This window comes from Ranitomeya imitator, chromosome 1 (genome assembly GCF_032444005.1).
Source record: "Ranitomeya imitator isolate aRanImi1 chromosome 1, aRanImi1.pri, whole genome shotgun sequence".
In the NCBI taxonomy this organism is placed as follows: Eukaryota; Metazoa; Chordata; class Amphibia; order Anura; family Dendrobatidae; genus Ranitomeya; species Ranitomeya imitator.
In genome coordinates, this window is record NC_091282.1 from 308,023,317 (window position 1) to 308,311,674 (window position 288,358).

At 46.1% G+C, this 288,358-nt stretch overlaps 1 protein-coding gene across 1 annotated transcript; it reads right to left on the bottom strand.

The window, feature by feature from the left end:
* Positions 1-1,404: 1,404 nt before the first annotated feature.
* On the bottom strand, positions 1,405-175,235 carry TMEM233 (transmembrane protein 233). The gene is made up of 3 exons (XM_069745423.1): positions 174,986-175,235; positions 53,878-54,012; positions 1,405-2,411 (listed from the first exon to the last, which is right to left on the bottom strand). The coding sequence occupies exons 1-3, from the start codon at positions 175,163-175,165 to the stop codon at positions 2,400-2,402; spliced, it is 327 nt and encodes a 108-aa protein (XP_069601524.1). The 5' UTR covers positions 175,166-175,235; the 3' UTR covers positions 1,405-2,399.
* Positions 175,236-288,358: the final 113,123 nt, after the last annotated feature.

A 288,358-nucleotide genomic window follows, 5' to 3' on the forward strand; every position in this document is an offset into this window, starting at 1 on the left:
TGCTCCATAGATTATTATGCCCCATATAATGCTGCACAAAGGTTGATGGCCCCATAAGATGCTCCATAAAATAATATGCCCCGTATGCTGCTGCGATTAAAATAAAATAGAAATACTCACCTCTCATCGCTGGGGACCTAGTGCCGGAGTCGCCGCTGGCTCAGGCCCCGGGCACTTGCGATATTCACCTGTCCCTATTCCACCACCATGTGCTGCTGTTTCTTCTGGCTCTCTGCAGTGACTGTTTAGGCAGAGGGTGTGCACTAACCACGTCATCACGCCCTCTGTCCTGAACGTCACAGCCAGAGAAGACAGAGCCTGGAGGTGGAACGGGGACAGGTGAATACCGCATGGCTCACCCTCCCCCGTCATACTCATCCCCTCCTAGCGCATTCTCTCTGTATGTCCCTGCTTCTCCGATGGTCTCTGGCATATGCCGGCAGCTGGTTCCTGTGTTCAGCGGTCACGTGGTACCGCTCATTAAAGTAATGAATATGCGCGCCACGCCTATGGGAGTGCAGTTGCGTCCATATTCATTACTTTAATGAGTGGTACTGCGTGACCGCTGAACACAGGAAGAGCTGCGGGCGGACACCATCTGAGAAGCAGGGAAGTGCAGAGACTGCACGGTGAGCAGGTGAGTATGATGTGACAGCCGCCACTCCTGCAGCCCCCTCTCCCCTGCCGACCCCCTGGGACAATGACTCGAGTACAAGCCGAGAGGCACTTTTAGCCTAAAAAAATGGGCTGAAAATCTCGGCTTATATTAGAGTATATACGGTATGCTACTGTGCTGTTGGTATACTGTACCCCATTGTGTAAGTGTGAAATATTTAATCAACTTTCTCAGAGAACTGGGAAAACATACACTGTGGGTGAAATTTGTTATCCTCTTCTGTGAGATACAAGTGGAAACCTGCTCTGTGGGTGAAATTTTTAACAGGACTTGCAGTAGTAGTCTCTGTGAGGAAACTGTTAAAATTGTTATGTTATTCATTTACTTCATATTTTACATTGATTTCTATGGTGACAGAACACCTTTAAGTTATTTTCCTATCCACATTTGTTTGAAGGGCAATTGTCATGCTCTTACCCCCATTTAACTTCCCCTAATCCTTATTATGACCATTTAAGAGCCATGTTAAAGCACCGAAGTTGACTTCTATTGGCTTGGGGGCCAAGTTCGAACCTCAACCGAACTTTTTTACTGGATGTTGGGCGAACATCCAAGGGTACACTAAGACATCTGTCTGAGATTGTTTAGTGAATCCGGCATTGAGCATGGGGTTGGACATGATGACCCTTGAAGGTCCCTTCCAACTCTAACATTCTATGATTTTATGATTCATCACTATTAAACACACATTTTCAGATCATTAAAAATAATGTACAGATCACTGTCAATTTATAGAATAAACATTTAATCCTCTCAAGTACAAAGTTAAGAAAATCTACAAACCAACAGTTACAATATAAATACAGCAAATATATCAAAATAAATACATGGATACAGAGGACATTGCACTATCGTCATTTCCAATTTCATTTGACTTGAAAAAGCATACACATATATCACTCCTGTAGGATACTTTATATATCAGAGATTACACCATGAAGGATGTATTGGAAATTTTAGCAAAGTGGTGTTAAACTTTATTGCTGTCTTCCGAAATCCTGAAGTCAGTCTCTTGGGTGCAGAATGAAGTTGGCAGATCATCATTTAAGGGACACAATACTACGACAAATATTTGGCTGCCCTTGAAAGCTTTCTCCTACTTTTAAAATGCAGAAAACATCATAAAATATGATTACAGAGAATATTATTTTACATTATAGATGTAAAGCTCACGCCTCCTGTAACTGTTGAACTTTGTGTTATTTTGTATTGTCTTTATTGTCTGCACATGTCCCCGCTTAATTGTAAAGAGCTGCGGAATATGTTGGTGCTATATAGGGAAAATTATTATTATTACAGTGAGCTGATAAGATTAACAAATATTTTATCATCCAGGAAACATTTTGCGCTCTGGACCTAGGAAAGTGTCATGTTTTTCATGATGTAAATTACAAGTTGTGTCTGTGTAATTTAATTTTAAAGTTTCTCATCAACAGGGTCTTCCTTTTGGATATGGTAAAATGCTAAACAAAAAACTAGACAAATACTTCTTGAGTTTTAGACATTATCATATAGATGGATGATGATGTAAAAAATGTTTTTTTTTTTTAGTGGCTGGAACCACAAATACAGTATATATGCAAACACACACGCTGATAGATAATTTGCCTCCTCCATATGGTTGTCTTGGTGTTGAAGTGAAAAGTTGCTTCTCTCCTTTTGCAACCGCAAAGAGCCTGAGTGACGTTTAGTCAAATATAATCTTCATGCTTCTGTGTCGCCTTCAAACTGCATGCTGGAAAAAAAAAGAAATATTAATAAATCATGAGATAGTAAAACCGATCATTCGTATGCTCCCAAAAAATCTTATATTTAAAGGGGTTGCCTCTTAATAGGCCATAAAAATGTCAGGAAGTGGGCCCCCTACTGGAGAACTCCCTTCTATGAGCTGTGAGTCAGAACGACTCTTGCAAACCAACTAATGGTCTGGAAAACCTGAGATACCCATGTATTACATTGGAATGGCCATCTTGTAATCCTACATTTCCAATTTTGTCACCTCTACAGGGAAAATATCTGTGTGGCTATCATTTGCATAATTAGTAAATTATAGAGGATGTTGGCACTACACCATTAAGTTTAGGTAATCATTTTTTTTTCTCAATCATAAGTGGAAATCAACATTTTTTTAGAGAATGAGGTGACCATTGCTAAATATTTTTTCCCCTTGCTTTTGGGAGATTCATTCCCATCTTTAGAGAAAAAAAATATGCACAATGAAAACTGATTAATTATGAATAAAGATGATGGCCATTTGAATGTGGCTGAATTTTATATTAGATCTGGAATACGTGACTGAACGCGAATACTTACAGTAGATTAGAGTCCTATCATGATTTAAGTTTGGTTAGAATGAAACCGTTTTGGTCTAAATGTTACAGTTGTAATACATAAGATAAAATACAACTGTATCTCAGGAATGAAAAGTCTCAGTGATAGTCCTGTGGTCTATTGCAGTCATAAATACAAACTACAACCTTGTCCATGCTTCTTAAAATCTATAACTGCTCTTAGAGGCAGCATTTTAATAATAGGCATGTTAATATATAAGTGGTTTTAAAGGTTGCACAAAGCCATAGTGTTATTCTAGGATTTGACGTAACATAAAGTGATGGCATATTGTGTGGCAGGGGTGAAGTTTTGAGCTGTGCCTTTTGTGTGCCGTGGAGGGTGTCCAATGGGCCCAGCAGAGCACAAAAAGGCATCATTATTATAAATGGCATGGTGTAGGCAGGACTCTGTTACAAACTTGGCATTAGGTGTTGGGGCATCAAGTTAACCATCTTTTGCTAAGACTTCATCATCTTCCATCTGCAAGGACCATACAGGTACAGCTGATGAGTCACAAAGCAAAAACGCACTGCTACAGATACACACCCATTCACTTTGACTCCACTATTTAACTGAGAGCTGCCATTCAGACCACAACCTTGAAAAAAATACAGGTAAGAAAAAGTCCATGGGCAAGGGAGATATTCTACACTTCCAACACTTTAGTGTTATATTCACAACATAAAAAGTCGAAAATGTAAGCATAAGAGAATAAAGAGTTAAAACAAGTTAAAGGGAACCTGTCACCTGAATTTGGCGGGACTGGTTTTGGGTCATATGGGCGGAGTTTTCTGGTGTTTGATTCACCCTTTCCTTACCCGCTGGCTGCATGCTGGCTGCAATATTGGATTGAAGTTCATTCTCTGTCCTCCATAGTACACGCCTGCACAAGGCAAGATTGCTTTGCGCAGGCGTGTACTATGGAGGACAGAGAATGAACTTCAATCCAATATTGCGGCCAGCATGCAGCCAGCGGGTAAGGAAAGGGTGAATCAAACACCCGGAAACTCCGCCCATATGACCCAAAACCAGTCCCGCCAAATTCAGGTGACAGAGTCCCTTTAATTGGTGTACACCAGGAATGCACATTTTTTGGTCCAAGGGCCGCAATGCCAAACTGATTCAATCACAACAACCACAAAAAAATTAAAGGGATACTTACATGAATACATCACCAGAACCACCATCAATACTTTAATACATCACCAAAACCAAGTGCTGATTGTTTGAGGAAGATAGAGAGATTCTGCTCAGTTTCTAATAATAAGTGTGAACATATGCTAACTTACACTGATTTTTTTGAAGCAGAGACTGAGGAGAATCTTGCCAAATCCTTCTCATAATCTGAAAACTCAAAACAAACCAGTGTAACTGGGTAAAAGAAGAATTTGCTGGTAGAGATTTACTGTTTTCTCTTGATAATCTGATTTTTCTTGTCACCCCAGTAGACTTACGTTTTAAAAAGAGGTCAAGTGTAAAACTCAAGCAGTAGTTCTTTCACAAAAATCTTCTGAATTTAGAATTTAGAAATTATCCCTGTGATAAATTCTCTAGGAAATGATTTCCGGCAGAACGGAACTATCCCATTGGAGATCAAGAACATTTTAACCCAAAATGTTAGCCCAAGTAGAGAGGGTGACATGTTCTCTCATCTCTAAAGCACTTCAGTGCTTGGTTGTTATTTACATCTTCTACTTTCTACTCAAAAACCTTGGGCTGAAATTTCCATGGGCTTTGTTATAATTCTTCCTAAGGTGCAAGGGTTTACTACCATCTTGGTAGTGGTTACCATTTTTCCAAGATGTATTGTTTTATTACATTAGGCTACTTTCACACATCAGCTTTTTGCCTTCAGGCATAATCCGTCTATTTTTGAGAAAAACGGATCCGCTGCAAATTGTGAAAAACTGATGCGCCAGATCCGTTTTTTTGCTGGATCCATTTTGGTTTAACGGGCATACAATTCTGACGTCCTGTTCCGGGGATGAGAGAGAGAGAGACTTTCAAGAATTGAAAATGCAGGAACAGGGCATGCTCAGTGCGAAAAAAAACAGAATCGATAGCTGGATCCAGTCAATACACCACACGTTTCATCCGTTTATCGCTGGAACCGTCGCTGGGCGTTTTTTCGCCGGATGCTTTCTCCGTCCGCCGGAAAATACATTTTGGACGGATCCGGCAAAAAATGGATGAAACGTGTGGCCATCGGGCACAATCCGGCGCTAATACAACTCTATGAGAAAAAAACGGATCCGGTGGAAAAAAAAAACAGATCTCTTTTTTTCTAAACTCGCCAGATTGTGCCTGATGGCAAAAACCTGATGTGTGTAAGTAGCCTTACCTGGACTTACATCTGCTCTACAACTGGCCCAAGTGTTTTTAGAGAAATTTTCTTCTAGTTCCAAAGTTTTCCAATTAGTATAGTTTCTGACTGTGCAATTTATTTCCAGTTCTGGAGAATGCTCTGCAAGAACCTAAACATTTCGTTAAATATCTCCTTTGCCTATCACCTCCAAAGTAATGGGAAACTGAGAACATCAAATCATTTTATGGAACAATACTTTCAGATTTTCTCTCATTTAAAAAAATTTGGACTTATTTGCTCCTTTGGGCTGAATTTGCCCACTGCAATTCCATTTATGAGTCTTAATGGACACCTTCCTTTATCATAGTCTATGATCATGAACCTTATTTTCCTTTGTCTATTGCATCCAAAAGTAAACATCCTGCTGTGAACAGTGTCTCTCAGGACATGTATGACATCTGGACTAAGGTGCAATCCAGTTTGACATCAGCTAATGTGAAAAAGTAATGATAAACACCGTTGGCCTGTTACCGACATTTGTACTCATGATAAGGTTTGGCTTTCCCTCAAAAACATTTGATTAAAGACTCTATGCAAGAAGCTGGCCCCTTAGTTTTTAACTTTATTCCAAATTAGTAAACAAATCAATCTGTTCACCTTTAAAACTTACCTTCAACTTTGAAGATAATTAATGCATTTTATATTGCCTTACTTGGTCCTTTGGTTTGCAATAATCTCTCCTCTACTGTAAAGTAAGCTCCTGATTCAACCACTGATCCTGATTAACTGAATTCTGAATTGTAAAAATGCTTGTGGACTGACTACAGTATTGAAAAAAGTATTAAATAAGACATTAATGCTCCAATTTTACCCAAGGTTTTGACCAAGCATCCTCTTTTTTTGTTTGTTGGACTCTTAGTGGCCCCTAAAAGGAAAGTATTATGCCTCACTTGTTCTACCTCCAACACTGGGCTTTGCTTCTTCCTTCTTCCTACATTCAACTCCCTCTGTGGTAAACCGTGCACCTCTTATTTCGTCATCCATGGTCTTATATGGCTCAAATGGCTGTGTACGTCCTGCGAGCATAAGTTGTAGCACACAACGCTATTATTTGGTTCCCGTGACTTTGGTCACACTCCCCACTTGGCTCTACTGTAGCTAGACATATAAGTATCTTGTCAGCTGGTCCTGGCTGCTGTATAACAAGACTATGGAAACCTGGGTGTCGTAACCAGTGCCTTCCCCCCTCCCATCATTCCCGTAATGAAACACACACAGTCTGAGGTGGGTTGAACAGGTCGGTCACAGTTTATTAATTACATAAGCAGAGAAAGGCAATTACATTTTGTAACGGGTGGCTCGTGCCGAGCTCCTGTCCACTATGGACAGGTGAATTGGCCCAACGAGCGGTTACAACCTTTGCCCTCCTCCGCTTCTTCTGCTGTGACTTAATAAAGTTAACAAAGGTTAGTTATAATTACATCCGTATATATACAAAATTTGTTTTTTTTTTTTTTTTAAATAATTAAATATTACAATAAGATTTACAAATTTACATTATTACTCCAGTTAGTATGACCATTAGCCACTAAAAGGGAGGGAGGAAGGGTGGGACAAAAGCTTCCAGGTGTCCACCGGGAGGAAAAGAGGAAGCTCCCGGCTGGACACCTTGATTTAACCCCTGTAGAAGTGTCCGTAGGACCCCTCCCCTCCAGCGACCACTGGCCGGCTGGGGGTCTCCTAATTAGTACATCACCAAGGGGAGTGATGCTAGGGGGGAACTGGGCTCTGACATCATTTTAATGTTGCTCTCTCTGTGTGCTCCCCAGTCAGAGGCGCGCACCTTATACAGTACCGCACCTGCCATCAGCTTCTACTTCTTCAGCTTCTACCATCAGCTAAATCCTGCTATTCCTGGTGATGTCACACTGTCTCATCTCTGCTGAATCAATATACCTGATAATTAATTTCTCTTATTCCTGGTGTTGTCTGCACTCACATCCCCACTGTTTTTTTATGATATGACATTCCTGAAACAAGGTGCCAGATTTCTTACACAATTATGCTGCTCCTGTGTTGTTAGTGCGTTCCTGCAACAAGGTTCCAGATTGCCTACACAGCTCTGCGGTTTCTTGGTGTTACCGCAATCCTGCAATAAGATACCAGATTACTTACAAAACTCTGATGTTCTTGTATGTTACCGCTCTCCAGCAATAAATTGCCTGATTGACTAAACTCTGCTGTTACTGCACTCTTGCTGCAAGATACCAGATGGCCTACACTACTCTGCTGCTCCTATGTTGTCCGCAAGTGCTCCTTATTCTGATCTACAGCTTAGCGAATACACCTCACCAGGTGAGCCCTTAACCATTTTCCACCAGAAGTGGGATTGAATAGCCATACTCAAGTGAACAAAGGAAAAAGCTAGTGTGTGCTTGTTGCTGCTGCCTTGAGACCCCTCAGCTGTACCTGTAGAGGGCAGAGGATTTGAATTCATTGTGAACGAGCAGTGAGCCTGCATAAGATCGGACCTGTGGCTAGATTGGTTCTGCTTCATACATTGGAGAACTGGGACTATCTGTTGTTTATTATGGTCTAACTGTACCAGTTGCTGGCAGGATGCCATTATTCCATTTTAAACCCCAGACAGCTCCCAATAATTTTGTAACCTTATTTAAAGTCAGTCTAATTAAACCAATTATGCATTCAGAATTGAGGGGCACAAGATCACACAATATCATCTGTCTGATGATGACAGGAGAGGGAGATAAGAATGTACCCACTCTGACACTACCGGTGCCGAGAACAGGCACAAATCTACAGACTCCATCTTGTCCCAATCTTCTTGGACTTGCTGAGAAGGGGCACGATTTGCCAGAAAGAAAGTGTGGTCTAATATGCGGCATTGTGCTCCAAAAATGCACCAAAATTTTAGCGTAAATTTCTGACTCCAAGCATAACGACTATTAGGTTGTGTAAAATTTTGCACAAGGTTTAGTAAACAGCTGTTTGATTAATCTGGCGTATTTAAAGACTGTCTAGTCTGTTTATTATTTGATTATTGATTAATATCTTGGCGCTATAGAAATAATAATAATTTTATATGTCCAAGTTCAAGCAGAGCATGTATTCAAATGCTGAAATATACTTGATTGATTCTCCTGATTAGTAATATTGTAATAGTAATGTAAAGTATGGTGAGAAAAATGTGCTTACTGCAAAGACCTTGGTGTTCAGAATAAGTGTCCGATCATATCGTATACACTCAGTGTTGTTGTGTCATCTTAAAGGTCATGTTTGATTTATGTTCCTGTAATAGCTTTTTTAACTGAGTGACGAAGGCAATGTAAAAGTGTGAAGCAACAATAGAAAACCCTATGATTACTGTTTGCTATACAGTTTATCTTTAGTATGTTCTATTATTATAATTCTTTATTAATTTAGCCAACATTTTGTTTTTATTGCTGCTGAGAAATCCAGTGTGTGTGGGGGTACTCTATAAGAAATCACATTGTGAGTGTGGCTCTGTGAGAGACATCATGGGTGAGGGGACACGGTGGGGAATCAAAATCTAGGAAGGGTGATGTGGAGGCCTAAAATTGTGGGGGTCACTGTGGGGGGATAATGCACTGTGGGGACATCATACTATGTGTGGGGAAGCTTCTCTGGGTCATCAATCTGTGTGGGTGGGCACGATTGGGGCTTTATACCGCATTATGGGGGCATTATATTGTGTGGCGAAACCATTTAAAAGGGATTTTGTACTATATGGGAAGAACAGGGGTCTTTATTGGGGCTCAAACTCATCTGTGTGAAAAATGGACAAGTGCAATCCAATAAAAAAATTGGATTGCACTCTGACTAATGTTATTCTATGATTCCCTGCTCATCTGCGATTTTTTTTTCTCCGCTCAGATTGGACTGAGAAAAAAAAAATCACAGGATGCTGCAATTGGCCATGTATATCAGACGAGACTCACCAATTCAAGTCAATGGGTGTGAGTAGAAAAAAAAGATCGTATGGCACACGGACCACTTCCTCAGTCGAGTACAGTAAATTCTCAGCGTAACCCGTCAAAATAAAATAGATAGATAGAAGGTGTGGAGATCCCCAAAATTTTAACCAGCTGAGGAGAAGCCGAAAGCTGGGGTCTGATGTGTATAGCCTGGGAAGGAGCTAATAAACCTCAAGCTTCCCAGGCTATTAATATCAGCTCACAGCTGTATACTTAGCCTTTACTGGTTATTAAAATGGGGGACCCCCCCAAAAATGATGTGGGCCCCCACTATAATTAATAGCCAGCAAAGGCTAGGTAGACATCTGCGGGCTGATATTAATAGGCTAGGAAGGGGCCATGGATACTGGCCCCCTCCCAGACTAAAAACATAATCTCTCAGCCACCAAAGACATGGCGCATTCATATGATGTGACAATTATGGCACTTATCCTCCACTCTTCCCAATTGCCCTGGTGCGGTGGCAAATGGGGTAATGTGGCTGAAGTTGATGTCAGCTTTGAATTGACAGCTGACATCAAACCCAGGGGTTAGTAATGGAGAAGCATCTATAAGACGCCCCCATTACTAACCCCATAGTCAAATTGGCTATGAACTCTGCTCAACTTATTCATGGCACCACGAGACACTAATGTTGTGCTATTATGCCACCCCACTTGCCCCCGCACCAGGGCAAGTGGAAAGAGTAGAGGCTAAGGGCCAGACTTGGCTCATCTTATGGATGTGCCATTTTTGGGGCAGCTGTGTTGGCCGAAATATGGAAAAATTATAGCTCTCAAAATAATAAAACTTGTTTTTGTAATAAAAAACAGCAGTCATACATAAAAAACCTGTGTGATGCAGTGACCCCTGTTTCAGGTAGGGGGCACTGCATGGTCTCCTCAGAATATGCACAGAGGCGTATTAAGGCCATAGAAATGCATGGTAGTCACAGGCATAACTGTGGTGATGGGACAACATCTGGCATTAACGTAAATGGCTGGTATGTGTCGCAGAGGAAGATACCTGTGCTGTAAGCCTGAGGTAAGGTTGCTCTGGGACCTTTAGTCCCACAAGTGTTGGTGTAGTTTTAAAGGGAGGCTTGCATGGTTGGTCGGAGTGCTGGGTGGGTCTGACTAACTACACACATCTCCCACCTATGGGAGTGGTTACAGCTTCATAATGTGACCAGGGTGGGGTTACATGGTTCTGAGTGTATAGACCTCAATGGTTCTTGGCTGTAAGGTCCTGTGAGAGGAAGGCCTGGGTATTGGGAGGTCCAGAGTGGGGACCGGATCCCTGAAGAGCACCTGGTGAGGCCATGGTCCTGAGTGGCCTCTCTGTTGGGAGGTCCTGTGTGTGGACTGTATCCCTGAAGAGCACGAGGTGAGGCCAAGATCCTGAGTGGCCTCTTTGTTGGGAGGTCATGTGTGTGGACCGGTTCCATGAAGAGCACAAGGTGAGGCCATGGATCTGCAAAGCCGGTGATGGCTACTGTGTGGGGAAAGCTACCGACCTTCATTGGGTCTGGAACTGACTGGTATGTGTCTGTCAGGCAAGTTGGTGATCCCCGTAAGGCAGCTTCTCCGGAGGATATAATGAACTGTTCGGTGTACGGTCACCCATGATAACTGGATGAAGTGAGAACTCTAACATGTTTAGTGTCTCTTAGATGACGTTATATATGAAGTGATGTAATGAACTATTCGTGGTTGCGGTTTATGATACCTGAATATACCAGATTGACTGTTTTATGTGCAAAAAATGTTCCTGTGTGCATTTATCCTGTTGCCAAGCAAGTATTCCCCAACCCATCAGTAATCCGTGCATCACACCTGTAAGTACTCGGGCAGAAATCCGAGAGTGGACCCTCTGGGTCGTGACTCTAGAGCCCCCGGGGTCGAGCGGACCAGATGGAATCACCCCCTATACAGGGAGTGTTAGGAGCAGGACCTCGGGGGAATGGAGACACAACAGCTAGAGCCAATGGGGCGACCCAAGATAAAGAAGGAAACCAAAGGCTATAAGGATGGCAGGGAATAATAGGAAAACAAGACTTAACTGAAAATGACTGGAACACGGAACGGCAGAACACAGCTGGAACACGGACTGGCAGGACTCAGCAGGAACACGGACCGGAAGGACTCAACAGGAACACGGGCTGGCAGAACACTGCAGGAACACGGACTGGCAGGATACAGCAGGAACACGGACTGGCAGGATACAGCAGGAACACGGACTGGCAGTATACAACAGGAACACGGACTGGCAGGATACAGCAGGAACACGGACTGGCAGGATACAGCAGGAACACGGACAGGCAGGACACAGCAGGAACACGGACTGGCAGGATACAGCAGGAACACGGACAGGCAGAACACAGCAGGAACACGGGCTGGCAGGACACTAAGACAAAGTAAAGACTGGGCTGAGAGAAGACACTGGTGCAGGGGAGCCTAGGGCATAGGGACACTGACGGTAGACAGTGCACCTACAAAGCAAAGGCGTCTTACCTAGGGAGACGCCGGGAAGAAATACCCGATGGGCGCCGCCATGTTGGGGCGGAGCCACCGGGTCGCGACCTCCCAGAAGGCTTTGCGATGGAGGAGACGCGACCGCGCATGCGCAGAGGGACCGGACGCCGTGAGCCGGCGAAGGGGGAAGCAGAGCGGCGCTGGACAGGATCGCGAGTGCGCCGAGGGACGGGAGAAGCCGGGTAAGTATGCGCAGCGTGCGCAGCATACGTAACAACACCTGATAGAAATCTGGTATCGCTGTAATCGCATGGATCCGAACAATAAAGTCGTCTAACCACTTATAAGCCCCAAAATGGTATAAAAAAACTTCAACTTGTCCTGCAAAAAATCAAGCAGTCACATGTCTTTGTCAGCAAAAGAATTGAGAAAAGCATCTTTTACTGTGTGACAGCAGCCAAACATAAAAACCAGATATAAATCTGGAATCCCTGTAATCGCACTGACCTAAAGACTAAAGTCGTCTAATAACTTTTAACACACCAGGAACGGCGTAAAAAAATAAATAAAACCAATTCTTCACCTGCTGTGGATTTGTTCATTCTGCCTCCCAAAGATTGCAGTAAGACTCAGCGCACATTTATCCTACAGTCTATGCTCAGTGCTTACACTGGAGTTTCTGTGTAAATTTCTGACATACGTGATTCAGAGCCAGATGAATCCCCTGGTGGAAGATTCCCTATAACGAGGCAGATGGAGACACTGTAGATGCTGTCTGGCCTATGATCCAGTAGTCTCCGTCTTTTTAGGTGTGCATAAAAGCACTGCAACCACAGTTTTGCGCACTTCTGAAAAAAAGGCATCTCTGAACAGAGGTAACTATCCTGTCTCATTATAGTGAATGGATCATTTGAGGGTTTCATCTGAATCACACCACTTGGAGATTTGATGGAAAACCCAAAGTAATTGCATAGCTTAAAGCTCCGGATAAATGTGATCCCAACTGTTATGTAAAATGTTTCCAATAAAGCTTCAACTCAATCCACAAACAAAGTCCCCACTCAGGTCTGTCATCTGTCAATGTAAATATAGGGGACTTCCACGTTCCTGGTAGCACAAAGGCTCTGAAAAAGCAAAATGACTCCTTACTCCCCAAAAGAAATGCAGCAAATTCTGAACCCTCAAATCCAAATGTCCCCCTCCCTTTTGAGCCCCACAGTGTGCCTAAACCACATTTAGCATCCACATATTTGGTATTTCTATAACAATGAGAGCCCATTTAATTTATGGTAGTGTGACACCAGAAGTATGAGCTGAGCGCAAGGTACTGAACACTACAACGTACTGGTCACTACAACGGCAGTTTCTGATTTTCACTAAGCAACATCCACTCTTGCGTGTTTCTGAAAAACACCCATGGAGTCAAAATCATCACTACATCTGTAGATGAATTACCAAAGGAGTATAATTTCCATAATGGGGTCACTTGAGGGGGGATTCTGCTCTTTTAGCAATTAAGAACTCTGGTATAGCGCTCTGTGTATCCCTCCTGAGTCTTGTTGTGTGGCTAAGCAATACTGTACAGCCATGTAGCATATTTCTACTTTCATAAACAAAAAGGTGCCATTTTGGTGCCATTTTTACCCATTTTCCGATGTGAAAATGTAAAATCTTGGGCTAAAACAAAATTTTGGTGGTAAAAATGTAATTATTTTTTTCTTCACTGTCCAATGGTATAAAATTATGTTACCCACCTGTGGTATCAATATGATAACTGCATCATTAGATTAATTCAATAATAGGTGTAGTTTGTAAAATGGTGTCTCTTATGGTGGGTTCTGCTGTTCTGGCACCTCAGGGGGCTCTGTAAATGTGACATGGCACTTTAAACCAGACCAGCAAAACCTAAACTCGAATATGGCGCTTCTTCCTTTCTGAGCTTTACACTGTGCCTCAAAAGTAGTTTTTGACCACATATGGGGTACTGCTGTACTAAGGAGAAAAAGCACAACAAATTTGGGGTTCCTTTTTCTCCCCGATTACCCTTGTGAAAATAAAAAAATTGTGCTAAAATATCATTTTTGTGGGAAAAATGTGATTATTTTATTTTCACAGCTCTACATTATAAACTTCTGTGAAGCACCTGGGAGTTCAAGGTGCTGTTGGGAGTCGAGTTTCCTCTGCTGCACAGGGGGAATCTCGATCCGTGTCTGCTGCGGTTTCCCATTCGGTATCAGCCGCAGTGGGCTCTGCTCAGCGGAGACGTCGCTCCCAGCGTCTCGCTGAGGCTGATTCGGTGCATAGGGTCACTACTGCCTTTTCTGACTTTCCTATGGTACCCTGCACTGATCTGCGGCGAGCAAGCCTCTCTGGGACTAAGTCCTTATTTACTCACACTGAGCATGCCCAGGGCAGGGTCTCCCATTGGAGGTCGAGGGCCACATGTTCGGTCACATGCTCAGGTACTGCAGTACATTCCATTGGTCCTCCTGGACGGTCCTGAAAGGGCAAAACATGCTCAGGTACTGCAGCACTTTCCATTGGTCCTCCTGGAAGGTCCTGAAAGGGCAAAAACTTCAGTAGCAGCTTCCTGTGCTGCAACTATATAAACTGCGCATGACCGCACGGCCATGCGCTAGTATTGTCTTGTAAATATGTGTGTGTGTTGTGAGTGAAAGTCGCTCTTTAAATAACCCTCCCTATTGAATGTCTGTTCGCGGAAGGTGTATGTTTGCTATCTAGCGCCCGACTTATCCAACAGCACGTAACACACATCACAGCGTCCAGTTGCTGTGTCCGCCAGTACGGCGCCGTGCGCTTCCTCTGCGCTTTCCTTACCCAAGCCTGGGTGGTTAGTGGCATCCGTCAGTGTGGCACCGCACGCACTCTCGTGCCTTTATTTACTATTTCAATAGTTTCCTTACACACCCAGTTGCGGTGTTGTGCCAGCAGTGGTCTAATCGGACTTCAATCCTAGTTGGGGTTGTGTTCGCTGACTTATTGCTCGCGCTCTATGTGCGGTACTGCGGTCCTGTGACGCAACAGGATCGCTTCCTTCACGCAGGGTGAAGTTAACCCTAGTATGTATACTTATAGTACCGCCATATAGTCCGTCTTACTTAGCAGCAGGTACTTTCCTGCATGGTGGATCCCGGGTTCCGAACGCACCAATTCCATTTAATAAACTATATATTTGGTGCGTTCCGCCAACCCTAACAGAATACTAGCGCCAGGATCTGGCTAAGTAATGGCGGATGAACAGCGATTGCAGGGGTACATCCAGCTGCTGGAGGGCCGGTTGGCGTCTCTTGAGCGTGCAACCTCGGCGGTGGATGTTACCGCAATAGCTGTTCAGGCTGCTAGCGTGGCTGCAGCAGCTTTACCCACTGCCACCTCTGTTCCGACCCTATCTCACCTTCCTTTGCCTGAGAGATACTCTGGGGACAGTAAGTCCTGTAGGGGTTTCGTGAGCCAATGTGGTATACACCTCGAGCTCCTGGCTGCACGTTTCCCTACTGAGCGGGCAAAGGTGGGATTCATAATCTCCCTCTTGTCGGACAGAGCGTTGGAGTGGGCTACGCCGCTGTGGGAGTGCAACGATCATGTGGTGCGGAGTGTTCCTCGGTTTCTGGACTCTCTGAAACAGGTCTTTTTAGGACCTCAAGTCACCCATGATACAGCGCTCCAGCTGCTGGCTTTGACTCAGGGTTCAACCATGGTCAGCCATTTTGCTGTTCTCTTCCGGACATTAGCGTCTGAGTTGGAATGGTCAGATAAAACCCTCATTCCCGTATTTTGGAGGGGGCTGGCTGACCATGTGAAAGACGCTTTGGCCACTAGGGAGATTCCCGCCACACTGGAGGAGCTCATAGCCATATCTACTCGCATAGACCTTCGTTTTCACGAGCGAAGGTTGGAGCGAGCCCAGTGTAGGCAGAGGTTTCGGCTGGCTCCCACCTTCGCCAAACCTTTGGAATCTCCAGTCCAGGCGTCCGAGTCACATGAGGCCTTAGAGGTGACACGAGCGGGATCCAAGTCTCAGTCCGCCCGTGCACATAAGGTCCGTCATGTTTACCGGCAGTCAGGACATCTTGCCTCCAAGGGTCCTCAGCGGTCGGAGAAACGTCAGCGTTTAGTGGCAGTTGGAGGAGGTACACTAGACACGGCGACGTTTGCCTCAAAGTTGTCCTTCAAGGGGACAATTACCATAGGCCCATCCACTCTTATGGTCGAGCTATGCGTGGATTCTGGGGCAGAGGGTAATTTTAGGTCTTCCTCTTTTGCCCAGCGTCACGCAATACCCTTGGTGATGCTCGCCAAGCCTGTGACCGTTCGAGTGGTAAATGGGTCAACACTACCCTCACAGATTACCCACCAAACCATTCCTTTCACGCTTTCTGTGTCTCCATGACATCAGGAGATAATCTCCCTATTAGTCATTCCTGAGGGAATTGATGAGGTTCTGTTGGGGATACCATGGCTTCGCTACCATTCTCCTCATATTGAGTGGTCCTCTGGGAGAATTTTGGGATGGAGTAAATCCTGCGAGGGTAGATGTCAGAGGGAGTGCGTTCAGGTTGCTACTACACAGGTACCCGCAGATCTTTCCTCTCTCCCCAAGCACTATTGGCCCTATGCAGACGTGTTCTCCAAAAGAGCTGCGGAGACCCTTCCGCCTCACCGCCCCTATGACTGTCCTATTGACCTCTTGCCTGGTGCTGAGCCTCCCCGGGGTCGAGTCTATCCGTTATCTCTCCCGGAGACGAAGGCAATGTCTCAGTACATCCAAGAGAATTTGGCAAGAGGATTCATTAGGAAGTCAGTGTCACCGGCAGGGGCTGGGTTCTTCTTCGTACAGAAGAAGACTGGAGACTTACGTCCATGCATAGACTACAGGGGTCTTAACGCCATCACCGTTAAGAACAAGTACCCATTACCCCTGATATCTGAGCTGTTTGATAGGCTACGGGGAGCGAGGGTATTTACGAAGTTAGATCTGCGGGGTGCCTACAACCTGATTTGCATCCGTGAGGGGGATGAATGGAAGACGGCTTTTAACACCAGGGATGGGCACTATGAATATCTGGTGATGCCCTTTGGGCTCTGTAATGCCCCAGCCGTTTTCCAAGACTTTGTGAACGACATCTTCCGGGATATGCTCACCACCTCGGTCGTAGTCTATCTGGATGATATTCTCATTTTCTCTCCAGATATTGACTCCCATCGGAGAGATGTTCGCAAAGTCTTCGACCTCTTACGGGCAAACTCCCTCTACGCCAAGTTGGAGAAGTGTGTGTTTGAGCAGGAGTCCTTGCCTTTCCTTGGTTATATCATCTCTGCCCAGGGTTTGGCTATGGATCCTGACAAGCTACAGGCTGTAATGGACTGGCAGGAACCCCATTCTCTTAAAGCGGTGCAGCGCTTTATGGGGTTCATTAATTATTATCGCCAGTTCATTCCGCACTTCTCAACTTTGGTAGCTCCCTTGGTTGCCCTCAACAAGAAGGGAGCAAATCCCAAGTTGTGGTCAGAGGAGGTCTCCAAAGCCTTTCTCTCGATCAAGTCACACTTCGCTAGCGCTCCCATCCTACATCGCCCCGATGTTGATAAGCCATTTATCTTGGAGGTGGATGCCTCATCCGTTGGTGCTGGAGCAGTCCTTTTCCAAAAGGATGCTCAAGGTTGGAAGCATCCTTGCTTCTTCTTCTCCAAGACCTTCACACCAGCGGAGAGGAATTATTCCATCGGGGACAGGGAGTTGCTGGCCATGAAGTTGGCTTTTTCGGAGTGGAGACATCTCTTGGAGGGAGCTCGCTTTCCCTTCCAAGTCTTCACTGACCACAAGAACTTGGTGTATCTGCAAACGGCCCAGCGGCTGAATTCTCGCCAGGCTAGATGGTCCCTGTTCTTCTCCCGGTTCCATTTTACTCTCCATTTCCTCTCCGGGGAGAAGAACGTTCATGCTGACGCTCTCTCCCGCTCCGTAGTGTCATCGGAGGAGGAGGAGCCTCGGCTTATTGTCCCTTCTGAGAGCCTGAGAACTGTAGCTCCGGTTTCGCTAGAGTCTGTGCCCCCGGGCAAGACTTTCGTACCAGCTAACTTGCGACCGGAGGTTCTCTCTTGGGCTCACTCCTTCAGAGTGGGTGGGCATTTTGGGACCAAGAGGACATCTGAGCTTTTGGCGAGAACATACTGGTGGCCGCATATGGCCCGAGATGTCAGGGACTATATTCAGGCGTGCGTTTCTTGCGCCCAGAATCGGTCTCCTCGGCAACGGCCTGCTGGGTTGCTTTACCCTCTACCGGTGGCAGACAGGCCCTGGGAGATGGTCGGGATGGACTTTGTGGTGGGCCTACCCAAGTCACGTGGCTGCTCCATTATTTGGGTTGTCACCGACCATTTCTCTAAAATGGTGCATTTGGTGCCGCTTCCTCGGTTACCCTCAGCACGGGCCTTGGCGGTGTTGTTCATTAAGCACATTTTCCGATTGCATGGTATGCCTGATAAGATTGTCAGTGATCGGGGTCCCCAGTTCGCGTCTCGGTTTTGGAGAGAGCTCTGCCGTTTACTCAGCATAGAGTTAAACCTCTCCTCTGCATACCATCCCGAGACGAATGGGTTGGTGGAGAGAACCAACCAGACTCTGGTGACATATTTGTGACACTTCGTCACTGCTAGGCAGGATGACTGGGCATCTTTGCTACCTTGGGCGGAATTTGCCTTGAACAACGCCGTAGCTGATTCCACTGGTCAAACTCCTTTTCTCCTTAATTACGGCCAGCATCCGCGTGTCCCTGTGCCCATGCCCGTGTCATCCACCGATTCTAGGGTGGCAGACTGGGCGGTGGAGGCACGTGACATCTGGAACCGCACACAGGATGCCATCCGGGCCTCCAAGGAGAGAATGAGGGTTTCGGCTGATACACACCGGCGCCCCGCTCCGGTCTTTGCTCCTGGCGACTTAGTGTGGCTCTCCGCCCGTAACATCAGGCTGCGAGTTGAGTCCACTAAGTTTGCTCCTCGCTACATTGGCCCGTTTAAGGTTCTGGAACAGGTCAACCCTGTGGTCTACCGTTTGGCTATTCCTCCACGCCTTGGTATCACCGATACTTTTCACGTTTCCCTCTTAAAGCCCGTTCATTTGTCCCGGTTTTCTGAGTCATCTGCTGGGACATCGGGTTCATCCACGGATGAGTTTGAGGTGAATGCTATTGTGGGGTGCAAGGTGGTACGTGGCAAGAAATTTTATCTGGGGGACTGGAAGGGTCACGGCCCAGAGGATAGAACCTGGGAGCCTGTGGAGCACATTCGGGCTCCGCTGCTTATCGCAGCTTTTGAGCGTAGTGAGGCTCAAGGAGGGGGGGGCCCTAGGGGGGGGGGTAATGTTAGGAGTTGAGTTTCCTCTGCTGCACGGGGGGAATCTCGATCCGTGTCTGCTGCAGTCTCCCATTCGGTATCGGCCGCAGTGGGCTCTGCTCAGCGGAGACGTCGCTCCCAGCGTCTCACTGAGGCTGATTCGGTGCATAGGGTCACTACTGCCTTTTCTGGCTTTCCTATGGTACCCTGCACTGATCTGCGGCGAGCAAGCCTCTCTGGGACTAAGTCCTTATTTACTCACACTGAGCATGCCCAGGGCAGGGTCTCCCATTGGAGGTCGAGGGCCACATGTTCGGTCACATGCTCAGGTACTGCAGTACATTCCATTGGTCCTCCTGGAAGGTCCTGAAAGGGCAAAACATGCTCAGGTACTGCAGCACTTTTCATTGGTCCTCCTGGAAGGTCCTGAAAGGGCAAAAACTTCAGTAGCAGCTTCCTGTGCTGCAACTATATAAACTGCGCATGACTGCACGGCCATGCGCTAGTATTGTCTTGTAAATATGTGTGTGTGTTGTGAGTGAAAGTCGCTCTTTAAATAACCCTCCCTATTGAATGTCTGTTCGCGGAAGGTGTATGTTTGCTATCTAGCGCCCGACTTATCCAACAGCACGTAACACACATCACAGCGTCCAGTTGCTGTGTCCGCCAGTACGGCGCCGTGCGTTTCCTCTGCGCTTTCCTTACCCAAGCCTGGGTGGTTAGTGGCATCCGTCAGTGCGGCACCGCACGCACTCTCGTGCCTTTATTTACTATTTCAATAGTTTCCTTACACACCCAGTTGCAGTGTTGTGCCAGCAGTGGTCTAATCGGACTTCAATCCTAGTTGGGGTTGTGTTCGCTGACTTATTGCTCGCGCTCTATGTGCGGTACCGCGGTCCTGTGACGCAACAGGATCGCTTCCTTCACGCAGGGTGAAGTTAACCCTAGTATGTATACTTATAGTACCGCCATATAGTCCGTCTTACTTAGCAGCAGGTACTTTCCTGCACGGTGGATCCCGGGTTGCGAACGCACCAATTCCATTTAATAAACTATATATTTGGTGCGTTCCGCCAACCCTAACAGGTGCTCACCAGACATCTAGATACATTACTTGAGGAGTCTAGTTTCCAAAATGGGTTCACTTGTTGTGGGGGGTTCCTCTATTTAGACACATCAGGGGGTCTTCAAACGCACCATGACACCTGCAGACCAGTTCATCTGCATTCCAAAAGTTTTTCACCAAATGTGGGGCACCTGCACATTCAGGAGAAATTGCATAAAAAATTGTATGGTGCAATTTGTCCTCGTACCCCTGTGAAAATGCAACATTTGTGGCTAAAAAAATATTTTTGTGGGAAAAATTAGATTTTTTTAAATTTTCATATTCAGTGTTATAAACTTCTGTGAAGCACCTGGGGGTTCAATGTGTTCACCAAACATCTAGATAAGTTCCCTAGGGGGGTATAGTTTCCAAAATGGTGCCACTTGTGGGGGGTTTCCACTGTTTAGGCACATCAAGGGCTCTCCAAATGCGACATTGCATCCGCTAATTATTCCAACAAATGTTGAATTCCCATCCGAGTCTTGCCATGCACCCAAACAGTGGTTTTCATCCACATATCGGAAATCTGCATGCTCCGGAGAAATTGCAAAGCACATTTTGTGGTCCATTTCTTCCTGGGATCAACAGTAAACTTTTTGTGAAAAAGAGTTAAATGTTAATTTTTTTTCCTTCCGCATTCGAAAAATACCTGTGAAGCACCTGAAGGGTTAATAAACTTCTTGAATGTGGTTTTTAGTACCTTGAGGGATATAGTTTATAGAATTGTGTCACTTTGGGGCGATCCTGCCGTCCCTGGGCTGGTACCTGGAAGTGTCCTGGCAATGTGAGGCTGTGGGCCCTGGGCATCAAGTTAATATAAAGACACAATATTAGTGCAGTGCCCCAGAGACCTGGTCGTTGCAGTAATGTCGCTCTGCCACTAAGGGGAGTGATGGTACGTCTGATGGCACTAAAGGAGTTCACCTGACCAGGTATCACCAGCACACAGTACACTTCACACTCCGGCCACTAGGGGGAGCAAAAGGTTTTATTTATTAGGCCACTCCTCACACTGGTAAAACTAGGGGTTGGATAGGAAGTTAGTCAGAAGCTGACTGGGTTTTATCCAGGCAACATCCCGTGGCAGGGGGTGTTGCAGGGAAGATTCAGGGGGGTCCCTGTCAGGCATGGGAACCTGGCAGGTACCTAGCGACAAGGCAGAACATTACGGAACTGCGCCTGCACTACCTTGCGGCGGTATCCTAAGAAAGGACACGAAGCAAAGGATATTGTAGACAGTGAGAAACGAGCTCAAGCATAAAGGAGAGCCAGTAGGAGTCATGCCCAGAGAACGGCAACATCCTACTGAGGCGCGTAGCCGTTGCCCGGAACACCGAGGAAGTAACTGACTTTATGCCTTACTTCAAATACCGCAGGACAGTTAATTATAGGTTGGCTGTCTACCTTACATCACCTAAGCAGACATAGGGGGCAACCGTGGAGAGGGGCATCTCTAGGGTCCCGGAAGAGCTCCGAGCCTACCCGTCAAACGGGTGCGTCCTAGCCATAACAAACCTGGGGGACGGAGAATAGAAAGAACTAGAAAGAACTGGAACGAACGAGAATAGAAGTTGTGAGGACTATCCCGAATGCTCAGCAGGGAAGCACTACAACACACAGGCGCTAGTGGTAGGCAACGATTTCCACCTGCAAAGGGAACTCTGGATGTGCCTTCAGACCGGCCGGTCTCAGACAGCCCTGTTAAGTGTCCTCTGGATTGAGGATCCTGAAGTCACCAGTAAAGAGGTAAAGAGACTGCAACCCTATGTCCTCGTTATTGTCTGCACCTCACATCATCACCACCTACACTACAGGGAAGCCCTGGGGACTGACTTCACCTGTGGTAAGGTAAACCATCTAGCTGCCATCACATCACCCCAGTGGACCCCAAGCAGCATCGGTCACCCTGACCGAATACCACAGGTGGCGTCACAAAACCTTGACAGACTCGTATCACCTTTCATTGGACGCCCCTTAGCAGGGTCACGGACCAGGTCCAGCCACCGGGACATCCCCAGAACTGAGCCAGTAGAGGACCGGTACCGAGTAACCCGCAGCCCTGCATCTGGGGGCGCTCCAACTTGGCGTCACGAACAGGATCTACTTAAGCCTGAGAAGCAGGTCATGTGTGCCTTGGAACTGTGATTGCATTGTGCTTGAACTGTGATTTGTTGCAAAGGCTGTGCATTGCTGATTGCCGCAAAGATTCCCGCCAAAACCGCCACCATTATAGCGCCACGAGGAGCGCAGGAGAAGAAGAAGGGTGTGGAGTTGTGGGCGTGAAAGAACTGAGAAGCGCGGAAAGCCATGACCGCCCAGTCTAAATATTTCTGTACCTTGAGGACGTGTCCGTCAGCGGCCGAGATCCGCCTCCTGATTCTCAATGGAGGGCAGAGACAAAGAAAACGGAACCGCCCACGAAGGAGAGAGCAGGAAAGAGACCAGGAAGTGACCCACGTGGAGGACGACATGGCCAGTCGCTCAGACCCAGAATGCGGGGTTCAAGCAGAGGGCTCCCCCAGCTACCCAGACGAGCACAGCAGCCAGATCTCCACGGTTGGGACTGGTCTCCTGCAGGTTGAGATGGGGGACCTGATGGAGCAGCTCCTCCAGTTGCGGCTGGAGACCAAGGCCTCGTGCCAGGAGGCGCTGGCAGAGGACCTCCCGACATCGGTTCCTTTGCCGCCACCGGAGCCAGCTGCGATGGAGGAAGCCGTACCGGCTGGTGAGTCCTCCGACCCCATCCTGCTGGCGGAGGACCTGTTGATAGGCCTCGTCGCAGCACCCCCTCCCCCTGGGACCCATACGCTCCAGCGCCTTCCGCACTGGGATCGGGCCACGGGCATGGAGCACTTCCTGAAGGCCCCGATCTCGCTGATCACCATGCCAGGCGAGGTCTATGCGGAGCGCACAGTGTGCCGCTGGGTGAACCTGGGATCTGACTTCATGGGGTTCCCGGGGTGAAGACACAGGAAGGGGAGATGGTGGAGGCCCTCAGCTGGGAAGAATATCAGGCCCAGCTAGACCGACAGTGGGAGAAGGAGAGGGAGTACCAGGCCGGGCGAGAGGCCCACTACCAGCGGGACCTCGCGGTGAAGGATCGGGCCCGCAAAGATCGCACCACCCACCGGGCCCCACGCAGGCAGGGCACCGTCGTTGACTTCAGACTCCATAGGGGATGGGGCTTTATTAAAGAGCCGGACCTGTATGCGGAGGTCTTTGTGAACCGGAGGGATGTGGAGTCCCATCTCAGAGATGGCCACCCGGACCGGGATCTCTACTCGGGGGACGAGGTCACCTACACTCGGCACTTTGGGGAAAGGGGGTGGTTCACCCTGAACGTCCACAAGCGGCGAGGCCCCGTGACATACCCGACTAAAGCGTCCGGGGTCCTTTTAAGGTCTAAAAATGTCAGAAAATGATGGAAACACTGCTCAAATGACACAGGAACATCATGGGGATCACCCCTCAGAGCAGGTACATCCTTTCCAGGCTAATGACTTGTTTAGAAGGCAAAATAATTAACCCCAGACCAAAATGTTCCTCCAGCACTTTGGCTATGTTCACACGGAGCGTTTTTGATGCGTTTTTCAACTTTAATATTGCTTTCAACCAATACAAATGCATTCCCTTGGAAATGTCATTGTAACATTTATCAACCCTAGCTAGCCATGTGGTGTGTGACATATACACATCTTGTTTCATTTATGAAGGAGGGACTCTTAAAGTCACAAAGCCTATATTTAGAGGGGGATCAGTAGGCATTAATATTCTTAAAGGGCCATTATTAAACAGTGGGTCTCCTATGCTGTTATTGCGTATGCAGTGAGTGACTGGCCTGCCAAGAATTACAACGCTCCCCAATCCCCTTTCACAAGAGGTACAGGAGGGCCTCCTGAAAAAATGTTGCATTGAATGCAAGGCCTGCCCTGCTATCAAGTCATATTCACCCCAATAAGCATTTGAACCCAGGTACTGGATGGCCACAGGAAAACCCACTTCACAGTCTTCAATGGGTCCTGCCATACAGTTTCCTTATGCATTGAATGCAAGGGCCACCTTGACCTAAATTTGCACACACCCCAATCTTCCCTTGGAAGAAACATGAAGGAGGGCCCCACAAAAAAACTGTCCCATTACAACGGAGCGGGTCTCCTAGACTCGTAATGCCCATTTGCTAAGTGTATGGGCTGATAAACATTTCCCCATGGGGGGTACATTTTTTAAACAATTTTTTATTTGGATCATAGACACCCTTGCCAAAAAATTGACTGGCTGTAGCAGCACGGAACACGTTAACCCTGGTGATCTAGTGGCAGTGGATTATGAGATGTGGAGGATGGCCTCATTAATAACTAGGCCCAACTTAAAAGAGCTGGTCTCCTAGACTTGAAATTCCTATACACTAAGTGTATGGGCTGACAAATATTTCCCCATGGGGGAAAAAAAATAAAAAATTCAGCACAAAATTGTGTTTACTGCTTAGAGCTAGGGTAACACACAGCCTGAAAAGCACGCTTTGTAGACCAAAGATACATGAGGGGTGTCACGGAGATACCACACTGTAAAATATGTGGCCTGTGTTTTTATTTTTGCCCCAAAAATAGTGTATAGAAATCAGGTCAAAGACAGCAAATACAGTGGAATGTAGCCCTGAAATACCACAATTTGTAGGCCACAGATACTGTACATCATACACCTGGCGCTTGACTGAGACACCAGACTCTTCAATATGTGGCCTGTATATTTATTTTTTACTGCTAAATAGTGTTTAGATCTAGCGTGACACACCACAAAAATAGGAGAATAAAAGCCTCAAAAGCACACATTGTAGCCCACAGATAGATGAGGCGTGTCACGGAACTGCCACACTCTAATATATGTTTTTTTTGTTTGTTTTTTACCAGGATAGTGTATAGACCTAGGGTATTAGACAGACCAAAAATTGGAATTTATGCATTAAAATTAACTATTTTTAGACCACACATAGAACGGGGTCAGACAGAGATAAGACTGTTTCAATATGTGGCCTGTATTTTTAAAAAAAATTTAAAACCACAAAATACTGTATACACTAAGGGTAGCAGATCAAAAACTGGAATGTATGCCTGAAAAGCCAAGATTTGAAGACCACAGATAGACCAGATGTGTGACTGAGATAACAGACTTTCATATGTGGCCTGTATTTTGTAAAAAAAATGTTTAAAAAAATTCTGTATACAACAAGGGTAGCAGACCAAAAAATGCAATGTATGCCTGCAAAACAAGGATATGGACAACACAGACACACCGTGCATCTGATTGAGATAACAGAGTGATCAAAATGTGTCCTTGATTTTTTTGGGACCACCAAAATTGTGTCAATAAGTAGACTATGACACTAAAATAAAACATTTGGAGCACTAAAATTGTACAATATTTAGCGCAATGATATGAGATGTGTGTGGCCTACAAATCACAGTGCTAAATATAAGAACTGTGCTAAATATTTTTTTGCCAGCTAAAGATTTTTTGGTCACCAAAATGTTGTCCAAAAATGTTGTAAGACACTCCCAAAAAAACTATAGTACACAAAAGGGGTTTTGAAAAAGCTGTACAGCGAAACGCATGTCAGGGGCTGCCGGGTGAGGTGGGGTTACCCCCTAATAATCTAATGGGTAACCATGCATCATTGAAAGCACTTTAGGGTTTATTGGGCTAATCCATATTTATGTATTGTGACATTTACCTTTGGAGGACTGTGGGATTATTTATTAGTCTGTATACTTGATGCTTGCATCCTAGGGATGAATTCGGTTGCCCTTCCCTAACCCGGTGTACCGGCATGTTTCCTCTGTTTTATCTCCTGATTTTCATACATTGCTTAAAGCATGTATATTTGAATATTTTTTATGTGTATTGTCATTAAATAAATTTTGCATTATATATATCTAAATATGTTGAATGGGACATTTTTGCTCCATTTTTTCTTGGTTATATACTTGTAATGCCCATTCATGAACCTTTCCCCATGGGGGTACATTTTTTAAAACTATTTTATGGGCATCATAGACACCCTTGCACAAAAAATGAGTGACTTTTGCATCACGGAATACGTGATAACACCAAACACCAAACAGACCAAATCAGGAAGCGTATATTCATGTGTGGTTGTGAAGAGGTGCATGAGAATACACCTCCACAAAAAATACAATGTATTTGAGGTTATGTTTCGCTGCTTTCACTTGGTGGTGTATGTTACCTCGGCTCCTGTTCCTGGCGCTCCCCCTGCTGCCGCCGAGTCCAGGTCAGCTGATGTCCTTGCTGCGTCCTCCTCACTCCGGGGCTCAGTGCTTGCATCCCGGCGCGCGTCCTCCCTGCACTCAGCTGCGCGCACCTGTGGGTTGCGCAGGCGCAGTAGGTTCTGACCGCGCGCGCTCCATCTGCTCTTCTATCCCTTCATGACCTGACCCGGAAGTACTTCCTGCCAATCAGTGTCTGGCCTCAGGTATTTTTGGTCCTCCTCCCTTTGTGGAGGTGCCTGATTATTGTGTTTTTCCTGCTTTAGTTAGGCCGCATAGTTTTCTGTGCTTTACCAGTCCTGTGCATTCCCAGTCTTGTTCCTTGCCAGCCCTGTGTTGTTTAACCTCTTGTTCTCCTTTTTTCCCTTTCAGTTCCTGCTCCCGTGTTCCGCAGTTCCTGTGTTTTCCCTTTCCTCAGTCCGATCCTCAGCTCCTTTACTTCTCATCCAGGTTTTCCTCTGTCACCTTCTTCCTTTTCTGTTTTTCCCCGTTTTTCTCCCCGTTTCCTTTTCCTAGAGCCGATCCCTGATCCTGGCCTCCGTGGTACTAGTTTTCCCTGTGCTTGCCTTCTAACAGTCCCTGTATAGGGGTTGGTTCCACTCTGGAGTGCTCGCTCAGGGGAGGTTTGGTGCCACGGTCCAGTGGGTCCACTCTTTGTTCCCGTCGCCTTTGGCGTAACAGACTGCACTCGGACGACATCTGAGTGCAGCCTGATTCTAACAGTATAATTAGGCCATGGACCCTGCTGGGGCCTCAGCCCCGAAGGAGTTGGTTTTCTTGCGTGAAAACCAGACTCGCATCATGTCTTTTATGAAGACAATGGATTCCCGCCTGTGCTTTACAAGCCGCGGATCCTGGGAATGCTACTCAGTTGGCCAGCCTCCAGCAAGAGCTGGTACAGCAGCGTGATACCCAGGCGCACATCCAGTCTTATATGGCGTCCGTGGATGATCACTTACATTCCTTGCAATCGGCTTCTTCGCAGAGTTCTTCCCGGCCTCCTGATACTGCCACAGCGCCTACTCCTCGTTTGGGTAAACCACCTCGCTACAGCGGCGATCCCAAACTGTGTCAGGTTTCCTCAACCAGTATCGCTTACACTTCGAATTGTTGCCCCAACAGTACCCTACCGACCGGGCTAAGGTCGCCTTTATTGTGTCTCATTTGGAGGGTGAGGCCCTTTCCTGGGTGAATCCCCTCTGGGAACGAGATGACCCTATTGTGACCAGTATAGTCATCTTTTTGGACACTTTCATAAGGGTTTTTGATGAGCCCGGAAGGCTCGCTTCCACGACTGAGGCTCTTTTTAATCTTCATCAGGGTTCCCTCTCTGTGGGGCAGTATGCCATACACTTTCGTACCCTATCTTCTGAACTAGGGTGGAACAACGAGGCGTTGGTAGGTACCTTTTGGCGTGGTTTGTCGGGAAAGATTAAAGATGAGCTCGCAGGACGGGATACTCCTACTACCTTGGAGGAGCTCATTTCACTTGCTACATGCATTGATTTGCGCCTCCAAGAGCGCTCTAGAGAGACTGCTAGGGAGAGGAGGCCTATGCGCCCTTCCTCTTTATCTGTTCAGTGTCCTTTCACTCTTTGGCCTTCGGTTTCTTCCGGTAGTGCTGCTCCTGAACCCATGCAGGTTGATCGGGTCAAGATGGCAGACCAACGCAGAAAAGAGAGGCTGGCACAAGGTCTCTGCTTGTACTGTGGTGGAGCATCTCATTTCCTGCATTCATGTCCTGAGAGGCCGGGAAACGCCTCCACTTAGGACAGGTAAGAGAGGCCTCCCTAAGTGTGTTTGAACCCTCTCCACCTCTTACTCTTTCTGTTCTTATAATTCAGGGTCAGAGACATGGCTCGGAACTAGCATATTTGGATTCGGGTGCGGCAGGTAACTTTATCCGGCTTAAGGAGGTGAAGAAATACCAGATTCCGGGGGTCGCCCAGAGATCTCTACGAATGATTGCTTCCATTGATGGCAAGCCTCTGCAGGAGACCGTCTCTATGGTTACCGAGGAGGTAACTCTGCAAGTGGGAGCTCTGCACCAAGAGAAGATTGCGCTCTACGTTTTGCCCAATTTGTCTCATCCCCTTTTGCTCGGTCTTCCTTGGCTTCGGACTCACGAACCTGTCCTGGATTGGCGTTCTGGTGAGATTCTTCAGTGGGGACATCCGTCTCAAGAGAGGTGCTTGGCTTCTGTCCATCCAGTTACGGTCTCTCAATCCTCGTCTGGCCCCGTGGGCTTGCCTCCTGCCTATTGGTCCTTTTCTGACGTTTTCAACAAGAAAGAAGCCGAGACTCTTCCGCCTAATCGGCCCTATGATTGTCCTGTCGAATTACGTTCCGGAACCACACCGCCCAGAGGTCGGATCAATCCTTTATCCCCTGCTGAGACGTCTGCCATGTCTGGGTACATCCAAGAAAATCTTGCTAAAGGTTTTATAAGGAAATCCTCCTCACCTGCTGGTGCCGGTTTTTTCTTTGTGAAAAAGGACGGCTCTTTACGTCCCTGCATTGACTATCGAGGTTTGAATGACATCACGGTAAAAAATAAATACCCTCTGCCGTTAATTCCAGAGCTCTTTGATCGCTTGAGAGGGGCGCGGATTTTCTCGAAGTTGGACCTACGCGGAGCCTACAATCTCGTTCGTATTCGCCCAGGGGATGAGTGGAAGACTGCCTTCAACACCCGGGATGGACATTACGAGTATCTTGTCATGCCCTTTCGTTTGTGTAACGCTCCCGCAGTCTTTCAAGAATTTGTAAACAACATCTTTTGGGATCTGCTTTTCTCCTGCGTTGTGGTCTACCTTGATGATATCATCTTCTCCCCGGATCTGTCTTCCCACAGAAGAAGCGTTCGTCTGGTCCTGCAGTGCCTCCGGGAGAATCGCCTTTATGCTAAGATGGAAAAGTGTCTCTTCGAACGATCTTGTTTGCCCTTTCTGGGGTATATTGTCTCTGAGAATGGATTGGAGATGGATCCAGAGAAGTTGTCCGCTATCCTACAGTGGCCTCGTCCGGTTGGGGTGAAAGCTATCCAACGCTTCCTCGGTTTTGCTAACTACTACCGACAATTTATTCCGCATTTCTCGTCCATCATCAAGCCTATCTCCAACCTCACTCGGAAGGGATCCAGTTCTATTGTTTGGCCTCCAGAGGCCGAAGAGGCTTTCTCTAGTCTTAAACAGGCTTTCTCTACCGCACCAGTATTGCATCGGCCTGAGGCTAATAAGCCGTTCATCCTGGAAGTGGACGCCTCTTCCACTGGAGCTGGCGCAGTGCTATCCCAAAAGTCTTCTTCCGGTCGATTGGTTTCCTGCAAATTCTTTTCTAAAGCCTTCTCTCCTGCGGAGTGCAACTATTCTATTGGGGATAGAGAGTTGCTAGCCATCAAGATGGCCCTTGAAGAGTGGCGCCATTTGCTGGAGGGAGCTGTTCATCCATTTATCATCTTCACTGACCACAAGAATCTGGCCTACATCCAGTCAGCCCGGAGGCTCAATCCCCGACAGGCCAGATGGTCCTTGTTCTTCGCCCGCTTTGATTTCGAATTGCATTTTCATCCTGGTCTGAAGAATGTCAAAGCAGATACCTTATCCCGGTCTTTTCAACCTCAAGGTGTGGAAGAGGATCTCTCTCACATCATTGATCCTCTCAAGGTCATCTCTGTGGCTCCCGTGAGGTTGATTACTCCACCACCTGGCAAGACCTTTGTTCCTGAGACCAAGAGAATTCAAGTGTTGCGGTGGGGCCACTCCTCCAAAATCTCTGGTCATGTCGGGGTTAAAAAGACTTTGGAGCTCATCTCTCGGTTTTACTGGTAGCCCTCTCTCCGCCAAGATGTGATTGACTTCTCTGCTTCTTGCTCCTCTTGCGCCAAGGTTAAAGTTCCTAGAAGATTACCTTCTGGATTTTTGCTTCCGTTACCTGTTCCTTCTATGCCTTGGCAACACATTGCCTTGGATTTCATCACGGATCTACCCTGCTCTTCCGGTTTCACTACCATCCTGGTAGTAGTAGACCGCTTCTCCAAGATGGCGCACTTTGTTCCGTTACAGCAACTACCTTCAGCTCATGAACTGGCAAAAGTTTTTGTCCAGCATGTTTTCCGACTTCATGGTTTCCCGTCACACATGGTGTCAGATCGAGGTGTGCAATTTACTTCTCGATTTTGGAGGGCTCTCTGTGGTCTCCTGGAGGTCAAATTGAATTTCTCTTCCGCATATCACCCTCAAACCAACGGGCAAGTGGAACGTGTCAATCAGGTGTTGGCGACCTATCTTCGCCATTTCTCTAATGCACATCACGATAATTGGTCAAGTCTTCTTCCATGGGCTGAGTTTGCCTACAATAACCACCCTGGCGAGTCTTCAGGCAAGTCTCCTTTCTTTGTGGTCTATGGCATGCATCCCAGGGTTCCATTGCCCATCTCTGCCTCCGCCGGGGTTCCAGCAGCTGACTCCGTGACTGTGGATTTCTCCAAGATCTGGCTGGAGGATAAAGAAGCCCTGAAGTGGTCAGGTGAACGCATGAAGAGACATGCTGACAAGAGGCGTCTGGAGGCTCCATCTTTTCTTCCTGGCGAAAAGGTTTGGCTATCTTCAAAATATATTAGATTGAAGATTCCTTCTTACAAGCTTGGACCTCGTTATATTGGTCCATTTGAAGTCCTCTGGCGCATTAACAATGTTGCTTACAAGCTCAGTTTACCTATCTCACTCCGTATTCCTAATGTCTTCCACGTCTCTCTCCTAAAACCGGTCATTGTTAATCGTTTTCATTCTGTTCCTAGTCCTTCTCCTCCTCCAATCTCTGCAGATAACGTTTTTGAGGTGGAGGATATCTTAGCTTCCAAAAGAGTCAGGGGCAAGACATTCTTTTTGGTTGATTGGAAGGGTTTTGGTCCTGAGGAGAGGTCTTGGGAACCTAGGGAGAACATTAATGCTCCTTGCATTCTTAAGAAGTTTTTGTCTAAGAGTAGTAGGAGGGGGTGTAAGAGAGGGGATACTGTTACCTCGGCTCCTGTTCCTGGCGCTCCCCCTGCTGCCGCCGAGTCCAGGTCAGCTGATGTCCTTGCTGCGTCCTCCTCACTACGGGGCTCGGTGCTTGCATCCGGGCGCGCGTCCGCCCTGCACTCAGCTGCGCGCACCTGGGGGTTGTGCAGGCGCAGTAGGTTCTGACCACGTGCGCTCCCTCTGCTCTTCTATCCCTCCATGACCTGACCCGGAAGTACTTCCTGCCAATCAGTGTCTGGCCTCAGGTATTTCTGGTCCTCCTCCCTTTGTGGAGGCGCCTGATTATTGTGTTTTTCCTGCTTTAGTTAGGCCGCATAGTTTTCTGTGCTTTACCAGTCCTGTGCATTCCCAGTCTTGTTCCTTGCCAGCCCTGTGTTGTTTAACCTCTTGTTCTCCTTTTTTCCCTTTCAGTTCCTGCTCCCGTGTTCCGCAGTTCCTGTGTTTTCCCTTTCCTCAGTCCGATCCTCAGCTCCTTTACTTCTCACCCAGGTTTTCCTCCGTCACCTTCTTCCTTTTCTGTTTTTCCCCGTTTTTCTCCGTTTCCTTTTCCTAGAGCCGATCCCTGGTCCTGGCCTCCGTGGTACTAGTTTTCCCTGTGCTTGCCTTCTAACAGTCCCTGTACAGGGGTTGGTTCCACTCTGGAGTGCTCGCTCAGGGGAGGTTCGGTGCCATGGTCCAGTGGGTCCACTCTTTGTTCCCGCCGCCTTTGGCGTAACAGACTGCACTCGGACGACATCTGAGTGCAGCCTGATTCTAACAGTGTACAGATGTCTTGCCCAATCCAGCCCTTGTTCATTTTTATAACAGTCAGCCTGTCAGCATTTTCAGTTGACAGGCGGATGCGCTTATTTGTTATAATTCCACCATTGGCACTAAAAACCCGCTCTGACAGAAGGCTAGCAGCAGGGCAGGCCAGGACCTCCAAGGGGTGGAGAACCAGTTCATGCCACGTGTCCAGCTTGGATACCCAACAATTAAAAGGCACAGAGGAATCCCGAAGGACGTTTGTACGATCTGCAAGGTACTCCCTCAGCATCTTCCCAAACAATGCACTTCTTGTGAATGCACCCCTAGCCTCTGTGCCGGAATGATGGGAGGGTCTGAGAAAACTGTCCCAGAACTTTGTTATTGTTCCCCTTAAATTTTTTTTGTAATTTTTGAAAGCACTAAATACAGAAGACAGAACAAAGCAACGTATGAATGCGAAGCAAAGATTTTGACACCACAGATACACCAGGTGTCTGACGGAGACAGCAGACTGTATAAATTTTTTTAATTTTTTTTTCTAATTTTTGAAAACACTAAATACTGAGTAGACCAAGGCTAGCAGACAGAACAATGCAACCTATGCCTGCAAAGCGAACATTTTGACACCACAGATACAACAGGCATCTGACGGAGATAACAGACTGTATACATTTTTTTTTTAAATTTCTGAAAGCAATAAATACTGAGTAGACCAAGGCTAGCAGACAGAATATAATGTATGCCTGTGAAGCAACAATTTTGACACCACAGATACACCAGGCATCTGATGGAGATAACAGACTGTATACATTTTTTTCTTTTTTTTTCATTTTTGAAAACACTAAATACTGAGTAGACCAAGGCTAGCAGACAGAACAATGCATTGTGTGCCTGCGAAGCAAAGATTTTGACAATACAGATACACCAGGCATCTGACGGAGATAACAGACTATAAAAATTTTTATTGTTTTTTGGTAATTTTTGAAAATGCTAAATACTGAGTAGATCAAGGATAGCAGACAGAACAATGTAACGTATGCCTGCGAAGTGAAGATTTTGACAATACAGATACACCAGGCGTCTGACGGACATAACAGACTGTATACATTTTTTTAAATGTTTTTTGGTAATTTTTGAAAACACTAAATACTGAGTAGACCAAGGCTAGCAGACAGAACAATGCATTGTATGCCTGCGAAGCAAACATTTTGACACCACAGATACACCAGGTGTCTGACGGAGCTAGCAGACTGTCTAAATTTTTATTAAATGTTTTTTTGTAATTTTTGAAAACACTAAATACTGAGTAGACCTAGGCTAACAGACACAACAATGCAATGTATGCCTGCGAAGCAAAGATTTTGACACCACACATACACCAGGCGTCTGACGGAGATAACAGACAGTATCATTTTTTTTATTTTTTTTTATTTTTGAAAGCAATAAATACTGAGTAGACCAAGGCTAGCAGACAGAACAATGCAATGTATGCCTGTGAAGCGACAATTTTGACACCACAGATACACCAGGCGTCTGACGAACATAACAGACTGTATAGTTTTTTAAATGTTTTTTGGTAATTTTTGAACACACTAAATATTGAGTAGACCAAGACTAGCTGACAGAACAATGCATTGTATGCCTGTGAAGTGAAGATTTTGACACCACAGATACAACAGGCATCTGACAGAAATAACAGACTGTATACATTTTTTTTAATTTTTTTTGTAATTTTTGAAAACACTAAATACTGAGTAGACCAAGGCTAGCATACAGAACAATGCAACGTATGCCTGCGAAATGAAGATTTTGACACCACAGGTACCCCAGGCGTCTGACAGAGATAACAGACTGTATAAATTTTTTAAATGTTTTTTTTTAATTTTTGAAAGCAATAAATACTGAGTAGACCAAGGCTAGCAGATGGAACAATGCGAGGTATGCCTGCAAAGCAAGGACTTTGACACCACAGATACACCAGGTGTCAGCCAGAGATAACAGACTGATCAAAATGTGGCCTTGATTTTTTTGGGGCACACCAAAATTGTGTCAATAAGTTGACTATGACACAAAAAAATTGGAGTACTAAAATTGTAAGATATTTAGCGCAATGATATGCGATGCGTGTGGCGTACAACTCACAGTGATAAATATAAGAACTGTAGCTAAATATTTTTGAGCCAGTTACAGATTTTTGGGGCAGTAAAATGTTGTAAGACACTACAAAATATTAGATAGTACCAACAAAAAAAGGACAGATTTTTTTGGCGCACTCACATTTGATGCCTGGGACGAAAAAAAATTAAATTCTTAGATTAGCACACTCTTGTATTGCAATGACCTGGCTGTAGTCTGCAGCGTGACCAAGCAAATAAATGTAGAAAAAAGAGGGCTATGGGTTGCTTTATAATAAAATGAGGAGGTATAAGCTGCAAAAAAAAAATTGCCATGGATAACTGCAGCTAGGTATATATAAAATAAGCAGCAGCAGACAGTAATGGAGCTTTTTGAGGTATGCAGTGAGATCTGTGCACTCACATACAGTGCCTGCATGCCTTGCACTGATGTGGATATGTGCACATAGACTCTCCTGCCTACCTAGCGCTGCAGTCTATGTGCCCCCAAATTAGCCCTAAAAAGGACTGTTGGTTTATCAGGATTTGTGGACTGAACACTAGCAGACCCACACTAACTATTAAAAGAACAATTCTGACCCTATCTCAGCAGCAGCTCTCCCTACACTATCTAAGCAGAATACGGCGAGCAGGGTGGCGCCATGTCTCTTATAGACCTGATGACGCTGTGCAGCCAGCCAATCACTGTAATACCACAACAAAGATGGCTGTGGCATTACAGTGCATTGCAGACAATCCATGCATGGTCATTGGCATGGTCTAAAGAGCGCCAAAATTGCAGGGTGGAGACCCGAGCTCCCGCTGAATAATCCCGGAAATACGCGGTGCTCGCCGAGTACACCGAGCATAGTGATACTCGGGCAAGTACCAAGTAGTGACGAGCACGTTCACTCACCACTAATGTTTAGTCACCATTCTTTATTCATGGCAGTGAACCCACTCCCTAGGAAGAAAAGTGAACCGCTCTCATAAAAGGTCTAAGAATGCTTCACCATTAGTATTACCCTGGATTTATGGTAGCAAGACTTTTGCAAGTGTCAAGAAGGGCTGCAAAGAATACACTCCTTTCTAGAATAAAGCATTACAGACAGGCTGACATTCTACAGAAAGTACAGGAATTGAACTTTCAGAGGACTAGGTTAGAGTTATCCCCCCCAGAGCCCCCTTCAGACTGCTTTGGACATCTGGAAGAATGATTGTATGGAGAAGAAAAGGTCATCGCTACTGTGAGTTCTGTGTCATACCAACAGTAAAGTATCCTGAGAACATTTATGTGTAGAATTGCTTTTTGTCGGAGGGAATGGGCTTACACACAGTATTACTTAAGTATTACTTAAGAATACTGCTTTTAACCCCTTTACTACCTTGGACATATAGGTATGTCTAAAGTTGGCTCACTGCATTTGATGTACAGTTAACGCCAGAAGTTCACATTTACTCTATATAAAAAGATATGTATGCATGTTTTTCTCAATATCTGACATGAAATCAGAATAAAGCTTTCCCATTTTAGGTCAATTAGGATTACCATAAATATTAATGTTTGCAAAATGCCAGAATAATGAAAGCGAGAATGTTTTAAGGCATTTTTATTACTTACTGCAAAGTCAAAAGTTTACATACACTAAGATTACTATGTCTTTAAACAATTCTGGACTGTCCATATGATGATATGTGTTTGGAAGCTTCTGATTTTTCTGTTTTTTTTTTTGCAACATCTGAGTTATCTAGAGACACATATGTGAATGTATTTTAATGCACATCTGAAACACAGTGCTTCTTTGTGTAGCATCATGGGAAAGTCTGAAAAAATCAGCCAAGATATCAGCAAAAGAATGATGGACTTGTACAAGTCAGGCTCATCCTTGGGTACAACTTCAAGGTACCTGAAGTTGCCTCGGTCATCTGTACAAAATATTACACGCATGTAGAAACAAGATGTCCAGCCATCATACTGCTCAGGAAGGAGACGGTTTCTGTGTCCCAGAGATAAACGTGCTTTGGTCCTATATGTGCATCAATCCAAGGACAAAAGCAAAAGACCTTGTGAAGATGGTGTTGGAAGCTGGTAAGTTTGTGTCAATATTCACAGTGAAACAAGAACTATATCAACATGGGCTGAACTGCCACTCTGATAGGAAGAAGCCATTACTTCAGAAGAGGCATAAAAAAAATCCAGATTAATGTTTGGAAATGCACACATGAATAAAGACCTTAATTTTTGGAGACATGTCCTGTTGTCTGATGAAACTAAAATGGAACTTTTTGGGCTTAATGACCATCGTTACGTTTGAAGGAAAAAGGGAGAAGCTTGGAAGCCTAAGAACACCATCCCAACTGTGAAACACAGGGGTGGCAGCATAATCTTGTGGGGTTGTTTTGCTGCAGGAGGGGCTGGGGCACTTCACAAAATAGATGGCATCATGAGAAAATAAGATTATGTGCAATACTGAAGCAACATCTCAAGACATCAGCCAGGAAGTTAATGCTTGGGTGGAAATGGGTCTTCCAAATGGACACTGACCTAAAGCATACTGCCAAAATGGTAACAAAGTGGCTTAAGAATAACAAAGTCAATGTTTTGGAGTGGCCATCACAAAGCCCTAATCTCAATCCTATTGAAAATTTATGGGCAAACCTGAAAAGGCAGGTGCGAGCAAGGTGACCTACAAACCTGGATTAGTTACACCAGTTTTGAAGTAATGGGCCCAAATTCCAAGCAACTAATGTGAGAAACTTGTGGAAGGATATGCCAAATGTTTGACCCAAGTCATTCAGTTTAAGTGTAATGGTACCAAATACTAATGAAATGTATGTAAACTTTTGACTTTGCAGTAAGTAATACAAATGCCTTAAAACATTCTCTCTTTTTCATTATTCTGGCATTTGGCAAATATTAATAATTATGGTAATCCTATTTTACCTAAACCGGAAAATGTTTATTCTGACTTCATTTCAGATATTGAGAAAAACATAGATATGTGTCTTTTATATAGTGTATGTAAACTTCTGGTTTCAACTGTAGGCTCTAGTGCTGAGCCTGCATTTATCCCTGCACATGACAGCTGATCTGATCAGTTGTTATGTACCTATAACAGTTGGCTGTTAAAATGTTACATGCTGTCATCAATCTCTGACAGCGACATTTGATTCACTCTATCTGGAAGCGTGTTATAAGACACTCCCATCTGCGCCCCTGTCACATAATTGTGGGGCACCGATGAGTTGTCATGACAGCTGAGGGTTTCCAGAAGACCCTTGTGCCTGTCATTGTAAATGTGCTATGAACGCCGGGCGGAGGCTGCCATTGCCATGTACTGCAGATGAGCTCCTATTCAAAAGAATAGGAACGCATATGCAGTACCTGGTAGCATCACTACACGTTATATAGAGCTATGCAGTATAGCTCACGTCAGAGTTTACACCCAGCTACTGATGGAGCTAATGACAGCTCATCAGTGGGAGTGCAATGTGTCAGGTTCCCACCTGATCACACATTGATGTCCTAATATCAATATAATTTACCCAGAGAATCCATTTAAATTGAGTTAAAATGGCTCTAGAACTGGTGCTTTACTTATTTGTATTTACCTATTACAAACATTTTGTAGCAAATGCTTGTGGGAATTAGAATTCATATTTTTAGAAAAAAGTTTGATTTTTATTGTATGTAGTGCTGAAAAAAATTGTCAAAAAATATAAGAACAATGCTATATAAATCACAGAATAAGTATCTATAATATGTTAAAAACGCAGGCAGACATAAACTTGATTTTTCTGTATTTGAAAATTCAGTGGAATAACTTGAAGCTCCTTGTCTCCTGTCCCCACGTAAACTCTCAGGAGCAAGAGCGAGATTGCTACCTCTGCACCCCCTATAGTTATGCCACTGTAGAAACTTGATCCGAAGCTGCATATTTTTAGTTGATAATTATGATTGAAAGGATCTATTCCTCATCATCAGTTCTCGAGACTCTTAAATCTGTTCCTTAAGTGTAACGTAATACCATATTCCAGAGTGACCTGCAGTAACTGATCTTGTCATTGGATAACCTGGCCTTTGCATTGAACTCTCATAAAATAATACCAGGTACTAAGGCAAAAGTAAAATTCAATGATGAAGATTCTTAGGTTTTTCTATCTACCTTACATTAAATGCATAATGCAAAGTTTGACCTTTTTCTGTTTCATACAATATTTTTTATTTGTGGTTCTGTTCCTTTTTAATTCTTCAGTGTAATCTAATGAGCCTGTATCTAGAAGTGGAACATCTATTTTAAGACTCAAAACTTTTTTCAGAAGACCTTAAGGCCACTGTCCCCATAGAAAACACATGAATATTTGGTTGATCCAAATATTTCTGTGTATGTAAGAATCAGGAGAGATAGCTATCGGGATTTGGGACAGATGGCTAATGTTTCGTTGTCAACTTTCAAAACGAACTATCATGTTAGCTGTCCAATCACAGTCCGTCATTTTCTAATATAAAGTCAGCCATGTTTGATCTCTTTTGACTGATATCCAGACAAAAGGTCTTTCTTTGTATGAAAGGAAAGAACTTTAGTCCATGAATGATCTGATTTTGAGGTAAGGTAAGGTTTTTCATTCATTGCCTGGTACCATTGAACATATATGGTCACTTTAACAGCCAATATGGATTTAAATGTGTATTAATTGTGTATGGCTGTATGATTGTAATGATCATTCACCAGACAATCGTTCAATCAAAAGTTGTTCAACGATCAAACTGGTCTATTTATGTTCATAGCCATCAGTTGGCCAATCTGGATTTTTTTCTGGATGACTTAAAATCATAGACAGCAAAAAAAGCATGGAAACCTTGGAAAACCTTAATAAATCCTAAAGATTTTCAGTGATATGTGTCCAAAGTCATTGTCCATTTATTTACAACAATACCACATCATGTACTCAAGAATAACAAATCGATCTGTTGACATCAATGTTTTCAATAAGGGCCTTGTTTTGCCAATATAAGATCAATTAAGTTAACGGTAGTAACAGATCCCAGATATGTGGGGTCTGTCAGGTTCCCATTGCGGTTTCTGGCATTTTAATGGACAAAATATATTTTGTCTAGTATTTTCAGCAGATTCTACAAGGGTGTCTTCAACACAGATGTGATTAAAATAGTAATTACGGTACTCCGGAGGATGGTGCCCAAATAGGATCCTACCCCATGTAAATCTTGCAAAAAAACTTGGCACTCATGTAAAAGTTGTAAGAAGATAATTTCATTGTGTGCAGGCAATCCAAAAATAAAAGAAGACGTTTCGATCTTATAATTACCTTCATCAATCAGACAAATTGCAGCACACAAAAGGATTCCTGTAATAAAGAAAGCTCTGGATCAGCAGCATGTTGGAATGCCGCACTTCCTCAGCACATGCTGCTGATCCACAGCATTTGTTATTATCTGGATCCTTTTTCCTGCACACAATAAAATTATTTTCTTACAACATTTACATGAGTGCCAAGTTTTCTGCAAGAAGTCCAACACAGATGTGAACAAAGCATTCTGTGTGTTTCCGAAATTGAAAATTTGAATGCAGCAAGATTTAACATTAGCTCACTGTATAGTAAATGGTGGAGCTTCCATTTTGTAAAGCAAGACAGTAAAAAAGAGCAAGTAGTAGTGACGGTGTTTGTTGTTTGTGGTGCCAGAAAGTATCATTTACATCAATATGGTAGGATTTCTGTGAACAATATTATCATTACCTGTAGGAATGAATTGTATCTAAGGCCATGTTCACACTGCTCTTCTGCAATGTGTTCTGGGGATTCAGATAAACCCTAGACGAGACCATAGACTACAATGATATGAATGGAGCGTGAGTGAACTGTTTATTTTGTTTTTTTTACAGCAAGTAGTCTGTTATGTTTCTATGTTTGTCTGATATGATGGACATTTTCAGAAAAAAATGCAAATGGTGTTCACTTGAATTTCACGTATAGGGTTCATTCTCACTTGCGATTAAATCGTACGAATGCAATCCAAATGAAAATCAGATTGCATTTGGACCAATGTTATTTTATTGTGTGTTAGTCTGCGATTTTTTTTTCCAGCTCGGAACGTATCACAATCGGACTGGAAAAAAAATTGCAGCATACTGAGATTGTAATCGGAAATTGGACTGCATTCAGCAATAAAAGTCAAAGAATGCGAGAGAAAAAAAAAAATCATCGCACAGCACTCGGACCATGCGATTTTTAAACACAGATGTCCTTGGAAAAGCCCCCAATTCAGCAGCTGCAGTAAAAACACAGCATGACAGGTTACAATAGAACAGATAGAATAGATATATTCACATAGAATAGATAGATATATAGATGTTAGTGACACACACACGTGTACATATCTACTATATAATTGTCTAAGGGTCACTTCCGTCTGTCCTTCTGTCTTTCTGTCTGTCGCGGATATTCATTGGTCGCGGCCTCTGTCTGTCATGGAAATCCAAGTCGCTGATTGGTCGTGGCAAAACGCCCAAGACTATTGCCACGACCAATCAGCGACGGGTACAGTTCGGTGGCAAAATGGCCGCTCCTTCCTCCCCGTAGTCAGTGCCCGCTCCATACTCCCCTCCAGTCAGCCCTCACACAGGGTTAATGCCAGCGTTAATGGACCGCGGTGTAACGCACTCCATTAACGCAGCTATTAACCCTGCGTATGCAGCATCAATAGTAAAAATATCTAATGTTACAAATAATAATAATAAAACAAAAACGTTATTCTCACCCTCCGACGTCGCGCCCTCTCCTCGGCAGTGCAAGCGGCAGGTTCCGGTGGCAAGAATGCTATGAGAGAAGGACCTGCCATGACGTCACGGTCAAGTGACCGCAACTTCATCACAGGTCCTGCGCTCACACCAACCCTGGGACCGGAAGCTGCCGCGTGCATCGCACACAAGCACCAGGACTACAAGGGGCCCTCGGAAGGTGAGTATATGTTTATTCTTTATTTTAAGTCTTTTTTAACCTGTTACATACATGACTGGGCAATATACTACGTTACTGGGCAGTATACTATGTGTCTGTGCTGTATACTACATGGCTCTGTGCTGTATACTACGTCGCTGTGCAATATACTACGTGACTGGGCAATATACTACGTGGCTGGGCAATATACTACGTGGCTGGGCAATATACTACGTGACTGGGCAATATACTACGTGACTGGGCAATATATTACGTGACTGGGCAATATACTACGTGACTGGGCCCACGTAGCATATAGTATATAGTATATATAGTCACGTAGTATATTGCCCAGTCACGTAATATATTGCCCAGTCACGTAGTATATTGCCCAGCCACGTAGTATATTGCCCAGCCACGTAGTATATTGCCCAGCCACGTAGTATATTGCCCAGCCACGTAGTATATTGCCCAGCCACGTAGTATATTGTGGCCGGGCAATATACTATGTGGCTGGGCAATATACTATGTGGGCTGTGCAATATACTATGTGGACATGCATATTCAAGAATACCCGATGCGTTAGAATCGGGCCACCATCTAGTATATAATATATATGTATATATATATGTGTGTGTCCAGTAGATACAGAAAGTATTCAGACCTCTTTATATTTATATTTATTTATATTTATATTTATATTTTTCACTCTTTGCTTCATTGCAGCCATTTGGTAAATTCAAAAAAAAGTTCAATTTTTTCACATTAATGTGCACTCCGCACCCCATCTTGACTGAAAAAAACGGAAATGTACAATTTTTTGCAAATTTTATAAAAAAGAAAAGCTGATATATGACATGGTAATAAGTATTCAGACCCTTTGCTCAAACACTCATATTTAAGTCACATGCTGTCCATTTCCTTGTGATCCTACTGAGGATGGTTCTACTCCTTCATTGGAGTCCAGCCGTGTTTAATTAAACTGATAGCACTTGATTTGGAAAGGCACACACCTGTCTATATAAGGCCTCACAGCTCACAGTGTATGTCAGACCAAATGAGAATCATGAGGTCAAAGGAACTGACCAAGGAGCTCAGAGACAGAATTGTGGCAAAGCACAGATCTGACCAAACAGGAAGAAAATAGCAGCACCACACAAGTCTTCCAGTAAAAAAAAACCTTTGTCCTTTATTTTAACAACGTGCTGTGGACATGGTTACAGAGGGCAGGATAATTGCAAGCCGAACTGGTTAGGTTAATGGACTATGGCCGTTTCGCATGGTATACGCTTCAATGGGTCCATCATCTGGCAGAGCTCGGAAGGGAAGGAGCGCCATATGACTTTTCAATGCAAAATTGGCTGGAATTGAGATGGGACGCCATGTAGCATTTGGAGAGCCACTAATGTGCCTAAACATTGAAACCCCCCATAAGTGACACCATTTTGGAAAGTAGACCCCCTAAAGAACTTATCTAGATGTGTGATGAGCACTTTGACCCAAAAAATGCTTCACAGAAGTTTATAATGTAGAGCCATAAAAATAAAAAATATTTTCACACAAAAATGAACTTTCCGCCCCAAATTTTTTATTTTCCCAAGGGTACTAGAAGAAATTGTACCCCAAAAGTTGTTGTACAATTTGCCCTGAGTACGAAGATACCCCATATATGGGGGTTAACCACTGTTTGGGTGTATGGCAGAGCTCAGAAGGGAAGGAGCGCCATTTGACTTTTCAATGTAAAATTAGCTGGAATTGCATTTGGAGAGCCACTAATTGTTAGGGCTAGCGGAACGCACCAAATAATAAGAGTATGGTGCGTTCGCAGCCCGGCGTCCAACGTGCAGAGATTGAACCTGCTGCCAAGTAATGACGGACTATATGGCGGTACTCATAAGTATACACACGTGGGTTAAACTTCACCCAGCGTGAAAGAAGCGATCCTGTTGCGTCACAGGACCGCGGTACCGCACATAGAGCGCGAGCAAGTAGTCAGCGAACTCAACCCCAACTAGGATTGAAGTCCGATTAGACCCTTGCTGGCACAACACCGCAACTGGGTGTGTAAGGAAACCAAATAACAATTTTAAGGCACAAGAGTGCATGCGGTGCCGCACTGACGAACGCCACTAACCACCCAGGCTTGGGTAAGGAAAGCACAGAGGAAGTGCACGGCGCCGTACTGGCGGTCACAGCAACTGGACATTGTAATGTGTGATTAGTGCTGTAGGCTAAGTCGGGTGCTAGATAGCAACCATACACCTTCCGCGAACAGACATTCAATAGGGTAGGGGTATCCAAGGACGACTTGCACTCACAACATACACACATTAACAATTGTACACTAGCGCATGGCCGTGCGGTCATGTGCAGTTTATATAGTTGCAGCACAGGAAGTGGCCACAGAAACTTTGCCCTTCCAAGACCTGCCAAGAGGACCAATGGAATGTGCTGCAGAGCCTGAGCACATGACCCTCGATCTCCAACGGGAGATCTTGCCCTGAGCATGCTCAGTGTGTGCAGACAGGGACTTAGTCCCAGAGAAGTCCGCTCGCTGCTGACCAGCATTGGCTTTAATGGCAGAAGCTGAAGAAGCAGCAGTAACTCTCTGAACAGAGTGAGAGTGAGCAAGACGCTGGGACCGACGTCCCTGCTGAGCAGACTCCACTGCGGCTGGATAAGAATGGGAGACCGCAGCGGAGATGGCTCGAGATTCCCCCTGTGCAGAAGCGGGAACTCGAGACCTAACATTACCCCCCCTCCTAGGGCCCCCCCCCTCCTTGGGCCTCGCTACGCTCGAAGGCAGCAATGAGCTGTGGGGCCCAAATGTTTTCAGCAGGCTCCCATGACCTGTCCTCTGGGCCATAACCCTTCCAATCCACCAGATAGAACTTTTTGCCGCGTACCACCTTGCACCCCAAAATAGCGTTCACCTCGTAATCGTTCGTAGACGAACCCGATGTCCCGGCAGATGACTCGGAAAACCGGGACATGTATACGGGTTTCAAGAGGGACACATGAAAGGTGTCGGTGATACCCAAGTGTGGAGGAAGAGCCAAACGGTAGACCACAGGATTAACCCGTTCGAGAACCTTGAAGGGACCCAAGTAGGGAGGAGCAAACTTAGTGGACTCAACTCGCAGCATGATGTTACGGGCGGAGAGCCACACCAAGTCGCCAGGAGCAAAGGTCAGAGCGGGGCGCCGATGAACATCGGCGGAGGACCTCATTCTCTCCTTGGAGGCCCGAATGGCATCCTGCGTGCGGTCCCAAATGTCCCGTGCCTCCACAGCCCAGTCAGCAGAAGACACAGGCATGGGCACAGGAACACGCGGATGCTGGCCGTAATTTAGGAGGAATTGAGTCTGACCGGTGGAGTCGGCTACGGCATTGTTAAGTGCAAACTCTGCCCACGGTAGCAAGGATGCCCAGTCATCCTGCCTGGCAGAAACAAAATGTCGTAAATATGTGACCAAGGTCTGGTTGGCCCTCTCTACCAACCCATTCGTCTCGGGATGATATGCCAAAGAGAGATTCAACTCAATACTGAGTAGACGACAAAGCTCTCTCCAGAATCGAGACGCAAACTGGGGACCCCGGTCACTAACAATTTTGTCTGGCATACAGTGTAGGCGAAAGATATGCTTGACGAACAAGACAGCCAACGCCCGTGCAGAAGGTAGCCGTGGAAGAGGCACCAAGTGCACCATTTTGGAAAAATGGTCAGTGATCACCTAGATAATGGTGCAGTTACGAGACTTGGGTAAGCCCACCACAAAGTCCATCCCGACCATCTCCCAGGGCCTGTCCGCCACCGGCAGAGGATAAAGCAAACCAGCTGGCCGTTGCCGAGGAGTCTTGTTCTTGGCGCAAGAGACACACGCCCGAACATACTCTGCGACATCACGAGCCATATGCGGCCACAAGTACGTCCTCGCCAGTAACTCAGATGTCCTTTTGGTACCAAAATGTCCACCCACCCTGGACGAGTGTGCCCAAGAGAGAACCTCCGGTCGCAAATTAGATGGAACAAAAGTCTTGCCCGGGGGCACAGACTCTAGCGAAACCGGGGCCACAGTTCTCAAGCTCTTGGTGGGGACAATAAGCCGAGGCTCCTCCTCCTCCTCCGCAGATGACACAACAGAGCGAGAGAGAGCGTCGGCCCGAATGTTCTTCTCCCCAGAAAGAAAATGGAGGGTGAAATGAAACCGGGAGAAGAATAAGGACCATCTGGCCTGGCGAGAATTCAACCGCTGGGCTGTCTGCAGGTACACCAAATTTTTATGGTCTGTGAAGACTTGGAAGGGAAAACGTGCTCCCTCCAAGAGATGTCTCCACTCTGAGAAAGCCAACTTCATGGCTAGCAACTCCCTGTCCCCGATGGAATAATTCCTCTCTGCTGGTGAGAAGGTCTTGGAGAAAAAGAAGCAAGGATGCTTCCGACCTTGAGCATCCTTTTGGAAGAGGACTGCTCCAGCACCAACAGAAGAGGCATCCACCTCCATGATAAATGGCTTATCAACATCGGGGCGATGTAGGATGGGAGCGCTAGCGAAGTGTGACTTTATAGAGTTAAAGGCCTTGGAGACCTCCTCAGACCACAATTTGGGATTCGCCCCCTTCTTGGTGAGGGCAACCAAGGGAGCTACCAAAGTTGAGAAGTGCGAAATGAACTGGCAATAATAATTAATGAACCCCATAAAGCGCTGCACCGCTTTAAGAGAATGGGGTTCCTGCCAGTCCATCACAGCCTGTAGTTTGGCAGGATCCATAGCCAATCCCTGGGCAGAGATGATGTAGCCTAGGAAAGGTAAGGACTCCTGCTCAAACATACACTTCTCCAACTTGGCATAGAGGGAGTTTGCCCGTAGGAGGTCGAAGACTTTGCAAACATCTCTCCGGTGGGAGTCAATATCTGGAGAGTAGATGAGAATATCATCCAGATAGACTACGACCCAGGTGGAAAGCATATCCCGGAAGATATCGTTCACAAAGTCTTGGAAAACGGCTGGGGCATTACAGAGCCCGAAGGGCATCACCAGATATTCATAGTGCCCATCCCTGGTGTTAAAAGCCGTCTTCCATTCGTCCCCCTCACGGATGCGAATCAGGTTGTAAGCACCCCGCAGATCTAGTTTAGTAAATACCCTTGCTCCCCGAAGCCTATCGAAGAGCTCAGATATCAAGGGCAAAGGATACTTATTTTTAACGGTGATGGCGTTAAGACCCCTGTAGTCTATGCATGGACGTAGTTCCCCATTCTTCTTCTGCACGAAGAAGAACCCTGCCCCAGCAGGTGACACTGACTTCCTAATTAATCCTCTTGCCAGATTTTCCTGGATGTACTGTGACATTGCCTCCGTCTCCGGGAGAGATAGCGGATAGACTCGACCCCGGGGAGGCTCAGCACCAGGCAAGAGATCAATAGGACAGTCATAGGGGCGATGGGGCGGAAGGATCTCCGCCGCCTTTTTGGAGAACATGTCTGCATAAGACCAATACTGCTTGGGGAGAGAGGAAAGATCTGCGGGTACCTCAGTAGTAGCAACCTGAACGCACTCCCTCTGACACCTACCCCCACAAGATTCGCCCCATCCCAGGATTCTGCCAGAGGACCACTCGATATGAGGAGAGTGGTACCGTAGCCAAGGTATTCCCAACAGGACCTCATCAATTCCCTCAGGAATGACGAGCAGAGATATAATCTCCTGATGAGATGGCGACATGGACAGAGTAAAAGGGATGGTCTGGTGTGTTATCTGTGAGGGCAGTGTTGACCCATTCACCACTCGTACCGTTACTGGTTGAGCTAGCATAACCAGGGGTATTGCGTGACGTTGGGCGAAGGCAGAAGACATAAAATTGCCCTCCGCCCCAGAATCCACGCAGAGCTCTACCGAGTGGGAGAATGAGCCTATAGTAATTGTCCCCTTAAAGGACAATTTAGAGGCAAACGTCGCCGTGTCTAGTGCACCTCCACCTACTACCACTAGACGCTGACGTTTCCTCGACCGCTGAGAACATCTGGTGGCTAGATGTCCCGACTGCTGGCATACATGACAGACCTTGAGTGCACCAGCGGTCCGGGACTTAGATCCCGCTTGTGACACTTCCCTGGCCTCATGTGACTCAGGCACCAGAACCGGAGATTCCAGAGGTTTGGCGAAGGTAGGAGCCAGCCGAAACCTCTGCCTACACTGGGCTCGCTCTAACCTCCGCTCGTTAAAACGGAGGTCAATTCGAGTGGAGACAGTTATTAACTCCTCCAGTGTGGCAGGAATCTCCCTAGTGGCCAGAGCGTCCTTACTGTGGTCAGCCAGGCCCCTCCAAAATATGGGGATAAGAGCTTTATCCGACCAATCCAGCTTAGAAGTTAAAGTGCGGAATTGGACGGCAAAATGACTGACCAAGGACTCACCCTGAGTTAATGCCAGCAGTTGGAGCGCAGTATCATGGGTGACTTGAGGTCCTAAAAAGACCTGTTTCAGAGTGCTCCACATGATCACCACGCTCCCACAGCGGCGTAGCCCATTCCAACGCCCTGTCCGACAAGAGAGACACTATAAATCCCACCTTAGCCCGCTCTGTGGGAAAACGTGCAGCCAGGAGCTCGAGGTGAATAGAGCACTGACTCACAAATCCCCTACAAAATTTGCTATCACCAGAAAATTTTTCTGGCAGCGGGAGGCGAGAAAATGTCGGAGCAGGGGTGGCAATGGACAGGGTTGCTGCAGCCATGCTAGCAGCCTGTACAGAAACTGCGGTAACATCCACAGCTGAGGTTGCGCTCTCAAGAGCCGCCAACCTACCCTCCAGCTGCTGGATATACCGCAAGGATTGCTGTTTGTCCGTCATTACTAGCCAGACCCTGGCGCTAGTGTAATGTTAGGGCTAGCGGAACGCACCAAATAATAAGACAGATAGAGTATGGTGCGTTCGCAGCCCGGGGTCCACCGTGCAGAGATGGAACCTGCTGCCAAGTAATGACGGACTATATGGCGGTACTCATAAGTATACACACGTGGGTTAAACTTCACCCAGCGTGAAAGAAGCGATCCTGTTGCATCACAGGACCGCGGTACTGCACATAGAGCGCGAGCAAGTAGTCAGCGAACTCAACCCCAACTAGGATTGAAGTCCGATTAGACCCTTGCTAGCACAACACCGCAACTGGGTGTGTAAGGAAACCAAATAACAATTTTGAGGCATAAGAGTGCATGCGGTGCCGCACTGACGAACGCCACTAACCACCCAGGCTTGGGTAAGGAAAGCACAGAGGAAGTGCACGGCGCCGTACTGGCGGTCACAGCAACTGGACGCTGTAATGTGTGATTAGTGCTGTAGGCTAAGTCGGGCGCTAGATAGCAACCATACACCTTCCGCGAACAGACATTCAATAGGGTAGGGGTATCCAAGGACGACTTGCACTCACAACATACACACATTAACAATTGTACACTAGCGCATGGCCGTGCGGTCATGCGCAGTTTATATAGTTGCAGCACAGGAAGTGGCCACAGAAACTTTGCCCTTCCAAGACCTGCCAAGAGGACCAATGGAATGTGCTGCAGAGCCTGAGCACATGACCCTCGATCTCCAACGGGAGATCTTGCCCTGGGCATGCTCAGTGTGTGCAGACAAGGACTTAGTCCCAGAGAAGTCCGCTCGCTGCTGACCAGCATTGGCTTTAATGGCAGAAGCTGAAGAAGCAGCAGTAACTCTCTGAACAGAGTGAGAGTGAGCAAGACGCTGGGACCGACGTCCCTGCTGAGCAGACTCCACTGCGGCTGGATAAGAATGGGAGACCGCAGCGGAGATGGCTCGAGATTCCCCCTGTGCAGAAGCGGGAACTCGAGACCTAACACTAATGTGCCTAAACATTGAAACCCCCAACAAGTGACACCATTTTGGAAAGTAGACCCCCTAAGGATCTTATCTAGATGTGTTGTGAGAGCTTTGAACCCCCAAGTGTTTCACTACAGTTTATGAGGCAGAGCCGTGAAAATAAAAATTCTTTTTTTTCCACAAAAATTATATTTTAGCCCCCAGATTTGTATTTTCTCAGGGGTAGTAGGAGAAATTGGACCCCCAAAAGTTGTTGTCCAATGTGTCCTGAGTACGCTGATACCCCATATGTGGGAAGGGGGAGGGGGAATCACCGTTTGGGCGCATGGCAGAGCTCGGAAGGGAAGGAGCGCCATTTGGAATGCAGACTTAGATGGATTGGTCTGCAGGCGTCACGTTGCATTTGCAGAGCTCCTGATGTACCTAAACAGTAGAAACCCCCCCAAAAGTGACCCCACAAGGAACTTATCTAGATGTGTTGTGAGAACTTTGAACCCCCCAAGTATTTCACTACGGTTTATAACGCAAGGGTAACAAGAGAAATTGGACCCCAAAAGTTGTTGTCCAATTTGTCCTGAGTACGCTGATACCCCATGTGTTGGGGTAAACCCCTGTTTGGGTGCACGGGAGAGCTTGGAAGGGAAGGAGCACTGTTTTACTTTTTCAACGCAGAATTGGCTGGAATTGGCAGGGAGCCCCCTCCCTGCGCGATGCTTCCCTATACCGCCGGAACACTGCAATCATGTTTGATCGCAGTGTGCCGGGGGTTAATGTGTCGGGGGCGGTCCGTGAGCGCTCCTGGCACATAGTGCGGGATGTCAGCTGCGATAGTCAGCTGACACCCCCCGTGAGCGCAGCTGATCGCGCTGGACGTACTATCCCATCACTGGGAACTAAGTCCCAGGTCACCTTGACGGGATAGTACGTCCAATGGGATTAAGGGGTTAATGAAAAAAAATAACTTTTTTGAATTTACTAAATAGCTGCAATGAAACAAAGAGTGAAAAATTTAAAGAGGTATGAATACTTTCCGTACCCACTGTATATATATTACATAGATAGAAGAAAAGCTGGCAATTCAGCAGCCATGTAGAATAAAATAATAGCAGCAGCCGACAGGATAAAATTGATAGATTATATACAGTATCGTCTAAGGGGCACTTCCGTCTGTTTGTCTGTCTGTCTGTCTATCTGTCTGTCTGTTTGTCACAGAAATCCTGCGTCGCTGGCCGCGACCAATCAGCGATGAGCACAGTCCGGCCACGAATTTGTCCCTTCCTACTCTCTGTCAGTGCCCCCTCCAGTCAGCGTTTACACAGGGTTAATGGCTACATTACACCGCGTTATGCCGCGGTGTAATGCAGTCCGCTAACGCTGCTATTAACCCTGTGTGACTAACTTTTTACTATTGATGCTGCCTATGCAGCTATAGTTCTGTTCGACGAGTGAACCTGACTCTGGTAACTCTTAATTTGTCCTGCTGTGATCCCTGACTTGTCCCGTGTCTGTTGACTCCCTCTGTCTGCCCTTTTCCCAGCATGTCTCTATTTGTCTGTTTGATTCTCTGGTTCCTGACTTGGCTCGTATTCGGACTCGCTCCTGCCTTCTGACTTTGTCTTATCTGCTACTGACTGCTGCTGAACCTCCTGGCTTGTTATCTGACCACATTTACTGCTTATTCCTTTTTGGTACTTCAGCCTCTGATTGTATTTTGACTCGGCTTTTCTGAATACTCTCTCACCACTTTATGGTGCCTGTGCTGCTGCTCTGCGGTGCTTCTCTATGTACGCAGTCTAACTTCCCTCTCAAGCTCCCTCTGGTGGAGGTTGCGTTATACTGCACTGCAGCAGCATGACAACTGGCTATTAAAATGGGGGACACCCCAAAAAAAATTACGTAAGGTCCCCCTATAATTTATAACCAGCAAAGGCTATGCAGTCAGCTGTGGGATGATATTAATAGCCTAGGAAGTGGCTATGGATACTGCCCCCCGGCTAATAATTAAATAGATGAACAGTAAGCTGCACACACTGTACTAATTGTATATGTCACTGACATCTATATATCTATCTATTCTATGTGTATTTACTGTATGTAATCCATTTATTCTATCTTGTCGGGTCCTGCTGTATTTTACTGTACACTGCTGAATTGCTGGCTTTTATTCTATCTAATTATATATATATATATATATATATATATATATATATATATATATATATATATATATATATATATATATATATATACCGTATATACTCGAGTATAAGCCGACCCGAGTATAAGCCGACCCCCCTAATTTTGCCACAAAAAACTGGGAAAACTTATTGACTCGAGTATAAGCCTAGGGTAGAAAATGCAGCATTTACCGGTGAATTTCAAAAATAAAAATAGATGCTCCATACCGTTCATTATTGCCCCATAGATGCTCCATATACAACTGTGCTATATAGAATGCTCTGCACCGTTGATTATGGCCCCATAGATGCCCCTTATAATGTTGTGCCATATATGCTCTGCACCTTTGATTATGGCCCCATAGATGCTCCTTATAATGCTGTGCCATATATGCTCTGTACCTTTGATTATGGCCCCATAGGTGCTCCTTATAATGCTGTGCCCCATATATGCTCTGCACCTTTATGGCCCCATAGGTGCTCCTTATAATGCTGTGCCCCTTATATGCTCTGCACCTTTATGGCCCCATAGGTGCTCCTTATAATGCTGTGCCCCATATATGCTCTGCACCTTTATGGCCCCATAGGTGCTCCTTATAATGCTGTGCCCCTTATATGCTCTGCACCTTTATGGCCCCATAGGTGCTCCTTATAATGCTGTGCCCCTTATATGCTCTGCACCTTTATGGCCCCATAGGTGCTCCTTATAATGCTGTGCCCCATATATGCTCTGCACCTTTATGGCCCCATAGGTGCTCCTTATAATGCTGTGCCCCTTATATGCTCTGCACCTTTATGGCCCCATAGGTGCTCCTTATAATGCTGTGCCCCTTATATGCTCTGCACCTTTATGGCCCCATAGGTGCTCCTTATAATGCTGTGCCCCATATATGCTCTGCACCTTTATGGCCCCATAGGTGCTCCTTATAATGCTGTGCCCCTTATATGCTCTGCACCTTTATGGCCCCATAGGTGCTCCTTAGAATGCTGTGCCCCATATATGCTCTGCACCTTTATGGCCCCATAGGTGCTCCTTATAATGCTGTGCCCCTTATATGCTCTGCACCTTTATGGCCCCATAGGTGCTCCTTATAATGCTGTGCCCCATATATGCTCTGCACCTTTATGGCCCCATAGGTGCTCCTTAGAATGCTGCTGGTGCTGCCATAAAAAAAAAAAAAAAATCACATACTCACCTCTCTTCTCAGGACGCCGGCGCTTTCAATAATTACCTGCTCCTCTGCGGCTCCGTCTCCAGCACTGACGCTCAGCAGAGGGCGCGCACTGACTACGTCACAGCGCCCTCTAACCTGAGCGTCATTGCTAGAGGACGCTGCAGACGGAGCCGGAGCGAGGAGCAGGTAATTATAGCGCTGCGCTCCCCTTACCTGCTGCGGCGCGGTCCCTGCAGTCCCTGGCTTCTCCGGCGCTGCAGCTTCTTCCTGTAATTGAGCGGTCACATGGCTCCGATCATTTACAGCAATGAATATGCGGCTCCTCCCCTATGGGGGTGGAGCTGCCTATTCATTTCTGTAATGAGCGGTGCCATGTGACCGCTCAGTGCAGGAAGAATCTGCAGCGCCGGAGAAGCCAGGGACTGCAGGGACCGCGCCGGGAGCAGGTAAGTATCACTACACAGCCCCCGCTCCCCCTCCCCTGCTGACACCCGGGTACATGACTCGAGTATAAGCCGAGAGGGGGACTTTCAGCCCAAAAAAATGGGCTGAAAATCTCGGCTTATACTCGAGTATATACAGTATATACGGTATATATATATATATATATATATATATACACAGTATATATATATATATATATATATATATATATATATATATATATATATATATATACGCATACAGTGTATATATATATATATATTCTTTATATCTATCTATTCTATTTGTATATATCTATTCTGAAACTGTTTAACTGTAAAGCGCCGTGGAATATGTTGGCGCTATATAAATAAAGATTATTGTTATTATTATTATTCTACTCTAACCTGTCACGCTGTGATCTTACTTTATGCGGCAGATGAATTTCTGGCCTTTCATCTCTCTCTCTAATATATGTGTGTGTTTTGAAGAATATTTCCTTTGAAAACAATATGTAAATGACATAGAGAATTGCTCTATGCAAAAGCTCATGTTAAAATTGCATTGCAATCAGATAGCAATCGCACTGCATTCGGTTGTAAATCGGATGTTAGGTGTGAAAAAATAGGATTGTGCTCGCATGAAAAACACATGACACTTGCATTACAATCATCCAACTTTGCAGGAACAAAATCGGATAGATTTTAAAATCGCTGCAGCCATATCATTGCAGTCTATGTGCCCATGGGGAGTTAGTCTAAATCCTGTTTCAGGGAAATTCGGGCTGAATCACCTAAACTCACAGTGGAAACGCAGAGTGAACAGAATCTATGTTTATTTACATTGGGTTGTATTATTGTTATTAAAATCTTTGAAAAAATAATTTTTAACATACCGTTGAAAAATGAACAAAACAGTATGTTGCAATAACCAGTAGACCAATGATTATAGATGCAACCGATACGTATAAGGCATTTCGTCCCAACCTTCTTGATCCTTCGACATCGCCATCATTATAGCTGTTTAAGGCCTGTGGTATTGAAGACAAAATAATTGAATTATTAAAATGATGCATAGAAAGATAAAAGATTAGGTAAATCAGGAGCAAAACACAGACAGAAGAGGCCCCTGTGTGAGAATAATATATGGGTCCTTTGCAATCCAACAGCTTATCATACTGCACAATCTCACCTGCTTTGGAGGCAGAACTGGACTCCATTACCCCTTGGGCCCCTATGTGGCTGTCAAGGTTGTACCTATTGTGTATCCACCCCTGAGATAAATGTTAGATAGATAGATAATGCTGAAACAGTTACAGAGGTTTCTTAAATCTAGCAATCTAGAATTATAAGAAAATGATTTGCATTTACCTACATTTCTGCATTGATTATTTATAAAATGAGTTTTAATTGCACTCCAAGTTTTAATTATTGATGAACACAATCTAACTAAGCTAATCATTCACATACAGCGTCATGTCTTTAATTGAGTACATTAAGTAATCATCCACAATGCACGTACAAGTGCTTCTCACTAAATTAGAATATCATCAAAAAGTTAATTTATGTCAATTCTACAATACAAAAAGTAGAGTCTTTACAAGCAGAATGATCTATTTCAAGTGTTTATTTCTGTTAATGTTGATGGTTATGGCTTACAGTCAAAGAAAACTCAAAGTCATTATTTAAGTAAATTACAATAGTTAACAAAAACACCTGTAAAGTCTTCCTAAGCGTTTAAAAAGGGGTCCCGTAGTCTGTCTCAGTAGGCTCATGGAGAAGCCTGCCGACTTGACATATGTCCAGAAGGCAGTCATTGACACACTCCACAAGTTTGCAGGAAGAGTGAAGAGGCACACAATCCAACCTGATTGAGGTCTAGTGTGAAGTTCCACAATCAGTGATGGTTTTATAGCCTGGGAAAGAGGAAGAGGAAAGAGCAAAGCATTTGACTATTCTGAAGTGGCCTTCTATGAGCCCTGACCTAAATCCTATTGAACATCTTTGGAAAGAGCTGAAACATGCCATCTGGAAAAGGCGACCTTCAAACATGAGACAACTAGAGCAGTTTGCTCTTGAGGAGTGGGCCAAAATACCTGTCAAGAGGTGCAGAAGTCTCATTGACAGTTACAGGAATCGTTTGATTGCAGTGATTGCCTCAAAAGGTTGTGCAACAAAATATTAAATTAAGGGTACCATCATTTCTGTCCAGGCCTATTTCATGTGTTTATTTTATACAATTTTTTGTGGTTGAAAAGCAACGTCTGACTTTCATTTGTTCATTTTCATGATTATTTTCATTTATTATTACTTTTGTCAAATTCAAGTTATTTCTGTTACCATTGTGGGTTTTTCTGTCATTAAACAAGGGGTACCAACAATTTGGACCACGGGTGTGTCACTGACATCTACAGTATATGTGTCTATCTATTCTATGTGTATATATCTATTCTATTCTAACCTGTCAAACTGTGATTTTATTGTACGCGGCAGATGCTATGGTGCTATGAAAGCCCGGGATGCTTTGATAGCAGCCTTCAGCACGTCTGCATTGTTGGGTCTGGTGTCTCTCATCTTCCTCTTGACAATACCCATTAGATTCTCTATGGGATTAAAAGGAACCTGTCACCTGAATTTGGCGGGACCGGTTTTCGGTCATATGGGCGGAGTTTTCGAGTGTTTGATTCACCCTTTCCTTACCACAATATTGGATTGAAGTTCATTCTCTGGCCTCCGTAGTACATGCCTGCGCAAGGCAATCTTGCCTTGCGCATGCGCAGTATGCTTTGCCCAACTGCGGGCAAAGCTGAAAAGCATTAGTGCGCATGCGCCGGCGCACTATGTCCCGGAACACAGCGAAATAGTTCTGGGACATAGTGCGCCAGTGCATGCACACTAATGCTTTTCAGCTTTGCCCGCAGGTGGGCAAAGCATACTGCGCGTGCGCAAGGCAAGATTGCCTTGCACAGGTGTGTACTACGGAGGACAGAGAATGAACTTCAATCCAATATTGCAGCCAGCGTGCAGCCAGTGGGTAAGGAAAGGGTGAATCAAACACCTGAAAACTCCGCCCATATGACCGAAAACCGGTCCCGCCAAATTCAGGTGACAGGTTCCCTTTAAGATCAGGCCAGTTTGCTGGCCAATCAAGCACAGTTATACTGTTGTTTTTAAACCAGGTATTGGTACTTTTGGCAGCGTGAACAGGTGAAAAGTTCGGCTGGAGATGGAAATTTCTATTTCCAAAAAGCTTGTCTTCAGGGGGAAGCATGAAGTGCTCTAAAATACTTGGTAGACGGCTGTGCTGACTTTGGTCTTGTTAAAAACACAGTGGACCTACAGCAGCAGATGACATGGCTCCCCAAACCATCACTGATTGTGGAAACTTCACACTAGACCTCAAACAGCTTGGATTGTGTGCCTCTCCACTCTTCCTCCAGACTCTGAGACCTTAATTTCCAAATTAAATGCAAAATTTACTTTCATCTGAAAACAACACCTTGGACCACTGAGCAACAGTCCAGTTTTGTTTCTCCTTGGCCCAGGTAAGACACTTCTGGCGATGTCTATTGGTCATGAGTGGCTTGACAGAAGGAATGCAATGACAGCAGCAGCAGTCCACTCCTTGTGAATCTCCCCCAAATTTTTGAATGGCCTTTTCTTAACAATCCATTCAAGGCTGCGGTTATCCCGATTGCTTGTGGACCTTTTTCTACCAGACTTTTTCCTTCCTTTCAACTTTCCATTAATATGCTTAGATTCAGCACTCTGTGAACAGCCACTTTCTTTAGTAATGACCTTTTGTGGCTTACCCTCCTTGTGGAATGTGTCAATGACTGCCTTCTGGATATCTGTCAAACCAGCAGTCCTCCCATGATTGTGGAGCCTACTGAAACAGACTAACTGACCTTTTAATAAAGCTTAGGAAGCCTTTCCAGGTTTTTTTAATTATTCTAATTTACTGAGATAATGACTTTTGGGTTTTCATTGGCTGTAAGCCATAATCATCAACATTAACATAAATAAACACTTGAAATAGATCACTCTGTAATGACTCTATATAATATGAGTTTAATTTTTTGTATTAAAGAACTGAAGTAGAATATCAACAAAAAGTTAACTTAATTGTATGAGAAGTACCCGTACGTGTTTTGAAGAATATTTCCTTTGAAAACGATGTTTAAATGACATAGAGAATTTCTCTATGTAAAAGCTCATGTTAAAATTGCATAGCAATCACACTGGTTTTGGATGTATATCGGATATTAGGTGTGAAAAATCGAATTGTACTCGCATGAAAAACACATGAAACCTGCTGTTAGGAGTAGAGTTTCCGCCTCTGCACAGGGGGAATCTCGAGCTGTGTCTGCTGCTGTCTCCCATTCTGCATCGGCCACAGTGGAGCCTGCTCAGCGGAGACGTCGGTCCCAGCGTCTCATTGAATCTGATACTGTGCAAAGGGTTACTGCTGCCTCTCCAGGCTCTGCTATTGTACCCTGCACTGGTCTGCGACGAGCAGGCTTTTCTGGGACTAAGTCCTGCTTTGCACACACTGTGCATGCCCAGGGTAAGATCTCTCAGTGGAGGTGTAGGGTCACATGCTCAGGTACTGCAGCAACTTCCATTGGTCCTCCAGGAAGGCCCTGTACCTGATCAAGTTCTGTGGCAGCCTTCCATTGGTCCTTCTAGGAAGGTCCTGAAGTTGCTGCAGCTATAAAAGGTTCTCATGACCGCAGCAGGTTCTTTCCTGCACGGTGGATCCCAGGTTGCGAACGCACCTATCTCATCTAATAAATATATTTGGTGCTTTCTGCCAACCCTAACAGTATACAAGCACCAGGATCTGGCTAAGTAATGGTGGATGAACACCGATTGCAGGGGTACTTCCAGCTGCTGGAGGGCCGGTTGGCATCTGTCGAGCATGCAACCGCAGCGGTGGATGTTACCGCAATAGCTGTTCAGGCTGCTAGCGTGGCTGCAGCAGCTTTACCCACTGCCATCTCTGTTCCGACTTTATCTCACCTCCTGTTGCCTGAAAAATACTCTGGGGACAGTAAGTCCTGTAGGGGTTTCGTGAGCCAGTGTGGTATACATCTCGAGCTCCTGGCTGAACGTTTTCCACAGAGCGGGCAAAGGTGGGATTCATAATCTCTCTCCTGTCCGGCAGAGCTTTGGAGTGGGCTATGCCGCTGTGGGAACGCAAAGATCATGTGGTGAGGAGTGTTCCTCAGTTTCTGGGCACGCTGAAACAGGTCTTTGTAGGACCTCAAGTCACCCATGATACGGTGCTTCAACTGCTGGCATTGACTCACGGTTCGACCATGGTCAGCCATTTTGCCGTCCACTTCCAGCCATTAGCGTCTGAGTTGGAGTGGCCAGATAAAGCCCTCATTCCTGTATTTTGGAGGGGGCTGGCTGACCATGTGAAGGACGCTTTGGCCACTAGGGAGATTCCCGCCACACTGGAGGAGCTCATAGCTGTATCAACTCGCATAGACCTTCGTTTTCACAAGCGAGGGTTGGAGCGAGCCCAGTGTAGGCAGAGGTTTCGGCTGGCTCCCACCTTCGCCAGAGCTTTTGAATCTCCGGTCCAGGCGCCCGAGTCACATGAGGCCATAGAGGTGTCACGAGCGGGGTCCAAGTCCCCGTCCGCTCGTGCACTTAAGGACTGTCATGTTTGCCAGCAGTCAGGACATCTTGCCTCCAAGTGTCCTCAGCGGTCGGGGAAACATCAGTGTCTAGTGGCAGTTGGAAGAGGTACACTAGACACGGAGACGTTTGCCTCCAAGTTGTCCTTCAAGGGGACAATTACCATTGGCCCATCCACTCTTATGGTTGAGCTATGCTTGGACTCTGGGGCGGAGGGTAATTTTATGTCATCCGCTTTTGCCCAGCGATACGCAATACCCCTGGTCATGCTCGCCAAACCAGTAACCAGTCGAGTGGTAAATGCAGGGCCGCCATCAGGGCATTACAGCCGTGACTGGCGTATGGGGCCCGGTGAGCAGAGGGGGCCCGCATCGGGCCCCGTCTCATCTGCTCACTGGGCCCCCCCCTGCAGGCGCTGCGGCACACTATTGACGTGCGGGCCCGCGCCCGCACATCAATAGTTAACAGCCGCCAGCCAGTCTGAGGCTGGCGGCTGAATAGGGCCGCAGTGCGCACTCGCCGGCGTCTGACGTCATTGTCAGCTGCCGGGCCCGGCGAGTGCGTCTGTGTGGAGCCTGGAGGGAGCTTCACCCGGCGCAGGAGCTTGGCCAGGTAAGAACTCTTGTTTTTTTTTCTTTGCGAGCTGCGATCCAGGGGGGCCCGGGGGGGGGGGGGTTAGAAATGCTGGACTCAGTGGGGCATAAATGCTGGACTCAGTGGGGCATAAATGCTGGACTCAGTGGGGCAGAAATGCTGGACACAGTGGGGCAGAATGCTATAGACACTGGGGCAGAATGCTATGGACACAGTGGGGCAGAAATGCTGGACACAGTGGGGCAGAAATGCTGGACACAGTGGGGCAGACATGCTGGACACAGTGGGGCAGACATGCTGGACACAGTGGGGCAGACATGCTGGACACAGTGGGGCAGACATGCTGGACACATTGGGGCAGAAATGCTGGACACAGTGGGGCAGAAATGCTATGGACACAGTGGGGCAGAAATGCTGGACACAGTGGGGCAGAAATGCTGGACACAGTGGGGCAGAAATGCTGGACACAGTGGGGCAGAAATGCTGGACACAGTGGGGCAGACATGCTGGACACAGTGGGGCAGACATGCTGGACACAGTGGGGCAGACATGCTGGACACAGTGGGGCAGACATGCTGGACACAGTGGGGCAGACATGCTGGACACAGTGGGGCAGACATGCTGGACACAGTGGGGCAGACATGCTGGACACAGTGGGGCAGACATGCTGGACACAGTGGGGCAGACATGCTGGACACAGTGGGGCAGAAATGCTATGGACACAGTGGGGCAGAAATGCTGGACACAGTGGGGCAGAAATGCTGGACACAGTGGGGCATAAATGCTGGACACAGTGGGGCATAAATGCTGGACACAGTGGGGCATAAATGCTGGACACAGTGGGGCAGAAATGCTATGGACACAGTGGGGCAGAAATGCTATGGACACAGTGGAGCAGAATGCTGGACACACTGGGGCAGAATGCTGGACACAGTGACAGGGGCAGAATGCTGGACACAGTGACAGGGGCAGAATGCTGGACACAGTGACAGGGGCAGACTGTGAGACCCGGGGGCAGAATGCTGGAAATTGGGGCAGAATGCGAGACACGGGGCAGAATGGAGATACAGGGCATGATTGGAGACATGGGGCAGGATGAAAGACATGGGGGCATGACTGGAGACAGATGGGGAGGATTGGAGACAGATGGGGCAGAATGGAGACACAGGGGGCATGATTGGAGACAAGTGGCTGGATTTCAGACATGAGGGCATGGTTGGAGACATAGGGGGCAGAATGGAGACATGGGGCATGATTGGAGACAGATCGTGCAGGATCATGGGGCAGGATGGATATGATGGAGAAAGATGGGGCAGGATGGAGAGATCACATGGGGTGATCATATGGGGCAGGATGGGGAGATCATATGGGGCAGAATGGATACTCATGAGGGCAGGATGGGAGAACATGTGGCTGACGCCAGGAATGAGACACACGGTGGCCAGGATGGGGAATATTATTACCATAGGGGCTAATTTAGGGATATTATTACTGCAGTGATGTATTTATTTTATTTTTTGAGGACACGGTTTTAAATGGGGGGGCGGTCCTGTTACTGTGTAGAGTGACACTATGTCGCCTCTTTTTCTTCATGTGGTGTAATGTAGAAGGTGGGAAAAATTAAGTAATGTATTCTACAAGCGGAGCTCGAGATAACTGTTATTTCCTGCAGAGAGAAGTCCTCGCTGGATTAAATGATGGCGGTCTGTGCTGGATGAAAGATGAAGGACTTCACCTAGAGACGTCACTGGTGAGTCAGTGTGTTACCTATACACTGACACTATACACTGTATACTGTATACAGAGCTGCTGTGTATAATTTCACTAGTGATCACTGTATTATCTGTACACAGACACTGCATACCAAGTACAGATCTCTTGTGTATAATGGCACTTATGGTGATAGTATGGTGCTTTTTTTTAATTACTGATCAGAATTGTAGTATTCAGTCACTATGTGGTGGTAATATGTGGTCTGGACATGGTGTTGCGGTATTTGTTCCTTGTATGTGATATTATTCGATCACTGTGGTGGTAATATGTCATCTGGTCATGGTGTAGCGGTATTTGTTCCTTGTATGTGATATTATTGGTCATTTTAAAAATTGAAAAATAAATAAAAATATACCTAAATTGTATTGCATATTTTAACAAATATTTAGTAGGTTACAGTAGAGTAGGGCCCGGCCAAAAGTGTCTACCATGTTATGGTGGCGGCTTAAAAAATCTTTTGGCCAAAACAAAAGCTGCTGGCTATATTTATGATCTGGTGATGGGAACTGTTGATGTGTGATAGGTGAGAAGTGGAGATTTTCCAAGAGAGAGCGGTGCGTCTGTGGACAGTTCGAGGGGTGGAGCGTGGAGGCGGGGCTGGGGTGGAGCCTGGGCGGAGTCTCAAGGGGGCCCCGAAAATTTTGCCAGTATGGGGCCCCGAAATTTCTAGTGGCAGCCCTGGGTAAATGGGTCAACACTACCCTCACAGATTACACACCAAACCATTCCTTTCACTCTTTCTGTGTCTCCATCACATCAGGAGATTATCTGTCTATTAGTCATTCCTGAGGGAATTGATGAGGTCCTGTTGGGGATACCATGGCTACGCTATCATTCTCCTCATATGGAGTGGTCCTCAGGGAGAATTTTGGGATGGAGTAAATCCTGTGAGGGTAGATGTCATAGGGAGTGCATTCAGGTTGCTACAACAGAGGTACCTGCAGATCTTTCCTCTCTCCCCAAGCACTATTGGCCCTATGCGGACGTGTTCTCTAAAAGGGCTGCGGAGACCCTTCCGCCTCACCGCCCCTATGATTGTCCTATTGACCTCTTGCCTGGTGCTGAGCCTCCCCGGGGTCGAGTCTATCCGTTATCTCTCCCGGAGATGGAGGCAATGTCTCAGTACATCCAAGAGAATCTGGCAAGAGTATTAATTAGGAAGTCAGTGTCACCTGCAGGGGCTGGGTTCTTCTTCATGCAGAAGAAAAGTGGAGACTTACGTCCATGCATAGACTACAGGGGTCTTAACACCATCACCGTTAAGAACAAGTACCCACTACCCCTGATATCTGAGCTTTTTGATAGGCTACGGGGAGCAAGGGTATTTACTAAATTAGATCTGCGGAGTGCTTACAACCTGATTCGCATCCGTGAAGTGGACGAATGGAAGACGGCTTTTAACACCAGGGATGGGCACTATGAATATCTGGTGATGCCCTTCGGGCTCTGTAATGCCCCAGCCGTTTTCCAAGACTTTGCGAACGTCATCTTCCAGGATATGCTCACCACCTCGGTCGTAGTCTATCTGGATGATATTCTCATCTACTCTCCAGATATTGACTCCCATCGGAGAGATGCTCGCAAAGTCTTTGACCTCTTACAGGCAAACTCCCTCTACGCCAAGTTGGAGAAGTGTGTGTTTGAGCAGGAGTCCTTGCCTTTCCTTGGTTATATCATTTCTGCCCATGGTTTGGCTATGGATCCTGCCAAGCTACAGGCTGTGATGGACTGGCAGGAACCCCATTCACTTAAAGCGGTGCAGCGCTTTATGGGGTTCATTAATTACTATTGCCAGTTCATTCCACACTTCTCAACTTTGGTAGCTCCCTTGGTTGCCCTCACCAAGAAGGGAGCAAATCCCAAGTTGTGGTCGGAGGATGTCTCCAAGCTCTCTCTCTCAAATAAGTCACACTTCGCTAGCGCTCCCATCCTACATCGCCCCGATGTAGATAAACCATTTATAATGGAGGTGGATGCCTCATCCGTTGGAGCTGGAACAGTCCTTTTCCAAAAGGATGCTCAAGGTCGGAAGCATCCTTGCTTCTTCTTCTCCAAGACCTTCACACCAGCGGAGAGGAATTATTCCATCGGGGACAGGGAGTTGCTAGCCATGAAGTTGGCTTTCTCAGAGTGGAGACACCTCTTGGAGGGAGCTCGCTTTCCCTTCCAAGTGTTCACGGACCACAAGAACTTGGTGTACCTACAGAAGGCCCAGCGGCTAAATTCTCGCCAGGTCCCTGTTCTTTTCCCGGTTTCATTTTACTCTCCATTTTCTCTCCGGGGAGAAGAACACTCGTGCTGATGCTCTCTCCCGCTCCGTAGTGTCATCTGAGGAGGAGGAGCCTCGGCTTATTGTCCCTTCTGAGAGCCTGAGAACTGTGGCTCTGGTTTCACTACAGTCCGTGCCCCAGGCAAGACTTTTGTACCAGCAAATTTGCGACTGGAGGTTCTCTCTTGGGCTCACTCGTCCAGTGTGGGTGGGCATTTTGGGACCAAGAGGACATCTGAGCTGTTGGTGAGGACGTACTGGTGGCCGCATATGGCTCGTGACGTCGGGGACTATATTAGGGCGTGTGTCTCCTGCGCCAAGAATCGGTCTCCTCGGCAACGGCCTGCTGGGCTACTTTACCCCCTGCCAGTGGCAGACAAGCACTGGGAGATGGTCGGGATGGACTTCATGGTGGGCTTACCCAAGTCTCGTAACTGCACCATTATCTGGGTAGTCACCGATCATTTCTCTAAGATGGTGCACTTGGTGCCGCTTCCGCGGTTACCTTCTGCACGCGCCTTGGCGGCATTGTTCGTAAAACATATTTTCCGTTTACATGGAATGCCTGATAAAATTGTCAGCGACTGGGGTCCCCAGTTCATGTCTCGGTTTTGGAGAGAGCTCTGTCGTTTACTCAGTACAGAGCTAAATCTCTCCTCTGCATATCATCCCGAGACGAATGGGTTGGTAGAGAGGGCCAACCAGACTCTGGTGACATACCTGCGACATTTTGTCTCTGCTAGGCAGGATGACTGGGCATCTTTGCTACTAAAGTACTGTGGATTGACTCCTTCTGCCTGCGGTGTGTCCCCCTGCATAATCAGGGAATCCCCATAAGAAAACGACCAAACGCTGACATCAAGGGGTTTTGTCATATTTAGGGGGGAAATAACTGAGGAGAATCAACACCCTTCATATATAAACTTGTTGCCCCCTAATGCTCAAGGACACACAGAAGAGGTATAGTATTTAAAGTGACAGTACCTACTTTGCCAATGGGTTCTACTTAAAGTGACAGCAGCTGTCTAATCTCTGGGCCTTATTTAAAGTGACAGCAACCAATTTGCCACTGGGTCCTATTTAAGGTGAAAGTACTCTACTTAAACTGACGGAACCTTTTATCCCACCAGTTTCTATTTAAAGCAATAATACCAATACACATAACTAATATCTGGGATTAATCTAAAGTGCTAATTCCCATTCAATTGCTGGGCTCTATTTAAAGTGACAGCACTTAATTAACATCTGGGTCCAATTGAAATTAGAAGCAGCAATAGAACTTCTGACTCTATTTAAAGTGACAGTACTTATTTTCTACCAAGTTATACCAATGAGTTCAATCAGGAAATCATCCTCTAAGTCATACGTAGACATTCCTAATTTACTAAGTCCTGGCAAGTTCACCTCTCCTCAAAAGGGGAAGTACCTAAAACAAACGAAACAACAATGTCATTAACCCAAAGGAATAATCCAACACAACGCTCTAGTGGTAAAATGAATCCAGACTCTAAAAATAAAGACTCCCCCTCCCCAACCAAAAAAGATTCAACAGAAGATCTAACAATGGACTCCTCTGTTTCCGGTAAAAGGAGCGCTCCAGAGGAAAACTCGGTCGCAGAATTCGACCCCAGATACAAAAGAGAGCGCTCAGATTTAGAATGGATAACTATAAAAAAGAGCCCTGAGGAAGTATTCTACCAAAAAATTATCTCTTTGATTGACAGCAAACTAGATGAGGGGTTTACAAAACACAACACACATTTTGAGGAGATGTGCGCAGGCATAGCTCAAAAACTGGAGATAAGTGAAAAAAAGTTTGCAGAACTAACACAAAAAACTGAAATAGCACATATATACGAAAAGCGGCTTAGAAAGCCTTAGCCAGCTCACCAACCAGACCAGCAGTAATGGAGCACGAGAGTCCGTCTTGATCCAAACGTCCAGCAACAGCAAATCCAACATGCCTGGCATGAGTAAGACCGATTTAGGTCGAAACGCGTAGCCTTATTTATTACAAACACCTGTTTGGTCCACCACATGTAAGGATTATCTATTTTAACCATTTGGATTATTAAAGATTTCAAGTTTTTATCGGAGCTGGAGTATCTATTTTCTACAAAAAACTGATGCCTTGGCTTCCCAGAACATTACCCTTAAACAGGAAATTAACGAACTTTGATCCAAAGTAGCAGACCTGGAGGATAGAAGCCGTCACAATAACCTAAAAATCAGAGGCATCCCAGAGGAGGTTAAACAAGAGGACCTATCAGACTTTGTGAAAACCATTTTCAAAAAAACACTACCAAACTCTAACAACCTGGAGTTGTGCATTGTTATTATACACAGACTACCCAAACCTAACGGAATACACGCTGACAAGCCGAGAGACACAATCTTGCGTCTCCATTTCTACAATACCAAAGAGAGGATCCAAAATTATGTTAAGGAAAAAGGCTCACTACCAGACCCTTACCACCACCTTAAAATCTTTATGGATCTATCCAAACATACTTTGGACTCACGTAGAGCGTTTAAGCCCATCACGGATATCCTGAAGGATAAACACATTCGCTACAAATGGGGATTTCCGACCAAACTAATGTTTTACTACAAGGATAAATTCATCGTGCTCAATTCGGTGGAGGAGGGAAGATCATTCTTCGAATCCGATATTTGAATATTTGAAGGTTGTGGTCATGTTATGCATATTGTTTCATCCCTTTGATCCTCTCTCCTAATGTGGGACGGCTGCAGAAATAAAATTTAGTCGCCTCACAGCTTCTGGGGTTAATGGGAGAGTTGAAACATACACGAACTTTCCCCAAAGGTCAAGAATCCCACTCGGATCAAAACCCGAAACTGAACATTTGCATATATTGTATTGCAGTTTGTTGTATTTTGTTAATCTTGTTCATTTTCTTGTTCATTATTTTCTTTATCTTGTTTCTTGGTGTTCCAATAGATCTAGCAACTTCATAGTAATGCTGATTAAGTTTCTGTCCTACAACGTCAGGGGGCTTAATAGCCCTTGTAAGAGATATAACCTGCTGAAAGAACTAAAACAACAACAAGTGGATGTCGCCTGCATACAGGAGACGAAATTCCCAAACAGTAACTATCCAAATTTATCACACAGGGACTTCCCACATTCATATAGCTCATCAGCAACAAAAAAAAAGGCAGGGGTAATTACCTTAATAAAAAACACAGTCCCTTTTAAATTAGTTGAGGAATTCACTGACCCGGGGGTAGATACCATATCTTAATATGCAAAATAAACTCAATTCTAAGTACGATAGTGAATATATATTGCCCCAATATCAAGCACATGAACTTTCTTGATAAGATCTCCAAAAACATACAAGCAAAAAAAAAAAAAGGGAAATCTATATATCTTAGGAGACTTCAACATGGTACCCGATGGGAAACTAGACTCCTCATCTCTAACTAGACATCTCACACTGATGCGTCTCCGCTTTGTTGGAGAGGTTGCGGATGCAAAGGTGATATAGTGCATGTCTTTTGGACGTGCCCAAAACTTGGGAGTTTGTGGAACGAGATTTCTGAATATATTAGCAACCTTATCAGTAGAGACTTCGCTCTCTCATCGCAGAATTTATTGTTCTCCTTGGATCTGGAAGATATCCACCCCTCCACTAGACATGTTGTTATCCACCTCCTGCTGATAGTAAAGAATCTGATCGCTACATTTTGGAAAAGACCCGAACCTCCAAGGCTCTCTGACGTTTTGGACAGGTTACAAATACATAATGCACTTGATTTTAAATTTGCTGTAATGAATGATTGCATGCATAAGTACGACAGAAAGTGGAACACCTGGAACACCATCCATCAAAGTTCTGTTTAGCGGACAACGTTGTCTGGAGTTATAGATGGAGAGTATATTCTTATGTATATAGTTAACTTTTGAACATAGGAATATAGAGATTAGTGACAATAAGACAGATATGGAGACAAATATTTTCATAACTAATAATAGATCTGTCTACACTCTGGTTACTTATTCCCCTTTCCTTCTCCCCCTCCCCTTCCCCTTCCTCCCCTCCCCCTTTCCTCCCCCTCTCTACTTTCCCTACATGTTAGTTTTGACGAAGCATATAACAATATTACACAAAGTATGGTTGTCATGTTTAAAAGTTCAATAAAAACACTTAAACAAGAATTGTAAAATTCGGCCAGGTCAGGAAGGTAAAAACAGGCTTTGTGGTCAATAGGTTAAGGGAGAGGGGTACAGTAGGGTCCATCATACTGTGCGTGTGGAGGGTACTGTGGAGGAATTCACTGTGGGGGTATCATACTGTGTTTGAAGGCACTTTTCTTTGCATCCCACTTTATTATCTGTTTTATTCAAGGTTTTAAATTAGGCCACAGGCTTTTTCGTGCTTTTACATAACATATTATAATATAATTCGAAAAGTTAATAATTTTATTTGATAAGGAAACGCTCCTCAATTGTAGACATTTTTTTAACAATTATCAAGGTTGGCATGTGACTTTGTTCAAGCTTTTAATTTTGGCCCTCTATGTATCTGAATTTGACATCCCTGGCTTAAAGGGTTATCCTTATCCGAGAAAGTGTTACAATTGAAAAGAGGTTGTAAAAACAAACAACTTTGCAAATGTAATAATATACCTAATTTGGATGTTTCCATGTGTCTGTGCGCAATGAGTCATCCACAGCTAACTTAGATATCCATAGTTACTACCACTAGCAGCTAACTGCGTGGGCGTAACCATGGATACCTAAGGAGAGGAGCTCTCCCTGGTGGCAAGTTAAGGCATAAGCCTTTTTTGAATGTTAGCCTGTGAGGCAACACTGTGAGGCAACACTGTGAGGCAACACTGTGAGGCAACACTGTGAGGCAACACTGAGGCAAGAGTGTGAGGTAACATTGCAAAGATGGATCAAATTGAGCGTGCTGCTTCACGTAGAGAAGCGAATTGCATACGGATGCTTAACCTACATCTTAATGAAACAGAAGAGAAACTAAATTGTAGAAGAACTGCTGATGCAGCCCGACAGAGGGCGGCCAAAGCAAGAGAAAGAATGAAGTAACTGAATCAAGTAGAGCACCTAATGCTGCACGACAACTAGCAACATGCAATGCACAAAGTGATACACATATTTCACTAAAAAGACAACAAGATAGAATACGTGTCCAAAATGCAAGAGCCACTCGACGACGGCAAGTTACATTTGCTGGTAGAGGACTTCTCAATTTAATTGATGAGACACGTATTGAAAAGCACTATGCTGGCGAACTGACATTTCAATGTCAGTTCTGCCAATCTAAAAATTTCAAAGACAAAATGGCGCAGGACAAAACATTCCCTTTCTGCTGCAATAGAGGGCGCATCGAATTACGTCCCATTCGTATGGATGAGCAATTAGTCAAGTTGATGAAAGGAGAGCATCAGCACTCCAATAACTTTATGCCTAATACAAGGCAATACAATAGCTCACTTGCTTTGGCATCAATGGGAGCACAAGTAGCGCCACCTCCTGGGCATGGCCCATACTGTTTTCGAATTCATGGACAAATTTACCACAGAACTGCCCCATTGCATCCTGTTGTGGGTAGTACTCCCAAGTTTGCCCAGATTTATATCTTGGACAGTGAAGAAACATTAACAACAAGAAGTCAAGCAAATAAAAAGTGCCTCCCAGCACTGCTATCATCTCATGGAGAGAAAATGAAAGCAATTAACCCACTCGCAAGAGCCTTCACAATGATGAGGGAATTTGAAATAGAGGAAGAGAGGATTGCTGAATTAGAAAATCGTGATCCACTTGAAATAACAATGTCAATTATAAATGACTACAATGATGACCTGTGGATCAAGATCGACAAGAAAAAATCACGCTGTTGCAGTACTATACATACAGGCTTGCAATTCGTGAAAAGTTCAATCACCTTTTAAATACTGGGAAGTTGACGCAACAATTTATTGTTGACAGTTACGTCAAAATTTAATCCGACAGGATCAAATATATAAAACAAACTCAAAAGGCATGACACGTCGACAGTTATGCCGGCGTTATGGATCACATCCATAATGCTGCGTTACACCAAGGGCTAAGAGCTGGGACACCAGTAATTTTACCATCCACTTTCATTGGAAGCCCAAGAGCTATGCAGCAAAATTATCAAGACGCCATGACAATTGTCCGAAAATTCGGAAAGCCAGATCTTTTTGTTACGATGACCTGTAACCCAAAGTGGAAAGAATTTACTGAAAACTTAGAACCATGGCAAAGGCCAGAGTTCAGACCAGATTTGGTTGCACGAGTATTTAAAATCAAACTCCAAGCCGTACTTAACGAGATTTTGAAAGAACACATTTTTGGCCGTGTAGTTGCCTATGTGCATGTAATAGAATTTCAAAAGCGTGGACTACCACACGCTCACATGCTCTTAATCCTCAGAGAGGAAGATAAACCGAGGGACAAAGAAATAATTGACGAATTGGTCTCTGCTGAAATCCCAAATGAGACAGCAAATCCAAAACTGCATGAGGCCTGTCCCACACGTCCAGATAATTCCGGTACTGGAAAAATCGGTACCGGAATTATCCGTGTCCGTGTGCTTACGGAGCACATCAGTGTGGCACACGTGCGGCAGCCGTGTGCCGACTGAGGACCACACGGACCGTGCAGGAGACAGCACTACAGTTAAGCGCTGTCCCCTGCGTGCGGTGCTGAAGCCGGTATTCATCCCTTCTTCCCAGCAGCGTTCGCTGGGAAGAAGGAATGAATAATCTTTTTTTTTTCCCGCTTTTGTTCTGGGCCCGCTACATAGATGACATCCTTATGGTGTGGCAGGGCTCAGAGCAGGATCTCCTTGAGTTCATTGATATACTGAATGACAACAGGTACAACATTAGACTGACACATAAGCATAGCCAAACCACTATCGATTTCCTAGATATCCAGATACTAGGCTCCCCAGGTGGATGCCTAGAGACCAGTATATACCGCAAAGATACGGCGGTAAACTCACTTCTGCATGCTACCTCCTCTCACCCCCGGCCTCTCATTTCTAGTATTCCTATGGGGCAATTTCTCAGGGCAAGGCGCATATGCTCAGATGACAGGCACTTTAATGAACAGGCAGCTGCCCTAACCACTCGGTTTCAAGATAGGGGATATTCAAATAGGAGCATAAAGAGGGGCCTAAAAAGAGCTGAAAGGGCTAACCGCATGGACTTACTGAAACCCCGTAACAAACCCGCGTTTGACACGCAAATTCGTTTCATTACTACATACAATCACAGTTGCAGGGATATGAAAGGAGCTCTAACAAAATATTGGCCACTATTAAAGATTGACCACACCCTCTCCAAACACCTCCCGGATTGGCCCTCTGTCACCTACAAGAAATCTCCAAGCCTCAAGGACCAACTGGTTCGGAGCTATTACCCTGGCTCCACTCCAGACAAAGCATTTTCGTCGAAAGGACCCAAATGGGGCTTTTACCCCTGTGGCAACTGCATCACTTGTCCCAATATGTTACGGTCTACCACCTTCAAATCTTCGGACGGTAAAACCACGTTCTCCATTACGCAGCACATCACATGTGATACCTTTGGGGTGGTCTATTACATTTTCTGTCCATGTCAAAAAATATATGTGGGCCTCACATCAAGACCACTGAAAACAAGGATTAGGGAGCACTATCGGGATATTGTAAATGCCCCTGAAATTGAGGACCTTGCTCTCCTAAAACTCGTACCTAAACACTTTAAAATGGCGCATGGCTGTGACGCATCCCTCTTAAAGGCAATGGGCATAGACAAAATTCATATAGATGCCAGAGGAGGTAACTGGAGGAAATCCCTTGCCCAATTAGAGGCCCGGTGGATTCACAGGATAGGTTCGGTCCAGCCTTCCGGGTTAAATCAAATTCTCAGCTTCGCCCCATTTCTCTAACACATTTTACTATCTTTTTTAGCTGTTTTATCATGATTTTAATGCTTGTACTTTCTTTTCTCTAACAGATTTATACTCCAATACCCATATCCTAATCATGCTCTTCTTCCCATTTGCTGAATACTGCGGACACACTGGGCATCCGTTGCTGGCACCTAAGGACTGTATCGAACTCTAATGGCACAATTCACTCCTATTGGGGACCACATTTCGCTACCATGGAATTTTGGAAACGCCTATGTTATGTTGTTTTTATATGTTTTTACCTACGCCTTTCTAGACACTTTGCATATGTCTTGCATATATTGGAATTTACTTATATATACAAAAATCTCTTTATGTAATGCAATATGGCATATTGGCCACTTCTTTTTTTTCTTTTTTTACCTCCTTTACTTCCTCACACTCCCCTTAATGTCGGCAGGCAGCTCTCCTTTTGTAGCTCTGCCCTTTCCATAATACACAGATTTTTCACTATTGTACTTTAATCCTAATTGTAGGCCACTTTTGGACCCTTATTTAATATGGTCACACGATCCGGCCTTCTCTGATAGAACTTTTCCCCTTAGACAGCATCACACTCTCCTCTTTCAATATGTTCACATTATCTGGCCTTCCCTGATAGAATTATCCCCCTCAGACAGCAACACGCTCTCCTTCCTCACTAGCCCCATGGATACCGCTTGCTGTGCATACCTCACATCTAGAAGCCGCTCCTGCAGCGGTGTGCGCTCCCGCTTGGCTTCCAGCTCCGATGTTGCCGGGGCAATGCGTCTGCTGTGGGGCGGTGCAGCCTCCCCGCTCTGACGCGTCGAGCGGGGAGGAGCGCCGCTGCCACATGACGCCAAGGCCCGATGACGTCTGTGGATTCCCCCGGCGGGAGCGCCGCCTCAGCCGCTGCCCATTGTGTCCGCACATGATATAAGCTGCTAACACGCCATCCCTGCACCTCACCCCTCGTAAAAGCTACACGCGAAACGCGCGTCGGGGAATCGCTCCACGGCTCACAGGTAATGTGTCTCTGCCACTGTGCCTTACTTTTCAGGGTCATTATTTATGGTAGTTGAAATAGGACTTGCTCACTTCTTTGGAGCCTAGCTAGGCCACATATCATACTAAGATCATTCTCATTCATGTGAAGTCCCATAGTCCCTATTCTTATCAGCCTTCTCTTGCTGCTTAGATTCTTTTGCACTAAAGCACATCAGCACTTTCATTAAAAATATCAGAAGCGTCTTCACGCTCTTGGTTGCAATCTGCACCTTATATGCGTTATATTTAATGACCCCTGACACTGCCTGTTTTGAGTCTGGATCGATTATATCTGTTGCACTTTGTATCCGCAAAAACATTTTTTTTATCTCTATTATACTGTTTCCTCTTGTTTATTAATTGATTGAAATAAAGTATGTTAATTATTTTAAGGCCATAGCTTTCTCTTGTTCTCTTTTCGGATGTATTTACCCTTAAAAATAAAGTTTGTGCGTCCCCTCCCGCCTCCCATCCCCTGTGCAACCCCCCCTCTCCCCCGCTTGCCAGGAAATACTCACCGACACCGAGCTCCAGCGATGTCTCCTCTCAGCGCCGGCAGCAGGCCCTGCGTGAGCGGTCACGTGGTCCCGCTAATTACAGTGAGGAATATGTGCATATTCCTTACTTTAATGAGCGGGACCACGTGACCGCACACACAGCACAGGCTGCAGCTGCTGAGAGGAGACATCGCTGGAGCAGGGTGTCGGTGAGTATTTCCTGGCAAGTGGGGGGTTGGGGGGTGGAGCGCACAGGGGATGGGAGGCGGGAGGGGATGCACAAACTTTATTTTTAAGGGGAAAGAAAAAAAAAGATTATTCATTCCTTCTTTCCAGCGAACGCTGCTGGGAAGAAGGGATGAATACCGGCTTCAGCACCACACGCAGGGGGGACAGCGCTTACAGTAGCGCTGTCTCCTGCACGGCACACGGACTGCACATGGACAGCATCCGTGTGCGGTACGTGTTTTACACGGACCCATTGACTTTAATGGGTCCGTGTGATCCGTGCGCTCCCACGAACACTGACATTTCTCCGTGTTTTCCAAACGGACACACGGTCCGTGAAAACAAGCTGACATGTGCAGAGACACATTGATTTTAATGTGTCTATGTGAGTCTGTGTCTCCGGTACGTGAGGAAACTGTCACCTCACGTACCGGAGCCACTGACGTGTGAAACCAGCCTGAGGCAGTGATGAAGCACATGATTCATGGCCCACATGGCGAAGATCATCCTGGTGCTATATGCATAACAGATGGTCAATGTGCAAAAAAATTCTCAAAGGAATTTAATATAGAGACAAACCCCAATGTTGATGTTACCCACAGTACAGTCGATGCAATACTGGGAAAACCAGACGAGGAACGCGAGAAATCGACAATAGATGGGTAGTTCCATACAACATATATACGAAAAGCGGCTTAAAAAGCCTAAGCCAGCTCACCAACCAGACCAGCAGTAATGGAGCACGAGAGTCCGTCTTGATCCAAACGTCCAGCAACAGCAAATCCAACAGAAAATAGATACTCCAGCTCCGATAAAAACTTGAAATCTTTAATAATCCAAATGGTTAAAATAGACAATACTTACATGTGGTGGACCAAACAGGTGTTTGTAATAGATAAGGCTACGCGTTTCAACCTGAATCGGTCTTACTCATGCCTGTGTTACATTGCAAGTGAAAGTTACACATATAGTGTTCCTAGACAGAAGGTTCCGCCCTCTCCACATCACGAAAATGTTTTGCAGCCATTGAAATATATGCAAAACATTTTCGTACGATGCATAATGGTGATACTTCATCCTTTAACCCCTTTACCCCCAAGGGTGCTTTGCACGTCAATGACCAGGCCAATTTTTACAATTCTGACCACTGTCCCTTTATGAGGTTATAACTCCGAAACGCTTCAACGGATCTTAGCGATTCTGAGATTGTTTTCTTGTAACATATTGTACTTCACGATAGTGCTAAAATTTCTTCGATATAACTTGCGTTTATTTGTGAAAAAAACGGAAATTTGGCGAAAATTTAGAAAATTTCACAATTTTCCAACTTTGAATTTTTATTCTGTTAAACCAGAGAGTTATGTGACACAATATAGTTAATAAATAACATTTCCCACATGTCTACTTTACATCAGCACAATTTTTGAAACAAACTTTTTTTTTTCAAGGAAGTTATAAGGGTTAAAATTTGACCAGCAATTTCTCATTTTTACAACCAAATTTACAAAACCATTTTTTTTTAGGGACCACCTCACATTTGAAGTCATTTTGAAGGGTCTATATGGCAGAAAATACCCAAAAGCGACACCATTCTAAAAACTGCACCCCTCAAGGTGCTCAAAACCACATTCAAGAAGTTTATTAACCCTTCAGGTGATTCACAGCAGCAGAAGCAACATGGAAGGAAAAAATTAACATTTTACTTTTTAGTCACAAAAATGATCTTTCAGCAATAATCTTTTTAATTTCCCAAGGGTAAAAAGAGAAAATGGACCTCAAAAGTTGTTGTCCAATTTATCCTGAGTACGCTGATACCCCACATGTGAGGGGGAACCACTTTTTGGGCGCATGGCAGGGCTCAGAAGGAAAGGAGCGCCGTTTGACTTTTTCAAGCTAAATTTGGCTGGAATTGAGATCGGACGCCATGTCGCGTTTGGCGACCCCCTGATGTGCCTAAACAGTGGAAACCCCGCACAAGTGACCCTATTTTGGAAACTAGACCCCCTAAGGAACTTATCTAGATGTGTCATGAGCACTTTTATTCCCCAAGTGCTTCACGAAAGTTTATAACGCCCGGGCGTGAAAAAAAAAAATTCTTATTTTTTCCACAAACATGATCGTTTAGTCCCCAATTTTTTATTTTCTCAAGGGTAAAAGGAGAAATTGGACCCCAAAAGTTGTTGTCCAATTTGTCCTGAGTACGCTGATACCCCATATGTGGGGGGGGACCACCGTTTGGGCGCATGGCAGGGCTCAGAAGGAAAGGAGCGCCGTTTGACTTTTTCAAGCTAACTTTGGCTGGAATTGAGATCGGACGCCATGTCGCGTTTGGCGACCCCCTGATGTGCCTAAACAGTGGAAACCCCCCACAAGTGACCCCATTTTGGAAACTAGACCCCCTAAGGAACTTATCTAGATGTGTCATGAGCACTTTTATCCCCCAAGTGCTTCACGAAAGTTTATAACGCCCGGGCGTGAAAAAAAAAAATTCCTATTTTTTTCCACAAACATGATCGTTTAGTCCCCAATTTTTTATTTTCTCAAGGGTAAAAGGAGAAATTGGACCCCAAAAGTTGTTGTCCAATTTGTCCTGAGTACGCTGATACCCCATATTTGGGGGGAACCACTGTTTGGGCGCATGGCAGGGCTCAGAAGGAAAGGAGCGCCGTTTGACTTTTTCAAGCTAAATTTGGCTGGAATTGAGATCGGACTCCATGTCGCGTTTGGCGACCCCCTGATGTGCCTAAACAGTGGAAACCCCCCACAAATGACCCCATTTTGGAAACTAGACCCCCTAAGGAACTTATCTAGATGTGTCATGAGCACTTTTATCCCCCAAGTGCTTCACGAAAGTTTATAACGCCCGGGCGTGAAAAAAAAAATTCCTATTTTTTCCACAAACATGATCGTTTAGTCCCCAATTTTTTATTTTCTCAAGGGTAAAAGGAGAAATTGGACCCCAAAAGTTGTTGTCCAATTTGTCCTGAGTACGCTGATACCCCATATTTGGGGGGAACCACTGTTTGGGCGCATGGCAGGGCTCAGAAGGAAAGGAGCGCCGTTTGACTTTTTCAAGCTAACTTTGGCTGGAATTGAGATCGGACGCCATGTCGCGTTTGGAGAGCCCATGATGTGCCTAAACAGTGGAAACCCCCCACAAGTGACCCCATTTTGGAAACTAGACCCTCTAAGGAACTTATCTAGTTGTGTGGTGAGAATTTTGAACCCCCACGTGCTTCACTAAAGTATATAATGCCCAGGCGTGAAAATAAAAAATCCTATTTTTTCCTACAAAAATGATATTTTAGTCCCCAATTTTTAATTTTCCCAAGGGTACCAGGAGAAATTGGACCCCAAAAGTTGTTGTCCAATTTGTCCTGAGTACGCTGATACCCCATATGTGGGGAGGAACTACTGTTTGGACACACGTTGGGGCTCGAAAGGGAAGTAGTGACGTTTTGGAATGCAGACTTTGATGGAATGTTCTGCTGGCATCATGTTCCATTTGCAGAGCCCCTGATGTGACTAAACAGTAGAAACCCCCCACAAGTGACCCCATTTTGGAAACTGTACCCCCTAAGGAACTTATCTAGGTGTTTGGTGAGAAATTTGAACCCCCACGTGCTTCACTAAAGTTTATAATGCCCAGGCGTGAAAATAAAAAATCCTATTTTTTCCCACAAAAATGATATTTTAGTCCCCAATTTTTAATTTTCCCAAAGGTAACAGGAGAAATTGGACATCAAAAGTTGTTGTCCAAATTGTCCTGATTACGCTGGTACGCCATATGTGGGAAAAAACTGTTTAGGCACACGTTGGGGCTCGAAAGGGAAGTTGTGACGTTTTGGAATGCAGAAATTGTCTGCGGTCGTCATGTTCCGTTTGCAGAGCCCCTGATGTGCCTAAACAGTAAAAAAAAAAACACAAGTGACATCATTTTGGAACCTAGACCCCCCCCAAGGAACTTATCTAGATGTGCCCCCTTTTTGGAACTAATGTACGCTTTCTTGTAAAGTAAATTAGTAGTGCATGGAGGTGTGGTACAATCTGAAGCAATCCTTCATACACAGGCCAGGTTTTTCGGGGCAGGTGTCGCATTGATAAATGGTGTCCTTGCGTATTCCCCTTTTGTAACACACTCGGCACCTTTTTTGCGGCTTACCTTTTCTGCCGGTTGGCGGGACCACCCCCGGAAAATGCTGGCCTGGTACGATACGAGCACCTTCAGTTCCGGAAGTACTGGGGCCCTCTCCTTCCGGAGTACCAAATATCAGGGCCTTAACCACTACCTCCTGGAACTGAAGGTACGACGTATCGGTGTGGCGTGCACATCGTAACAGCAGGAAAGCGTTGAGCATTGCCATTTGTACGATGTGGACGGCCAACTTTTTGTACCACACCTTGGCCTTTCTCAAAGCACTGTATGGTTGGAGGAGTTGATCAGAGAGATCAACCCCCCCCATGCTTTTGTTGTAGCCCAGTACACAGTCCGGTTTGCAGACCTGTGTAGAGGTACCCCGTACAGTGCTGAGGGCTCTGCCATCACCATGTATGGTGGTCAAGAGAAGGACATCCCTCTTGTCCTTGTACTTGACCACCAGCAGGTGGTCGCTACATTGGGCCTTGCTCTCACCTTTTCTGAGCATCTGCCGAAGTAGCGTCTTTGGGAGGCCTCTCTGATTTTTGCGCACAGTACCGCAGGCTGCGGTACCTCGCGCAGAGAGGGATTTGTAGAGTGGGATGCTGGTATAAAAGTTATCAGTATAGAGGTGATAACCTTTATCCAGCAGTGGGTGCACCAAATCCCACACGATCTTCCCACTCACTCCCAGGACAGGAGGACACTCAGGGGGTTCAATCCTGCTGTCCTTCCCTTCATACACTCTAAACCTGTGGATGTACCCTGAGGCACTCTCACACAGCTTGTAGAGTTTGATTCCGTACCTGGCCCTTTTGTTGGGCAGGTATTGACGGAATCCGAGCCGCCCCTTAAAATGGACCAAGGACTCATCCACGCAGATGTCCCTTTTGGGCACGTACACTTCAGAAAACTTTTTGTTGAAGTGTTCGATGACCGGCCGAACTTTGAACAGACGGTCAAAGTTGGGGTCATCTCGTGCGGGACACTGTGCATTATCGGAATAATGCAGGAATTTATGGATGGCCTCAAACGTCTCCGAACCATGGCCATTCGGAATACTGGAGTGTTATATAAAACATCTACACTCCAATATTGCCGCATTTCTGGCTTCTTCACGATCCCCATGTGGAGGACCAGGCCCCAAAACTGCATCATTTCAACTGCGTCTACAGGAGACCAGTTGGAAAATGATGTACCGGGGTTTTGCTCCAAAAATTGACGAGCATACAAATTAGTTTGCTCCACCATGAGGTTAATAAAATCCTCAGAGAAAAAGACTTTGAAAAAGTCTGTTTCTGTGAGGCCCGTGGTGTCAAACTTGATTCCTGATTCTGCCACAAAATCAGGAATCAGTGGCTCGTAATTTTCGGGGGGCGAGGTCCATGTGGGTTCCGCAGTGGGGAGCGCTGGTTCAGGAGTGGTGGGGGCTGCCTCATCTTCTGTCCTGGGGCGTCTGCGTGGTGGTTCCGCAGGACCCGAGGAGGAAGATGAGGAGGAAGAGGAGGAGGAGGAGGAAGAGGATGAAGAATCAGAAAAGTGAAGAAAAGTGGGATCCTCTCCCTCGCTATCAGTGTCGGAGGCAAGGAAAGCATATGCCTCCTCCAATGAATAGCGCTGTTGGGACGAACGGGACGAGCGGGACATTTTTGTGTGAATATGGTGATTGGGTGCACTTTATTGATAACTGTATGTGTATGTGTGGGGGGATAGTGATTTGTGCAAACTTATCTGAAAAGAAAATGCTAAAAGGAGAAGAAAAACCTGTAAAAAAAAAAAAAAGGCAGGCACAAACTCTGATAAGAGAACTGCGTCACTTATCAAAGTTTGGCGGCTGCGGGATGTGTGTACGGAGGTTGCGCAAAAAGGCTGAAGGGAAAAAAGCGAGCGCGAGCGTTGATCGGTGAACTGCGTCACCAATCAACGTTCGGCGGCTGTTAAATGGGCGCACGGAAGGAGGTGCAAAGGGGGGTAAAAAGAGGGGGAAGGGAGATGGGGGTGGAAGTGGGGATTGGGCAGGGATCAGTGATCAAAACGTACGGTTGTAGTCAGGTGGCGCAAAAGGGGGGTGAAAAAAAAAAAAGGAAAACGGCAGGCACAAACTCTGATAAGTGAACTGCGTCACTTATCAAACTTTGGCGGCTGCGGAATGTGTGTACGGAGTTGGCGCAACGGGGGTGAGGGAAAAAAAGCGAGCGCGAGCGTTGATCGGTGAACTGCGTCACCAATCAACGTTCGGCGGCTGTTAAATGGGCGCACGGAAGGAGGTGCAAAGGGGGGTAAAAAGAGGGGGAAGGGAGATGGGGGTGGAAGTGGGGATTGGGCAGGGATCAGTGATCAAAACGTACGGTTGTAGTCAGGTGGCGCAAAAGGGGGGTGAAAAAAAAAAAAAGGAAAACGGCAGGCACAAACTCTGATAAGTGAACTGCGTCACTTATCAAACTTTGGCGGCTGCGGAATGTGTGTACGGAGTTGGCGCAACGGGGGCGAGGGAAAAAAAGCGAGCGCGAGCGTTGATCGGTGAACTGCGTCACCAATCAACGCTCGGCGGCTACTAAATGTGCGCACGGAGGCGGCACAAATGGGGGTGGAGGGGGTAAAAAGAGGGGGAAGGGGGGATTGGGGTGGATGAACGGGGATTGGGGTGGATGAACGGGGATTGGGGTGGATGAACGGGGATTGGGGTGGATGAACGGGGATTGGGCAGGGATCAGGGATAAAACTTACGTTTAGTTGTCTTCTTTCTTTAGCAGGGATTGTGGTGCTACAGGCTGCTGTGGCACCACAATACCCAGCACGGCAGGGAGATCCAGGCACAAAATCCAGCAGGGAGATCCAGCAGTATGACCGCTCTGTAGGAATCCTCAGCTAGAATGAGGACCCTGCAGAGCGGTCATACACAGGTCAGGCAGGTGACACAGACAGGTCACAGAGCGGTCATGCTGCTGCTGTGACCTGTCATTGGTGGGATCGACCATAACATCGATCCCACCAATCAGAGCTTTCCTGGTGACCTGGCTGTGACCTGCCTAGGATCGGATCTGTTCGCGCCATCCTAGGCAGGTCACAGCCAGGTCACCTGCAGGGCACAGAGCGGTCACAGCGTGATCGCCGCTGCGCCCTGTGATTGGCGCGATCGACGATGACATCGATCGCGCCAATCGGCTCCTGCAGGCCCTGCTGGGCCTGCACTGTGTCCTATCCTAGGATCGGTGCTATTAGAGCACCGATCCACGCAGGTTCCGGCAGGGCACAGCGCGGTAATACCGCGCGGTGCCCTGCGATTGGCGCGATCGATGCGATCGGCGATCGCGCCAATCCGGGGTGTTCTTGCCGGTGCCTGGCGTTGCCAGGCACCGGACCTAGGATCGAGTACATCGGTACTCGATCCTAGCCTGTGACCTCATTGTTTCAGCCGCTCCGATTGGCTGAAACAATGAGAATGGCTGTGATTGGCTGTTCAGAATTGAACAGCCAATCACAGCGATCGAGAGGGCGGGTGGGCGGCGACAATGCCCTGGATGCCGAGGCCATCTCCCCCCAGGTGAGATGGCGTCGGAATTTTAATGCGATCACCGCGACTTAAGTCGCGGTATCGCATTAAAGGGCAGGACGTACTATCCCGTCAAGGGTCAGATAGGCCCAGGGCACCTCGACGGGATAGTACGTCCAAGGTCACAGAGGGGTTAAGGTGCATGGCATAGAAAAAATCTATCCGCCTAATCGAGGAGGAGACATAAAAAGACGTCTACTCACAAGAGAGCCGTTCTGGATTTTTAATCTCAACACTCGATTTCCATCAGGGTTAAACAAAAGAAACGAATTATTATACTACTATTGATAATTGTTTAGTGTTATTGTTTTAAATTGTATATTATACTCACATATGTGTTTGTAGGACCTTGTAGGACCTTTCACTAGAGATCATGTGATGTGGAGAGGGCGGAACCTTCTGTCTAGGAACACTATATGTGTAACTTTCACTTGCAATGTAACACAGGCATGAGTAAGACCGATTCAGGTCGAAACGCGTAGCCTTATCTATTACAAACACCTGTCTGGTCCACCACATGTAAGGATTGTCTATTTTAACCATTTGGATTATTAAAGATTTCAAGTTTTTATCGGAGCTGGAGTATCCATTTTCTGTTGGATTTGCAGTTCCATACAACCCCTATTTATTACTTAACCCCTTACCGACCTCCGCCGTACTATTACGGCAGAGGTCGGATCCCCTGCTTTGATGTGGGCTCCGGCGCTGAGCCCACCTCAAAGCCGGGACATGTCAGCTGTTTTGAACAGCTGACATGTGCTCGCAATAGCGGCGGATGAAATCACGATTCATCTGCCGCTATTAACTAGTTAAATGCTGCTGTCAAATGCTGACAGTGGCATTTAACGGGCGCTTCCTGCCGCGCAGCCGGAAATGAGCGCATCGCCGACCCCCGTCACATGATCGGGGGTCAGCGATGCATCGGCATAGCAACCAGAGGTCTCCTTGAGACCTCTATGGTTGCTGATGCCGGCTTGCTGTGAGCGCCAACCTGTGGTCGGCGCTCATAGCAAGCCTGTAATTCAGCTACATAGGAGCGATCTGATGATCGCTGCTATGTAGCAGAGCCGATCAGGCTATGCCAGCTTCTAGCCTCCCATGGAGGCTATTGAAGCATGGCAAAAGTTAAAAAAAGTTTAAAAAAATATGAAAAAAAATAAAAAAAATATAAAAGTTTAAATCACCCCCCTTCGCCCCATTCAAAATAAAGCAATAAAAAAAAATCAAACCTACACATATTTGGTATCGCCGCATTCAGAAACACCGGATCTATCAATAAAAAAAGGATTAACCTGATTGCTAAACAGCCTAGCGAGAAAAAAATTTGAAACGCCAGAATTGTTTTTTGGTCGCAGCGACATTGCATTAAAATATAATAATGGGCGATCAAATGAACGTATCTGCCCCATAATGATATCATTAAAAATGCCAGCTCGGCACTCAAAAAATAATTCCTCACCTGACCCCAGATCACGAAAAATGGAGACGCTATGGGTATTGGAAAATTGCGCAATTTTTTTTTTTTTTGCCAAGTTTGTAATTTTTTTTACCACTTAGATAAAACGTAACCGAGACATGTTTGGTGTCTATGAACTCATAATGACCTGGAGTAAATAGCAAAGCCACTAGAGACTCAAGGTCTACAAAAATTCAATTTTCAACAGCAGAAAAAAAAAAGGCAGCAACACTTACCTGCCCAGATCTTAGAACAGATGCACTGCAGGGTGCAGCCAGCCCATAAAGCAAGATGTTAGCAACACAGGTGCAAAATATCAGATCAACAGCCACTCTCCACATACCCACTCCTGTAGGGCGTTGTTCACAAAATGGTACTGCATAGTCTCTGGTTCACAGCCTATTAATCACGCCCCTACTTTTCGATTAGGCGGGCTGGCCAGTACACTCTCAATGCATCCCAGTGCGAACACCCCTCATGCGAGACCGAACGTGTTTGGGCTTGGCTGCACCCCGAAAAATATAGTGCAAAAAATATTCAAAAATAGTGAGGTATTGGTTGATATTTTGGCCAAAATATGCAAGCTTGTAACCCACGCCAAGGGTCCCCACGCTTACGAGTCCTACACTAAACTAAATAGCAAAGCCACCAGAGACTCAAGGGCTACAAAAATTCAATTTTCAACAGCAGAAAAGGCAGCAACACTTACCTGCCCAGATCTTAGAACAAATGCACTGCAGGGTGCAGCCAGCCCATAAAGCAAGATGTTAGCAACACAGGTGCAAAATACCAGATCAACAGCCACTCTCCACATACCCACTCCTCACCTCACTATTTTTGAATATTTTTTGCACTATATTTTTAGGGGTGCAGCCAAGCCCAAACACGTTCGGTCTCGCATGAGGGGTGTTCGCACTGGGATGCATTGAGAGTGTACTGGCCAGCCCGCCTAATCGAAAAGTAGGGGCGTGACTAATAGGCTGTGAACCAGACACTATGCAGTACCATTGTGTGAACAACGCCTTATGTGGGCCTTTATTGTGCAATTGTATACTGGGCAGTCACCACCTCCTGGAGTGGGTATGTGGAGAGAGGCTGTTGATCTGGTATTTTGCACCTGTGTTGCTAACATCTTGCTTTAGGGCAGTCCCACACGTCCAGATAATTCCGGTACCGGAAAAATCGGTACCGGAATTATCCGTGTCCGTGTGCCCATGCGTTTCTGTGGCACATCAGTGTGGCACACGTGTGCCGCCCGTGTGCCCACTGGGTACCATACGCACCATGCAGGAGACAGCGCTAAAGTTTAGCGCTGTCCCCTGCATCGTGCTGAAGCCACGATTCATATCTTCTGTGCCGCAGCGTTTGCTGTAAAGAAGATATGAATAATCCATTTTTTTTTGTTGTTTCTCGTGTTTAAAATAAAGGTCCATGTCCCCACCCCCCTCCCACCCCCTGTGCGCCCCCCCCGCTGTTCTTAAAATACTCACCCGGCTCCCTCGCTGGCTGGCGCTGCTTCCTGTCCTGGCCGCACCATCTACTGTATGAGCGGTCACGTGGGGCCGCTCATTTACAGTAATTAATATGAGGCTTCACCCCCATGGGAGGTGGAGCTGCATATTCATGACTGTAATCGGCGGCCCCACGTGACCGAACATACAGTAGAAGGTGCGGCCGGGACAGGAAGCAGTGCCAGCCAGCGAGGGAGCCGGGTGAGTATTTTAAGAACAGCGGGGGGGGGGGGGGGTGCACAGGGGGTGGGAGGGTGGTGGGGACATGGACCTTTATTTTAAACACGAGAAACAACAAAAAAAATGGATTATTCATATCTTCTCTACAGCAAACGCTGCTGCACAGAAGATATGAATCGCGGCTTCAGCACCATGTGGGGGGGACAGCGCTTACTGGAGCGCTGTCTCCTGCACGGCACACGGACTGCACTTGGACAACGTCCGTGTGTGGTACGTGTTTTACCCGGACCCATTGACTTTAATGGGTCCGTGTAATCCGTCCGCTCCCACGAACACTGACATGTCTCCGTGTTTGGCACACGGAGACACGGTCCGCAAAAAAACAATGACATCTGCACAGATGCATTGATTTGAATGTGTCTACGTGTGTCAGTGGCTCCGGTACGTGAGGAAACTGTCACCTCACGTACCGGAGCCACTGACGTGTGAAACCGGCCTTATGGGCTGGCTGCACCCTGCAGTGCATTTGTTCTAAGATCTGGGCAGGTAAGTGTACATAATGACCTGGAGAATAAAAATGGCAGGTCAGTTTTAGCATTTAGTGAACCTAGCAAAAAAGACAAACAAAAAACAAGTGTGGGATTGCACTTTTTTTGCTATTTCACCGCACTTGGATTTTTTCCCCCTTTTTCTAGTACACGACATGCTAAAATCAATGATGTCGTTCAAAAGTACAACTTGTCCCGCAAAAAATAAGCCCTCACATGGCCATATTGACAAAAAAATAAAAAAGTTATGGCTCTGGGAAGGAGGGGAGCAAAAAACGAGAACGCAAAAACGGAAAAGGGCAAGGTCGTGAATGGGGTTAAGTACAATTGTCATATCAATGTTGAGATATGTACTTCAATAAAAAGTGTTAAATATCTTTTCAAATATGTATACAAAGGACATGACTGTGCCAATATCAAGTTTGATACATTAAACTGGAATGAACCAGCCATGTACCTAGATTCTCGGTATGTAAGTGCCCCAGAGGGCATGTATAGAATCAGAAAAAATAAAATGTATGATGCTTCACATACCATTAAAAGGCTTGATGTTCACCTTGAAAACATGCAGCAAGTGTTTTTCAAAGATGGAAATGTGGATATGATTATTTCGGACTCAAAAGGCTCTACTGTGCAGGCTTATTTTGAGCTAAACAGAGTTGACGCTTCCGCCTATCAGTATTTGTGCTGTGAAATCCCTGAACACAATGTCTGGGATAGAAAAGCTGTACCAGAAGGATAGAAAAAACAAAGGGCTCAATTTGGGAAAACAATTGCCCGAATGTATACAGTCTCTTCAACAGATTGTGAGCTGTATTACCTAACACTCCTTTTAATTCACGTAAGAGGAGCAAAGTCTTATGCTGACTTAAGGACTGTCAATGGAGTCGTACATGACACGTATAAAAATGCGTGAATTGTTCTTCATCTTTTGGAGACGATTCCCAATGGGAAGTCGGTATAACGGATGCAATCGATTTCCAAATGCCCTACCAACTTTGCAAATTATTTGCTAGAATTTGTGTATATGGGGAGCCAGCTAAACCATTGGCATCATGGCAAAAATATAAAACCAAATTTATGGAGGATTACACCAGGCGGCATACTCCAGAAATTGCTGAGCAACTGGCTCTTTGTGATATTAATGAAGTGCTCTTAAGCAATAAAAAGTCCTGTGCTGACTACGGATTGCCAACTTCAGTAAATATTCCAGATGAAATACTGGACCAACTGAATTATGCTTTAATAATTCAGGAGGCTGAGCAATTGAAAGCTATGCTTAACGAAGCTCAGAAATCAGCTTTCGATGCAATTATGCAAGCAGTCAATGCTGCATCACAGCCAGACGACACTAGCTCACAATGTTTTTTCTGCACTGCCCAGGAGGCAGTGGGAAGACATTTTTGTACAAACTGCTTGCACAAGACACTACAAGCAGAAAAGAAGTCTATTTTCTCAGTAGCCTCCACTGGATTGGCGGCTACATTACTACAAAACGGTAGCACCTACCATTTCAAGTTTGGCCTTGAAATTACAACAAATGAGACCACAGTGTCAAAAATTAACCCAACCTCACTTCAAGCAAAGGAGCTTAGGGGGTCATCTGTCATTATTTGGGACGAAGTAACAATAACTCCCTGTTTTAATATGAATGCTGTGGATAATTTGTTCCAAAAATATGTGAAAAAAAAAGACCATTTGGTGGCAAAGTTTTCATAAATGGTGGTGACTTTCGTCAAACCCTACCAATAGTGGAAGGTGGAAAAAGAGCCCAAATTGTACAGTCCACCATTAAATACTCAAAATCCTAGAATCAGTTTTCACAATTCCATTTACAACAGAATATGAGAACGTCTCAGAACGAAGTTGAGTACAACTCATGGTTACTGAAACTTGTCAATGGAGAGTTGTCAAATGTATATGGTCTGCCAGAAGACACAATTGAAATCCCGAATTCATTTATTGAAGAGGGTAATTTAATTACAGCTATTTTTGGCGACTCAATTGAGATTACCGATGCAACGGTAGAAGCAATTGCCAATACAGCAATTCTTACGCCATTGAATGATGACGTTCACGCCTTGAACGACAAAATTCTTAGTCAAGTTCAAGCTGAACATTCAACATATCGCTCCGTCGACACATTTCCAGAAGAGGAGGGTGTGATTCTCACAGATTACCCTGTAGAGTTTCTTTACTCTTTGAATCCCACTGGGATGCCTCCTCGTGAACTAAAGCTGAAACCAGGAGCTGTAATTATGCTCCTGTGTAATCTTAACAGAAAGCGTGGCCTTTGTAATGGCACAAGGCTTTATGTGAAAAGCTTAAAAGCAAACGTTATTCATGCCGTTGCTTTAACCCCTTAGTGACAGAGCCAATTTGGTACTTAATGACCGAGCCAATTTTTGCAATTCTGACCACTGTCACTTTATGAGGTTATAACTCTGGAACGCTTCAACGGATCCCGCTGATTCTGAGAATGTTTTTTCGTGACATATTGTACTTCATGTTAGTGGTAACATTTCTTCGATATTACTTGCGATTATTTATGAAAAAAACGGAAATATGGCGAAAATTTTTAAAATTTTGCAATTTTCAAACTTTGTATTTTTATGCCCTTAAATCAGAGAGATATGTCACGAAAAATAGTTAATAAATAACATTTCCCACATGTCTACTTTACATCAGCACAATTTTGGAAACAAAATTTTTTTTTGTTAGGGAGTTATAAGGGTTAAAAGTTGACCAGCAATTTATCATTTTTACAACACCATTTTTTTTTAGGGCCCACATCACATTTGAAGTCATTTTGAGGGGTCTATATGATAGAAAATAATGAAGTGTGACAACATTCTAAAAACTACACCCCTCAAGGTTCTCAAAACCACATTCAAGAAGTTTATTAACCCTTTACGTGCTTCACAGGAACTGAAAAAATGTGGAAGGAAAAAATGAACATTTAACTTTTTTTTGCAAACATCTTAATTCAGAACCATTTTTTTTATTTTCACAAGTGTAAAAACAGAAATGTAACCATAAATTTTGTTATTCAATTTCTCCTGAATAGGCCAATACCCCATATGTGGGGGTAAACCACTTTTTGGGCGCACCGCAGAACTTAGAAGTGAAGGAGCGCCGTTTGACTTTTTCAATGCAGAATTGGCTGGAATTGAGATCGGACGCCATGTCACGTTTAGAGAGCCCCTGATGTGCCTAAACAGTGGAAACTCCCCACAAGTGACACCATTTTGGAAACTAGACCCCTTAAGGAACTTATCTAGATGTGTGGTGAGCACTTTGAACCCCCAAGTGCTTCACAGAAGTTTATAACGTAGAGCCGTGAAAATAAAAAATCGCTTTTGTTTACACAAAAATGATATTTTCGCCCACAAATTCTTATTTTCACAAGGGTAACAGGAGATATTAGACCACAAAAGTTGTTGTGCGAATTCTCTTGAATACGTCGATACCCCATATGTGAGGGTAAACCACTGTTTGGGCGCACCGCAGAGCTTGGAAGAGAAGGAGTGCCGTTTTTTACGTTTTCAATGTAGAATTGGCTGGAATTGAGATTGGACACCATGTCGTGTTTGGAGAGCCCCTAATGTGCCTAAACAGTGGAAACCCCCTACAAGTGACCCCATTTTGGAAACTAGACCCCTTAAGGAACCTATCTAGATGTGTGGTGAGCACTTTGAACCCCCATGTGCTTCACAGAAGTTTATAATGTAGAGCCGTGAAAAAAAAAATCGCATTTTTTCTACAAAAATGATCTTTTTGCCTACAAATTTTTATTTTCACAAGGGTAACAGGAGAAATTAGGCCACAAAAGTTGTTGTGCAATTTCTCCTGAGTACGCTGATACCCAATATATGGGGGTAAACCACTGTTAGGGCGCACCGCAGAGCTTGGAAGAGAAGGAGTGCCGTTTTACTTTTTCAATGTAGAATTGGCTGGAATTGAGATTGGACGCCATGTCACGTTTGGGAGCCCCTGATGTGCCTTAACAGTTGAAACCCCCCACAAGTGACACCATTTTGGAAACTAGACCCCTTAAGGACCTTATCTAGATGTGTGGTGAGCACTTTGAACCCCCATGTGCTTCACAGAAGTTCATAACGTAGAGCCGTGAAAAAAAAAATCGCATTTTTTCTACAAAAATGATCTTTTTGCCCACAAATTTTTATTTTCACAAGGGTAACAGGAGAAATTAGACCACTAAAGTTGTTGTGCAATTTCTACTGAGTACGTCGATACCCAATATGTGGGGGTAAACCACTGTTTGGGCGCACCGCAGAGCTTGGAAGAGAAAGAATGCCGTTTTACTTTTTCAATGTAGAATTGGCTGGAATTGAGATCGGACGCCATGTCGCGTTTGGAGAGCCCCTGATGTGCCTAAACAGTAGAAATCCCCCACAAGTGACCCCATTTTGGAAACTAGACCCCCCATGGAACTTATCTAGATGTGTGGTGAGAACTTTGAATGCCCAAGTGCTTCACAGAAGTTTATAATGCAGAGTCGTGAAAATAACAAATATTTTTTTTTCCACAAAAAAGATTTTTTAGCCCCCAAGTTTTTATTTTCACAAGGGTAACAAGAGAAATTGGACCCCAAAAGTTGTTGTCCAATTTGTCCTGAGTATGCTGGTACCCCATATGTGGGGGTAAACCACTGTTTGGGCGCACGGCAGAGCTTGGAAGGAAGGAGCGCCATTTTGGAATGCAGACTTTGATAGAATGGTCTGCAGGCATTATGTTGCGTTTGCAGAGCCCCTGATGTGCCTAACTAGTAGAAACCCTCCACAAGTGACCCCATTTTGGAAACTAGACCCCCCAAGGAACTTATCTAGATGTGTGTTGAGAACTTTGAATGCCCAAGTGCTTCACAGAAGTTCAGAATGCAGAGTCATAAAAAAATATATATATATATTTTTCCACAAAAAGGATTTTGTAGCCCCCAAGTTTTTATTTTCACAAGGGTAACAAGAGAAATTGGACCCCAGAAGTTGTTGTCCAATTTATCCCGAGTATGCTGATGCCCCATATGTGGGGGTAACCCACTGTTTGGGCACACAGCAGAGCTCAGAAGGGAGGGAGCACCATTTGACTTTTTGAGCGCAAAATTGGCTGTCGTGTTTGGAGACTCCCTGATGTACCTAAACAGTGGAACCCCCCCAATTCTAGCTCCAACCCTAACCCCAACACACCCCTAACCCTAATCCCAACCTGATCTATAATCCTAATCACTAACCCTAACCATAATCACAACCCTTACTCCAAAACAACCCTAATGTCAACCCTAACCATAACCCTAATCAAAACCCTAAATCCAACACACCCCTAATCCTAATCTCAACCCTAACCTCAAACCTAACCCTAATCCCAATACACCCCTAATCACAACCCTAACCTTAACCCTAAACCCAAACCTAACCCTAATCCCAAGCGTAACCCTAATGCCAACCCTAACCCTAATACCAACCCTAATCCAAACCATAACCCTAATCCCAACTCTAACCCTAACTTTAGCCCCAACCCTAGCCCTAACTTTAGCCCCAACCCTAACCCTAGCCCTAAGGCTACTTTCACACTTGCGTCGTTTGGCATCCGTCGCAATCCGTCGTTTTGGACAAGAAATGGATCCTGCAAATGTGCTCGCAGGATGCATTTTTTGCCCATAGACTTGTATTGCCGACGGATCATGACGGATGGCCACACGTCGCGTCCGTCGTGCACTGGATCAGTGTTTTGGCGGACCGTCAGCACAAAAAAATGTTCAATGTAACGTTTTTTTGTACGCCGCATCCACCATTTCTGACCGCACATGCGTGGCCGTATCTCCGCCCCCTCCTCCCCAGGACATAGATTGGGCAGCGGATGCGTTGAAAAACTACATCCGCTGCCCACGTTGTGCACAATTTTCACAACGTGCGTCGGTATGTCTGGCCGATGCATTGCGACGGCCCTGTACCGACGTAAGTGTGAAAGAAGCCTAACCCTAAATTTAGCGCCAACCCTAACTCTAAATTTAGCCCCAACCCTAACCCTAAATTTAGCCCCAACCCTAACCCTAAATTGAGCCCTAACCCTAACCCTAATCCTAGCCCTAACCCTACCCCTAACCCTACCCCTAGCCCTAACCCTAGCCCTAACCCTACCCCTAGCCCTAACCCTAACCCTACCCCTAACCCTACCCCTACCCCTAGCCCTACCCCTAACCCTACCCCTAACCCTACCCCTACCCCTAGCCCTAACCCTAACCCTAGCCCTAACCCTAACCCTACCCCTAACCCTACCCCTAACCCTAACCCTACCCCTAACCCTACCCCTAGCCCTAACCCTAATTTTAGCCCCAACTGCTCTTCTCCTGCCGGCCGGCAGATGGAGACAGATGGCGGGCGCACTGCGCATGCGCCCGCCATTTTCTTTTCCCCAGAAGATGCCGGCGGCCAGTAGGAGCAGCAGGAGGACCCAGGGACACCGGTAAGTATAATAGGGTCCCCGAATCCCCCTATTTCTCTGTCCTCTGATGTGCGATCACATCAGAGGACAGAGAATTACACTTAGCTTTTTTTTTCTTTTTTTTTTGCGGTCGCCGGTAAACAGTTAATTACCGGCGATCGCAAAACAGGAGTCGGTAAAACCAACCCCGATCATGCTCTTTGGGGCCTTAGCCAAGACCCCAAAGATTCTCCCGGGGCCGGCCGGCGGGCGCACTGCGCATGCGCCCGCCATTTTGAAGATGGCGGCGCCCACCGGGAGCCACGAGGAGCATCGGGGGAGACAGGTGAGTATCAGGGGGCTATCTGGGACCCTTTTTCTCCCCTTTTCTCTGTCCTCTGATGTGCGATCACATCGGAGGACAGAGAAATTAAAAAGAAATCGCATTTTTTTTTTGCGATCGCCGGTAAACGGTTAATTACCGGCGATCGCAAAAGCGGGGTGGGTAAAAACCCCCCCGAATCATGTTCTCTGGGGTCTCGGCTACCCCCGGCAGCCGAGACCCCGGAGAAAATCCGACTCTGGGGGGCGCTATTTACTTTTTCCACAGCGCCGTTAATTAACGGCGCTGTGGTTTAAGTACCCTTAGCGGCCGCCGTTAAAAGGCGTATCGGCGGTCGCTAAGGGGTTAAATGAAAAAGCAATGGGTCAGACAGTTCTTATTCCAAGAACTGGCCTGATTTCTAAAGATAAAAACTTGCCAGTCCAGATGCAACGGCATCAGTTTCCTGTCATGTTGGCTTTTGCAATGACCATCAATAAATCTCAGGGACAGTCCTTGGATATTGTAGGAACGTATTTGCCTCTCCCAGTGTTTTCACACAGGCAGTTATATGTGGCTTTCTCCAGGGGAAGGAAAAGCCAACAAATAAGGGTAAAAAAAAAAAAATATTTTGTTCACAAAAGCTGGACTAACTCCTAGCCGTGGTCTACAGACCAAACATTGGGCATGGACAGGGCCTTGGGGGCAGATCCCAAGTGCGATCAACCATGTAAAATAGCTTACACTTAGGAACATTGAGGAATAGCGCTATCGGATAGCTCTACCCGTTCATTTCCTTTGGGAGTAGGGCTATGGGATAGCTCTACCCATTCACTTTCTTCATGGATAATGCTATCGGATAGCTCTACCCGAACAGTATTAACTACAGAGCTTTTACATACACAAGGTCGGAGTAGCAGGAGAAGTACACCAGGTATTTATGTTTGCTATTAGTCTGCACATACGCCAATCTGGACCTTAATCACAGCGCGTGCCCAAAGGGCGCGCAATCACTCGTTTTGATTAAAATCCTCTCCATTCTCAAGAACAGACCTTCACTGCAGTCGATTTCTAGTATCTGAGGCTGGGAGTGCAGTGCTTACAAATGCTTTGCTATTATAGACTCTATAGCGCACTAATGTACAAGTTGTTTTTCTAAATTAAAACCTAAGCATTCAGGTTAAATCATGGCGATAAATAAGTGGGTTTTGGATTACAGTTTGGGCACTAGGTCTTTAAAAGGTTTGCCATCACTGCCTTGTATCAACTATTATGGTGTGCCACCGTAGTTGTAAACATGGTTACCTGGTTAGGGATCCAGTCAGAAGTTTTGTTCCCCATGAGCTGAGCCCCTAGTTATGCCTCTCCCACATCTTGTTTGACAAATAAAAATGTGCAGGGAAAGCAGGGAGGAGAAGGAGGAAAAATTCCCCTTCTCCGCTCTGCCTATGTACATAGATGGAATTCATACATGCATAAATGAAATTCGAGATGATCAAAGTATATGCTACATGACGAAAATAACATTTTTATCTCATTCTAACATTAAAGGGGTAAATCCACTTGACAGGTTCCCTTAAATCATAGTATCTGCCCATTGATATGCATTAGAAAATATAATTAAATACCGTCCTCAATATAATCAATATACATAATTGTCTAAGGGGTACTTCCATCTGTCTGTCTGTCCTTCTGTCACGGTTATTCGTTCGCTGATTGGTCTCGGCAGCTACCTGTCATGGCTGCTGCGACCAATCAGCGACGGGCACAGTCCGATTAGTCCCTCCCCTACTTCCCTGCACTCACTGCCCGGCGCCCGCTCCAGAATCCCCTCCACTCACCACTCACACAGGGTTAATGGCAGCGGTAACGGCCCGCGGTGTACCGCACTCCGTTACCGCTGCTATTAACCCTGTGTGCCCCCAACTATTTACTATTGATGCTGCCTATGCAGCATCAATAGTAAAAATATGTCATGTTACAAATAATAATAAAAAAGTGAGGTCCCGTCCCAGGGCTGGTGTGTGACAAGGACCTGCCGTGACGTCATGGTCATGTGACCGCGATGTCATCATATGTCCTGCTCACACCAGATCTGGGACCGCACGCTGCCGTTTGCAATGGAGCGGTCCCGGGAGCGTGGCGAGTAGCGGGAAAGGCGGCGGATGGTAAGTATAGCAGGACTTCAACGGGCTATAGGTGAGTATATGTTTATTTTGTTTTTTTAAGTCTCTATACTACGTGGCTCTGTGCTGGCCAATATACTGCGTGACTGCGCAAGATACTACGTGTCTCTGCTATATACTATGTGACTGGGCAATATACTGTACTACGTGGCTGGGCAATATACTACGTGGCTGGGCAATATACTACGTGGCTCTGCTATATACTATGTGGCTGGGCAATATGCTACATGACTGGGCAATATACCGTACTACGTGGCTGGGCAATATACTACGTGGCTGGGAAATATACTACGTGGCTGGGCAATATACTACGTGGCTGGGCAATATAGTACGTGACTGGGCAATATAGTACGTGACTGGACAATATACTACGTGACTGGGCAATATACTACGTGGCTGGGCAATATACTACGTGACTGGACAATATACTACGTGGCTGGGCAATATACTACGTGGCTGGGCAATATACTATGTGGCTGGGCAATATACTACGTGGCTGGGCAATATACTACGTGACTGGACAATATACTACGTGGCTGGGCAATATACTACGTGGCTGGGCAATATACTATGTGGCTGGGCAATATACTACATGGCTGGGCAATATAGTACGTGGCTGCCCAATATAGTACGTGGCTGGGCAATATACTACGTGGCTGGGCAATATACTACGTGGCTGCCCAATATACTACGTGGCTGGGCAATATACTATGTGACTAGGCAATATACTACATGGCTGGGCAATATACTACGTGGACATGCATATTCTAGAATACCCGATGCGTTAGAATCGGGCCACCATCTAGTAATAAATAATTTCCCTTTAAAAACACAAAATTTGATTTGTTGAAGGCCTCACTGATGCTCCAGTAGCCAAGAGACATCTGGTATTTATACTGAAAGAAACACCACCAATGGCTTGGTATCCAAGGCTTGTGAACACCGTGAATCATTTCTTTTGAAGGGCAGTATTTCTTGTGTAGCACTATTATTAGCTGTTACTTGTTCATTTCTTGGTATGATGTAATCACGTAATGGTGATATTTTTTGTATTGCATGACGTTGATACCTAGGGACTCTGTAGCATATTACGTTTTCAGTTTTTGATGCTGTATAACATTAATATTTACAGTGGCGTACATAGAAATCATGGGGCCACATGGCAGAAGTTTTAATTGCCAGAAAAAAAAAAATTGTCAGGGTCACAAAAGGACATATCTCACAACTTTGCAACCTTACAGTAATTTTCCTCCTACTTAAGTACTAGGTTCCCCTTTCATTGCACCCATAAATTATGATGCCTACAAAGGTGCCCCACATATTCTACGTATATGATACTCTCACAGTGAATTCCTCCACAATACACTCCACATACACAGTATAACGACACTACTGTACCTGACCTCATATCCCCTGGCAAAGTATGGTTGCCCCAACACAGTATAATTCCCCAAAAGTGACACCTATACAGCCCTCAATTCAGCACAATTGGCTTACATAAAGTATAATTGCTCCACACCTCTCCATATTGTATAATGGCCTTCACTATCCTTTCAAACAGTATAATCGCCCCCACACAGCCCTCAACACAATAGGATGAACCCCACACAAGCCTTCACACTGTATAACTGCTTGCATACAGTATAATTGCCCCCACATAGCCCTCCATAAAGCATAAAGGCTTCCATATAGCCCTCCAAATATTATAATGGCCCCACATAGCCTTCTATATAGTATAATGGGCCACACATAGCCTTCTGTATAGTATGACGCTCCTCATAGTCATCCATAAAGTGTAATGCATCCTATAGTTCTTCATATCATATAATGCACCTCTAGTCCTCCATATAGTATTATGCACATCCCATAGTCCTCATTACAGTATAATGCACTTCCCATAGCCCGCAACACAGTATAATGCACTCCCCATGGTCCTCCATACAGTATAATGCTCTCCCTATAGTCCTCCATACATTATAATACATTCCCATAGTCCTCCATACAGTATATGGCACTTCCCATAATCTTCCATACTGCACTCACCATAGTACTCCATAAACTATACTACATTCCCCATAATCTTCCATACAGTATACTGCACTCCCCATAGTCCTCTATACAGTATACTGCCCTAGTGGAAAATACAGAGAATAGAAGCTGGCAGCAGAACAGTGGCAAAGCCAATAAAAATTAAGCAGCTCACTCAGCTCATTAATCATACACGTAGTGTTCTGTTATAACAGGGTTTTTTCCAGATTTTAATGGATAAATAAATTCAGAACCTTGACAGAAAATGTACTGGTGATATCACTTTCTGAGACTTGTAACCTTTCCATTTTTCCATCCATGGAGATGAGATTTTTTGAGTGCTGAGCTATACTTTTTGTTAATATCATTTTGGAGTACATGTGTCATTTTGATCGCTTTTTATCCTATTTTTTTAAGGAAGTGTTTTTCGACTGATAAACTACAAGTTTTGATTTTCTCTTTTTTTTCAGTGATGAAAATTTTGTTTACATCATTTTATGATATAATCATTTTGATAGATCAGATGTTTTAAAACATGATGATAGCAGTATATTTATTTTATTTACAGTACATTTTTTAATTTCTTTATTTTTGCAGGGGGAAATGGAGGACAATTTAAACTTTTATTCAGTTGTGCTCAAAAGTTTACATACCCTGGCCGAATTTTTGCTTTCTTGGCCTTTTTTCAGAGAATATGAATGATAACACCAAAACTTGTAAAGCGCCATGGAATAAATGGCGCTGTAACAATAAATAATAATAATAATAATAACTTTTTCTCCACTCATGGTTAGTAAATGAGTGAAGCCATTTATTGTCAAACTACAGTATTTTCTCTTTTAAAATCATATTAACAACCCAAAACATCCTGACCCCAATCAAAAGTTCACATACCCCATTTCTTAATACCGTGTATTGCCCTCTCTAACATCAATGACAGCTTGAAGTCTTTTGTGGTAGTTGTGATTGAGGTTCTTTATTTTCTCACATGGTAAAGCTGCCCACTCTTTTTGGCAATAGGCCTCCAGTTCTTGTAAATTCCTGGGCTGTCTAGCATGTACTGCGTGCTTAAGATCTCCCCAGAGTGGCACAATGATATTGAGGTCAGGAGACTGAGGCTATGTGCACACGTATGTTTGAGGTCTGCGGATTTTTCGGCAGCGGATTTGAGAAATCCACAGGTTAAAGGTACTACGTTTTATCTGCGGATTTACTGCGGATTTACTGCAGATTTTATGCGGATTTTGTGCGGATTCCACTTGCGGTTTTACACTCGTGGATTCCTATTATGGAGCAGGTGTAAAACGCTGCGGAATCCGCACAAAGTATTGACATGCTGCGGACACATGGTACTGTAAACTCATGGAAAACTGCTGCGGACCCAGAGCTGCGGATCTGCTGTGGATCCGCAGCAAAATCCGCAACATGTGCACTTAGCCTGAGATGCCCACTCCAGAACCTTCGCTTTGTTCTGCTGTATCCAATGTCGGCGCGTTTCGACTGCACTAGGCAGTCTTACTCATTCTTTTGTATGCACTATAATTTCGTTTGAAAAATAAAAAGAAAAGGAAAATCCAGTACTGTTGAGCCAGACTCCAATTTTTATTTTTTTCCTTGATGTGAGGCCAGGGCAAGGCCGGTGTCTGAGTCCCAGGTGGATGAGCATAGAGCAACTGGGTGAGCTGGAATCAAGTTTCTATAATTGATGACATATCCTAGGGTTAAGTCATCAATGCTAAAGTAGTGGACATCATCTTTACATATAGAAAATTGGTGACATGTTCAATAATAATTTCACACACCATACACCATATACGATGCACGAAGCAGATAAATATGTTAGGCATGTAACGGTAAATGTAGGCAGTTGCTCAATGGTAGATTAGCTCCTTAGATAGTGAGATACCATGACACTTCCAATTTCCAGAAAAAAAATATTTTTATTGCATGTCAGCAAGTCTGTGCATATAGGCCAATGTTCAAGTTTTGGTTTATGGATCTTGGTCATGGCCAAAGGGAGGGACATAGGTGCATGTCGGAGAAATGTGTGACACGTGTTACTGAAAAATCAGCATTTGAATTGATATGTAAAACAGGCAAAAGGATTTATTACAGATCTGAAGCCTTTGTCACTCCAAGTCTATTCTCTGCCCAGTGCCACTTCATCAACCTTAAAGCCTCTGTGTTGTGTGACTTCGGGCAAAGGAGCCGTCGGTCAAACAAGAGGCAGTGGGGCTGGCGGGGAATAGAATTGGAGTGACAGGGGCATCAGATCTTCAAATTGCTCTTCAGCTTCATTTGCATTTGAATACTAATTTCTCAGTAAGGGTACCGTCACACAGTGCAATTTTCATCGCTACAACGGTACGATCCGTGACGCTCCAGCATCGTAACAATATCGCTCCAGCGTCGTAGACTGCTGTCACACTTTGCAATCTACGATGCTGGAGCGATAATTTCATGACGTATGTGCGATGTAGAAGCCGTTGGTTACTATGCGCACATCGTATACGATATATGTTACACCATGCGATCATGCCGCCACAGCGGGACACTAGACGACGAAAGAAAGTTTCAAACGATCTGCTACGACATACGATTCTCAGCGGGGTCCCTGATCGCAGGAGCGTGTCAGACACTGCGATATCGTAACTATATCGCTCGAACGTCACGAATCGTGCCGTCGTAGCGATCAAAATTGCACTGTGTGACGGTACCCTTATAAAGGAACTGACTTGCCATGTAAAAGTATTGCTGGACTAGTCTTTGAAGGGTTAAATGCACAAATTAATAATCATGCCGACAGATTCCCATTAAAAGAAATCTGTCAGTAAGATCGACCCTCCTAACCCATCTGCATGACACACTTCATAAGAAGCTGAATAGAATGATTCCCTGATATCTTGAATCCGATGTCTTATTCCAGAGAAATCCACACTTTTTCTTATACGAGGGTTACCAATGTGATATTTAATGGCAGCTCTACTGATCTCACTGCAGAGCTGTGTGGTGTTATAACTGCAGGTTCCTTATAACTGCATGTCTTCAGGTTCCTCTCAGCTCCAGCTTCCATCTCAGGAGCAGACAGGGTTGCAATATATTTATAGTTATATTCCTTTTAATACTGTACTTTATGCTACTTTTTTATTTCTTTATTGCATTCACATTTTTTTGTATTTCTGATACAAAAAATTCTCTACTTAAAGGGGTTGTCCGAAACTAACATTTATTTTAATTATAAATGTCTGTATATTTAATACATAGTGGATGCTTTCCTGAAACGGAAAGTACTTGCAAGCAGCATAATACAAAGAATAGCAGGTTTACCCAGAATCCTTTGCAGTAGGCGGAGCTATGCAAATCATCTCTTTCCACCCCAGTCTAATCCACAGCGCTTGGAACCGCCAAGCGTGCAATGCTGCGGATTAGTTTCTAAATTTACACAGCCAACCAATTCCTACCTGTGGACACGTGTTTCGGGCTTTAGGCCCTCATCAGCACAGGGCTGGAATTGGTTGGCTGTATGGAGTGGGGCTCGGTGAGCAAGCGATACATATATGCTAGCCACCTTAGGGAGAGACCCAAGTTGCGCTAAATGTAGACAGTGTAAACCTGCTATTCTTTGTATTATGCTGCTTGCAAGTACTTTCCGTTTCAGGAAAGCATCCACTATGTATTTCCTTTAAGTAGAGGGCTTTTCGGTCTCTTTCGTCCCGCTACATTTAGCCCAACTTGGGTCTCTCCCTAAGGTGGCTAGCATATATGTATCGCTTGCTCACCGAGCCCCACTCCATACAGCCAACCAATTCCAGCCACGTGTCCACAGGTAGGAATTGGTTGGCTGTGTAAATTTAGAAACTAATCCGCAGCATTGCATGCTTGGCGGTTCCAAGCGCTGTGGATTAGACTGGGGTGGAAAGAGATGATTTGTATAGCTCCGCCTACTGCAAAGGATTCTGGGTAAACCTGCTATTCTTTGTATTATGCTGCTTGCAAGTACTTTCCGTTTCAGGAAAGCATCCACTATGTATTTCCTTTAAGTAGAGGGCTTTTCGTTCTCTTTTGTCCCGCTACATTTAGCCCAACTTGCGTCTCTCCCTAAGGTGGCTAGCATATATGTATCGCTTGCTCACCGAGCCCCACTCCATACAGCCAACCAATTCCAGCCCTGTGCTGATGAGGGCCTAAAGCCCGAAACACGTGTCCACAGGTAGGAATTGGTTGGCTGTGTAAATTTAGAAACTAATCCGCAGCATTGCACGCTTGGTGGTTCCAAGCGCTGTGGATTAGACTGGGGTGGAAAGAGATGATTTGCATAGCTCCGCCTACTGCAAAGGATTCTGGGTAAACCTGCTATTCTTTGTATTATGCTGCTTGCAAGTACTTTCCGTTTCAGGAAAGCATCCACTATGTATTTCCTTTAAGTAGAGGGCTTTTCGGTCTCTTTCGTCCCGCTACATTTAGCCCAACTTGGGTCTCTCCCTAAGGTGGCTAGCATATATGTATCGCTTGCTCACCGAGCCCCACTCCATACAGCCAACCAATTCCAGCCCTGTGCTGATGAGGGCCTAAAGCCCAAAACACGTGTCCACAGGTAGGAATTGGTTGGCTGTGTAAATTTAGAAACTAATCCGCAGCATTGCACGCTTGGCGGTTCCAAGCGCTGTGGATTAGACTGGGGTGGAAAGAGATGATTTGCATAGCTCCGCCTACTGCAAAGGATTCTGGGTAAACCTGCTATTCTTTGTATTATGCTGCTTGCAAGTACTTTCCGTTTCAGGAAAGCATCCACTATGTATTTCCTTTAAGTAGAGGACTTTTCGGTCTCTTTCGTCCCGCTACATTTAGCCCAACTTGGGTCTCTCCCTAAGGTGGCTAGCATATATGTATCGCTTACTCACCGAGCCCCACTCCATACAGCCAACCAATTCCAGCCCTATGCTGATGAGGGCCTAAAGCCCGAAACACGTGTCCACAGGTAGGAATTGGTTGGCTGTGTAAATTTAGAAACTAATCCGCAGCATTGCACGCTTGGCGGTTCCAAGCGCTGTGGATTAGACTGGGGTGGAAAGAGATGATTTGCATAGCTCCGCCTACTGCAAAGGATTCTGGGTAAACCTGCTATTCTTTGTATTATGCTGCTTGCAAGTACTTTCCGTTTCAGGAAAGCATCCACTATGTATTTCCTTTAAGTAGAGGGCTTTTCGGTCTCTTTTGTCCCGCTACATTTAGCCCAACTTGCGTCTCTCCCTAAGGTGGCTAGCATATATGTATCGCTTGCTCACCGAGCCCCACTCCATACAGCCAACCAATTCCAGCCCTGTGCTGATGAGGGCCTAAAGCCCGAAACACGTGTCCACAGGTAGGAATTGGTTGGCTGTGTAAATTTAGAAACTAATCCGCAGCATTGCACGCTTGGCGGTTCCAAGCGCTGTGGATTAGACTGGGGTGGAAAGAGATGATTTGCATAGCTCCGCCTACTGCAAAGGATTCTGGGTAAACCTGCTATTCTTTGTATTATGCTGCTTGCAAGTACTTTCCGTTTCAGGAAAGCATCCACTATGTATTTCCTTTAAGTAGAGGGCTTTTCGGTCTCTTTCGTCCCGCTACATTTAGCCCAACTTGGGTCTCTCCCTAAGGTGGCTAGCATATATGTATATTTAATGTCATAATCTAATATCCTTTCTTATACAGTTTAGTTAAAAAGTTCCTATCAGTCCCTCTTTACGCTATGAAACTGCTTTATTTTTTTTGCCTACTTCCTTTTTGATGATGTTTAATTTCACAGTCCCCAGTGCATGCTGTGATAATCAGGGTCAGAGGCTGTGGTCAATTCTGCAACCTCTGCACCATCCCTGAAAGAAAGCATCATCAGTGATGCTGATTCAAGATGACTCCTTCTCGGGTGTCACCTTACTGCGCAGAAAGTAACCTCACCCTCAAGCCAGCAAGAAATCTGGCTCTCACAGACGTGTTCGTTTTTCTTTAAGAAGCCCTCCTACTCTACCCTCATCACCTGTATAAAAGACACCTATCCACACACTCAATCGAGCACACTCCAACCTCTTCACCATGAACAAGCCAAAGAGCTGTCTAAGAATACCAGAGTCAAAATTGTAGAGCTGTACAATGCTGGGATGGGCTACAGGACAATAGACAATCCATTTGGTGAGAATGCAACAACTGTTGCCACAATTATTATAAAATGGAAGAAACACAAGATGATTGTCAACCTTCCTCACTCTGGGGTCCCTTGCAAGATCTCGCCTTATTAGGTAAGAATTCTGAGAAAGGCCTGGAATCAGCCCAGCACTACACGGGAGGACCCGGTCAATGACCTGAATGGAGCTGGGACCACAATCTCAAACATTATTGTTAGTAACACACTACCCACTCATGGATTAAAAATACTGCAGGGGACGCATGGTCCTCCTTCTCACACCAGAACATGTCCAGGCCAATTTGAACTTTCCTAATGACATTCTTCATAATCCAGAGGAAACATGGGAGAAGGTCATGTGGTCAGAGTGGTCAAGTGAGACCAAAATACTTTTTGGTATCAACTCCACTTGCCGTATTTGGAGGAAGAAGAAGGATGCAAAGTCAAAAGGTAACAAGCAAGCCATAGACAAAAAAAAGTAAAAGACTAAAGAAAGCCATTCCAGCAGACAAACAAACTTTATTGCCAAAAGATATGTACAGAGATAGAAAGCAAACATCTGAGGGGCATGACCAATAAAGTTTACATAAAGATCAAATATATACGACAAGCATGTCAACCAAAAGTGGGCATGTTGAAAGATGTGAACAGGAAAAAACTAAGTGAACCAGAACACATAAAGAAAAGAAAGAAAGAATATATGGAGCACCTCTACAAAAACAACTCAGTGATACGATAAGAAACAGACTGGAAATGATAAAGAGATGAACATTTTGAAAGACCCTGAAGTCTTAGCTGTGACAAAGCTTCTGTTAAACAACAAAGCACCTGGATGTGACAATATTCTAATATGGCTAATAAAGTCTTCTGAAGCAGCAGTTTATGTCATCACACGCCTATGTCAACGGATGTGAACAACTGCTAAATGGCCTAAGGACATAGACAAGATTGGTGTCTATTCCTATTCCAAAGAAGGGAGATGCTAAAGACTGTGGAAACTACCGTACTATTGCGTTCATACCCCATGCCAACAAAATACTAGTGAAGATCCTATAAAGACGATTACAGCCTTTCTTTGATAAAGAGCTGCAAGAGGAAAAAGCAGGATTCAGAAAAGGCAGAGGAGCAAGAGATGTGCTAACATTATATGGATAATGGAAAAGGTAAAAAATGCAACAAGTAGATGTATTTTTGCTTCATTGACTGCAACAGAGCCTTTGACTGCGTTGATTACCTGAAACTTTGGAAAACCATGAAATGTATGTTTACGTCAAACCACCTGATCAGCCTCATTATCAACCTCTACAACAACCAAGAAGCAACAGTCTGAACGGAACCATTTCTGTTCAATTTATATGCAGAAGTTATTAACAGGAAGGCTGGAGATTCCAAAAAAGAAAAAGGAATCAAAATTGCTGGATGAATCATCAATAGTGTTTAGCATTCCGATACTGCAAATATCGGGTATCGGCCGATATTCGCTGTATCGGAATTCCGATACCGAGTTCCGATACTTTTGCGATATTGGATACCGAAATCAGAAGTTCCCATAGTGCAATGATGCACTATAATGGAGTGTGGGCGGTGCATAGGCGGAGACTGTGCACGCGTGCGGGGTCGTGCGTGACCGTGGGGGGTCGGTGCGTGCCTACCGGGGGTCTGTGCGGGCTGCTGGGGGTCTGTGCGGGCTGCCAGGGGTCTGTGCGGGCCTGCCGGGGGTCTGTACAGTCCTGCCAGGGCTCTGTATTGGCTGTTGGGGGTCTGTGCTGGCTGCCGGGGGTCTGTGCGGGCCTGCCGAGGTCTGTGCAGGCTGCCGGGGGTCTGTGCGGGCCTGGCGGGGCTCTGTGCAGGCTGCTAGGGGTCTGTGCGGGCCTGCCGGGGCTCTGTGTGGGCTACCGGGGCACTGTGCGGCCTGCCGTGGCTCTGTGCGGGCTGCCAGGGGTCTGTGCGGGCTGCCGGGGGACTGTGCGTGTGTGCAGGCATCGTCCGATGGGACTACAAGAAAAAAATGTATCCGGTGGATATGGATAGATACATCTATGTATCTATAGATATATCTATCTATATATAAATATTTTCTACCGCGCATGCGCGGCCGAAACTCCGCTCCCTCCTCTTCGGACTTCAGAATGGGAAGCGGATGCGTTGAAAAACTGCATCCGCTGCCCACGTCGTGCACAAATTTCACAACGTGCGTCGGTACGTCGTCCCAACGCATAGCAACGGACCCGTACCGCTGCAAGTGTGAAAGATTCCTTAATGAGCGTTGAATTTTTTTTAAAAAATGGAAAAAAACGTCGTGGACTCCCGCGCAATTTTCTGCGCCAGAGGGTGAAAGCTGGGGGCCAATATTTGTAGCCTGCTATGAAAATCAGCCCGCAGCTGTCTGCGTAGCCTTTACTGGCTATTAAAATAGGGCGACGCCCCCAAAAAATGACGTGGGGTCCCCCTATATTTTATAGCCAGAAAGGCTACGCAGACAGCTGTGGGCTAATATTCATAGCCTAGAGAGGGGCCATGGATATTGGCCCCCCGGCTACAAATACCAGTCCAGAAATGGCGCATCTGTAAGATGTGCCAATTCCGCCACTTAGCCTCTCTCTTCCCACTCCCGTGTAGCAGTGGGATATGGGGTAATAAGGGGTTAATGTCACCTTGCAATTGTAAGGTGACATTAAGCCGGGTTAATAACATAGAGGCGTCAATAAGACGCCTATCCATTGTTAATCCAATAATAATAAAGGGTTAATAAAACACACACACATTAGGAAAAAAGAATTTTAATATTCTTCATTTAACCATACTTACCATACTTCAGCGCCTGCAAAAAAACTTAAATAATAAACCGTATACTACCTGTCCGCCATTGTCCAATTAATAACGAGTGTCCCACGACAATCTCCCCTATAGAACAGTGACATTTGGTGATGTCACTGCTCTATAGGACCCTCAGTGATACACTGACAGGAGACCATGGCTCCTGCAGTGCATCACTGAGGTTACTATAGTTCAAAGTCTCACTTTATGGCAATTGCTGCGTGGGGAAATTTCTCACACAGCAATGCCAAAAGTGAGACTAGGGACTATTTTTTTTACAGTGGTGGAGGGATTCATTGTGGAAGGATACCTTCCTCCCGTCATTGGATTCCTGGAGCCCCTGGAGAGCGGTCGCATCATCTGATGCTGCCATTCTCCACGGGAGATCGTCATGGGACACTCGTGGATTTCTGCGGATCAGGGAGTATATTGGTTGTTTGTTATTTTAATATTTTTTACAGATGACACTGGCTTCGGGGATCAAAATGAAAAGTAATGGTGAGTATGTACTCTGTTATATGTACTGTATGTCTGTATGTATGTATTATATGTAATGTATTAATGTAATGTATGTAGTATGTATGTATGTATGTATGTAGTATGCATGTAGTATGTATGTAGTATGTATGTTTTTTTTGTTTTTTTTTTACATTCAACACATTAGCCGGATGATGGGACTACTACTGTCCCATCATTGGCTAATAAGTCAATCACTATCACTGTTGCAGGCATCGTCCGATGGGACTTGTAGTCCCATTGGACGATGCATGCACACACGCACAGACCCCCGGCAGCCCGCACAGACCCCCGGCAGCCCGCACAGAGCCCCGGCAGCCAGAACAGAGCCCCGGCAGCCCGCACATTGCCCCGGCAGGCTCGCACAGACCCCAGGCAGCCCGCACAGAGCCCAGGCAGCCCGAACAGAGCACCCGCAGCCTGCACAGACCCCTGGCAGCCCGCACTGAGCCACAGCAGGCCCGCACAGACCCCCAGCAGCCCGCACAGACCCCTGGCAGCCCGCATAGAGCCCCAGCAGGCCCGCACAGACCCCTGGCAGCCTGCACAGAGCCCCGGCAGCCCGCACAGAAGACCCCCGGCAGCCCGCACAGACCCCGGCAGCCCGCACAGAGCACCGGCAGGCCCATACAGACCCCCGGCAGCCCGCACAGACCCCCGGCAGGCCCGCACAGACCCCCGGCAGGCACGCACAGACTCCCAGCAGCCCGCACAGACCCCGGCAGCCTGCACAGACCCCCGGCAGCCCGCACAGAGCCCCGACAGGCACGCACAGACCCCCGGCAGCCCGCACAGAGCCCCGGCAGCCAGCACAGAGCCCAGGCAGCCCGCACATTGCCCCGGCAGGCCCGCACAGACCCCAGGCAGCCCGCACAGAGCCCAGGCAGCCCGAACAGAGCACCCGCAGCCTGCACAGACCCCTGGCAGCCCGCACTGAGCCACAGCAGGCCCGCACAGACCCCCAGCAGCCCACACAGACCCCCGGCAGCCCGCATAGAGCCCCAGCAGGCCCGCACAGACCCCTGGCAGCCTGCAAAGAGCCCCGGCAGCCCGCACAGAAGACCCCCGGCAGCCCGCACAGACCCCCGGCAGCCCGCACAGAGCCCAGGCAGGCCCGCACAGACCCCGGCAGCCCGCACAGAGCACCGGCAGGCCCATACAGACCCCCGGCAGCCCGCACAGACCCCCGGCAGGCCCGCACAGACCCCCGGCAGGCACGCACAGACTCCCAGCAGCCCGCACAGACCCCCGGCAGCCCGCACAGACCCCCGGCAGCCCGCACAGAGCCCCGGCAGGCACGCACAGACCCCCGGCAGCCCGCACAGAGCCCCGGCAGCCAGCACAGAGCCCCGGCAGCCCGCACATTGCCCCGGCAGGCCCGCACAGACCCCAGGCAGCCCGCACAGAGCCCAGGCAGCCCGAACAGAGCACCCGCAGCTTGCACAGACCCCTGGCAGCCCGCACTGAGCCACAGCAGGCCCGCACAGACCCCCGGCAGCCCGCATAGAGCCCCAGCAGGCCCGCACAGACCCCTGGCAGCCCGCACAGAGCCCCGGCAGCCCGCACAGAAGACCCCTGGCAGCCCGCACAGACCCCCGGCAGCACGCACAGAGCCCAGGCAGGCCCGCACAGACCCCGGCAGCCCGCACAGAGCACCGGCAGGCCCATACAGACCCCCGGCAGCCCGCACAGACCCCCGGCAGGCCCGCAGAGACCCCCGGCAGGCACGCACAGACTCCCATCAGCCCGCACAGACCCCCGGCAGCCCGCACAGACCCCCGGCAGGCCCGCACAGACCCCCGGCAGGCACGCACAGACTCCCAGCAGCCCGCACAGACCCCCGGCAGCCCGCACAGACCCTCGGCAGCCCGCACAGAGCCCCGGCAGGCACGCACAGACCCCCGGCAGCCCGCACAGAGCCCCAAGAGGCCTGTACAGATCCCCGGCAGACCCGCACAGACTCCGACCGCACACACAGACACGCACAGTGTCCGCCCATGTACCGCCCACACTCTTCCCCCTCTCTGGAACAGGATGTAGAAGGACAGAAAGGGCTTATTTACATTCCGATATTTGTGTCCCATTGACTTGCATTGGTATTGGGTATCGGTATCGGTGATATCCGATATTTTTTGGATATCGGCCGATCCAATCCGATACCGATACTTCTGGATATCGGAAGATATCGCTCAACACTAATCATCAACAATCTAATAAGCACTGACAAAAGAACATTGATAGCAACAAGCATAGATGAAATTAATGACTTATTATGGAGTGGCGAGATAGAAAGCTCCAACATGGGACTGTTAATCAACACAAAGAAGACAAAGATATTGACTACTGTTAGGTATGACCAGGACACATTTGAGATTGACGGCGACGAAATGGAAGTTGTAAAGAACTTCAACTTACTCTGATCGATCGATGATCACTTAAGATGCAGCGACGATACCACAAGGCAATAGAAGAATAGCTATGGGCAAATAAACAATGAAGTCACTAGACAACATTTACAAATCGAGGAACATTTCAGTGGCAAAGAAGATAATGCTCATACATAGTTTAGTCTTTTCTGTGGAAACATTCGGATGTGAAACCAGGACAATAAAGAAACAAAACAGAAGAAGAATCAACATAATTGAAATTAAGTGCTGGAGTAGGATGCTATCAATACCATGGATGGCAAGAAGAACAAATAAATCAATTTTGCAACAAATCAAGCCAGACATGTCACTCAAAGCAAGGATCTACAAGCTATGACTTGCCTACTTTAGACACATCATATGAAGCAATAGCTAGATAAGAACATCATGGTCAGAAGAATAGAAGGAGCAAGGCAAAGAGGAAGACCAGCAACCCGATAGCTTGATACTATCAAAACAACAGTGGAGAAGACCCTATTGGAAATATCTAGGCTTGCACAAAATCAGTCTTCCTACAGATCGTTCATCCATCAATTTGACATGGTTCGAGCTTGAGCCAAAGGCCACATAAAAGAAAAGAAAAAAAGGTAGGGAGGGAATGATAGGGACTTTTTAGTTAAACTATTTTAGTAAAGGTTATGAGATTAAATAGACATTTAGGATTACAATAAAAGTTAGTTTCAGACCACCCTTTTAAATATTGTGATTCAAGGTCTCTGTAACAACTAGAAGAATGATCTTAGGTCCAAAAATAAGGCCAGCACTTTTAAGAACTACAAGTAGTTGAGTATACATTGAGCTATGGAGCATATGTGACCAATAAATCTTATTGAGTATTTGTGTCTGATGGTGATGTATGGATGAGAGACTAGTAATACATGTATGAGTCATAGAGTTAAAAATGTTGTCTGGTCTCGAACTATGTGTCTGCAGTCAATCCATGTGGTTGCAGACTTCTGAATTCTCACAGGTTTCTCTGCTGCCATGTGATCACAAGCAATATGCATACTCCCGGCTACATTCTGGCTAGATGGGCATGGCCATGCTCAATGCAAGATAGATTGAGTTACTCCGGAAACAGTCTAGTTGGAATTTGGATGGAAATATGCATATCACATACTTACTGTCGCATGACCGCTCTCTCTCTGCGCAGTCATTGGAGAATCCTCATAGCATGCAAAGGGGGCAAAGTGATGATTCAAAAGTCAGCAGTTAAATAAAATGACTGCAGACTTGTAGTTTAAAACCAGACATTCCCTTTAACAATTGGAAGTTGTTGCATAGACTGATTTACACATATAGAATGCTAATTTTGGCATTTTCAAAAACTGTTTGGTATAGGGGTATTAAATCGGTTTTAACAGGGTACATGTGAGAAGTCTTAAGCCAAAGTTCTCAATTCTTTAGACAGAACTATAAAAGGGAAGAGAAAAAGTGTGAATTCCTTGCGAAATGGTTGAAACAATTGGGAACAATCCCTTCATGTATTCTTTTATACTTTATTTTTCATTTGTACTTTTATATTGGTCATTTCATGTACTTTGATTATCTTTGAATATTGTTCAGAGTTTCTGGCAAAATTTGATGCAGATAAAAAGTAATAGAGTTTATGAAGTAATGAGGAGGAAAGATGAAAGAAATCTGAAATCAGTGATTCTGGGCATTAATTTATTAACTCTCAGATGAGCAAAGAAATTTTAGAGAATATTGAATGTTAAAGAACACTATGTAAGAAAGGCTGGTTAAACACTTGTTATATAAGTGGAAAGACCATGTTATTGATGGATGATGCAGAATATTCGGGACTAGGAAATAGTACAAATGAATAAGGTGATAGTATTGGTGGGTATATAGTATAATTTTGTAATCTGACCTTTAAGGGTGTTATAAAGGATTTCAAATTAAATGAGCAGCATAGATAGATGACCAATTTGAACGATAACACGATATCAGGCTGCGCTGCAGTAACTGCTGTAATAAAGACTCCTTAGGACCAAGATAAGTTGAGCGTTTTTTATTTCCAAAACACGTTTCAACACTGGACTAGTGTCTTCTTCAAGTGAAAAAAAAATTGCATACTGTAACATCCCTGCCGGCATCTCTGCATGGCTTCCCATCTCCCCTTTTACTCACCACTCCGGGCCATGCTGTTAGTTCTTTCCTCTGCTGGCTCCATGCCCTGGGCCTCATGTCCTTGCTTGTTGCATACTTCCTGGCTGTATGCTCAGGGTGGCGACCCTGGCACTTCCTGTTTTTTATAGTGACTGTGTGCACCTTACTAAGGTGTCCCCAACCAATTTTCACGAGGCCTCAGGTACTTAAGGCTTCCCCACCCTTAGGGGGATGCCTGAGCAACCTACTTACTCAGTGCCTTGCTGTAGAGTTGCCAGGTCCTGGCTTGCTGTGTCTCTCGTTTCAGTCACCCAGGGGGGCTTCGTACCCTGGTCTGTACCCAGGGGCTGGCTGGCAAATTTTGGCCTGGGGGGCAAGCACACTGTAGTAGCCCATTACCGGCAGCAGCCCATCCTTATTGTGTTTACCTGTGGCTTATTCATAAAAAGAGTAGAGGTAACAAGGTTATAAGAAGAGAAAGCTGGAATAATGATGGGATACTTGTGGTGAAATGCCAACTAAATTCTCATCCACTTCTATCAGTCAGCTACTCAGAGAGATGTCTGAGACTCTAGTCGGCACCAGGGCTGGCGTTAGGGGCATGCAGACCAGTTGGCTGCCTAGGGCCCCCGCTCCTCCAGGGGTCCGAGTAAGAGGAGCTCAGTGTCTTCCACTTATCGGCTGATACGGTTGAAAGCAGTGATGGATGAGAGTGCGTCAGGTGACACTACCTCTCCCATCACTCCCCCTCTGCCTCTGACTCAGAGTGTGCCAGCAGTAGAGCTGATGAGACGCTAAGACGCCCTGTATTGTGTGTGCATTATAGTGTGTGAGTGTGTGTGTCTGCTGCATTATACTGTGTGTGCATTATTGTGTGTGTATGAGTGTCTGCTGCATTATACTGTGTGTGTCTGCTGCACTATACTGTGTGTGGGTGGACTGCACTATACTGTCTGTGTCTGCTGCATTATACTGTGTGTGCATTATAGTGTGTGAGTATGTGTGTGTCTGCTGCATTATACTGTGTGTGGGATGACTGCACTATAATGTGTGTATCTGCTGCATTATACTGTGTGTGTCTGCTGCACTATGCTGTGTAGGGGGGACTGCACTATACTGTGTGTGTCTGCTGCATTATACTGTGTGTTTGCTGCATTATACTGTGTGTGCATTATATTGTGTGTGCTACATTTTACTGTGTCTGCTGCATTATACTGTGTGTGTGCCTGCTGCACTATACTGTGTGGGGGGACTGCACTATGCTGTGTATGTGGGGAGCTGCATTATACTCTGACGGGGGCTGCACTATACTGTTTGTGTGGGGGGGCTACATTATACTGTGTATGGGGGGACTGCATTATACTGTGTTGGGGGCTGCATTATACTGTGAGGGGGCTGCATTATACTGTGAGGGGGCTGCATTATACTCTATCAAGAACCATGGAGAGTGCATTCTACTATATCTACTATATGGGACCTGCATCATACTGTATCGAGGACTATCTGTAGCCATCATTCTTCCTCAGCCGAAGTAAGGGTATGTTCCCAAGATCAGTAAAAACTGCGGGTTGGACGCTGTGTAGTTGTTCAGCGTCTAATCCGCAACGTCCTGATGTTACAGCACAGTGGAAATCCCATGCCCACTATGCGTGCACAGATGCCCGTGGATCACTCGCCGAGACGGACATGTAGTGCGTCTCTCAAGACTGCAGCATGTCTATTTATCTTGAGGAGACGCGAGGCTCTGCAAGATACATATCACCAGTGCAATGTATTGGCCGTGGTGATTCTGCACGGTTCAATGAACACATGCGGATTCCCCTGCATTCAATAGTGAGGAGCGCTTTGGACGGAGCGGACATGTGCTGTGTCCAAAGTGCAGCCAGCCACTGAACGTGTGCACATACCCTAAGGAGGCTGGGAAACAAGTGTCGAATGACTTCAATATTGTCGATCACACTCGTTTAGCGGCCTGAACTGAGCGCAAGTAAATACATCTGGAATGTTTCTATCTGATGGTGCAATATGTTAGCATTTGGGGACCCCCTTTAAACTTTTGCCCAGGGCCCTGCTTTGTCTAAAACTGGTCCTAGTTGACACGTGACGATAACTATGCAAACTCATACTTGCAATCACTACGCTGGGAACATAGAGGAATCGTGACAGTGTGTGCACAGCGCTCTATCACGATTCAGTAACCTGCCGTAACACACAGACTGACTGCAGAAATTTGTCTTGAGTCCAGAAATCAGTGTTGGAAAAAAAAAGTGTGAGGCTTGGCAATTTCTTATTGTCCTTATAGAATTAATTCAAATATACTCACCTCCATTGTGAAACAGACAACAGTCCAGCTAAAGAAGCCGCCATTAACTTGTTTTCTCCAAACCTGTGTAGAGTTTAGTTTAGCGTAGTTTCAGTGTGTTAGTATACTCACTGATAGCAGCGTGTCAGTGTGGTAATATACTCACTGATAGCAGCGTGTCAGTGTGATAATATACTCACTGATAGCAGGGTGTCAGTGTGTTAGTATACTCACTGATAGCAGCGTGTCAGTGTGGTAATATACTCAGTGATTGCAGGGTGTCAGTGTGTTAGTATACTCACTGATAGCAGCGTGCCAGTGTGGTAATATACTCACTGATTGCAGCGTGTCAGTGTGGTAATATACTCACTGATTGCAGCGTGTCAGTGTGGTAATATACTCACTGATTGCAGCGTGTCAGTGTGGTAATATACTCACTGATAGCAGCGTGTCAGTGTGATAATATACTCACTGATAGCAGCGTGTCAGTGTGGTAATATACTCAGTGATTGCAGCGTGTCAGTGTGGTAATATACTCACTGATTGCAGCGTGTCAGTGTGGTAATATACTCACTGATAGCAGCGTGTCAGTGTGATAATATACTCACTGATAGCAGCGTGTCAGTGTGGTAATATACTCAGTGATTGCAGGGTGTCAGTGTGTTAGTATACTCACTGATTGCAGCGTGTCAGTGTGGTAATATACTCAGTGATTGCAGCGTGTCAGTGTGGTAATATACTCACTGATTGCAGCGTGTCAGTGTGGTAATATACTCACTGATAGCAGCGTGTCAGTGTGGTAATATACTCAGTGATAGCAGCGTGTCAGTGTGGTAATATACTCAGTGATTGCAGGGTGTCAGTGTGTTAGTATACTCACTGATAGCAGCGTGTCAGTGTGGTAATATACTCAGTGATTGCAGGGTGTCAGTGTGTTAGTATACTCACTGATAGCAGCGTGCCAGTGTGGTAATATACTCACTGATTGCAGCGTGTCAGTGTGGTAATATACTCAGTGATTGCAGCGTGTCAGTGTGGTAATATACTCACTGATTGCAGCGTGTCAGTGTGGTAATATACTCACTGATAGCAGCGTGTCAGTGTGGTAATATACTCACTAATCGCAGCGTGTCAGTGTGGTAATATACTCACTGATAGCAGCGTGTCAGTGTGGTAATATACTCAGTGATTGCAGGGTGTCAGTGTGGTAATATACTCAGTGATTGCAGCGTGTCAGTGTGGTAATATACTCACTGATTGCAGCGTGTCAGTGTGGTAATATACTCACTAATTGCAGCGTGTCAGTGTGGTAATATACTCACTGATAGCAGCGTGTCAGTGTGGTAATATACTCAGTGATTGCAGGGTGTCAGTGTGGTAATATACTCAGTGATTGCAGCGTGTCAGTGTGGTAATATACTCACTGATAGCAGCGTGTCAGTGTGGTAATATACTCAGTGATAGCAGCGTGTCAGTGTGGTAATATACTCACTGATAGCAGCGTGTCAGTGTGGTAATATACTCACTGATTGCAGCATGTCAGTGTGGTAATATACTCACTGATAGCAGCGTGTCAGTGTGGTAATATACTCACTGATTGCAGGGTGTCAGTGTGGTAATATACTCAGTGATTGCAGGGTGTCAGTGTGGTAATATACTCACTGATAGCAGGGTGTCAGTGTGGTAATATACTCAGTGATTGCAGGGTGTCAGTGTGGTAATATACTCACTGATAGCAGCGTGTCAGTGTGGTAATATACTCACTGATTGCAGCATGTCAGTGTGGTAATATACTCACTGATAGCAGCGTGTCAGTGTGGTAATATACTCACTGATTGCAGCATGTCAGTGTGGTAATATACTCACTGATAGCAGCGTGTCAGTGTGGTAATATACTCACTGATAGCAGCGTGTCAGTGTGGTAATATACTCAGTGATTGCAGGGTGTCAGTGTGTTAGTATACTCACTGATAGCAGCGTGCCAGTGTGGTAATATACTCACTGATTGCAGCGTGTCAGTGTGGTAATATACTCAGTGATTGCAGCGTGTCAGTGTGGTAATATACTCACTGATTGCAGCGTGTCAGTGTGGTAATATACTCACTGATAGCAGCGTGTCAGTGTGATAATATACTCACTGATAGCAGCGTGTCAGTGTGGTAATATACTCACTGATTGCAGCGTGTCAGTGTGGTAATATACTCAGTGATTGCAGCGTGTCAGTGTGGTAATATACTCACTGATAGCAGCGTGTCAGTGTGGTAATATACTCAGTGATAGCAGCGTGTCAGTGTGGTAATATACTCAGTGATTGCAGGGTGTCAGTGTGTTAGTATACTCACTGATAGCAGCGTGTCAGTGTGGTAATATACTCAGTGATTGCAGGGTGTCAGTGTGTTAGTATACTCACTGATAGCAGCGTGCCAGTGTGGTAATATACTCACTGATTGCAGCGTGTCAGTGTGGTAATATACTCAGTGATTGCAGCGTGTCAGTGTGGTAATATACTCACTGATTGCAGCGTGTCAGTGTGGTAATATACTCACTGATAGCAGCGTGTCAGTGTGGTAATATACTCACTAATCGCAGCGTGTCAGTGTGGTAATATACTCACTGATAGCAGCGTGTCAGTGTGGTAATATACTCAGTGATTGCAGGGTGTCAGTGTGGTAATATACTCAGTGATTGCAGCGTGTCAGTGTGGTAATATACTCACTGATTGCAGCGTGTCAGTGTGGTAATATACTCACTAATTGCAGCGTGTCAGTGTGGTAATATACTCACTGATAGCAGCGTGTCAGTGTGGTAATATACTCAGTGATTGCAGGGTGTCAGTGTGGTAATATACTCAGTGATTGCAGCGTGTCAGTGTGGTAATATACTCACTGATAGCAGCGTGTCAGTGTGGTAATATACTCAGTGATAGCAGCGTGTCAGTGTGGTAATATACTCACTGATAGCAGCGTGTCAGTGTGGTAATATACTCACTGATTGCAGCATGTCAGTGTGGTAATATACTCACTGATAGCAGCGTGTCAGTGTGGTAATATACTCACTGATTGCAGGGTGTCAGTGTGGTAATATACTCAGTGATTGCAGGGTGTCAGTGTGGTAATATACTCACTGATAGCAGGGTGTCAGTGTGGTAATATACTCAGTGATTGCAGGGTGTCAGTGTGGTAATATACTCACTGATAGCAGCGTGTCAGTGTGGTAATATACTCACTGATTGCAGCATGTCAGTGTGGTAATATACTCACTGATAGCAGCGTGTCAGTGTGGTAATATACTCACTGATTGCAGGGTGTCAGTGTGGTAATATACTCAGTGATTGCAGGGTGTCAGTGTGGTAAGGCTACGTTCACACTAGCGTTGCGCCGCCCTGCGTCGGCGACGCAACGCGCGACGCACGAAAAAACGCGCACAAACGCACGCAAAAACGCGCGCGTTTTGTGACGCGTGCGTCGTTTTTTGATGAGAATCGGACGCACAGAAAATGCAACTTGTTGCATTTTCTTGCGTCCGACGCTAGCGTCGTAAACGACGCAAGTGTCAAAAAACGCCACCCAAAAAACGCACGCGTCCCCTATGTTAAACATAGGGGCGCGTCGCCGCTGCATCGCCGCTGCGTCGCCGGCGCAACAGCGATGCACATTGGCGGAACGCCAATGTGAACGTAGCCTAATATACTCAGTGATTGCAGGGTGTCAGTGTGGTAATATACTCACTGATAGCAGCGTGTCAGTGTGGTAATATACTCACTGATAGCAGCGTGTCAGTGAGGTAATGTACTCATTGACTGCAGCGTGTCAGTGTGGTAGTATACTCACTGATAGCAGCGTGTCAGTGTGGTAATATACTCAGTGATTGCAGCGTGTCAGTGTGGTAATATACTCAGTGATTGCAGCGTGTCAGTATGGTAATATACTCACTGATTGCAGCGTGTCAGTGTGGTAATATACTCAGTGATTGCAGCGTGTCAGTGTGGTAATATACTCAGTGATTGCAGCGTGTCAGTGTGGTAATATACTCAGTGATTGCAGGGGGTCAGTGTGGTAATATACTCAGTGATTGCAGGGGGTCAGTGTGGTAATATACTCAGTGATTGCAGGGGGTCAGTGTGGTAATATACTCACTGATAGCAGCGTGTCAGTGTGGTAATATACTCACTGATAGCAGCGTGTCAGTGTGGTAATATACTCACTGACTGCAGCGTGTCAGTGTGGTAGTATACTCACTGATAGCAGCGTGTCAGTGTGGTAATATACTCAGTGATTGCAGCGTGTCAGTGTGGTAATATACTCAGTGATTGCAGCGTGTCAGTATGGTAATATACTCACTGATTGCAGCGTGTCAGTGTGGTAATATACTCAGTGATTGCAGCGTGTCAGTGTGGTAATATACTCAGTGATTGCAGCGTGTCAGTGTGGTAATATACTCAGTGATTGCAGCGTGTCAGTGTGGTAATATACTCAGTGATTGCAGGGTGTCAGTGTGGTAATATACTCAGTGATTGCAGGGGGTCAGTGTGGTAATATACTCAGTGATTGCAGGGGGTCAGTGTGGTAATATACTCAGTGATTGCAGGGGGTCAGTGTGGTAATATACTCAGTGATTGCAGGGGGTCAGTGTGGTAATATACTCAGTGATTGCAGGGGGTCAGTGTGGTAATATACTCAGTGATTGCAGGGTGTCAGTGTGGTAATATACTCAGTGATTGCAGGGGGTCAGTGTGGTAATATACTCAGTGATTGCAGGGGGTCAGTGTGGTAATATACTCAGTGATTGCAGGGGGTCAGTGTGGTAATATACTCAGTGATTGCAGGGTGTCAGTGTGGTAATATACTCAGTGATTGCAGGGGGTCAGTGTGGTAATATACTCAGTGATTGCAGGGGGTCAGTGTGGTAATATACTCAGTGATTGCAGGGGGTCAGTGTGGTAATATACTCAGTGATTGCAGGGTGTCAGTGTGGTAATATACTCACTGATAGCAGGGTGTCAGTGTGGTAATATACTCACTGATTGCAGCGTGTCAGTGTGGTAATATACTCAGTGATTGCAGGGGGTCAGTGTGGTAATATACTCAGTGATTGCAGGGGGTCAGTGTGGTAATATACTCAGTGATTGCAGGGGGTCAGTGTGGTAATATACTCAGTGATTGCAGGGTGTCAGTGTGGTAATATACTCACTGATAGCAGGGTGTCAGTGTGGTAATATACTCACTGATAGCAGGGTGTCAGTGTGGTAATATACTCAGTGATTGCAGGGGGTCAGTGTGGTAATACAGGTCCTTCTCAAAAAATTAGCATATAGTGTTAAATTTCATTATTTACCATAATGTAATGATTACAATTAAACTTTCATATATTATAGATTCATTATCCACCAACTGAAATTTGTCAGGTCTTTTATTGTTTTAATACTGATGATTTTGGCATACAACTCCTGATAACCCAAAAAACCTGTCTCAATAAATTAGCATATCAAGAAAAGGTTCTCTAAACGACCTATTACCCTAATCTTCTGAATCAACTAATTAACTCTAAACACATGCAAAAGATACCTGAGGCTTTTATAAACTCCCTGCCTGGTTCATTACTCAAAACCCCCATCATGGGTAAGACTAGCGACCTGACAGATGTCAAGAAGGCCATCATTGACACCCTCAAGCAAGAGTGTAAGACCCAGAAAGAAATTTCTCAACAAATAGGCTGTTCCCAGAGTGCTGTATCAAGGCACCTCAATGGTAAGTCTGTTGGAAGGAAACAATGTGGCAGAAAACGCTGTACAACGAGAAGAGGAGACCGGACCCTGAGGAAGATTGTGGAGAAGGACCGATTCCAGACCTTGGGGAACCTGAGGAAGCAGTGGACTGAGTCTGGTGTGGAAACATCCAGAGCCACCGTGCACAGGCGTGTGCAGGAAATGGGCTACAGGTGCCGCATTCCCCAGGTAAAGCCACTTTTGAGCTACAGAGAAGCAGCACTGGACTGTTGCTAAGTGGTCCCAAGTACTTTTTCTGATGAAAGCAAATTTTGCATGTCATTCGGAAATCAAGGTGCCAGAGTCTGGAGGAAGACTGGGGAGAAGGAAATGCCAAAATGCCTGAAGTCCAGTGTCAAGTACCCACAGTCAGTGATGGTGTGGGGTGCCATGTCAGCTGCTGGTGTTGGTCCACTGTGTTTCATCAAGGGCAGGGTCAATGCAGCTAGCTATCAGGAGATTTTGGAGCACTTCATGCTTCCATCGGCTGAAATGCTTTATGGAGATGAAGATTTCATTTTTCAGCACGACCTGGCACCTGCTCACAGTGCCAAAACCACTGGTAAATGGTTTACTGACCATGGTATTACTGTGCTCAATTGGCCTGCCAACTCTCCTGACCTGAACCCCATAGAGAATCTGTGGGATATTGTGAAGAGAAAGTTGAGAGATGCAAGACCCAACACTCTGGATGAGCTTAAGGCCGCTATTGAAGCATCCTGGGCCTCCATAACATCTCAGCAGTGTCACAGGCTGATTGCCTCCATGCCACGCCGCATTGAAGCAGTCATTTCTGCCAAAGGATTCCCGACCAAGTATTGAGTGCATAACTGAACATTATTATTTGTTGGTTTTTTTGTTTGTTATTAAAAAACACTTTTATTTGATTGGATGGGTGAAATATGCTAATTTATTGAGACAGGTTTTTTGGGTTATCAGGAGTTGTATGCCAAAATCATCAGTATTAAAACAATAAAAGACCTGACAAATTTCAGTTGGTGGATAATGAATCTATAATATATGAAAGTTTAATTGTAATCATTACATTATGGTAAATAATGAAATTTAACACTATATGCTAATTTTTTGAGAAGGACCTGTATACTCACTGATAGCAGCGTGTCAGTGTGGTAATATATGTGCTGTTCCATGTATATTCCTCAGTTTCCATGTATGTTGTTATATTTTACTCTGCTGCCACCCAATGGCCTTTTTCTGTATGGCAGCTTGTTTTTCATGTATTTCTTGTGGGCATGTCTTACATCCGGTTCAGGGGTCAAATCTTCTCTTCCTCTGGCAGCCATTTCCAGTTTACTTTCTGTTGTGAGAGGACATGCTTTTGAACTGGGCTTAGGAAGGCATCAGTCTTTCGACCACTCTCTCATGCTGCTCACACTTGCAGACACACTTGGTGCTACATCTTACTGTACCCTGTCTACCCTGCATTTCTGGAGAAGTTCTGTATTACCAGTTATACGCTGTATGTCCAGATCTACAAAATAAACAAGTCTGGATTGCACAATCCCTGGAGTGCATCATCTCTCTGGACGCTGAGCAGCATTGGTCCTGTCTGCCTCACATCGAAGAAATACGGAGGTACGTTTCTCTCTCACAACACTTATTAATCAACCACACCTCCATTCGCCTCATGTGGGGACAGAACAGTCGAAAGACTGCCTTGAAGCCCGGCCAGAATCACCCTTATACCACTATTCACGTGCCCGCTCTCTGCCCGCTCACATACTGCAGCCCTGCTCTGCTAAGAAATCTCCTGCAGCATCACCTCAGACTGCATTGTACATAAAGACTCTCTGTGTATTATACCGCACTGCTGCAGATCGTCGGACCGCAGAACCCCACAATTCTCCAACAACACCTTGGGAATCTTATCAGGGGGTCGCAACTAAGCTGCACCGCAATTTCCAGCCCCCAATTTAAAGGTTCAGTTACTTAAAGGGACAGCGCACCTTAAATCAAAATGGCCGAAAAGGACCTTCCACAGTTCCCCAATGCTGAAACAGAGCAAATACAACCTGATACTGTCCATTAAGAAGACCAGGAAGCAGAGCCCGCTTCCACAGCAGACCCAGATGCACGACCAGTACGTTCCATCAAGCCAACATTAAAGGTCCTCGAGAATTACTGTTCCACAAGGGATGAGTTCAATGACAACTTGGACGACCTATGGGAACGAGTCGCCTCCCTTATGTCAAGCGTCCAACGCCATAAAAATGATGCAGCGGGTTTACAGGACACTATAAGACAGCTAGACGTGGCCCATGGCAGATACAAGAGACTGTCCACAAAGTATGCTGCCTTCCTTAAAGAATCTAAAATCGACGAAGCCCTATCAGAGTTAAGCAAGGCAGATTCCACAGACAGAGAAAGGGACGCCGCCGTGCAAGACGCCAAAGATAAAGCGGAGCTTCGTATCACCCATCTGCAAGAAACTAGATCGCACAGGTCAGCCTCGTCTAAACACTCTGCTCGGTCATACAAATCATCCTGCTCAAGAACTTCAGCAGTCAGCGACAGAATCCTAGAGGCCCGTTTAAATGCAGAGCGGTCCAAACTAAGACGTTCATACACCGAAAAGAAAGCAGAAGCAGAGGCTCGAGCAAAGATTCTTCAAACAGAAGCAGAAGCGAAGAGAGCAGAAGCAGAGGCTCAAGCAAGGATTCTTCAAACAGAAATGGAGGAAGAAATTGCATTAGCCGAAGTAAAAATACTCGAGCAAGCATTGAAGCAAAACCTCGACCCAATTTGCCTGCCACCACAGGAAGAAGACGACCCAGCTGTTCGTACCAGAGACTACGTGCAGAAACAGATACCTGCAGCGCACACCTTCTCCAGTGACGTTCAACCCAACATTGCGGAAACGTCCAAGTCAGCCCAACCTATGGTGCCAGTATCGCCCACAGCCCCTACAGAGACCCAAGACCAACGCCGTGATGTACCCCCTCAGGAGCAATCATCATCGCAAGACGACCACAAGGCACACTCCAGCCCGCCTCCACAGTTCAAGCAGCAGTCATCGGAATCTCTAGAGGTTAAACCACAGCTCAACCCTGCAGCGACATCATTCTACCCGGGAACAATTCACCCTTCCACGCCACACAGCTTATACGCCTGAGGGGCACCACAAGCTAATATGGTAACAAGGAGTGAAGGATCAGACATGTCCGAGTTTGCCAGGTTCATGGTGAGCAGGGAGCTAATCAGCACTAGCCTCTCAAAATTCGACGACCGTGCAGAGAACTACAGAGCCTGGAAAGCAACCTTCAAGGCCGCCATTGCTGATCTCAACCTATCCGCGGAGCAGGAGCTCGACCTCATGGTAAAATGGTTGGGTCCTGAATCCACAAACCGTATCAAGAGTCTTAGGACCGTCTATGTGGGGCAAGCTGAAGCAGGTCTCGCTGCGGCCTGGCAGAGACTTGAAAGAACCTACGGCAGCGCTGAAGCCATAGAAAAGTCCCTATTCAAGAGACTGCAGAACGTTCCAAGGATCAACCTTAAGGAAGCCCACAAGCTTCTGGATTTAAGTGACCTGCTTATGGAGCTGGAACTTGCTAAAAGAGACCCTCGTCTGTCTGGACTGTGCTACCTGGACACTGCCCACGGGGTGAACCCGATCATCTCAAAGCTGCCACACAGTCTGCAAGAGAAGTGGGCAGTGTGCGTCTCCAGGTATAAAAGGTCACATGACGTCACCTTTCCTCCGTTCATTCAGTTCTGCAAGTTCATTGACGAACAAGCCCAAATGAGGAACGACCCTAGCCTCGACTTCCTGGAGTCTAACACTGCAGCTCCAGCAACACCTTCATCAAGGTATGAAAGCGTCGCACATAGACGCAAGGACTCAAGGAACAGTGTAAGCGTCAGAAAGACTAACCTGCCATCACCTGCAGTACCTGCCGACAAGCAGTACACTATTCCGTCGAGGGATAAGTCTTTCAATCGTGAGTGTCCCATTCACAAAAAACCACACTCACTGAACAAATGTAGAGGCTTCAGGTCCAAAACCATGCAGGAGCGCAAGAAAATCCTCAACGAACTTGGGGTATGTTTCAAGTGCTGCGCTTCATCAGAACACATGGCCAAGGACTGTAAATCTGCCATTAAGTGTGAAGAGTGTCATAGCGACAGACACCCATCAGCCTTGCACCCAGGCTCAGCCACCAGCGATCCAGCAGTCGCAGTTACCTCTGGTCCCGCTACAAACCATGGCGGGGAGCCACAGAATCACGCCAAGTCCACCACAGCTGTGTCCTGCTCATTCTCAGAGGTATGTGGGGAGAATCAAAGTGCTAAATGCTGTGCCAGGATATGCCTAATCAGAGTCTATCCAGAAGGGCAACCAGAGAAGGCTGTAAAAATGTATGCCATCATTGACGATCAGAGCAATCGATCCCTAGCTGGACCTAAGTTCTTTGAAGCCTTTAGAATCAAGGGACCAGCAACGCCCTACACTCTGAATACTTGCTCGGGGCGCATAGAGACTAGCGGCAGAAGAGCACAAGGTTTCATCGCTTCTCCTGTCAATGAAGACGTAGAAATACCCCTACCTATGCTAATTGAATGCGATCAAATACCAGACCAAAGGGATGAGATCCCTACCCCGGAAGCTGCTTTACACCAACCACACTTAAGGCACCTAGCCAGCGTTATCCCACCTTTGGACACAGATGCTGAAATCCTACTTCTGCTCGGCAGAGACAATTTGAGGATACATAAGGTCCGCCAACAGTGTAATGGTCCTGACTACGCCCCCTACGCCCAGAGACTTGACTTGGGGTGGGTAGTCATAGGAAATGTATGCTTGGACCAAACAGGAGTCCACTCCTTTAAGACGTACGTACGCCGAGACGGGCGTACTACCTTCTGCAAACCATGTCCTCATCACTATGAGGTGAAGGAAAAGCTTCCAGATTCCGTAGAGCTGCCTGATGTTATCCCTTCTCCCTATGCAGACGACTTGGGAAAATTGGTGTTTCATACCACTAAGGATGACAACAAAGTAGCCCCATCTATGGAAAACAAGGAATTTGTCAGGATAATGGACAATGAGTTCCTTAAGGACGAAACCAATCACTGGGTTTTCCCCTTACCCTTCCGAGCTACCAGGGTAAGGCTCCCGAACAATCGTGAACAAGCCTTGTCCAGATTTAACTCTCTCCAGCGCACGCTAAGCAATAAACCGGAGATGAAAGAACACATTGTCACCTTTATGGGCAAAATATTCCATAACAACCATGCGGAGCCAGCGTCTCCCTTAAAGGAAAATGAGGAGTGCTGGTACCTACCCTCATTTGGAGTATATCACCCGAAGAAACCTAAACAAATTAGAGTTGTCTTTGATTCAAGCGCCAAACATCAAGGCGTATCTCTCAATGATGTCCTCCTCACAGGTCCTAATCTGACAAACAACTTAGTAGGAGTGTTGATGAGGTTCAGGAAAGAGCCCATTGCCATCACCGCCGACATTGAACAGATGTTCCACTGTTTCATAGTCCGAGAGGACCACAGGAATTTCCTCAGGTTCCTGTGGTACAAGGACAATGACCCCAGCAAAGAGATGGTGGAGTATCGCATGCGGGTGCACGTATTCGGGAACAGCCCTTCACCCGCTGTGGCAACATATGGCCTGCGGAGAACCGCACAAGAAGGAGAGTCCGAGTATGGAACAGACGCCAGAGACTTTGTAGAGAAAGACTTCTACGTAGATGATGGACTAAAATCTCTACCTACAGAAGAAGCTGCAATCGACCTACTCAAAAGGACCCAACATATGCTGTACCGAGCTAAGCTTAGACTGCACAAAATTGCTTCAAACAGCCCGGCTGTCATGAGAGCCTTTGAGTCAAGCGACCACGCACCTGGATTCAAGGACATAGACCTGGGACCAGACCGTCCGCCTGTGCAGAGAAGCTTAGGCCTGAGGTGGAACCTGTCAGCCGACACCTTCGGATTCCAAATCAACTGTGCAGACAAACCATTCACTAAACGTGGTGTCCTGTCAGTGGTAAATAGCCTGTATGACCCACTGGGATTCGTAGCACCAATTACCATACAAGGTAAATCCCTTCTGAGACAGCTGTCCGAAACTGTCAAGGACTGGGATACCCCTCTACCTCCTGATAAGGAACCAAAATGGGAAACCTGGAAGCAGTCTTTGTGTGCCTTGGATAAAATCCATATAACGAGTCTACCTGAAGGTAACGGGATCTGACAATCAAGATCATGTTGGGTTCGTTTTCGGCAAAGCTAAGTTGGCTCCCAAGCCTGACCACACTATTCCCAGGCTGGAACTCTGGGGCTGTGCTTGCAGTAGAACTCGCAGACTTTATTCAGCATGAGCTGGACACTCACATAGATGATGTACAATACTACAGTGACAGTAAAGTTGTCTTAGGTTACATCTACAACCAAACAAGGCGCTTCTACGTGTACGTCAGTAACCGCATTGAGAGAATAAGAAGGTCTTCCAAACCTGAACAGTGGCACTATATCCCATCTGAACTTAATCCAGCCGACCATGCCACTAGACCTATGTCTATAAATTCCTTTGCTAACTCTTCTTGGCTTTCAGGTCCAAAGTTTCTGCTGGAACAGAAGGGAAGTGAATGTGTTCAGGAAGTCTTCAGCATCCAGGATCCGGACGATGATCCAGAAGTCCGCTCCGAGGTCAGTGCTCTGGCCACGAACGCTAAACGAACCTCCACCCTCAGTTGTCAGCGCTTCAAATGCTTCTCCAATTGGATGAAACTCATTAAGACTATTGCAAGGTTAGTCCACATTGCGAGATCTTATCACAAGCCACATGGAGACAAAGACTGTCATGGTTGGCACGTCTGCCAAAAAATACTCACTATCGAGGACATTCTGGTAGGATAAACTATGAACAGAACACTGCACTACTATTTGTCCATTGGATTACAGTGGGTCAGAGATAGTTTGGCCTAGTGCGGCTTCTCTGATCCGAAGATGGGTTTTCCTTTGGATTATCTCAGAAACTGGCTTAATGTTTATCTTGTTTAAAGTTGTTGTTGCATTGCATGCATGTTTGGTTTCATTTTCTAGGTTGTTGGACTTTATTTCACGGACATTAATATAGTGAAATCCCTTTTGGAATTTCAGACGGGGAGTGTGCTGTTCCATGTATATTCCTCAGTTTCCATATATGTTGTTATATTTTACTCTGCTGCCACCCAATGGCCTTTTTCTGTATGGCAGCTTGTTTTTCATGTATTTCTTGTGGGCATGTCTTACATCCGGTTCAGGGGTCAAATCTTCTCTTCCTCTGGCAGCCATTTCCAGTTTACTTTCTGTTGTGAGAGGACGTGCTTTTGAACTGGGCTTAGGAAGGCATCAGTCTTTCGACCACTCTCTCATGCTGTTCACACTTGCAGACACACTTGGTGCTACATCTTACTGTACCCTGTCTACCCTGCATTTCTGGAGAAGTTCTGTATTACCAGTTATACACTGTATGTCCAGATCTACAAAATAAACAAGTCTGGATTGCACAATCCCTGGAGTGCATCATCTCTCTGGACGCTGAGCAGCATTGGTCCTGTCTGCCTCACATCGAAGAAATACGGAGGTACGTTTCTCTCTCACAACACTTATTAATCACCAACACCTCCATTCGCCTCATGTGGGGACAGAACAATATACTCACTGATAGCAGCGTGTCAGTGTGGTAATATACTCACTAATCGCAGCGTGTCAGTGTAGTAACATACTCAGGGATTGCAGGGTGTCAGTGTGGTAATATACTCACTCATAGCAGCGTGTCAGTGTGGTAATATACTCACTGATTGCAGGGTGTCAGTGTGGTAATATACTCACTAATCGCAGCGTGTCAGTGTGGTAATATACTCACTGATAGCAGCGTGTCAGTGTGGTAATATACTCACTGATAGCAGCGTGTCAGTGTGGTAATATACTCAGTGATTGCAGGGTGTCAGTGTGGCAACATACTCAGTGATTGCAGGGTGTCAGTGTGGTAATATACTCACTCATAGCAGCGTGTCAGTGTGGTAATATACTCACTGATTGCAGGGTGTCAGTGTGGTAATATACTCACTAATCGCAGCGTGTCAGTGTGGTAATATACTCAGTGATTGCAGGGTGTCAGTGTGGTAATATACCCACTAATCGCAGCGTGTCAGTGTGGTAATATACTCACTGATAGCAGCGTGTCAGTGAGGTAATATACTCACTGATTGCAGCGTGTCAGTGTGGTAATATACTCACTGACTGCAGCGTGTCAGTGTGGTAATATACTCACTGATAGCAGCGTGTCAGTGTGGAAATATGCTCACTGATTGCAGCGTGTCAGTGTGGTAATATACTCACTGACTGCAGCGTGTCAGTGTGGTAATATACTCACTGATAGCAGCGTGTCAGTGTGGTAATATACTCAGTGATTGCAGCGTGTCAGTGTGGTAATATACTCAGTGATTGCAGCGTGTCAGTGTGGTAATATACTCAGTGATTGCAGCGTGTCAGTGTGGTAATATACTCACTGATTGCAGCGTGTCAGTGTGGTAATATACTCACTGATTGCAGCGTGTCAGTGTGGTAATATACTCACTGATAGCAGCGTGTCAGTGTAGTAATATACTCAGTGATTGCAGGGGGTCAGTGTGGTAATATACTCACTGATAGCAGCGTGTCAGTGTGGTAATATACTCACTAATCGCAGCGTGTCAGTGTGGTAATATACTCACTGATAGGAGCCTGTCAGTGTGGTAATATACTCACTGACTGCAGGGTGTCAGTGTGGTAATATACTCACTGACTGCAGCGTGTCAGTGTGGTAATATACTCACTGATTGCAGCGTGTCAGTGTCGTAATATACTCACTAATAGCAGCGTGTCAGTGTGGTAATATACTCACTGATAGCAGCGTGTCAGTGTGGTAATATACTCAGTGATTGCAGCGTGTCAGTGTGGTAATATACTCAGTGATTGCAGCTTGTCAGTGTGGTAATATACTCACTGATTGCAGCGTGTCAGTGTGGTAATATACTCACTGATTGCAGCGTGTCAGTGTGGTAATATACTCAGTGATTGCAGGGGGTCAGTGGTAATATATTCAGTGATTGCAGGGGGGTCAGTGTGGTAATATACTCAGTGATTGCAGGGGGTCAGTGTGGTAATATACTCACTGATTGCAGCGTGTCAGTGTGGTAATATACTCACTGATTGCAGCGTGTCAGTGTGGTAATATACTCACTAATCGCAGCGTGTCAGTGTGGTAATATACTCACTGATAGGAGCCTGTCAGTGTGGTAATATACTCACTGACTGCAGGGTGTCAGTGTGGTAATATACTCACTGACTGCAGCGTGTCAGTGTGGTAATATACTCACTGATAGCAGCGTGTCAGTGTGGTAATATACTCACTAATAGCAGCGTGTCAGTGTGGTAATATACTCACTGATAGCAGCGTGTCAGTGTGGTAATATACTCAGTGATTGCAGCGTGTCAGTGTGGTAATATACTCACTGATTGCAGGGTGTCAGTGTGGTAATATACTCAGTGATTGCAGCGTGTCAGTGTGGTAATATACTCACTGATTGCAGCGTGTCAGTGTGGTAATATACTCAGTGATTGCAGGGGGTCAGTGGTAATATATTCAGTGATTGCAGGGGGGTCAGTGTGGTAATATACTCAGTGATTGCAGGGGGTCAGTGTGGTAATATACTCACTGATTGCAGCGTGTCAGTGTGGTAATATACTCACTGATTGCAGCGTGTCAGTGTGGTAATATACTCACTAATCGCAGCGTGTCAGTGTGGTAATATACTCACTGATAGGAGCCTGTCAGTGTGGTAATATACTCACTGACTGCAGGGTGTCAGTGTGGTAATATACTCACTGACTGCAGCGTGTCAGTGTGGTAATATACTCACTGATAGCAGCGTGTCAGTGTGGTAATATACTCACTAATAGCAGCGTGTCAGTGTGGTAATATACTCACTGATAGCAGCGTGTCAGTGTGGTAATATACTCAGTGATTGCAGCGTGTCAGTGTGGTAATATACTCACTGATTGCAGCGTGTCAGTGTGGTAATATACTCACTGATTGCAGCGTGTCAGTGTGGTAATATACTCAATGATGGCAGCGTGTCAGTGTGGTATTATACTCACTGATAGCAGCGTGTCAGTGTGGTAATATACTCACTGACTGCAGCGTGTCAGTGTGGTAATATACTCACTGATTGCAGCGTGTCAGTGTGGTAATATACTCACTGATTGCAGCGTGTCAGTGTGGTAATATACTCACTGATGGCAGCGTGTCAGCGTGGTAATATACTCACTGATGGCAGCGTGTCAGTGTGGTAATATACTCAGTGATTGCAGGGTGTCAGTGTGGTAATATACTCACTGATGGCAGCGTGTCAGTGTGGTAATATACTCACTGATGGCAGCGTGTCAGTGTGGTAATATACTCACTGATGGCAGCGTGTCAGTGTGGTAATATACTCACTGACTGCAGCGTGTCAGTGTGGTAATATACTCACTGATTGCAGGATGTCAGTGTGGTAATATATTCAGTGATAGCAGCGTGTCAGTGTGGTAATATACTCAGTGATTGCAGGGTGTCAGTTTGGTAATATACTGATTGCAGCGTGTCAGTGTGGTAATATACTCACTGATTGCAGCGTGTCAGTGTGGTAATATACTCACTGATAGCAGCGTGTCAGTGTGGTAATATACTCACTGCTATGTTGCCCAGCGATGTAGTATATTGCCCAGCGACGTAGTATATTGCCCAGCCACGCAGTATATTGCCCAGCCATGTAGTATATTGCCCAGCCACGTAGTATATTGCCCAGCCAGGTAGTATATTGCCCAGCCATGTAGTATATTGCCCAGCCACGTAGTATATTGCCCAGCCACGTAGTATATTGCCCAGCCACGTAGTATATTGCCCAGCCACGTAGTATATTGCCCAGCCACATAGTATATTGCCCAGCCACGTAGTATATTGCCCAGCGACGTAGTATATTGCCCAGCGACGTAGTATATTGCCCAGCCACGTAGTATATTGCCCAGCCACGTAGTATATTGCCCAGCCACATAGTATATTGCCCAGCCACGTAGTATATTGCCCAGCCACGTAGTATATAGCAGAGCCACGTAGTATATTGCACAGTTACGTAGTATATTGCCCAGCACAGCACAGAGCCACATAGTATAGAGACTTAAAAAAAAAACCATATACTCACCTATAGCCCGTTGAAGTCCTGCTATACTCACCATCCGCCGCCTTTCTCGCTCCTCTCCACACTCCCGGGACCGCTCCACTGCAAGAGGCAGCTTCCGCTCCTATCCCAGGGCTGTTATGAGCAGGACCTATGATGACGTCGCGGTCACATGACCGACTGTGACGTCACGGCAGGTCCTTGTCGCACACCAGCCCTGGGACGGGAGCGGAAGCTGCCGTTTGCAATGGAGCGGTCCCGGGAGTGTGGCGAGGAGCGAAAAAGGCGGCGGAGGGTGAGTATAGCAGGTTTTTTTTTATTATTATTATTTTTAACATGACCTATTTTTACTATTGATGCTGCATAGGCAGCATCAATAGTAAATAGTTGGGGACACACAGGGTTAATAGCAGCGGTAACGGCGCGCGTTCGTGACAGAAAGACAGACAGACGGAAAAACCCCTTAGACAATTATGTATATAGATAGATACTACAGTATGTGCACATGCCTCAGTGTTATATGCACTGATCATACCTGGACCTCACATTATAATGGATGGAATTATATATGCTATATGGTGTCCTGGAGCCAGGCTCAGGAGCAGTCAGGATTAGTGTTGAGCATTCCGATACCGCAAGTATCGGGTATCGGCCGATATTTGCGGTATCGGAATTCCGATACCGAATTCCGATACTTCCCGCGTATCGGATACCGGAATCGGAAGTTCCCAGAATTCAAACAGAACGCAGCCGCCAATGAGGAATGATTGGAAGTGTGGGCACATCCTGTTTAGCATGGTGGGCATGTAAGTACTGGCAAGGCTGTGATTGGCTGCTGAAATGATGTCACTCTGCACTATAAAAAACGCTGCCGCCATTTTGCGCTCACTCTGCTGTGATTTCAGTTAGGGACAGGACGCTGTGTTCTAACTGAGGGCCAGTTGAGCTAGCTAATTGCTTTATTTTCCTTTCCAAAGGCTAATTTAGCAAAACGCTGTGTGGTCTTCACTGTTCACCTTGCTCTTGCCTTGCAGCGCTGTTTTAACAGCGTTCTGCAAGGTCTCTGTGTGTGTGTATGTGTGTGCAGCTCACTCTGTAGTCTGTGTGCAGCCATATACCCGGTTGTATTCAGCTCAGGGGGGGTTCACACTGCCTCACACAGTTGTCCTTTTTTGCTCATAGTTCAGCCTGCTGCACATTTTTTCTCAAATTTCCTATTAGTGTTTTTCCACCCGTCTCCAGCTAAATTGTGGAAAAACACTACATAGGATAACCTAGAGGGGGGTTTTTGGGCCTTGCAGCGCCGTTTACGGCTGTCTGCACGGTCTCCGTGTGAGCCCAGCTCGCCCTGTAGTCTGTGTGCAGCCATAGCCGGTTGGATTCAGCTCAGGGTTCGTTACTGGCTCATACCTTGAGAAAAATTTTCCTTTCTTTCAAATAGTGCAGCCTGTTTAAAAATTTAAAAAAAAATTCCCTATTAGTGTTTTTCCACCCGTCTCCAGCTAAGTTGTGGAAAAACACTATATAGGATAACCTAGAGGGGGGTTTTTGGGCCTTGCAGCGCCGTTTACGGCTGTCTGCACGGTCTCCGTGTGAGCCCAGCTCGCCCTGTAGTCTGTGTGCAGCCATAGCCGGTTGGATTCAGCTCAGGGTTCGTTACTGGCTCATACCTTGAGAAAAATTTTCCTTTCTTTCAAATAGTGCAGCCTGTTTAAAAATTTAAAAAAAAATTCCCTATTAGTGTTTTTCCACCCGTCTCCAGCTAAATTGTGGAAAAACACTACATAGGATAACCTAGAGGGGGGTTTTTGGGCCTTGCAGCGCCGTTTACGGCTGTCTGCACGGTCTCCGTGTGAGCCCAGCTCGCCCTGTAGTCTGTGTGCAGCCATAGCCGGTTGGATTCAGCTCAGGGTTCGTTACTGGCTCATACCTTGAGAAAAATTTTCCTTTCTTTCAAATAGTGCAGCCTGTTTAAAAATTTTAAAAAAAATTCCCTATTAGTGTTTTTCCACCCGTCTCCAGCTAAATTGTGGAAAAACACTACATAGGATAACCTAGAGGGGGGTTTTTGGGCCTTGCAGCGCCGTTTACGGCTGTCTGCACGGTCTCCGTGTGAGCCCAGCTCGCCCTGTAGTCTGTGTGCAGCCATAGCCGGTTGGATTCAGCTCAGGGTGCGTTACTGCCTCATACCTTGAAAAACAATTTCCTTTTTTTCAAATAGTGCAGCCTGTTTAAAATTTAAAAAAAAAAAATCCTATTAGTGTCTTTCCACCCGTCTCCAGCTAAATAGTGGAAAAACACTACATAGGATAACCTAGAGGAGGGTTTTTTGGCCTTGCAGCGCCGTTTACGGCTGTCTGCACGGTCTCTGTGTGAGCGCAGCTCGCCCTGTAGTCTGTGTGCAGCTATAGCCGGTTGGATTCAGCTCAGGGTGCGTTACTGCCTCATACCTTGAAAAACAATTTCCTTTTTTTCAAATAGTGCAGCCTGTTTAAAATTTTTAAAAAAAATTCCTATTAGTGTCTTTCCACCCGTCTCCAGCTAAATAGTGGAAAAACACTACATAGGATAACCTAGAGGAGGGTTTTTTGGCCTTGCAGCGCCGTTTACGGCTGTCTGCACGGTCTCCGTGTGATTTAAACTAGCTCTGTAGCCCGATCTGCACAAAAAAAAAAGTAAAGTTCACCAAACACAACTTAACACTTGTGTAGGCCACATTTGAAAAATAATAAAGTTTAGTCCACACTTTACAACATTAGTGTTTCTTACACCTGTTAGGAGGAGCATTTCAGGAATAAGCACGCTAAGGCCTTAGTACTTTTCTGCTTATCTTTATCTGTCAACCAAGATGAAGAGGGCAGGGAGTAAGGCACGTGGGCGTGGGCGCGGAGCAGGGAGAGGAGCAGGGAGAGGACGTGGTGATTCTGTGCCTGCTGCGGGCGCCGGTGACTCGTCGTCACTCAGTTTCAGCAGGGAACAGTCCTTCATGCGCAGCTTTGTCGGAGAGCGCCGTGCACCGCTGCTGCGTGAAGACCAAATTGAAGCCGTTGTCGGGTGGATGGCAGCTAACGCCTCGGCATCGACTTCAGTTAGTGCCACATCCTCTCAGGCACAGAGCACTGGAGAGCAGCCATCTGTCTCTTCACCACCTGCCAAATTGGCCAGGCAGTCAGAGAGCCCAGGACAGGAGCCGTCTCTACTTCTGTTCTCTGAATCTCTTGGCTTGGAAACAGGGGGCCAGCCAAGCAGCATTGGAGAAATGGAAGAAGAGGCAGTGTGCAGTGATGCCCAACAGCTTTTTCTCTCTGACTCTGAAGAGGCAGGTGGGCCAGTGCCTCCGGTGACCACAGCGCAGTACGCATCTGATGATGAAACTCAGGTGCCGCTTTCTGATGCGTACTGTGCTGCCGAGACTACCCAGGAGGAGCAGTTGGTGGCAGAGGGTAGTGGAGATGATGAGGTCCTTGACCCATCGTGGCGTGAGGAACAGGAAGGTGGTGGGAGCAGCTCTGAGGAAGAGCTTCCCCTTACGGGCCAAAGAGGGAGAGGGAGGGGGAAGACTGCGGAGCCTGTAGCCTCCACTTTGGCACCCGTTAGGAGCCTGTCTCTTTCCAAAGCCAAAAAGGGCGCTCCCAAGACTTGCAGTGCCTGATCCTTTTTTGACACAGTTGCAGATGACATTTGTTTTGTCAAATGCAAGCTGTGTCATCAGAAAGTAAAAAGAGGTAAAAGTGTCAGCAACCTCAATACCACAAATATGTGGAAACATGTGCGGACCAGGCACGCAGTGGAGTCACAGAAACACAGTGAAGACGTAGGCCAACCAACAGCGGCAGCTACCACCTCTTCATCTCGTGTTGCCTCTTCCTCCACTGTTGTCCAGAGACCTAGTGTAATTCCACCCACAGCACCACCTTCCCAGTCATCCTCACACTCCCAGTCTACTCTACAGCCATCGGTAGTACAGGCATGGGAGAAAAGGCGGGCATTCTCGGCCAACCACCCCCGAGCACAGGCTCTGAATGCAGGCATTGCCAAACTGTTGTCCCTGGAAATGCTCTCGTTCAGGCTGGTGGAGACTGACAGCTTCCGTGACTTGATGGCATTGGCAGTCCCACAGTACAAGGTGCCCAGCCGCTTTTACTTCAGCAGGCAGGCTGTCCCTGCCCTGCACAGGCATGTTGAGGCAAACATAAAACATGCGCTACTGAACGCCGTCAGTAGCAAGGTCCACCTTACCACCGATGCGTGGACTAGTCAGCATGGACAGGGGCGATATGTTTCCCTCACTGCCCATTGGGTTAATGTTGTTGAGCCAGGTACAGATCGTGCGAGTGGCGCAGGACGTGTCCTGCCCACTCCAAGGATTGCAGGAATCCAGTCTGTACGCATCGACTCCTCCTCTTACACCAGTTCCTCAGATTCCTCTCTGCAGGATCCGTCACAGTCCACCTCCACATGGACCCGTGAACGTTTACCTATGACCGACATGAGCACAGCCGTGGCCAAACGTCAGCAGGCCGTCTTGAAACTAGTTTCATTGGGGCATCGAAGCCACACAGCGCAGGAGCTCTGGAATGCCATCAAGCAGGAGAGCGATGTGTGGTTACTGCCAGCGAATCTCCAGCCAGGCATGGTAGTGTGTGACAATGGCCGAAATCTGGTGGCAGCTTTGGCCCTTGGCAACCTCACTCACATCCCATGTCTGGCACATGTGCTCAATTTGGTTGTGCAGAGTTTTCTGAGGGACTATCCGGATCTTGATGCCCTGCTGCACAAGGTCCGCCTAGAGTGTGCTCACTTGCGGCGTTCCAGCTTGGCCAGATCCCGCATTGCTGCTCTGCAGCGCCGATTCCGCCTTCCGGAACACCGCATCATATGTGACCTACCTACCTGGTGGAATTCCACGTTACATATGTTGGAGCGGTTGTGTGAGCAGCAGCAAGCAGTTATGGAGTACCAGCTGCATCAGGCGCAAAGAAGTCGCAGTCAGGGCCGATCAGACTTCACAACCACAGAGTGGGCCACTATGAAGGACGTCTGCCAGGTTTTGCGTCCTTTTGATTATTCCACGCGGATGGCAAGTGCAGATGATGCACTAGTCAGCATGACTGTCCCCCTTATCTGCCTGCTTCAGCAAACTTTGCAAGGGTTAAGGGATGATGTTGTGGAAGAGGTGGAGGATGAGGAGTCACCTTTTCCATCAGCTTCTAGAGAGTCAGCGCCATGTGGTTCCTCACAAAGGGGTACGCAGGGGCCAATTTGTGAGGAGGATGAGGAGGAGTCAATGGAGGAGGAAGAGCTCCGTCCAGAGGAGGGAGCGACACAATTGTCCAGTGGTCAGTGTGTACAGCGAGGGTGGGGTGATGACGAGCGGGCAGAGATCATGTCTCAAGCAGGGGACAGCGTTTCTGGGCCAGTTGGCACTCTGCAGCACATGGTGGATTTCATGCTGCAGTGCCTGAGAAACGACCGCCGCATCGACCACATTCTCAACATGCCTGATTATTGGGTGTTCACCCTCCTCGATCCTCGCTACCGGGACAACGTCCAAAACCTCATCCCTGCGTTGACCCGGGAGCGTAAATTGCGGGAGTACCACGACACACTGGTGAATTCCATCATCTTCTCCAGTCCAACTGAGAGGAGTGCTGCTAGTGCTTTACAAAGCAGCTCAGTGCGTCGAGGCAGTGGGGGAGGCTCTGCCCAAAGAGGGAGCAGAAGCAGTGCCTCTGCCCAAGGCATGCCCAGTATGGCACAACTCTGGCACACTTTTGTGTGCCCGCCCCAAATGTCTACACCATCACCGGCGGCTCCAGTCAGCAGGAGGCAACGGTTCCGTCAGATGGTGACAGACTACATGGCTTGCCCTCTTACTGTACTCCCAGACGGCTCTTCCCCGTTCAAGTTTTGGGTCTCTAAGCTGGATACATGGCCAGAGCTAAGCCAGTATGCATTGGAGGTGCTGGCTTGCCCTGCGGCTAGTGTCTTATCGGAACGTGTCTTTAGTGCCGCAGGTGGTGTACTAACAGACCGTCGCATGTGACTATCCTCCGATAACGTTGACCGGCTTACTTTCCTGAAAATGAACCAGGCCTGGATCTCGCAGGAATTTGCCACTCCTCTGCCTGATTAAGTAATTGGGTGTCATCCAGGTCTCCTGCTGTGTTCATCTTTCTACCACCTGAACTGCTATTCCTGGGCTCCAACACCGCCAGTTGTGGCTCAGAAGTGCAGGCTGCACAGTAAAAACATACGACCCAGTGTTATTGGGTTTCAGTAACGTCAGCTGATCCCCAGCTGTGTAGCCGGCAATGTGTCCTGCGACCGCCACGCTGGCACAACAACCTAAATGTAAGGGAACCTGCCCCCCCCCCTTCCCGTCGTTTGTTACTGAAAGAGCCATCTTGTGCAGCAGTAATGCTGCACAAGGAAAAGGTAGCTCTTTTTTTTTAGCTCCTTGCACACGCAGAACTTAACACTTATAAAATGTGTTCACTGATACCGTTATACTGTCCCGGAGCTGGGACTTTCCTTCGCAATGTGACGCAGCACAGCCGTCATTCCTACCCCCTTGGTGCCATGCGCTGCCTCCTCAGCGTTGTTTTAAGCGGTCACGGAGCCTGCGCTGTTCTGTTATCCCTTGGGCATGCCCTATTTGCGCTGCCTGTCTTCTGACATAATTTGGTGTCAGGCTGGCTGCGCCTGTGCGGCCGCGCTGCCCGAGATCCCGCCTCGCTGTGTCTTCTGATTGAGTCACACTGCGGGCCTGGGATCCATGGGCATGCGCAGTGCATATCTTCCCCTCGGGCTCTCGCTCATTTCCCTCCGCCTTCTTTAGACTGTGCGCCGTCAGCTGATCCCTAATAGCATGCCACGGCCGTGACACCGCACAGTCTGAAGAAGAGGGAAGAAGGGGAGTGAGAGTCGAGGATATGCACTGTGCATGTCCATGGTTCCAAGGCCCGCAGTGGGATTACGTTGGATGAGACTGCGAGGTGGGATCTGGAGCAGCGTGGACGCACAGGCAGTGACAGCCTGACACCAAATTATGTCAGAAGACAGGCAGCGCTAATTGGGCATGGCCAAGGGCTAACAGAACAGCGCAGGCTCCGTGACAGCTTAAAACAACGCTGAGGAGGCAGCGCACGGCACCAAGGGGATAGGAATGACAGCTGTGCTGTGTCCCATTACGAAGGAAATTCGCACCTCCGGGACGGTTTAACGGTATAAGGGGACACATTTTTAATGTTTACTTCGGTGTTTGCAAGGAGCATAATTAAAAGAACCACCTTTTCCTTTTGCATCGTTAGTGCTGCACAAGATGGCTCTTTCAGCTACGAACGTCTTGGGGGGGGGGGTTAAAGGTTCCCTTTCAACTTGCTCCAATCAGGCTTCGGCCTAGACTCTGTTCCTCTGCTCCTCCTGCTGTCCCTGGGCTCTAACACCGCCAGTTGGTGCCTGGAAGTGCTGTGTGCACAGTCAACAGTCGCTCCTCTGTTATTGGGGTTCAGTAACGTCAGCTGATCCCCAGCTGTGTGTGCGGCAATACCTCCAATCTGCTCCTCCTGCTGTCCCTGAGCTCTAACACCGCCATTTGGTGCCTGGAAGTGCTGTGTGCACAGTCAACAGTCGCTCCTCTGTTATTGGGGTTCAGTAACGTCAGCTGATCCCCAGCTGTGTGTGCGGCAATACCTCCAATCTGCTCCTCCTGCTGTCCCTGGGCTCTAACACCGCCAGTTGGTGCCTGGAAGTGCTGTGTGCACAGTCAACAGTCGCTCCTCTGTTATTGGGGTTCAGTAACGTCAGCTGATCCCCAGCTGTGTGTGTGGCAATACCTCCAATCTGCTCCTCTCGCTGTCCCTGGGCTCTAACACCGCCAGTTGGTGCCTGGAAGTGCTGTGTGCACAGTCAACAGTCGCTCCTCTGTTATTGGGGTTCAGTAACGTCAGCTGATCCCCAGCTGTGTGTGCGGCAATACCTCCAATCTGCTCCTCCTGCTGTCCCTGGGCTCTAACACCGCCAGTTGGTGCCTGGAAGTGCTGTGTGCACAGTCAACAGTCGCTCCTCTGTTATTGGGGTTCAGTAACGTCAGCTGATCCCCAGCTGTGTGTGCGGCAATACCTCCAATCTGCTCCTCCTGCTGTCCCTGGGCTCTAACACCGCCAGTTGGTGCCTGGAAGTGCTGTGTGCACAGTCAACAGTCGCTCCTCTGTTATTGGGGTTCAGTAATGTCAGCTGATCCCCAGCTGTGTGTCCGGCAACGTGTCATGCGACCGCCACGCTGGCACAACTAAAATGTAAGGGGACCTGTCCCCCCCCCTAGGCGTTTGTTACTGAAAGAGCCACCATGTGCAGCACTAATACTGCACAAGGGAAAGGTCGCTCTTGAAATTATGCTCCTTGCAAACGCTGAACTACACACTCATGTAATGTGTCCCCTCACACCGTCCAACCGTCCCGGAGGTGGGACTTTCCTTTGTAATGTGACGCAGCACAGCCGTCATTGCTACCCCCTTGGCACCGTGCGCTGCCTCCTTAGCGTTGTTTGATTCCGTCATGGACCCTGCGCTGTTATGTTATCCCTTGGCCATGCACAGTTTGCGCTGCCCGTCCTCTGACATCATTTGTTGTCATCCTGGCTGCGCCTGTGCGTCCACGCTGCCCGAAATCACACCTCGCAGTGTCGTCTAATGTGATCCCACAGTGGGCCTGGTATCCATGGCCATGCGCAGTGCATATACTAGCCTCTCACTCCCCTTCTTCACGCTTCTTCAGACTAGGCGGCGTCAGCTGATCCCTAATAGCATGCCACGGCCGTGACGCCGCACAGTCTGAAGAAGCAGGAAGGAGGTGAGTGAGAGGCGATGATATGCACTGCGCATGCCCATGGATCCCTGGCCCGCAGTGGGACTACATTAGATGACACTGCAAGGTTGGATCTCGGGCAGCTTGGACGCACAGGCACTGCCAGCCTGACACCTACATGATGTCAGAAGACGGGCACCGCTAACTGTGCATGGTCAAGGGATAACATTACAGCGCGGGCTCCGTGACAGAACCAAACAACGTTGAGGAGGTGGCGCCCGGCACCAAGGGGGTTGGAATGACGGCTGTGCTGTGTCACATTACAAAGGAAAGTCCCACTTCCGGGATGGTTTGACGGTGTGAGGGGACACATTATATGAGTGTGTACTTCAGCGTTTGCAAGGAGCATAATTTTCGGAGCCACCATTTTCCATGTGCAGTATTACTGCTGTACAAGATGGCTCTTTCAGCAACAAATGCCTGGGGGGGGGGGGTTAAAGGTTCCCTTTCAACTTGCTCCACTGCAGGCTTCGGCCTACACTCTGCTCCTCTTTGATTCCCTGGGTTTCAACACTGTCAGTTGCCACCTGGAAGTGTTGTCTACACAGAAAAAACACTAGCTGATGTGTCAGTGGGGTTCAGCACCGCCAGCTGTTCCCCTGCTGTTTAGTCGGCAACGTGTCCAGCACAAGCCACGCTGGCACAACAGAACAAAAGCTGCCACCAGTGCAGGCTTCGGCCTACACTCTGCTCCTCTCCTCCTCCTGCTGACCCTGGGCTCAAACACCGCTAGTTTTTGCCCGGAAGTGCTAGCTGCACAGAGAAAAACACCAGCCAATGTGTTAGTGGGGTTCAGCACCGCCAGCTGTTCCCCTGCTGTGTAGCCAGCAACGTGACCTGCAAACGCCACGCAGGCACATGAACTAAAATTAAAGGGAAACTGGCCCCACCCCCCCAGGTGTTTCTATGTATAACAGCCACCTAGTACAGCAGTACTGCTGCATTTGTACAAGGTGGCTGACTTTTTCTCCTTGCCCACGTGGAACTCAACACGTACAAAATGTGTCTCATTGAGACCATTCCACTGTCCCTGAGGTGTGACTTTCCTTTCTAATGATACGCAGCACCCCCCTTGGTAGCATTTCCCGTCTTTTGTCATCATGGTTAGCTGGCTGCGCCTGTGCATCCGCCCTGCTAGAAACAACGCCCCTCGTTGTCATATATATTTTGTCAGCGAGGGTGTGGTTTATGGGCACGAGCAGTGCATATGTTCGCCTGTCTTAACTCATCTCCTTCCGCCTTCTTCAGACTGTGCGGCCTCCTGGCCGTGGTAGGCGATAAGGGATCAGCTGAGGCCGCCCAGTCTGAAGCAGGTGTAAGGACATGTGTGAGCGGCAAACCTATTTACTGCACAAGGCCACGAATCCCAGCCACGCAGTGTGATTTTTTGAAAACACACTGTGGGTCTGGGATTCATGTCCATCGCTAACCGCAACGGCCGACATGAAATGAGGTCAGAAGACAGGAAGCGCTCACAGCGCATGGCCAAGGGATCACAATAGCGCAGACTCCTGTACAGCAAATAACAACGCTCAGGAATCTGCGCCCAGTACCTAGGTGCAAATTTTGACACCTGTGCTGCGTCTCCTTAAAAAGACAAGTCACGCCTCCACAACTGTTTGACAGTATAATGGGCTAAATAGTGTACGTGTTTTATTCAGCGTGTGCAAGGAGCAAACTAAATAGAGCAACCTTTTACTTGTGCAGCATTAATGCTGCACAAGGTGTGGCTCTTGTACCTTGCAACACCTGAGGGGGGGTTAAAGGTAACCTTTGAAATTGGTTCAACTAGGCTTCGGCCTACACTCTGCTCCTCTCCTCCTCCTGCTGACCCTGGGATCTAACACCGCCAGTTTTTGCCCGGACATGCGAGCTGCACAGAGAAAAACACCAGTCAATGTGTCAGTGGGGTTCAGCAACGCCAGCTGTTCCCCTGCTGTGTAGCTTGCATCGTGTCCAGCACAAGCACGCTGGCACAACCGACCAAAAGCTGCCACCAGTGCAGGCTTCGGCCTACACATTGCTCCTCTCCTCCTCCTGCTGACCCTGGGCTCTAACACCGCCAGTTTTTGCCCGGACATGCGAGCTGCACAGAGAAAAACACCAGTCAATGTGTCAGTGGGGTTCAGCAACGCCAGCTGTTCCCCTGCTGTGTAGCTTGCATCGTGTCCAGCACAAGCCACGCTGGCACAACCGACCAAAAGCTGCCACCAGTGCAGGCTTCGGCCTACACATTGCTCCTCTCCTCCTCCTGCCGACCCTGGGCTCTAACACCGCCAGTTTTTGCCCGGACATGCGAGCTGCACAGAGAAAAACACCAGTCAATGTGTCAGTGGGGTTCAGCAACGCCAGCTGTTCCCCTGCTGTGTAGCTTGCAACGTGACCTGCAAACGCCACGCAGGCACATGAACTGAAATTGAAGGGAGCTTGCCCCCCACCCCCAGGTGTTTCTATGTATAACAGCCACCTTGTACAGCAGTACTGCTGCATTTGTACAAGGTGGCTGACTTTTTCTCCTTGCCCACGTGGAACTCAACACGTACAAAATGTGTCTCATTGAGACCATTCCACTGTCCCTGAGGTGTGACTTTCCTTTCTAATGATACGCAGCACGACCCTTGTTAGCGCTGCCCGTCTTTTGACATCATTGGTTAGCTGGCTGCGCCTGTGCGTCTGCCCTGCTCGAAACAACGCCCCTCGGTGTCTTATTTTTTTGGACAGCGAGGGTGTGATTGATGGGCATGTGCAGTGCATATGTTTGCCTGTGTTCACTCATCTCCTTCCGCCTTCTTCAGACTGGGTGTCCTCATGGCCGCGGCAGGCGATAAGGGATCAGATGAGGCCGCCCAGTCTGAAGCTGGTGTAAGGACATGTGTGAGTGTCAAACATATTTACTGCACAAGGCCACGAATCCCAGCCACGCAGTGTGATTTTTTGAAAACACACTGTGGGTCTGGGATTCATGTCCATCGCTAACCGCAACGGCCGACATGAAATGAGGTCAGAAGACAGGAAGCGCTCACAGCGCATGACCAAGGGATCACAATAGCGCAGACTCCTGTACAGCAAATAACAACGCTCAGGAATCTGCGCCCAGCAGCTAGGTGTAAATTTGTACACCTGTGCTGCATCTCTTTAAAAAGACAAATCACGCCTCCACTACTGTTTGACAGTATAGTGGGCTAAATAGTGTACGTGTTTTATTCAGCGTGTGCAAGGAGCAAATTAAATAGAGCAACCTTTTACTTGTGCAGCATTAATGCTGCACAAGGTGTGGCTCTTGTACCTTGCAACACCTGAGGGGGGGTTAAAGGTAACCTTTGAAATTGGTTCAACTAGGCTTCGGCCTACACTCTGCTCCTCTCCTGCTGACCCTGGGCTCAAACACCGCTAGTTTTTGCCCGGAACTGCTAGCTGCACAGAGAAAAACACCAGTCAATGTGTTAGTGGGGTTCAGCACCGCCAGCTGTTCCCCTGCTGTGTAGTCGGCATCGTGTCCAGCACAAGCCACGCTGGCACAACTGACCAAAAGCTGCCACCAGTGCAGGCTTCGGCCCACACTCTGCTCCTCTCCTCCTCCTGCTGACCCTGGGCTCAAACACCTCCAGTTTCTGCCCGGAAGTGCTAGCTGCACAGAGACAAAACACCAGCCAATGTGTTAGTGGGGTTCAGCACCGCCAGCTGTTCCCCTGCTGTGTAGCTTGCAACGTGACCTGCAAACGCCACGCAGGCATATGAACTGAAATTAAAGGGAACCTGGCCCCACCCCCCAGGTGTTTCTATGTATAACAGCCACCTTGTACAGCAGTACTGCTGCATTTGTACAAGGTGGCTGACTTTTTCTCCTTGCCCACGTGGAACTCAACACATACAAAATGTGTCTCATTAGAGACCATTCCACTGTCCCTGAGGTGTGACTTTCCTTTCTAATGACACGCAGCACCCCCATTGTTAGCGCTGCCCGTCTTCTGACATCATTGGTTGGCTGGCTGTGCCTGTGCGTCCGCCCTGCCCGACACAACGCCCCTCGTTGTCTCATATATTTTGACTGCGAGGGTGTGATTGATGGGCACGAGCAGTGCATATGTTCCCCTGTCTTCACTCCCCTCCTTCCGCCTTCTTCTGACTGTGCGGCCTCATGGCCGCGGCATGCGATAAGGGATCAGCTGAGGCCGCCCAGTCTGAAGCAGGTGTAAGGACATGTGTGAGCGGCGAACATATTTACTGCACAAGGCCACGAATCCCAGCACCGCAGTGTGACTTTAGGAAAAGGCACTGTGGGTCTGGGATTTATGGCCATCGTTAACCGCACCGGCCAACATGAAATGAGGTCATGAGACGGCCTGCACTAACAGGGTATTGCCAAGGGATAACACAAGAGCGCAGTTTCCTGTACTGCAAATAACAACGGTAAGGAATCTGCGCCCAGCACCTAGGTGTAAATTTGTACACCTGTGCTGCGTCTCCTTAAAAAGACAAGTCACGCCTCCACTACTGTTTGACAGTATAATGGGCTAAATAGTGTACGTGTTTTATTCAGCGTGTGCAAGGAGCAAAATTAAGAGAGCAACCTTTGACTTGTGCATCATTAATGCAGTTCAAGGTGTGGCTCTTGTACCTTGCAACACCTGAGGGGGGGTTAAAGGTTACCTTTGAAATTGGTTCAACTAGGCTTCGGCCTACACTCTGCTCCTCTCCTCCTCCTGCTGACCCTGGGCTATAACACCGCCAGTTGTAGCCTGGAAGTGCTAGCTGCACAGAGAAAAACACCAGCCAATGTGTTAGTGGGGTTCAGCACCGCCAGCTGTTCCCCTGCTGTGTAGCCGGCATCGTGTCCAGCACAAGCCACGCTGGCACAACCGACCAAAAGCTGCCACCAGTGCAGGCTTCGGCCTACACTCTGCTCCTCTCCTCCTCCTGCTGACCCTGGGCTCAAACACCGCCAGTTTCTGCCCGGACATGCTAGCTGCACAGAGAAAAACACCCACCATTGTGTCAGTGGGGTTCAGCACCGCCAGCTGTTCCCCCGCTGTGTAGCCGGCATCGTGTCCAGCACAAGCCACGCTGGCACAACTGACCAAAAGCTGCCACCAGTGCAGGCTTCGGCCTACACTCTGCTCCTCTCCTCCTCCTGCTGACCCTGGGCTCAAACACCTCCAGTTTCTGCCCGGAAGTGCTAGCTGCACAGAGAAAAACACCAGCCAATGTGTTAGTGGGGTTCAGCACCGCCAGCTGTTCCCCTGCTGTGTAGCCGGCAACGTGACCTGCAAACGCCACGCAGGCACATGAACTGAAATTAAAGGGAACCTGGCCCCACCCCCCCAGGTGATTCTATGTATAACAGCCACCTTGTACAGCAGTACTGCTGCATTTGTACAAGGTGGCTGACTTTTTCTCCTTGCCCACGTGGAACTCAACACGTACAAAATGTGTCTCATTAGAGACCATTCCACTGTCCCTGAGGTGTGACTTTCCTTTCTAATGATACGCAGCACCCCCCTTGGTAGTGCTGCCCGTCTTCTGACATCATTGGTTGGCTTGTTGCGCCTGTGCGTCCGCCCTGCCTGAAACAATGCTCCTCGTTGTCTTACTTATTTTGACTGCGAGGGTGTGATTGATGGGCACGAGCAGTGCATATCTTCGCCTGTCTTAACTCATCTCCTTCCGCCTTCTTCAGACTGTGCAGCCTCATGGCCGCGGCATGCGAGAAGGGATCAGCAGAGGCCGCCCAGTCTGAAGCAGGTGTAAGGACGTGTGTGAGCGGCCAAAATATTTACTGCTCAAGGCCACGAATCCCAGCACCGCAGTGTGACTTTAGGAAAAGGCACTGTGGGTCTGGGATTTATGGCCATCGTTAACCGCACCGGCCAACATGAAATGAGGTCATGAGACGGCCTGCACTAACAGGGTATTGCCAAGGGATAACACAAGAGCGCAGTTTCCTGTACTGCAAATAACAACGGTAAGGAATCTGCGCCCAGCACCTAGGTGTAAATTTGTACACCTGTGCTGCGTCTCCTTAAAAAGACAAGTCACGCCTCCACTACTGTTTGACAGTATAATGGGCTAAATAGTGTACGTGTTTTATTCAGCGTGTGCAAGGAGCAAAATTAAGAAAGCAACCTTTGACTTGTGCATCATTAATGCAGTTCAAGGTGTGGCTCTTGTACCTTGCAACACCTGAGGGGGGGTTAAAGGTTACCTTTGAAATTGGTTCAACTAGGCTTCGGCCTACACTCTGCTCCTCTCCTCCTCCTGCTGACCCTGGGCTATAACACCGCCAGTTGTAGCCTGGAAGTGCTAGCTGCACAGAGAAAAACACCAGCCAATGTGTTAGTGGGGTTCAGCACCGCCAGCTGTTCCCCCGCTGTGTAGCCGGCATCGTGTCCAGCAGAAGCCACGCTGGCACAACTGACCAAAAGCTGCCACCAGTGCAGGCTTCGGCCTACACTCTGCTCCTCTCCTCCTCCTGCTGACCCTGGGCTCAAACACCTCCAGTTTCTGCCCGGAAGTGCTAGCTGCACAGAGAAAAACACCCACCAATGTGTTAGTGGGGTTCAGCACCGCCAGCTGTTCCCCTGCTGTGTAGCCGGCAACGTGACCTGCAAACGCCACGCAGGCACATGAACTGAAATTAAAGGGAACCTGGCCCCACCCCCCCAGGTGATTCTATGTATAACAGCCACCTTGTACAGCAGTACTGCTGCATTTGTACAAGGTGGCTGACTTTTTCTCCTTGCCCACGTGGAACTCAACACGTACAAAATGTGTCTCATTAGAGACCATTCCACTGTCCCTGAGGTGTGACTTTCCTTTCTAATGATACGCAGCACCCCCCTTGGTAGTGCTGCCCGTCTTCTGACATCATTGGTTGGCTTGTTGCGCCTGTGCGTCCGCCCTGCCTGAAACAATGCTCCTCGTTGTCTTACTTATTTTGACTGCGAGGGTGTGATTGATGGGCACGAGCAGTGCATATCTTCGCCTGTCTTAACTCATCTCCTTCCGCCTTCTTCAGACTAGGCAGCCTCATGGCCGCGGCATGCGAGAAGGGATCAGCAGAGGCCGCCCAGTCTGAAGCAGGTGTAAGGACGTGTGTGAGCGGCCAAAATATTTACTGCTCAAGGCCACGAATCCCAGCACCGCAGTGTGACTTTAGGAAAAGGCACTGTGGGAATGGGATTTATGGCCATCGTTAACCGCACCGGCCAACATGAAATGAGGTCATAAGACGGGCAGCTCTAACAGGGCATTGCCAAGGGATAACACAAGAGTGCAGACTCCTGTACAGCAAATAACAACGCTCAGGAAGCTGCACCAAGGCGTTATTTGGGACACCTGTGCTGCGTCTCTTTAAAAAGCCAAGTCACGCATCCACTACAGTTTGACTGTAGAATGGGCTAAATTGTGTACGTCTTTCTTTCATCGTGTGCAAGTAGACAAATTAATAGGGCAACCTTTCACTTGTGCAGCATTAATACTGCACAAGGTGTGTCTCTTGTACTTTGTAACACCTGAGGGGGGGTTAAAGGTTTCCTTTGAAATTGGTTCAACTAGGCTTCGGCCTACACTCTGCTCCTCTCCTCCTCCTCCTGCTTCACCACGGGCTCTAACATCGCAAGTTTTTGCCTGCAAGTGCTAGCTGCACAGAGAAAAACACCCGCCATTGTGTTAGTGGGGTTCAGCAACGCCAGCTGTTCCCACACTGTGTAGCCGGCAAAGTGTCCTGCAAACGCAACGCTGACACAAAGCTGCCTCCAGTGCAGGCTTCGGCCTACACTCTGCTCCCCCTGTTTACCCTTTGCTCCAGCACCGCTAGTTGGGGCTCTAGGAAGACAATCTTTAATAGGCAACGCATCTGGGTTCCAGCACCGCCAGCTGGTTCTCGGCAGTGTTTTTGTCACTGGTACTCCCTCGTGCCAAACCTGGTTCCAGCACCGTCAGCTGTTTCCGGGTAGTGTCAAGCTCACTGAGACGCCTATGCTTGCCCCGTCGTGGTGCGGTCGGGTTAGCCAACTCCAGGGTGCCTCCAGTTTAGGAGCTTCCTATGTGGGCTGCGTGAAATGGTAGTCAAGGCTGGTTCTGTAGTGCCAGTAGGCCCAGCTCCCCCTGTAGGACTGTTGGGGTTCGGTAACTGCGGCTGCCTCGCGGCCTAGCTGTTCTCTCCTCTCCTGTGGGCCTTGGGGTCCACCACCTGGTTCCAGCACCGTCAGCTGGTTCCAGGCCGAGCCTTTGGCTTAGGTGCCTCCTCCTGGGTATCCGAGTTCCGCCAACGTCAGGCGGTCCTTGGTAGTGCTTTTAAGCGCGGGCACCTACAGCTTAGTAACCGGGTTCCAGCACCGCCAGCTGGTCCTCGGTCGTGCCATTGGCTCTTGCACACTGGGGCAACGCATCTGGGTTCCAGCACCGCCAGCTGGTTCTCGGCAGTGTTCTTGACACAGGTACTCCCTCGTGCCAAGCCTGGTTTCAGCACCGTCAGCTGTTTCCGGGTTGTGTCAAGCTCACTGAGACGCCTATGCTTGCCCCGTCGTGGTGCGGTCGGGTTAGCCAACTCCAGGGTGCCTCCAGTTTAGGAGCTTCCTATGTGGGCTGCGTGAACTGGTAGTCAAGGCTGGTTCTGTAGTGTCAGTAGGCCCAGCTCCCCCTGTAGGACTGTTGGGGTTCGGTAACTGTGGCTGCCTCGCGGCCTAGCTGTTCTCTCCTCTCCTGTGGGCCTTGGGGTCCACCACCTGGTTCCAGCACCGTCAGCTGGTTCCAGTCCGAGCCTTTGGCTTAGGTGCCTCCTCCTGGGTATCCGAGTTCCGCCAACGTCAGGCGGTCCTTGGTAGTGCTTTTAAGCGCGGCACCTACAGCTTAGTAACCGGGTTCCAGCACCGCCAGCTGGTCCTCGGTCGTGCCATTGGCTCTTGCACACTGGGGCAACGCATCTGGGTTCCAGCACCGCCAGCTGGTTCTCGGCAGTGTTTTTGACACAGGTACTCCCTCGTGCCAAGCCTGGTTTCAGCACCGTCAGCTGTTTCCGGGTTGTGTCAAGCTCACTGAGACGCCTATGCTTGCCCCGTCGTGGTGCGGTCGGGTTAGCCAACTCCAGGGTGCCTCCAGTTTAGGAGCTTCCTATGTGGGCTGCGTGAACTGGTAGTCAAGGCTGGTTCTGTAGTGCCAGTAGGCCCAGCTCCCCCTGTAGGACTGTTGGGGTTCGGTAACTGCGGCTGCCTCGCGGCCTAGCTGTTCTCTCCTCTCCTGTGGGCCTTGGGGTCCACCACCTGGTTCCAGCACCGTCAGCTGGTTCCAGGCCGAGCCTTTGGCTTAGGTGCCTCCTCCTGGGTATCCGAGTTCCGCCAACGTCAGGCGGTCCTTGGTAGTGCTTTTAAGCCCGGGCACCTACAGCTTAGTAACCGGGTTCCAGCACCGCCAGCTGGTCCTCGGTCGTGCCATTGGCTCTTGCACACTGGGGCAACGCATCTGGGTTCCAGCACCACCAGCTGGTTCTCGGCAGTGTTCTTGACACAGGTACTCCCTCGTGCCAAGCCTGGTTTCAGCACCGTCAGCTGTTTCCGGGTTGTGTCAAGCTCACTGAGACGCCTATGCTTGCCCCGTCGTGGTGCGGTCGGGTTAGCCAACTCCAGGGTGCCTCCAGTTTAGGAGCTTCCTATGTGGGCTGCGTGAACTGGTAGTCAAGGCTGGTTCTGTAGTGCCAGTAGGCCCAGCTCCCCCTGTAGGACTGTTGGGGTTCGGTAACTGCGGCTGCCTCGCGGCCTAGCTGTTCTCTCCTCTCCTGTGGGCCTTGGGGTCCACCACCTGGTTCCAGCACCGTCAGCTGGTTCCAGGCCGAGCCTTTGGCTTAGGTGCCTCCTCCTGGGTATCCGAGTTCCGCCAACGTCAGGCGGTCCTTGGTAGTGCTTTTAAGCGCGGGCACCTACAGCTTAGTAACCGGGTTCCAGCACCGCCAGCTGGTCCTCGGTCGTGCCATTGGCTCTTGCACACTGGGGCAACGCATCTGGGTTCCAGCACCGCCAGCTGGTTCTCGGCAGTGTTCTTGACACAGGTACTCCCTCGTGCCAAGCCTGGTTTCAGCACCGTCAGCTGTTTCCGGGTTGTGTCAAGCTCACTGAGACGCCTATGCTTGCCCCGTCGTGGTGCGGTCGGGTTAGCCAACTCCAGGGTGCCTCCAGTTTAGGAGCTTCCTATGTGGGCTGCGTGAATTGGTAGTCAAGGCTGGTTCTGTAGTGCTAGTAAGCCCAGCTCCCCCTGTAGGACTGTTGGGATTCGGTAACTGCGGCTGCCTCGCGGCCTAGCTGTTCTCTCCTCTCCTGTGGGCCTTGGGGTCCACCACCTGGTTCCAGCACCGTCAGCTGGTTCCAGGCCGAGCCTTTGGCTTAGGTGCCTCCTCCTGGGTATCCGAGTTCCGCCAACGTCAGGCGGTCCTTGGTAGTGCTTTTAAGCGCGGCACCTACAGCTTAGTAACCGGGTTCCAGCACCGCTAGCTGGTCCTCGGTCGTGCCATTGGCTCTTGCACACTGGGGCAACGCATCTGGGTTCCAGCACTGCCAGCTGGTTCTCGGCAGTGTTCTTGACACAGGTACTCCCTCGTGCCAAGCCTGGTTTCAGCACCGTCAGCTGTTTCCGTGTTGTGTCAAGCTCACTGAGACGCCTATGCTTGCCCCGTCGTGGTGCGGTCGGGTTAGCCAACTCCAGGGTGCCTCCAGTTTAGGAGCTTCCTATGTGGGCTGCGTGAATTGGTAGTCAAGGCTGGTTCTGTAGTGCCAGTAGGCCCAGCTCCCTCTGTAGGACTGTTGGGGTTCGGTAACTGCGGCTGCCTCGCGGCCTAGCTGTTCTCTCCTCTCCTGTGGGCCTTGGGGTCCACCACCTGGTTCCAGCACCGTCAGCTGGTTCCAGGCCGAGCCTTTGGCTTAGGTGCCTCCTCCTGGGTATCCGAGTTCCGCCAACGTCAGGCGGTCCTTGGTAGTGCTTTTAAGCGCGGCACCTACAGCTTAGTAACCAGGTTCCAGCACCGTCAGCTGGTCCTCGGTCGTGCCATTGGCTCTTGCACACTGGGGCAACGCATCTGGGTTCCAGCACCGCCAGCTGGTTCTCGGCAGTGTTTTTGTCACAGGTACTCCCTCGTGCCAAACCTGGTTTCAGCACCGTCAGCTGTTTCCGGGTTGTGTCAAACTCGCTGAGACGCCTATGCTTGCCCCGTCGTGTTGCGGTCGGGTTAGCCAACTCCAGGGTGCCTCCAGTTTAGGAGCTTCCTATGTGGGCTGCGTGAATTGGTAGTCAAGGCTGGTTCTGTAGTGCCAGTAAGCCCAGCTCCCCCTGTAGGACTGTTGGGGTTCGGTAACTGCGGCTGCCTCGCGGCCTAGCTGTTCTCTCCTCTCCTGTGGGCCTTGGGGTCCACCACCTGGTTCCAGCACCGTCAGCTGGTTCCAGGCCGAGCCTTTGGCTTAGGTGCCTCCTCCTGGGTATCCGAGTTCCGCCAACGTCAGGCGGTCCTTGGTAGTGCTTTTAAGCGCGGCACCTACAGCTTAGTAACCGGGTTCCAGCACCGCCAGCTGGTCCTCGGTCGTGCCATTGGCTCTTGCACACTGGGGCAACGCATCTGGGTTCCAGCACTGCCAGCTGGTTCTCGGCAGTGTTCTTGACACAGGTACTCCCTCGTGCCAAGCCTGGTTTCAGCACCGTCAGCTGTTTCCGGGTTGTGTCAAGCTCACTGAGACGCCTATGCTTGCCCCGTCGTGGTGCGGTCGGGTTAGCCAACTCCAGGGTGCCTCCAGTTTAGGAGCTTCCTATGTGGGCTGCGTGAATTGGTAGTCAAGGCTGGTTCTGTAGTGCCAGTAGGCCCAGCTCCCCCTGTAGGACTGTTGGGGTTCGGTAACTGCGGCTGCCTCGCGGCCTAGCTGTTCTCTCCTCTCCTGTGGGCCTTGGGGTCCACCACCTGGTTCCAGCACCGTCAGCTGGTTCCAGGCCGAGCCTTTGGCTTAGGTGCCTCCTCCTGGGTATCCGAGTTCCGCCAATGTCAGGCGGTCCTTGGTAGTGCTTTTAAGCGCGGCACCTACAGCTTAGTAACCGGGTTCCAGCACCGTCAGCTGGTCCTCGGTCGTGCCATTGGCTCTTGCACACTGGGGCAACGCATCTGGGTTCCAGCACCGCCAGCTGGTTCTCGGCAGTGTTTTTGTCACAGGTACTCCCTCGTGCCAAACCTGGTTTCAGCACCGTCAGCTGTTTCCGGGTTGTGTCAAACTCGCTGAGACGCCTATGCTTGCCCCGTCGTGTTGCGGTCGGGTTAGCCAACTCCAGGGTGCCTCCAGTTTAGGAGCTTCCTATGTGGGCTGCGTGAACTAGTAGTCAAGGCTGGTTCTGTAGTGCCAGTAGGCCCAGCTCCCCCTGTAAGACTGTTGGGGTTCGTTAACTGCGGCTGCCTCGCGGCCTAGCTTTTCTCTCCTCTCCTGTGGACCTTCATGTCCTCCACCTGGTTCCAGCACCGTCAGCTGGTTCTCGGCAGTGTCTTTTGCTCTTGTACCTTCTGCTCCCCATCCTGGTTCCAGTACCGTCAGCTGGTTCCGGGCAGAGCCTTTGGCTTAGGTGCCTCCTTCTGGGTATCCAAGTTCCACCAACGTCATGTGGTCCTTGGTAGTGCTTTCGGGCACGGGTACCTCCTGCTTAGTAACCGGGTTCCAGTAACGTCAGCTGGTCCTCGGTAGTTCCATTGGCTCTTGGACCTTCGGCTACCCATCCGGGTTCCAGTACCGTCAGCTGGTTCTCGGCAGTGTCTTTTGCTCTTGTACCTTCTGCTCCCCATCCTGGTTCCAGTACCGTCAGCTGGTTCCGGGCAGAGCCTTTGGCTTAGGTGCCTCCTTCTGGGTATCCGAGTTCCGCCAACGTCAGGCGGTCCTTGGTAGTGCTTTTTAGCACGGGTACCTCCTGCTTAGTAACCGGGTTCCAGTAACGTCAGCTGCTCCTCGGTAGTTCCATAGGCTCTTGAACCTTCGGGTAGCCATCCGAGTTCCAGTTCCATCAGCTGGTTCTTGGCATTTTCTCAGCCTTCTTGTACCTTCTGCTACATTTCCAAGTTGAAGACCCTAAAGTCGACGACCCGGAAGACCACCAAGATGACGACGACGACGACGACCCGGAAGACCACCCCGATGACGACGGCGGAGACGACGACGGCGGAGACGACGACGGCTGAGACGACGACGGCGGAGATGACGACACTGGAGACGACGACCCTGGAGACGACGACATGGAAGACCGAGAAGCAGAAGAACAAGAGGCTGCAGAACAAAGAGCAGAAGAACATTAAGCATAAGACTTAATATCAGAGCAAAAGATATTATCTAAATTATATGCAGAAGAAGACTAAGCAGTGTATGGGGGTGAGTCCGTTCCTCCTCGTGGTGCCCCTGGATAAAGCCTGATGCTGCAGGCCAAACTGAACGCGGACAAATGTAACTTTTGTGACTGGCAGAACGGAAGGTGTAATCTTCCAACTTTTATAGATAACAACTACGGGAATGCCTGTCACAAATGAGAATATGATGAAGAAGTAGAATAGGAAGAATAATAACAGTGGAATAAAAAGAATATGTAGAATAGGAAGAATAATAATAGTTGAATAAAATGAATATGAAGAATGTAATAAAAAAAAAAAAAAAGGTAAAGGATGAAGAAGAAGATGAATAAGGTGAAGAAGAAGTTGATGTCAAAGATGCTGATGATGATGAAGATGAAAGTGTGGGAAAAGAAAAAAAAAAAAGAAAAAAAAGAAGGGGAAGGGCGTGGAATAGTGAAACATCAATATCTGACAAAATAAAAAAAAAAATTTACATAGTCAATATCTTTGTCACTCCGAACGTCTTAAAAAAAAACAAAAAACATGCTATTCTATTTGATTGGGATAAACCTCTATGACTTTAATGTCTCCGCCACCTCCCCAAATACATCCGGCATTATTCTTAGTTGTTTTCCTTCATGTAGAATGAACCTACAATGCAAGAAAGGGTTTATTTTAATTCCGATATTTTGGTCCCATTGACTTGCATTGGGATCGGGTATCGGTATCGGCGATATCCGATATTTTTTGAATATCGGCCGATCCTATCCGATACCGATACTTTCCGATATCGGAAGGTATCGCTCAACACTAGTCAGGATGACTGTATACTTGTGTCTGACCCTGACTGGGAGTTATTGCTGCAGCTTGAACGGGTGACGCTGGAGCCGAAAACTCCACTGTTAGTGACCTGGGCTGCATGAAAGTTCAAATGGGTGCAATAAATCCTCACACTCACTGTGTCTCAGAGGGACTGCAGACACAAGAGGCAGGATTCGGCCGGGTCCTTGATCTCCTGACCCCTGCAGACCTCCTCTCTCTCAGACTGCTCTCCAGTCCTCCACGAGGAAGCATCCCGGCCAGCGCGCTGCTGAGGTGAGAGATCAGAAGACACGGCCGCACATTGTGCAGTGTGGGCGTGTCTACAATTCAGGGACAGACTGCCACCACTTCCAGGATTAAAGTAGCACAGTGCACTGCCAAAAGCCATCTTCTAAGCAGCAGGAAGCTGGGTGGCCCGCATCTGCTGCTGAGGAGACAGGCCCGGGGGGGGGGGGCACTTGCCCTTTTGCCACCCGGCCCAGCCCGCCTCTGTCTGTACCTGTGTCTCTTGTTTCAGCCACCCAGGGGGCTTCGTACCCTTGCCTGTACCTGTGTCTCTCATTTCTGCCTTCCCAGGGGGGCTGCATGCAGTGTGGGCGTGTCTACAATTCAGGGACAGACGGCCACCACTTCCAGGATTAAAGTAGCACAGTGCACTGCCAAAAGCCATCTTCTAAGCAGCAGGAAGCTGGGTGGCCCGCATCTGCTGCTGAGGAGACTGGCCTGGGGGGGCACTTGCCCTTTTGCCACCCGGCCCAGCCCGCCTCTGTCTGTACCTGTGTCTCTTGTTTCAGCCACCCAGGGGGCTTCGTACCCTTGCCTGTACCTGTGTCTCTCATTTCTGCCTTCCCAGGGGGGCTGCATACCCTGGTCTGAATCCTTGTTCCTGTACCTTATGCCGTACCTGTCCCTGTCTGCACTAAGTCCTATACCTGTGTCTGTTTGTATCCCTGACTGTAGCCTTTCCTATCCCGCTGTGTGCTTCCTTGTGTTCACTCCTTCTGCTCTTTGCTCCACAACCTGCAACTCTGCTCTTTGCTCCGCACCTTGCGGCTTGGCTCGGCTGCGTACCTTGTGGCTCTGCTCAGCTGTGTTCCTTGCGGCTCTGCTCGGCTGTGCGCCTTGCAGCTCTGCTCAGCTGTGCGCCTTGCAGATCTGCTCTGCTGCGTGCCTTGAAGCTCTGCTCTGCTGCATGCCTTGCAGCTCTGTTCTGGGCCTTGTGGCTCTGCTGCATGCCTTGTGGCTCTGCTTTGCTGTGCGCTTTGCGGCTCTGCTTCGCTCCGCCTCCTGTGGCTCTGCTCTGCTCCGCCTTCTGCGGTTATGCTCTGCTCCTCCTCTTGCAGTTCTGCTCTGCTCCACCACCTGTGGTCCTGCTCTGCCCCACCTCCTGCGGTTCTGCTCTGCATCCCGCTGTTCTGCTCATTTAGTCTGAACTGGTTCCTAACAGTTCCTGTCCTTCCAGTCAGAACTGGTTATCTGTTCTCTACTTGTTCCTGCCTGTGTTCCTGCTCTACCCGTTACCATCCTGATTCCTTTAGTATGTTCCATGACCACCTGCCTGCCAATAGTGCCAGCCGTGTCCGCCTGCCTGCCAAGAGTGCTGCCTGCCTGCCAGAGTGCCAGCTGTGCCCGCCACAGTACCAGTTATGCCTATCCGTACTTGCTTGCACCTGTCACTTGTGTTTTCTCCCTCAGTGGGATCAGCTGCTACAGCCAGACACCACCCTGGAGTGGTACCTGGCAGCTACCTGCCCAAACCTGCCCTCACCATCAGAGGCTCCAGTGAACACCAAGGTAGCTGCTTAGTCATGCACCTTCCAGGGTAGTCTGGTTTGTGGTCCAGTGGGGCCACAATCCCTCGCTTGCAGCACCCAGTCAGGGCGTGAGCGTGACACATACTATGAAGAGCAGCCCGATATCGTGTTATAATCCAAATTGTATATAGAAATTTGCGCTATGAATACCTTCCCTTAAGGGAGACAGGTCAGAAAATTGCAAAACGATAAAAAGATCCACTGCTTTAGTAGCGTACCTGCAAGCGTATCTGGAGTCACAATCCAGTAGTGGAAGTAGCTGTATTATAGCAACTATATCCTGCATAAATAAATCAATGAGGTATAGATTAAGATTCACTGTCTAATAGCCCCCCGCTTGGGCAGGTGGAAAGGAAGACTTGATAGGTAAATAGGATCCGTGGACACAATAATAATAATAGTCACATTTTTCCTAAAAGTTTGCATAAATTCCAGAAACACTATTACCTTTCAGATGGCAGACTGTGTCACTGATTTTATGTTGAGGCTGGTCTAAGAACAAGTAACTTCCGTAGCATCCAGTGGGTTCCTGTGGACAGCTAGTTGAAAGATGGAATCGGACCGCTGTTCTGACCGGTGACAGATGCTCCATGCGGCTTCTCCAGTGATGTGCGAGTGCCGCCGCTGCATCCTATGTGCTGTCAGTGTTCGGCTGGAAAAAGGACCTGCGTGACAAAGGCGGTCACGTAGGGTACATGTGAAGTAGACCGGTAAGAGGCGCTGAGAGGACCAAGAAGTTCCTATGCATTTGGAAATTGAGCTATTTCCTTCATCAGGGATGGTCCTACTCATAGCGGGACTGCTTTAAAGGGAACCTGTCACATCATTTTGCCGCTATAAGATACGGCCACAGCCTTTCGGATCTTATCTACAGCATTCTATAATGCTGTAAAAAAGCCCCCAGTCCGACCTGAAAGAGAAGAAAAACAAGTTTTATTATACTTACCCAGGGGTGGTCCGGTCCGATGGGTGTCGCAGTTCCTGGTCCGGTGCCTCCCATCTTCATGCGATGTTGTCATCCTGCTTTCTTTGTGCTGCGCGCCTGCACAGGCGTACTGATCTGCCCTGTTGAGGACAGAGCAAAGTACTGCAGTGCACAGGCGCTAAGAAAGGTCAGAGAGGCCCAGCTCTCACATTGTGAGAAACCCCTGGATGCGTTTTTTCCCATCCAACCAGGTCAGTGGCAGTCTCTTGCAATAAAACCCATACCAAAATGGGAGTTGTGCCTCAGATTGCACAACCTCATCAGGTGAGCAAATTTCCTTTACACCTCAGAGACTCAGAGACTAATTAGAAGCACTTCACCTTCATATTAAACTGTGTAAATTTCTTTTAGCAGTGCAGGGGTTACTCGGCTCAGTTGAGAGCTCCTGGATTGTTAAGGCTCTCAGCTGTTCACTGTTAGCCACTCCCATCTCCTATATAATTAGGGCTTTGACTGGCACTCTTTGTCAGAGATAGATAATGCTGCACGGCTGGAGGTTGTTGTTGGTTATTATTGATTATTACTGGAGAAGACGTTTGATGGATTTATCTGTGACTGTTGATAGGTTTTGAGTGTGTGATAATTCCCTTTCTTCTCCTACGTTGGTTTAACGATATCCTCCACTCCCTGGTGCATTCCTCTGCTATATGTGTGAGTATATTTGGTATTTTATGTTACCCCGTTCATATTACCTTGTTAGTCTGGTTAGTGTACTACGGTACATTACTACTCCCCTCTTCCCTGGGTGAGGGAAGGGTACAGATTGGGGGGACTCAGGAACTAAGGCAAGGTACATGGTCCCGTCGTCTTCACCATCAGAAGTAATCCAGGGAGCAGGGCAAGCCAAGTCACCCCTAGCGTTAGGGACAGGGAAGGAGCCCATGGTCTCGTGACACCCGACGAGAGCCGTGACAGCTCCATTTTTTCTCCTTTAAGATCATTTTACCATTTATACATTATGGTTTGGTAGCTTTATTGCTTCTACTTGAAATGTAGCCCCTCGTATAGGGTAAATGATGGATTGCTGCCTATATTAGGTAACAGACCTATGCATGCATGCCATGTTAAGCTTGCCACAAAATTTTCTTGTGAGTAGAGAAAACTGGAAAAAGAGAGTGCAATAGGGTCCTAACCGATAAGCAATGAGGTGTAAAGGAAGGGAATCCACTTACCTAGTATGGTTGCTACAAAGCAACGTATATCTCGCATATATAATTATCACACAGCTGCTGCAAGGACACCGATTTTGAAAGGACCAAATTGGATGAAGACAATGTGACAAATATGCCACTCATACGCTGCCAATGATGAATCCACAGTATATCCAACGGGATATGTTGATTTATTGAATAGAGTTACAGAGTCACCGTGTTTCGAGCCACACAGTACCTCTTCATCAGGACAGAAACCTAGTGAGACATTTTATGAAAGCCCAGAGCCCCCGCACTTACATGGTTTACTATGTGGTGGACTCTAGGAAAATGGCTGCTGGGGGCGGCGCATGCGCAGATGGAGTTCTTGGCACCAAGATCTTGGGAAATGAGATCTCAGCGATCTTAGGCTTGGTGTTCGAGGTGTATGTGGGGTAGGTGTTAATGCTTCTGAAAGCACTAGTGAACCACTAACGTGACGTCCTATCCAAAGACAACTGAGAACTTCTTTTACTGGATGTTGTAGTTTTTAGTGTGCTGTATTGTTCTCGCGTAATTTCTGCTGCTGCTGGAGATGTTAACATTCATTTGTGGAAATGTGAACAGTCATGCTTGGGTGTCCATCTGCTGGGTTGGTGGTGTAGTGGAAGACCTGTCGGTCCCTATTATAATATTTCTGCTATGGTGAATGATATTGATGCCACTTTGTTGGTGTGTGCAAATAAATTTTTGTGAATGTGTAGATTCACCATTGGGTCTCCTTCATGTGTGTTGCCTGTAGCAGTAGGCCTCCGATACGGCAGTTCTCCACTGTCTTTGAGTCAACTACCCGTGTTACTATCCTTACATTTTTATGACCATAGTTATCTATGAAACAGATAGGTGTGCCACCTGAGTGTGGCTGAGCATCACTTTCAATTTTTTTGTTGTAATATCACTTATATAGTGCCAATAATTCAATATTCGCTTTACAGACATTTACAGACATTACTGGCACTGTCACCATTGGGACTCACAATCTAAATTTATTATCTGTATGCCTTTGTAGCGTGGGTAGAAAAATAATTACTGGGAGTAAACCCTCGCAAACAGGGGTAGGACATGCAAACTCTGCAAGCCTGCTAATGTTTTTGCGTTGACAACTGAATGTTTCTGTGGTTGGAAGGCTATCACTGCGATGCATGCAGTGTGCCTCACTTCTGTTTTGGAGAAAACCATTGTCATGATTGTCTTCCAGCATGTTTGGATACTGCAGCATGGGCACGTCCCTTTCCAGGGGGGGAAGCAACTGGCAAAATTTACTTTTGTATTGTGATTAGAGCACACTGGCAATACAGTAGTCAGAACTATTTGGAATCCTAACTATACGGGTAGCAATCATGTTTCAGATAGTGCTGCAAGAAGGCCTTCATGGGTCGGTCTCTTTCATAAAGCCAACTCCATAGTGTGTTGGTGGCAGGATAACACTCAAACTTTCTTCCTCCATCCCCTCCTGACAACCGTGGACAACACAGAGGGAATTATTATAGTCTTCATCTACTAACTGTTACGCGTCCATCACCTTGTGCTTTTCATGGTCCTTCTCTATTTGTTCCTCCCATGGCAAATATCTGTGAGACGACAGACCTGAACTTATTATTGTTAACCTAAAAGTATCCTCCTCCGCTTCCTCCTCTTCCCCCTGGACCACCACCACCACTTCCTCACCCACACTATTTAAAGTGTGCTCCAGTATGTAGATGACAGTAATAAGGATGCTGATGATGACATCATCACCGCTCACCATCTTAGTAGCCATTAAGACAATGTGCAGAAGGGTGCAGAGGTCCTTCATCTGTAATGACTACGCAAGTGTAAATTGCATCAGGTCCATACTGTGTTGTGCCAGGCTATGAAAAATGTCATACTGCACCAGGTCTTGGCGTTGCTGCCATTGTCACTGCAACATGTGCAACGTTTAATTCCATGGTGTGGTCTTATCGCATATCAATCGGTTAACCGGTAGTCCGAAAGATCTCTATACCAACTGAAGTGGAATGGTGGAAGTCAGCATGACAGTGGTTTCTGCAGCAGCACATCCAGGCTGGGACAGTGGTGGAGGAATTGCTGTACCATCAGATTGAGGATACAAGCCATGCAAGGCGCATGTGTAAAGTTGGGCCGTCGTAGGGCCGCCACCAGGTTTGCACTGTTATCGCATATGGCCTTCCCTGGCTCCAGGTTGAGTGTAGATAGCCATTGCTCAAACTTGGCATGGATAGCTGTCCACAACTGTTGATCTGTATGATTGCAGTCTCCAAGGCATATTAATGTAAACACTGCTTGATTACGGTGAGCTCTGGCTGCGCAGTACATAGGTGGGGGAGATTCTCTCTGCAGTGTTGGAATGTGTGTTTAATTAAGGCAGAAGGTGAGGGTGCAGGTGGAGGCCCTAGAAGAAGTGGAGGAGGCAGAAGCAATGCAGGAACTGTTACATACAGAGGTTTGTTCCGCAAGCCCTGGGGATTCCAAGACTTGTTGTCTAGTGACACCTTGCTTTAGTTCTCGATCCCCTGGTGTGTACTAGTTTAGTTCTTCAACCCAAGCTGTTTAGTAGTTTAGTTCTCCAACCCCTGTTGTCTACTAGTTAAGTTCTCCATGTTCTGGTGTTAATTTGTTTCGTTCTGCAATCATAGCTGTATAGTAGTTTAGTTTAGGGTTGAGCGAAACGGATCGGACAAATTCAAAAATCGCCGACTTTCGGCAGAGTCGGGATTCATGAAACCCGACCCGATCCTAGTGTGGGATCGGCCATGAGGTCGGCGATCTGCGCGCAAAAAAGTCACATTTCGTATGACGCTTTCAGTGCCATTTTTCAGCCAATGAAGGAGGACGCAGAGTGTGGGCAGCGTGATGACATAGGTCTTGGTCCCCACCATCTTAGGAAGGGCATGACAGTGATTGGCTTGCTTTCTGCGGCATCACAGGGGCTATAAAGGGGTGTGCACACCGGCCGCCATCTTACTTCTGCCAATCTTAGCATAGGGAGAGGTTGCTGCAGCTTCATCAGAAGAAGGGATATAGTTAGGGAGGGAAGATTAACCCCCAAACCGCTTGTGCTGTAGCGATTTCCACTGTCCAACACCACCATTTTTTTGCAGGGACAGTGGAGGCTATATTTTTGTGCATCAGCTCTGTAGCTTATTAGGCTGCCTTATAAGGCTCCCTGATAGCTGCATTGCTGTTTGCACGCTGCTGTGCAAACCAACTGCTTTTTTAAAAGCAAAAATCCTGTTGCTCCTTTTTCACAGTTATCTTGTTTATTTGTCCACACTTTTGTATGCAGCAGTCCTTTTTATTGCTGCCATACTTTTCCTGAGATCATTGTAGGGAGATTGAAATTGTACTACAGTCCTTGTATTTTTTCATATATCTTCCAGCCACTTTCTGCCACTTAGATTTCGTTGTTATATACACTGGGCCTGAGTTTTGTTTCAGTCTCCCCCCAAAAAAGTGAGATTCAAATTCTCACAAAGTGGATATACTGCAGTCCTGTTAGTTTGTAGTATATCAGCCAGCCACTTTCTGCCACTTACATTGTGTTGTTTTATGCACAGGCCCTGAGGTTTGGTTCAGTCTCCCAAAAAAATAAGTGAGATTCAAATTCTCACAAAGTGGATATACTGCAGTCCTGTTAGTTTGTAGTATATCAGCCAGCCACTTTCTGCCACTTACATTGTGTTGTTTTATGCACAGGCCCTGACGTTTGGTTCAGTCTCCCAAAAAAATAAGTGAGATTCAAATTCTCACAAAGTGGATATACTTCAGTCCTGTTAGTTTGTAGTATATCAGCCAGCCACTTTCGGCCACTTACATTGTGTTGTTTTATGCACAGGGCCTGAGGTTTGGTTCAGTCTCCCAAAAAAATAAGTGAGATTCAAATTCTCACAAAGTGGATATATTTCAGTCCTGTTATTTTGTAGTATATCTGCCAGCCACTTTCTGCCACTTACATTGTGTTGTTTTGTGCACAGGGCCTGAGGTTTGGTTCAGTCTCCCCAAAAAATAAGTGAGATTCAAATTCTCACAAAGTGGATAAACTTCAGTCCTGTTAGATTGTAGTATATCAGCCAGCCACTTTCTGCCACATACATTGTGTTGTTTTATCCAAACAAAAAGAAATGCAAATGCACTCACTAACTGCAGTTGAAAGTGTTCTTTATTCAAACACAAGATGGTACATCTTCACGGCACGGGGGAGTAAAGGGTAGCCAGAAAGAGTGTGCGGCAGACGAGACGACGGCCGTTTCGCGCTAAACAAGAGCGCTTCTACGGGTCTAACATATGTTTAGCGCGAAACGGCCGTCGTCTCGTCTGCCACACACTCTTTCTGGCTACCCTTCACTCCCCCGTGCCGTGAAGATGTACCGTCTTGTGTTTGAATAAAGAACACTTTCAACTGCAGTTGGTGAGTGCATTTGCATTTCTTTTTGTTTGGATTTCGTATGGACTTTATTCACGCAAATAGCACCTCCTTCTATTTTTCGGACTGCTACATATTTTCCATGTGCCCTTTGATTATCTCTGCTTGGTGAAGCTGTGCTGCTCCTTTCCTCTATTGTGTTGTTTTATGCACAGGGCCTGAGGTTTGGTTCAGTCTCCCCAAAAAATAATTGAGATTCAAATTCTCACAAAGTGGATATATTTCAGTCCTATTAGTTTGTAGTATATCAGCCAGCCACTTTCTGCCACTTACATTGTGTTGTTTTATGCACAGGGCCTGAGGTTTGGTTCAGTCTTCCACAAAAATAAGTGAGATTCAAATTCTCACAAAGTGGATATACTTCAGTCCTGTTAGTTTGTAGTATATCAGCCAGCCACTTTCTGCCACTTACATTGTGTTGTTTTATGCACAGGGCCTGAGGTTTGGTTCAGTCTCCCCCAAAAATAATTGAGATTCAAATTCTCACAAAGTGGATATACTTCAGTCCTGCTAGATTGTAATATATCAGCCAGCCACTTTCTGCTACTTACATTGTGTTGTTTTATGCACGGGGCCTGAGTTTTGGTTCAGTCTCCCCCCCAAAAAAGGGAGATTTAAATTCTCAACAAGTTTATATACACCTTCTACCTTGTTTTACAGTACCATATAACGGTTGTTATTTTGGTTAGATTTTCCAATAAATGAAGAAGTCTGGTGGAAGAGCCCGTGGGCTGGTACTGATGGTGGTGGTGCATCTGGTGGTAGTGGCAAAAGCACAATAGCACCTAAGGCTGGAGGTGTTAAGCCAGCGTCATCGTCTGGCTACACAAGGCCTCGAAGGCTCCCTTATCTGGGAGTAGGAAAACAGCATTTAAAGCCGGAGCAGCAAGAAAAAGTTTTGGCTTTCCTTGCTAACTCAGCCTCTAGCTCTTTCGTCTCCTCTTCAGAAAGTTCCAAATATAAAAGTAGCGAGTCGTCAGTGGATGCTCCCGGTCAGGAACAAGACGTTTCCTTGTGTCCTTCACCCAAACCAAAAGTGAAGGATGCGTCAGGCGACACTACAAGTTACTCCATGGAGCTCTTCACACATACCGTGCCTGGGTTAGAAAGGGAAATTGTTAACTGCCAATTACAAGATGAATCGGACATGGAGTGCACTGATGCACAGCCACAGCTAGATTATTATGCTGTTCCATTGACTCAGATCACTACATTGCCCTCGCAGTGTACTGAGCCAGAATCTGACCCTGCTGAGACTATGGTGCCCCGTCCCGAACGCTATAGTACCTTACACGGTGACACAGGGTAAGGTGCACATGACATTGAAGAGGAGGTGATAGATCCGAAATTGGCAGCCATTGGGGGAAGAGGGTGCCACTGCCAGTAGCTCAGAAGCAGAGGAGGATGATCTGCAGTAGCCATCTACATCGCAACAGCTGTCATCTGGCAGGCCCGTATCAGGCCAAAAACGTGTGTCAAAAGCAAAAACAGTTTTAGGACAGCGTGGCCATCCGGTGAAAGTAGCACAGCATGCAATGCCTGAAAAGGTATTCCATAGTAGGAAGAGTGTAGTGTGCCAATTTTTTAACCAAGATCCGAATGATCAGTCAAAAGTTATCTGTAAGGAATGCTCAAAGACCTTTAACAGAGGGAAGAATCTTCAAAATTTAAATACAACGTGCATGCTTAGACATTTAACCAGCATGCACTTGCAAGCCTGGACTAACTACCAAACGTCCCATACCGTTGGTGCACCTGCTCAGAATGAAGGTAGTCAGCAACGCAACATTGTTTCCCTCACTGTAAGGCCACCGGTTAGGACACCACCAGCAGCAAATGTGGAGGTATCGTCGCAAGGCCAAAGCAGTCAGGGAATCACAAGGTTATTGGTAAGAAACACTGTATTTAGGCCAACATCAAGAATACCATCACCAACCCTCTCTCAATCCGCCATGTCCACCACCACCACCGCTAGTTCCACCATATGCAGCTCTCCAGTCCAGCTCACCCTACAAGAGACTCTCGTTAGGAAAAGAAAGTACTCATTCTTTCATCTGCGTACACAGGGTTTGAACGCCCACATTGCTATACTAATCTCGTTAGAAATGATGCCCTACCGGTTGGTTGAAAGCAAAGCTTTCAAAGACCTGATGTCCTACGCAGTACCACGCTATGACCTACCCAGTCGGCACTTCTTTGCGAGAAAAGCCATCTCAGCCCTCCACCAGCATGTCAAAGACCGCATGGTCCATGCACTGAGGCAATCAGTCAGTGGAAAGGTGCACCTCACAACAGATGCATGGACCAGCAGGCATGGCCAGGGACGTTATGTGTCCATCACGGCGCACTGGGTTAATGTGGTGGATGCAGGGTCCACAGGGGACAGCCATAGTGGGACAGTTCTGCCTAGCCCACGGTCTAGGAAACAGTTGGCTGTAGACTTTCGCCACCCCTCCTCCTCCTCCTCCAGAAGCGAAAGCACGTCCACAGAGCGCAGTCGCACGACCACTCCATCCGCAGCTGCCAGTGTTGCACACGAGGTGTCCCATTAAGGAACAGCTAGTGGGGGGCGTGGCCTAGCAGGAGATGTGAGAGGACGCTTGCCGGACCTCTCCCGCTGCCCGAATGGAGATTTAGATAAACTAGAGACGCTGCCAAACGCCAAATACCGGTGGAGGAGCTCCTGAGTAACCGGGGAGCGGGGAGAATCAGCCATAAGGTGCAGGAGCTGAAAGATGACGCGCAAGAGGCAGAAAGAAGTCGGGGTGGCGGACTGCACGCGCTGCCAAGATGGCGCCGACAGCGCAGTGGAAGAGGCGGCAAAGGCAAGCGCTGCCTATCAGAAGCGGCTGGAGATAATAGCAAAGCTGGAGCAATTTGCCAGGACAGAGGACGCAGGATGGATGATGCAGGGATCCGGGGGAGAGGTGACAGGAGAAGCGGTGGACTCAGTGGAGCAGGTGGGTGAGCAGGCTGGGGCACAGATAGAGGTGATGGAGAGTGAATCCCTTATGGCACCCACTATAGTATCAGCCATAAGTAATGCTCCATTGGATAAAATGCCTGGGCTGGCCCCGGATTATGCGGCACAACTGGGAACTGTGTGTACTGATGAGGCTGCGGAGCCGACCCTGAGGGATATTTTTTCTGCTATACTGTCTTGCAAGACTGCATTAACAACCCTAACTGTTCAGGTGGATGGCCTGAAGAGGGAGGTTTCCTCGTTCCGCTCATCTATGCATAAAATGGAGGGGAGAGTTGAACTGTTGGAGGAACGTGTAGGGGGTGCGGAAGACCAGATTGCCGAAATGGTTAAAAGGGAGAAAAAATATGTCCAATGCATTTCGGAGTTGGAGCTTAAAACTGACGATCTGGAAAACCGCTCACGTAGAAATAACTTGAGAATTATTGGTGTGCCTGAAAAGGCAGAAGGAAACAACCCCACTGATTTCATTGAGACTTGGCTGAAAACTAAGGTTGGAGGAGATAGTCTCACTAAACTATTCGCGGTGGAAAGAGCACATCGGGTGCCGTCCAGACCTCTGCCCCCTGGATCCGCTCCAAGGACCTTTCTGGCCAAAATCCTGAATTACAAGGATCGAGATATTCTGTTAAGAAAGGCCAGGAATATGGAGGAATTAACCATCGATGGCAATCGAGTATCTATCTACCCTGATTATTCCACAATTGTGCAGAGGCTCAGGATGAAGTTTGGAGAGGCTAAAAGACGTCTGCGTGAACTGGGCCTGGCTTATTCTATGCTGTATCCGGCTAAACTACGTGTGGTGGCCATGGACAAGGTCCACTTTTTTCAAAACCCTGAGGAAGTGTCACATTGGTTGGACCTGAACGCGAAACGTATTGGAGCTGAAAAGAACCGCTGAGGAAGACCATGAGTGGCTCTCTGACTAAAGTGTTAATTTAGCAGAATTAACTGAGTTAATGGTTCATTGTGATAGAATATTGGAGACATTTGTTATGAAGATCTTATGCGCTATGGTTGTGTTCGGCGGCGCAACTGTTTTTACATTATGTTTCTAATGGGCGGGGGGGAGGAACGACTGAAGGATAGCGGGGAATTTATTGGGGGTTAGAGTCAGCTTTTGAGTCACTGTTAGGAGTGCGATAGTACGTTCCCCTTTCTCATACAGAGAGGGAGTAGGAGTTTTTCAGGGAAGGAAGTTATTGAGGGAAGGAGAGGTAAGGTTTCGGTTATTTTGCAATAATGAGGGATTGAGGGGAGGTTTGGGGTGGGCGGGTTCAGTTCAGGGGGGGGAAAGGAGATCAAAGGATGGGAGAAGAGCATTTTCATTGTTTGGCAATATGATGGGAGGTAAAGTTAAAATTTTGAGCTGGAACATTAGGGGTCTATCGAACAATACAAAGCGTATGGCGATTTTGCAATATATTTTGAAACAGAGGCCCTCGCTGGTATGCCTTCAGGAAACCCATTTAGTTAAAGAAAAAGTGGATATACTGCATAAAAGATGGGTGAGGAAGGCGTATCATGCGACATTTTCGGCCTACGCTAGAGGGGTGTCAATTCTTGTGCACACGAGCGTACCGTTTGAAGAGGTGGAGGTGGTGATAGATAGTGATGGACAGTATGTATTCCTGGTGTGTAAAATATTTGCTAGATTGTTATGTGTCGTGTCGGTATATATTCCTCCACCATACTCGGGGAAAAAATTGCAGGAAATCCTAAATATATCTGGTAGATGGGGAGGAGTTCCTTTGCTCATAATAGGGGACGTCAACAATATTATTAATGATCACTGGGATAAGGGACAACACGCCTCGTTGAGGGCGGAAGGGAATGAGACAGCGTTTGGTAGTTATTTGAAAGAAGTGGCATGGAAAGATCTGTTGAGAGTCCGTAACATTGACACATACTGTTTTTCCTGTTATTCGGCGACATATGGCTCTTTATCTCGTATTGATTTGGCTCTGGGTAATGAAGGAATGGATGGGATGGTGTTGGAGGTGGAATATATGACTAGAGTAGTTTCGGACCATAGTCCGTTGGTAGTAACACTGCAAATTGAAAGCCCGGGGGAGATAGCTAAGCGGGGGTGGAAAATTAACCCCTTCTGGTTGCAAATTCTTGATATGGGAAAGATAGGGGAAGAGCTAAAGGAATTCTTCAAAATTAACAACGGTAGTGCAGCGAAACATGTGGTGTGGGATACCATGAAGGCATATTTGAGGGGGATATTATTTAAAGAGGTATCTAGGCACAAGACACAAACAAGGGAATCTGATAAAGCGATAATGGAAGAATTGAGGGTAGCGGAGGCTGCATTGAATGATTTGCGCTCACAAGACACCATAAAGCGTATGAAGATGGCTCAGGAGGAGGTAAATAAGTTACACTTACGCAGAGCAGAGAGGACAAGAAATTTTCAAAGAGAGGCATTTTACGCGGAAGGAGAGAAGGTGGGTCACCTGCTATCGGTGGTGGCATCTGTGCAGAGGGACTCGGCATATGTACATGCCTTAGAATTGGAGAATGGTAGTATTGTCACACAGGGGGCCCAAATTTTGGAAGGATTTAAGGGATTTTATAGCAAACTATATTCATCACGAATGGAACAGGGAGAAAAAGATATTGACAGGTTTCTAGAAGAGGCAAATTTGCCTAGAATAGAGGCAGAGGATAGAGACTGGTTGGATAGGCCGCTTACGGTGGAGGAATTGGAGGGTGCCTTGAGGTCCATGGCGGGGGGGAAGGCTCCGGGGGCGGACGGCATTCCTGTTGAACTTTATGGTATCCTTACTGAAGAGTTGCTAACTCAGTTATTGGGGGTCTTTGAGGAGTCGCTGGAGATGGGTATATTGCCTAATTCCACGAGGGAGGCCATTATTGTGGTCATCCCCAAACCAGACAAAAATCCACAGCTGCCGGAGTCATATAGACCAATATCACTCCTAACAACAGATGTCAAGATTCTGGCTAAGGCCCTGGCGAACAGGCTGACCCGGGTGATAGAAAAAGTGGTTCATTCGGACCAATCAGGCTTTATGCCTAATAAATCAACTGCCATCAACTTGAGAAGGCTATTTCTCAATATGCAAATACCGGCTGATAATGCTGGTAGGAGAGTGGTGGTTTCCCTCGATGCACATAAGGCCTTCGATAGTATAGAATGGCAATACCTGTGGTCGGTGCTGAGTCGCTGTGGGTTTGGGCCAGTCTTTGTGTCATGGGTGAGACTCCTATACTCCTCTCCGGTGGCCAAAATCAAAGTGAATAATGCGATGTCGGACAGCTTTCAACTCTTTAGAGGTACAAGGCAGGGGTGCCCGTTGTCCCCGCTGCTGTTTGCCTTAGCGGTGGAACCACTGGCAGCGGCTATTAGAAGGTCTCAGATAGTGAAGGGGTTTTTGTATGGGAAAATGGAGGAAAAAATTGCTCTGTATACAGATGACATATTGCTTTTTCTTGAGAGTCCTGGGGAACCTTTAGGGAATGTAATATCATTAATTGAGAGATTCTGGCAAATTTCAGGGTTAGTTATCAATTGGGATAAATCGAGTGTTTTGCAGGTGGATAGAGAAATGGATTGTACGAGGGAGGTGGAAGAAGGCACAAAATTAAGGGTGGTCACACAATTTAAATATTTGGGGATTCAGGTAGCTCTCCCCTTAACCAGATTTGAGGAACTCAATCTTGAGCCATTAATAACTAAATTACGCACCAAGATCTCAGTTTGGAGTAAGCTGAATTTGTCGGTAGTGGGTAGAGTGAATCTCCTCTAGATGGTAGTGATGCCTCAGATTTTGTATATTTTGCATAATTCTCCGGTATGGATCCCACTGAGTAGATTTCGTAGATTAAGATCGTTATTCGGAGAGTTGGTGTGGGGAAGGAAGAGCCCAAGGATTAGGCAGGAGACACTGCAGAGACCAAAAGACGAGGGGGGGCTAGCATTGCCTAACCCCTGGTTATACTTTTTGTCTGCACAGAGCCAGCATCTTAAGGGATGGGGGAAAGGGCTAGAGAAGGAACAGGGTCATAGTAGTCTGGTGCATATCAGCGGAATATGGCCCTTGAGTCAGGGTCTGGAAGCAGGACTCTTTAAGAAATTGGGGACTTGTTTTCACACCATGAATTTAATTCATAGGGTATGGCAGATGCTTAAACGAATTAGGGGAGTTGGGGGATTCACGGAGTTTTCACCTATCTGGGATAACTCCTCTTTTTAAGAATTTAACCATATGGAAGGAATGGGAGAATGGAGGGAAAAAGGCATTGGGTTGATAGGTCAATTGATTCACAATGGGAGTCTTAAATCTTATGATACGCTACAGCAGGAATTCCAGTTCCCGGGGTTAAAATGGTATCAATATAGACGGGTTCAACACGCTTTTCAGGCACAAAAGAGGAGAGGGCCCATAGTGATTCAGAAAGATCTCATGTTAGACTTTATACTAAATAATAATGGAACAAAGGGGGCAATATCAGAAGTATATGGGGATTTACTGCACACATTTTTAGCAGATCACCCTATTAAGGCTAGAGAGAAGTGGGAGGCTGAACTGGGGGAAATAGACGATGACAAATGGGAATCTATTCTAGAATATGTACCCAAATTGTCGATGAGTGAACCTGGGAGACTGTCACAACTGTATGTGGTAAATAGGGCCTATAGGACACCTGATATGTTGTTTAGAGCTGGATTGAGATCTGATTCTGGGTGCCCTAGGTGCTCTCAGTCTCGGGCGGGTATACTGCACATGTTGTGGCTCTGTCCCAGACTCTTTTCGCATTGGGTTGTAGTGTTGAACCAAATTGGGGTCCTTTATGGGTGTGCGATTCCCAGGGATCCAGTGGTTTGTGTACTTGGGTATGTGGAGGAAATCTCGGCCGACGAAACTGCAAAAATGGCAATAGCTAGATTACTCTTCATTGCAAGGAAAGTAATTGCAAGATACTGGATTAGGGAGGAACCTCCAACCAAACGAGAGTTTGTTGCGCAAGCGAATCATATTGTCCAGCTCGAAAAAAGCATTTATACCAAGAGGAATAGGATGGTTTTTTTTCAAAAGCTATGTCAGCCATGGCTAGATGGGAATAATTGAGGGGTTGTGGTAAACAATGTTAATGATATAATATGTCTGTAATAGGGAAGATCTTCTCTTTGAGAGTTTGGTATGGTTGGGGTTGGTTCTCTGAGGGGGGGGAGGGGTATATTTTCTTGTTAATCAAAAAAGACGAATGTAATTTCTTATATAAGTGGATATCATTTATTATGCTCAATAAAAATCTATCTGATTTAAAAAAAAAAAGGAACAGCTAGTGGTAAGCGTCAGCTGGCTGTGTTACAAATGAAGTGTTTGGGCGACAACAGACACACCGCGGAAGTACTGGCTGAGTACTTGCAGCAACAAACTCAGTCATGGCTGGGCAGTGTACATTTTGAGGCAGGGAAGGTAGTCAGTAATAACGGAAGGAATTTTATAGCTGTCATACCCCTTTCAGAACTGAAACACATACCTTGCCTGGCTCACACCTTGAACCTGGTGGTGCAGTGCTTCCTCAAAAATTATCCGGAGTTACCAGCCCTGCCCCTGAAGGTGCGAAGACTTTGCTCGCACATCCGCCGGTCGCCCGTACACTCCAGCCGTATGCAGAACCATCAGCGATCGCTGAATCTTCCCCAGCACCGCCTAATAATCGACGTTGCAACAAGGTGGAACTCCACACTGCACATGGTTCAGAGGCTGTGCGAACAGAGGCGTGCTGTAATTAATCACGCCAAGGAAAGCTAAATTCGGACTGCAAGACAGACGCCCATTTGACACATTATTTTTTTCCCTATTTTTCCTTCTGAAAATTTGGGGTGTGTCTTATAGTCCGAAAAATATGGCACGTTTCACTATTGTTCACTCTAGTTTTATCAATTATGAAAATGCAAACTATTTACACTGCTGTTTTTTAAACCATTCTAACTTTGTAGTATTTTTCCATACCTGCATAAAACCTTTGCACAGAACTATACTGTATATTTAATAGCAATGCTGGTATATGTAGAGAGAATTCAATAAAAAGGCAATGCATTAGGCTTCAGAATGAAGCCATGTGTTTACTTTTGTGTTGGCATGTAGTATGATATCTCATCTTAGCGTGTAACATCTGCTAATGCCATCATGTTCTTTACAAACATATGCATGTGCACAAAAATCCATCTTCATTGTAGAAGAAATATATTTTTATTTTCTTAAACACCTGCCAATCATTGCTGAGGTCATTTAAGAGGATGACTGAAATAATTCATATTTATGTCACATCCCCAGCTGAAGAAAGATCACTGATGTATACTCAGCTCATGTTTCCACTGCTGGAAATGTTATTAAGAGGAAAGATAATCCATTATCATTGTGTCACATTATTTTCTATTTTCAGCACTATTTTTAGTTGTGTTGTAGAAACTACGGTGGCATAAATGGAATCGGCACTAGTTTTAATTGTTCCATGTGCCGATTCAAAACAAAATTTAAGCCTATTTTTGTTATGGTTATGATTTTGCCTGAGACTGGTTACATTTTTGTAATTTCAATATCCAACAGATATTGTGTATTTATAGGTAGCACAATGGATCCTTCCTGATGATTGTGGGGGCATATAGCTCTCTCTGCTAAACATACCAGTAAAATAAATAGCCCATGCTAAGTTAGTGGCCTGGTTCTTACTTTGAGCTCAAGTTAGTTAACGCTTTTTTCTCCCATTTTTCAATGGAAATGTAGTGCTTTATATCAATTGTTATTAGAATCTTTCAATCTTTCTGCAGTAGCACTGATGATTTTTCATTATTGTAGTGTTTGCAATTCTGTTATCATTGGCCCTGAGATGAAAATAAGGCGAATACTGACAGAAGGCTATATCTCTCAAGGTAAGAGCATTCTGTTAGAAATCATAAATTCTCTTCTAGGTCTGCCTACGGGCTGTATGCACCCTACAAATGATTCATTTAATGATGAGTTTGTGTAATGTATTAGATTGTCAAAATGTTTGTGTGAGTACATGTACAAATGTGTAATATACAGCACTGTGCAAATGTTTTTTAGCAGGTGTGGGAAAAATTCTGCAAAGTATGAATGCTTTCAAAAATCAAAGTGTTAATAGTATATTGTTAACAATTAAGAAAATGAAAAATGAATGAACAAAATAAAAATAAAAAAACCAAATCAATATTTAATATGACTATCCTTGCCTTCAGTGTAGCATCAAATCATCAATTTTTCTAGTTACACTTGCATACAGTTTTTGAAGGATAGTAGGAAGGAAGTTGTTCCAAACATCTTGGAGAACTGACTAGAAATGTGTGGATTTGGCATGCATCAATCCTTCTGTCTCTTCATATAATCCCAGAGAGATTCGATTATTTTGAGATCAGGACCATTTAATGACTTCCAGGAGTCCTTATTCTTCTTCATAGTTCTTAATCATTTTGAATGTATCCTTGTGGATGTTTGGGATCTTTGTTAAATTTGAAGCCAATCAGAAACATACCTGATGGTATTGTATGGTGAATAAGAATCTGCCTGTATTTCTCAGCATTAATCATGATCAAATCATCATCTCCACGTGGTGAATTTTAGCCAGCAAATATTTTGAATTTTGACTCATCAGTCCAGAGAACCTGCTGGCAAAGATCCCAAACATTCAGCCATTGTCAATAAGAACTATTTTCAGGATAAAGAAGTAGGAGTCTTGTCTCGGATTACAGATGGTGACGGGGATTTGCCCAAGCCTACACACACACACAGAAGATATGCAAATAGTCCACAAGATGTGTGGAACAACTTCACTACTGAGTTCCTTTAAAAACTGTTTGCAAGTGTACCTAAAAGAATTGATGCCTTGATATAGTTTTGAAGGCAAGAGTTTCTTGGTGCTAGGGTGAATCAAAATCCTGAAGTCTCATGCACAGGTTGCTTATTTTTGACTTGCACATTTGGTGAAGATTTAAATCTTCAGTATGTCAGTTCTTTCAGTTCTTGCTGCAGGTTTCACCCAAACTAATAAGCGAGGAAAATGCTATCCCAAAAAGGTAAGCAAAAAACTGTACAAAAATGCATCTACCGTATTGTACACTGCTTTTTTCCTTCCAAGAGATGCAGAAACGTGTGCACATGAATCTATCACCAGGTTTTTCCTATGTAATGCAAGAGCACTATAATGTCAGGGAAAAGAGTCTGATGACTCAGATAGCCATGGAAACCCATCATCACCCCACAATTGTGCTCTGAGGCTGGCAATGTGCTGACAGAGGGACTGATCTCCCTCTGTCCAACTCCTCACATGCCACTGTCACTATTGGGACTTAAGTATGCTCCCAATTGTGAGAAACCACTTGCCATTTGGATGCACAGTTATGTCTATTTGAGGAAAGGGGTAAATAAGAAAATTGTAGACCAGTGAAATTCTGCCGCCCATCTTTACTGTCCACAATTGAAGATGCATTGTCAAAAGTATATTTTTGGTTACTGTCACTCAGATGAGATGCATAATCTTAGTTTGAATGCACACAAGGTGGTACTGTCACTTAACATTGCAAACTTAACCAGATAAAACACTCCACAATTGTATAATCCTGCAGCCATGTCTCTGTCCTTAATACTATACAGCTCATCCAGCCCGTGCCATTACATCTAGTTTTTATTGATCTGGCTTAAATCCCACTATCTACGGACTTGTTTCTTTCAATGCTGTTTTCACTAAAGGACCCAAGTTACTTCTCTCTAGTCTAGACCATAATTTCAAGGGTCCTAGCAAGGAGCAGGCCCTAATATTAGAGGTCCTTATTTCCTCCACCCAGTCCTTGTCTTTAAGAGACTTTTTAGATCCTACACTTCCAGGGCCCAATCACTTTTACTGGCTCTGCTTTTTTAGTCTCCCAGCCACACTATCCCCTCAGGCAGTAATGTAGATACTCAGGCAGTAATGTAGCTACTTGCAGGCAGAGGGGGTGGTCGCAGTGGGCCCTGTGCTCAGAGGGGCTCACCAGGAGCTACCCTACTCTTAACTGTATTGACGTGATAAGTTGGCTGTGCGTTAGAGTAGGGAAACGTAATCTCTCTTCACTACTGCTCTCCTTTCTGTAGTGGGGCAACACTTTAAGCCTGTGGTCTAAAAAATTGCAATAGCACCGACATACGCACAGTATGTCAGTGTCCTGACGCGTTGATGTCATAAAGATGTACTGGCACTCTGATATCCAGTGCATGCTTCGGCGCTTTGCAGAAGGACTCGTTAGGATCCTGGATTAGGTGAGTATATGATGTTTTTTTTTTCTATTTAAATAAAGCTTAGGCAGGCATCAAAGTGTGCTGGAATCAAAGTGTGGCAGCATCATAAAGTACATTGTAGGGGTACTGTGGGGGCTTCCATAAAGTGTGGGGGTCATTATATAGCATAACGCTAATGTGGGTGCCATTATAAAATTTGGGTCATGATACTGAGACTATCATATGGTGTGGAGAATACTGTGGGAGCCCTCAAACCGTGTGGGGCTACTGTGGGGGGACTTCATACAGTGTAGTGGCAACTGTGGGAGAACCTCAAACAGTGGGGAGGCTATTGTGGGATGACCTCATACAGTATGGGGGCTACTGTGTGGGGAACTTCATATATTGTGGGGGTCACTATGGGGGGACCTCATATAAAGTGAGGGGACCTCATATGATGTAGGACTACTGTCGGGCCCTCACACACTGTAGGTACGATGGTTTGGGAAAAATCTCACAAAAAAGAAAATACCTTACCTATATCAGGTCAATAGGCTGTAAGTCAGACACTGTGCAATAAACGTAACTATGTGACTGGCACGTTATACAAGCCTCATCTGTGTGCATTTTTTAAAACTAGACAACCACATCGTCCATGAATGAAGGTGTGCGAATGGTTGTTTCATTAGTATTTTGCTCCTGTGCCGCCCCCACTTTTATCATGGGGTGCAGTGCATCTGAGACCTCATATGGTGTGGGGACTACTGTAGGGGCAAATATACAGTGTAAGACTTAATGCTGGAGCCATTATACAGTGTGGAGGCTACTGTGTAGGCCCTTATACAGTGTGAAGGCCATTATAAAGTGTGAGAACTACTGTGGAGTTCATTATACTGTTCATAGGGGAGCTGTTGGCCCATCATACTGTGTATAGCGGAGCTGTGGGTCCATTGTAGTGTGTATAAGGGAGATGTGGGTCCACCATACTTTGTATAGGGGAGCTGTGGGCACATCATACTTTGTAAATAGGAGATATGGGCCCACCATACTGTGTACAGGGGAGCTGTGGTCCTATCTTACTATGTAAGTGTATTGTTACTGTCAAAGGTGCACATGGGGCATTATCAATTTCTTGGGGCAAAATGTGGACACTGTTTTCGAGGTTCATTTGCACAGGTTTTAATATTCATTCAAAAACTTCATGCCTAATTCTCTAACATGCCAAGTGTAGCACAAATTGGCACCGCACATGGCATGAGGATTGGTAGATGCCCCACACATCCCCCTGTTTTTAAAACAGCTTCCTTTATTTTAACTCTTGTTTACTCCTCCCAGCAGCCCATATTACAGTACGATAGCGCAGCACATCAGCATGGCACAGTACATCTCTCACTAGATGCTTTTTTGCCCTACACCACTATCTACAGTATAAGGGTATGTGTCCACAGTCCAGAATCCCAGCGCTTTGGACGCAGCGGATACCCCGCTCTGCCCAAAGTGCTGCTCCCTGTTGTACGCGTGGTGATTCCGGATGTGTTCATTGAACACAGGCGGAATCACCGCATCCTATACATAGACTGTGTTATTTATCTTGCAGAGACTGAGCGTCTCCGCAAGATAAATAGATATGCTGCGGTCTAGAAAGACGCACCGCTTGTTTGTACGCATAGTGGAGATGGGATTTCATAAAATCCCCTCCACTATGCTGTAACATCTGGATGCTGCGGATTGGACGCTGCGGCTGTACGTACGCAGCATCCAATAAGCAGCAAATAATGAAGGAATACGCCCTGTGGAAACATATCCTAACCCCTCTGCAGCCTTCAGCCAACAGCTGGCCTACACCATCCTTACCAGGTGGCACCAAGGTGTCACATCTTGCCATTTAGGCAACCTGTAAAAAACATTATGTACACAGCATAACATAAACCAGAATAATTACATACAGGCCATGACAAATAAACCACCGATCAGCCTCGTGGATAGCTTAATTTATAACCCTATCAAGGGGATTGGATGGCTTTGTTACCATCCTTACATAACAGTGAGTGCCAGCACAAGCAGGGGTCTCATTTGCTCCATGTACACCACAAAAATAAATCTAGGATTACCTTAATACCTCAATCAATTCACCAGAGACTCTTTATAATGGAGCTTTATAGATGTTTCACAACAGAGATTTCAGTTAATTGTATCCATCTTTACGTACCAGGCTACCGTTATCCATGCTATATTACATTTCTCCATGTTTCATACAGGACATTCTCTTCTAGACATTTGTTTGCTCCAAATATACAACAAGCAGATATATTTTCCAAGCAATTGGACGTATATACCTTTATTTTTTGCTCACAGTTCTATCTCTACTTGTATCTTGAGCTCAATACTGGCACATAGTGAGATGGCTATATTTATAAAGTGAGTCAACAAGCATAAACTAGAGCACAGTATGTTCTGCTGAATTATCACTTTCTTTTACCCATAAGTAATTATAATAATTACAACGATAATAATAATAATATTTATAATAGTAATATGATTGATGATAATATTTTATTTCTGATAAAATAATAAAACATATTAGAAAACTACAATACTCTTGCTAATGAGAAGTGAAATGATATTTATCTGGCTACATATATGTATCGATAACAATTAGTACTTACCATTATAGAAAAAACAAATGCGACAATGTTTATTGGGTAAGCTGGACAAAAGCAGGAAAATATTGAAAGGATCAGGTAATTGCTGGGCATAGGACCATGAGGAGATCCATCTTCTGTGTTAGTTTCCGGGCTTTCTTCTAAAGACCTTTTGATTTCTGGATTGCATGGAGTTTGAGACATGGAAAATTTCAGTGTTCAGAAATTGGTCTATCCAGAAAAGTTCAGCTGTGCAGTTTGAGGCTTAGGGGCGGCTGTGTAACCCAAGTTAAGAGTTCAAGGAAGAAGTGATCTCATTTCGGCTGATGCCTGATCAGCAAAGGAGCAGAAGCCTGGCTATAAGTACATGAAGTCAAAGACATGCACATAGGCGTGAGTGAGTGAAATGCAGATCAGGCCTGTTAGGGTTGAATTATTAGTGATGCTTGATGCCTCGTACAAATAAAATAATATAACTGAAGTTTTCAATAAAGGTTATTACAAATAGATTTTCATTGTAATTAAGTACGCTTCACGTTAAATCTTTACCTTTAGTTGTACAATAACATTAGATTAGGAATATCAAGCTCAAGTAAACAGAGGGCTGAAATTTAGGGTGAAGTTTCTCTTGCGGATTCTCGTGTCAGGGCCGGCTCCAGGTTTTCGTTGGCAACGGGCAAAAGAGTCTCAGTGGGCCCCTTTAGTACATACCACAATTCATGATGCACAGATACGAGAAATATCAGTATAGTACAGTGCCATAGATTTCACTTGTTTATGACATTACATGAGTGATATCTTCTGTAAATTCTACAATAGGTCGGAAACCAGACAATTTAGTCCTCCATACAGTATTATGGGCACTACATAGCGCTTCATACAGAATAATGAGCCCCATTCATTCCTCCATACAGTATTATGGGCACCACATAGTGCTCCATGCAGAATAATGAGCCCCATACATTGCTCCATACAGTATAATGAGCCCCATATATTTATCCATACAGTATAATGGGCGATATACTGTATAATGCTCCATAAAGAATAATGTGCCCCATATATTGCACCATACAGTATCATGAGCCCCATATAATGCTCCAAACAGTATAATGAGCGCCATATAATGTTCCATGCAGTATAATGAGCCCCATATATTGCTCCATACATAATGGGTCCAATATAATGTTCAATGCAGTATATGATGAGCCCCATGTAATGCCTCATACAGAATGGGCTCAGTGTAATGCTCCAGTATATGATAAGTCCCATATATTGCTCCAAATATATTGGGCCCCATATATTGCTCCATACAGAATGGGCCCCATATAATGCTCCACACAGAATAGGCCCCATATAATGCTCCATATATAATGGGGCCCATATAATGCTCCATATATAGTGGGCCCCATATGATGCTCCATTAATAATGGGCCCCGTATGATACTCCATATATAATGTACCCCATATAATGCTCCAGTATATGATGGGCCCCATATATGATGGGCCCCATTTATGATGCTGCAGTGTATGGTGAGCCAAATATAGTGTTCCCTATATAATGGGCCTCATATTTGATGCTCCAGTGTATGATGGGCCCATATACACTACTGTTGAAAAGTTTTAGGGTCGCTTAGAAATTTCCTTATTTTTGAAAGAAAAGTACATTTTTTTCCAATGAAGCTAACATTAAATGATTCAGAAATACACTCTATACATTGTTAATGTGGTAAATGACTTTTCTAGCTGCAAACGTCTGGTTTGTAATGCAATATCTTCATTGGTGTATAGAGGCCCATTTCCAAACAAACAACGGTGTGTACTAGTTCCTTCAGAGGAGAGCACAAACAGGCTCTAACCAGAGTAGAAAGAGAAGTGGGCCACGATGACCATCATGATGATGTTTTGCCCTCTTTATGCACTGAAGATGGCACGCTCCCTGAGTTTCTCCAGCAAGATGGTGCACCACCACATTATGGGTGTCAGTTCCGAGAATTCCAACATGAATGGTTTCCTGGAAAGTGAATTGGTCGTCATGGGCCAGTTGAATGGCCACTAAGGTCTTCCGATCTGACCCCATTAGACTTTTATCTTTGGGGTCATCTGAAGGCAATTGTCTATGCTGTGAAGATATGAGATGTGCAGCATCTGAAACAACGGATACTGGAAGCCTGTGCTAGCATTTCTTCTGTAGTGTTGCTATCAGTGTGTCAAGAGTGGGAGAAGAGGGTTGCTTTTAATTGTGGGAGAAAAGGGTTGCATTGAGAATCCAACACAATGGGCAGCACTTTGAACACATTTTATAAGTGGTCATAAACTTGTAGATAACTCATGAAAGCATAGAGCTATGTTAAAACCAAACACACCATTGATTTTCTTGTGAAATTCTCAATAAGTTTGATGTGTCACATGACCCTCTTCCGATTGGAAAGAATAAAGTTGGATCCAAAATTGCCAACTTCAAAATGGCCGCCATGGTCACCACCCATCTTGAAAAGTTTCCCCCTCCCATGTAGTAATGTGCCACAAACAGGAAGTTGATATCATCAACCATTCCCTTTTTATTTAGGTGTATCCATATAAATGGGCCACCCTGTATACTCTAAGCTATTATAAATTTCTTAAAATATCCAACACTCGTTTTAGGTATATAGGTGCTTCTCGCAAAATTAGAACATCATCAAAAAGTTAATTTATTTCAGTTCTTTAATACAAAAAGTGAAACTCATATATTATATGGAGTTATTACAAACAGAGTGATCTATTTCAAGTGTTGTTTTCTGTTAATGTTGATGATTATGGCTTACAGCCAGTGAAAACCCAAAAGTCATTATCTCAATAAATTAGAATACTTTATAACACCAGCTTGAAAAATGATTTTAAAATCTGAAATGTTGGCCTACTTAAATGTATGTTCAGTAAATGCACTCAATACTTGGTCAGGGTTCCTTTTGCATCAATTACTGCATCAATGCGGCATGGCATGGATGCAATCAGCCTGTGGCATTGCTGAGGTGTTATTGAAGCCCAGCCTTCAGCTCGTCTGCATTGTTGGGTCTGGTGTCTCTCATCGTTCTTTTGACAATACCCCATGTATTGTCTATGGGGTTAAGTCCAGGCGAGTTTTCTGGCGAAGCAAGCACAGTGATACTGTTGTTTTTAAACCAGATATTGGTACTTTTGGCAGTGCTGACAGGTGCTGCTGGAGAATGAAATTTCCATCTCCAAAAAGCTTGTTGGCAGAGGGAATCATGAAGTGCTCTAAAATTTCCTGGTAGACGTCTGTGCTGACTTTCGTCTTGATAAAACACAGTGGACCTACACCAGCAGATGACATGGCTCCCCAAACTATCACTGATTGTGGAAACTTGACACTAGACCTCAAGCAGCTTGGATTGTGTGCCTCTCCACTCTTCATCCAGACTCTGAAACCTTGATATCCAAATGAAAAGCAAAATTTATTTTCGTCTGAACACCTTGGACCACTGAGCAACAGTCCAGTTCTTTTCTCCTTGGCCCAGGTAAGATGCTGCTGGCGCTGTCTATTGTTCATGAGTGGCTTGACACAAGGAATGTGACACTTGTAGCCCATGTCCTGGATACATCTTTGTGTGGTGGCTCTAGAAGCAATGACTCCATATGATTGATTTGTATTCACTTATCTTTCAGCATTGTTTGAAAAAGACTCTTCAAAGAGTCGAAACGTCACGCTTCATGATTCTGTGCCTTCTATGTGAAAAATCGTTCTTTATGGTGTCACTACTTTGCTTATTAAATATTCACTAGCACCACAAACTGAGAGTGCAGCTGTTTGACTCTTCATCCAAAGTGTATTGTGGACAGGTAATACGGGGATCACCGGTAACATTATACACAGGAGCTCTGCATGTAGTATGTAGTGTACAGGCAATTGTGATCACCAGTGACATTATACACAGGATCTCTGTATTTAGTATATCATGTACAGATAATTCAGTGACTCACCAGTGACAATATACATAGAAGCCCTGTATATAGTATGTAAGGTATAGTGTAAGTGTACAGGAACACTCTGAGGGTGTGTGCACATGTTGTGATTTTTCCTGCGGATACGCAGCGTTTTTGACACTGCGGATCTGGAGCTGTTTTCCATGCATTTACAGTAGCATGTAAACCTATGGAAAACCAAATCCGCTGTGCACATGCTGCGGAAAATATCACGCGGAAACACAGCGTTGTTTTTTCTGCAGCATGTTAATTCTTTGTGCGGATCTGCAGCGTTTCTGCACCCATTGACTTGCATTGAGTCGGGCACATCCGCAGCAAAACCGCAGATGTAAAAAAGTTCAGCTGAAGCGCTGCAGATTGGGAGGAGGAAGTGTGTGGGCGGAGTGTGAGTGGAGTGTGGGCGGTGACTGTGTGCGTGTATGTGTGTACAAGCAGGGTCTGCTGGTGCATCTGCGGGGCTGTCTGGGGTCTGTGAGGGGCTGCTGGGGGTCTGTGTGGGGCTGCTGGGGGTCTGTGCGGGGCTGTCGGGGTCTGTGCAGGGCTGACGGGGGTCTGTGCGGGGCTGTCAGTTGTCTGTGTGGGGCTGTCAGGGGGTCTGTGCGGGGCTGTCGGGGGTCTGTGCAGGCTGTCGGGGGGGGTCTTTTGGGGGTTGTGTGCATGCAGGCATCATCCGATGGGACTACAAGTCCCAACGGGTTATGCCTGCTACAGTGACAGTGATTGACACATTAGCCAATGATGGGACAGTAGTAGTCCCATCATCTGGCTAATGTGTTGAGTGTAAAAAAAAACCCACACATACAGTACATACAACATATAACATACAACAGCACATACAACATACAATAGTACATACAACATGCAACATACATACAACATACAACAGTACATACAACATACGACATACATACAACAGTACATACAACATACGACATACATACAACATACAACAGTACATATAACATACAACATACATACAACAGTACATACAACATACAACAGTGCATGCAACATACGACATACATACAACATACAACATACATGCAACATACAACAGTACATACAACATACGACATACATACAACATACAACAGAACATACAGCATACATCATACAACAGTACATATGACATACATACAACATACAACAGTACATGCAACATACATATAACAGTACATACAACATACAACAGTACATACAACATACTGTACATACAACATACAACAGTACATACAACATACAACGGTACATACAACATACAACATACATACAACATGCAACAGCATATACAACATACAAACATACAACAGTACATACAACATGCAAACAACAGTACATACAATATGCATACAACATACAACATGCAACTGTACATACAACAGTACATACAACATACAACATACATACAACATATGACATACATATAACATACAACAGTACATACAACATACAACATACATACAACATACATCATACAACAGTACATACAACATACAACATATAACATACAGTACATACAACATACATATAGACATACAGTACATACATATAGACATACAGTACATACAACATGGAGTACATACTCACCATCACCTTGTTCCCTGAAGCCATTGGTCACCTGTAAAAAATATTAAAATAATAAACAAACAATATACTGCCTGATCCGCAGATATCCAATTAATACGAGTTTCCCATGACGATCTCCCGTGGAGAGCAGCCACATCAGCCGATGTGACCACTCTCCAGGGGCTCTGACAATACAATGATGGAAGGTATCCTTCCGCAATGTATTCCTCTGCCACTGTGAAAAATAGTCCCTATTCTCACTTGTGGCAGTGCTGTGTGGGAAAATTCCCACGCAGCTTTGCCATAAAGTGAGACCCTAAACTCAGGTAACCTCTTCAGTGATGCACTGCAGGAGCCATTGTCTCCTGTCAGTGTGTCACTGGAGGCCTATAGAGTGGTGACATCACCTAATGTCACTGTTCTATAGGGTAGATCGTTGTGGGACACTCATTATTAATTGGACTACAGCGGGCATGGAGTATATGGTTGGTTTATTATTTTTCATTTTTTACAAGCGATAGAGTATGGTAAGTGCGGTGAAATTAAGAATATTAAAATACTTTTTTCTGGCTGTGTCTTCTTTTTTAACTCTTTCATTACTATAGGATTAGTAATGGATAGGCATCTTATTGACGCCTCTCAATTATTAACCGGGCTTAATGTCACCTTACATTAGCAAGGTGACATTAGCCCCTTATTATCACATATCCCACCGCTACAGGGGAGTGGGAAGAGAGGGGCTAGGTGCTGGAATTGGCGCATCTTACAGATGCGCCATTTCTGGGGCGGCTGCGTGCTACTATTTCTAGCCGGGGGGGGAGGGGGGCAAATATCCATGGCCCCTCTTGAGGCTATGAATATCAGCCTGCCTTTCTGGCTATAAAATATAGGGGACCCCACATAATTATTTGGGGGGGTCCCCTATTTTAATAGCCAATAAAGGCTAGGCAGACAGCTGCTGGCTGATATTCTTAGCCTGGGAAGGGGCCATGAGTATTACCTCCTTCCCAGGCTACAAATATTGGCCCCCAGCTGTCATCTTTCCCCCTCTGGTGCAGAAAATTGCGCGGGAGCCCACGTAATTTTTTTCCGCTTTTTTTTTAATTAAACGTTCATTAATCAACATCGGTCTTGCTATTATATATCTATGGATATATCTATCTATAGATATATTTATAGATAGATATATCTATATATACATAGATATATCTATCCATATATCTATCTTTCACACATCAGGTTTTTGCCATCAGGCATAATCCAGCGAGTTTTGAAAAAAAACATCCGTTTTTTTCGCCGGATCCGTTTTTTTCCTCATAGAGATGTATTAGTGCCGGATTGTGCCTGATGGCCACACGTTTCATCTGTTTCTTGCCGGATCTGTCAAAAAAAGCTGTTTCTGGCGGATGGAGAAAACATACAGAGGAACAGATAGATAGAAAGAATGAGCTAGATAGATGACAGATAGATCTATAGATAGATAATATCTATCGATCTATGTATAGATCTATCTATCTATCTATCTATCTATCTATCTATCTATCTATCTATCTATCTATCTATCTACCTATCTATCTAACTAGCTCATTCCTTCTATCTATCTATTCTATCTATCATCTACGTATCTATTTATCTATCTATTTATTTATCTCATTCCTTCTATCTATCTATTATATCTATCTATCTATCTATCTGTGTGTAATGGAGTGTGGGTTGGACAAATGTAAGAGGAGGTTGGACAAGAAATTACATTACAAATCTTTTTTTTGTTCAATAATACATCTTTATTTAGCTTTCAAAAACGCATCAAAAAACGCATCTGCGTTTTCTGCCAAGAGCTGCGGATTTAGTACAGAAAAATCCGCAGCCAAATCTGCAACGTGTGCACATACACTGATTCACCAGTGACGTCCTTAGTTGAATATACTCATCTTCACTTTACTTCTTCAATCCGCGCAGACCACCATCACTTCTTTCAGCCAGGACTCGTCTCTGCAGAAAACAATGCACAGTTATCTAGAGCACCGCTTATAGAGCATATACCCCAATTTTTTCCCAACTTCTATACTAGCCAGAAGAAGAAAAATGCAAAATAGTGACGCCATGCACATTAACAAGACCCCTCCCCACCAAAAACAGTATCTTCAAAATAAAATACATCACAGCAGTAATAATGTCACTTAAATAGCCCCTACAGTAATATGATCTCCCATCCTGGCCCCATGTGTCTTTATCCTGCCAAAAATGATCTCCAATCTTGCCCTCAAGCCCCATATTTTCTCCCATCCTGCTCCAAGCATGAAACTAGAGAAGATGTCAAATATAAGGTACCTTGATGTAATTGTTCATTTGTGATCCTTCCTGCATCGCATCAGTACTGTGGTTCATGTATAGACCACAGTCTGATGATAACAGCTAACAACAACTCCCAGTATCTCCTTACCATTGTTAAAGAAATACTGAAAGTTGTAGGTTCATGCAATACAATTGTATATCGTGCTGACCTGACATTGCAATTGATCGCTGTACTAAGCTTGGTGCTTTATTTATGCACTGACGGTGGTTCTGGCTCTGCATTCATGTACTGGTGATGGTTCTGGCACTGCATTCATGTGCTGATGGTGGGTCTAATATTGTACACATGTTGCAATCAAAAACGTGTTTGAAAGGTATGTTGAAACGTAAAAATCCTTATTTTGAAAATTTAGAGTTTTGAAATTATGAGGAGGATTTGGCGAGATTCTGCACAGTTTCTCCTCCAAACATTCAGTGTAAGTTAGCGTATGTTCACAATTATTTTTTTGAAGCAGAAACTTAGCAGAATCTCTACAAATCCTCCTGAAATACTCAAAACTTCGTTCTGATGACTCATTAATGTACTGATGGTGATTTTGGTGATGCATTTATGTAAGAAGCCCTTTAATTTTTTTGCGGCTCTTGGGATACGTTCAGTAAGGCATTGTCGCCCTTGGAACAAAAAATGTTGTTCACCCCTGATTAATACTATAACAATTCCAAAACTAGCAACATTAATAATAATACAGCAATTCTATAACTAGCAACGATAACAATACTACAGTAATACTATAGCTAGTAACACTAACAATACAACTATACTATAGCAGCTCTAAAATACCTAAAATACTAAAATTCTAAGACTAGCAGCAATAACAGTACTACAACTAACAGCAATAATAAAATTAGAAACAGTAACAATACTAAAGCAATATTTTAATATATACAATAGTATAATGCTATAGCAACACTAACAATACTGCACTAAAACAACTAGCAACACTAACAATACTACAACTAACTTTAAATATTGTAGTATTGTTAGTCTTGCTAGTTCTAATATTGTAGTATTGGTAGTTTTGCTATTTCTAGTATTACTGTAGTGTTAGTAGTTAATGCTACAGTAATACTAGAACTAGCAAAACTAACACTACAGTAATACTAGAACTAGCTTTATTTATAATACTGCAATATTAGAACCAGCAGCACTAACAATACTACAATATGTAAACTAGCAGCACTGCAACTAGCAACACTTATAATACTACAATGATACATCAACTAAGAACACTAAGGGTACCGTCACACAGTGGCATTTTGATCGCTACGACGGCACGATTCGTGACGTTCCAGCGATATAGTTACGATCTCGCAGTGTCTGACACGCTCCTGCGATCAGGGACCCCGCTGAGAATCGTACGTCGTAGCAGATCGTTTGAAACTTTCTTTCGTCGTCTAGTGTCCCGCTGTGGCGGCATGATCGCATGGTGTAACAAAGGTGTGCACGATATTATATACGATGTGCGCATAGTAACCAACGGCTTTTACATCGCACATACGTCATGAAATTATTGCTCCAGCGTCGTACATTGCAAAGTGTGACAGCAGTCTACGACACTGGAGCGATATTGTTACGATGCTGGAGCGTCACAGATCGTGCCGTCGTAGCGATCAAAATGCCACTGTGTGACGGTACCCTAAGAATACTACAATGCTAAAATAGCAACACTAACAATACTTCAGCAACAATAAAGCTAGCAACACTATAGCAATACTATAACTAACAACACTAACAATACTACAGTAATACTACAACTAGCCTTAATAACAATACTAAAACTAGCTACACTGACAATGTTACAGTAGTACTACAATTACCAACACTAACAAAACAACTGGAAACACTAACAATAGAACAATACTAAAACTATCAATACTAACAATACTACAACTAGCAACACTAGTGATAGTAAATCTAACAAAACTAACAATAGTTCAGTAACACTAGAACTAGTAAAAGTAACAATTTTACAGCAATACAACAACTAACAACACTAACATTACTACAGCAGTTTTAAAGCTGGAAATACTAGTAACACTACAACAATACTATAACTAGCAACACTAACAATTCCACAGTAAACTACAAATACACAGTAACGGTGGAGACACGGGTGCCCCGAATCACTAGCTGAAGTAACCACATGGACCAGAGATCGTCCCACTGAACGCACGGTCTCCTTTTAACGTGGGCGTAACGCTATTCAGACAACACGGGGTCAGACAACACGGGAAAATAGCAGCTGTTACTTCAAATCTTCCAGGGCTGATTACCACCTGTGGTACGCACATACACAAAGAGGAGGTAACAACAAGCGTACAAAGATGACATTCAGGTACAAGGGCCAGTTGACCGGAGGATCACAACCTGGCTACATCTTCCAGGGCCGACTACCCCATCTGTGGTATGCACACAGATAGGAGATAACAACAAGCTTAGGAAAATGACAGCCCATTCAGGAACAAGGCCAGTTGACTGGAGGGTTGCAATCGGGCTTCTCCGAACATCTCCATGAAACAAGGTGACCAGCGGGTCCCAATCCTGTCTTTCTCCAAACATATCCATGGATTCGCAATCGTTAGTGGAGCAGATATGTATTCTTCCAACCGGGGCCAAGGTCTCCTAAGCTGGCATCCTGTATAATGACAAATCTGTGTCCTTTGTGATGGAGCCATGATGTCTTGGCTGTTGTCCTGTCCAGACTCTCTGGATGTTTTGGTTGAATCTCTGGCCCTTTCTACAGAGGCATATAACCTCTTTTTATAATTGTCACGATATGGTATGAAATATCATAAGTAGTTCTTTTGCTAGCCTGAGTGGGCTAAGCCCCCTTCTTGGAGTAACAGTTGTAGCTGCAAATTCCTGGCTTTCCTTCTCAGAGAGTGTGGGGGTTAGAAGTTTTATGGCCGAACGGAATTTACGACTGGCATTTCCTGTGTAAGCTCTTGTCCAGCTAGAACAGGAAAAATGGCTCCAAAAATCCATGAAAGATTCTTTGTTTAGTTTTTGTTAGATATTAGGCAAACGATTTAAGCTAGAAATACGAAAATATATATTCGTAGTCCCACTCGGTGTAGCTACACATCTCATGACACTCGGGTTTCTAACTCCATCTGGTAAAGAAGTAGAGTTTTCTCTGTAAATATGTATCCCAGATAGGACATATTTGATCTCATTAGAATGCTCACGTTAATCTGAGATGAATGATGAGCTTTTTAGGACGCTGACATGTTTTGTAGTGAAGTTATGGAAATCAGAGAGAATAGTTTAAAGTTTAGGCAGAATGTAGAGAGAGGAGGGTCTGGATAAGCCAGCCTTTCTGTGATGTCACAGCCTTAATGTTTTAAGTGTCTGGCAGGCTCTGAGGAGTCACTTTTTGCTGATTTCTCCTTCTGGACTGCTTTGTCCTATTGTCCTGGAAGAGCTGAGTACATCCCATGGACTGGGATGTATGGAAACTGCACTAGCCTGGATGCCTGCAATGCTTTTAATATGTGAGTGTTATCTTTTCTCATTTATTCCCTTTATGTTATAATTACCCTTGTACATATTTGCAATTGTCTCATGTATAACATCTTTATAAACTATTTTTAATAACGCACTGCCTAGTTATTTTGAATGGGATATACTATTATATATTAGTTCGTTCTCCTGCTCTAAACCGTACCCTAAGTCTCTTGAAGGGAAAATACGCTACTGTTACTGTTGTGTTGGGTTAGCTTCGGACCCGTTTAATCGAAGCTGGTGGCAGCGAAAGTGTGCTGACGGTTGGATTATGCTGAAGCAACTGCGGGTTTGATAATTATTGTTCCTGCCTGTGTGGGAGTAGTTATCCCACCGCTGCCACCAATTGTCACGATTCCCCTGACCGCTGTCACCACTGGGTCAGGATTCACACCGTGACCGTCACCTCTACGTCACGGATCAGGGGGACTTTAGGCCAACAGACGGCTATCACATGTGCAGGGGGGCTTATCTTAGTTATCCCGCCACTGCTAACAATGTGATGAAAAACCACACACAAGGCTATTGACCTCTTAGTTTACAGCAGGGGCTTATTCTAGGTATCCCACTGCTTTTCTATATACCACGAACTGCAGGGATTTATGTATATCCCGCTTACAGTTCCACTTAACACTTGCAGCTCTCTGGCGCCCCCATTACTCTCAGGTCAGATTAGGTACTGCACCCTGGATAATTAGTCGCCAGAAAGGCTGCCTGCTATGTACTGGCTATTGGGCACGCTGCAGCGACGCGATAACTACTCCCACACAGGCAGGAACAATAATTATCAAACCCGCAGTTGCTTCAGCATAATCCAACCGTCAGCACACTTTCGCTGCCACCAGCTTCGATTAAACGGGTCCGAAGCTAACCCAACACAACAGTAACAGTAGCGTATTTTCCCTTCAAGAGACTTAGGGTACGGTTTAGAGCAGGAGAACGAACTAATATATAATAGTATATCCCATTCAAAATAACTAGGCAGTGCGTTATTAAAAATAGTTTATAAAGATGTTATACATGAGACAATTGCAAATATGTACAAGGGTAATTATAACATAAAGGGAATAAATGAGAAAAGATAACACTCACATATTAAAAGCATTGCAGGCATCCAGGCTAGTGCAGTTTCCATACATCCCAGTCCATGGGATGTACTCAGCTCTTCCAGGACAATAGGACAAAGCAGTCCAGAAGGAGAAATCAGCAAAAAGTGACTCCTCAGAGCCTGCCAGACACTTAAAACATTAAGGCTGTGACATCACAGAAAGGCTGGCTTATCCAGACCCTCCTCTCTCTACATTCTGCCTAAACTTTAAACTATTCTCTCTGATTTCCATAACTTCACTACAAAACATGTCAGCGTCCTAAAAAGCTCATCATTCATCTCAGATTAACGTGAGCATTCTAATGAGATCAAATATGTCCTATCTGGGATACATATTTACAGAGAAAACTCTACTTCTTTACCAGATGGAGTTAGAAACCCGAGTGTCATGAGATGTGTAGCTACACCGAGTGGGACTACGAATATATATTTTCGTATTTCTAGCTTAAATCGTTTGCCTAATATCTAACAAAAACTAAACAAAGAATCTTTCATGGATTTTTGGAGCCATTTTTCCTGTTCTAGCTGGACAAGAGCTTACACAGGAAATGCCAGTCGTAAATTCCGTTCGGCCATAAAACTTCTAACCCCCACACTCTCTGAGAAGGAAAGCCAGGAATTTGCAGCTACAACTGTTACTCCAAGAAGGGGGCTTAGCCCACTCAGGCTAGCAAAAGAACTACTTATGATATTTCATACCATATCGTGACAATAATTAACAAGTGTCCTTCATTCGGCATTTACAGGTAATGCTGATAAGATCAGCTTGAACAGTTTTATTATGTAATCTATTTGCATAGATTTTCTTCCTCTGTTCTGAATGCGAACAAACTGGCTGGCATGGACAATGTAATATTAGCATTAGCATCAGCAAACATCCCTAGTCATCATGGATAAGAGCACAGTATGTCACATCAACTTACAAGTCAATATTACACGGTTACACAAGTAATAGTCTGTTTTCTTGACCAACCAGAAAGAAACACATAAGTTCAAAAATTAACACATAGATAAAAGTCTATTCTTTCTGGCTTGCTAAAAGTAGACATCTGGTTAAGTAAGACATGGAGTGCCCCCATGCGGCCGTGGGGTACTCAGTACTGGGTCCTTCGGTTCATAGGGGTATGTCACGGTGGCTGACCCGGTCCATGGCCCTGGGACATCTGTGTAAAAGAGAAAGGTCTTTAAAGGGGAAATGTTTGTGACGCCACCTGAGGTATTCGGTCAGGGTGACCAACACTGCTTTAAGGGGTCCACTGGGGTGATGTTATGGCAGCTAGATTGTATACCTTCCCACAGGTGAAGTATGTTCCCAGGGCTTCCTGGTGTGTATATGGTGGATGGTGAGAGGCGCAGAGAAGAACGAGGACACAAGGTTGCAGTCTCTTTACCTTTACTGAAGACTTCAGCATCCACAGTCCAGGGCACCAGATCACAGGGCAGGCAGAGTCCGGCCGGTTTGTTGGCAAGTCCAGAGTCCCCTTGTCCAGGTAGAAATCAGTAGCCTTCCTCTAGCGCCGTGGTGTTGTAGTTCCTTACTGCCTAAGGCTTCACATAATATCCTCACAGATGTAATGTCTCTCTCTCTGTCCCCCATATAGGATAGGACAAACCCGTATGACTGGTGGCTTGAGGCGGTTTATAGGGACTCTATCATGCCCCAGCCTCTAAGGGGTGCCACCGTGCCTCCTGGTTGTAGGGCGGACAGGTAACGTGAAATTAGCTGTCCTGCCGGTCCCTGGAGCAAGGTATAAAGGTCGTTACTCCCTCGGTGTTCTGGCTACCAGGATTCTGCGCCTCAGAAGGAGGCAGCCTGTGTAGGGCTGGTCCCCTTCTGGTATCCACTCCTTTGTTACGACTTCCTTGCACGCTCGCTGCAATACAGTTCTGCCTTCAATGTCTCTTTCTAGGAGCTGCAGCTCTGAGGGCATGCACAGCTCTGTGTCGTTCTCCCTCATTCTCTGACAGGATCCCACCCCTGTCATGGACCAACTACCTAAGCGGAGCTCCCTACAGGCGACCAGTTTTTACCAATGTGGGGAGTGACCTAATAAATAGGAGCAAGAGCTCCCCCTGGTGGCCTGGAGTGTGAAATGTGTTGCATGTTTGTGGTACCTGGATGCAGTTATCCTTCTTTGCCTCCAAACGCAGCATCACTCTCCCCGAGAGGAAAGCAATACCACTGCAACGACAGGACCCTGGGGCGCCGCAAGACACAATGCTGTGTCTCCACAGTAACCTTTTTACAACTAGTAACAATAATATTACAGCAATACTAAAACTAGCAGCACTAAAAATACCGCAATACTAAAACAAACAACACTAACAATACTTCAATAATACTAGTACTATCAACAGTAACAACACTACAACTACCAACAGTAACAGTGCTACAATCAGTAACACTAACAATACTTCAGTACTTCTAAAACTAGCAAAATTAACATTATTACAGTAATACTAGCACTCGCAACATTAATAATTCTACAGCAATACAAAAACTAACATCAATAGCAATAAAGCAGCAATTCCACAATTAGCACCAATATAGCAATTCTGCTGTACAAGTAGCATAATTATAATATTAATCTTATAATATCTGAGTAACACTAAAACTCAAAACACTAATAATGCTAGAACATTTCTGTTAAAATAAAAATTACAAGCTACTACACACTTACTTACTTACCCACCCTTTCTTATCAATTCAGCCTCTTCATATATGTGTTTTTTTCATTATATCCTTTTTGTCTTATTGATCCATGCATTTATAAAGGAGTAGAGAAGCTTGATGCCCCATGAACATATTATGGTGATATAATGTATTGCCTTGTTTTGAATGTTGTGTTATATATTTTGTGGACTGCAGCCCATAGCTATCCAATGGATAAGGTTAAGTATTGGGGCCAACAAATTAAGGGAGGAGTTAAATGGACATAGAAAATTCAGTTTCTTCTTTCTGAGGCAATTAGTGGAAAGTACTGAAAAGGAAAGGACCTATGGTCCAACAGACCTGCATCGTAAAGGGTGCTGTGTGTGAAGAAGGCAGACCATACTCGGATTGCTAATCTCAGGCAAGTGGGGGTGTATGGCAAGCATTAGATAAGATAAAAAGTGAAATTGTATTTAGACCTAAGGGTCATAAAGAAGATGGTCAGGCTGGGACAGATCTTCTCTCCCAAGGAGAATTGAAAATGCAGTGGTACATCAATGAGCGTGTGGCCCAGATCAATTGGAAGTTGCAAAGAGTCATGAGAGGTCATAGTGACGCACCTCAAGGTGTGCGGACTACTCAGAGAAAGATTAAGGCTCACATTGTGATCTGTTTGTTGACTGTAACATTTTGTGATAAAACAGCGCAGAAAAAAATGCAATGTGTGCCCAGACCCTTACACATCCTCTCCATTCTAAGAACAGAGAGATTTTTAATTCTACTTTGTATTGCTTGTTGCCTAGTTACCAGCCACCTCAGCAGTCTATCAGAGGAAGCTGGTTTCCTATGGCAGATGCAAGTGCTGCTTTGAAGAAGGCAGAATTGCTAAATCTGACGAACTTCAATACCTCGTCGGTCCTCTGATGCTGCAGAGGTAAAGCTGCCGCTAAGTGCACAGTTTAGACCAACAGGTCAGCCATGCACTGGTCTAAATTGTCAATCATCAGGAGAACACCATTTTTCTGGCAAGCAGGAAGTGGGAAGGGGAGATGTGTGCTACTGAACGCCAATATTGAAAATAACCCTATATTGAGTTTTGAGTGTCACAATAAGACCTGCATAGGAAAAATGGCTGCTGTATGTGACCTTATAAGGAAAAATTGTACAAAAAAATAAATAAAATGAAAACTAAACATACTGTGGTAGATCAGCTCACTCAGCTGTACATTGTATCTTTTAAGATCTTCATTGATTTATTACAGATGTGGCATAAATCATGATAAAGTAAAAAACAAACACAGCCCATTGGGGCAAAAACAGGAAAAAAACAAAACAAAGTAGTAACACAAAGCACAGTCCTTGTGGTAGCAGAGATCTGCCTGCTCATGGTTAGCAAAACACATGGTTCAGGTTAGCACAAATACAAACACTTCTCCAGAGTTGGCCTCTTCAAACACACTGAACACTGAATGCCTCAAGAGGCGGATCTAAACCCCAAACCACACCCTGGGGTGGAGATAAGATGGACAACTTCCCACCTGATCTATGGTTGTCCACAAAAACCCAGCCCCTAAAATGGCTGATTAACCCCTCTCACATAGTGTGCTGGTGCAAACTTCTGCGTTTTAAATCACTGAAGCTAATAGCCTCAGTAAAACGTATCTCTCTTCCAGCACTTTGCCAGTGACTTTGTCACAATACATATAGCCCTCCCCCAAATTGTTTGTTAAATGGGTTACTCAAGTATAGAAAAACATTGCTGCCTTCTTCCATAAACACTGCCAACCATGTCTGCAGTTTGTGTGCAGTATTGCAGCTCTGCACTACTCACTGCAATAGAATTGAGATGCAACACCTGACATGATCTGAGGACAGGGTGGATGCAGTTTTGCATAAAAAAACAGTCATCTTCTTATAAACCTTGACAACTGCCTCAAACTCAAGCCTCTTTTCAATTACCCTGTTAAAATAAATGGTAGATTATAGTGAACTCAAGTATAGAGTCTAATTTCAGATTTTTCTATGTAGTTATAAAACATAAGGTAGATATTCCAACATATAATCAAACAACACAAGAAGAAAATCACTAAAAAGTATCAGGTAACAGTAAAAGTATTTTATTAAGGGCTTAAAAGTTCTAGGGACTTGCTTCACTTTCATAAGGAGAGCACTGAATTGATGGATCAGATCACATTCAGACAACAGCAATAATTTCACTTTAATCTGCATCCTTCTTACAATGTACGATTTTGAAGTGGTTTTCCTGTAATCGTAAATTATTTTACTAGATTGTGGCCCGATTCTAACGCATCGGGTATTCTAGAATATGCATGTCCCCGTAGTATATGGACAATGATGATTCCAGAATTCGCGGAAGACTGTGCCCGTCGCTGATTGGTTGAGGCGACCTTTATGACATCATCGTCGCCATGGCAACCATTATGACATCGTCATCGCTGTGCCCGTCACTGATTGGTCGAGGCAACCTTTATGACATCATCGTCGCCATGGCAACCATTATGACATCTACGTCGATTCTGTGCCCATCGCTGAATCAGAAACGTGGGATTTCCAAGTCCTTTATGACATCATCGTCGCTGTGCCCGTTGCTGTGCCCTGTGCCCGTTGCTGATTGGTCGAAGCCTGGCGGCCTCGACCAATCAGAGACCCGGGATATCTACGTCCTTTATGACATCATCGTCGCTGTACTCGTCGCTGATTGGTCGAGGCCTGGCGGCCTCGACCAATCAGAGAGGCGGGATTTCCAGGACAGACAGACAGACAGAAAGACAGACAGACAGACAGACAGACGGAAAAACCCTTAGACAATTATATATATAGACTAGATTGTGGCCCGATTCTAACGCATCGGGTATTCTAGAATATGCATGTCCCCGTAGTATATGGACAATGATGATTCCAGAATTCGCGGCAGACTGTGCCCGTCGCTGATTGGTCGAGGCAACCTTCATGACATCATCGTCGCCATGGCAACCATTATGACATCATCGTCGCTGTGCCCGTCGCTGATTGGTCGAGGCAACCTTTATGACATCATCATCGCCATGGCAACCATTATGACATCTACGTCGATACTGTGCCCGTCGCTGAATCAGAAACGTGGGATTTCCAAGTCCTTTATGACATCATCGTCGCTGTGCCGGTCGCTGGCGGCCTCGACCAATCAGAGACGCGGGATTTCCAGGACAGACAGACAGACAGACAGACAGAAAGACAGACGGAAAAACCCTTAGACAATTATATATATATATATATATATATATATATATATATATATCAAGCAAAAAAAGAAGGCAGCACTCCAACATCAGATAAAGGTGAAAAAAGGCTGTGAAGTTTATTTCAGACCCACATCTCGCGACGTTTCGGCTCGCACTGAGCCTTTCTCAAGGCTTGAGAAAGGCTCAGTGCGAGCCGAAACGTCGCGAGATGTGGGTCTGAAATAAACTTCACAGCCTTTTTTCACCTTTATCTGATGTTGGAGTGCTGCCTTCTTTTTTTGCTTGATATATTACGTGGTTGGACTAGTGGATGGTCCTATCCAGGAGGCTTGGCACCCACCGGTGAGGATTGTGCTGCTCTCGTTTTTTCCTATCTATATATATATATATATACATATATATATATTGTGATGCAGTGACCAATGTTGCAGCCAGGGGGCGCTGCATGTGCACTTCGGGATGCACATGGAGACATAATTGTGTTGAAGGACCTGTGGTGATGTCACGCTCACCTGACTGGCCATATGACAGGTACCTGGGTGTGGTTACACCTATGAAAAGTAGGTGTGTGTAGCACATGGAGGGAGTGTTTGGGAGACTGCAACTGTGGACAGACTTCCATGTGTCCTGGCTGGACACTACAGACTGGCCTGTGTGCTGTAAGTCTTGGACGGTCGGTGTTGGAGACTCCTAGGAGTGGGGTCACCCTGGAAACAACTAGTGACCGTAGACCTGGACAGTCTGTGTTGAGGACCTGGGTCTGACATGAAGTCAGCCTGAGCAATGGACTCCTGAAAGGTAACCCCGAACGGGGAGAATTGCAATATACAACAGAGAAGCCTTTTGGCTGTATGAACTGACCGGGGGTCGTGATAAGTTCTTGAAATGTAACACAATGGACTGTACGTCATGTGGTTTATGATGTGTAATAAACCAGACTCATGTGAGGTACCGTGCCTGAGTGCTTGAATCTTATGCCAAGCGAGTGTCCCCCAACACACTCAGGTAGCGTAATCCTCACAATATATATATATATATATATATATATATATATATATATATATATATATATATATACTAGATGGTTGCCCGATTCTAACGCATTGGGTATTCTAGAGTATGTATGCATAGTGTATAGCACAGCCCACGAAGTATATTGCACAGCCCACGCAGTACATTGCACGGCCCACGCAGTACATTGCGCAGCCCACGCAGTACATTGCGCAGCCCACGCAGTACATTGCGCAGCCCACGCAATACATTGCACAGCCCACGTAATACATTGCGCAGCCCACGCAGTACATTGTGCAGCCCAGGTAGTACATTGTGCAGCCCACGTAGTACATTGCGCAGCCCACGTAGTACATTGCCCAGCCCACGTAGTACATTGCGCAGCCCACGTAGTACATTGCCCAGCCCACGTAGTATATTGCGCAGCCCACGTAGTGTATTGCGCAGCCCATGTAGTATATTGCGCAGCCCACGTTGTATATTGCGCAGCCCACTTAGTATATTGCGCAGGCCACATAGTATATTGCGCAGCCCACGTTGTATATTGCACAGCCCACGTTGTATATTGCGCAGCCCACGTGGTATATTGCGCAGCCCACGTAGTATATTGCACAGCCCACATTGTATATTGCGCAGCCCATGTAGTATATTGCGCAGCCCACGTAGTATATTGCCCAGCCCACGTAGTACACTGCGCAGCCCACATTGTATATTGCGCAGCCCACATAGTAGATTGCGCAGCCCACGTTGTATATTGCGCAGCCCACGTAGTATATTGCGCAGCCCACGCTGTATATTGCCCAGCCCACGTAGTACATTGCGCAGCCCACGTTGTATATTGCGCAGCCCACGTAGTATATTGCACAGTCCACATTGTATATTGCACAGCCCACATTGTATATTGCGCAGCCCACGTTGTATATTGCGCAGCCCACGTTGTATATTGCGCAGCCCACGTTGTATATTGCACAGCCAACGTAGTATATTGCCCAGCCCACGTAATATATTGCACAGCCCACGCAGTCTATAGCAATGTGGGCACCATATCCCTGTTAAAAAAAAGAATTAAAATAAAAAATAGTTATATACTCACCCTCCGTGTGCCCCCGGATCGAAGCGGTTACCGACGCTTCTCGCACGCTCCGGTTTGAAGAGTGCATTGCGGTCTCGCGAGATCGCACGTCATCATCTCGCGAGACCGCAATGCATGGAGCGGTCACCGGGGCGTCGCGAGGAGCGGGAAAGGCCGGTTCCTGATCCGGGGGGCCACCAGAGGGTGAGTATATAACTATTTTTTATTTTTTTAAATTATTTTTAACATTAGATCTTTTTACTATTCATGCTGCATAGGCAGCATGAATAGTAAAAAGTTGGTCGCACAGGGTTAATAGCAGCGTTAACCAAGTGCGTTACACCACGTTCAACGCTGCCATTAACCCTGTGTGAGCGCTGACCGGAGGGGAGTATGTGGGTGCCGGGCAGTTACTGCGGGGAGGAAGGAGCGGCCATTTTCTTCCAGACTGTGCCCGTCGCTGATTGGTCGTGGCTGTTTTGCCGCGACCAATCAGCGACTTGGATTTCCATTACAGACAGAGGCCGCGACCAATGAATATCCGTGACAGACAGACAGAAAGACAGACAGACGGAAGTGACCCTTAGACAATTATATAGTAGATATACAGCTCTGGCAAAAATGAAGAGACGGCTGCACAGTTCTATGAAAATCTGCTTTTCTACCCGTCTGATAGCCATCCTATTCCAGTGTCAGTTGAATTCCAACCAGAGTACACCTCATTCTACTTAATGTGCTTCTGATTAGGTGGTCACCTGAACCAAATTTTATTTAATGAAGGAAAGTATAAAAAACACTGCTGTGGTGTTCACAATCCTCTCGCAGTAGGACAAGCTGGATGGCAAAACAAGTGCTAGTAATAACTCAAAAGTAATAGGAATGAAAAAATAACTTTTAACCGTGCCAAAGGAGTTGAAAATAAAAGTCTTGAGGGAGGAAAAGAAGGGCTCAATTCTGGCTTTACTAGCAGAGGGCCACAGTGAGTGTCATGTTGCCTCCATCCTTAAAATTTCTAAGGCGGCAGTCCATTACAACAAGGTCAAGCAGCAGACATTAGGGACAGCAAAGCTACAGACCGGCAGAGGAGGAATACGATTCTCCACTGACCAGGATGACCGACATCTTATTCGGATGTCACTCAGCAACCGCAAGATGACCTACAAAAGGCATGGCAAATGGCAGCTGGGGTGAAGTGCACAGCAAGAACAGTTTGTAACAGGCTCCTAGAGGCAGGACTCAAGTCATGTAAAGCTAGAAATAAGCCTTTCATCATTGAGAAGCAAAGGAGAGCCAGGCTGAAGTTTGCCAAAGACCATAAGGATTGGACCATAAAGGACTGGAGAAAGGTAATCTTCTCTGATAAGTCTAATTTTCAGCTTTGTCCAACACCTGGTCATCTAATGGTTAGACGGAGACCTGGAGATGCATACAAGCCACAGTGTCTTGCACTCAGGATGGAGGATCGGTGGTGATCTGGGGATGCTTCAGCAAGGCTGGAATTAAACAGGTTGTTCTTTGCGAAAGACGTATTGATCAAGCTGTATACAAGGTTTGTGTCACGCTTGCACCCTGACTGGGTGGTGTGAGCGAGGGGATGGTGGCCGCACTGTGCCACAAACCAGACTACCCTGGAAGAGGCGTGACTAAGCAGCTACCTTGGTGTTCACTGTAGCCTCTGATGGTGAGGTCAGGCTTGTGCGGCAGGCAGCTGCCAGGTACCACTCTGTGGCAGCTAATCCCACTGAGGGAGGAAACACTAGTGACAGGTGCAAACAAGTACGGATGGGCACGACTGGTACTCTGGCGGGCACAGCTGTCACTCTGGCAGGCAGGCGGGCATGGCTGGTACTCTAGTCAGGCAAACGGGCACGGCTGGCACTCTAGGCAGGCAGGCGGGCATGGCTGGTGGGACTGAAACTGGTTTGGGTAGGACAGGAACATAGTCAGGTACGAGTAGGAACAGTGAATATCAACCCAACCAAAAGAACATGTATGACACCGAGTTTCATACTGATTGTAGTTGGACCAGAACAAAAGTGGACACTCTACTAAACCTTCAACCTATAAGAACCATAGAGTACAAAAGTCCCATTTAAATTTGTTCACACTTATTCCATGTTTGCATGTGATGGTCAGTTTTTTGAAATTTGTATTCTTTAGCCTTCTGACTGAGCACTCCGCCTCTTAGCTGCAGGTGTTTTATTCGCAACAGGTCCATTACCCCTCCACAGAGAAAGAGAATTTTAGTCTAAGAAGAGGTTTCACAGGTACCCATTCAGATGAAGACATTTATTCTCAGCGAGGAAAGGAAAGTTTTAGGACCTGGTATACGAGAGATGCCCTAATGTGGCTACCAGGTACACATGAATTGGCCAATTTATGCGCTAAACGCTCTAATTTTTTAATATTTCTAGTGCAGTAATGCAGTTCAATTTTCATGTTTGCATGTTTTAGCACCGCAGTGTGCTGCCTTATTTATTTGACTATATATGAGTTGGTGACTCTAGGTTCAGCACCTGTTCACACTTATTCTATGTTTGGATGTGACGGTCAGCTTTTTGAAATTTGTATTCTTTAGCCTTCTGACTGAGCACTCCGCCTCTTAGCTGCAGGTGTTTTAATCGCAACAGGTCCATTACCTCTCCACAGAGAGAGAGAGAGAATTTTAGTCTAAGAGGTTTCACAGGTACCCTGTTATGATCTGGTGGCCTTGGAGCAGCATGAGACGTACTCTGGAGAAGGTGGCACCTGTACTGACCGCAAACCCTGAACTTAGCAGCGCAACTAGAAGTAGCCATGGGGGGTACCTAACGCTCCCTAGACCTATCGACACAGCCTAAGAATTAACTGTTATGATCTGGTGGCCTTGGAGCAGCATGAGACGTACTCTGGAGAAGGTGGCACCTGTACTGACCGCAAACCCTGAACTTAGCAGCGCAACTAGAAGTAGCCGTGGGGGTACCTAACACTCCCTAGACCCCTTGACACAGCCTAAGAATTAACTACCCCTAAAGACAGAAACAGGAAACCTATCTTGCCTCAGAGAAAATCCCCAAAGGATAGACAGCCCCCCACAAATATTGACTGTGAGAGGAAAGGGAAATAACATGCGCAGAAATGAAATCAGGACTTAGCATAGGAGGCCAGGAGAGACCAGAAGGGAAGTGAATCCTCCAAAAACAATGGACAACTGGCACTGACTAAAGGAACAAGCAAGGCTATATAGCCCAGCCCAAATTGCAAAAAATAGATATACCTGATAAATGCTGCGATCCAACTACCGCAGCACTACCACTCATAACCACTGGAGGGAGCCCAAGAGCAGAATTCACAACAGTACCCCCCCTTGAGGAGGGGTCACCGAACCCTCACCAGAGCCCCCAGGCCGATCAGGATGAGCCAAATGAAAGGCACGAACCAAATCGTCAGCATGAACATCGGAGGCAACAACCCAAGAATTATCCTCCTGGCCATAACCCTTCCATTTGACCAGATACTGAAGCTTCCGCCTCGAAAAACGAGAATCCAAAATCTTCTCAACCACATTCTCCAACTCCCCATCAATCAACACTGGGGCCGGAGGATCAACAGAGGGAACAACGGGCACCACATACTTCCGCAACAAAGATCTATGAAACACATTATGGATGGAAAAAGAGGCTGGAAGGGCCAAAAGAAAAGACACTGGATTGATAATCTCAGAAATCCTATAAGGACCAATAAACCGAGGCTTGAACTTAGGGGAAGAAACCTTCATAGGAACATGACGGGAAGACAACCAAACCAAATCCCCAACCCGAAGTCGGGAAGCAACACACCGACGACGGTTAGCAAAACGCTGAGCCTCCTCCTGAGACAACACCAAGTTGTCCACCACATGAGCCCAAATCCGCTGCAGCCTGTCAACCACAGAGTCCACACCAGGACAATCAGAAGGCTCAACCTGCCCTGAAGGAAAACGAGGATGAAAACCAAAATTACAAAAAAAAGGCGAAACCAAGGTAGCAGAACTAGCCCGATTATTAAGGGCAAACTCGGCCAATGGCAAGAAAGCCACCCAATCATCCTAATCAGCAGACACAAAGCATCTCAAATAAGTTTCCAAAGTCTGATTAGTTCGCTCTGTCTGGCCATTTGTCTGAGGATGAAATGCGGAAGAAAAAGACAAATCAATGCCCAGCCTAGCACAAAAGGCCCGCCAAAACCTAGAAACAAACTGGGAACCTCTATCGGACACAATATTCTCTGGAATGCCATGCAAACGAACCACATGCTGAAAAAACAACGGAACCAAATCAGAAGAGGAAGGCAATTTAGGCAAAGGTACCAAATGAACCATCTTAGAAAACCGGTCACAAACCACCCAGATAACCAACATCATCTGGGAAACCGGAAGATCTGAAATAAAATCCATAGAAATATGCGTCCAAGGTCTCTCAGGGACCGGCAAAGGCAGAAGCAACCCACTAGCGCGGGAACAGCAAGGCTTAGCCCGCGCGCAAATCCCACAGGACTGCACAAAAGAACGTACATCCCGCGACAAAGAAGGCCACCAAAAGGACCTACCAACCAAATCTCTGGTACAAAAAATCCCAGGATGGCCAGCCAACACAGTACAATGAACCTCAGAAATCACTTTACGAGTCCATCTATCAGGAACAAACAGTTTCCCCACTGGACAGCGGTCAGGTTTATCAGCCTGAAATTCCTGAAGAACCCGTCGTAAATCAGGGGAGATGGCAGAAAGAACCACCCCTTCCTTCAGAATGCCGACCGGCTCAAGAACCCCAGGGGAATCAGGAAAAAAACTCCTAGAGAGGGCATCCGCCTTAACATTCTTAGTACCAGGAATGTACGAGACCACAAAATCAAAACGGGAGAAAAACAGGGACCATCGAGCCTGTCTAGGATTCAGCCGTTTGGCAGGCTCGAGGTAAATCAAATTCTTATGATCGGTAAGGACCACAATACGGTGCTTGGCCCCCTCAAGCCAATGTCGCCACTCCTCAAATGCCCACTTCATAGCCAACAACTCCCGATTGCCGACATCATAATTGCGTTCTGCAGGCGAAAACTTCCGAGAAAAGAAGGCACACGGTTTCATCAAGGAACCATCAGAATTCCTCTGAGACAAAACGGCCCCTGCCCCAATCTCAGACGCGTCAACCTCAACCTGAAATGGAAGAGATACATCTGGCTGACGCAACACAGGGGCAGAAGTAAATCGGCGTTTAAGCTCCTGAAAGGCAGAAACAGCCGCAGAGGACCAATTCGTCACATCAGCGCCTTTCTTCGTCAAATCGGTCAGAGGTTTAACCACACTGGAGAAGTTGGCAATGAAACGACGATAAAAATTAGCAAAGCCCAAGAATTTCTGAAGGCTCTTCACAGATGTGGGCTGAATCCAATCATGAATGGCCTGAACCTTAACCGGATCCATTTCTATAGATGCGGGAGAAAAAATGAAGCCCAAAAAAGAAACCTTCTGCACTCCAAAGAGGCACTTTGACCCCTTTACAAATAAAGCATTATTGCGGAGGATCTGAAATACCATCCTGACCTGTTTCACATGAGACTCCCAATCATCGGAAAAAATCAAAATATCATCCAAATATACAACCATGAATTTATCAAGATAACGCCGAAAGATATCATGCATGAAGGATTGGAACGCAGATGGGGCATTAGAGAGTCCGAATGGCATCACAAGGTATTCAAAATGGCCTTCGGGCGTATTAAATGCAGTTTTCCATTCGTCACCCTGCTTAATACGAATAAGATTATATGCCCCTCGAAGGTCAATCTTAGTAAACCAGCTAGCCCCCTTAATCCTAGCAAACAAATCAGTAAGCAAAGGCAGAGGGTATTGAAATTTGACCGTGATCTTATTCAAGAGGCGATAATCAATACAGGGTCTCAAGGAGCCATCCTTCTTGGCAACAAAAAAAAAACCTGCTCCCAATGGTGAAGAAGATGGCCGAATATGCCCCTTCTCCAAAGACTCCTTAATATAGCTCCGCATGGCGGCATGTTCTGGCACTGACAGGTTGAAAAGTCGGCCCTTAGGGAACTTACAACCTGGAATCAAGTCAATAGCACAATCACAGTCCCTATGCGGTAGAAGGGAACTGGATTTGGGCTCATCGAATACATCTTGGAAGTCTGACAAAAACTCAGGAATTTCAGAAGAGGGGGAAGAGGAAATTGACATTAAAGGAACGTGACCATGAACCCCCTGACAACCCCAACTAGTCACAGACATAGATCTCCAATCTAACACCGGATTATGTACCTGTAACCATGGAAAACCCAGCACAATATCATCATGCAAATTATGCAACACCAGAAAACGACAATCTTCCTGATGGGCTGGCGCCATGCGCATGGTCAACTGTGTCCAAAACTGAGGTTTATTTTTAGCCAACGGTGTAGCATCAATGCCCCTTAAAGGAATAGGGTTCTGCAAAGGCTGCAAGGGGAAACCACAATGTCTGGCAAATTCTAAGTCCATTAAGTTCAGAGCGGCGCCTGAATCCACAAATGCCATGACAGAAAATGATGATAATGAGCAGATCAAGGTCACAGATAACAGAAATTTAGGTTGCACAGTACTGATGGTAACAGAACTAGCGATATTCTTTGTACGCTTAGGGCAATCAGAAATAATATGAGCAGAATCGCCGCAGTAAAAACACAACCTATTCTGACGCCTGAATCTTTGACATTCAGCTTTAGACAAAATCCTATCACACTGCATAGGCTCAGGGCTCCGCTCAGAGGACAACGCCATAGTGTGCACAACTCTGCGCTTGCGCAAGCGCCGATCAATCTGAATGGCCAGAGACATAGAATCACTCAGACCAGCAGGCGTGGGGAAACCCACCATAACATCTTTAACGGATTCAGAAAGACCCTTTCTGAAAATTGCCGCCAAGGCATCCTCATTCCATTTAGTCAGTACAGACCATTTTCTAAATTTCTGGCAATACGATTCTGCCGCTTCTTGACCTTGACACAGGTCCAGCAAGATTTTCTCAGCTTGATCCACAGAATTAGGCTCATCATACAATAACCCCAATGCTTGAAAGAAAGAATCAACATTAAGCAAAGCAGGATTGCCAGATTCCAGGGAAAATGCCCAATCCTGTGGGTCACCACGCAGCAGGGATATGATGATTTTAACCTGCTGAATGGGATCACCAGAAGACCGGGGTCTCAATGCAAAAAACAGTTTACAGTTATTTTTGAAACTCAAAAATTTGGATCTGTCACCAAAGAATAAATCAGGAGTGGGAATCCTAGGTTCTAAGGCAGGAGTCTGAACAATATAATCTGAAATACCCTGTACCCTAGCAGCAAGCTGATCCACACGAGAAACTAACTCCTGAACACTCATGTTATTACTAGGTTCCGCAGCCACCCAGAGATTAAGAGGGAGGAACAGGCTAAGGAAAAAAAAATGGCTCAAAACCTTTCCTCCCTTCTTTTGAGATGCAATTAACTCATTGTCGGCCAGTTGTACTGTTATGATCTGGTGGCCTTGGAGCAGCATGAGACGTACTCTGGAGAAGGTGGCACCTGTACTGACCGCAAACCCTGAACTTAGCAGCGCAACTAGAAATAGCCGTGGGGGGTACCTAACGCTCCCTAGACCCCTCGACACAGCCCAAGAATTAACTACCCCTAAAGACAGAAACCGGAAACCTATCTTGCCTCAGAGAAAATCCCCAAAGGATAGACAGCCCCCCACAAATATTGACTGTGAGAGGTGAGGGAAATAACATACGCAGAAATGAAATCAGGACTTAGCATAGGAGGCCATACTAGCTAAAAAGAAAGGATAGAACAGAGTACTATGTGGTCAGTATTAAAACACTAAAAAATATCCACCACAGAAAATACAAAACACCACATCTGACTAAAGACATGGAGGGTATATCTGCATCTCCAGAGAAATACCGTATATACTCGAGTATAAGCCGAGATTTTCAGCCCAAATTTTTGGGCTGAAAGTGCCCCTCTCGGCTTATACTCGAGTCACGGTAGCGATGTGGTCGGCGGGTGAGGGGGAGAGGGCGCTGAGGAATACTTACTTAGTCCCAGCGATCCTTGCGCTGTCCCTGCCGTCCCACGGGCTTCTGTGCTGCAGCTTCTTCCCCTCTTCAGCGGTCACGTGGGACCGCTCATTAGAGATATGAATAGGCGGCTCCACCTCCCATAGGGGCAGAGCCGCCTATTCATTTCTCTAATCAGCGGTGCCGGTGACCGCTGATAGAGAAAGAATCTGCGGCACCGAAGACCAGCTGTGACAGGAGGGGACAGCACGAGGATCGCCAGGACTAGGTGAGTATGTTATATTCACCTGTCCACGTTCCAGCCGCCGGGCGCCGCTCCATCTTCCCGGCGTCTGCGCTCTGACTGTTCAGGTCAGAGGGCGCGATGACGCATATAGTGTGCGCGGCGCCCTCTGCCTGATCAGTCAGAGCGGAGAGACGCCGGGACCGGACGCTGGGAGCTGCAATCAAGAGAGGTGAGTATGTGTGTTTTTTTTTTATTGCAGCAGCAGCGGCCATGGCACAGATTTATGTGGAGCTCTATGGGGAGACATGAACGGTGCAGAGCACAGTATGGGGCAGAGCTATGGGAGACATGAATGCTGCAGAGCACTATATGGGGCAGAGCTATGGGAGACATGAACGCTGCAGAGCACTATATGGGGCAGAGCTATGGGAGACATGAACGGTGCAGAGCACTATATGGGGCAGAGCTATGGGAGACATGAACGCTGCAGAGCACAGTATGGGGCAGAGCTATGGGAGACATGAACGCAGCAGAGCACTATATGGGGCAGAGCTATGGGAGACATGAACGCAGCAGAGCACAGTATGGGGCAGAGCTATGGGAGACATGAACGGTGCAGAGCACAGTATGGGGCAGAGCTATGGGAGACATGAACGCAGCAGAGCACTATATGGGGCAGAGCTATGGGAGACATGAACGCTGCAGGGCACTATATGGGGCAGAGCTATGGGAGACATGAACGCTGCAGAGCACTATATGGGGCAGAGCTATGGGAGACATGAACGCTGCAGAGCACTATATGGGGCAGAGCTATGGGAGACATGAACGGTGCAGAGCACTATATGGGGCAGAGCTATGGGAGACATGAACGCAGCAGAGCACTATATGGGGCAGAGCTATGGGAGACATGAACGCTGCAGGGCACTATATGGGGCAGAGCTATGGGAGACATGAACGCTGCAGAGCACTATATGGGGCAGAGCTATGGGAGACATGAACGCTGCAGAGCACTATATGGGGCAGAGCTATGGGAGACATGAACGGTGCAGAGCACTATATGGGGCAGAGCTATGGGAGACATGAACGCTGCAGAGCACAGTATGGGGCAGAGCTATGGGAGACATGAACGCTGCAGAGCACTATATGGGGCAGAGCTATGGGAGACATGAACGGTGCAGAGCACTATATGGGGCAGAGCTATGGGAGACATGAACGCTGCAGAGCACAGTATGGGGCAGAGCTATGGGAGACATGAACGCAGCAGAGCACTATATGGGGCAGAGCTATGGGAGACATGAACGCAGCAGAGCACAGTATGGGGCAGAGCTATGGGAGACATGAACGCTGCAGAGCACTATATGGGGCAGAGCTATGGGAGACATGAACGCTGCAGAGCACAGTATGGGGCAGAGCTATGGGAGACATGAACGCTGCAGAGCACAGTATGGGGCAGAGCTATGGGAGACATGAACGCTGCAGAGCACTATATGGGGCAGAGCTATGGGGAGACATGAACGCTGCAGAGCACAGTATGGGGCAGAGCTATGGGAGACATGAACGCTGCAGAGCACAGTATGGGGCAGAGCTATGGGAGACATGAACGCTGCAGAGCACTATATGGGGCAGAGCTATGGGAGACATGAACGCTGCAGAGCACTATATGGGGCAGAGCTATGGGAGACATGAACGGTGCAGAGCACTATATGGGGCAGAGCTATGGGAGACATGAACGCTGCAGAGCACAGTATGGGGCAGAGCTATGGGAGACATGAACGCAGCAGAGCACTATATGGGGCAGAGCTATGGGAGACATGAATACTGCAGAGCACTATATGGGGCAGAACTATGGGAGACATGAACGCTGCAGAGCACAGTATGGGGCAGAGCTATGGGAGACATGAACGCTGCAGAGCACAGTATGGGGCAGAGCTATGGGAGACATGAACGCTGCAGAGCAATATATGGGGCAGAGCTATGGGAGACATGAACGCTGCAGAGCACTATATGGGGCAGAGCTATGGGAGACATGAACGGTGCAGAGCACTATATGGGGCAGAGCTATGGGAGACATGAACGGTGCAGAGCACTATATGGGGCAGAGCTATGGGAGACATGAACGCTGCAGAGCACAGTATGGGGCAGAGCTATGGGAGACATGAACGCAGCAGAGCACTATATGGGGCAGAGCTATGGGAGACATGAACGCTGCAGAGCGCAGTATGGGGCAGAGCTATGGGAGACATGAACGCTGCAGAGCACAGTATGGGGCAGAGCTATGGGAGACATGAACGCTGCAGAGCACAGTACGGCACAGCTATGGGGCAATATGAACAGTGCAGAGCACTATATGGCACAGCTATGGGGAAATAATGATCTATTTTTGTTTTTGAAATTCACCGGTAAATGCTGCATTTCCACCCTAGGCTTATACTCGAGTCAATAGGTTTTCCCAGTTTTTTGTGGCAAAATTAGGGGGGTCGGCTTATACTCGGGTCGGCTTATACTCGAGTATATACGGTAGCTAGGCTGCAAAAAATCCTTCACAACAAAGCTGGACAAGGCAAAACATGAAAAATGCACAGAACTATAAGGTCAACAGCAGGTGGACAGCAAAAAACAAAGCCAGGACTTATCTTTGAAGAAAAGCACAGCGAACAGGAGAGACCAGAAGGGATGTGAATCCTCCAAAAACAATGGACAACTGGCACTGACTAAAGGAACAAGCAAGGCTATATAGCCCAGCCCAAATTGCAAAAAATAGATACACCTGATAAATGCTTCGATCCAACTACCGCAGCACTACCACTCATAACCAAGCCCAAGAGCAGAATTCACAACAGTACCCATTCAAGGGTCCGCTAGGGTAATGTTATGGCAGCTAGATGGTATACCTTCCTACAGGTGAAGTGTATCCCCAGGGCTTCCCGGTGTGTAGTTGGTGGTATGGTGAGAGGCGCAGAGAAGAACAAGGACACAAGGTTGCAGTCTCTTTACCTTTTCTGACAGCATCCACAGTCCAGGGCACCAGATCACAGGGCAGGCAGAGTCCTGCCGGTTTGGAGGCAAATCCAGAGTCCCCTTATCCAGGTGGAAATCAATAGCCTTCCTATGCACTGTAATGGTGTAGTCCCTTACTGCATTAGCTTTATATAAGGTCCTCACAGATGTAATGTCTCTCTCTCTCTGTCCCCTGTGGTCGGATAGGACAAAACCTGTATGACTGGTGGCTTGAGGCGTTTTATAGGGACTCTAGCATGCCCCAGCCTCTGAGAGTTGCCACCGTGCCTCCTGGGTATAGGTCAGACAGGTAACGTGGAAATAGCTGTCCTGCCGGTCTCTGAAGTAAAGCGTAGAGATCCTTACTCCCTCAGTATTCCGGCTACCAGATTTCTGCGCCTCAGAAGGAGGCAGCCTGTGCAGGGCTGGTCCCCTTCTGGTATCCTCTCCTTTGTTCTGACTTCCTTCACGCTCGCTGCAATGTGTTCTGCTTTCTATCCGTCTGTTTCATAGGAGCTGCAGCACTTCAGGCCACATGGCTCCTCTGCTTCCTTTCCCTCTGTCTTCCTGACAGCAACTCAACTCTTTCCCTCCAGATCAGGATGTTCTTATAGGGGAGTTCACCTCAAACAGGCTTAGAGCTCCCCCTTCTGGTCTGGAGTGTGAACATGTTGCATGCATTGTTTTACCTGACAAAGAGTTCTCCTTCATTGCCTCCAAACGTAGCATCACTCTCCTTGAGAGGAAAGCAATACCACTGCGACGACCAGGACCCTGGGGCGCCGCACATACAAGTCATCATACAGGAAAGAATGTTTCCTAACATTTTTTCCTGTAAAATTAATTTTATCTTTTCATCAGTTTTGTATGTTTTTTGTCAGTCCATAAAAGTTGAGTAATACTCTGACAACATTGTTCCCAGCAGTGACCTGGGAGCCAGACACGTGTCCAGGAGTCTTCTTCATGCTGTTCCCATTCCATTTGAATATTGTTTCCATCCATTTCAGCTATTTTTCTGCTTCTTCGGCTCTCATTTTATGATCTTCCAGAAAAATGGTCAAGTTTCCCATCGACTTCTTTTATATTCGGTACTCGAGTCAAGCTCGTCCGAGCATCCAACCTGCTCAATTCAAGTACCAAGCACTTGAACATTTTAATGCTTTATTTCCTAAATGGGTACTCTGTATGGATTATATACAAGAGATAGCGGTTACACAGTCTTATGAACGTTTCCTTTAGAACTTGAAGCATTTTCCACACATTTTCTTTCCTCCTCTTTTGCCCTCACACTGCGCTTTTCTTCTTTTCCTCATTATCTTGGTCCTCTGCTTCCACTGTTTCTCACTACTTCACCACAACCCAGTTTTAACTTTACAGTCCTGCTTAACAAGAGTCCTTAGCTTGCCCGTTTAGGTTGCCAATATGGTCAATCTTAACTTCAAGGTTTCTCACACTCTGGAACACCCGCCCGGGACAATCTATTCATCTCTTGTACTCAGTTCTGTCTAGGCCTGTTACTTTCTCAGCTGTAAACTCTCTGCCTTTCTGTTAGGAGTCCTCTCCCAAGACCCGTCTCCGTAAGGTCACTCCATCTCTTATCCACTTCTCTGCAACTTGCTATCCCTATACTTCGGACTCCTCTCACTTAGGGACACCCCAGAATGCAGCACTGTTCATCTTGGACCTACAGTAAGTGGATCTAAGTCCACTTGCTATGCACTCCAGGACCTATCTGACTCTCTTCAACTAACTTACTCCCACCCTGGGCTAGTCCCAAACATTAAACCTAACTCTCCCTATGGTCAAACTACACACTATTTGTTTTGTGGTTTTTGTGTGCAGAATAAATTTTTGTTAACACATTCTATTTTGCTGACGGCAGTTATTAACCTGGGCGAAGCCGGGTAGCACAGCTAGTGATGAATAAATCAGGGGCCAAGCATGTACTCCTCCGCTCCACTCAAGACAGATTGCTGTATAGCATCATTCTTGGGTTACAGAGTCCTGTTCTCTGGATTTCTAGGGATCCTATCGATCTCTAGTTATCACTTATTCTAAATATAGACGATAACTTTTGATTATTGGGAAAACTCTCTAAACATTTACCTCCTGTGAACAGGAGAAGACAGCGATTGGTAATTATTTAATGCAACTACATACATACTGCTAGGGGATTAGGAAATATATTTTTTCTGGAGTGCCTCCTTAACGTATCTCTGGCTGATGATTAACTTTAAGGCCAAAATTAATCATTTTTTTTTTAAGAAACGTCTCTTCTTTGCATTTGGTTCTGTTTTTGCTGCAATTCTTGAAAATAATGCAAAAGGCAACTTTTCGTATAGAGAAATCGAATGTTTCATAAAATCACTTCAGGCGACACAAATTTTGTGACTTTTCAAAGAGTCGCAAATGAGGAATCAGGTAAAAACATCTGGAAACCATAAACTCTGCCCACAATAGTCAACATGAAAAAAAAAAATACAAATAAATATAAATTAGACTTCAAAAGGGGTAAAGTTAAAAGAATAAGGTGCAAATGAAAAACTGGCAAATAACATCAAAAACTGCAATGTATCTCATATATACACACTGGCTAAAAGTAAATAGAAGGAAAAGGATAGAGATCTACTGCCACCTAGTGGTGACAGTGTAGTATGTGTTTTTCTTGCTTTTTAACCCCTTCAAGACCCAGCCTATTTTGACCTTAAAGACCTTGCCGTTTTTTGCAATTCTGACCAGTGTCCCTTTATGAGGTAATAACTCAGGAACGCTTCAACGGATCCTAGCGGTTCTGAGATTGTTTTTTCGTGACATATTGGGCTTCATGTTAGTGGTAAATTTAGGTCAATAAATTCTGCGTTTATTTGTGATAAACACGGAAATTTGGCGAAAATTTTGAAAATTTCGCAATTTTCACATTTTGAATTTTTATTCTGTTAAACCAGAGAGATATGTGACACAAAATAGTTAATAAATAACATTTCCCACATGTTTACTTTACATCAGCACAATTTTGGAAACAAAATTTTTTTTGTTAGGAAGTTATAAGGGTTAAAATTTGACCAGCGATTTGTCATTTTTACAACGAAATTTACAAAACCATTTTTTTTAGGGACCACCTCACATTTGAAGTCAGTTTGAGGGGTCTATATGGCTGAAAATACCCAAAAGTGACACCATTCTAAAAACTGCACCCCTCAAGGTACTCAAAACCACATTCAAGAAGTTTATTAACCCTTCAGGTGCTTCACAGCAGCAGAAGCAACATGGAAGGAAAAAATGAACATTTAACTTTTTAGTCACAAAAATTATCTTTTAGCAACAATTTTTTTATTTTCCCAATGGTAAAAGGAGAAACTGAACCACGAAAGTTGTTGTCCAATTTGTCCTGAGTACGCTGATACCTCATATGTGGGGGTAAACCACTGTTTGGGCGCACGGCAGGGCTTGGAAGGGAAGGAGCGCCATTTGACTTTTTGAATCAAAAATTGGCTCCACTCTTTAGCGGACACCATGTCACGTTTGGAGAGCCCCCGTGTGCCTAAAAATTGGAGCTCCCCCACAAGTGACCCCATTTTGGAAACTAGACGCCCCAAGGAACTTATCTAGATGCATAGTGAGCACTTTGAACCCCCAGGTGCTTCACAAATTGATCCGTAAAAATGAAAAAGTACTTTTTTTTCACAAAAAAATTCTTTTAGCCTCAATTTTTTCATTTTCACATGGGCAACAGGATAAAATGGATCCTAAAATGTGTTGGGCAATTTCTCCTGAGTACACCAATACCTCACATGTGGGGGTAAACCACTGTTTGGGCACATGGTAAGGCTCGGAAGGGAAGGAGCGGCATTTGACTTTTTGAATGAAAAATTATTTCCATCGTTAGCGGACACCATGTCGCGTTTGGATAGCTCCTGTGTGCCTAAACATTGGCGCTCCCCCACAAGTGACCCCATTTTGGAAACTAGACCCCCCAAGGAACTTATTTAGATGCCTAGTGAGCACTTTAAACCCTCAGGTGCTTCACAAATTGATCTGTAAAAATGAAAAAGTACTTTTTTTTCACAAAAAAATTATTTTCGCCTCAATTTTTTCATTTTCACATGGGCAGTAGGATAAAATGGATCATAAAATTTGTTGGGCAATTTCTCCCGAGTACGCCGATACCTCATATGTGGGGGTAAACCACTGTTTGGGCACACGGCAGGGCTCGGAAGGGAAGGCGCGCCATTTGACTTTTTGAATGGAAAATTAGCTCCAATTGTTAGCGGACACCATGTCGCGTTTGGAGAGCCCCCTGTGTGCCTAAACATTGGAGCTCCCCCACAAGTGACCCCATTTTGGAAACTAGACCCCCCAAGGAACTTATCTAGATGCATATTGAGCACTTTAAACCCCCAGGTGCTTCACAGAAGTTTATAACGCAGAGCCATGAAAATAAAAAATAATTTTTCTTTCCTCAAAAATGATTTTTTAGCCTGGAATTTCCTATTTTGCCAAGGATAATGGGAGAAATTGGACCCCAAATATTGTTGTCCAGTTTGTCCTGAGTACGCTGATACCCCATATGTGGGGGTAAACCACTGTTTGGGCGCACGGCAGGGCTCGGAAGGGATGGCACGCCATTTGGCTTTTTAAATGGAAAATTAGCTCCAATCATTAGCGGACACCATGTCACGTTTGGAGAGCCCCTGTGTGCTTAAACATTGGAGATCCCCCGAAATGACACCATTTTGGAAACTAGACCCCCAAAGGAACTAATCTAGATGTGTGGTGAGGACTTTGAACCCCCAAGTGCTTCACAGAAGTTTATAACGCAGAGCCATGAAAATAAAAAAAAAAATTATTTTCTCAAAAATGATCTTTTAGCCTGCAATTTTTTATTTTCCCAAGGGTAACAGGAGAAATTTGACCCCAAAAGTTGTTGTCCAGTTTCTCCTGAGTACGCTGATACCCCAAATGTGGGGGTCAATCACTGTTTGGGCACATGCCGGGGCTCGGAAGTGAAGTAGTGACGTTTTGAAATGCAGACTTTGATGGAATGCTCTGTGGGCGTCACGTTGCGTTTGCAGAGCCCCTGATGTGGCTTAACAGTAGAAACCCCCCACAAGTGACCCCATTTTGGAAACTAGACCCCCAAAGGAACTTATCTAGATGTGTGGTGAGCACTTTGAACCCCCAAGTGCTTCATAGAAGTTTATAATGCAGAGCCGTGAAAATAATAAATACGTTTTCTTTCCTCAAAAATAATTATTTAGCCCACAATTTTTTAATTTTCCCAAGGGTAACAGGAGAAATTTGACCCCAAAAGTTGTTGTCCAGTTTCTCCTGGGTACGGTGATACCCCATATGTGGGGGTAAACTACTGTTTGGGCACATGCCGGGGCTTGGAATTGAAGTAGTGACGTTTTGAAATGCAGACTTTGATGGAATGCTCTGCGGGCGTCACGTTGCGTTTGCAGAGCCCCTGATGTGCCTAAACAGTAGAAACCCCCCACAAGTGACCCCATTTTGGAAACTAGACCCTGAAAGGAACTTATCTAGATGTGTGGTGAGCACTTTGAACCCCCAAGTGCTTCATAGAAGTTTATAATGCAGAGCCGTGAAAATAATAAATACGTTTTCTTTCCTCAAAAATAATTATTTAGCCCAGAATTTTTTATTTTCCCAAGGGTTACAGGAGAAATTGGACCCCAAAAGTTGTTGTCCAGTTTCTCCTGAGTACGCTGATACCCCATGTGTGGGGGTAAACCACTGTTTGGGCACACGTCGGGGCTCAGAAGGGAAGTAGTGACTTTTGAAATGCAGACTTTGATGGAATGGTCTGCGGGTGTCACGTTGCGTTTGCAGAGCCCCTGGTGTGCCTAAACAGTAGAGACCCCCCACAAGTGACCCCATTTTAGAAACTAGACCCCCCAAGGAACTTATCTAGATATGTGGTGAGCACTTTGAACCCCCAAGTGCTTCACAGACGTTTACAACGCAGAGCCGTGAAAATAAAAAATCATTTTTCTTTCCTCAAAAATTATGTTTTAGCAAGCATTTTTTTAGATTCACAAGGGTAACAGGAGAAATTGGACCCCAGTAATTGTTGCGCAGTTTGTCCTGAGTATGCTGGTACCCCATATGTGGGGGTAAACCACTGTTTGGGCACACGTCAGGGCTCGGAAGTGAGGGAGCACCATTTGACTTTTTGAATACGAGATTGGCTGGAATCAATGGTGGCGCCATGTTGCGTTTGGAGACCCCTGATGTGCCTAAACAGTGGTAACCCCTCAATTCTAACTCCAACACTAACCCCAACACACCCCTAACCCTAATCCCAACTGTAGCCATAACCCTAATCACAACCCTAACCCCAACACACCCCTAACCACAACCCTAACCCCAACACACCCCTAACCCTAATCCCAACTGTAGCCATAATCCTAATCACAACCCTAACCCCAACACACCCCTAACCACAACACTAACCCCAACACACCCCTAACCCTAACCACAACCCTAATTCCAACCCTAACCCTAAGGCTATGTGCCCACGTTGCGGATTCGTGTGAGATATTTCCGCACCATTTTTGAAAAATCCGCGGGTAAAAGGCACTGTGTTTTACCTGCGGATTTTCCGCGGATTTCCAGTGTTTTTTGTGCGGATTTCACCTGCGGATTCCTATTGAGGAACAGGTGTAAAACGCTGCGGAATCCGCACAAAGAATTGACATGCTGCGGAAAATACAACGCAGCGTTTCCGCACGGTATTTTCCGCACCATGGGCACAGCGGATTTGGTTTTTCATATGTTTACATGGTACTGTAAACCTGATGGAACACTGCTGCGGATCCTCAGCCAAATCCGCACCGTGTGCACATAGCCTAATTCTAAAGGTATGTGCACACGCTGCGGATCCGCAGCAGTTTCCCATGAGTGTACAGTTCAATGTAAACCTATGGGAAACAAAAATCGCTGTACACATGCTGCGGAAAAACTGCACGGAAACGCAGCGGTTTACATTCCGCAGCATGTCACTTCTTTGTGCGGATTCCGCAGCGGTTTTACAACTGCTCCAATAGAAAATCGCAATTGTAAAACCGCAGTGAAATGCGCAGAAAAAAACGCGGTAAATCCGCCATAAATCCGCAGCGGTTTAGCACTGCGGATTTATCAAATCCGCAGCGGAAAAATCCGCAGAGGACCAGAATACGTGTGCACATTCCTAACCCTAACCCTAGCCCTAACCCTAGCCCTAACCCTAGCCCTACCCCTACCCCTAACCCTACCCCTAACCCTACCCCTAACCCTAACCCTACCCCTACCCCTAACCTTAACCCTAACCCTACCCCTAACCCTAACCCTACCCCTAACCCTAACCCTATTCTAACATTAGTGGAAAAAAAAAAATTTCTTTATTTTTTTATTGTCCCTACCTATGGGGGTGACAAAGGGGGGGGGGTCATTTATTATTTTTTTTATTTTGATCACTGAGATAGATTATATCTCAGTGATCAAAATGCACTTTGGAACGAATCTGCCGGCCGCCAGATTCGGCGGGCGCACTGCGCATGCGCCCGCCATTTTGGAAGATGGCGGCGCCCGGGAGAAGACGGACGGGACCACGGCTGGATCGGTAAGTATGATAGGGTGGGGGGGGACCACGGGGGGGGGGATCGGAGCACGGGGGAGGGAATCGTAGCGCGGGAGGGGTGGAACGGAGCGCGGGGGCGTGGAACGGAGCACGGGGGGGCTGGAATGGAGCACGGGGGGGTGGAACGGAGCACGGGGGGGGTGGATCGGAGTGCAGGGGGGGTGATTGGAGCACGGGGGGGTGATTGGAGCACGGGGGGAGCGGACACGAGCACGGGGGGGAGCGGAGCACTGGACGGAGGGGAGCCGGAGCAGTGTACCGGCCAGATCGGGGGGGTGGGGGGGCGATCGGAGGGGTGGGGTGGGGGCACACTAGTATTTCCAGCCATGGCCGATGATATTTCAGCATCGGCCATGGCTGGATTGTAATATTTCACCCGTTATAATGGGTGAAATATTACAAATCGCTCTGATTGGCAGTTTCACTTTCAACAGCCAATCAGAGCGATCGTAGCCACGAGGGGGTGAAGCCACCCCCCCTGGGCTAAACTACCACTCCCCCTGTCCCTGCAGATCGGGTGAAATGGGAGTTAACCCTTTCACCCGATCTGCAGGGACGCGATCTTTCCATGACGCCGCATAGGCGTCATGGGTCGGATTGGCACCGACTTTCATGACGCCTACGTGGCGTCAAAGGTCGGGAAGGGGTTAATAAATACTTAACTCCTGTATCAAGTATTCAATTTTAAAAAGAGACCGTGGATTTTGTTAATAGAAATAATTCTATGAAAAAACTACCTCCCAATTTAAAATTTCTATTCCAAAAATAATGAGATGGATGTGATGTTTGCCCATAACTGTGATTCAAGAGTCTTTCCTACTAAGGCTGTGATCAATGAACATTAAAATATTTGTCATATCACCATATTGTAAATGTGACTGGGTTTATGCAGGAGCTATCTTACAGTGATCCAGATGCAGCAAGGGGTAAACCGAGCTTTGCTACGTGTTAGTGAATGACTACTTACAGTGCGGCAATTCATTAGCGTGCAACTAACCATTGTTTTAGCTTTTGCTACTTATGTACAGCCTCAGGTAGTATTGTCATGACCATACCTCATACATACCAATTATCCTGATTTTTGCCAGGACTGTCCTAATTATTCAGAAACAGTCCCAACAATTTTGCAGCTTCCCAGGCTAAAATAAGGTGAGGTTTACACAAAAATGGGCATTTCTGAGCAAGAATGGGACTAAAACCACCCTACATTGCCAAGTATACTGTCGGTAACTATGTTATTCACAGCCTGCTCCAACCCCTCTCAAATGAGAAAAAGATCTCAAAACCTTTCTTGGTAAATCCTGGAGATTCTGAGGACTTTTTCATGCTAGGTGACCTTTTTCCAGTTGACCATGTCCCGCCGGTGGCTATGTGCTCCATGCAGCCCCATTTTCTTGTTTAACTACATTGTTGGCACAGTAGATACTGTCTAGATCCTGATTGTCTCTTCAGAGAGGAAGAGGACTAGATCTCTAGTGCCACCTATTGGAAGTAGCAATCCTAACAGTCAATGTCGACCCTTTAACGAGCCTTGTCACATGACTTAGGATAAAAGCCAAAACCAGAATCTCAATTTGCAGAAACGATACTTCTTGGATCCCTGTCTAGATCCTGACACCTGGCATCCTGCCAAGCTCTATTTCTTTTTCTGCAGCATCCACAATATATATATAATATTGTTGCACCCTCGCCACAATGACCATATTGTCACAATTCACCTTAGAAAAATGAAACAATCTACTTATTTCTGCAGGTACGATTTTGAGGTTGTGCTATAGTGTCCAGCCAGTAGATGGTAGTGTCACCATATGCATTGAGCCTACCTGGAACTACTTCGAAGATGATGATATAACGTCTGTGCCATTACAAATACCTTACCGTGCCATTAATTTTTGGCTGAAATGATATATTTTCTTTTACAGGTCAAACAAACTGCGGAGGTATTATAGAAAAATACAAATGTAAAACCAGCATAGCTTTCGAAAAGCTGTGGGAGACTTAATGAAATGAGAGGAATAAAACTGAATAGAAGGTCTGCAGACTGATTTCTCATGTGTTACTGATGGTTATTCAAAAGTTTTTCTGCAAGTATCAAACATTTGAAAAGGCTGCACATATTTTAGATTTAATGAATTGTTATTGTTTGCTATAAATTGAGGTGTTAAAAATTAATCCGCGTCCACCTTGACAATTTTTTCCTCATCATTTGTGGACGAACGTTCGTTCCCTTTTGCATGCACTTTACATGATTGTTGGCAGCACGTCCCCTGTTTACATCTGTTGCTGACAAATTTTTATGTGCACATAGAGGGCGTGGAGGGTTCTCTTGTTTATCATTGTCGAAGGATCTGCTGACATTAATCAATGATCAGGACCGAGCGTTTGGCTCTTTGGACTAGCTCTGGGAATGGCAGTCTGACTCACAGAGACATCTGTAGCCATAACTGCTGGCAGGATCACTGCAGCGTCTGATAAGATGCCAACAAGTTTTTATTAGTGGGGTCTGACTTCTTGGCAGCCAGACACTTACACCTACCACCGGCTGTTTGTCATAGGAAAATCCAAATTCGAAGAGTAACGTATATTAAACTTTGTGCTGTTAATTGTCAAGGTAAGAGCTTTAATGCTGTTGTCCAGTTAGACAGAAAAAGCTTTGGTTGTCAAAATCTAAACTAAAATTTGCTAAAATACTTTATAGGGGTCTTACAGGCAGAAAAAACCATTACTGCTAACAAATTCTTAAATCTGCAGTTACTCTACGTGTGCCTACGTATGTCTAGAAATAGTTAAACCAATAGGATGCTAGCTAGTGAGAGGAGCTAGAGAGGGGTGAGGAGAAAGTTGTTCTAGAAGCGGGTAGTGTAGTTGTGAGGAGAAAAAAGAACAGTGAGGTGATTGACCGGAGCTGTGTTATGACAGAGGCTCATGAATCCAGGCCCTACGGGTGAACTGACACACGGGCAGGAGCAGAATTGGGCAGCATGAGAGAAACAGCGGCTATGCTTATGGGACATTTCCGTGACGTCCAAGGCCTACGATCTGACAAGGATTGGCAGCGACATCCTTTACTTTCACCCAGGATGGGGAAAATGGACGGGGAGCACCAGGAACAAGCTAGTCCGGCTACTCAGTGAGCTGCGGTACCGAAGGATATGGTACGGAAACAAATGGTGACAGGAAGAAACATGGACAGTTGAGGGGAAAAGAATGTCCATCCTGTTTGAAGATTGCTGCGCGGTGTCTGTATCTAAACTGGATGAGCTCAGTAAAGTTGTTATGTTTGAACTAGATGGAGGCCCGATGCTATCACATTGGGAGGGCGGTGATGTCACGATGGGGCAGGTTTTTGCAGCGCTGAGAATCCCCCCCCATGTGCTCACCCACCTATCCACTCTCTCTTTCCCCATGTGCTGACTTCTCCCGTCTGTGCTCTCTTCTTTGACCTGTCTACCCCATGTGCTATCCCCCTTGTCTGCTGTCTTTCGCCTTCCTGTGCTGTGTTCTCCCCTCATGTGCTGTCCCAATTGAACTGTCTCCCCCTGTGCTCTGTCTCTCTCACCCCTGTCTTCTCCTCTCATGTCATCTCTTCTTTGACCTGTGTACCCGCATCCTGTGATAATCTAGTGACTTTTGCATCAGGGGACTCGTGCGGAGTTTTGCATTGCAAACGTCAGAGAGAAGAGTTGTGGCTGAATGAAGGTCTAAAGACACTACTGGTAAGTCTCGGAAAGCAAATCTTTATTCTGTATCTATACTGTATGGCCTACAAAGAGATGATGGTAATAACAGTCTTATATGCAGAATAACCTATTTTATTTTGTCTTCTATTACATTCTGTTACTCTCTATCAAATAGTCTCATCCCTCGTTATGTATAGCAAAGTCCATTATACGATGCTGTCTCTCCCTATTATTTATAGCACTGTCAGTTATTTCATAATATCCTCCCTTGTTATGTACAGTGCCATATATTATTACTATGCCCTCCTTTATTATGTATAGTGCTTTCCATTATTACATTACATAATATCCTCCTTTATTAATATATACACTGTCATCCCTTACCATTCACCAGTGATACCTCTGGGTGTGGTTTGTAATAATCTTGGGTGTCATCTTGTATTCTTCTTGAGGAGTCAAAAGCTATGAATAAAGCAATGCATAAGGAAAAATATTTGAATGGATCGTTGTTTATTTCTCCATGCTTTAATCCTCTCCCAAATATGCATCTGTTGTAATGTGACCCATCATGTAACATTTCACATGGCATGTTACTCCTGCTCCCTCACATAACGTTAGGAGACATGGAAAGGGGAACTTGTTCTTATTAGTCCAAGGCCGTGGGTACACTTACCCTGCCTCTGATAAAATGGTCTGTTTTCAGCTGCATTAAATGCCAGGAACAGAGGCTAAGGCAATGAATATCTCTGTTGATGAAATATAATGTACCCACCTCAGTTAATAATTAGACTATTAGGCCAAAGATAGATACTCTTTACTGGCAATCCAGCCATCCTCCCGAGAAACTGCTGTATTTCAGCTCTTCACATAATGATGGCTAATTAAGTACCACAGATGATATATAATTATTATAGCACAGAGTCACTTTCTTTTATAATGAACATTAACATTTTTTCCAGATCACATCTGTTTTGAAAAATAACACTATAGGTCTAATAATATTGGCGTAATAGCATTGTGAAGGACATATTGCTCTTAAACTCTTATCTTGCGTCATAGCTTTACACTAGTTTTTTTACCATCAAAAAGTTGCAACATTTTGTGCCTTCCATCACTTTTTGAAAAAGTGTTTAGGGGCTTAGCTAAAGTGGACATGTCCGACAATCGTACGGGAAAATTTACTATAGTACAATTACTGTAACTTTTGTAAATTGGAGTTAAAATCTACACTCACTCATACTATAGTTGTGTCACGGGTGTGTCAGAGGCTGCAGACAGTCGCACTACATCTGGCTACAGAAGGTCTCAGCGGTTGGCCTTGCAGACTAGTGGCCACCTCCCCCAGCCGTAATGGTGTCACCTGGATCTGGGTGTTTATAACTCCCAACTTCCTGTTGGAAGTTGAAGGTGTTATTTTCTATTTGTACTTTTCTGTTGAGGATTGGAGCTGTAGCTGTCTGCTAGCGTCTTATTTGGAGTTTGAAGGACGACGGTGTTTCTCTGAGTCTACTGAAGCTAATTTCCCCTTGTTTTGTGTATCCTAGGTGTCTTTACTTTTAGTGAGGTTCGACCAGCATTCACCCCTACCTTCCCTAAGCAGGGCTTACCGCTAGGGTCTGACAGGGACTAGGTATCCTACTCGGCGATAGGTGCAAAACCTCTTTAGGGTCTCTTAGGGCAGACAGGGTGATGTTAGATCTGCCTAGGGGTCTCCACTCCCCACTTCCCTAGTGTTGGGCACCACTTCCCCTTATCCCTTTGTGTTGCACTTAGCTTGTCCTACACTGTGTGTGACAAGTCCATGATCTCATTCACTGGTGCTGGAACACTAATGCAACAATATGATGCATGGTCAAAAATGTGATACATTTATTAATAGTTGTGCGTGTTCAGACTTTTGGTTCCAGAATGACAATGAAATATTCTAACTAACACACTCGATGTTCATTCAGTAATTATATTGGGTATACATGACTGTGTTTTGCCTCATCTACATGATAGTTTCTAGGGAATTCCATTTGACATGGATGCTGATATGGGTCATTCTACACCTTAGAAGAACCATTGTTGCATTATAAAATATGGTGCAGAATGTAGGATTTTTTAATGTAGACTATGCATAAAAAATATTGAGGCATGTGGCAAAAACCAAGAGAAATATGCATATTTCGAGTCTAGAGACCTTATTAAAATATAAGCTAGTACTTTACACAGTTGACAAAAAAAGAATATTAGTTGACCTCCAACATAATGAATGTCATCAACGGAGAATATATGGATGTCTTGCCATTGAACAGCAAGTATAAGTGCAAATGCGAAATAACAAAGAAACAAAATGTATATTCTATTTAGCATATATTCAATATTTGCATACATCTTGGCGCACACAGTGTGCTGCTACACTCATTGGTATGTATACAAATGCGAATTAACATCCATCATTGCCGTGACCATGGGAGACTAGATATTGGCTTTCATCTCAGCATCCTGAGTTGTAATATTAAGAATTTATTTTGGAGTGGAATAGACCAAATCTTAGAAAACATCTTTTAAAATGAGCGATGCAGCAATGATTTAATTTGTTAACATTGCAGAATATTGGAAGTTAGTTCCTAATTTTTAAAATAACCTTTTAAGTAAATCCTATTATACAATTTTACATGTGGTTTAAGGAAATTTGTGGCCCCAGCCAAATGCCTAATGTGACCACCGAACATAAGAGGAGAATTGTGAACATCATTACAGTTTAGTACATCCTTATCAGAGAGGAAGAGGACAGTAACTTTAGTGCCACCTATAGAAAGTAATAATCCTCAAAGTCAATTTAAATTTTTTTAAGGGCCTTGCACATGACTCTCTGAAGAGGCTAATTTGCATATTTAAATTCCAACAGGAGCATTGAACCATTCACATGGTGTGATTTTGACTTTTGTGGTGCTTTTTAGAAATATGATCACAGACTCATAAAGAGATTATGACCTTCTCCAGAACTACGAAGACATGATCCAAGATCCTGTGTGTATGACTCTAGAAATCGCACGTATACCAGTCTGTACTGCTTTATTTGTCATAGGCACTCTGTGGCGGGGTTTATATACTGCCATTATCCACTCCAGCTGGTAACTCACAAGTGTAATGTTTTAGCTCGGCTGGGAAATGAATTGCTTTCATTTCTCTCCCATTTATGAAGCAATGGCTTTAATGAATGCTGCTTGATGCTAGCTGGAAAATCACTATGATGACATGCTGCTGGGTGAAATGAATAGCCTGCAGAGGGATCTTGTGTTTTCAGACACTTGCAGTCTCCAAAATAAGCAGAAGTAGCTTGGACAATCAGTCTTCAAGTTATTTCATGATTTAATCGGGTGTAATATTGGAATGGATTTATGAAGATGAAGATTCATTTTGTCACCGCATGACTCTGTATTTTTCTTAAGCCTCTCATCAATGGTGCATAGTAAAATATGAAGACATACTCTGCTTGTAAGGCTACTTTCACACTAGCGTTTTCTGCAATCCGTCACAATGCGTCGTTCTGCAGAAAAAACGCATCCTGCAAAAGTGCTTGCAGGATGCGTTTTTTCCCCATAGACTTGTATTGACGACGCATTTGCAACGGATTGCCACATGTCGCACCCGTCGAGCTACATGTAACGTTTTTTGCTCCTGACGGACCGCTTTTTCCGACCGCGCATGCACGTCCGGAACTCCGCCCCCACCTCCCCACACCTTACAATGGGGCAGCGGATGCGCCAGAGAAATGCATCCGCTGCCTCCATTGTGCAATGCGCTAAACGCTAGCGTCGGAATCTCTCCCCGACGCATTGCGACGGGGAGATTCCGACGCTAGTGTGAAAGTAGCCTTAGAGGGTTGAAATTAGGTTTGCCACCCTCTTACAAATATGACAGACTGTTGCTATGTAAATCTCCACTGTTACATACTGAACTGTTCACTGTTAAACACGACAAGTTGCTATGTATTATCGTAAGGCCGAGTTCACTTTACACAAGCTCTTTTCATGGTCCCTATACGGACCTCAATTCTTGGTTTGGAAGCTGTTCTATGGACCCAAGCTTACAACCTTAAATGTGTCTTTGAGGCTTTAAATTCCAATCAGGAGTCCAGTATACATCCCAGTCCAGTATACAGTCTCTATATGGACCTTAAAATATTCTTGTGCGAACCTGAAAATATTTAAACAGTCAAACTTTTACTTGGCAGCTTACAGTCATTACAATCAGGCATATAGGATAAGGTCTGTTGTGAATTCTGTGGCAGAGCTCCCTCCTGTGGTCACAAGTGGTACTTCGGCTGATTCTCTCTGTGAGCTTCTGTTGGTGGAGGGAAGTGGTACTGCGGCTTCTGAGTTTCCTCCCTCAGGTGATCTGGTGAGGTCGTTAGGTGCTTCTCTACTTAACTCCACCTAATGCTTTGATCCTGGCTTCCTGTCAATGTTCCAGTGTTGGACTTGCTTTTCCCTGGATCATTCCTGTGGCCTGCTGCTCTGCATAGCTAAGTTCTTCTTTGCTATTTGTTTGCTATTTTTTCTGTCCAGCTTGTCTAATTTGTTGCTGGAAGCTCTGGGACGCAGAGGGTGTACCTCCGTGCCGTTAGTTCGGTACGGAGGGTCTTTTTGCCCCCTTTGCGTGGTTTTCTTTAGGGTTTTGTGTAGACCGCAAAGTTACCTTTTCTATCCTCGATCTGTTAAGAAAGTCGGGCCTCACTTTGCTGAATCTATTTCATCTCTACGTTTGTCTTTTCATCTTAACTCACAGTCATTATATGTGGGGGGCTGCCTTTTCCTTTGGGGTATTTCTCTGAGGCAAGGTAGGCTTATTTTCTATCTTCAGGCTAGTTAGTTTCTCAGGCTGTGCCGAGTTGCATAGGCAGAGTTAGGCGCAATCCACGGCTGCCTCTAGTGTTGTTTGGAGAGGATTAGGGATTGCGGTCTGCAGAGTTCCCACGTCTCAGAGCTCGTTCTATGATTTTGGGTTATTGTCAGATCACTGTATGTGCTCTGACCGCTATGTCCATTGTAGTACTGAATTGCCTTTCATAACAGTACAGGAAGCCCAAAGTACTAATGATTCTCAATAGAGGGAAAAAAGAAGTTCTGAGACCATTTTTTTTTTCTTTGCACTGTGTTTTGCCTTTTTTTCCCCCTAGACATTTGGGTGGTTCAGTACACAGGTGTAGCGATGGACATTAGAAGTCTGTCTTCATCTGTGGATCAGCTCTCGGCAAGAGTACAAAAGATTCAAGACACTATTGATCAGAAAGCTATGTTGGAACCAAGAATTCCTATTCCTGATTTGTTTTTTGGAGATAGAACTAAGTTTCTGAGTTTCAAAAATAATTGTAAATTATTTCTGGCCTTGAAACCTCGCTCCTCTGGTGATCCAGTTCAACAGGTTTTGATTGTTATTTCTTTTTTGCGCGGCGACCCTCAGGACTGGGCATTTTCTCTTGCGCCAGGAGATCCTGCATTGAGTAATATCGATGCGTTTTTCCTGGCGCTCGGATTGCTGTACGAGGAACCTAATTCAGTGGATCAGGCAGAGAAAAATTTGCTGGCTCTTTGTCAGGGTCAGGATGAGATAGAGGTATATTGTCAGAAATTTAGAAAGTGGTCCGTGCTCACTCAATGGAATGAATCTGCGCTGGCAGCTATGTTCAGAAAGGGTCTCTCTGAAGCCCTTAAGGATGTCATGGTGGGATTTCCTATGCCTGCTGGTCTGAATGAGTCTATGTCTTTGGCCATTCAGATCGGTCGACGCTTGCGTGAGCGTAAATCTGTGCACCATTTGGCGGTATTACCTGAGCTTAAACCTGAGCCTATGCAGTGCGATAGGACTTTGACCAGAGTTAAACGGCAAGAACACAGACGTCTGAATGGGCTGTGTTTCTACTGTGGTGATTCCACTCATGCTATCTCTGATTGTCCTAAGCGCACTAAGCGGTTCGCTAGGTCTGCCACCATTGGTACGGTACAGTCAAAATTTCTTCTGTCCGTTACCTTGATCTGCTCTTTGTCATCGTATTCTGTCATGGCATTTGTGGATTCAGGCGCTGCCCTGAATTTGATGGACTTGGAGTATGCTAAGCGTTGTGGGTTTCTCTTAGAGCCCTTTCAGTGTCCTATTCCATTGAGAGGAATTGATGCCACGCCTTTGGCCAAGAATAAGCCTCAATACTGGACCCAGCTGACCATGTGCATGGCTCCTGCACATCAGGAGGTTATTCGCTTTCTGGTGTTGCATAATCTGCATGATGTGGTCGTGTTGGGGTTGCCATGGCTACAAGCCCATAATCCAGTATTAGATTGGAAATCCATGTCGGTGTCCAGCTGGGGTTGTCAGGGGGTACATGGTGATGTTCTATTTCTGTCAATTTCGTCATCCACCCCTTCTGAGGTTCCAGAGTTCTTGTCTGATTACCGGGATGTATTTGATGAGCCTAAGTCCGATGCCCTACCTCCGCATAGGGATTGTGATTGTGCTATCAATTTGATTCCTGGTAGTAAATTCCCAAAAGGTCGACTGTTTAATTTATCCGTGCTTGAGCACGCCGCTATGCGCAGTTATGTGAAGGAATCCCTGGAGAAGGGGTATATTCACCCGTCATCGTCACCATTAGGAGCAGGGTTCTTTTTTGTAGCCAAGAAGGATGGTTCGCTGAGACCTTGTATAGATTACCACCTTCTAAATAAGATCACGGTTAAATTTCAGTACCCCTTGCCATTGTTATCTGATTTGTTTGCTCGGATTAAGGGGGCTAGTTGGTTCACCAAGATAGATCTTCGTGGTGCGTATAATCTGGTGCGAATCAGGCGAGGAGATGAATGGAAAACTGCATTTAATACGCCTGAGGGTCATTTTGAGTATCTAGTGATGCCATTCGGACTTGCCAATGCTCCATCAGTGTTTCAGTCCTTTATGCATGACATCTTCCGAGAGTACCTGGATAAATTCCTGATTGTGTACTTGGATGACATTTTGATCTTCTCGGATGATTGGGAGTCTCATGTGAAGCAGGTCATCACAGTTTTTCAGGTCCTGCGGGCTAATTCTTTGTTTGTGAAGGGATCAAAGTGTCTCTTTGGTGTGCAGAAGGTTTCATTTTTGGGGTTCATCTTTTCCCCTTCTACTATCGAGATGGATCCTGTTAAGGTCCAAGCCATCCATGATTGGACTCAGCCGACATCTCTGAAAAGTCTGCAAAAGTTCCTGGGCTTTGCTAATTTTTATCGTCGCTTCATCTGCAATTTTTCTAGTATTGCCAAACCATTGACCGATTTGACCAAGAAGGGTGCTGATTTGGTCAATTGGTCTTCTGCTGCTGTGGAAGCTTTTCAAGACTTGAAGCGTCGTTTTTCTTCTGCCCCTGTGTTGTGTCAACCAGATGTTTCTCTTCCGTTCCAGGTCGAGGTTGATGCTTCTGAGATTGGAGCAGGGGCTGTTTTGTCGCAGAGAGGTTCTGATTGCTCAGTGATGAAACCATGTGCTTTTTTTTCCAGGAAGTTTTCGCCTGCTGAGCGAAATTATGATGTGGGCAACCGAGAGTTGCTGGCCATGAAGTGGGCATTCGAGGAGTGGCGTCATTGGCTTGAAGGAGCTAAGCATCGCGTGGTGGTATTGACTGATCATAAGAACTTGACTTATCTTGAGTCTGCTAAGCGGTTGAATCCTAGACAGGCTCGTTGGTCGCTGTTTTTTGCCCGTTTTGACTTTGTGATTTCGTACCTTCCGGGCTCTAAAAATGTGAAGGCGGATGCTCTGTCTAGGAGTTTTGTGCCCGACTCTCCGGGTTTGTCTGAGCCGGCGGGTATCCTCAAGGAAGGAGTAATTGTGTCTGCCATCTCCCCTGATTTGCGGCGGGTGCTGCAAAAATTTCAGGCTAATAAACCTGATCGTTGTCCAGCGGAGAGACTGTTTGTCCCTGATAGGTGGACCAATAAAGTTATCTCTGAGGTTCATTGTTCGGTGTTGGCTGGTCATCCTGGAATCTTTGGTACCAGAGAGTTGGTGGCTAGATCCTTTTGGTGGCCGTCTCTGTCGCGGGATGTGCGTGTTTTTGTGCAGTCCTGTGGGATTTGTGCTTGGGCTAAGCCCTGCTGTTCTCGTGCCAGTGGGTTGCTTTTGCCCTTGCCGGTCCCGAAGAGGCCTTGGACACATATCTCTATGGATTTTATTTCTGATCTTCCCGTTTCTCAAAAGATGTCAGTCATTTGGGTGGTCTGTGATCGCTTTTCTAAGATGGTCCATCTGGTACCCTTGTCTAAATTGCCTTCCTCCTCTGATTTGGTGCCATTGTTCTTCCAGCATGTGGTTCGTTTACATGGCATTCCAGAGAATATCGTTTCTGACAGGTTCCCAGTTTGTTTCAAGGTTTTGGCGAGCCTTTTGTGCTAGGATGGGCATTGACTTGTCTTTTTCCTCGGCTTTCCATCCTCAGACTAATGGCCAGACCGAACGAACCAATCAGACCTTGGAAACATATCTGAGATGCTTTGTTTCTGCCGATCAGGATGACTGGGTGTCCTTTTTGCCTTTGGCTGAGTTCGCCCTTAATAATCGGGCCAGCTCGGCTACCTTGGTTTCGCCATTTTTCTGCAATTCTGGGTTCCATCCTCGTTTCTCTTCAGGACAGGTTGAGTCTTCGGACTGTCCTGGTGTGGATACTGTGGTGGACAGGTTGCAGCAGATTTGGACTCATGTAGTGGACAATTTGACCTTGTCCCAGGAGAAGGCTCAACGTTTCGCTAATCGCAAACGCCGTGTGGGTCCCCGACTTCGTGTTGGGGATCTGGTTTGGTTATCTTCTCGTCATATTCCTATGAAGGTGTCCTCTCCTAAGTTTAAACCTCGTTTCATTGGTCCGTATAGGATTTCTGAGGTTCTTAATCCTGTGTCTTTTCGTCTGACCCTTCCAGATTCTTTTTCCATACATAACGTATTCCATAGGTCATTGTTGCGGAGATACGTGGCACCTATGGTTCCATCTGTTGATCCTCCTGCCCCGGTGTTGGTGGAGGGGGAATTGGAGTATATTGTGGAGAAGATTTTGGATTCTCGTGTTTCTAGACGGAAACTCCAGTATCTGGTTAAATGGAAGGGTTATGCTCAGGAAGATAATTCCTGGGTTTTTGCCTCTGATGTCCATGCTCCCGATCTTGTTCGTGCCTTTCATGTGGCTCATCCTGGTCGGCCTGGGGGCTCTGGTGAGGGTTCGGTGACCCCTCCTCAAGGGGGGGGGGGTACTGTTTTGAATTCTGTGGCAGAGCTCCCTCCTGTGGTCACAAGTGGTACTTCGGCTGATTCTCTCTGTGAGCTTCTGTTGGTGGAAGGAAGTGGTACTGCGGCTTCTGAATTTCCTCCCTCAGGTGATCTGGTGAGGTCGTTAGGTGCTTCTCTACTTAACTCCACCTAATGCTTTGATCCTGGCTTCCTGTCAATGTTCCAGTGTTGGACTTGCTTTTCCCTGGATCATTCCTGTGGCCTGCTGCTCTGCATAGCTAAGTTCTTCTTTGCTATTTGTTTGCTATTTTTTCTGTCCAGCTTGTCTAATTTGTTGCTGGAAGCTCTGGGACGCAAAGGGTGTACCTCTGTGCCGTTAGTTCGGTACGGAGGGTCTTTTTGCCCCCTTTGCATGGTTTTCTTTAGGGTTTTGTGTAGACCGCAAAGTTACCTTTTCTATCCTCGATCTGTTAAGAAAGTCGGGCCTCACTTTGCTGAATCTATTTCATCTCTACGTTTGTCTTTTCATCTTAACTCACAGTCATTATATGTGGGGGGCTGCCTTTTTCTTTGGGGTATTTCTCTGAGGCAAGGTAGGCTTATTTTCTATCTTCAGGCTAGTTAGTTTCTCAGGCTGTGCCGAGTTGCATAGGCAGAGTTAGGCGCAATCCACGGCTGCCTCTAGTGTTGTTTGGAGAGGATTAGGGATTGCGGTCTGCAGAGTTCCCACGTCTCAGAGCTCGTTCTATGATTTTGGGTTATTGTCAGATCACTGTATGTGCTCTGACCGCTATGTCCATTGTAGTACTGAATTGCCTTTCATAACAAAGGTCCAGCTGGTTACAGTCTTTCCCACCGGTACCAGACTTAACTTCAGCCCCAGTTCTCAGTATGGGTATAACATTCCTGTTGCTCCTCTGGCACTAGGAATTCTTCTCCACCACAAGCAGTGCACCCAGGTTCCATCACCTCTCACCTCTGAGGGTTTGAGTCCATCTTTCGCTGCAGCTCCACAGCCTTAGTGCTTCAGGCTCTGATATCCATCTCTAGGTTCCCAGGCCAACAGACAGACTCACACAGAGGGTGTTTTGGCAATCCACTGCCCCTAGTAACAGGTTCATGCTGTCCCTAGCAGCCTATTGCTTTTGACCATTTATGTCACTTCACAACACTTCCTCTAATTAACTTGCCATTTCCTGAACTTGGCACTTCCTGAACTCTTAGCTCCCCCTCCCTAAACTGTGCCAGCCATTACAGTTAACCCTGTCTAGGCTAAAATGCAGCCCCAGGGGTTTTTACCTATTAGATAACATACATTACTATGAAACACATTTAATAAACAAAAAAGTTGCACTCTGTAGTGCTAAAGTATATCAATATAAAATATATGAAATATGAATAGCAATACTGCTCCTGGATTCTAGGAAAAATATGAGACGCTTAGCACTTAATTTGGCCAATTCATGCATGCCCAGCAACCAACGACAAGGTTTTCTCAAAACTGCTGGGTCCTAATGTGTCTACTATCTGGAACGCTAAGCTGGGCTGGCTGTAATCATTCATACAGTAGTACTAAGGTTGTTGAGTCTTGCTGTCAGTGTGCTACTGGTGTTTGTGTGTCTTGTTATGTCATACTGGCGGCAGTGCTTAAATGGGAATGTAACAATGAGGTGCAGCCAAGCTTTGGATTTTTTGGGATGGGTAGTATGGTGATTGATTTTGGTTCACTGTGTGGGATGTTATTATAATCTAGTTGGGGAGTGATTAACTGTTTATTTCTATAAAATGTAATGATCTACTATTCATAGATTAGGCATACATTTCTGACTGGTGGGGTGTTCTGCAACGCTGCCATGAATGGAGCGGAGTTTTGTATGAGAGTTCTCAGCTACAGCTATTATCTATGTCACTAGCGGAAATAGCTGAGCACTGTATTAGGCATTCCCACAGATAAATATGTAGCAGAAGCCACGTGTAGGCACCTCCATTCTATTGAGAAAAAGGGGTTCCGGAGCCCCCTGTAGTTAGACCCCCAGCGATCAGCATGTTATCCTATTTTCTATAGATAAGTAAACACTTCATTTTTTTGTGAATAACCCTATAATTATTCCACTACAGGATGTGTGATTATAATCCCAATGGGAATGGAATAAATATTACAGAAGGGTATGTTACTGGAGCGCCCGGTCATCATTAAATGGGTGGTCACGGTGGCAGCGACCCGGTCCATGGCCATGAGTGTCCAATATAAAGGGAAGGTCTTTAAAGGGGTTATTAGAAATAAGAATGGTCGTGATGCCACCTGTGGTATTTGGTCAGGGGTGACCAATGCTGCTTAAAGGGGTCCTCTGGGGAGTGATGGCACTGCAGTAAGGATGGTATGGCTTCCCACAGGTGAAGCTCAGTACCCAGGGCTCCCGGTGTATTTGGAAAGGATAGTGTGGTGCCAGAAATAATCAGAGGACACAAGGTTGCAGTCTCTTTACTGTTTACTGGTGATTTACGGCCACAATCCAGGGTACTGGTAACAGGTGTTGGTGAGGTCCGGTCGGCCTGGAAGCTATTATGGATCCCCCTTTCAGGTGAGGTTGCAAGCCTTCCTTCTTGCGCTGTAAGGTGAGTCCCTTGCTGCTTATGGCTCCACACAAGGTCCTCTCTTTCCCTGTCCTAAGACAATACCTGCATGGTAGGCAACGCAAGCCTTTTTACAGGGGTCTCTAAGATGTCTAAGGGCTCTGTATGTTGCTGTACCTTCGGGTGTGGGTGCGGACAGACGACCTGAAGTCTTCTGCCCTCCGGTTATGCTATGGGATATACAGTTCCACACCGCCTCGGGCTCCTGGTACCCGGTTCCTGCGCTTCAGCATAGAAACAGCTCAGTCGCAGCTCCCTTCCAGCTCCTTAATTCTTCTGTGCTTCTTCCCTCTGGCATGTTCTACAGATGCAATGCTGTCTGATTCTCCTCTCTGGCCTGGAGCTGCAGCACCACGTGACTGCACGGCTCCAGCTTTTCTGCTCACTCTCCTCTCTCTCACTGTCTGCTATAGACTGCCTTCTCAGACTTCCTTCTCCTCTGATCCCTCTGGACCAACTCTCTAACTCCTCCTCCAAGCCAGAATATATATGGGGAGGCTTCCCTGAAACCAGGTTTAGAGCTCCTCCTTCTGGCCTGGAATCAGAAGATGTTGTGTGTATGTACCACCTGTTAATCCCTTTCTGACATATGACGTACTATCCCGTTGAGGTGGAGTGGGCCCGTATGACCACCGACGGGATAGTACGTCATACACGATCGTCCGCACTCACGGGGGGAGCACGGACGATCGTGGCCGGGTGTCAGCTGACTATCGCAGCTGACATCTGGCACTATGTGCCAGGAGCGGTCGCGGACCGCTCCCGGCACACTAACCCCCGGCACACCACGATCAAACATGATCGCAGTGTACCGGCGGTATAGGGAAGCATCGCCCAGGGAGGGGGCTCCCTGCGTGCTTCCCTGAGACGATCGGTACAAGGCGATGTGCTCACCTTGTACCAAGCGTCTCCTCCCTGCAGGCCCCGGATCCAAAATGGCCGCGGGGCTACTTCCGGGTCCTGCAGAGAGTACTTCCGGGTCCAGAGCAGGCTCTGTGAACAAGCAGCAGTGCTCTGCAAAGTGTCAGATCAGCGATCTGTCACTATACAGTGATGTCCCCCCTGGGACAAAGTAAAAAAAAATATTTTTTAGATGTGTAAAAAAAAAAATAAAAAAAAAATTCCTAAATAAAGAAAAAAAAATATATTGTTCCCATAAATACATTTCTTCATCTAAATAAAAAAAAAACAATAAAAGTACACATATTTAGTATCGCCACGTTGGTAGCGACCCGACCTATAAAACTGTCCCACTAGTTAACCCCTTCACTGAACACCGTAAAAAAAAAAAAATCGAGGCAAAAAACAACGCTTTATTATCATACCGCTGAACAAAAAGTGGAATAACATGCAATCAAAAAGACGGATATAAATAACCATGGTACCACTGAAAACATCATCTTGTCCCGCAAAAAACGAGCCACCATACAGCATCATCAGCGAAAAAATAAAAAAGTTACAGGCCTCAGAATAAAGTGATGCAAAAATAATTATTTTTTCTATAAAATAGTTTTTATCATATAAAAAGCGCCAAAACATAAAAAAAGATGTAAATGAGGTATCGCTGCAATCGTACTGACCCGAGGAATAAAACTGATATATACATTTTACCAAACACGGAACAGTATAAATGCCCCCCCCCCAAAGAAATTCATTAATAGCTGGTTTTTGGTCATTCTGCCTTACAAAAATCGGAATAAAAAGCGAACAAAAAATGTCACGTGCCCAAAAATGATACCAATAAAAACATCAACTCGTCCCGCAAAAAACAAGACCTCATATGACTCTGTGAACCAAAATATGGAAAAATTATAGCTCTCAAAATGTGGTAATGCAAAAAAATATTTTTTGCAATAAAAAGCGTCTTTTAGTGTGTGACGGCTGAAAATCATAAAAATCCGCTAGAAAACCCGCTATAAAAGTAAATCAACCCCCCCTTCATCACCCCCTTAGTTAGGGAAACATAAAAAAAATAAAAAAAATGTATTTATTTCCATTTTCCTATTAGGGTTAGAGCTAGGGTTATGGTTAGGGCTAGGATTAGGGCTAGGGTTAGGGCTAGAGTTAGGGCTAGGGTTAGGGCTAGGGTTAGGGTTGGGGCTAGGGTTGGGCTTAGGGTTGGGGCTAGGTTTGGGGTTAAAGTTAGGGTTAGGGTTGGGGCTAAAGTTAGGGTTGGGGCTAAAGTTAGGGTTAGGGTTGGGGCTAAAGTTAGGGTTGGGGCTCAAGTTAGGGTTAGGGTTGGGGTTAACGTTAGGGTTGGGGTTTCGATTACATTTACGGTTGGGATTAGGGTTAGGGGTGTCAGGGTTAGGGGTGTGGTTAGGGTTATGGTTGGGATTAGGGTTAGGGGTGTGTTTGGGATAGGGTTGCAGTTAGAATTGGGAGTTTCCACTGTTTAGGCACATCAGGGCTCTCCAAATGCGACATGGCGTCCAATCTCAATTTCAGTCAATTCTGCATTGAAAAAGTAAAACAGTGGTCCTTCCCTTCCGAGCTCTCCCGTGCGCCCAAACAGAGGTTTATCCCAACATATGGGGTATCAGCATACTCAGGACAAATTGGGCAACAACTATTTGGGTCCAATTTCTCTTGTTACCCTTGGGAAAATAAAAATTTGGGGGGCTAAAAAAACATTTTTGTGGGAAAAAAATAATTTTTATTTTAACGACTCTGCGTTATAAACTGTAGTGAAACACTTGGGGTATGTGTCCACGATCAGGATTGCATCAGGATTTGGTCAGGATTTTTCATCAGTATTTGTAAGCCAAAACCAGGAGTGGAACAATTAGAGGAAAAGTATAATATAAACATATGCTCCACTTTTTCATTTATCACCCACTCCTGGTTTTGGCTTACAAATACTGATGAAAAATCCTGACCAAATCCTGATGCAATCCTGAACGTGGACACATACCCTTGAGGGTTCAAAACTGTCAAAACACATCTAGATAAGTTCCTTGGGGGGTCTAGTTTCCAAAATGGTGTCACTTGTGGGGGGTTTCTACTGTTTAGGTGCATCAGGGGCTCTGCAAATGCAACGTGATGCCTGCAGACCAATCCATCTAAGTCTGCATTCCAAATGGCGCTTCTTCCCTTCCGAGCTCTGCAATGCGCCCAAACGGTGGTTCCCCCCCACATATGGGGTATCAGCGTACTCAGGACAAATTGATCAACAACTTTTGTGGTCTAATGTCTCCTGTTACCCTTGGAAAAATACAAAACTGGGGGCTAAAAAATAATTTTTGGGAAATTTTTTATTTTTATTTTCACGGCTCTGCATTATAAACGGTAGTGAAACACTTGGGGGTTCAAAGCTGTCAAAACACAGCTAGATAAGTTCCTTAGGGGGTCTACTTTCCAAAATGGTGTCACTTGTGGGAGGTTTCAATGTTTAGGCCCATCAGGGGCTCTCCGAACGGGACATGGTGTCCCATCTCAATTCTAGTTAATTTTGCATTGAAAAGTCAAACAGCACTCCTTCCCTTCCGAGCTCTGCCATGCGCTGAAACAGTGGTTTACCCCCACATGCGGGGTATCGGCGTACTCAGAACAAATGGCACAACTCTTGGGGTCCAATTTCTTCTCTTACCCTTGGGAAAATAAAAAATTGGGAGCAAAAAGATCATATTTGTGAAAAAATATGATTTTTTATTTTTACGGCTCTGCATTATAAACTTCTGTGAAGCACTTGGTGAATTAAAGTGCTCACCGCACATCTAGATAAGTTCCTTAGGGGGTCCCCTTTCCAAAAGGGTGTCACTTGTGGGGGGTTTCAATGTTTAGGCACATCAGGGGCTCTCCAAACGCAACATGGCGTCCCATCTCAATTCCAGCCAATTTTGCATTGAAAAGTCAAACAGCACTCCTTCCCGTCTGAGCTCTGCCGTGTGCCTAAACAGTGGTTTACCCCCACATGTGAGGTATCGGCATACTCAGTACAAATGGCACAACAACTTTTGGGGTCCAATTTCTTCTCTTACCCTTGGGAAAATAAAAAATTGGGGGTGAAAAGATCATATTTGTGAAAAAATATGATTTTTTTATTTTTACGGCTCTGCATTATAAACGTCTGTGAAGCACGTGGTGGGTTAAAGTGCTCACCGTACATCTAGTTAAGTTCCTTAGGGGTCTCCTTTCCAAAATGGTGTCACTTGTGGGGGGCTTCAATGTTTAGGCACATCAGGGGCTCTCCAAACGCAACATGGCGTCCCATCTCAATTCCAGTCAATTTTGCATTGAAAAGTCAAACGGCGCTCCTTCCCTTCCGAGCTCTGCCATGCGCCCAAACAGTGGTTTTCCCCCATATGTGGGGTATCGGCGTACTCAGAATAAATGGCACAGCAACTTTTGGGGTCCAATTTCTTCTTTTACCCTTGGGAAAATAAAACAAATTGGAGCTGAAGTAAATTTTTTGTGAAAAAAAGTTAAATGTTAATTTTTTTTTAAACATTCCAAAAATTCCTGTAAAACACCTGAATTGTTAATAAACTTCTTGAATGTGGTTTGGAGCACCTTGAGGGGTGCAGTTTTTAGAATGGTGTCACACTTGGTTATTTTCTATCATATAGACCCCTCAAAATGACTTCAAATGTGATGTGGTCCCTAAAAAATATTGGTGTTGTAAAAATGAGAAATTGCTGGTCAACTTTTAACCTTTATAACTGGTTCCAAAATTGTGCTGATGTAAAGTAGACATGTGGGAAATGTTACTTATTAATTATTTTACATGACATATCTCTGTGATTTAACTTCTTCATGACCCAGCCTATTTTGACCTTAAAGACCTTGCCGTTTTTGCAATTCTGACCAGTGTCCCTTTATGAGGTAATAACTCAGGAACGCTTCAACGTATCCTAGCGGTTCTGAGATTATTTTTTCGTGACATATTGGGCTTCATGTTAGTGGTAAATTTAGGTCAATAAATTCTGCGTTTATTTGTGATAAAAACGGAAATTTGGCGAAAATTTTGAAAATTTCGCAATTTTCACATTTTGAATTTTTATTCTGTTAAACCAGAGAGATATGTGACACAAAATGGTTAATAAATAACATTTCCCACATGTTTACTTTACATCAGCACAATTTTGGAAACAAAATTTTTTTTTTGTTAGGAAGTTATAAGGGTTAAAATTTGACCAGCGATTTGTCATTTTTACAACGAAATTTACAAAACCATTTTTTTAGGGACCACCTCACATTTGAAGTCAGTTTGAGGGATCTATATGGCTGAAAATACCCAAAAGTGACACCATTCTAAAAACTGCACCCCTCAAGGTGCACAAAACCACATTCAAGAAGTTTATTAACCCTTCAGGTGCTTCACAGCAGCAGAAGCAACATGGAAGGAAAAAATGAACATTTAACTTTTTAGTCACAAAAATTATCTTTTAGCAACAATTTTTTCATTTTCCCAATGGTAAAAGGAGAAACTGAACCACGAAAGTTGTTGTCCAATTTGTCCTGAGTACGCTGATACCTCATATGTGGGGGTAAACCACTGTTTGGGCGCACGGCAGGGCTTGGAAGAGAAGGAGCGCCATTTGACTTTTTGAATCAAAAATTGGCTCCACTCTTTAGCGGACACCATGTCACGTTTGGAGAGCACCCGTGTGCCTAAAAATTAGAGCTCCCCCACAAGTGACCCCATTTTGGAAACTAGACGCCCCAAGGAACTTATCTAGATGCATAGTGAGCACTTTGAACCCCCAGGTGCTTCACAAATTAATCCGTAAAAATGAAAAAGTACTTTTTTTTCACAAAAAAATTCTTTTAGCCTCAATTTTTTCATTTTCACATGGGCAACAGGATAAAATGGATCCTAAAATGTGTTGGGCAATTTCTCCTGAGTACACCAATACCTCACATGTGGGGGTAAACCACTGTTTGGGCACATGGTAAGGCTCGGAAGGGAAGGAGCGCCATTTGACTTTTTGAATGAAAAATTATTTCCATCGTTAGCGGACACCATGTCGCGTTTGGATAGCTCCTGTGTGCCTAAACATTGGCGCTCCCCCACAAGTGACCCCATTTTGGAAACTAGACCCCCCAAGGAACTTATTTAGATGCCTAGTGAGCACTTTAAACCCTCAGGTGCTTCACAAATTGATCTGTAAAAATGAAAAAGTACTTTTTTTTCACAAAAAAATTCTTTTCGCCTCAATTTTTTCATTTTCACATGGGCAGTAGGATAAAATGGATCATAAAATTTGTTGGGCAATTTCTCCCGAGTACGCCGATACCTCATATGTGGGGGTAAACCACTGTTTGGGCACTCGGCAGGGCTCGGAAGGGAAGGCGCGCCATTTGACTTTTTGAATGGAAAATTAGCTCCAATTGTTAGCGGACACCATGTCGCGTTTGGAGAGCCCCTGTGTGCCTAAACATTGGAGCTCCCCCACAAGTGACCCCATTTTGGAAACTAGACCCCCCAAGGAACTTATCTAGATGCATATTGAGCACTTTAAACCCCCAGGTGCTTCACAGAAGTTTATAACGCAGAGCCATGAAAATAAAAAATAATTTTTCTTTCCTCAAAAATGATTTTTTTAGGCTGGAATTTCCTATTTTTCCAAGGATAATAGGAGAAATTGGACCCCAAATATTGTTGTCCAGTTTGTCCTGAGTACGCTGATACCCCATATGTGGGGGTAAACCACTGTTTGGGCGCACGGCAGGGCTCGGAAGGGATGGCACGCCATTTGGCTTTTTAAATGGAAAATTAGCTCCAATCATTAGCGGACACCATGTCACGTTTGGAGAGCCCCTGTGTGCCTAAACATTGGAGATCCCCCAGAAATGACCCCATTTTGGAAACTAGACCCCCAAAGGAACTAATCTAGATGTGTGGTGAGGACTTTGAACCCCCAAGTGCTTCACAGAAGTTTATAACGCAGAGCCATGAAAATAAAAAAAAAAAATTATTTTCTCAAAAATGATCTTTTAGCCTGCAATTTTTTATTTTCCCAAGGGTAACAGGAGAAATTTGACCCCAAAAGTTGTCCAGTTTCTCCTGAGTACGCTGATACCCCATATGTGGGGGTAAATCACTGTTTGGGCACATGCCGGGGCTCGGAAGTGAAGTAGTGACGTTTTGAAATGCAGACTTTGATGGAATGCTCTGTGGGCGTCACGTTGCGTTTGCAGAGCCCCTGATGTGGCTTAACAGTAGAAACCCCCCACAAGTGACCCCATTTTGGAAACTAGACCCCCAAAGGAACTTATCTAGATGTGTGGTGAGTAGTGTTGAGCATTCCGATACCGCAAGTATCGGGTATCGGCCGATATTTGCGGTATCGGAATTCCGATACCGAATTCCGATACTTCCCGCATATCGGATACCGGAATCGGAAGTTCCCAGAATTCAAACTGCACGCAGCAGCCAATGAGGAATGATTGGAAGTGTGGGCACATCCTGTTTAGCATGGTGGGCATGTAAGTACTGGCAAGGCTGTGATTGGCTGCTGAAATGATGTCACTCTGCACTGTAAAAAACGCTGCCGCCATTTTGCGCTCACTCTGCTGTGATTTCAGTTAGGGACAGGACGCTGTGTTCTAACTGAGGGCCAATTGAGCTAGCTAATTGCTTTATTTTCCTTTCCAAAGGCTAATTTAGCAAAACGCTGTGTGTTCTTCACTGTTCACCTTGCTCTTGCCTTGCAGCGCTGTTTTAACAGCGTTCTGCAAGGTCTCTGTGTGTGTGTGTGTGTGCAGCTCACTCTGTAGTCTGTGTGCAGCCATATACCCGGTTGTATTCAGCTCAGGGGGGGTTCACACTGCCTCACACAGTTGTCCTTTTTTGCTCATAGTGCAGCCTGCTGCACATTTTTTCTCAAATTCCCTATTAGTGTTTTTCCACCCGTCTCCAGCTAAATTGTGGAAAAACACTACATAGGATAACCTAGAGGGGGTTTTTTGGGCCTTGCAGCGCCGTTTACGGCTGTCTGCACGGTCTCCGTGTGAGCCCAGCTCGCCCTGTAGTCTGTGTGCAGCCATAGCCGGTTGGATTCAGCTCAGGGTTCGTTACTGGCTCATACCTTGAGAAAAATTTTCCTTTCTTTCAAATAGTGCAGCCTGTTTAAAAATTTAAAAAAAAATTCCCTATTGACTCAATTATTAGGGGAACAGATAGGGCAATCTGTCACAAAGACAGGGATCGTCGAACGGTGTGCTGCCTACCTGGCGCTCGAGTCCGACACATCGCTGATCGGGTGGACAGATTATTGGGAGGGGCTGGTGAGGACCCAGCGGTCATGGTGCACATTGGCACTAATGACAAAGTTAGAGGTAGGTGGAAGGTCCTTAAAGATGATTTCAGGGAATTAGGCTGCAAGCTGAAAGCAAGGACCTCCAACGTGGTATTTTCCGAAATACTGCCGGTACCACGTGCCACGCCAGAGAGGCAACGGGAGATTAGGGAGGTTAATAAGTGGCTCAAGAATTGGTGTAGGAAGGAGGGGTTTGGGTTCCTGCAGAACTGGGCCGACTTCTCAGTTGGCTACAGGCTCTACGCTAAGGATGGGCTGCACCTCAATGGGGAGGGTGCAGCTGTGCTGGGGGAGAGAATGGCTAGAAGGTTGGAGGAGTGTTTAAACTAGGAATTGGGGGGGAGGGTATTCATTTTATAGGAGGGGAAGATAGTGCAGACAGAGACCTGGGCACAAATAAGGAAGTTGGGGGTGGCGGTGGCATGGGGGTTGGGGTCAGAACAGTTAATAATTTAAGAAATAGAAGTACAGAGAGGAACATAAAGTGCATGTATACTAATGCCAGAAGCCTCGCCAACAAAATGGATGAATTAGAACTAATGTTGTTGGAGCATAATTATGACATGGTGGGGATATCTGAAACGTGGCTGGATGAGAGCCATGACTGGGCTGTTAACTTGCAGGGCTACAGCCTGTTCAGAAATGACCGTACAGATAAGCGAGGGGGAGGGGTGTGTCTATATGTAAAATCATCCTTAAAACCCATCCTGTGCGATAATATAGGTGAATTTAATGAAAATGTAGAATCCCTGTGGGTGGAGATAAGGGGAGGGGGAAAAAATAATAAATTACTGATAGGGGTTTGTTATAAATCTCCAAAAATAATGGAAGCAATGGAGAATATCCTCGTAAAGCAAATAGATGAAGCTGCGACTCAAGGAGAAGTCATTATTATGGGGGACTTCAACTACCCTGAAATAGATTGGGGAATAGAAACCTGCAGTTCCAGCAAAGGTAATCAGTTTTTGACAATTATGAGAGACAATTACCTTTCACAACTGGTTCAGGACCCAACAAGAAGGGGGGCACTGCTAGACCTAATATTAACCAACAGGCCAGACCGCATATCAAATATAAGGGTTGGGGGTCACTTGGGAAATAGCGATCACAAAATAATAAGTTTTCAAGTATCCTTTAAAAAGATGTGTAGTAGAGGGGTTACAAGGACACTAAACTTCAGGAGGGCAAATTTCCAACGGATGAGAGAGGATCTTGGTGCAATTAACTGGGACGATATCCTGAGACACAAAAATACACAAAGAAAATGGGAGACGTTTATTAGCATCCTGGATAGGACCTGTGCACAGTATATACCGTATGGGAATAAACATACTAGAAATAGGAGGAAACCAATATGGCTAAATAGAGCTGTAAGGGGCGCAATAAGTGACAAAAAGAAAGCATTTAGAGAATTAAAGGAAGTAGGTAGTGAGGAGGCATTAAATAAATACAGAAAATTAAATAAATTCTGTAAAAAGCAAATCAAGGCAGCAAAGATTGAGACAGAGAGACTCATTGCCAGAGAGAGTAAAAATAATCCTAAAATATTCTTTAACTACATAAATAGTAAGAAACTAAAAAATGATAGTGTTGGCCCCCTTAAAAATAGTCTGGGTGAGATGGTGGATGAGGATGAGGAAAAAGCCAATATGCTAAATGACTTTTTTTCATCAGTATTTACACAAGAAAATCCCATGGCAGACAAAATGTCTAGTGATAAAAATTCCCAATTAAATGTCACCTGCTTAACCCAGCAGGAAGTGCGGCGGCGTCTAAAAATCACTAAAATTGACAAATCTCCGGGCCCGGATGGGATACACCCTCGAGTACTGCAGGAATTAAGTACAGTCATTGATAGACCATTATTTTTAATCTTTAAAGACTCCATAATAACAGGGTCTGTGCCACAGGACTGGCGTATAGCAAATGTGGTGCCAATATTCAAAAAGGGGACAAAAACTGAACTCGGAAATTATAGGCCAGTAAGCTTAACCTCTACTGTGGGTAAAATCCTGGAGGGCATTCTAAGGGATGTTATACTGGAGTATCTGAAGAGGAATAACCTCATGACCCAGTATCAGCATGGGTTTACTAGGGACCGTTCATGTCAGACTAATTTGATCAGTTTCTATGAAGAGGTAAGTTCCAGATTGGACCAAGGGAACCCAGTGGATGTAGTGTATATGGACTTTTCAAAAGCTTTTGATACGGTGCCACACAAAAGGTTGATACATAAAATGAGAATAATGGGGATAGGGGAAAATATGTGCAAGTGGGTTGAGAGCTGGCTCAGGGATAGGAAACAAAGGGTGGTTATTAATGGAGCACACTCGGACTGGGTAGCGGTTAGCAGTGGGGTACCACAGGGGTCAGTATTGGGCCCTCTTCTTTTTAACATATTTATTAATGACCTTGTAGGGGGCATTCAGAGTAGAATTTCAATATTTGCAGATGACACTAAACTCTGCAGGGTAATCAATACAGAGGAGGACAATTTTATATTACAGGATGATTTATGTAAACTAGAAGCTTGGGCTGATAAATGGCAAATGAGCTTTAATGGGGATAAATGTAAGGTCATGCACTTGGGTAGAAGTAATAAGATGTATAATTATGTGCTTAATTCTAAAACTCTGGGCAAAACCGTCAATGAAAAAGACCTGGGTGTATGGGTGGATGACAAACTTAAATTCAGTGGCCAGTGTCAGGCAGCTGCTACAAAGGCAAATAAAATAATGGGATGCATTAAAAGAGGCATAGATGCTCATGAGGAGAACATAATTTTACCTCTATACAAGTCACTAGTTCGAGCACACTTAGAATACTGTGCACAGTTCTGGTCTCCGGTGTTTAAGAAAGACATAGCTGAACTGGAGCGGGTGCAGAGAAGAGCGACCAAGGTTATTAGAGGACTGGGGGGTCTGCAATACCAAGATAGGTTATTACACTTGGGGCTATTTAGTTTGGAAAAACGAAGACTAAGGGGTGATCTTATTTTAATGTATAAATATATGAGGGGACAGTACAAAGACCTTTCTGATGATCTTTTTAATCATAGACCTGAAACAGGGACAAGGGGGCATCCTCTGCGGTTGGAGGAAAAAAGGTTTAAGCATAATAACAGACGCGGATTCTTTACTGTAAGAGCAGTGAGACTATGGAACTCTCTGCCGTATGATGTTGTAATGAGTGATTCATTACTTAAATTTAAGAGGGGACTGGATACCTTTCTGGAAAAGTATAATGTTACAGGGTATATACACTAGATTCCTTGATAGGGCGTTGATCCAGGGAACTAGTCTGATTGCCGTATGTGGAGTCGGGAAGGAATTTTTTTCCCCAATGTGGAGCTTACTCTTTGCACATGGGTTTTTTTTGCCTTCCTCTGGATCAACATGTTAGGTTAGGCTATGGGTTGAACTAGATGGACATATAGTCTTCCTTCAACCTTAATAACTATGTAACTATGTAACTATGTATTAGTGTTTTTCCACCCGTCTCCAGCTAAATTGTGGAAAAACACTACATAGGATAACCTAGAGGGGGGTTTTGGGGCCTTGCAGCGCCATTTACGGCTGTCTGCACGGTCTCCGTGTGAGCCCAGCTCGCCCTGTAGTCTGTGTGCAGCCATAGCCGGTTGGATTCAGCTCAGGGTTCGTTACTGGCTCATACCTTGAGAAAAATTTTCCTTTCTTTCAAATAGTGCAGCCTGTTTAAAAATTTAAAAAAAAATTCCCTATTAGTGTTTTTCCACCCGTCTCCAGCTAAATTGTGGAAAAACACTACATAGGATAACCTAGAGGGGGGTTTTTGGGCCTTGCAGCGCCATTTACGGCTGTCTGCACGGTCTCCGTGTGAGCCCAGCTCGCCCTGTAGTCTGTGTGCAGCCATAGCCGGTTGGATTCAGCTCAGGGTTCGTTACTGGCTCATACCTTGAGAAAAATTTTCCTTTCTTTCAAATAGTGCAGCCTGTTAAAAAATTTTAAAAAAAATTCCCTATTAGTGTTTTTCCACCCGTCTCCAGCTAAATTGTGGAAAAACACTACATAGGATAACCTAGAGGGGGGTTTTTGGGCCTTGCAGCGCCGTTTACGGCTGTCTGCACGGTCTCCGTGTGAGCCCAGCTCGCCCTGTAGTCTGTGTGCAGCCATAGCCGGTTGGATTCAGCTCAGGGTTCGTTACTGGCTCATACCTTGAGAAAAATTTTCCTTTTTTTCAAATAGTGCAGCCTGTTTAAAAATTTAAAAAAAAATTCCCTATTAGTGTTTTTCCACCTGTCTCCAGCTAAATTGTGGAAAAACACTACATAGGATAACCTAGAGGGGGTTTATTGGGCCTTGCAGCGCCGTTTACGGCTGTCTGCACGGTCTCTGTGTGAGCGCAGCTCGCCCTGTAGTCTGTGTGCAGCTCTAGCCGGTTGGATTCAGCTCAGGGTGCGTTACTGTCTCATACCTTGAAAAACAATTTCCTTTTTTTTCAAATAGTGCAGCCTGTTTAAAATAAAAAAAAAAAATCCTATTAGTGTCTTTCCACCCGTCTCCAGCTAAATAGTGGAAAAATACTACATAGGATAACCTAGAGGAGGGTTTTTTGGCCTTGCAGCGCCGTTTACGGCTGTCTGCACGGTCTCTGTGTGAGCGCAGCTCGCCCTGTAGTCTGTGTGCAGCTATAGCCGGTTGGATTCAGCTCAGGGTGCGTTACTGCCTCATACCTTGAAAAACAATTTCCTTTTTTTCAAATAGTGCAGCCTGTTTAACATTTAAAAAAAAAATTCCACCCGTCTCCAGCTAAATAGTGGAAAAACACTACATAGGATAACCTAGAGGAGGGTTTTTTGGCCTTGCAGCGCCGTTTACGGCTGTCTGCATGGTCTCCGTGTGATTTAAACTAGCTCTGTAGCCCGATCTGCACAAAAAAAAAAGTAAAGTTCACCAAACACAACTTAACACTTGTGTAGGCCACATTTGAAAAATAATAAAGTTTAGTCCACACTTTACAACATTAGTGTTTCTTACACCTGTTAGGAGGAGCATTTCAGGAATAAGCACGCTAAGGCCTTAGTACTTTTCTGCTTATCTTTATCTGTCAACCAAGATGAAGAGGGCAGGGAGTAAGGCACGTGGGCGTGGGCGCGGAGCAGGGAGAGGAGCAGGGAGAGGACGTGGTGATTCTGTGCCTCCTGCGGGCGCCGGTGACTCGTCGTCACTCAGTTTCAGCATGGAACAGTCCTTCATGCGCAGCTTTGTCGGAGAGCGCCATGCACCGCTGCTGCGTGAAGACCAAATTGAAGCCGTTGTCGGGTGGATGGCAGCTAACGCCTCGGCATCGACTTCAGTTAGTGCCACATCATCTGGAGAGCAGCCATCTGTCTCTTCACCACCTGCCAAATTGGCCAGGCAGTCAGAGAGCCCAGGACAAGAGCCGTCTCTACTTCTGTTCTCTGAATCTCTTGGCTTGGAAACAGGGGGCCAGCCAAGCAGCATTGGAGAAATGGAAGAAGAGGCAGTGTGCAGTGATGCCCAACAGCTTTTTCTCTCTGACTCTGAAGAGGCAGGGGGGCCAGTGCCTCCGGTGACCACAGCGCAGTACGCATCTGATGATGAAACTCAGGTGCCGCTTTCTGATGCGTACTGTGCTGCCGAGCCTACCCAGGAGGAGCAGTTGGTGGCAGAGGGTAGTGGAGATGATGAGGTCCTTGACCCATCGTGGCGTGAGGAACAGGAAGGTGGTGGGAGCAGCTCTGAGGAAGAGCTTCCCCTTACGGGCCAAAGAGGGAGAGGGAGGGGGAAGACTGCGGAGCCTGTAGCCTCCACTTTGGCACCCGTTAGGAGCCTGTCTCTTTCCAAAGCCAAAAAGGGCGCTCCCAAGACTTGCAGTGCCTGGTCCTTTTTTGACACAGTTGCAGATGACATTTGTTTTGTCAAATGCAAGCTGTGTCATCAGAAAGTAAAAAGAGGTAAAAGTGTCAGCAACCTCAATACCACAAATATGTGGAAACATGTGCGGACCAGGCACGCGGTGGAGTTACAGAAACACAGTGAAGACGTAGGCCAACCAACAGCGGCAGCTACCACCTCTTCATCTCGTGTTGCCTCTTCCTCCACTGTTGTCCAGAGACCTAGTGTAATTCCACCCACAGCACCACCTTCCCAGTCATCCTCACACTCCCAGTCTACTCTACAGCCATCGGTAGTACAGGCATGGGAGAAAAGGCGGGCATTCTCGGCCAACCACCCCCGAGCACAGGCTCTGAATGCAGGCATTGCCAAACTGTTGTCCCTGGAAATGCTCTCGTTCAGGCTGGTGGAGACTGACAGCTTCCGTGACTTGATGGCATTGGCAGTCCCACAGTACAAGGTGCCCAGCCGCTTTTACTTCAGCAGGCAGGCTGTCCCTGCCCTGCACAGGCATGTTGAGGCAAACATAAAACATGCGCTACTGAACGCCGTCAGTAGCAAGGTCCACCTCACCACCGATGCGTGGACCAGTCAGCATGGACAGGGGCGATATGTTTCCCTCACTGCCCATTGGGTTAATGTTGTTGAGCCAGGTACAGATCGTGCGAGTGGCGCAGGACGTGTCCTGCCCACTCCAAGGATTGCAGGAATCCAGTCTGTACACATCGACTCCTCCTCTTACACCAGTTCCTCAGATTCCTCTCTGCAGGATCCGTCACAGTCCACCTCCACATGGACCCGTGAACGTTTACCTATGACCGACATGAGCACAGCCGTGGCCAAACGTCAGCAGGCCGTCTTGAAACTAGTTTCATTGGGGCATCGAAGCCACACAGCGCAGGAGCTCTGGAATGCCATCAAGCAGGAGAGCGATGTGTGGTTACTGCCAGCGAATCTCCAGCCAGGCATGGTAGTGTGTGACAATGGCCGAAATCTGGTGGCAGCTTTGGCCCTTGGCAACCTCACTCACATCCCATGTCTGGCACATGTGCTCAATTTGGTTGTGCAGAGTTTTCTGAGGGACTATCCGGATCTTGATGCCCTGCTGCACAAGGTCCGCCTAGAGTGTGCTCACTTGCGGCGTTCCAGCTTGGCCAGATCCCGCATTCCTGCTCTGCAGCGCCGATTCCGCCTTCCGGAACACCGCATCATATGTGAACTACCTACCCGGTGGAATTCCACGTTACATATGTTGGAGCGGTTGTGTGAGCAGCAGCAAGCAGTTATGGAGTACCAGCTGCATCAGGCGCAAAGAAGTCGCAGTCAGCGCCGATCAGACTTCACAACCACAGAGTGGGCCACTATGAAGGACGTCTGCCAGGTTTTGCGTCCTTTTGATTATTCCACGCGGATGGCAAGTGCAGATGATGCACTAGTCAGCATGACTGTCCCCCTTATCTGCCTGCTTCAGCAAACTTTGCAAGGGTTAAGGGATGATGTTGTGGAAGAGGTGGAGGATGAGGAGTCACCTTTTCCATCAGCTTCTGGAGAGTCAGCGCCACGTGGTTCCTCACAAAGGGGTACGCAGGGGCCAATTTGTGAGGAGGATGAGGAGGAGTCAATGGAGGAGGAAGAGCTCCGTCCAGAGGAGGGAGCGACACAATTGTCCAGTGGTCAGTGTGTACAGCGAGGGTGGGGTGATGACGAGCGGGCAGAGATCATGTCTCAAGCAGGGGACAGCGTTTCTGGGCCAGTTGGCACTCTGCAGCACATGGTGGATTTCATGCTGCAGTGCCTGAGAAATGACCGCCGCATCGACCACATTCTCAACATGCCTGATTATTGGGTGTTCACCCTCCTCGATCCTCGCTACCGGGACAACGTCCAAAACCTCATCCCTGCGTTGACCCGGGAGCGTAAATTGCGGGAGTACCACGACACACTGGTGAATTCCATCATCTTCTCCTGTCCAACTGAGAGGAGTGCTGCTAGTGCTTTACAAAGCAGCTCAGTGCGTCGAGGCAGTGGGGGAGGCTCTGCCCAAAGAGGGAGCAGAAGCAGTGCCTCTGCCCAAGGCAAGCCCAGTATGGCACAACTCTGGCACACTTTTGTGTGCCCGCCCCAAATGTCTACACCATCACCGGCGGCTCCAGTCAGCAGGAGGCAACGGTTCCGTCAGATGGTGACAGACTACATGGCTTGCCCTCTTACTGTACTCCCAGACGGCTCTTCCCCGTTCAAGTTTTGGGTCTCTAAGCTGGATACATGGCCAGAGCTAAGCCAGTATGCATTGGAGGTGCTGGCTTGCACTGCGGCTAGTGTCTTATCGGAACGTGTCTTTAGTGCCGCAGGTGGTGTACTAACAGACCGTCGCATGCGACTATCCTCCGATAACGTTGACCGGCTTACTTTCCTGAAAATGAACCAGGCCTGGATCTCGCAGGAATTTGCCACTCCTCTGCCTGATTAAGTAATTGGGTGTCATCCAGGTCTCCTGCTGTGTTCATCTTTCTACCACCTGAACTGCTATTCCTGGGCTCCAACACCGCCAGTTGCGGCTCAGAAGTGCAGGCTGCACAGTAAAAACATACGACCCAGTGTTATTGGGTTTCAGTAACGTCAGCTGATCCCCAGCTGTGTAGCCGGCAATGTGTCCTGCGACCGCCACGCTGGCACAACAACCTAAATGTAAGGGAACCTGTCCCCCCCCCCCCCGTCGTTTGTAACTGAAAGAGCCATCTTGTGCAGCAGTAATGCTGCACAAGGAAAAGGTAGCTCTTTTTTTTTAGCTCCTTGCCCACGCAGAACTTAACACTTATAAAATGTGTTCACTGATACCGTTATACTGTCCCGGAGCTGGGACTTTCCTTCGCAATGTGACGCAGCACAGCCATCATTCCTACCCCCTTGGTGCCATGCGCTGCCTCCTCAGCGTTGTTTTAAGCTGTCACGGAGCCTGCGCTGTTCTGTTATCCCTTGGGCATGCCCTATTTGCGCTGCCTGTCTTCTGACATAATTTGGTGTCAGGCTGGCTGCGCCTGTGCGGCCGCGCTGCCCGAGATCCCGCCTCGCTGTGTCTTCTGATTGAGTCACACTGCGGGCCTGGGATCCATGGGCATGCGCAGTGCATATCTTCCCCTCGGACTCTCGCTCATTTCCCTCCTCCTTCTTTAGACTGTGCGCCGTCAGCTGATCCCTAATAGCATGCCACGGCCGTGACACCGCACAGTCTGAAGAAGAGGGAAGGAGGGGAGTGAGAGTCGAGGATATGCACTGTGCATGTCCATGGTTCCAAGGCCCGCAGTGGGATTACGTTGGACGAGACTGCGAGGTGGGATCTGGAGCAGCGTGGACGCACAGGCAGTAACAGCCTGACACCAAATTATGTCAGAAGACAGGCAGCGCTAATTGGGCATGGCCAAGGGCTAACAGAACAGCGCAGGCTCCATGACAGCTTAAAACAACGCTGAGGAGGCAGCGCACGGCACCAAGGGGATAGGAATGTCAGCTGTGCTGTGTCCCATTACGAAGGAAATTCGCACCTCTGGGACGGTTTAACGGTATAAGGGGACACATTTTTAGTGTTTACTTCGGTGTTTGCAAGGAGCATAATTAAAAGAACCACCTTTTCCTTTTGCATCGTTAGTGATGCACAAGATGGCTCTTTCAGCTACAAACGTCTTGGGGGGGGTTAAAGGTTCCCTTTCAACTTGCTACAATCAGGCTTCGGCCTACACTCTGTTCCTCTGCTCCTCCTGCTGTCCCTGGGCTCTAACACCGCCAGTTGGTGCCTGGAAGTGCTGTGTGCACAGTCAACAGTCGCTCCTCTGTTATTGGGGTTCAGTAACGTCAGCTGATCCCCAGCTGTGTGTGCGGCAATACCTCCAATCTGCTCCTCCTGCTGTCCCTGGGCTCTAACACCGCCAGTTGGTGCCTGGAAGTGCTGTGTGCACAGTCAACAGTCGCTCCTCTGTTATTGGGGTTCAGTAACGTCAGCTGATCCCCAGCTGTGTATCCGGCAACGTGTCATGCGACCGCCACGCTGGCACAACTAAAATGTAAGGTGACCTGTCCCCCCCCCACCCTAGGCGTTTGTTACTGAAAGAGCCACCATGTGCAGCACTAATACTGCACAAGGGAAAGGTCGCTCTTGAAATTATGCTCCTTGCAAACGCTGAACTACACACTCATGTAATGTGTCCCCTCACACCGTCCAACCGTCCCGGAGGTGGGACTTTCCTTTGTAATGTGACGCAGCACAGCCGTCATTGCTACCCCCTTGGCACCGTGCGCTGCCTCCTTAGCGTTGTTTGATTCCGTCATGGACCCTGCGCTGTTATGTTATCCCTTGGCCATGCACAGTTTGCGCTGCCCGTCCTCTGACATCATTTGTTGTCGTCCTGGCTGCGCCTGTGCGTCCACGCTGCCCGAAATCACACCTCGCAGTGTCGTCTAATGTGATCCCACAGTGGGCCTGGTATCCATGGCCATGCGCAGTGCATCTACTAGCCTCTCACTCCCCTTCTTCACGCTTCTTCAGACTAGGCGGCGTCAGCTGATCCCTAATAGCATGCCACGGCCGTGACGCCGCACAGTCTGAAGAAGCAGGAAGGAGGTGAGTGAGAGGCGATGATATGCACTGCGCATGCCCATAGATCCCTGGCCCGCAGTGGGACTACATTAGATGACACTGCAAGGTTTGATCTCGGGCAGCTTGGACGCACAGGCACTGCCAGCCTGACACCTACATGATGTCAGAAGACGGCCACCGCTAACTGTGCATGGCCAAGGGATAACATTACAGCGCGGGCTCCGTGACAGAACCAAACAACGTTGAGGAGGTGGCGCCCGGCACCAAGGGGGTTGGAATGACGGCTGTGCTGTGTCACATTACAAAGGAAAGTCCCACTTCCGGGATGGTTTGACGGTGTGAGGGGACACATTATGAGTGTGTACTTCAGCGTTTGCAAGGAGCATAATTTTCGGAGCCACCATTTTCCATGTGCAGTATTACTGCTGTACAAGATGGCTCTTTCAGCAACAAATGCCTGGGGGGGGTTAAAGGTTTCCTTTCAACTTGCTCCACTGCAGGCTTCGGCCTACACTCTGCTCCTCTTTGATTCCCTGGGTTTCAACACTGTCAGTTGCCACCTGGAAGTGTTGTCTACACAGAAAAAACACTAGGTGATGTGTCAGTGGGGTTCAGCACCGCCAGCTGTTCCCCTGCTGTGTAGCCGGCATCGTGTCCAGCACAAGCCACGCTGGCACAACCGACCAAAAGCTGCCACCAGTGCAGGCTTCGGCCTACACTCTACTCCTCTCCTCCTCCTGCTGACCCTGGGCTCAAACACCGCTAGTTTTTGCCCGGAACTGCTAGCTGCACAGTGAAAAACACCAGCCAATGTGTTAGTGGGGTTCAGCACTGCCAGCTGTTCCCCTGCTGTGTAGCCGGCAACGTGTCCTGCAAACGCCACGCAGGCACATGAACTGAAATTGAAGGGAGCCTGCCCCCCACCCCCAGGTGTTTCTATGTATAACAGCCACCTTGTACAGCAGTACTGCTGCATTTGTACAAGGTGGCTGACTTTTTTCTCCTTGCCCACGTGGAACTCAACACGTACAAAATGTGTCTCATTAGAGACCATACCACTGTCCATGAGGTGTGACTTTCCTTTCTAATGACACGCAGCACCCCCATTGTTAGCGCTGCCCGTCTTCTGACATCATTGGTTGGCTGGCTGTGCCTGTGCGTCCGCCCTGCCCGACACAACGCCCCTCATTGTCTCATATATTTTGACTGCGAGGGTGTGATTGATGGGCACGAGCAGTGCATATGTTCCCCTGTCTTCACTCCCCTCCTTCCGCTTTCTTCTGACTGTGCTGCCTCATGGCCGCGGCATGCGATAAGGGATCAGCTGAGGCCGCCCAGTCTGAAGCAGGTGTAAGGACATGTGTGAGCGGCGAACATATTTACTGCACAAGGCCACGAATCCCAGCACCGCAGTGTGACTTTAGGAAAAGGCACTGTGGGTCTGGGATTTATGGCCATCGTTAACCGCACCGGCCAACATGAAATGAGGTCATGTGACGGCCTGCACTAACAGGGTATTGCCAAGGGATAACACAAGAGCGCAGTTTCCTGTACTGCAAATAACAACGGTAAGGAATCTGCGCTCAGCACCTAGGTGTAAATTTGTACACCTGTGCTGCGTCTCCTTAAAAAGACAAGTCACGCCTCCACTACTGTTTGACAGTATAATGGGCTAAATAGTGTACATGTTTTATTCAGCGTGTGCAAGGAGCAAAATTAAGAGAGCAACCTTTGACTTGTGCATCATTAATGCAGTTCAAGGTGTGGCTCTTGTACCTTGCAACACCTGAGGGGGGGTTAAAGGTTACCTTTGAAATTGGTTCAACTAGGCTTCGGCCTACACTCTGCTCCTCTCCTCCTCCTGCTGACCCTGGGCTCAAACACCGCCAGTTGTAGCCTGGAAGTGCTAGCTGCACAGAGAAAAACACCAGCCAATGTGTTAGTGGGGTTCAGCACCGCCAGCTGTTCCCCTGCTGTGTAGCCGGCATCGTGTCCAGCACAAGCCACGCTGGCACAACCGACCAAAAGCTGCCACCAGTGCAGGCTTCGGCCTACACTCTGCTCCTCTCCTCCTCCTGCTGACTCTGGGCTCAAACACCGCTAGTTTTTGCCCGGAACTGCTAGCTGCACAGAGAAAAACACCAGTCAATGTGTTAGTGGGGTTCAGAACCGCCAGCTGTTCCCCTGCTGTGTAGTCGGCATCGTGTCCAGCACAAGCCACGCTGGCACAACTGACCAAAAGCTGCCACCAGTGCAGGCTTCGGCCTACACTCTGCTCCTCTCCTCCTCCTGCTGACCCTGGGCTCAAACACCGCCAGTTTTTGCCCGGACATGCGAGCTGCACAGAGAAAAACACCAGTCAATGTGTCAGTGGGGTTCAGCAACGCCAGCTGTTCCCCTGCTGTGTAGCTTGCAACGTGACCTGCAAACGCCACGCAGGCACATGAACTGAAATTGAAGGGAGCCTGCCCCCTACCCCCAGGTGTTTCTATGTATAACAGCCACCTTGTACAGCAGTACTGCTGCATTTGTACAAGGTGGCTGACTTTTTTCTCCTTGCCCACGTGGAACTCAACACGTACAAAATGTGTCTCATTAGAGACCATACCACTGTCCATGAGGTGTGACTTTCCTTTCTAATGACACGCAGCACCCCCATTGTTAGCGCTGCCCGTCTTCTGACATCATTGGTTGGCTGGCTGTGCCTGTGCGTCCGCCCTGCCCGACACAACGCCCCTCATTGTCTCATATATTTTGACTGCGAGGGTGTGATTGATGGGCACGAGCAGTGCATATGTTGCCCTGTCTTCACTCCCCTCCTTCCGCCTTCTTCTGACTGTGCGGCCTCATGGCCGCGGCATGCGATAAGGGATCAGCTGAGGCCGCCCAGTCTGAAGCAGGTGTAAGGACATGTGTGAGCAGCGAACATACTTACTGCACAAGGCCACGAATCCCAGCACCGCAGTGTGACTTTAGGAAAAGGCACTGTGGGTCTGGGATTTATGGCCATCGTTAACCGCACCGGCCAACATGAAATGAGGTCATAAGACGGGCAGCTCTAACATGGCATTGCCAAGGGATAACACAAGAGTGCTGACTCCTGTACAGCAAATAACAACGCTCAGGAAGCTGCGCCAAGCACCAAGGCGTTATTTGGGACACCTGTGCTGCGTCTCCTTAAAAAGCCAAGTCACGCATCCACTACAGTTTGACTGTAGAATGGGCTAAATTGTGTACGTCTTTCATTCAGCGTGTGCAAGTAGACAAATTAATAGAGCAACCTTTCACTTGTGCAGCATTAATACTGCACAAGGTGTGTCTCTTGTACTTTGTAACACCTGAGGGGGGGTTAAAGGTTTCCTTTGAAATTGGTTCAACTAGGCTTCGGCCTACACTCTGCTCCTCTCCTCCTCCTCCTCCTCCTGCTTCACCACGGGCTCTAACATCGCTAGTTTTTGCCCGCAAGTGCTAGCTGCACAGAGAAAAACACCCGCCATTGTGTTAGTGGGGTTCAGCAACGCCAGCTGTTCCCACACTGTGTAGCCGGCAAAGTGTCCTGCAAACGCAACGCTGACACAAAGCTGCCTCCAGTGCAGGCTTCGGCCTACACTCTGCTCCCCCTGCTTACCCTTTGCTCCAGCACCGCTAGTTGGGGCTCTAGGAAGACAATCTTTAATAGGCAACGCATCTGGGTTCCAGCACCGCCAGCTGGTTCTCGGCAGTGTTTTTGTCACAGGTACTCCCTCGTGCCAAACCTGGTTTCAGCACCGTCAGCTGTTTCCGGGTTGTGTCAAACTCGCTAAGACGCCTATGCTTGCCCCGTCGTGTTGCGGTCGGGTTAGCCAACTCCAGGGTGCCTCCAGTTTAGGAGCTTCCTATGTGGGCTGCGTGAACTGGTAGTCAAGGCTGGTTCTGTAGTGCCAGTAGGCCCAGCTTCCCCTGTAGGACTGTTGGGGTTCGGTAACTGCGGCTGCCTCGCGGCCTAGCTGTTCTCTCCTCTCCTGTGGGCCTTCGGGTCCACCACCTGGTTCCAGCACCGTCAGCTGGTTCTAGGCCGAGCCTTTGGCTTAGGTGCCTCCTCCTGGGTATCCGAGTTCCGCCAACGTCAGGCGGTCCTTGGTAGTGCTTTTAAGCGCGGGCACCTACAGCTTAGTAACCGGGTTCCAGCACCGCCAGCTGGTCCTCGGTCGTGCCATTGGCTCTTGCACACTGGGGCAACGCATCTGGGTTCCAGCAACGCCAGCTGGTTCTCAGCAGTGTTTTTGACACAGGTACTCCCTCGTGCCAAGCCTGGTTTCAGCACCGTCAGCTGTTTCCGGGTTGTGTCAAGCTCACTGAGACGCCTATGCTTGCCCCGTCGTGGTGCGGTCGGGTTAGCCAACTCCAGGGTGCCTCCAGTTTAGGAGCTTCCTGTGTGGGCTGCGTGAACTGGTAGTCAAGGCTGGTTCTGTAGTGCCAGTAGGCCCAGCTCCCCCTGTAGGACTGTTGGGGTTCGGTAACTGCGGCTGCCTCGCGGCCTAGCTGTTCTCTCCTCTCCTGTGGGCCTTCGGGTCCACCACCTAGTTCCAGCACCGTCAGCTGGTTCCAGGCCGAGCCTTTGGCTTAGGTGCCTCCTCCTGGGTATCCGAGTTCCGCCAACGTCAGGCGGTCCTTGGTAGTGCTTTTAAGCGCGGGCACCTACAGCTTAGTAACCGGGTTCCAGCACCGCCAGCTGGTCCTCGGTCGTGCCATTGGCTCTTGCACACTGAGGCATGCATCTGGGTTCCAGCACCGCCAGCTGGTTCTCGGCAGTGTTCTTGACACAGGTACTCCCTCGTGCCAAGCCTGGTTTCAGCACCGTCAGCTGTTTCCGGGTTGTGTCAAGCTCACTGAGACGCCTATGCTTGCCCCGTCGTGGTGCGGTCGGGTTAGCCAACTCCAGGGTGCCTCCAGTTTAGGAGCTTCCTATGTGGGCTGCGTGAACTGGTAGTCAAGGCTGGTTCTGTAGTGCCAGTAGGCCCAGCTCCCCCTGTAGGACTGTTGGGTTCGGTAACTGCGGCTGCCTCGCGGCCTAGCTGTTCTCTCCTCTCCTGTGGGCCTTCGGGTCCACCTCCTGGTTCCAGCACCGTCAGCTGGTTCCAGGCCGAGCCTTTGGCTTAGGTGCCTCCTCCTGGGTATCCGAGTTCCGCCAACGTCAGGCGGTCCTTGGTAGTGCTTTTAAGCGCGGGCACCTACAGCTTAGTAACCGGGTTCCAGCACCGCCAGCTGGTCCTCGGTCGTGCCATTGGCTCTTGCACACTGGGGCAACGCATCTGGGTTCCAGCAACGCCAGCTGGTTCTCGGCAGTGTTTTTGACACAGGTACTCCCTCGTGCCAAGCCTGGTTTCAGCACCATCAGCTGTTTCCGGGTTGTGTCAAGCTCACTGAGACGCCTATGCTTGCCCCGTCGTGGTGCGGTCGGGTTAGCCAACTCCAGGGTGCCTCCAGTTTAGGAGCTTCCTATGTGGGCTGCGTGAACTGGTAGTCAAGGCTGGTTCTGTAGTGCCAGTAGGCCCAGCTCCCCCTGTAGGACTGTTGGAGTTCGGTAACTGCGGCTGCCTCGCGGCCTAGCTGTTCTCTCCTCTCCTGTGGGCCTTCGGGTCCACCACCTGGTTCCAGCACCGTCAGCTGGTTCCAGGCCGAGCCTTTGGCTTAGGTGCCTCCTCCTGGGTATCCGAGTTCCGCCAACGTCAGGCGGTCCTTGGTAGTGCTTTTAAGCGCGGGCACCTACAGCTTAGTAACCGGGTTCCAGCACCGCCAGCTGGTCCTCGGTCGTGCCATTGGCTCTTGCACACTGGGGCAACGCATCTGGGTTCCAGCACCGCCAGCTGGTTCTCGGCAGTGTTCTTGTCACAGGTACTCCCTCGTGCCAAGCCTGGTTTCAGCACCGTCAGCTGTTTCCGGGATGTGTCAAGTTCACTGAGACGCCTATGCTTGCCCCGTCGTGGTGCGGTCGGGTTAGCCAACTCCAGGGTGCCTCCAGTTTAGGAGCTTCCTATGTGGGCTGCGTGAACTGGTAGTCAAGGCAGGTTCTGTAGTGCCAGTAGGCCCAGCTCCCCCTGTAGGACTGTTGGGGTTCGGTAACTGCGGCTGCCTCGCGGCCTAGCTGTTCTCTCCTCTCCTGTGGGCCTTCGGGTCCACCACCTGGTTCCAGCACCGTCAGCTGGTTCCAGGCCGAGCCTTTGGCTTAGGTGCCTCCTCCTGGGTATCTGAGTTCCGCCAACGTCAGGCGGTCCTTGGTAGTGCTTTTAAGCGCGGGCACCTACAGCTTAGTAACCGGGTTCCAGCACCGCCAGCTGGTCCTCGGTCGTGCCATTGGCTCTTGCACACTGGGGCAACGCATCTGGGTTCCAGCACCGCCAGCTGGTTCTCGGCAGTGTTCTTGACACAGGTACTCCCTCGTGCCAAGCCTGGTTTCAGCACCGTCAGCTGTTTCCGGGTTGTGTCAAGCTCACTGAGACGCCTATGCTTGCCCCGTCATGGTGCGGTCGGGTTAGCCAACTCCAGGGTGCCTCCAGTTTAGGAGCTTCCTATGTGGGCTGCGTGAACTGGTAGTCAAGGCTGGTTCTGTAGTGCCAGTAGGCCCAGCTCCCCCTGTAGGACTGTTGGGGTTCGGTAACTGCGGCTGCCTCGCGGCCTAGCTGTTCTCTCCTCTCTTGTGGGCCTTCGGGTCCACCACCTGGTTCCAGCACCGTCAGCTGGTTCTCGGCAGTGTCTTTTGCTCTTGTACCTTCTGCTCCCCATCCTGGTTCCAGTACCGTCAGCTGGTTCCGGGCAGAGCCTTTGGCTTAGGTGCCTCCTTCTGGGTATCCAAGTTCCACCAACGTCAGGTGGTCCTTGGTAGTGCTTTCAGGCACGGGTACCTCCTGCTTAGTAACTGGGTTCCAGTAACGTCAGCTGGTCTTCGGTAGTTCCATTGGCTCTTGGACCTTCGGCTACCCATCCGGGTTCCAGTACCGTCAACTGGTTCTCGGCAGTGTCTTTTGCTCTTGTACCTTCTGCTCCCCATCCTGGTTCCAGTACCGTCAGCTGGTTCCGGGCAGAGCCTTTGGCTTAGGTGCCTCCTTCTGGGTATCCGAGTTCCGCCAACGTCAGGCGGTCCTTGGTAGTGCTTTTTAGCACGGGTACCTCCTGCTTAGTAACCGGGTTCCAGTAACGTCAGCTGGTCCTCGGTAGTTCCATAGGCTCTTGAACCTTCGGGTAGCCATCCGAGTTCCAGTTCCATCAGCTGGTTCTTGGCATTTTCTCAGCCTTCTTGTACCTTCTGCTACATTTCCAAGTTGAAGACCCTAAAGTCGACGACCCGGAAGACCACCCCGATGACGACGACGACCCGGAAGACCACCCCGATGACGACGACGACGACGACGGCGGAGACGACGACGGCGGAGACGACGACGGCGGAGACGACGACGGCTGAGATGACGACGGCGGAGATGACGACACTGGAGACGACGACCCTGGAGACGACGACATGGAAGACCGAGAAGCAGAAGAACAAGAGGCTGCAGAACAAAGAGCAGAAGAACATTAAGCATAAGACTTTATATCAGAGCAAAAGATATTATCTAAATTATATGCAGAAGAAGACTAAGCAGTGTATGGGGGTGAGTCCGTTCCTCCTCGTGGTGCCCCTGGATAAAGCCTGATGCTGCAGGCCAAACTGAACGCGGACAAATGTAACTTTTGTGACTGGCAGAACGGAAGGTGTAATCTTCCAACTTTTATAGATAACAACTACGGGAATGCCTGTCACAAATGAGAATATGATGAAGAAGTAGAATAGGAAGAATAATAACAGTGGAATAAAAAGAATATGTAGAATAGGAAGAATAATAATAGTTGAATAAAATGAATATGAAGAATGTAATCAAAAAAAAAAAAAAAAGGTAAAGGATGAAGAAGAAGATGAATAAGGTGAAGAAGAAGTTGATGTCAAAGATGATGATGATGATGAAGATGAAAGTGTGGGAAAAGAAAAAAAAAAAAAGAAAAAAAAGAAGGGGAAGGGCGTGGAATAGTGAAACATCAATATCTGACAAAATAAAAAAAAAAATTTACATAGTCAATATCTTTGTCACTCCGAACGTCTTAAAAAAAAACAAAAAACATGCTATTCTATTTGATTGGGATAAACTTCTATGACTTTAATGTCTCCGCCACCTCCCCAAATACATCCGGCATTATTCTTAGTTGTTTTCCTTCATGTAGAATGAACCTACAAGGCAAGAAAGGGTTTATTTTAATTCCGATATTTTGGTCCCATTGACTTGCATTGGGATCGGGTATCGGTATCGGCGATATCCGATATTTTTTGAATATCGGCCGATCCAATCCGATACCGATACTTTCCGATATCGGAAGGTATCGCTCAACACTAGTGGTGAGCACTTTGAACCCCCAAGTGCTTCATAGAAGTTTATAATGCAGAGCCGTGAAAATAATAAATACGTTTTCTTTCCTCAAAAATAATTATTTAGCCCAGAATTTTTTATTTTCCCAAGGGTAACAGGAGAAATTGGACCCCATAAGTTGTTGTCCAGTTTCTCCTGAGTACGCTGATACCCCATATGTGGGGGTAAACCACTGTTTGGGCACATGCCGAGGCTCGGAAGTGAAGTAGTGACGTTTTGAAATGCAGACTTTGATGGAATGGTCTGCGGGCGTCACATTGCGTTTGCAGAGCCCCTGATGTGCCTAAACAGTAGAAACCCCCCACAAGTGACCCCATTTTGGAATCTAGACCCCGAATGGAACTTATCTAGATGTGTGGTGAGCACTTTGAACCCCCAAGTGCTTCATAGAAGTTTATAATGCAGAGCCGTGAAAATAATAAATACGTTTTCTTTCCTCAAAAATAATTATTTAGCCCAGAATTTTTTATTTTCCCAAGGGTAACAGGAGAAATTGGACCCCAATAGTTGTTTTCCAGTTTCTCCTGAGTACGCTGATACCCCATGTGTGGGGGTAAACCACTGTTTGGGCACACGTCGGGGCTCAGAAGGGAAGTAGTGACTTTTGAAATGCAGACTTTGATGGAATGGTCTGCGGGCGTCACATTGCGTTTGCAGAGCCCCTGGTGTGCCTAAACAGTAGAAACCCCCCACAAGTGACCCCATTTTGGAATCTAGACCCCGAAAGGAACTTATCTAGATGTGTGGTGAGCACTTTGAACCCCCAAGTGCTTCATAGAAGTTTATAATGCAGAGCCGTGAAAATAATAAATACGTTTTCTTTCCTCAAAAATAATTATTTAGCCCAGAATTTTTTATTTTCCCAAGGGTAACAGGAGAAATTGGACCCCAATAGTTGTTTTCCAGTTTCTCCTGAGTACGCTGATACCCCATGTGTGGGGGTAAACCACTGTTTGGGCACACGTCGGGGCTCAGAAGGGAAGTAGTGACTTTTGAAATGCAGACTTTGATGGAATGGTCTGCGGGCGTCACATTGCGTTTGCAGAGCCCCTGGTGTGCCTAAACAGTAGAAACCCCCCACAAGTGACCACATTTTAGAAACTAGACCCCCCAAGGAACTTATCTAGATATGTGGTGAGCACTTTGAACCCCCAAGTGCTTCACAGACGTTTACAACGCAGAGCCGTGAAAATAAAAAATCATTTTTCTTTCCTCAAAAATGATGTTTTAGCAAGCATTTTTTTAGATTCACAAGGGTAACAGGAGAAATTGGACCCCAATAATTGTTGCGCAGTTTATCCTGAGTACACTGATACCCCATATGTGGGGGTAAACCACTGTTTGGGCACACGTCAGGGCTCGGAAGTGAGGGAGCACCATTTGACTTTTTGAATACGAGATTGACTGGAATCAATGGTGGCGCCATGTTGCGTTTGGAGACCCCTGATGTGCCTAAACAGTGGTAACCCCTCAATTCTACCTCCAACACTAACCCCAACACACCCCTAACCCTAATCCCAACTGTAGCCATAACCCTAATCACAACCCTAACCACAACCCTAATTCCAACCCTAACCCTAAGGCTATGTGCCCACGTTGCGGATTCGTGTGAGATATTTCCGCACCATTTTTGAAAAATCCGCGGGTAAAAGGCACTGCGTTTTACCTGCGGATTTTCCGCGGATTTCCAGTGTTTTTTGTGCGGATTTCACCTGCGGATTCCTATTGAGGAACAGGTGTAAAACGCCGCGGAATCCGCACAAAGAATTGACATGCTGCGGAAAATACAACGCAGCGTTTCCGCGCGGTATTTTCTGCACCATGGGCACAGCGGATTTGGTTTTTCATATGTTTACATGGTACTGTAAACCTGATGGAATACTGCTGCGAATCCGCAGCGGCCAATCCGCAGTGTGGGCACATGGCCTAATTCTAAAGGTATGTGCACACGCTGCGGAAAACACTGCGGATCCGCAGCAGTTTCCCATGAGTTTACAGTTCAATGTAAACCTATGGGAACCAAAAATCGCTGTACACATGCTGCGGAAAAACTGCACGGAAACGCAGCGGTTTACATTCCGCAGCATGTCACTTCTTTGTGCGGATTCCGCAGCGGTTTTACAACTGCTCAAATAGAAAATCGCAATTGTAAAACCGCAGTGAAATGCGCAGAAAAAAACGCGGTAAATCCGCCATAAATCCGCAGCGGTTTAGCACTGCGGATTTATCAAATCCGCAGCGGAAAAATCCGCAGAGGACCAGAATACGTGTGCACATACCGAAACCCTAACCCTAACCCTAGCCCTAACCCTACCCCTAGCCCTAACCCTAGCCCTACTCCTAACCCTACCCCTAACCCTAACCCTAGCCCTACCCCTAACCCTACCCCTAACCCTACCCCTAACCCTAACCCTACCCCTACCCCTAACCCTATTCTAACATTAGTGGAAAAAAAAAATTTCTTTATTTTTTTATTGTCCCTACCTATGGGGGTGACAAAGGGGGGGGGGTCATTTATTATTTTTTTTATTTTGGTCACTAAGATAGATTATATCTCAGTGATCAAAATGCACTTTGCACTTTGGAAGATGGCGGTGCCCAGGGAGAAGAGGACGGGACCCCGGCAGGATCGGTAAGTATGATGGGGTGGGGGGGACCACGGGGGGGTATCGGAGCACGGGGGGGGGGGAATCGGAGCGCGGCAGGCGTGGAACGGAGCACGGGGGGCGTGGAACAGAGCACGGGGGGGCTGGAACGGAGCACGGGGGGGTGGAACGGAGCACGGGGGGGGGGTGGATCGGAATGCAGGGGGGGTGATTGGAGCACGGGGGGGTGATTGGAGCACGGGGGGAGCGGACAAGAGCACGGGGGGGAGCGGAGCACTGAATGGAGGGGAGCCGGAGCAGTGTACCGGCCAGATCGGGGGGCTGGGGGGGCGATCGGTGGGGTGGGGGCACATTAGTATTTCCAGCCATGGCCGATGATATTGCAGCATCGGCCATGGCTGGATTGTAATATTTCACCCGTTATAATAGGTGAAATATTACAAATCGCTCTGATTGGCAGTTTCACTTTCAACAGCCAATCAGAGCGATCGTAGCCACGAGGGGGTGAAGCCACCCCCCCTGGGCTAAACTACCACTCCCCCTGTCCCTGCAGATCGGGTGAAATGGGAGTTAACCCTTTCATCGGATCTGCAGGGACGCGATCTTTCCATGACGCCACATAGGCGTCATGGGTCGGATTGGCACCGACTTTCATGACGCCTACGTGGCGTCATGGGTCGGGAAGGGGTTAAGGGCATAAAAATTCAAAGTTGGAAAATTGCAAAATTTTCGAAGTTTTCGCCAAATTTTCATTTTTTTCACAAATAAATACAAGTTAGGTTGGTTTCACACTTGCGTTTTTGAACGCATGCGTTTTTAAAAAAAACGCATGGTACAAAAACGCATGTAAACGCATGTAAACGCTGCGTTTTTTTGACGCACGCATTTAACGCGTGCGTTAAAAAAACGCAGCGTTTACACGCGTTTACATGCGTTTTTGCATGCGTTTTTTTGGGGATTTTCAACAAAAAAAAAAATTAAAAAAAAAGGTTACCAGACACAACCAATGGGAATAGAGAGGGCGTACATGATTGGCAATCAATATATAGACCCTAGGGGTACAGAAATTTTCAGAGCTTGCTACTGTTTCCGGTGTCATGATGGATCTTTCAATGGCGAACTTTTATTTCAAACTGGAGTTCAGCTTCAAGATTTTCCTTGCCTGTGTTTTTGCTTGGGAGCAAGACCGAAACCGCCAAAGATGGAGAAGGAGACAGCGTCGGCGTTTTTGGAGGCACCCCATCATTGAAGTGCGTGAGACCCGTGGAGCATATCACACGCTCTATGCGGAGCTGAATGCCAACCCGGAGAAATTCCAGGATTACACCAGAATGTCTCAAGATTCTTTCCGGGATTTACTGTCTCGTGTAGAAGGTTCCATACGGCGACAGGACACACGGCTCCGTAGAGCAATTCCACCCGAGGAACGTCTGTTAGTGACATTACGGTACGTTCCAAAACTAAACCAATGACAGTCCAAATTTTTGGTTATGACATGTATTTTTGGTTGTTTTTTTTTACCCTTTTCTTATTTAAAAACACCATTAAGAGCCGATTTTAAATTTTTTTTTGTTTCCTTTTCTTCTAGATTTCTGGCCACAGGAGAGAGTTTATCTTCCCTGCACTTCCAATACCGCCTTGGAATCTCAACCCTGTCCGGAATTGTTGTGGACACCTGTCGTGCATTATGGAATGTACTCCGTGAGGAGTTTATACCCGTACCCACCGTGGACATATGGCGGGAAATATCAAAAACATTTTTGAACGTGTGTGATTTTCCAAACTGTTTAGGGGCGGTGGACGGGAAGCACATCCGCATTGTTAAACCTGCCAGAACCGGATCTGAGTTTTTTAATTATAAAAAATATTTTTCGGTAGTGCTCATGGCAATAGCGGATGCGGAGTGTCGCTTCATCGCCGTCGACATTGGAGCTTTTGGCCGTGGCAATGATTCCCAGACCTTCAAGAGCTCGGATATGGGCCGTCGGGTATATGGCAACAATTTTAATTTTCCCCCTCCACAGCCTCTCCCCAACACTCAAGACCCACCGCTGCCATTTGTTATGGTTGGGGATGAGGCCTTCCAGATGTGTGAAAATCTCCTGAAGCCCTATTCTAGTAGGGACTTGGACCACACACGTAGAATATTCAACTACAGACTGACCAGGGCCAGAAGAACCGTAGAGTGCAGCTTTGGCATTCTGGTTGCTAAATGGCGCATTCTTGCAACAGCCATCAATCTAAAAGTGGAAACAGTGGACGAGGTGGTCAAAGCCTGTGTGGTTCTACACAATTATATAATGGCTAAGGAGCGACCCCACATTGAACTTGATGAACCAGTTTCACACCCATTGCCAGATTTTCAGCATCACCCGATGCGGTCAACTGCAGCCGTTGGTCTTATGCGGGACCAATTTGCGGCCTATTTTGTGTCCGATATTGGACGGGTTTCATGGCAGGACAATGTTGTTTAAATGTCCTGTTGTATGTTAATGTTTACCAATTATTAAATACTGATACAAATTTTTCTAATTAATAAACTTTTTTGTGTTCACCAGGTCTCCTGTCTTTTTCCTCTCTAAAAAAAGGTTGAACAAAGATGGGCAGTAGATATGTATATCATAATTTGTAATCCAAAACCAGGAGTGGGTGATAGTTGATGAGGTAATAATTAGATTTTTTTAATCATAATTGACCTCTGTTGCACTCCCTATTTTGGTTTACAAAGAATGATATAAACACGCATACTTATAATAATGTAACCAGATTTAAATTTATTTATTGGTAATCTTCTTGACGTCATTGCGTCAAGACTGGCACGCTCTCTATACCCGTCAAGTCAAGTGTAAGAAATAATGAATTCATGATGAACATATACATGATCATGAATTCAAAATTCTACACCTGCCCAGGTGAGGATAGATAGTTAGCGTGTGCCAACCCTTGTCCCATCAGTTTGACAAACATTTTCACATAATGTGCTATATAGAATATGGTGAATATACAAGTCAGTAATCAACTAAACAGGTCAGGTGTCTATTTTGACATCTGACCGGTTCAGTTGAGTTCTGAACTTGATTGCCACCATTTTCTCTTTGTACAGTGACACTACACTAGTTAAAAATTAAAAATAAGAGTATGGAAATAACTACTATTTTTTTGGCCAACTCATATCTGTATACTAAAGAAACACATATAGATGTTGTTTGGTATTTTATACTACTGGAGATATGTGTAGGCCAAAAGAATAAGTGTGTGACGAAGTTTATTGGTGTGTATTGAGAGCGGTGAAAGACACAATAAACCAAACATAATTGTTGCAAATAAACTTTTTTTTTATTGAGGAAAAACAAAACAAATTTATTTTTTGGTACCGCGCCGGGTTGAACCACGCCGGCTTGGGGTTGAGTGACGTAACTGGGGGGTATTCAGAACTGAAGCCTGGCTCACCGTGGAGGAGGCAGAAGTGGCAGGAGAATGGGCAAGAAAACTTGAAGGGTCTGGAAGTTCGGGGATGGGGCTTAAAACATGAGGGGCTTGAGACACACTGGAAGGTTGAGACACATCGGTAGGTGATGGGGGAGGAATAATCAAAGTTTTTTGTTTTTTATGCGTTTTGCCAGTTTTACGTTGGGTTTTCCGGGTTGGGGGAAGTCTTCTTGGGCTAGGTTGTAAAGTGTGGGCGGGAGACACGTCAGGACCCGGCTCCACAATTACACAGTCAGTCTCCATTGTGGAGCGCTCGGCAATGTCTGAGTCCAATGGGGGGAAAGATAAAGTCCCGCCTGGGTCCTGGTGCCTCGTTGGGGGGGGGGGGAAACAAAAACCCTCCCAGGATCCTGGTGCCTCGTTGGGGGGGGAACATAACACCCTCCCAGGGTCCTGGTGCATCGTTGGGGGGGGGGAACATAAAGCCATGGATGGGTCCTGCTGCATCGGGGTGGGTCCTGTCCGGAAAGGTATGGCTTGGTCGTGCTGCATCATGGGGGGCCCGGTGCGATACGCCATGGATGGGTCCTGCTGCATCGGGGGGTGTCCTGCCCGGAAAGCAACGCCTCGGTCCTGCTGCATCGGGGTGGGTCCTGTCCGGAAAGGTATGGCTTGGTCGTGCTGCATCATGGGGGGCCCGGTGCGATACGCCATGGATGGGTCCTGCTGCATCGGGGGGTGTCCTGCCCGGAAAGCAACGCCTCGGTCCTGCTGCATCGGGGGTGGGCCGGTCCGATATTGCATGGATGGGTCCTGCTGCATCGGGAGGGTGCCGGGCCGATAAGCCACGCCAGGGTCCTGCGTCATCGGGGTGTCAGCGGAGGAGGTCCAAGCCGGAGCAGCGGTCGTCACGGTGGTGGCGGTGGGATGTCCAACAGCACTCGTCATCGTGTTGGCGCTGTAGTGGAGTACACCTGTAGAGGGAATAGAGGTGGCCGTGCAGTGGTATGCAGCAGAGGTTGGAATAGTGTTTACTTGTGACAGTGACGGCACAGTTGGATATGCCGCCACATTACGACTCTGACTCTGCTGCATAGCCTGCACAAAAGCAACATTGCAGGCCTGCATCACACTCAGCTGGAGATCAGGGCTAAGGTGTTCCGACATGCCCTGTTCGATTTGATTAAAAAAATGATGAGCTGGCTTCTGGAGGTCGGCTTTCACTTGATCAACGCTTTTGGCGACATCCTGGATGCGGCACTCTAACAGGTTATGGGACACATCCATTCTGTCACCTAAAGCCTTGATAGCTTCGTGTAAAACCGAGCTCAAGTGCAAAAACTCGGGCATGAGGGACCTATCCGAAGCCCTCTGTCGCTGCCGGGATGAGCCCGCAAAAATGGGTGCAGCGAAAGAGGACTGCGAAAGGGGAAGACCTGACGGGCCAGCCCCCTGGTCTCCAGTGAGTGTGGAAGACCCACCTGGTGCTGCGCTGCTGGATGGCTGGGACGGGTCCGTGGCTGCCGGCTGAAGGACCGCTCCAGAACCTGTGGCGACAGTCGTGCAGTGTGTGCTGTGAAAAAAGAAAACAGAAAATTAATACCAAACTATAACAAGACGGTACATCCTGTGGAATTAAAAATGACAGATTATGTCAATGCAGTACAACCGGAGGCATGTGAGAAATACTTACGTTCTCATGAGAAGGACCGGTCTCAGGAAGGCCAACACACGGTGGTATTTGTAGAGCCGGTGCCTTGCTCCGGAACCACTAGCTGCACTCTTCTCTGCATGCAGGTCCTTGTTGAAGCGGTCCTTCATGGAACGCCAACGTGTCCTTACTTTGTCCACTGTGAAATAACAATAAAATATAATGGTCAGAATAAGGACTTTTGCCCGTGCTCTCGTGACTGTGTGTGATGACAGAAACTACGAAAAGTTTCTTTCATCACACACAGTCAAGAGAGCATGGCCAAGGTCTGTTGCTTCACACTACCGTGCAATACTTACCAAATGCATTACCGACCCGTGGCGGGGAATTCTCCCAGCCATCCCACAACGCTTGGGCCACCTCACTCCACAAACGACGGAGAACACTATTGATGGCGTGCTGTTGATCCCGGCTGTCCCACAACGGGACTCGCTCCTGGACCAGACTGATCAGCAGGTCATTATCAATCCGGTCGTCGTCCCGTTGTGAAACCTAAAATTAAAAGAAAATCATTTAAGTTTGCTCAACCACATTTGGAAAAAATAAGACACGAAGATGAGAAAGGGCAGGAATATGAAAGACAACTTTCAGAAAAGGATGATACAAGAAAAATGTAAAGAAAAACAAGGGAACAGAAAGGAAGTTAAAAGAATATTACAATAAGGACAGTCTGCCTGGTATACATACCCGCTGCCGTCTTCCACCTGGACCTTGACTCCGCTGCTCAGTACCTCTCTGTCCCTCAGTTAAAGTGCTCTATAAAATAAAAAAAAAAAATTGCCTCATGTGTCGATGTGACAGTCAATACTTACCAAGCTGACGGACAAAAAACTTACCTCGCTCACGTGATCCACTTCTGATTGACGTGGCTGGAACTCCTCATCAGACGAGGAAACCGGAGAAGACATTCTGATGCGTGTTGAAAGAAAAAAATAGAAGAAATTAGGACACGTAGATCCAAAAAATTGAAAATGAATGCATTGGCTAGGATATACTCACATTGCTCTGTGTCTTGTCCAACAATGCGTCCGGGCAGGGTGCTGTCTTCTTTGGAGTCTGATGAGAAGTGACCAGAAACTTCCCCCAACCTTCCTTTTATAACCCTGCTGCTATGGGGGAGGCTTATCAGTGTCTAGACATCCTTTTCTACAGTTAATTCAATGGTGCCCAAAAAAACGCATGCGTCAAAAAAACGCATGCAAACGCATGTCCAAAAAAACGCATGCGTCCCCATTGACTCCAATGCATTTTTTGTCCAAAAAAAAAACGCATGTAAACGCATGCGTTTTTTTGGTAAAAAAAACGCCCCTCAAAATACTACAAGTTGCATTTTATAAAATGAACGCATGCAGTTAAAAAACGCATGCGTTCACAAACGCGTGCAAACGCGTACACCTAAAAACGCATGCGTTTTCAATGTTAAATATAGGGGAAAAAAACGCATGCGTTTTTTTTGTAAAAAACGCTGCAGACAAAAACCCAAGTGTGAAACCACCCTTATATCAAAGAAATTTCACCACTATTATGAAGTACAATATGTCACGAGAAAACATTGTCAGAATCGCCAAGATCTGTTAAAGCGTTCCAGAGTTATAATCTCATAAAGGGACAGTGGTCAGAATTGTAAAAATTGGCCCGGTCATTAACGTGCAAACCACCCTTGGGGTAAAGGGGTTAAAGGGATCCTCCTCACTTCCAGGCATGGCATCACCCTCCCCGAAGGGAAGGCAACACCACTGTAACAACCGGCTTCCTGGGGTGTTACATTACAATTATGAGGGGTCGATTAACTATTATTCAACAGAGGGTGGCTGATTATAATCTGAGGGAAGAGATGACTGATTACTGCAGAGTGGGGGCATGTTATAACCTATGTGGGGGGATTAATTATTATGGTAGGGGTGATCACTGCAAGGGGGTATGATGTTATAATTGATTGATAATGGGTGGAATGATTTAATACTATAATATGGGTGTGTGATTATTTTTGCAATGGGCTATGCGATTATAATGAGAGGATGTTTCAAATAGAAGCATCCTTCCACTGAATAATCAGGAAAGAAGTGCAAATTGCTTGATAATTGTTAGTGGCTGCATAATTTTGCTGAAATTGGGCAGCAATTAACAATAAGTAAACCCTTTGTGATTCATTTCTAGCTGAGTGCTATGTGGGGCCCAAGCCTAAAGCTAGGCTGCAACACTCATGGGCCAATACGTTGGGCTTGCTCCCAAGGCTGAAATTTAGGAGCCAACCCCAGATGTGTATAGAGAGCTAGATTCTCCAGTCTAACTCTCTAGAGAGAGGACAGACTTACAGATGAATAGAAAGAAGCAGGATAGTTGCTAAACATGTCTGTAAGATTGAAATCTAGTGACTAAGAGGTGACACTTGCCAATTAGTGTGCCACCCCAAGGAACTATTTAGGATGGCAGATCAGTTAGTAACCCTATGCGTGTCATCCCATAAAGGGACTTTTTCAGGAAGGAAGCTTCTCCATGGCCCCTTGGTTGTCTGCAAATATCTGAAGGGATGTCAGTGTAGAGGGATCATCCTCATTTGCACATGGAAACATGAGAAGCAATGGAATGAAACTGAAAGGGAGGAGACACAGATTAGATATCAGAAAAAAACTTTTTGACGGTGTGATCAATGAGTGGAACAGGCTGCCAGGAGAGGTGGTGAGTTTTCTACAATGGAAGTCTTCAGAGGCAGGACAGACATTAGTCTGAGATGGTTTATACTGTATTGAGCAGTGGTTGGACACGATGAGCCTGGAGGTCCCTTCTAACTCTAACATTTTATGAATTTATGATTCTATAATGTATTGTAATTGCTGCATTTGCTTAGTCATTTATAGTCTTGTAACTAATACAGCAAATACTAATGATGAAGCCAGCTTACAAATGGAGAACGCCTTAGCTTAATAGAGGACCTATCATCTGTGAGTTCAGATCTCTGTATTATGTATTAGTATGCAGTTGTACAGACTTTGCATATTTTGGCATTCTGTTATGTGTGTAAATATTCTAAAGTATATTGATTTTACTGGATTGTATATTATTTATGTATGGGATTTCTTGGTAAAGTATTGTTTCTCTACAATCACATGTATTTACAGTATCTATGTGTTCTATACTTCCCACTAGCTGCTAGTGTTTAATGCTAGGCTATAATCCATCTGAGAGCTGAATATGGGTTTTGTAACAGATAATACTGTTTAGAAATTAATATGTAAACCGCTGTCATTCACGAGAAGATAACTTTAATATAGAAATAAATAAAAGGTCTTGGGCCAAAACCCATTAAAGCTCTCTACTTAAAAGATTAGTCTATCCATTGTATTGTAATTTTCTAGACATCCCTTGCACAACGCTATAAAGTGCTATGATCCCACATTTATTGAGAAGTCTCTTTTATTGAGTTTCTTTAATAACACGGCAATTGCTTTGCATTGTAAATCATTTTGACTATGTTGAGTTTGAGCGTGAATACATCAAACTCATGAATAGCTAAGATAACTTTTAAGGGAGACATTTTCTTTAAGTCAATTAAATATGTATCAGGAAACCTTAACAACTAAGAAAATGGCTATGCTAAACGCAAAATCATGGCAGTGGAGATGTTCTATTAATCCATTGTATAGTGAAATATGTACTCATGAACTCCTTGCCAAGAAGGTGCTTGTTCTGCAATCTTGGGCTTGTGTACTTGCATATTTTAGCTCACACATTTACATGCTTAGCCTGCTCATAGCAAGGAGTGTTAAAGTATTTTTTAAATTGCTTCTGATATATGCTATCAATATTATATAGTTTCTCTAAAATAGTACAACATGTATTTCTCTCTGTAAGGTAGTCTATAATCATGAAAAGCTATTAACACAAAGCTTATTAAATGTACTTATGAATTGGTACATTAAATATGGATATGTCACCAATGTCTGTTTGGCAGGGTCTGACCAAAGTGACCCCCAACAATGACTGCGACTTTGGTTATGAGTGCTGTGCCATTTTGTTCTCTAAGGATTGCCTGGACTTCTTTCTAGGATGTCACATTTTTGACTATTATGTAGCTCGGCTACAATATTAAACCTCCGTGTTTATGTATGGCAGGTAACGCCAACAAAATATCTATTATCTACCTGTAACTGATCTCTGAGCACATTATCCAAGCAATTAGCTTGATTGATCTGAGTCAGATAGACGTTACAGTACCACGAGAGGAATTTACAGTGAGCGTGGAGAGCACACCAATCTCTTTACACTTTGTCAGATAACTATGCTATCAGATCTGCATTCATAATTTTTTTTTTCTCCTCTCTGAGTACCACTATTACAGAATATTAGAGGTTTGTGGTGCCCAACATCTTGCACTACGCACTCTAAGAGGGTTCTGTGGTGTCTTATATTATTGACCACGTATTATTATACCTGCCAGAGTGTTTTGCCTATTTACTCTCTAGCTCACATTAGATGCCAGAGTTTATAAATTTTGCATTCTGTCTTTAGTGCATCCTTAGCCAGAATTTAGCAGCATTTTTAACTCAACACTTTTTTTCTTGTTTTGTTTTGGTGGTGTTATTGTTGGTGGTGGCTTTTTTTTTGAGGGATTCCTTTTTAGGGACTTTAGGGACAGTCTACGTTGAGCGGGGGCGCCATATCGTATCCCAGGGTGCCAACCTCCGCTGTCAGGAAGGGAATCTAGTAGGGATAGGCACATCTATCTTCCCTAGCCCTTTCCTATATATTTGCATTCATATATTTTTTCCCGTAGGATCCCTCCTATTGGTCTTTTTGATATTTTTGCCATTTTTCTCTTTTTAATTATTATATTAAAATATATTGTTTTAGGTCTTGCGTTAGTTTTTTGGTTTTTTCTTCAATTACTAGACCTTGGATATTGTGAATCTGGTTTTTTTCTGTTTCTTAGTTACTAGTTATGGCAAGTTTTTTGTCGGGACCAGTTAACACCAATAAATGGCTCAATGAAGTCAGAGAAGTATTCTCTGAACATAACTCCACTATCAACCCTACTGGTACACCGTCCCTTAAATCTACCTTCGTAGAACTCCTTGTGGCCTATAAAAACAACATCAAATCCTGGTGGGAGGTACAATCTTTGGAACATTACATTAAACAAAATATAGTTCCCAGAGGTCTGAGGATACTGATAACACCGGCTCTCCGTTCTAGGTCAGATACACTGATTGAAAAGTGGGAAAGAGAGTCTATTCAGTCCTCAGTGAGGTTTATGAACATTTTGTTAGAGGAAGAAAAGAGTACTCTGGAAAAAACATCTAAAATATTACAGGACCTGATTGAGGAGGCTTTAAAATATAAGACGGATCCCGACTTCCCTAACAGAGAAGCGACCCTCAAAACCTCAGTGGAGAAATTCCAGATGAATCTGAAGGATCGGAAACATAGACATTTTGTGCGAGATCTGGCAGATTTAAAAGAAAAAAGAGCGTTTGTCTTCACTAAGGACGCTCACCCTTTAGGGGATATTTCATCTTCAGACATTGAGATTTCTGATACAGAGGCCAGATCTCAAGGGGCCCGACCGAAGAGTAATTACAGAGGGGGGAGTAACCCTAGGAGGGGGTATAATAGGAGATGGCAAGACTACGGCTACAGGGGAAGACGAAATCAAAGAAATATGGGGGGGATGTCGCACGATATGGATGGGACACCTACATCACAACCCTCCTCCTTGCCTTCTTTTTTAGAGAACAGGGATCTTCCACCATACGACTTGAGAACCAGAACACAGATGGGCCAAATAAGATAGGCTTCTCTAGTGATAGGAAACATATCGTCAATCTTTCCTCTTATGCCCTGTCTGCAGCCGAGGAATCCGTTCTTGCCTCAGGTATGTCTTTTGTACCAACTACCAGGTTTGACTGTTTTTCATGGGCAAAAGATATTGACCTCTTTTTGAGAAAATTAAAATGGCGAAAATTTTTTATCAACAACGACGCTAATAGATGCTTACAGTTGGGCATCTCTCCAGACTCCCTACCAGATGTAAACCTCTTGGCAGAACTTTATGAGGAGGGGGCGAGAGGCATTGGAGAGGGTCCCTTCTCTGAATTAAAAAACAAGAGCACTCGGTTACCACCACTAGGGGATTATAAGAACATTGAGATTTTCTCGAAACTAGTGATGGACGAAATAAAAAAAATTAATCCGAGAAAGAGATGTACGGATCCGAATTTCACCTCTTCCGAGATGGCAGCCCTCAAAACCCTTGAAAAGAATACTAATATCACAATTAAGCAATCCGACAAGGGTGGAAACATTGTCATTTTGGATACTAACCAATATGTCACACTGTGTACATCTATCCTGTCGGATTCTACTACCTATGAGGTTCTGAGATATGACCCTACGGCCACCTACTCTGAGATACTGTTGGCTATGCTGACAGAGGCTCTAGATAGCCGTCTAATATCAAAAAATGAGTTTGATTTTATGTTCCCTAAGTTTCCCACTATTGCATCATTCTACTCACTCCCAAAGATCCCTAAAGGGTATACCCCTCTAAAAGGTCGCCCCATAGTTTCGGGCATTGATGCCCTCTGCCAGAATGTGAGTGTCTACCTGGATAATGTACTACGCCCTTTTGTCACAGCCCTACCTTCGTACCTTAGGGATACTACTGATCTACTGAATAAGATCGAGGGTATACGAATTGATGCTGATACCATTATTGTATCCATAGATGTTGAATCCCTATACAGTAGTATCCCCCATAATAAGGGCATTCAAGCTGTTGAATATTTTTTGAAAACCAGAGGTACCCATCTGAGGGCCCACAACAGGCTGATTGTTGACTTGTTACAATTTACTCTCGAACATAATTATTTTTTGTTCGGCGGTAAGTTCTACCACCAGCTCAGGGGCACAGCTATGGGGAGCCCTTGTGCCCCCACTTATGCTAATCTGCTCCTGGGCTGGTGGGAGGACACCGTCGTTTTCCAGGACGAGGATGTCACATGGTGCCCCAGGATTATTTTCTGGGGGCGCTATATCGATGACATCCTCGTCCTGTGGTCGGGGGATGGCCCCTCTTTCGAGAACTTTGTTTCACATCTAAATGTCAACAATTTTGGCCTGAAGTTTACCTGTGAGGTGGGGGGCGATAGGCTCTCGTTCCTAGATTTGTTTATTTCCAGATGTACGGATGGACATTTAGGCACCTCGATTTTTCGTAAATCTACAGCATCAAACAGCCTGTTACGCTGGGAGAGCTATCACCCCCTTAGCCTTAGAAAAGGGATCCCTAAGGGACAATTTTTGAGATTGAAAAGAAATTGTTCATCTCTGGGAGACTTCGAATCAAAGGCCAATAATCTGAAAAAAAGATTTAGAGAGCGTGGTTATCCATCACAGGTCATTGATGAGGGGTGTAGACAGGCAACTGCTTGCAATCGCACTGAACTCCTGATACCGAAGGCCCGTGATGAAACTAATCAGATGACACGGCTCATTGGAACTTTTGACGACCAAAATCAAAAGGTCATGGGGATCCTTAAACGGTTTTGGGGTATTCTAAAAGCGGACTCTGACATAGGCGGCATAATTTCACCACATCCTTCCGTGACATTTAGGAAGGGAAGATCCGTACGGGACTTTGTGTCTCATAGTCACTTCAGCACACCGAAACCAGTGGGTACCTGGCTGGATAGCCGGGACCAGGGAACGTTTAGATGCGGCTCATGTAAGTTTTGTAAATTTATTACAACAGGTAACACCTTTACCAGCGCCGCTACAGGTAGAACTTTCCATAATAGTTCTTTTGCAAACTGCAAAACTGCAGGTGTCGTCTATTTGTGTACGTGTTCTTGCCCCTTAGATTATATAGGGAAAACAAAAAGACCTTTTAAAGTGAGGATAGGGGAACACATCGGGGACATTTTACATCAACGTGATACCCCTGTGGCACGCCATATAAATGAGGTCCATGATGGCGATGTAGGATCTATCTCCTTTAAAACCAGAGACGGTCACTCAATCGGAAAGAAGGGGCAACTGGGACAGGAAGATAATCCAAAGGGAGACGAGATGGATCTTCCTTATGGAATCTGTCAGTCCGGGGGGGTTGAATGAGCAATTAAACTTCGGGTGTTTTATTTAAGCTGGGATATTCCGCATAGAATTGTTTTCTCTTTTCGACGTTATATTGGTCCATACAGACCATGACGCCCTTTATCTATTGGTCATCCATAGTTGGTGACTGTTGCAATTTTTTCCAAAAGTGTCTCTTGACTAGTTAGTCTTATGCGCGTACGCGACTACATTGTTATCTATATGCCGTCTATGTACTCTTTTTATACCCTTCTGGTGACTATAGTTGTCACCTTTTGTAGCGCTGGCATTTTTTGATCACTATTTACCATCTAAGGGCCCCTTCGCTTGATATTGTACAAACCTGGGCATGTGCACTAGGAGACTCCTTGATATGGCTGTGTGCATGTGCAATGATGTGCACCTTTACTAGCGCTCAATCTGCTCCCTTTGTGCACATATAATTGTCAGCCCTCGTCCATACTAGTCATGCGCACTGCTTCATCTGCGCAGTGTCCTTCTGTATTTCTCTGCATATGCGCAATAGCGCACCTTAGAGTTACCCCGGAAGTGGCTGTTCTACTTCCGGGTATTCGGCATATACTGCGGGAACGCTGTTTCCATTACAGCTTTCTCTGGACCGCGTGCAGCGCTCACATCGCCCGCTGCTTCTGTGCCTATTAATGGCAATCCCCTGATGAGCCCCTTTGGACTGTCCTATGGGGCGAAACGCGTAGGGATGAGACATCTGTCTCTTTGAGATAAGTGTTCTTTATTCACATGTTTATGCTGTCTGGCTGGCATTGATATGGGCTATTAGGCACAACCTGAATAACACCTGAATTCCACTTCACTGTGGCCTTTGTACCGGCCCTGACGTAGAGACTATTGATCTCGTCCAGAGCTCGACCTACTAAATATACCTTCATTTGAAGTAAATACGGTCTTTTGTGGGCATGATACCCATGGGTCTTTTTGAGTGGGTCACTATTTGCTTTCTCTAGGCATGAATACCTTACGAGTACGTTATCAGCAGAAACATTCTTTTCTTATTTTGGTGGGGATGTCTTCTATGTTCACCTAACAAAGCCCATATGACCAAGTGACTGATGTATATTTCAGGTGTTTATGCCATTGCCCATGTTTTATATATATATTTTGTACTCTGGCAAGGATACTCTTTTTCTATTTTTTTCTGTTTTTTGTTTGGTGGCGTTGCCACTAGGTTATTTAACCTGCACTGGTAAACTCATTGACTAATATCTTGGTATCTAACTACTCGGGCTAAATTGTGCTGAGTGTTAGAAGAGTTACTGGACGACAAGGTACGCTCATTAATGAGCCCTGAAAGCTCGGCTACAATATCAAACCTCCGTGTTTATGTATGGCAGGTAACGCCAACAAAATATCTATTATCTACCTGTAACTGATCTCTGAGCACATTATCCAAGCAATTAGCTTGATTGATCTGAGTCAGATAGACGTTACAGTACCACGAGAGGAATTTACAGTGAGCGTGGAGAGCACACCAATCTCTTTACACTTTGTCAGATAACTATGCTATCAGATCTGCATTTATAATTTTTTTTTTTTCTCCTCTCTGAGTACCACTATTACAGAATATTAGAGGTTTGTGGTGCCCAACATCTTGCACTACGCACTCTAAGAGGGTTCTGTGGTGTCTTATATTATTGACCACGTATTATTATACCTGCCAGAGTGTTTTGCCTATTTACTCTCTAGCTCACATTAGATGCCAGAGTTTATAAATTTTGCATTCTGTCTTTAGTGCATCCTTAGCCAGAATTTAGCAGCATTTTTAACTCAACACTTTTTTTCTTGTTTTGTTTTGGTGGTGTTATTGTTGGTGGTGGCTTTTTTTTGAGGGATTCCTTTTTAGGGACTTTAGGGACAGTCTACGTTGAGCGGGGGCGCCATATCGTATCCCAGGGTGCCAACCTCCGCTGTCAGGAAGGGAATCTAGTAGGGATAGGCACATCTATCTTCCCTAGCCCTTTCCTATATATTTGCATTCATATATTTTTTTCTGGCATTTTTTATACCAGAGTACCCTTTTTTCCCGTAGGATCCCTCCTATTGGTCTTTTTGATATTTTTGCCATTTTTCTCTTTTTAATTATTATATTAAAATATATTGTTTTAGGTCTTGCGTTAGTTTTTTGGTTTTTTCTTCAATTACTAGACCTTGGATATTGTGAATCTGGTTTTTTTCTTTTATGGAAGACTGGCCAAGACCATCCCAAAAAGTCAAGTTGATTGGGGGAGAAGTGGCACGATGCATTCTTACTTTGTCAGTGTAATAGTGATCAGAGTCACAGCTATTTAGTGGTATATATTAGTAAGATCTCAATGTCTGGGAGATGAGAATTCTTTTAAAAGGTTATTTTTTTCATAGTTGACAGGAATAACTATGTCAAGGCATCAGCCACAGGAGTTGGGGCTACAAAACCAACTGGGCATTGTTGAGGTGCACTGTTTTCAACTCCCACAGAAATGAATGCACTCCTGTTTCAGAGACTTCAACCAGAGCCCCTAACAGGGTGATATCCAAGTATTGGGTTGCCAAAAAAATGAATGACATGTATAAAGTACATGTTGAGCCAGCCGATGGATATTAGATATGGATATCTGTTCAAATTATTTTTGCAGTTCTTTTCAAGGGATAGAAATAGTAAAAGTACGGTATTTAAATGCAAAACACTTTCATGCTGGAAACCAGCAGGGCTCAATAGACACTATTAAACCCTTCCCGACATGCTCCATACATACAGTATATTGCTCCGCTGGAGCTGCATTTCCCCAAACAGTAGTATATGTATGGCCGACACGATCGCGCGGCCTCACACTGAGTGTCGCAGCGATCGGGTGCTGGTGTCAGGTCTGTGTGAGAGCTGATACCCTGCATGCAATGCCCATGATTGGTGCTAGCACCGATCACAGGCATTTAACCCCTCTGATGCCGCTGTCAGTAGTGACAGCGACATAGAGGAGTATCGCGCAGGGAAGGCGTTCCCTGCGAAGTTCCATCAGGACAATGCAATGCAATTGCGTTGTCCTGATGGTCTCCATGGAGACCCCCAGCCGCAAGATGGCTGCGGATCCTTTGGGGTCCTGGAAGGAAGGTGGTTTGTCAGCGCTTACTCTCAGCATGCGCTGACGTGCCTCATTCCCTGCCTGTCAGATGCTGATGTGATGCTCTGCACGTGTAAAAATATATTTTTTTAAATCCCCAAATAAAGAAAAAAAAGAAATATTTTTCCAATAAATAAATTTATGTAAATAAACAAAAAACAATAAAAGTACACATATTTGGTATTGCTGGGTCTGTAACAACCCACTCTATAAAACTGTCCTACTAGTTAACCCCTTCAGTGAATACCGTAAAAAAAAAACGAGGCAAAAAACAATGCTTTATCATTATACTGCCAAATAAAAAGTGCAATAAAACGCAATAAGAAAGACAAATGTAAATAAAAATGATACAACTGAAAACGTCATCTTTGTCCCCCCAAAAAACAAGTCACCATACAGCTCTATCAGCAGAAAAATAAAAAAGTTAGAGACCAGGTCAATGCCACACTGAGTTCTAGCAGCAGACACAGCTCTACAACAACTGTTAAGAGGAGACTTTGTGCAGCAGGCCTTCATGGTAAAATAGCTGCTAGGAAACCACTGCTAAGGACAGGCAACAAGCAGAAGAGACTTGTTTGGGCTAAAGAACACAAGGAATGGACATTAGACCAGTGGATATCTATGCTTTGGTCTGATGAGTTCAAATTTGAGATCTTTGGTTCCAACCATCGTGTCTTGTGCGACGCAGAAAAGGTGAACGGATGGACTCTACATGCCAGGTTCCCACCGTGAAGCACGGAGGAGGTGTGATGGTGTGGGGGTGGTTTGCTGGTGACACTGTTGGGGATTTATTCAAAATTGAAGGCATACTGAACCAGCATGGCTAACACAGCATCTTGTAGCGGCATGCTATTCCATCCGGTTTGCGTTTAGTTGGACCATAATTTATTTTTCAACAGGACAATGACCCCAAACACACCTCCAGGCTGTGTAAGGGCTATTTGACCAAGAAGGAGAGTGATGGGGTGCTACTCTAGATGACCTGGAATCCACAGTCACCAGACCTGAACCTAATCGAGATGGTTTGGGGTGAGCTGGACCGCAGAGTGAAGGCAATAGGGCCAACAAGTGCTAAGCATCTCTGGGAATTCCTTCAAGATTATTGGAAGACCATTCCCGGTGACTACCTCTTGAAGCTCATCAAGAGAATGCTAAGAGTGTGCAAAGCAGTCATCAAAGCAAAAGTTGACTACTTTGAAGAACCTAGAATATAAGACATATTTTCAGTTGTTTCACACTGTTTTGTGAAGTATATAATTCCACATGTGTTAATTCATAGTTTTGATGCCTGCAGTGTGAATGTACAAGTTTCATAGTCATGAAAATACATAAAAATCTTTGAATGAGAAGGTGTGTCCAAACTTTTGGTCTGTACTGTATATATGTCAGCAAGACACATATATGTATATATATTAATATTTCATACAGTGCTAGATAGCTTAAAATCCGGTAATTCAATTGCCTGCTTTTGCTATCTCCTTCTCAAACCCGACATGATATGAGTCATGGTTTACATACAGTAAACCATCTCATATCCCTTTTTTTTTGCATATTCCACACTACTAATGTTAGTAGTGTGTATGTGCAAAATTTGGGCGCTCTAGCTATTAAATTAAAGGGTTAAATCGCGGAAAAAATTGGCGTGGGCTCCCGTGCAATTTTCTCTGCCAGAATGGTAAAGCCAGTGACTGAGGGCAGATATTAATAGCCTGGAGAGGGTCCATGGTTATTGCCCCCCCCCGGCTAAAAATATCTGCCCCCAGCCACCCCAGAAAAGGCACATCTGGAAGATGCGCCCATTCTGGCACTTGGCCACTCTCTTCCCATTCCCGTGTATCGGTGGGATATGGGGTAATGAAGGGTTAATGTCACCTTGCTATTGTAAGGTGACATTAAGCCAGATTAATAATGGATAGGCGTCAATTATGACACCTATCCATTATTAATCCAATCGTAGGAAATGGTTAAAAAAACACACACATTCTTACAAAGTATTTTAATGAAATAAATACACAGGTTGTTGTAATATTTTATTATACTGGTAATCCACCTGAAGACCCTTGTCACCTTTAACAAATGTAAAAAAAAAAAAACAACCATATTCCATACCTTCCGATGATCCGTCTCGTCCCACGCTGTAAATCCATCTGAAGGGGTTAACTAATTTTTCAAGCAGGAGCTCTGCTAATGCAGCTGTGCTCCTTCCTGTAAAACCCCGGCGAATGAATGGAATGTAGGTGAATGACCTGTAGTTACCTCGAGTTGCAGGGGTGCGCCCTCTGCTGGATGTCCTCATATGAACTCGAGCCTGGGAACTTTTCAGAATTTTTCCCACGCTCGAGTTCATATGAGGACATCCAGCAGAGGGCGCATCACCGCAACTCGAGGTAACTACAGGTCATTCACCTACATTCCATTCATTCGCCGGGGTTTAACAGGCAGGAGCATAGCTGCATTAGCAGGCTTCTGCTTGTAAAATTAGTTAACCCCTTCAGATGGATTTACAGTGTGGGACGAGACTGATCATCGGAAGGTATGGAATATGGGTGTTTCTTTTTTTTACATTTGTTAAAGGTGACAAGGGTCTTCAGGTGGATTACCAGTATAATAAAATATTACAACAAACTGTGTATTTATTTCATTAAAATACTTTGTAAGAATGTGTGTGTGTGTGTTTTAAACCATTTCCTACGATTGGATTAATAATGGATAGGTGTCATAATTGACGCCTCTCCATTATTAATCTGGCTTAATGTCACCTTACAATAGCAAGGTGACATTAACCCTTTATTACCCCATATCCCACCGAGTCCACACGGGAATGGGAAGAGAGTGGCCAAGTGCCAGAATAGGCGCATCTTCCATATGTGCCTTTTCTGGGGTGGCTGGGGGCAGATGATTTTAGCCAGGGGGGGGGGGGGGGCAATAACCATGGACCCTCTCCAGGTTATTAATATCTGCCCTCAGTCCCTGACTTTACCATTCTGGCGGAGAAAATTGCGCGGGAGCCCACGCCAATTTTTTCCGCGATTTAACCCTTTAATTTAATAGCTAGAGCACCCAAATTTTGCACATACACACTACTAACATTAGTAGTGTGGAATATGCAAAAAAAGGGGATATGAGATGGTTTACTGTATGTAAACCATGTCTCATATCATGTCGGGTTTGAGAAGGAGATAGCAAAAGCCGGCAGTTGAATTACCGGCTTTTAAGCTATCTAGCGCTGTATGATATATTAATATATATATATATATATACATATATATATATATATATATATATATATAGGTGTCTCACTGACATATATATATATATATATATATATATAGACAGTATATATGTTTTTACGATTATTTGAGCACATGGATCCATTGTATGTCCGTATGTTGGTTTTGCAAGCCTGCGAGAAAATCTCGCAGTACGGATGCCATACGGATTACATACGGAGGATGCCAAGCGCAAAATACGCTGACACACCCTGCCTACGGATGACATACGGATCACTATTTTGGGGACTTTTCTGCGTATTACGGCCGTAAAATACGGACCGTATTTTCATACGCTGAGTGTGAGGCCGGCCTAAGGGTTCTGTTTGAAGCACAGAGAGTATCATGAAGACCAAGAAACACAACAGGCAGGTCCGTGATACTGTTGTAGAGAAGTTTAACCCCTTAGTGACGGAGCCAAATTTTTGAAATCTGACCAGTGTCACTTTATGTGGTAATAAATCTGGAACACTTCAACATATCCCAGTGATTTTGAGAATGTTTTTTCGTGACACATTATTACACATTATGATAATGGTAAATTTATGTCGATATGTTTTGTGTTTATTTATAAAAAATATCAGAAATTTGACAAAAATGTTAAAAAATTAGCAATTTTCAAACTTTGGATGATTATCGCTTTAATACAGATAGTCACACCACAGCAAAACATTAATAAATAAGATTTCCCACTTGTCTGTTTTACATCAACACCATTTGTAAAATTTTATTTTATTTTGCTAGCATTTTAGGAGGTTTAAAAATGTAGCAGTAATTTTTTCAAGGAAATGTACAAAATTTATTTTTTAGGGACATATCTAGGTTTGAAGAGCCTTTAGGGGTCCTGTAATAATAATAACCTTTTATTTTTATATAGTGCTAACATATTCCACAGCGCTTTACAGGTTGCACACATTATCATCACTGTCCCCATTGGGGCTCACAATCTAAATTCCCTATCATGTCTTTGGAATGTGGGAGGAAACTGGAGAACCCGGAGGAAACCCACGCAAACACGGAGAAAACATACAAACTCTTTGCAGATGTTGTCCTTGGTGGAGTGTGAACCCAGGACTCCATCACTGCAAGGCTGCTGTGCTAGCCACTGCGCCACCGTGCTGCCCAATATACACCGTGCTGTCCTATATACTGAGAAACCCCCCAAAGTTATAACATTTAAAAAACAGAACCCCCTGACATATTGAACACTGCAGTCAGGTAGTTTATTAACCCTTCAGGCGCTTTTCAGGAATTAATACAAAGTGGCATTACAGAAATGAAAATGTGTATTTTTGCAACCTAAATGCCGTTAACTTCTGAACAGGTTACAACAGCCGCCAGACTCTAATCTTGTTCGTATTAAACAGGGTGACGAATGGAAAACTGCATTTAATACGCCCGAAGGCCATTTTGAATACCTCGTGATGCCATTCGGGCTCTCTAATGCTCCATCTGTGTTCCAATCTTTCATGCATGATATTTTCCGCAATTATCTTGATAAATTCATGGTTGTATATTTGGATGATATTTTGATTTTTTCCGATGATTGGGAGTCTCATGTGAAGCAGGTCAGGATGGTATTCCAGATCCTTCGTGATAATGCTTTATTTGTGAAGGGGTCTAAGTGCCTATTCGGAGTTCAGAAGGTCTCTTTTTTGGGTTTTATTTTTTCTCCCTCGTCTATGGAAATGGATCCTGTTAAGGTCCAAGCTATTCATGACTGGATTCAACCCACATCTGTGAAGAGCCTTCAAAAATTTTTGGGCTTTGCTAATTTCTATCGCCGTTTCATTGCCAACTTTTCCAGTGTGGTTAAGCCCCTTACTGATTTGACGAAGAAAGGAGCTGATGTGACGAATTGGTCCTCTGCGGCTGTTGAGGCCTTTCGGGAGCTTAAACGCCGATTTACTTCTGCCCCTGTGTTGCGTCAGCCGGATGTTTCTCTTCCTTTTCAGGTTGAGGTTGACGCTTCTGAGATTGGGGCAGGGGCCGTTTTGTCTCAGAGGGATTCTGATGGTTCTTTGATGAAACCGTGTGCTGTTTTTTCCAGAAAGTTTTCGCCTGCGGAACGCAATTATGATGTCGGCAATCGGGAGTTGTTGGCTATGAAGTGGGCGTTTGAGGAGTGGCGACATTGGCTTGAGGGAGCTAAGCACCGCGTTGTGGTCTTGACTGATCATAAGAATCTGATTTACCTCAAGTCGGCCAAGCGGCTGAATCCTAGACAGGCTCGATGGTCCCTGTTTTTCTCCCGTTTTGATTTTGTGGTCTCGTATCTTCCGGGATCTAAGAATGTTAAGGCTGATGCCCTCTCTAGGAGTTTTTTGCCTGATTCTCCTGGAGTCCTTGAGCCGGTTGGCATTCTTAAGGAAGGGGTGATTCTTTCTGCCATCTCCCCTGATTTGCGGCGGGTGCTTCGGGAATTTCATGCTGATAAGCCTGACCGCTGTCCAGTGGGGAAGCTGTTTGTTCCTGATAGATGGACAAGTAAGGTAATTTCTGAGGTTCATTGTTCAGTGTTGGCTGGTCATCCTGGGATTTTTGGTACCAGAGATTTGGTTGCTAGGTCCTTTTGGTGACCTTCCTTGTCGCGCGATGTGCGTGCTTTTGTGCAGTCCTGTGGGACTTGCGCCCGAGCCAAGCCTTGCTGTTCCCGCGCTAGTGGGTTGCTTTTGCCTTTGCCGGTCCCTGAGAGGCCCTGGACGCATATTTCCATGGATTTTATTTCGGATCTTCCTGTTTCCCAGAAGATGTCTGTTATCTGGGTTGTTTGTGACCGCTTCTCTAAAATGGTCCATCTGGTACCTTTGCCTAAGTTGCCTTCCTCCTCAGATTTGTTTCCATTGTTTTTTCAGCATGTGGTTCGTTTGCATGGCATTCCGGAGAATATTGTGTCTGACAGAGGTTCTCAGTTTGTCTCTAGGTTTTGGCGGACCTTTTGTGCTAGGATGGGCATTGATTTGTCTTTTTCTTCAGCGTTTCATCCTCAGACTAATGGCCAAACTGAGCGAACTAATCAGACCTTGGAAACCTATTTGAGATGCTTTGTGTCTGCTGATCAGGATGATTGGGTGGCTTTCTTGCCGTTGGCCGAGTTTGCTTTTAATAATAGGGCTAGTTTGGCTACTTTGGTTTCACCTTTCTTTTGTAATTTTGGTTTTCATCCTCGTTTTTCTTCGGGGCAGGTTGAGCCTTCTGATTGTCCTGGTGTGGATTCTGTGGTGGACAGGCTGCAGCAGATTTGGACTCATGTGGTGGACAATTTGACGTTGTCTCAGGTAAAGGCTCAACGTTTTGCTAACCGCCGTCAGTGTGATGGTCCCCGGCTTCATGTGGGGGATTTGGTTTGGTTGTCTTCTCGTCATGTTCCTATGAAGGTTTCTTCTCCTAAGTTTAAGCCTCGGTTTATTGGTCCTTATAAAATTTCTGAAATTATCAATCCGGTGTCTTTTCGTTTGGCTCTTCCAGCCTCTTTTGCCATTCATAATGTTTTCCATAGATCTTTGTTGCGGAGATATGTGGTGCCCGTTGTTCCCTCGGTTGATCCTCCTGCCCCGCTGTTGGTTGAGGGAGAGTTGGAATATGAGGTTGAGAAAATTTTGGATTCTCGTTTTTCGAGGCGGAGGCTTCAGTATCTTGTCAAGTGGAAGGGTTATGGCCAGGAGGATAATTCTTGGGTTGTTGCCTCCGATGTCCATGCCGTCGATTTGGTTCGTGCTTTTCACTTGGCTCGTCCTGATCGGCCTGGGGGCTCTGGTGAGGGTTCGGTGACACCTCCTCAAGGGGGGGGGGTACTGTTGTGAATTCTGCTCTTTGGCTCCCTCCGGTGGTTGTAAGTGGCACTTTTGTGAGTTCTGCTCTTGGGCTCCCTCCAGTGATTTTAAGTGGTATGGCTGCTCCTTGGATTTAGCAGTCTGCAGCTGCTTCCACTGATTGTCTTTCTGCTCGGCTATTTATGTCTGGCTCTTCCCTTCAGCCAGTGCCACTTGTCAATGGTTCCTGGTTGGATTCACATCTCTCTTGGATTTCCCTGATATCCTGACCAGTTCAGCAAAGTTAAGTCCTTGCTTGCTCTTTTCTGTCCACAGGTTGTGGACTTATTCGTTCTGTGCTTTCTATGTTTTGTCCAGCTTGTCAGTATGGATTAATTCATTTAAGCTGGAAGCTCTGGGAAGCAGATTTACCCTCCACACCTTTAGTCAGATTTTTGTAAACGCTGTGTGGATTTTTGTAGTTTTTAATACTGACCGCACAGTATTCTATCCTGTCCTATCTATCTAGCTAGACTGGCCTCCTGTGCTACATCCTGGTTTCATTCTGTGTATGTCTTTTCCCTCTCCACTCACAGTCATTACTTGTGGGGGGCTATCTATCATAGTAACATAGTAACATAGTTAGTAAGGCCGAAAAAAGACATTTGTCCATCCAGTTCAGCCTATATTCCATTATAATAAATACCCAGATCTACGTCCTTCTACAGAACCTAATAATTGTATGATACAATATTGTTCTGCTCCAGGAAGACATCCAGGCCTCTCTTGAACCCCTCGACTGAGTTCGCCATCACCACCTCCTCAGGCAAGCAATTCCAGATTCTCACTGCCCTAACAGTAAAGAATCCTCTTCTATGTTGGTGGAAAAACCTTCTCTCCTCCAGACGCAAAGAATGCCCCCTTGTGCCCGTCACCTTCCTTGGTATAAACAGATCCTCAGCGAGATATTTGTATTGTCCCCTTATATACTTATACATGGTTATTAGATCGCCCCTCAGTCGTCTTTTTTCTAGACTAAATAATCCTAATTTCGCTAATCTATCTGGGTATTGTAGTTCTCCCATCCCCTTTATTAATTTTGTTGCCCTCCTTTGTACTCTCTCTAGTTCCATTATATCCTTCCTGAGCACCGGTGCCCAAAACTGGACACAGTACTCCATGTGCGGTCTAACTAGGGATTTGTACAGAGGCAGTATAATGCTCTCATCATGTGTATCCAGACCTCTTTTAATGCACCCCATGATCCTATCCTTTGGGGATTTTCTCTGAGGCAAGATAGTCTTCCTGTTTCTATCTTTAGGGGTAGTTAGTTCTCAGGCTGTGACGAGGTGCCTAGGGAGTGACAGGAGCATCCCACGGCTACTTCTAGTGTTGTGTTGAGCTTAGGGACTGCGGTCAGTACAGGTACCACCTCCTTCAGAGCTCGTCCCATGTTGCTCCTAAACCACCAGTTCATAACAGTCTAGGGAGTGTTAGGTACCCCCCACGGCTACTTCTAGTTGCACTGCTAGGTTCAGGGTTTGCGGTCAGTACAGGGATCACCTTCTCCAGAGTCCGTCTCATGCTGCTCCTAGGCCACCAGATCATAACAGATCTCCATCAAACCTCACTGAAATAGAGCTGTTGGCCAATGAAGAATGGGTAAGAATTTCAGTCTCTCGATGTACAAAACTGATAGACATACCCTAAGCGACTTGCAGCTGTAATCGCAGCAAAAGGTAGCGCAACAAAGTATTAAGTTAAAAAGGCCGAATAATATTGCACGGCCCACTTTTCAGTTTTTGAATTTCCACAAAAATTTAAAATAACCACTAGATTCCCTATCAGTATGTCTTTGGAATGTGGGAGGAAAGCCACTAAAAAACAGGGAGAACATACAAACTCCTTGCAGATGTTGTCCTTGGTGGTATTTGAACCCAGGACTCAAGTGCTGCAAGGCTGAAGTGCTATCCACTGAGCCACCGTGCTGTCCCTATAAAATAGCTATTGTGTAACAGTGCCAAAACATAAAAAAATATATAGAAATTGGGTATCACTGTAATCATACTGACCCGAAGTATAAAGCTGCCTTACCAATTTTACCACACGCGGAACAGTATAAAAAAAACACCCAAAAGCAATGCCTAAATTGATGGTTTTGTTCATTCTGTCTCCCAAATATCGGAATAGAAAGCTATCAAAAAATGTCATGTGCCCGAAAATGGTATCAATAAAAGGTCAGCTTGTCCTACAAAATACAAGCCATAACATGACTCTGTTGGCCGAGACATGGAAAAATTATAGCTCTCAAAATATGGTAATGCAAAAACTAGTTTTCGCAATAAAAGTGTCTTTTAGTGTGTGACAGCAGCCAAACATAAAAACCCGATATAAATCTGGTATGACTATAATCACACTAAGCTAAAGAAAAAAGTCACCTAATCACTAATACCAAACGAGGAATGGCGTAAAAAATAAATAACACCAATTCTTCACATGCTGTTCTGCCTCCCAAAGATCGCAGTAAGGCTCAGCGCACACTTATCTTGGGCTCTACGCTGAGTGCTTACACTGGGGTTTCTGTGTAAATCTCTGAAACATTTGATTCAGACAGTACCACAGGCAGAAGATTCCCTATACTGAGGAAGATGGAGGCACTGTGGATGCCATAAAACCTGTTATCTGGCGGTGTCCGTCTTTTTAGGATTGCATAAAATTGCCGTCGGCCACTGTTTTGTGCACTTCTGAAAAGGACAACGCTGAACAGAGGCCAGACAGAGTCCAGAGTAACTCTTTTGCTTCATTATAGTGATTGGATGTATCGGGGGTTTCATCTGTCACGTCACTCGGAGATTTAGATGGAAACCCTGATGCAAGTGCTCAGCTTAGAGCACTGGATAAGTGTGATCATAAATGTTGGACAAAGATGCATGTAATATGTAGTGGCGCTAGTGTAAGTGCATAGGGTCAGCTGCAAGTATAGCCCTAAACCACATAGGGAAGTAATGAAACTACAGACAAAAATATAATATAATACCCGCGCTATAAGACAATATGCATTTGTTAGACACCAATATGATGTTAATTACCTGTTGGATGGGAGAAGACTTAATGGCGTTGAACACTGAAGGGAAATCAGATAGGTATGTGCTGACTCAAACTAGAGTGAGAGGGGAAAGGGGTAATTAATATAAATACCACCTGTCCAGGTACTACATGATCACTTAGGAATACCAGAGCCTTTTAAAATATATATATATATATATATATGTGTGTGCTGTGGCGTACTGCCAAGGGGCAATATTAGAGGGCTTGGTACTGAAAAGAAATGACGTGTGCTAAAAACTAGAGATGAGTGGTGTTTGAGTCGAACTGTTCGCCAATTTCAAATTCGAGCTGTTTTGGGTGGTGTTCGAGTCGTTCGACGAACCCAAACCATTTTGATTAAAATTCGGCTGTTCGAGTTTCTGTTCGATAAATGTTCGTTCACCAAAAGCCTAGCTAAGCTAGCTTGATTTGCACATTAAAACTGTTTATCATTGTTAATAGACTGTTTCAATGTATAGTGGGTGGGGGATAGATCTGTGCTGAAATAACACCGAACTCCATTTTTTTTTCTTTCCCGCATTTACAGTGGGGCAGTGCAGTCTCTCAGCCTATCAGCAGTGCGCACACACACAGCAATGTGCATGTGATGCACACAAGCAAGGGCATGTGTCATTGGCTGTGTATGTCACATGTCCTTGCCCTATAAGAACCAGCCATTTGCCCCGCCGCCACCATTTCCTCACTGCTACAGCTTAGTGTTAGACGGCACCGCTGCTGCTGCGCTATACAGACTAATAGTGTTTTTTTCGAGCGAATTGTCAGAGAGATAGGTTTAGGGAGTCGGGACTAGTTGTAATATCAGCCCTTTTACAGCAGTTCATAGCACTGATTGCCAGGCAGGTCTGTGCCTGTGCTGTGCAAGTGTGTGTCACAGCATTTGGTGTAATCTAGCTCAGCCAATCCTTTTGGGCTAGTAGCATTGTCTGATAGTCATCTGAGTAGCCCACCTGTGAAGCTAGCTACACTGCCTGTGTATCTCAATTTCCACTGCATCTAATCCAGTTGATAGTTTAGGGCCTAGGAGCAGTGTCTGCACATCAGCAGAGTAGCCTGTCTGTGAAACAAACTATACCGGCTGTGTATCTCAATTTTCACTGCATCTAATCCAGTTGATAGTTTAGGGCCTAGGAGCAGTGTCTGCACGTCAGCAGAGTAGCCCGCCTGTGAAACAAACTATACCGGCTGTGTATCTCAATTTTCACTGCACCTAATCCAGTTGATAGTTTACGGCCTTGGAGCTGTGTCTGCACATCAGCAGAGTAGCCTGCCTGTGAAACAAACTATACCGCCTGTGTATCTCAATTTTCACTGCATCTAATCCAGTTGATAGTTTAGGGCCTAAGAGCAGTGTCTGCACGTCAGCAGAGTAGCCTGCCTGTGAAACAAACTATACCACCTGTGTATCTCAATTTTCACTGCATCTAATCCAGTTGATAGTTTAGGGCCTAGGAGCAGTGTCTGCACGTCTGCAGAGTAGCCTGCCTGTGAAACAAACTATACCGCCTGTGTATCTCAATTTTCGCTGCATCTAATCCAGTTATTAGTTTTGGGCCTAGTACCACAGTTTGGCCACTCAGTTCTGCTCGGTTTTCATCCATCGGTTGTTGTGCCAACAACTACAGATACAGAGTTGCCAATTAGTTAAGCACTAAAATGAGTGGAAAAAGGCCTGCTGCTGGTGGAAAGGGGATTAGGCGTGTTGGAAAGGGAAAAAAAGGTTGTGTCCGTGGGGTAGGTGGTAAAGCAACAGTAACATCTGCAGAAGAAAGACCATCTTCCAGCCAAAGTAAGATGTCTACTTCTTTTCATGGACAATCTGATATGATCCCTTTCTTACGACCATCGCTACAAGCATCACCAAAAATTCCAGATGAGGCACAAAAACAGCAGGTGCTTGAACAGATATCAAGTGCTCGTTCAAGTGGGTCTCCTCCATGTCAACTTCAACATTACAACTACTCCAATCCTCAGAGTTGTCACCCCAATCGCACTTGCTTCCTCACAGCTCCCAAGTCTCCAGCTGCCCATCTGAGCATGGGGTAGCACACATGGTTGAGTCTGTAGAGCTGTTTATGATGGAAGATGATGATGAGACTGAGATACCTGATTGGAACGAAAACTTGACTTTTCGG

What these genes read in the sequence shown, in the direction of transcription:
- TMEM233 (XM_069745423.1), bottom strand. Translation starts at nt 175,165, where the DNA reads ATGTCTCAAACTCCATGCAATCCAGAAATCAAAAGGTCTTTAGAAGAA. An exon ending in CATTTGTTTTTTCTATAATG is followed by an intron (nt 54,013 to 174,985) that starts GTAAGTACTAAT and finishes TCAATACCACAG; the next exon opens with GCCTTAAACAGCTATAATGA.